At 37.8% G+C, this 232414-nt stretch overlaps 1 protein-coding gene and 1 pseudogene across 2 annotated transcripts; one reads left to right on the forward strand and one right to left on the reverse strand.

The window, feature by feature from the left end:
• Nucleotides 1–81356: 81356 nt before the first annotated feature.
• On the forward strand, nt 81357–225828 carry MEI4 (meiotic double-stranded break formation protein 4; the record flags this gene model as incomplete). Its single annotated transcript, XM_080934304.1, has 4 exons — nt 81357–81588; nt 104911–105449; nt 152888–153019; nt 225559–225828. 4 exons carry the CDS (start codon nt 81357–81359, stop codon nt 225826–225828), a joined length of 1173 nt encoding a protein of 390 aa, XP_080790430.1.
• LOC308434144 (large ribosomal subunit protein eL6-like) lies at nt 215349–216834 on the reverse strand (annotated as a pseudogene). Its single transcript has 2 exons — nt 216059–216834; nt 215349–215447 (listed from the first exon to the last, which is right to left on the reverse strand). The product of its transcript is annotated as a large ribosomal subunit protein eL6-like (transcript).
• Nucleotides 225829–232414: the final 6586 nt, after the last annotated feature.

A 232414-nucleotide genomic window follows, 5' to 3' on the forward strand; every position in this document is an offset into this window, starting at 1 on the left:
TTTTTTGTGTGTGTTAAGAAATTGCTAAAACGCAATCATTTTGAGACTGCTTCAAGCAAGAACAAGAATGCCAGTTCAAGGCCTATAACAGTTGTAGACAGATTGACAGTTATATTAGTCTAGGAGTCTTGAACAGATTGTTTTCTCTTCCAGTTTAAGAATTAAAAGGTTGAGAAGAAAAGTCCTCAAGTACAACAAATAGCAGCAGGGAAGAAAACATCCCAGACACTTCAAACAGATTCAGTTGGTGAAGAAGAGCTATTACTGGGGGAGAAAATACACACAGCTAGTCACACTAAAAGATCTGCTTCAATGCCAAAGTGGGACTCAGGAAGTTGAACACTGGCCTCTTCTTGATGAAAGAAAGTGTAAGGCACCTTGAAGGAGTTTTCATTCCTTAGCTTATTTTTTGTCAATTTAAATTAAAATAAGGATGTTAATTGGCCCACAGCTGTGGGAGTAAAAACATCCAGATCCAACCTTAAAGTTATCTGGCTAATCCATAGGCAGGTTCTCCCATTTATTTTCTTTTAATTGAACAACTTTATTTTAAAAAACAAAAATAAATGTACAAATTTTAAGCATTTTTTGGATAAAAATATACGAATACACTTTTGTCAGTGCTTGGCATTTTTTTTTGAAAGGTTTGATAGTGTGCATTAAGATCTTACTAGTTACAGTGAGCATAAAGTACATGTAAAACAAGATGTAACCTGGAACTAGTCAAAGTTTTCTTGATGTATGAGGAAATGCCTTCCAGGACGTTGTGCCTTTGTCGATGGCCAGAAGCATGAGGAAGAAACCAGAAATTAACCATCTTTATTATCTATTGGTGACTCTCAGTCGGTCTGCCCGTTACAAATCTGTGTTACTCCTAATATAAATGCGGTTCTCAGAAGGGACTATTATGTTCATCAAAGCTTATAATGTATTTTATCAGAATAATTTATTAACAGATGGAAAAGCTAACAACGTGGTACTAAAAATCAGCCTGGTTTAATAAAAAATACTATTTCTTAGTATGTGCACAGTTCTGCAAGTTGTAATTATTAAAACTTGGTGTTTAATAACTTAACCTTATTTAGTTCTTTTACCCCACTCCTAATAACATGGGATAATTAAGAATGGGGATTAGAACAAAAAAATCATTAACTATTAAATCAATTTGTACTTTATTTTTTTGTAAGAACACTGTGACCAGTCTTTTAGAGCACACTGTTCATTCTCTAAAAGATCAAATACTGGTATTTTTTTGTTCCACTTCTTTCTCTTTGCAGATATCCTTCTAATCACAATAGCACTATGCAGTGGTCCTACAATACTTATACAAGCTATTCTCCACTTGAGCCCTGGCTCCATCTCTGTATCTTTAGAAATTGAATGGAACAGTGCAGATAGAAGACCAGCTACTGCAAGACAGTAGAAAACCAAGTAGTTTGTTAAAGGACACTTGCTCAGTAAGATATCAGCTCTCTATAACAACCTCATTTTCACATAGGCCATTATGGAAAAATAATAGTGCCTAGATAAGCCCTGAGGATGCCATAGACACCTTCTGTGGTAACTGATCAGACTCAGATGTTCCCTGGTAGAATTGCCTAGGTCCACATTCTTAAGGAAAATTAATACCTGTTTAAGTGCTGTGGCATGATTTATTTTGCAGTAGTGTGTATTTATTAGTGTGTGTGTGTGTGTGTGTGTGTGTGTGTGTGTGTGTGTTTGTGTGTGCAAGCACACTCGAGTGCACACATAGTCTTAGTTAGATCCTTTAGGGTAAAAGTGGTTATTCCTTTGTTGCTGTTCCTGTGAATACTATCCTGAATTGCCCTCATGTTCCTTTGCCTTATGTAATACACTTGCTCCTCCATCTCCTCTCATGGATCACACTTGAAGATGAAAATTGGGATCTAGAAGGACCAAAAAATTCAGAACATCCTTTCTCAAGATAATAAGCAGGCTGGCAAGGCTGTTGTTTTGGTCTATAAGATAACTGAGTTGTAGAAGCTATTAGCTCTTTTCTGGGGTAATCCTCCATGACAAATTCTAATCCCTTCCTATACTTGCTCTTCCCATCTTCCAGAAAGTATCCCTAGGGTAGATTGCATTACTCAGAAAGACAAAAGGCATGGGTTGTTTTATATATATAAATATAAATATATATAACTTAAGTTCTTAATTATTTTTTAAATTTACATTTCAAATGTTATTCCCTTGCCTAGTTTTTCCTCCATACCCCATATCCCATTCCCCCCTCTCCATGCTTCTATGAGGGTGTTCAACCACCCACACACCCCTTCCCACCTCCCTGCCTTGACATTTCTCTACACTGGGGCACTGAGCCTTGCCAGGAAGGACCAAGGGCTTCTCCTCCTACTGATGCCCAACAAGGCCATCCGCTGCTACATGTACAGTTGGATCCATGGGTCCATCCATGTGTACACTTTGGACAGTGGTTTAGTCCCTGGGAGCTCTGGTTTGTTGATATTGTTCTTCTTATGGGGTTACAAACCCCATCAGCTCCTTCAGTTCTTTCTCTAACTCCACTCCTGGGGACTCCATTCACAATTCAATGGTTGGCTGACAGCATCCGCTACTGTATTTGTCAGGCTCTGGCTGAACCATTCAGGAGACAGCTATATCAGCATGCACTTCTTGGCATCATCAATATTGTCTTGGTTTGGTGGCTGTACATGGACTGGATCCTTAGGTCGGGCAGTCTCTGGATAGTCTTTCCTTCAGTCTCTGCTCCAACCTTTGTTTCTGCATTTCTTCCTGTGAAGATTTCTATTCCCCCTTCTAAGAAGGACTAAAGCATCTGAACTTTGGCCATCTTTCTTATTGAGCTTCATGTGGTCTTTGAATTATATCTTGGGTATTCCAGGCTTTTGGACTAATATCCACTTATCAGTAAGTGCATATCATGTGTGCTCTTTGTGGTTGAGTTACTTCACTCAGATTGATATTTCCTAGTTTCTTCAATTTGCCTAAGAATTTCATGAAGTCATTGTTTTTAATAGCTGAGTAGTACTCCATTGTGTAAATGTACCACATTTTTTGTATCCATTCCTCTCCATTTAGGTTTCAATATAAAGCTTGTCTTACATAGGTCCTACATTGTTGGTCAGGCCAATATAGGCTTCACACCTCAAGCCAGCAGTTCTCTTTAAATGACAAGAGTAGAAGTCCGCAGCAAGTCTTGAGTTGACATCTTTTCAAGAGTATAAGAATTTCACTAATTTGTGTTAGACTGCTTGAGATTTGCATGTGGTGATTTGTTTTGCATTTAAATTTATGTAGAACGTGCATAATAAAATAATGGAACCTAAGGATATATCTCTATGAATTTTTATTATGTATAGATAGGTCCTTATAACTACCATTTAGATTGAGATACATCATGTTTCTGGCCTTTAAAACCCCCTTAATGTCCCTTTCTTTCCAGCATTCCACTGACATGTCTATGTTATTTTGGTTTTAACTATAATAATAGGTTTCTTTGTTTTGACCTCAATGATTTAAGTTCAATTTAATAATAGGGACTATCTGATTATGTAATATTTCTATGAAATCAACTGGCCTGTTGTACTAGAGCCACAAAGTATTCCATGGGGACATGTATCATTTTTAATACTCTGACTGTTGATAGTCATTTTGGTCATTTCAAAATTTGGGCTGCAGACTTCTCATGGTAAAATATCAATAACATAAAATATAGTATTTGGTCCTCCTCTTGCTTTGGTTGTTTGAGACAGAGTTTCACTATGTAACCCAGTCCTGGCTCTGTCTCCTCAGTGCTAAAATTACAGAAGTGTGCCAACATACTCAGCCACGTTGGATGTTTATTGAGTATATATCTCAATAGCAATATTACTGTCACTTTGCAATTGAACCAGCCACTATTCTCTATTTTTTTTTTTATCTTTTCAAACTAAAGCACTATTTAAAAACATTCTCGGTTTGTCTCCTATGCCTTGTGCACCACGATTCATTACTATCTGTATGAATTTGACTACGATGGCACCTTACAGAGGCAGGCTCACCTTCTTTAATATCTTACAACATTCTAAGCCAGCTTAGCATAGTGACTTTAAAGTTAATTCATGTTCTAGCGAGTGTTCAAATTCCCTTAAGAAAACGTAAAAGAACCGTGTTTGTGCACATATAAGAAATAGATATTTTGTTATATCCACATTTGAGAATAATAAATAACACTGATATAAACATAAGCATAGCCACTGAGTCATTGCTCTCATTCTCTCATGTGAATATTCAAGACAAACTACACATTAGTTCTGAATGTACTTTTCCTCCTGAGCCAGTATCATGCTTTACCATGGATAAGCCACTTTCTCACTAATAACACATAAGTGTCCTGATTTCTCAACATCATTTGACAGCATTTATTAATATTTGTTTGGTTGACTAGCTTTTGTTTTGTTTCATTCCATAATAACTATGCTAATGGAATGGAGGGGCATTTCATAATCATTTGATAGAATTTTCCTATTTACTAGCAATGCTGAATAACTTTTCATGTGCTTATTTTCAATTTCTTTGGAGAAATGATTGTTCGGGTCCCTTGCTCATTTCCATTTCATTGTTGGATTTTGTTGTTGATGATATTCTTGGGAATGAGTAAAGACTTCTACTAACCTTCTTAATCTCCATTTATTTTATACTTTTGAGAATAGTCTTCATATGAAAGCAGGTTTATTTTCTCACACGTCATATCTGAAAATTTTTATTTTATGTACAGATATATATTTTAATTGTTTCTATTTAGAACACATGGTAGTAATCTGCTTTTAACAGAGAAAGGACCTTAGATTTTAAATAGGGCTAAAATAGGTTGAGTTATGATTTTTTTTTCCTCTGAACATAGAGCAGATTCTTAAGGAAAGTCACAACAACACAGAGGGTCATATTTTGGGATGTAACTGTGAAATATTTCATAACAATAAAAAGGGTTTTTATTTTTTGATACTGAAGAACAGAAAATTAATTATCTTTTTGAATTCTCAAACAATTATTTACCTCAATCACTTATGACTTTTGCATAACACAAGATTAATAAAACAAATATTTAGACATAAAGTTACTTTTAAGTATGAATCAAGCCATTGTTTGAGAAAGATCAGTATTCAAGGACAGCAGAACTGCACTTCCTCCTTCAAATATTCATACTGTCTTATTTCGGTAATGATAAAATTCTTTAAGGCAGAATTTTTTTAACCTCATCATTATTGATATTTTCAGCTAGATATTTTTAATATATTTGCATTGCAGTTTGTTCAGGAAAATTTTATTCTCTCATGGGTCTTCCACCCACGGATATAAGAAATTTTTTTTTAGGAATTCCTAAGTGAGCCTTAGAGGCAGACATGTTCCCTGGTCAAGAGCTACTGTTTCCAGTCTCTGTAAACCCCTGTATGTGCCACTTACTTGATTCTATGGGCTGTAGTCTTCTGCTGCCTTTGACCCTTTTGACTCTTACCCTCCTACCTCTTCTTCTCACACAGATGTTTTGTAAATGCTTGGTACCACTGTAACTTTGTTCACCATGTTACCCTCCTTTTTAATTTTTTTCTTGAGGATTAGTAATGTTCACACATGCTTAGACTAATGGAAAGACCTAAAAAGAATAAACCACTTGAGTAAATAAAGTATAATTTTGTCATATAGAAGATGCATAAGAAAGAGCCTTGAACACATGGGCACAGAAAATTTTTTTCTGAATAGAACACTAATGGATTATGTTCAAAGATCAACAATAGACAAATGGGACCTCATAAAATTATAAAGCTTCTGTAAGACAAAAGACACTATCAATAGGATAAAATAGTAACAAACTGATTTAAAAATTATCTTTATCAATACTACATCTCATAGAAGCAGAATACACAATCTATACAAAGAACTCAAGAAGTTAGATTTCAGAGAATCAAATAACCCTATTAAAATGAAGTACAGAGCTAAACAAAAAATATCAACTGAGGAATATCAAATGGCTTAAAAGCATCTGAAGGAATGTTCAACATTCTTAGTCATCTGAGAAATGCAAATCAAAACAACCTGAAATTCCACCTCTCACCAGTCAGAATGCCTAAGATCAAAAATTCAGGAAGCAGTAGATGCTGACAAGGATGTGGAGAAAGAGGAGCACTCCTCCATTGTTGGTGGGATTGTAAGCTGTTACAACCACCCTGGAAATCAGTCTGGCAGATCCTCAGAAAATTGGACATAATACTACCTGAAGACCCAGCTATACCAATCACGGGTATATTCCCTAAAGATGCTTCGACATATAACAAGGACACATGCACCACTATGTTCATAGCAGCCTTATTTTGATAGCTAGAAGCTGGAAAGAACCAAGATGTCCTTCAGCAGAGTAATGAGTACAGAAAATGTGGTACATTTATACAATGGAGTACTTACTTACTCAGCTATTAAAAATAATGACTTCATGATATTCTTAGGTAACTTATGGAACTAGAAAAATATCAACCTGAATGAAGTAACCCGATTTCAAGATAAATAAATAAATGAATGAATAAATAAATAAAGAAATAAATAAAGAAATAAAGAAATAAATACAATTCACAGAGCACATGAAGCTTAAGAAGAAAGAAGATCAAAAGATCAAACTGTGGTTTCTTCAGTCCTTATAAGGAGTAATAAAATACTCACAGGAGGAAATACAGAGACAAAGTGTGAAGCAGAGTCTGAAGAAAAGACCATCCAGAGACTGCCCCACCTGGGGATCCATCCCATATATAGTCACAAAACCAAGATAATTTGAGGATGCCAAGATGTGCGTGCTGACAGGAGCCTGAAATAGCTGTCTCCTGAGAGGCTCGGCCAAAGCCTGAAAAATAGAGGCTGATGCTCTCAGCCAACCATTGGGCTGAGAACTGGGTCTCCAATAAACGAGTTTAAAAAAGGACTGAAGGAGCTGAATAGATTTACAACCCCACAGGAAGAACAATGATATCAACCAACCAGACCCTCGAGAACTCCTAGCAACCAAAAAGTACACATGGAAGGACCCATTCATTGCTCCTGTCTTACATGTAGCAGAAGATGGCCCATTGGGCATCTGTGGGAGAGAGGCCCTTTGTCCTGTGAAGGCTTGATGTCCTGGTATACTGGCTCGTTTTGTGTCAACTTGACACAAGCTGATATTATCAGAGAGAAATGAGCCCATTTGAGGAAATGCCTCCATGTAATCCAGCTGTAAGGCATTTTCTCACCTAGTGATCAAGGGGAGTGGACCCAGACCATTGTGAGTGGCACCATCCCTGGTCTAGGTAGACCTGGGTTTTAAGAAAGTAATTGAGCAAGCCAAGGAAAGCAAGCCAGTAAGCATTTTTCTTCCATGTCCTCCTGCATCCTGACCTGCTTGGGTTCCAGTCCTGACTTCCTTTGGTGATGAACAACAATGTAGAAGTGTGAGCTGAATAAACCCTTTCCTCCCCAACTTGCTTCTTGGTCATGATGTTTTGTGCAGGAAGACCCTGACTAAGACAGCTGCTGTAGGGGAATGCCAGGACAGGGAGATGGGTGGGAGGGAGTGTTTGGGGGAACACTCTCATGGAGGCAGGGGGAGGGGGATTAGATAGAGGAATTCCAGAGAGGGAACTTGGAAACAGGATAACATTTGAAGTGTACGTAAAGAAAATATCCAATTAAAAAGAGAAAAAATAAAACAAATTAACACACAAAAAAGAAGATCTATTAGAAAATCAATGTGAGGAAGATGTATCTTTTCTTGCTATTATCAAGTATTCACTCAGATTTCATGGAGAAAACAGATTTATTTAGCTCAGAATATTGTTCGTTCAGTAGCATTTACATTAAAGTAAGCTCACCTCTTCTGATAGTTCCCTGGGTTGTAACATTTCCAGTTTAGTGTATATGTGTGAGAAACAAATGACATCTCTAAAGAGAGAGCTTCAAAGAGGTGGGTCGGGCCAGAACAAACTTCTCAAGAGAACTATTGAGGAGTTCTAGAGGAACAGCCTTACTTATATCTATGACTTAAAGTCTCTCTGCTGCATTTCACCTCCCCAAAGTTTAAATCTTCCCACACCACTACCTTATCTGTAGTATCCACCTTCCACGAATGTGCAAAGATACTCAACCCATATAGCAAATAAGAAAATCCAAGGGGCACAGAATGGCAGTTCACCCCAGGGTAAGAAAGAAGGCAAAATGAAGGTGGTAAACTGAGGAGGTTCATATCTACTACTGATGATCATTCAATGAAGCGGAGAATCAACATCAGAACTGCAAGAAGTTTAACTGTCTCCTTTAAGATAAAATTTCTCATATATATGACCATGGAGTTTTAAAATTAATATCACTTGAAATATTGTAACCATCCTTTCCTAAGCATTTTACATCCATTTTCCTATAATTATTTAATGAATTAAATCTAGATAAGGTTGTGTAGAATGATCAATTCTTATTATTTTCCCCAGGCTAACAAAGTCTTGTTCAAAAAGATTTAAGCATCCCTAGATCTGGAGGCAGAGTTATGGAAATGCACACAGGAGTTTCTAGTTACACTAACAAGCCTTTGACCAGCATGGGGTCTATCTAACAACCATATTTCTGAGAGGCTAAAAGAATTAAATGAAATGGGCAATAAATGTTGGTGATAATTTGGATTGAGAATTGATCTGTGACATAGCTGGAAATGATGTCCTTGTAGAAGATCAGAAATAAGGCTTCTTGGTGACCTTTACATGAATACAGTCAATGAATTATTCCTGCTTAACAGACTTATATTGTGTATCCAGGAGAGAAGTTGTTGATGCATAAGAAGATGTGGATAGATTTAAAGGATCAGAAAAAGATTAAGCCCAACGAGAAACAGAAAAATCCTTCAGATTTTTGTAAAAATAACTTTAAAAATATATGTAGTTTGGTAAAGTCTGTGAGTTAAAGAAAAAAAACAATAAGTTTCTAAGATAATGAATTTTTAAAAAAAATAGAATTCTGATAGTATTTTGGGAGATGTAGTATGAGAAACTGAGAGAAGAGCAATCAATTTTGTTTTACTCAGCATTTAAGTTTTACAATTGGGGAAACTCAAATACTGCAAGGTTGTATAAACAGTTGTGTTTCTTTTCAAGATATTATTACTCCTGGTTAGAAGTAGTGTGTGCTTATTTCTTGCAAAGCAGGGTAATTAGAAGGGCAGGATTTTTACTACAGTTAAAAGTACTGTGTGTTTACTTTATACAAAATGTACTAATTAACAAGCCATTTGCAACCATTGCTATAGAAGTTGCTTATAAATGTTAAGGAAAACAATTGACTTCATTCTCATATGTCTTTAAGTTTAAAAATTAGCCTTACTAGCTTTCTTCTCACTAATTGGTTGCAAACTAAAATTAACAAATTGTTATAAAACCATGGAAAACTGAGAAATTATGACATTTCTAAATTTAATTATGGTAATGAACTATATCCATGATAAACTAATTTTATTACAGCAGAGATAAGACTGCAATAGTTTGGCAATCTATATTCCAAGAACAGAGAGAAGAGGAAAATTAAGATTGCCATATGGGAATTAATTATGAATCTTCTCATAATGGAATAAAGCTGAGATATTCAAAGACATTATGTAACTTGGAGTTACATAATGGATCTCAGGTCAAAATGAGTCTGAAGAAAAAAGAAACATGTCATTCAGAAAGTGAGTGAACAAGCTAGGAAAACTGAACAAAAAATGCAAAATAGAGAAGAAGCTGTAGTGGCTGAACACAGCCACCCTGCTCAAATGGGGAGTGTCTGGCCCTAAATTTAACTGTCACCTCTGTACATGACAAAGGCATACCTCTTGTCAAGGCTATTTGTTGTGGTAAATATTATTTGGGGGCTTCTACCCCACTTTAGATCATATAGTTCTACAAACAAAAGACAAAAAGCTTTATATTTATAAGAAGCCTTAAATCATCAGAGCTGGGCATGTATGTGCTATTTTGTCTACTTCTCTGGCGGAAACAACCCCAAGAGATCACTTTTCACAGTTTGAATGGGCTGCTGCTACTCTACCTGGTCAGTCCTCATACTTGTACACTCGTGATCCACCTACCCCATGGTACCTACTTCTTTCTTCCTCTACTCCTGGTCTGTGCCTCAGATCCCACACTCACAATTGAACCCTTATCTACCTCTCTTTTGCCCAGCTACAAACCATAGGCTTCTTTACTGAAGCAATAATTTTAAATTAAGGAGCAAGGTTTGCCCAACAAAAGCTGGTATATGAAATTTGCTCATCTTGAGGTAACTAGACCTTGAGATGTAGAATTTAGCATAAGGATGCACAGCAACAGACCAAACCTCAACAGCTATTTCATGTTCTTGATCATGCTGTGTTAATCAAGCAATCTCTTTGCATGAACTTCCTGCTCATTAAGCCAGTTTTTATATGATCTAGTATTCTAGGGACTGAGCTAGAAGCATAACTCAATCTCAGCGTGAGTAGTTCTAACAAACAATGAAATATAACAAATGTGGTGCTATCCTCAACCTAGTTCCAGAGCACACATATTTGGTCCTAAGAGTGTGACATTGAGGTACTAATATCTTTGATCTATAATCTCATTTATGATAGTTTCACCAAGATCAAAGTTACTTTGCAATATGCTTTGTAGCTTTTTGGCAGCTTCCATAAGTAGTGATCATACCTCCAAACGTTTTATCACAATATTATTAGTGTTAACTGGAACAAAAGATCAGGCAAACAGAAACACTGATATTATCCTGAACATATAAGCCTCATTATATTTTGGGTATTAAACATCTCTTCAAACCTTATGTTTTAGAGGCTTATTTTCAACTGATGCCACTGTTGCAGGTGGTGAATATTTTAGTATGTAACAGTTGAAAGGAGGTCATTGGGAGCATCCCCTTGTAGAGCACTGCATTAGTTACTTTTCTGGTGCTATGATGGAACATGATGAACAAGACAGCTTGTAGAATAAGCAGGTTATTTAACCAGTGGTTCCAGAAGAAGGGTCAATAATCACAGTGAGTACTGTAGCAGACATCTGAAGCAGAAACCTGATAGACTGTAAATATCAAACAGAGCAAATTGGAAGTGGGGCCTGAAAAACTCTCGGTACTTACCACTCATGACATACTTCCTCCACCCAGGCTGTACCCTCAAAAATAATGACAGGCCCCTCCACACAGCACCCTATTGAGAACCAAATGGGCAAATAGTTGAGTTAGTCTATGGAGGGCAATTTTCATTCAAGCCACCATAAGCTTATTGGATTACAACTTATTTCTCTTTTTTATTCTGTAGGCAGTGTAAGGTGAACAACTTTTCTGTGACAATTATTTATGATGTGATTTTCTGACTTACCACAGGTCTAAAGAAAAAGCACCAAATATCCACAGGCTGCAAACCTCTGAACTCATGAGCTAAAATAAAGCTTTATGCCTTCATCTTTATTTCTTTCAAGCATTTTGTCCAAATTATAGAAAGCTGACTAATACAATTATCAGTAGTAGTCTGGCCATCAAGTCCTCCAAATATTCTTTTGCATCTCTAAACTTAGATCATTCTCTCAGTCCCTGAATAAAGTATTTACAATTCTGTTCTCTCACAAAGTGCAAACATTCAGATCTACTAGTCAGAGATGAGCTGTTCTTTCCTTTATATTCTCTTACAGAAACAGAATTGCATTTTCTGTAATCATTTCCAAATCATTCATATTTACAAGCCATTCAGGAAAAGAAATCTTCTATTTTAATCTCAGGGGTACAATTCTTTCTCTTGAGATCAAATGTATCATGTTATTGGAGTTCATCTCATAATATATTAAGATTCATTTTTGCCACAAAAACTACCATTTAATAGTCTCTTTCTCAATTTAAGTAGAACACAAATGGTAAATGAGCAAATATTCTCTCTGCTCCCATGATCCCTATGGAGTTACTAAGTCTTTATGACCAAGCTTCTTCAAAGAGTTGACATTATGCACCATCCTAACACATATGCTCATCTTACCTTGGTCCTCAACTATTTCTCTCACATCTAACACATTTGTTGAGAATATTGAGGTTCTGAATCCAGATTCCAATTGGAAAGAAATGAATTACCTATATATAGGTATTATTTTAAAATGTAAAAATATTAATTATACAAAGAATAAATGAATAATAAATAGACTATAGGAATTAGGTGGCACAGCATCAGCAACACAGATTCCAAGAGCAGGCAAGAAAAGCCTCAGCAAGATCTCTGAACACTAATAAAAGATCCTTTAATAACTCCGCCCATGCCCTCATTGGTTCCAAGAAAGCATCTCTTCTAAACAGCAGTTCCTGATTGCTGGCATTGTCTGCACCAGCAATCCTTGGGTTCCCAGGCAGTCCTCAGTTAGGTCCTCCTGCAGGACATGCTTTTGCAGTTGTGCAGCCCCTAGTGTTTACATAGAGGCAGTCCTGTTGTTTATGCTATATATCCATTTTTGTTTCTAGATTTTGACAGCCTAGTGAGAGCCAGGGTACCATTGCCATGACACTGTTGACCCTACCTCAGAGGATTCCCATTATACTGAACTGTGCCTGTCTTAGGCTGTCCTGTCTTCCAGGATCTTACCTATCACTAACTACCAGCCCTAATAAAGACTCTGGGGGCATGTCTTGCAAGAGGAAGATGGTGGTTTCATGAATTCCATCCATCCATGTTTTGATCACTTTTTAGGGGGGCTGCAATCAGGATTTTTGAGAGCCATCAGCACCTAAAGGGTGTCCTTATTTATGGAATGCTACTTGGAGATATGCTGTGTGAGACAAACAAAATAATTATTAGAATAACAATTTCTCCCTTCATACCATAAGTGACTATCCATGAGCAGCCAAACAGCATCTTAATATTGTCCCATTAAAGAGACAGTCACCATTTAGGAGAGTAAGGAGACATAAATCAATACTACTAGAGGGGCCACATAAATCCCAATTTCTCATAATGGGGTCATATCAGAATCTAATGGAATCCCCTTTAACATAGGGATTGATACTGGAAGCATCATGTGAGGTAAACCTCCACATACCAAGTGTGAAGTTTGATGACAATATCAGGTTGTCCTTGGAGAACTTTACACCTCTCTACCACACAGCACCATCTGGTTTGGTATGATTAAGGAGGCATACTTGACAAAATGTGGCCACAGCTTTTGCTACATGTGTATCCATCAGACATTGGAGGACAATAATTGATATCCCAAGTGCAATTATGTTGTGAACAATATTGACCACCTCTATCCTAATTTTTTGGTGACTGAGCTTATTTGTAAACAGAAGCAAGCATTTGAGGAAAAGAGGTTCAAAGTGGACTGCTCAGTGAGTAGCACCAATGGGCATAGGTGGCAAAATTGTCAAGATGTGTCGGGAACTGATCAAGATAATCTTAATTTGGCACATGTTAACCCCATGTTGGAATTACTAGTGCAAGCTTGCAGTGCTCCCAAGGGATAGGAAGTCCCACAAATGTGGGAATTTGGGGGAACCTTAGACAGCAGTGCTAGAGGACAGCTTGGAGTTTGATGGCTGGGCTGGAGGGCTAGAGTATAGGTGCCTTCATCCTCATCACCAAAATCAACCTATTTGCTCAGGAAAGTGGAACGGGGTCAGTAATGGAAAGGTGAATATTAGCCTGGTCCTGGCACTGTTTGTTATGGGCAGCCACCACTTCCTCTAGGGGAAAATTCTTAAGACTTTTGATGACTGCAAGGGGACAAAGAACAAGGAAGGGGTAATCCCAGACTGTAACTTGTGCTTATGGGCAAAGAAGAAAACACACATTCAGAGGCTGGGTTCCCAACTGTTCTCCAGGAACATCCAGGGAGCCAATATAGCAGCCCCCCTGCCAAAATTGGTCTTGAGTCTTAACCTTGAGACCACAAATAACCAGAAGGGTTTTCAGAGCCTTAATCTGGGCTTCCTTGTTGGTGGAGGGGAGGGAACCTGTGTCAACAAGCTCAAAGGAAGCAAACAGCAAACAGATATGACAAATATGACAGAAGAGGTGAAGAAAGTCATGGCATATTAAGCAGAGGACTCCTTTAGGTGTAGCTCAAAGGCCACATTACTGGAAAGTGAACCTGGGATGGAAAAGTCCTTTAGGAGCTGATCCCTGATACCACCAGCCAGGAAATTAGCCCCTATGTCAGGTACCAGGATGAATCCCGACCAAAAGTGAAAGGAGCAGACAAAGACAAGAAAGACAGAAAAGATCGCCTCTATACACACACTCACCTAGACAAAGACAAAAAAGAATCAAAAGATGACCACCACATGCTCACCCAGAGACAAAGAACAGCAAAAAGATGGCTGCCACATGCTCACTCTCAAACCGAACCTAAACCAAAAGCGAAATTACTAGGATGGAGAGACAGAAAAGAGGACAGAAATGAGTTCCGCGTGGTCACTTTTGCAGGACCTACAACATAAAACAATTAGGGACCAACTCACTGAAGAAGCAACCCCAGGGGGCAAAACAGCAGCACCGTGAGGAAAAGGATATATCAGGTTGAACCATGAACACAGTCCTTGCAGCAATGGCAAAAAATAAAATAAAACCGAACCCTTAGGAAGGGAGGTTTGCAGGCAGCCACAAAAACTAGGGCAATGAAATAGTCCATTTTCCATGCTGGGCACACATGTTGCCTGTGCCCTGACTACTTGCTGCTGGCCTCTACCTACCCTTGGGTTTGGGAGTGAGGTGGCACAGAATCAACAACACAGAATCCAGGAGCAGGTAAGAAATGCCTCAGCAGCCTCCTCTGAACACTGTTACAAGCTCCTTTAATACTCTCTGCCCACAATCCCATTGGTCCAGAGAAAGCATCTCTTCTAAATAATAGTTGCTAATTGGCTGGCATTGTCTGACCCAGCAAACCCTGGTCCCTCAGGCAGTCCTCAAATAGGTCCTTCTGTAGTAGATGCTTTTGTGGATGATAGGACCCTGTCATTTACATACTGGCAGCCCCGCCTTAATGGCTACAGGAGAACATGGAAGTAGAGCATGGAGCCATGAAGTAAGCCATTCCAAAGCACACGATTTTATATATCGATATAGAGTATGAGGATGAATAAAGTCACCCAAAGTATTTAAATGCAGAGCTTCTAAAGATGAAGAGTCTCAGAATCAAGTCCAGGTTCCATGAAACTTTAAACGTTTAACAGAAATAACAAATAGAGATACAAACACATTAAGGAGATGAAAGTATTATGTCTGATAAGGAGAAAATGTGGGTATTTCAGGGTATGAGTTGTTATTAAAGTAAGAAAAAAAGAGGGAGTTCTGTGGTTTGATTTATGTCTCTAAAATATATATGCTCATGTCGCTGGAAGAATGTACTAAAAATTATATATATATATATATATATATATGGGATACTTGTTAGAAGAAGGAAATTTGACAGATAAATCAGTGGGCTATTATACTATAAACTTTGGATTGATATTATAATTCTAGGATTGTTAGACCTCTCTACAATACAGAATCAGAGGACGGGGTTCTTTCTGGAGTCAAACAGAACACAGCTCTGATACAAATGTGAGTATCCAGTACATGGCAAGAGTAAATAGTTTCTTCTGAGTCATTAGGTGTGATGATTTGTCTGGTCAATATTAGGAGCTGTTACAGGAATGGGGAGGATTTGTTACACAATCAGGAGATTTTTAAGTTGACATTAATAATAGATCTGCATTAATGGATCTGCAAATTTATCTCTAAATCTTTGTATAGAATATGTATTCTTTTATTTCAAAATCTTGATCTTTCACTGCAGACACTGAAATCTCTTATATTTCTTGAATTTAAAGTGAAAACTATCTCATTGTGTCCTCAGGGCAAGATTAATATTTCAAAGTAAACTATGTAAGTAACTTATAGGAATGAAACAATGAATATTCTGAATTTCAATCATGCCATGTTTTATAGGCTTTAAAAAACCTTACATCCTTTTTCAGAATCCATAAAGTTCATAAACTGGAAAGCATGATGTTCCATAATTATCTTTAATAAAAACACCAATAATTATAATTTTCTTTTATAGTGTCTATCAGTTTTCACATTCAGAAGAAAGTAATACTATGTATATTCATAGAGGTTATGTCCCTCAATATAAATAGCAGTAAAAAGATATATTAAGATATAATATATATATTAATATATATATATTAACTGCAATAGCAATTTTCACAATATAGTCTGTTTCTGATTATGAATTAAATGTATAACAAAATATATTTAATTTGTACATCAAACAAGTAAAGAGAAGAAAATCATGATCATTCACAGTGTCTGCCCCTCAAAATCACTAATGGAATGTGGTTCTAGGATATTTTCACACATAAGTTTTTCAATATTTAACTCATATTTTATATTCACTCATCAGCCTTGATGTAATATAAGATTACATTCTTAGAATGTTTGCCACAGAACAAACGTGTTGACATTTGTTTTTTTATTGTTTGAGAATTTCATGTATCAATACAATATATTTTTATTAAAACCCATCTACAAATATGTCCTCTTAATTCCTCTTCATGTCCCCTTACAAGATTTTCTTTTAGAAATTCAAGTACTGACTTCAGGACGCAGAGCAGAGCCTGGCCCAACCACTAGCCGGAAAGGCAGCTCGTACAGGCTGAGCTACTGTGACCTGGAACAGATCTTAGGAACTTCTGTTCCCACCCGGAGAGGACTTCAGGACTCAGAGCAGAGCCTGGCCCAACCACCAGCCGGAAAGGCGGCTCGTACAGGCTGAGCAACTGGTGAGTGGGAGACCTAGGCTGCGGGGGAGCAGAGGGATCTCTGCGGAGTGCACACGGAAAGGGCACCCCCTGCCCTGACCTGCCCTGTCCTCCCCGATCCAGTGACCGGGAACAGATCTTAGGAACTTCTGTTCCCACCCGGAGACGACTTCAGGACACAGAGAAGGGCCTGGCCCAACAACCAGCCGGAAAGGTGGCTCGGAGAGGCTGAGCATCTGTGACCAGGAACAGATCTTAGGAACGTCTGTTCCCACCCGGGGGCAACTTCAGGACGCAGAGCAGAGCCTGTCCCAGCTGCCACCCGGAACCTGGGCTGCTGGGGAGTAGAGAAATCTCTGAGGAGTGCACACGGAAAGTGTACCAGGGACACAGACCAGATACAAGGGAAAGGCAAGAACATATCACTGACAACAAAATGGCAAGAGGAAAGAGAAAGAGTATATCCCAAGGAAACCAAGACAATCTAGCAACACCAGAACCCAGCTCTCCAATAGTAGCAAACATAGGAATTCCAAACACTCCAGAGAAAGAGGACAAAGACCTGAAAACATGCCTCAAGACACTGATAGAGTTACTTAAACAAGAAAGGGAGGAAAAGCAAAAAGATTCAGAAACTTTTAAAGAAGAAACAAGAAAAACACTCAAAGAACTCAAAGAACGAGACGAAAACAGAACCAAAGAAATAAAGGAATGGAAGAGGGAAATTAAAACAGAAATTGACACAATAAAGAAAGCGCTAAAAGAGATAACCCTAGAGTCAGAACACCAAAAAAAGAAATCAGGAGTCACAGAAGCAAGCATTTCCAACAGAATACAAGAGATCAAGGAGAGAATCTCGGGGGCAGAAGACAACATTGCAAACATAGACAAAACAGCCAGAGAAGATGCAAAAAACAAAAAACTCCTAACCCAAAATGTCCAGGAAATACAAGACACAATGAGAAGACCGAACCTAAGGATAATAGGAATAGAAGAGGGAGAAGAGTATCAACTAAGAGGCACAGTAAATATCTTCAACAAAATCATAGAAGAAAACTTCCCTACCCTCAAGAATGAGATGACCACGAGCATAAAAGAAGCCTTCAGAACTCCAAATAGGTTGGACCAGAAAAGAAATACCTCCCGACACATAATAGTCAAAACACCAAGTGCCCAAAGTAAAGAAAGAATACTAAAAGCAGTAAGGGAAAAAGGTCAGGTAACATATAAAGGCAGACCAATCAGACTCACACCTGATTTCTCAACAGAGACTATGAAAGCTAGAAGAGCCTGGACAGACATCATGCACTCCTTAAGAGAGCACAAGTGCCAGCCCAAGCTGCTATATCCAGCAAAACTATCAATCACCATCGATGGAGAGACAAAGATATTTCAAGACAAATCAAAATTCACACAATATCTGACCACAAACCCAGCACTACAACGAATTATAGGTGGAAAACCCAATACAAGGAGGGAAAATACAGCCTAGTAAAAACAAGAAAACTCCTAAACAAGAAAACTAAAGAAAAAACCACAGACACAACTCAACCCAAAAAAGCAAAAATGGCAGGAAACAGAAACAATTATTCCTTGATATCTATTAACATAAATGGTCTCAACTCCCCAATAAAGAGACATAGACTATCAGACTGGATACATAAACAAAATCCAGCCTTTTGCTGCATACAGGAAACTCATCTCAGAGACAGACACTATCTCAGAGTAAAAGAGTGGGAAAAAAACTTCCAAGCAAACAGCTCCAAGAAGCAAGCTGGAGTGGCTATTCTAATATCGAATAAAGTAAATTTCCAACCAAAAGTTATCAAAAAAGATAAAGAAGGACACTTTTTACTCATTACCGGGGAAATCTGTCAGGAGGAACTCTCAATCCTTAACATATATGCTCCAAATAAAAAATCACCCACATTCATAAAAGAAACTCTACTAAAGCTCAAAAAATACATTTCACCCCACACAATAATAGTGGGAGATTTTAACACCCCACTCTCACCAATGAACAGATCAGGGAAACAGAAACTGAACAAGGACACTGCAAAACTAGCAGAGACTTTGAACCAACTAGAATTAATAGATATATACATAACATACTATCCTAAAGTAAAAGAATACACCTTCTTCTCACCACCCCATGGCACCTTCTCGAAAATTGACCACATAATTGGACACAGAACGAGCCTTCATCGATATAAGAAGATTGAAATACTCCCATGCATCCTCTCAGATCACCATGGTCTATGGCTGGTCTTTAACAACAACAAACACAACAAAAGGCCCACATACACATGGAAACTAAACAACACTCTGTTAAAGGATAGCAGGGTCAAAGAAGAAATAAAGAAAGAAATTAAGGATTTTCTAGAATTCAACAAAAACGAAAACACAACATACCCAAACCTATGGGATGCAATTAAAGCAGTATTGAGAGGAAAACTCATTGCCCTAAGTGCTTCCAAGAAGAAACTGGAGAGAGCTCACATCAGCAACCTGACAGCACAGCTAAAAGCACTAGAACAAAAGGAAGCAGATATACCCAAAAAGAGTAGTCGGCAAGAAATAATCAAAATTAGGGCAGAAATAGACCAAATAGAAACAAAAAAAAACCATTGAAAAAATCAACAAAACAAAGAGTTGGTTCTTTGAGAAAATCAACAAGATTGATAAACCCCTAGCCAGACTAACAAAGAGAGAGTATCCAAATTAACAAAATCAGAAAGGAAAGTGGTGACATAACTGAAACTAAGGAAATTCAAGAAATCATCAGATCCTACTACAAAAACATATACTCCACAAAATTGGAAAATCTGGAGGAAATGGAGGAATTCATAGACAGATACAAGGTCCCAAAGTTGAACCAGGACCAAGTAAACCATCTAAATAACCCTATAACACCTAAAGAAATAGAAGAAGTCATCAAAAGCCTCCCAACCAAAAAAAGCCCAGGTACAGACGGGTTCAGTGCAGAATTTTATCAGACATTTATTGGGGATATAACACCAATATTCGCCAAGCTATTCCAAAAGATAGAATCAGATGGAATATTACCCAACTCATTTTTTGAGGCTACAATAACCCTTGTACCTAAGCCACACAAAGACCCTACAAGGAAAGAGAACTTCAGACCAATCTCACTTATGAACATTGATGCAAAAATACTCAACAAAATCCTTGCAAACCGAATCCAAGAACACATCAAAACCATCATTCATCATGACCAAATAGGCTTCATCCCTGGGATGCAGGGATGGTTTAACATAAGGAAATCCATCAATGTAATCCACCATATAAACAAACTTAAAGACCAAAATCACATGGTCATCTCACTAGATGCTGAGAAAGCATTCGACAAAATCCAACACCCCTTCATGTTAAAAGTCCTGGAAAGAACAGGAATCCAAGGCCCATATTTAAACATAATGAAAGCATTATACAGCAAACCAACAGCCAACATCAAACTTAATGGCGAGAAACGTGAAGCAATCCCACTAAAATCAGGGACTCGACAAGGCTGCCCACTCTCTCCCTACCTATTCAACATAGTACTGGAAGTCCTGGCTGGAGCAATTAGACAGCAAAAGGAGATCAAGGGGATACAAATCGGAAAGGAAGAGATAAAAACATCACTCTTTGCCGATGACATGATAGTGTACTTGAGTGACCCCAAAAATTCCACCAGAGAACTCCTACAGCTGATAAACAAGTTCAGCAAAGTGGCCGGATACAAAATTAACTCAAACAAATCAGTAGCCTTCCTATACTCAAAGGACAAACATGTGGAGAAAGAAATTAGGGAAAAGGTACCCTTCACAATAGTTACAAAAACTATGAAATACCTTGGTGTGACTCTAACTAAGGAAGTAAAGGACCTGTATGACAAGAACTTCAAACCTCTAAAGAAAGAAATTGAGGAGGATCTCAGAAAATGGAAAGATCTCCCATGCTCATGGATTGGAAAGATCAACATCTTAAAAATGGCCATCCTACCAAAAGCAATCTAGAGATTCAACATAATCCCCATCAAAATTCCAACCCAGTTCTTCATGGAATTGGAAAGATCAATGTGCAATTTCATATGGAATAACAAAAGACCTAGAATAGCAAAATCCATCCTCAACAACAAAAAAACATCTGCAGGAATCACTATCCCTGACTTCAAGCTATATTACAAGGCAATTGTGCTGAAAACTGCATGGTACTGGTACAGAAATAGGCAAGTGGATCAATGGAATAGAATAGAAGATCCAGAAATGAGCCCTCATGTATATGGTCACCTGATTTTTGACAAAGGAGCAGTAAACATTCAATGGAAAAAGGACAGCTTATTCAACAAATGGTGCTGGTCCAACTGGCACTCAACATGCAAAAGAATGAAAATAGACCCGTTCTTATCTCCTTGTACAAAGCTCAAGTGTAAGTGAATTAAAGATCTCCACATTAAACCAGATACACTGGAACTATTAGATGAGAAAGTAGGGAAAACCTTAGAACACATAGGCACAGGAGAAAATTTCCTGAACAAAACACCAATGGCTCAAGCTCTAAGGTCAAAGATTAACAAATGGGACTTAATGAAATTGCAAAGTTTCTGTAAGGCTAAGGACATCGTCAAGAAAACAAAACGGCAACCAACAGAATGGGAAAAGATCTTTACCAACACCACATCAGATAGAGGCCTAATATCCAAGGTGTACAAGGAACTCAAAAAGCTAGACACCAGAGAATCAAATAACCCTATTAAAAAATGGGGTACAGAGCTAAACAAATCATTTTTAGTTGAGGAACACCGAATGGCCGAGAAACATCTGAGGAAGTGCTCGACATCCTTAGCCATCAGGGAAATGCAAATCAAAACAACCCTAAGATTCCACCTCACACCAGTCAGATTGGCTAAGATCCAAAACTCAGATGACAGCAGATGCTGGCGAGGCTGCGGAGAAATAGGAACACTTCTTCACTGTTGGTGGGGTTGCAAGCTAATACAACCACTCTGGAAATCTGTCTGGCGATACCTCAGAAAATTGGATATAGTACTACCTGAAGACCCAGCTATTCCACTTCTGGGCATATACTTCAGAGACACTTTACTACACAACAAAGATATATGCACCACAATGTTCATAGCGGCTCTATTTATAATAGCCAGAAGCTGGAAGGAACCCAGATGTCCTTCAGAAGACGAATGGATACAAAAATTGTGGTACATATACACAATGGAATACTACTCAGCCACCAGAAACAATGACTTAACCAAATTCTTAAGAAAATGGCTGCATCTAGAGAAGATCATCCTGAGTGAGATAACCCAGTCACAAAAGAACAGACATAATATGCAGTCACTGATAGTGGGATGCTAACCCCATAGGCTTGCACTCCCCCAGAAACAACTCACAGACTGTATGAAGTCCAAGAAATAAAGAAAACAAAAACTATACATATATTCACAAAACAAGAAGACTTTGACTATTTCCATGTTGCGTTTTGTTTTGCATGTACTTTACACTTATTGCAACTAGTACGTTTTCAATGCATACTGTCAAGCCCTTGAAAAAAATCAAGTACTGACTAAAAAACATATTCACATGGTTTTATGTAAAATTTATTTTAATGTCTGAAAAAACAGTACTGACAAAAATGTATAATTTTAAGCAAAAAATGTTTAAAATCTTTTAAAAAAAAAGAAATTCAAGTACTTATTTAATTATTTATTTTTTGAGATCATAGTATAATTATATCAATCCTCATTTCTTTTTTCTCCCTTCAAAATCTCTCATATATTCCTGCTTGCACTGTTTAAAAATCCTAGCCTCCTTTTTCATTGTTTTTTTCTCTCTCTCTCCACTACATTCATAATTGTATTCTGCTCATAATGTTACATGTATGTATGTTTTCATGACTGACCACTGAGGACTGGATAACCAGTTGATGGGCTCTTTTTACTTTTTCTGAGTTCTTTGTGTGGGACTGAGGATTCATGCCTCTCCCCACTCACTTTGGGTTATCTATTGTCCTTGTTCAGCTTCTCTTTAGTCAATGATGTTAAGATTTAAAAAGATAGCTTCTGAAATTACTATATAAACAAACTCCTTGATCTTCTGGCTCTGATAATCTGTCTGCCTCATCTTTATTTTTTCTTTTTCTTTATTTTTCTTACATACAGTACACCTGGACCATCGCCTATCCTTCTTCTCCTCTTCTCGTTCCCCACCTCCATTTCCCGTCTCCCCTTTCAAAATTAACCTGTGCTCCTGGAGATTGATTATAAAAGTTTTCTTTAGGACTGAGCCCCACATATATGCACTTTCCTTAGTTGTAGTTTTGGGTTAAAAAAAAAACCCAGTTTTGCAAAACAAAGCACTCTTAGATCCACTTACATTTCTCAAGATGTTTGTGAACATAGGACCATCTGCTGTTGGAATGGAAGCCTCAGAGGAAGGAAGCTCCTCCCAAAATTGACTATTTCTCACAGGTATTAATTGTCAATAGCTCTTCAGTTAGGGTAGGACATTTTCAGCATAGACTTGTATATTGCCTTTATTACATTGTGATATAGCTCCTAAATTCCTCATTTCTACGGGACTTTTACCATGATGGGCTACTTTGTCAAAGACCTTTAATGTAACTAGTGAAATGATCATGGTCATTCTGCTCTTTAGCCTATGTATGTGTTATATTTATTGACATATATATTGAAGTATTTCTGTATCTCTGGAATGAGATTGATGTGATTATGTTGGATAATTTATTCAAAAGACATTTTAAAATTTTATGTGTATGAATATTTTCTTGTATGTATGTAGTATGTATGTATGTATGTATGTATGTATGTATGTATGTATGTATGTTTACTCATTATGTGTGAAGCTGGTGGTGAATCAGGCCAGAAGATATTAGTTCCTATAGAACTGGAGTTTCAGGTATTTGTATCCCACCATATTATTCCTGGCAATTGAACCTGGATCCTCTCCACAATCAGTTCTCAACCGTGGAGTGATGCTTATCAGGGAGACTGGGCTACAACTTTCATTTTGTTGTTGTGTCTTGTTAGGTACCAAGTTTAATGCTGGCTTCATATAACGAAATTGGAATCATTCTCTCCTCCTCTACTTAGCAAACTATGAGAAGCACTTGTTTTAGCTCTTTCATAGAGCTCTGATACAATTCTTTAGTAAGTCTAAGTGGACCTGGGCCTTTTTTGTTATTGCTAGGGAATTTCTTTATTGCTCTTTCAGATTCATTTTTGTCCTGGATATCTCTCTTTCTTGGTTAAACACTGGTATATGCCGTGTGCATTAAAAATTTCATCTATCACTTTTAGATGTTCCAGTTTCATGGAATAATGGTTTTGGAAGTATGTATTTGATTTTATTGCTGTCCCTTTTAATATTTTTCATCCACCTCTTATTTTATTAATTTTGGTTTCATCTTTTAATTTTTATATGATTTGGATGCAAGTTTACCAAACACCTTAGTCTTTTCAAACAACTGGCTCTTAATTTCATTGTTCTTGTTTTTATTGTTTGTTTTTTATTTTGTTTTTCATTTCTCATTCTATCATGATTATTTCTAGTTTCTATCTTACTTCTCTCCACCTTTTATGACAGAGGCTGGGGCAGCTGAGTTTGGGGCAGTCTTCCCTGTGGAAGCTGATCACAGTCCCCTGGAAGCTGGAAGTCATTTCTATTTGCACAACAGTATTCTATCCCTGCAAGTTTCACTTCACCATTGTGTGCAATAGATTTCTGTTAAAGCATTGTTACATGATTTAAAATGCTATACTGAGCATGCATAGATGTTACTGTACTTGCATTTTAATTACTTAAGTATGGAACTATTGGATAAATAAGAACAGCAATTATGAGCTTAAAATATCTATCTTTACACCAAAATGAGACATAAGACATTCTGAGACACAGTGAATGTATGCATCTTGGTGTTTTACAAATCTACTTTGACCATTAGCTGTTAGGAAAGCTTTCGTGCCCAAAATGTTGTCTAAGACTTTTTTTTTTACACACACCTAGAATGTCATCAAATGTCTATTGACTGTAAATGAGATATTGTAGCCTTCCCTCATAACATTTTAAGAGCTGCTATGACAAAAAGAACCCCTAAGGGGTGTGCTATTAAAGTTACAACTGAAATTATCACTCACTTTTTTTGTTAGCACAGAAAATAATTTCCAGAGAGACGGCCAAATTGTTTGGGCAGGAAGGCATATGGAAATGTATTTGTGTTTATCTCAATCTCACTGAGTAATGCAGTAGGAAACAATAGCAGTTTTTAATTTGAATATTAAAGAATGACCTTGTCAAATAACTTCACAATTTATATTTATAGCAATAATAAAAGGGGAGTAGTTAAAAAAGTGGAAAATCAACTTAATTTAAAGGTTACATTATTTGTATGATAAGAAAATAATAATTATTAATATTTAGGAATGCCACTTCTTACAAATTTATCTAACATAATATATTATAAATTGCTAATAATCTCCCCCAATAAATTTATATGTAAATGTGAAGGAAGTGGCAAAATTTATCAGTTTTACTTTGAAGTTCATAAAATCTTTATGTGAAAAAAAGTCACTAAAGCAGTTCTCTGGAGCTATTACATTCTGAGCTAATATTAATAACTTGTATGAAATGTTGGAATATTTGGCAAATACAGCATATCAAATCTATAATCACTGCCTTGGGGCCTGAGAAAGTGTTTTTCTCCATCAATCTAATTACGTTGTCCAGAAAAAACTAAATTCATAAAATGTCATAGGACCGACTTTGCAGTTCTTGGTAAAAATATTTTTTAAAAAATTAGTAGGTTTTTTTCAATATAACATGATAGAAATATTTATCTGATCTTAGGAAATTTATTTAAAATGAGCAGTTTTAACACAAATTACAACCTATAGGCAAAAAAACTTAAGGTGACAATTTTGTTTAGTTTTTGTTATTGCTTTTTGAAAATTTCTATTGTAGTTCAGTCTAATCTGAAATTTACTATGTAGCACAGGGTGTTCTTGACTTCCTGGTTACCATACGTCTCTGCTTAAGGGAATGATGGTTGAACAGGTATATGTCATCATAACCAGTGCAAAGCCTTTCAGTTTGGGGGATGGGGAGGTATGGATGCTAGAGAAAAGCTTGCAAGATTTGGTTTTCTCCTTCCAACATGAAGGCCCTAGGCATCACACTCAGGTTATCAGCTTAGTGGCAAAATCCTTTATTGTCCAAACCATATCATCAGCCTAAAACATTATTTTAATGGAAATTATTATTATTAAATACCTTACTTAGGTTTGGAGAGATGGTTTGTTTTTCAAGAGCATGTATTGCTCTTATAGAGGACCTGGCTTTTGTTCTCAGTACTTACATGATGGCTTACAGCCATTGGTAGCTCCAATTCCAGAGCATCTGATTTCCGTCTTCTACAGACATGAGGCATGCACGCAGTGTATGAACAGACTTGCAGACAAAGCACTTAAACATTTCAAATAGAGTATTTGTAAAACATATTTTCAAAAAATCTTACTCTAGCTTTACTATAAGGAATTCTTTAAAAATGCAGTTAAATACTTTTCTTTTTAAAAATATGCTGACATAGAAACTAACTTAAAGATCTACCTTGGCATTGTAGTTTCTTAAAGCAGTAGAATTTGGTTTTACACAATGTCCCAGAGCTATCTAGTCTCAGGTTCCCAGAAACCCATGCAAGCTTTGCACCACCATTTCATTAACATATCTTGCAGGTCTGACACCATTGTAGATCAAAGTGTCTGTATCTGAGTGTTGACATTTCTCTTTTTGTAGCATTCAGAATACTTTCCTATAACAAAGATGCTAGCACATAGGGATGAAGGCTCTGTGTAAGTCTCCATGTTTCATGAAATGTTTAGGCATTGTCTTCATCAATAGGGCTTGACCTCAGTTTGTGAAGAGCAACATATATATATATATATATATCTTTGGCAACAGCCTGGTTTATTTGGAGGCCACTATGAAACCTCTTTGGTTAGCAACTCAATTAGATTTAACTCAGTCCCAGTACTGGAAGCTGTATTTGGTGACAAGGGGTCGCTAATTAGGGCTCTGTCTTCCAGATTAAACACACACATATGTGCACTCGCGAACACACACACACACACACACACACACACACACACACACACACACACACTTATTAGTGATATGTATGTTTTTAGGACTGACCATTTGGTAGTAGATAACAAATTGGTTTGCTTTTTACTGGGAACAAGTACTTCTAACACTTTCTGCATCCCATAGTTGCCTGTAGTTGTTTTTGTGGGGTCGAGACATCATAGTCTTTCCCATACCTATCAGACACATCTCTTGTTGTTATCCCTGTTCAGCTCATCTTTATTTAGTCATGCTGATAAATATATTGATTGAGTAAGATACATACATGTCTTAAGGTAGTTTAAATCATATGGTTTCACTGTTGAAGAGGTGACATTAACATTTATAACCACAGAACAAGGGTCACAAACAAAAGCTCTTATGACATACATTAGTAGAAACATTAAGTGTAAGCAAACTACATGAAAATAGGAAACAATTCTTGGCAAGTTTATTAGATGTTACCTTATCAGATTCTGAGTGTTAATGATAATGAATAATAATCGTGGTCCAGTAAGCTTCACAATATATTTGAGAGTTTTCCCTAATGGACATTAGGTAATTAAGTCAGTGTAGAGGTTAATGGCTATTAAAGGACTATATATACCCAATTTTTCACAGTCACCCTTGCCAAGGTCAAACAGTCTCTAAACCTTTTACTAAAGATGTGGCTTTGTAGAGAACTTTACCTGCTCAAGATTTTCCTAACACACTCTCTGTCTCTGACTTATTGGTGGAGCAGAGGAAAAAGGTACCTTCAAGACTGGCTATATTCTCCTTATGGATGAGAAGATTTGGTTACAGTAGCTCTGTATAGACAACAAAGGGAATAAAGACACATAGTAGAAAAGACTATTGAAATGATTATAGCACATGATGCTGTATATTTAAGTTTCTGTTAATAAGTCAGAGAAGAATGGGCAATATGATGGTTTCACTTTTAAAATAATTGAGCAATAATTGTTAGTAAAAGACTGGAAGGCTTGTTATTATCATATGAACATTGAATATTTGAATTCAGTATATAAACTAGACTAAGAGTACAATTACTGTTGATTACTCACTCAATTGTAATAGTTTTCCAGATTCAGTTCAAATTATTTATCTTATAAAATTGTTTAAATTTTGAATTAGTCTATAATTTTTATATGCATATCTATATTTATGAAGATATAAATAAACAAGTGGGGAAAAACCCAAACTTTTGGCCAAGTGGATTTCTCATTTTCAGAATCATGACATCAAGAAATGTGTTTGTGTGAAGTCTTTTAAAAATTTATCAATGGCTTAACGGTGAATGGGAATTGCTAATAATCGCATTAAAGATTCATAAAAGCAGGAAAATAAAAGTGACCATGCTCATATCTTCTTAGCTTCTTATGCTCTGTCTTCAAAAAAAATTAATAAATTAAAATGAGCTTACAGACCTTTTCAAAATTGCCCTCTAATTAGATTTAAAATTACCCAACATAAAAATCATACCCAGTACTAGAAATGTACCAGCAGTCTAGTCCAGTAGCAAACACCAAACACTAATCTGTAGCCCCAGCTTAATCCAGTGAAAACTGCAAGGGTCTACCAAATTGTTACAAATCAGTCCAAATACTATGAGAATTTCTTCCATGAATTTTCATCTACAAAGTAACAACCAGCAAAGCATGGAAGACATAGCAATTCAGGAGTGATTTTTTTTTTTTAGTTACTTGTCATTTATTTTTAATTGAACAACTTTATTTTAAAAAATAGTGATAAATGTACAGATTTTAAAAGCTTTTCTGCATAAAAGTATATGAATACATTTTTGTCAGTACTTGATTTTTTTAAAGGTTTGATAGTATGTATTAAAATCTTACTAGTTACAATGAGCATCAAGTACATGTAAAACAAGATGTAACCTGGAAATAGTCAAAGTTTTCTTGGTATGTAAAGATTATGCATAATGGTTTTTTTTTTTTGGCCTTTGTTTTTCTTGAACTTCATATAGTCTGTGAGTTGTTTCTGGGGTGTTCAGAGCTTTCTGAGGTTAGTATCCAATTATCAGTGACTGCGTATTATGTCTGTTCTTTTGTGATTGGGTTACCTCACTCAGGATGATGCATCCATTTTCTTAAGAATTTAATAAAGTCATTGTTTCTGATAGCTGAGTAGTACTCCATTGTGTAAATATACCACAGTTTTTGTATCCATTCATCTATTGAAGGACATATGGATTCTCTCCAGCTTCTGGCTATTATAAATAGAGGTGCTATGAACATTGTGGTAAATGTGTTTTTGTTGTACGTTGGAGCGTCTCTGGGGTATATGCCCAGAAGTGGTATAACTGCGTCTTCAGTACTATGTCCAATTTTCTGAGGAACCACCAGAATGATTTCCAGAGTGGGTTGTACCAGTTTACAATACAAAAAGATCTTTACCAACCCCACATCTGATAGAGGCCTAATATCGAGGTATACAAAGAACTCAATAAGTTAGACACCAGAGAATCAAACAATCCTATTAAAAAATGGGGTACAGAGCTAAACAAAAAGTTCTCAATTGAGGAATATGGAATGGCTGAGAAGCATCTAAGGAAGTGCTCGACATCCTCAGTCATCATGGAAATGCAAATCAAACAACCCTGAGATTCCACCTCACACCATGAGTGATTTTTTACTGTCTCTGGGATCATCTGATCCTCTTTTCAAATACCACATACCCTCTCAACCATCTGATTCAGCAAAACATCCTTTCAAGTGTCCATTTCAGCAAAACCTTTTCTCCTAAGACATCATCCAGAAAAATACAGCACAAGACAGAACTGAGTTTCCAAGGAATTTAGAAATTTCCAATACACTACTCAGTCCTGGTGAATTTGTGATCTCAGAGGAAAACCTGCAACCACCACTTTATTAAGTCTGCATAACAGCCAACCACATTCTAAATATTTGTATTAAAACAAAGAGATAAGGGGAATTCTCATTCATCAAAGAAATGTCTCTTTGTAGCTGATGAAGGCCACTGTATAAAAGCACAGGAGATCAAAATGCAGAATTGTAGATGCCAGTTGCAAAGGATGTATCTACAACACAACTCTTAACTAAGGCTCAGAAATCATTGCGGAAGAGGAGTCTGTTTTTCTGTTTCTAAATCCATAAAATTAAGGAGGGCAGGTTAGTGTTACAGTATGTTTCTTAATATTAAATGTCAGAAGTCTCACTAACATGACTGCCTAAACATGAACTGAATAAGAACAAGAAATTGTGAGTGTGGCAAAGTAGGAATCCCATGATGCCTGAACACTACATGAAAGAACTACAAGTAATTAAATAATGCTGAGAGCAAGGGAAATAGTCTGTCCTGACAACAATAATACAAGTGACATTATACAGACTGAGTGAGTTCTATTTATGTACTTATGAAAAATAAATGTATGGTGATTAGTGGGTATGGCCCCCATAGATTCATGTTGGGTTGTAGAGAATGACCTGTTAGGAGGTGTGACCTTGTCAGACTAAGTGTGTCACTGCGTAGGTGAGCTTTGTGTAAGCTCAAGCTGCACCCAGTGCAGTAGAGAGCATCCTCCTGGCTGCCTTTGGGTAAAGATGTGGAATTCTAGGCTCTCCAGCACCATGTTTGCCTGCACGCTACCATGCTTCCCACTATGATGATAATGAACTGAACCTCTGAACTAAGCCAACCACAATTAAATATTATCCTATTTAAGATGCCCGTGGTCATATTGTCCTTTCACATCAATAAAATCTTAATTAAGACAGTATGTATTAATATAAGCATATATGTATACAATGAAAAAGGAGATCATTAATTGGAAAGAAAACAAGTTCGGATATGTGAAATGATTTGGAAAAAAGAAAAGGCTAATTTGATATAATTATATTATAATCTTAAAAATGAAAAAAAAATTCTCAAAGCTGATCATTCATCCATATCCTAAGTCATGAAACAAAGTTTATTGTGTTTCTGAACAGGTATGGCATGCTTTCAGAAATCAATATTCAGTATGGGAGTGTTTCAAAGGTTCCATTTAAGAAACACAGACAAATCCTGAGAAACATTCTTCCTCTGCCCAGATAATGATGATTTTTGCATGAAGTGATGAATTGCAATTCCTGGAAATGGTAGGAATATATGGGCACAGTTATGTATGAGACTAGTGAGAGAAAGAAGTGTATACAGTAAAATGATGTATCTTCTAACTTGTACTTGACCAGAACTTTAGATAAAACTAGGACTATAGTGTTTGGTGTACTGAGATTTCGTTTTTTTTTTTTTTTCTTTTTTTTTTTTCTTTTTTTTTTTTTTTTTGCCTCACTTCCTGACATCAGAGCCTAAAACTGCTCTTACTACTGGTTGATAAACTGACGAACGAAGGGGGTTTCAACCGAAGACTCATAAACTGAACAGACTTCTGGGTAAATAGAAATGGTACAAACACTAAACAAAAAGAAACTCAGAAAGGCTTCTCTTTAGACTCTAACTTGTTTTTTGTATCTATTTCAACATCATGAGGAGCTTACACACAAGTGCTTCTTTGGTAAACAGATGCATACACTCATGTCCTAAAAATTAATCATTTCTCTTCTGAAAAACAGGATGTAGTTGCTACTAGAAAAAAAAATCACTTTGCTTAATTCAACACTTTAACCTAAATGTTAAATGTTGTATTTATTTATTTTATACACTTTTTGTTCACATGCATGTACATGTCTCTGTGAAGAGGCAACGAGACCCCCAGAAGCTGCCCAACATGGGTGAAAGAGTGGAAATGAGGTCCTCTGTAAACAGCAAGTACTCCTAACTGCTTACCCATCTCACACAGTCTCGTGATGTGCCATTTATGTTTTGCTCAAAAGTAGTGAGACGCCATAAAAAGCGTGCAGGGGTATTGAGAACTACTCACGGCCTTGGATAGATGGATTCTTACCATATTAGGAGCTGAACCAGTACAATAACATGTTCTAGTCTGCAAAAAAAAAATTGAGATGTATTTGGGAACTTATTATTTATACAATTTACTATTGAACATTCCAGAATGTTAAACTGGCTTGGCATTTTTTAAAAAAAAAAAAGTCTAGGAAGTGTGTTTTGAGATGAACAATTTCTCAATTACTTTTCTCTTATATCCTTGGCTTCTTTTTCTATATAGTAGATAATTTTGTGTGTGTGTGAGCCATCTCAATTTTATTCTAAAAGGCAGAAAATTAGCCAAATAGAATTGATTCAAACAGAGCTTCACTCGTTTGTATATGTTTAAAGGGGATGCTGGGTAAAGAAAGTACATTTTCTGTTCATTCTTTTGATCAGCCAATATGCATGAGAGCTAGGAATAGAAATCATATAATATAAAGAAAGTATCATGTCTGCATAATAATTGGCTTTTTCAAAATATTATAAAATGCCTACAATGTCAGTTACAAACTTTGTGGTTCTTATGGTTTTGAAAAGTATTAATGAAATTCTAGTGATAAAGTATGTATGTTTGGAATTGACCGCCCTGAAGAAATAATCATAGATTTTTATGTCTTTGATATGTCAATCATTTGAGGACACATTATTTCTTACTTGTTCTCACTCAAGGCTCAGAAGGGTAAATAACAATAGACTATACTATATCACATACTATCTATTTTTATTCCATTTAAATAAGGTTTAAGTCATTACTTCAATTTTTCAAAGAAATTTTCAGATCTCTAAATTCTGATCGCAACACATATTGATTGGCTTTATTAATCTTGGCTTATGCCAGCAAGCTGCTCCTATTTTAAATCTGTTAGCTAAAATATTCTTGAATCTGTTGTTTCTTATGGTCCAGTCTCTCTGTGTTCTATTGAATGAGAGATGGGAAGGGGTCTCATTGAGGCTTTGATAGAGTGTTTCTGCCATCAGAGGACATTATTACCACCATCTTTGTACACCGGAGGCATTGTGGGAACTGAGAGGTTAAGCTGTATGACTGAAGGCAGCACCTTTATTTGTTTAAAAGCCAAATCTGGTTTCTTCGAGGCAGCTACATTTATTTAAAAATGAAATTTAAGTAAAATTAATTAAAGTTTTATGAAATCTCTTGGTTGGACAAAGAATGGAATGTGCTTAGTTTTGAAGTCTCCTAAACATGTTCTACTATTTATAACCCTGCATGGAATCTTCTTGCCACGAAGCATTTGTGGACATCAATGATTACCTTTGGAAGTCAGTTCTGTCCTCCTTCTGTAGTCTCTAGTGTAAGGAGCGGCTTGGTTGCCCTGCCAAAATGGCGCGGACATCCGACATCCGGCCTGGTCAGAAATAAACAACCTGACTGCTCATGTACATATCCGATTCTGGCACCAAACATGCCTGCATGGCATTATGCTAATAAGGTGATCCCTGCTCCGCCAATCCCCGGAGGACAAGTCACATAACCTCAGTCTGAGAAGGATAAAAGGAGGGTGCTCTAGGCACTCGGGTTCCCCATGTCAGCATTGAGGTGTTCCTGAATAAAGGCTGTTGAGAAGAATCCGGAGTGTCCTGTCTTCCTTGCAGGTCGAGTTGGCCGCGACACTCTAGGAACTTAATTCAGGCTCTTAGGCTGGAAGCATAGGTTTGCCTGCTGAGCCATCTTGCTAGCCCTAGGCTCTCACCTTTAAATGGACCACTATGACTTTTATCCTTGACTCCTATTTCTACCCATTCTAGTGATAGAGCACTTCATTTTCATCTCATAAAACAATTCAACAAATACTTAATGTCACCAATGAGCTATGTAGAATATTAAGATGTATGCTTATTTTTTATATATATTTTAACAGAAACATTTTCTTTGACTGCATTTTGTCTAAATTTATAGTTCAAAACAAATGAATCGTATCTCATCAAACTTGATATTAAAAATAAATGACTAACCATATTTCATTTTCAATAATTTTATACCTTGGATTTATTTGGTAAATTAATTAGCTGTTTAAGCTATATAAAGCCTTCATGTGTTGAGTTATGAATTTTTAATACAGCAAGTTTTCTTTTCAATTTTAATATGCTTCTGGCAATAATTTTGAAGGTGTAGAGAGCATTTATATCTACTCCCCCTTCCCGTTGTCCTGTTGTAATTTTAGAAATAATACGAGAGATTATAACTTCTAAAGTAAGTTTTCTCATGGGCAAAACAAAGAATTCTACTAGATGCATTTGTCAGGAAAAGTGTAGATAACTAATCACATAGAATGCACAAAAAGAAAGGATTTTAAGCACTTTCTTCTTTTATGCCTGTAAAATCTCCTCAACCTATGCTCACACATGACTGGCAGCTTTGCTGAATAAGGACAACAGTCATCCTGCTGAGACTTCTATGCAAGAAGAGAACAATATGTCTGGCTAATTTTTCAGGCACAATATTTCCCCATGTGCCAGACTCTTTGTTTTGAGCTCCATGGGACAATCCTTATTTAATTTTCATGGCAATCGTATTATATTCTTTATCTTTTATACACGAACCCTAAAACTTGGAGGCACTAATTTATTTTCCGGAACTGACTTGGTCAGGAGTGAGCAAAGCTAGTACTTGAAGAGAATTCGCTGGATTCTAGAATATGCAGTTTTAAACACCTCGCTGAACTGACTGTACAGTATAGGCTGCAGCTTCTTCATAAATCTTAAATAATGCATGTACAGAAATGAATAGTTAATCGGGTAGAAGACATGTATGCCTGAAGCTTAAGGGAGTATTGGATTTCAGAAACATTTGCTCTTCCCATAAAGAACTTGTGTCTCATTACTCATGTTCTAAAGACATCTGGCCAAGAATTAATATAATCAAAACAGGTAAAAAAGTGCCCTTGGCATTGTTAGTATTCTACTAGGTTCTTTAATCTCCAACTCTATTTCTAAAAATGAGTAGCTTTCTCAAGTTTATTTGAAAGATAAATTTGCATAACCTAAGTATTTGAAATAGATATTACATGTTTTAAAAGAAAAAATCTACTTGCAGGAATATATTCAAATATATTTTAAAATTTACAGATAATTAGAATCGTAGTTCCCCAAATATTCTTAGCTATTTTTTGAAAATACCTGCATATATATTACCATCTCACAGTCAAAAACTCTGACCCAGAATTGTCCCTGTCTAAAAGAACTGCAGGGACAAAAATGGAGAAAAGACCCAGGGAAAGGAGGTCCAGTGACTGGCCCAATTTTAGATCCAACTCAAGGGGAGGATCCAGGCCTAACAATATTACTGATGCTGTTACAGCCAGGGGCCTAGTATGGCTGCCCTCTGAGAGGCCCAGCAAGCAGCTGAAAGAGCCAGATTCAGATATTTACACTAAATCAATGGACTTGAAGTTGAATTACCTGATGTTGAATTAGAGAAATGCTGGAAGAAGCTGAGGAAGAGGGTAACTCTATAGGAAGACCAGCAATCTCAACTAAGTTGGACCCCTGAGATCACTCAGACACTGAGCTACCAAGAGGTAGCATCCAAGGCCCCTGACATATATATATATATATATATATATATATAAAAGGAATGGTTGGCCTGGCCTCAGTAAGAGAGGATGCACCTAACCTTGGAGAGACTTGAGGCAGGGGATCCTCTTAGAGATGTGGGAGGTGGAAGAGGATGAGGAACTGGGTGCGGGAGAAGGCCAGGAGTGGGGTAACAACTGGACTATAAAAAAAAATAAATGTAATAAAAAATGTTACAATTCATAGTTCCCTGCTGTTTCTCTCCTTTGCAGAGGTGCTGAAATAGAGCCCCATGGTAAAGAAAACAGTGTGTGCTGTCACCCATGTTGCTCAGAACCAGTAAAGTTCATTGTGGAACTCAGAAGCTTCATTTAGGAGTACACAGAGACACTGCAGTTCCAACATTGGAGGACAGTTTGTAAATGAAGCTTTAGTGCGTCAAATATGTTTTTACATTGTTGATGCATCTGTTCCATTAATATGCCCTATAAAAACCACAAAATGAACAAAAGGAAGGGACTCGGTGGAGGACAGATTTGAAAGCAAAGGAAGAAAAAGACGAAGACAATATGCTTCTGATGAGTTTACCACCAAGGCAAACATTCACCTCCAGCTGTGATTTTAAAACTTGTTCATCTGGAAGAAGCCTCAGTGTAAAAAGCAGTCCTCAAGAGAGTAGCATTTCTAAAAGCTGACCCAATGGGGAAATCATGAAGGACAAATAACTTTAGTTAGCTGGAGGTATAGTACCAGGCATTCCATTTCAACTTTCCAAATGGATTAGCATTCATTAAAAACAAAAAAACAAAAACAAAACTACTGACTTTTAGCCTAAAGGGAATAACTTGAAAGGATAGATTAGAACTGGAATTTAAAAACACCGTATTTTCTATGGGCATATAGGGTCCAAAGATCATTTCAAGGCAAATAATCAGAGATAACAGTTTCAGGTGGTAGATGAACTATATAGGTAAGTAGGTGTGGACTCAGACATGATCATTTAGGTAAGAAGATGAAGATTAAGATGTGGCTGCTCCACAGCATAGCTCAGGCTATTTCATTCAGAGAGAGAGAGAGAGAGAGAGAGAGAGAGAGAGAGAGAGAGAGAGAGAGAGAGAGAGAGAGAGATTTAAAGTTACTACAAATATATTTTAAAATACATTAATGTGCATTAGGTGTCATTAGATTTGGGGTCAGAAGTGGACATTTTCTTTTCCAAATGCTGCTTGTCTTCAGTATTAACACGTAATGTTAACCAAACCTGAAATCTTTTCTCCACAAGTGAATCTGGTGTCTACTTCTGTGTCATCCCCTGGTGTTGACCACTGTTGAAACCCAAGAGACACTGTAATGCTTGCTACATACATACCCTGTGCTTCCCAAGACTCTAAACTCCTCAGTAGTAATTCTTCCCTTTCTTTCTTCACTATCCTGAACTACAGCTCAGATATCCAATCAGCAGTCCTGTATGAGGTCACCACATTAGTTAAGTGTGTGACTGCCTTGACATCATAACCCAACAGAAACAGTGTAAGTTTGAAAAAGTTCATTATGACTCATAGAGCATACAATGCCATGGGAAGAAAGTCATGGAGGCAGAAGCTTAAAGCCACTGGCAATCTGTAACCACAACTAGAAGGCAGAGAGTCAGGAAAGCTAGAGATCACCCCAGTCCATGGAAGACTTTCAGTTAAGATGGCTCTTTCCACCTCAATTACCCTAATGTAGATAATCTCTCCCAATGAGCATGCAAAAGAGGCTTGTATGCTAGATGGCTGATAATCAACAGTAACACATCACAGCCATTAAAAAGGTGGAAAACTTGTATAACCACTCAGGAAATCCATCCGGTGGTTTCTCTGAAAACTGGAAAAAGTACTAACTGAAAACCCGGCTATAATGATCCTGGGCATTATACCACAGAGATGCCCCTCCATGTCACAATGACATGTGCTCCACTATGTTCAAGAAGCTGTATTTGTAATAACCATAAACTAGAATCAACTCAAATGTTCCTTAACTGAACAATAGATGCGGAAAATGTGGCTCATTTACACAACACTATTCTGTTCAGCTATTAAAAACAAGAATGTCATGCATTGTGCAGGTAAATGAATGGAACTAAAAATTATCATCATGAGGGAGGTAAACCAGTTCCAAAAGGACATGTTTGGTAAGTGGACATTAGCCAAATGGTACAGAACACCCCACAGATCCTAAGAAGTTAAAAAGGAAGGAAGACCAAAGTGAGGATGCTTAAATCCCAGTTAGAAGGGGAAGGAAACTAATCACAGGAGGCAGAGAGAAGGGGAGACCTGGGTGGGAGACAGGATGGAAGGGAAAAGGCAGACAGGACCAGGTGTGGGACAAGAAAGGAGAGGAGCATAGGGGAATAGAAGAATATGCTGCTGCCAGGGGTCGGGGATTGGGGTGCTGTGTATGTGGGGGACTTCTATAATGTCCCAGTGACCTGGGATGTGAGAGGCTCACAGGACTCAGTGGTGGTGACCTTAGCCAAAATGCCCAACAATGGGGAGATGGAACCTGAAGAGACCACCTCCAGTGTGAAACAGTGGCTCCCATCTTCAAAATTTGACCAAAAACTTTTCCTGTCTAAAAGAAATTCAAGGACAAAAATGAAACAGAGATGGAAAGAATGGGTGGCCAGCAACCAGCCCAAATTGGGATCTATGCTACGGACAAGCACCAAATTCTGACACTATCACTGATGCTACATGTGTTTGCAGACTGGAGCCTAGCATGGCTGTCCTCTGAGAGGCTTTACCACCAGGTGGCTGAACCTAATATGGATACAGCCAACCACTGGACTCAGGAACCCATTGGAAGAGTTAAGTGAAAGACTGAAGGACCTGAAGGGAACCACAGAGACCGAACAGACAACCAGGAGTCTGCATGGAACTGACCTATGTCCTCTTCATTTCATAAACTAAATTCTTGTTTAGTTCGGGTTTCTTGTGGTAGTCCAACAGTGTCAACTAACCTGACCCCTGGGAACTGCCATTCAACTAAGTCCCCAACCAAAGAGCAAACCCATGCTGATCCGAGGCCCATGGCACATATGTAGCAGAGGACTGCTTGGTTTGGCCTCAATGGGACAGGATGAGCCCAATCCTGTAGACACTTGATGCCTACAGAAAAGATCCTCTGGGAGGGGGCACTAACAGAGGTAAAGTATAGGAGGATAAGGTAAAGGACTCTTGGAATGAGGGACCGGGAGGAGAGCAACGTTTGGAATGTAAATAAATAAAATAATTAAGTACAATACATATTCCACAGTTTTCTCCAATTGCCTATCAATTGGAGGAAGGTCAATTGACATCTGAAGTTTGAACCTTTCCTTACCCAGGCAATGCTAGGAGTCCAGTGCAAGGCTTTCTTGTGTTTCTGTTTAAGCCTTTGTCCAGTGCATTCCTTTGTATATACAGAAAACTATCTGGTGAAGAACATTTTAAAGGTAATAAAGCAACCCTTATAACATAAAAGTTTGGAAGAAGTCAAAAATTAGTGATGTGATTGGCAGTGTGATTAGAATTTTTGAACAGAACGGAATTTGGTAGACATCTTGCCAAATTTTTCTGCTTTACATAGAAGGAACACTTTATAGAGGCACAATGCAATAAAAAAAACACAATCTAGATTAAATCCCAGGTATTCAGAAAACAAATTCATTCTCTTCCACCAGATAGCATTTCGGTGCAAGCAAAAAATGGCACATTTCCAGCTCTCAGCAACATGACCAACAGATGTTTATTGCCTTATGTAATGTAAATGCAAAACAAAATGTCTTTTAACATTTGTGATGCAAATTTCTTCTACCATTATAAGAGAGTACCACTACGATCAAATGAATAACTCTCAATAAAGTGCTTTGGAAGCACACACACAAATGAATATCAGCTAATGAGAATGCATAAGAAAATGCTTTAAGAATGCAGTTAGTTTTCAGAATGCCATGTTATAACATTGACTTTCACTTAGCTCTGAGAGTGACTCACTAGAAAGTAGAGTCTGGAGACATGCTGACCATCTCGGTACTCGGGGAAAGAAAAGAAAGAAGAAAGTGCTAAAATAACTTGCGAAAATGTAAGAATTAAGTGTGCTCAAAATAATATTAGATCTTGTCAGACCGAGGTCGTGTAATAACCATGTGAGCAGGAAGGGCATGGGGGGGGTTTACATTTGGAGAAACCCAACCTGAGCACAGAAAGACATTTCTCAGGGAAAGTGACTTTGAGAAGGATTGAAACGTTCACTTTGCTAATTTAAATTTTCCAGATAACCCTTTGATTTACTAATAGACTCAAAATAAAGTAAGCTTTCTCTTTATTTTCCTTCCGTCCTTCCTTCCTTCCTTCCTTCCTTCCTTCCTTCCTTCCTTCCTTCCTTCCTTCTTTTCCTTCCTTTTTGGAGAGTGTTAGTGACTGAAGTCTAGTCTTCATGCACTATGATAAGAGGAGGCCTGTTTGATTCATAAAGTTTTAATGGTGACCTGAGATGAGGCTAGCAGTATCTTCAGCAAACCATGAGGTGTTTACCATTCAACACTGGCTTGGGTATTTCTCATACTAGTTTACAAATTAGCATATAAGATAATGAAATTTTATATATGCTGTGACAGTTTTTATGTTTCTCTTCTACTTCTCTCTGTTCCTTTACTCCCTCTTATTAATTCTCTCTTCATTCCCACACAAATTTTTCATCAAATAAATTCTATTACTTTTTTTTGCTTCTTACAATTTCTTCTTTCCTGAGACTTACTGCTCTCTTATTGGTTGTCCAATGCAGAGTAGTCAGGCTGGAAACTAAATACATACAGTCACCAAAATCCGAGTCAGCATGTTGGCTTATATATTTGTGCATATATACATGCATATATTATAATATATGCTATATATTATAATGTATATAAAATATATGCATCAATAATAATCAAAGAAAAAGAGCTATCAACTTGAGATTGGGAAGGACAAGAGAAGGTTTGGAGTAAGGGTACTAGGGAGATTCTGGAGGGTGGACAGGAAAGGGGAAATTCTATTTTAATTAAAAGAATAAGTGTTCCTGTCACATGGACCTCTTTCATGTTCATAAGTCACCTGAATATTTATCTCCCTCTTCACACATGAACCAAAAACATCCAACTCCCCACAAACAAAACAATACACAAAATACAAAAAATTTTTTTAAATTGGAGAATTTTAACATCTTGACTGACGTTTATATGTAAAAAATTACGAAAACAAAAAGATAAAAAACAATAACAACAAAATATTTAATAATCATAAGATGCACCAGAGAAAATGTACTAAATTTGTTTTCACATCAAAACTCTGTTATTTTTATTCTCTCTAGCTGATCTTTACATATGTTTGCATCATATTATAAAAATTCACAAAATGTATTTACCACACATACACTTATGCATGTATATTTATATAAATAATATCTTTGATTTACCTAAACTTGTTTGGTTGTTGAATAGTATTAGGTTTTAGATAATTTTGTAACAGCTCTGCAACTGTTGTGTTTTGAAGATACAAAATAATAAGGAATATATTTTGAGTGCTTGTGATTTTTATTTTGTATTCTGTATCCTTATTTATCTATTTAGAAAATTTTTATTTGGAAAAATGATCTCAAAAGTAATGTTTTCCTATGTTATTTTTGAGTTGTAATTCATGACAAAAGGTTGAGAAAGTTTTACTATAAAAATATGTTCTCATGTTACACTATATTCACTTGTAGTCTTGTTACCTACAGTAAGTGAAATGAAATGAATTTTCTAATGGAAAATGGTTGTCAGTGTGCATTTCCTATATAAAAAGAAATATGGACTACAATAATCTATTTATCTTTGTATTTAGAATTGCTTAATACAGTCACTATTCATAGAAGATTAAAAACCTCAAGCAAAATAATTGCTAACATTTATTTAAAATGCTATAACTCATATACTAAGGTACTATATACAAATTGTATAATTTAATAAGAGAGTAATTATCATTATCTCCTTGTCATAGATTAGAAAATTAAAATCATAAAAGATAATCAATTTACCCTGGGTCATTGTCATTTGCTCACAAGAGTCAAAACTGGCTGTCTAAGCCTGTGCTCATAATAATTATTCTGTGTACACATATTCATGTAAAAATGGTAAGATTCATTTCAACTCAGGATAAGATAAAATATGGGGTCTTCCTAAATCCCAGTTGTCTTAATAGCAGCCATGCAATTTGTAAAACATATGGCTTTATTGCAGTTCCCTCTAATAGTGAAACCTCCTAGTTTGAAAGTAACTCCTTAAGCCACAAGAAATTAAGGAAAAAGTGAAACAATAAAATATTTGAAACAGGATGACTTACAGTGTGTGTGTGTGTGTGTGTGTGTGTGTGTGTGTGTGTGTGTGTGTGTGTGTGTGTGTGTGTGAAACAGCAAACTATTCTAGAGTGGGATAACATGTTCCATCTTTCCAAGGAGCACATTCAGCTGTTTTAAATGACTCAAAGCAATTTCAGGAAGTACCTGAATCTGATCAGGTTAACTAGGGTCTTCCTTTCCCATACATTTATATAGTAAGCACTACTCTGGAAGACTTATATATCAAGAAGACTTAGATGACTCTCAGATGATCTAATCAAAAGAAGCTCAGATTAGGCATGCTACCTGGAAGAAAGAGACTTGGTGATCATTTACTAAAAGCAGAAACAGCAAGCAGCTGATCAGCCTAGAACTGTGATTTTTAACCTTCCTAATGCTGCAGCTGAAACCCTTTAACACAGTTTTCTATGCTGAGGTGATACTCAAACATAATATTATTTTGTTGTCTCTTCTGAGATTAAGGATGCGCTAAGGAGAAGTTGATTCACAGACTTGCTTACGGTTACCAAGGCATTAACAGGAGGGAAGTCCTGAGGTGGATACCCTTTTCCATGCAGGAAGTGTGACTTTACTATGTCAGGAGTTGCATTGCTTCTACATTGAATGCTGAGACTTGCAACCAAGTCTGAGACTCCTATTCAAAGTGGGGCGGGGGAGCATTTGGGTTGATAGTCTGTGAAGGAAATCTCAGTAGGACCGTCTTTCTCTAGAATGGCACGCATGCCTGATGAGTGGAGTCCAGTGGTTATAGAGATGCCCTAAAATGTTAAAGGTTCACTTTCATAGTCTGTTAGAATAATATATAAGCCAAGGCATCTGGGACATTTAAGAAGTAAGAAAGGTAGAGAAGTGGGAAGTGAATGAAGTCCTGAGTGAATGTGTATTATTGATATGAGCACAGACATGTCAGGGACCCTAATGCCTCAGACATCTGGGTAAGGGTCTAAAAAATGGCAAAGCCTTCCTCTGCTCCAAGTACAGAAGTTATGAGTGATTGACCTTTAGGTAAAAATCGGTGTATGCAGAGACTATCAACCACATATCTTTCCTCTTAGATGACACCAAGCTGAGGCTGTTGCCCTACAGAATGCCCATTATGGTGATTACCTAACCTATCCCTATATAAAGTATATCTGCCTCCTCACTTAGCAATATATAGTAAGTATGCTGTGTCTCATGGCTGCTGGTATGACTCCATTAGAGTGTACCTCTGACCTGATTCCAGTTTTTCTGATGTGTCTGTCCTTTCTTTATTCATCAACCCAGTTGATCAAGTTTAAAGTTATGTAGGTTACGGAAAGACAGCCCCACTGGGTTCATCTGGAGTGAGAGAAAGGAATATGGCTCTATAAAAGTGCTCTTGGATGAAAATCAAGATAATTAATACCAGTGACTAAAATAATTTCCTGATGTATTAGCTCTAGCTAATACTTTATTTTAATATGTTCTTTGTTGTGAAGCTATGGGACTCCCTGAATCTTGGGACAGGTGACAGATTTTCAGTGTGCTTCACTAAAGTTACTTCCATAATTTCACTATCTATTATGGGATGTTGGTTTCGGACTTTTCATTATTGTTCTGCTCTTTCCCTGGAAACGATTATTGTTTTATATAGCCAATTTATTAGTAACCCATATGTGTTTTGCTGATTTAGAAACCCATTTTAGTACTATGTACATAGACCTAAAGAAGTAAAGCTAATACAAAAAGTAAACAATGACATATTTTAAGAGTAGAAACAGAATTAGCCACACGGTTGTCAAAAATTTCAGTTCCAGGGTGGTTTATCTCTGAAGATCTTGTTAACCAGAAAGCCCTAGAGGACCCTAAAACAATAGTCTATTTCCATTGATTTTGATTTCATTTAAAAGTGGATAGTAAGTATATATTACTGAAAATATCATATGCTTTGATTATAGGGCTTAGAGAAATAAACTGGAACTGTCTCCTTCTTGTGTTCTCGCTGTTACAGTACTAGAAAGTGTTACTAAAGTTGGTGTAGAGAATTAAGGCTTAAGGTCCCACTCAAGTGAGGATTTTATATGTTTCATAATAAAAGTACACCAGACAAGATTATCACCTGTGCAAGAGTGGTCTCAGTGGTTCTACACAGAACCAAGATTTTTATTGGATTTAAGCTCTACTTCACAGAGGAAGAACAAATCTTGTACTTGGAACTTAGACAAAGTAAGTGGGTGAAAAATTATTTGAATATTTTTCTGTGGTTTCTTTTTCTAATCATTTTGCAGTTCTGTTTGTATTGCAAAAGAAATAAGCATCAAGGCTCATTCACACAGGTTCTTGACTTCATTAAAGCCACCATCAAACTTTTATGTCACCTTTTCCAAGACTCATGCACCACTCCAAAGAGGGAATATAAAGAATGTGAGAGCTATGGAAATAAAGTGAGGGCGGGAAAGCAAAATTAGGTGGCTGTAGGAGTTTATAGGTGGTTTTCAGTTCTGCTACATCACTCTGTACCTCTGCTAGTCTGTCAGTACTCTGGTGGGTGGGGAACTCGAGGCCCTAGACCAAGGTGGATACTGCTGACAGATACCAATGCAACAGAACAGCAGTGGACCAATCTGTAAGCCATCAGATGGAAATGTAGCCAAAGGACTCACAAATAGAAATAAGGGTTTGTGAACTTATCTGCCCTCAGTATCATCATTAAGACAATTTCAAGCTAATATATTCCTGAATAGGAAACTTGGAAACTGTATTTAAGGTCATTCCATAGAGAATACTTAGCCATATTTTCAGATGTGTTACAATCCATTCGTTTAGTGCATGGGTTTTGAGGAAAGAGAGTAAGATGGACATTCCTGGCAAGCTCAATGTCCTTAGATGAATACATCTGAATCAGTTTTCTCACTGCAAAATTAAAATTAGAGACAATACTTGTCTTATAAAATTATATGAGATTAACTGCATCAAACAGTCTGTGGTTTCAGGACAAATAGAGTGTGTTTGGTATTTGCTAGCTAAAACTTTTAGTAGCTACTTATTTGTCTACTTGATATAAGCTGGAGTCCCTTGAGAAGAGGGACCCACAGTTGTGAAAACGCCTCTTTGAGATTGATCTGTAGGGGAACAAGTAGACTAAAGCATTTTTATAATTAGTGATTGATGCTGTGGGAAAACCCAGCTCCTTGTAGGTGGGGCCATTCCTGGGCTGGTGATCCTGGGTTCTGTAAAAAAGCAGGTTAGGGAAGTCATAAGGGCAAGTTAGTTAGGGACACCTCTCCATGACCTCTCTATCAACTCCTGCCTCCAGGTTCCTGCCCTGTTTGGATTCCTGTTCTGACTTTCAACTGTGACATAGGTGTATAACAAAACAATCTTCTCACGCTTCAAGTTTCTTTTGGTCACAGTGATTCATCACAGCAATTGAATCCCTAAGATATAATTGGTGGTAAAATTTGACTCTCATTAGGCTGCAAAATCACTGAGAATAATGTTTCTCTTACTTATAATTAGTACTTATATACATGTTTTGGAACTGTTGCATTAACAATAGAGACATTAATATCTTTTGTTAGCCTCTGTTTGTAAAAAAAAAAAAAAAACAACAGATTATTGTTTTTATATTTGTACAGTACCATACTACAAACTGTTTCCTTTCTGTTCTTCCTATGCTGTGGATTAAGGTCCAGATCTGACACATACTAGGAAACTGATCTCTGTTCTATAAAACTTTTACTGAATTTTCGTCCTACGGGTTGGGTTTTTTTTTTTTTTTTTTTTTTTTTTTTTTTTTTTTTTTTTCTGTTTTCCTTTTGTTGCTTTTAAAAAACCATAGTACTTTTCAACAGACTAAAAAATTAACCCACATTTCCTTTGATATTTTATCAGGTGATCTGTTGTTCATGGCTTAAGTAGCCATCTTACAGTCAATTTTGCTTCCTGATCACATATATTTTTTAATTATTTGTGTGTGTGTGTGTGTGTGTGTGTGTGTGTGTGTGTGTGTGTTCACATGGTAGTAAACACTTATGCCATTTCACATGTCTAGGAATCAGTGATATGTTTATTAAAAGATAAAGAGAGTGGGGATATGTTCTATGGAGGTGTGGTGAGGTATGGAGGAAGAGGGATGCCTCTGGTGGACCTGTGCTGAGGCATCCCTTCTCCCTGAGGGACCAGTCACAGGATGGTATTATATAGAACAGAGCTTATTCAGGACATGGGGACAGGAGTTAAGAGGGTAGTAGAGGCAGAGAGAGAGAGAAAGAGAGAGACAGAGACAGAGAAAGACAGAGGCAGAAAGGGGGTGAGGGTGTGAGTGTGGGGGAAAACAGTAAAGAAGTAGAGACCAACCATGAGCACATAAAGAGATGGGGGGGGGAAGCAATAGGAAGAGGAAGGGACTAAGAGGTAAGAAGGGACAAGAGGGTAAGAGATCAAGAAGGCAAGAAAAAAAGAGCAAGAGCAAGAGAATAAGAAGGGAGCAAACAGCCCCTTTTATAGTGTCAGGCATACTTGGCTGTTGCCAGGTAACTGAGGGGTGGAGCTTAGACAGAATTTTAACAGAGTAAAACTTCTACAAGCCAATTTTTTTTTTTCTCTCTTTCCTGTGGCTTCTGAAGATGAGACTTAGGTTGTCAGGCTTAGTGGTAAATGTCTTTACCCGTTGAGCCATCACATCAGTTCATGGATTATATTTTGTACTCAGTTTACTCATACACTGATAGTGGGTTTTAATTAACCAGTGAGGTAGTAGATTCAGCACCTGAGATTATACATTTTGTGAAATCTTTTCCTTTCATTTTATTTGGATATTTCAAATTTTTACAAAGATGCTGAGGGACGAGGAGCTAGAGATCCTTGGTAGGCAAACAGACAAGAAAAGGGACTACTGGTCCATAACAGGATATTAAATTTCCAGCTTCTTCCACATTTGAAAAAGTCTTAACAGTGACACCCTCTCCCTTCTCGATTGACATATCCAGGGTGGTCAGAAATGTCCAAGACTGGCCCTGAACATAATTACCAGAAGTTTTGGGTCAATGACCTGCTCTTTCATTTCTTAAGCGTGAAATGAGAGGGGGCCTGCCTCTGACTACAAAAACCCAGCTCTATAGTTGAACATCAGATTCTGGTACCCAGGTCTTCTTCACAGTTTCTGGAGTGACTTTTCCTGTGCTTTGCTTGCTTGTGTGTATGTCTGTTTCTTCACCTTCCATAAAGTTTGCCACTTCACTTTTAACATATCTGTATCTATACATATGTCTGTAAGCGATCTCTTTATATATTTCTATCTTTATATCTACATGGATATCTATGTCTATAGATATTCATAGAAAATGGGTTAGTCACAGTCCCATTTGAAGACTGTGACATTAAAAATTGTTTCTAAAAATGCCCAGAGTTAAATGTAAACCATAAATGGAGTCCATTACTTTATTAAAAAAGTATGTATTTGATTGATCACTTTGCGTTTCATTAGTCATGTGTGAGTCAAAAACTTATATAATTCTCTGGGATTTTTTTTTCTGCTATGCAGTCTATAACATCTTTAGCCATCTGAAGATGTTCAAAGAAAACTGTTGAGGTTATGGAAATTAGGGGTTCTCTAAATCTAGATAGTAAATAGTTAAAACGGACTCTGAGCTTTCCTAAAGGATTTCAGTGGCTGCACTGTATTTTGGTAATTGGTACCCATTCATTTTCATTATTAGACTGAGAGCCCTGTGTTGTAGAGGGCTATAATCAGGCCTTAACCAGTGTGGCACATAACAGTTCAATTTTCTCAATAACTGCATAAAAGGAGTTTAAATAGAATATCAAATGTTTATTAACACAAGACAACTTTTCTACATCACTCCTACTTGAGTGTTTATTATCTCTGCAATGAATTTTGATGGTTTGATTTTACATTTCTCAAAGAAGAACAGCAAGAACAGTAAAGCATTAATTTAATGTTCATTACCTTGGAGTTCAAGACAATCCAATTTTAGTTTGCATGAAGATCACTCTCGCAATATTAACAAAAATTATATTAAATTACATTATATTCAAAAACTATTGACTTTCTTAAACACATGAATCAAACAATGAAACTTAGTACTTCTAAGACATTTGCAATAACTGACTGGATGCTATCAGATGTCTTAATAAAGCTTCGTATATGTAGGAGAATGATTTGTGAAGACCCCTCCCTCCCAAGTTATAATATTTGATAATTTATACTATACAATTGCTGAAACTTCTACCTATTAGCAACTTAGCACATTGTTAGTAAAGGCTACAGAAGTGCTTTCAGAATGCTTAGAACCTCCTTTGCATTTTAATTTCTGAGGGATTTCAGTATGCGAGGCAAAAATAAATTAAAATCTTACATTAAGATATGACAGCTGGACGAATGAGAAATATTTTTGCAAAAATTAAAAATAATCTTTGGAAACCAGCCAACAAATAAACCCAAGAATCCGTTTTCCTTACTGTTCCCATGTAGAACAGGAGATGGCAAAACAGAATTTTTCCTTAGACTTTTCTTCAAGGCCCAGGTCTTTCGGGTTAGCAAGACCCGTGGGTCTCTCCTTAGAAACCAATCAGGACATCTGCTTCTCCGCAGAGGAGTTGCACACAGTCCTAGACAATTCTGAACCTTGCACAAGAAGCCAAGATGAGGGAAACTCCCACCTCTTCCTGCCAAATGCTCGGAGAACCCCTCACCCAGCACGCCCGAGAACTCCCAAGCCCCTGAGGGGCGAGTGGCGCAGAGGCTTCTGGGGTTTGTGGTCTCCGCGGGTCTCCCTCTTGATTGGCACTAGAAGAAAAACCCGGAGGAGTGGCGCTCCAGCCTCTGGCGCCTACCTGCGGGCTGCGCTTGCATCCCGGAGCAACCGGCGCCCGCGCTTCCCCCGCCGCCTGAGGGCGTCCTTCCTTCTCAGGAGCCCTAGACTGGTGCAGCGTCTGCCAGCTCTGTTCTCTCAGGCCCTTGGTCACCTCAGGCAGCGCGGGTGCTGTGGCTTGGGGTTCCCTGTCGCGCCCTTTGCGGAGGTAGGTCTCCTCACACATGGGGATGGGGTTTTCTTTACCTGATCAAGTAGACTGCATCTGGAGCCCCAGAAACTTGTGCTCTGTGGTGTGTTCTATGCCCTAGAGGTGGTTTCTCGGAGAAGAGGATGTTTTTTGGGGGATCTTCGTCACTTGTTGATTAGATCTTTTATTGAGCAAGTACACACCCAGAGGAACTGCGGAAAGTGTTGAGGGTGTTAAAAGTGGGGCAGCAGGTTTTTCTCTTTGAAGGACCAGACAAGCGTGCGGGATGGTACGTAATGTAGAGATAAGCCTCACCTTTCCGAGAACTAGGCTGTGGTGGGATATGCAAATTATCAGAGGAGCAGGACCAGGAGTGGGGTCTGCATTACAGAGCTAGGGGCTAGTGAGGGTTTGGTGAGTCTGGAATGTCCTAAGTAGCAGAACGTCAACGAAATGGATTGAATTGAATAAAGCCTTGAATAGCTTCATAGTTTGCAATTACATATTTGAAAAAAATTGAGTTCTACCAGGAACCATAGAAAATCAATTAATATGTCGATATTCACAAAATACTCATATTGTAAGAATTTGATAACTTGGACTCTTCATCAGCTGGATGTTTTCCCCACCGTAACTTTTTGGTTTTTGAGACAAGGCTTCACTCTATAGGCCAGCCAGGCCTCCTGCTCTCAAGACTGAGGGAAATATGTGTGCTTCAGACTCCCAAATGCTGGGATTACAATGTGAACCACCATGTCTGAGTATATCAGCCTGTTTCCAATATGCAGAATTTTTATCACATTCACTGCATACATTCTGATCATTTTTGGCTTGTTATAAATATTTTTTCTGTATAGAAATATGAGATTTTCGGTATATCTTGTGACTACTGTAGTGACATTTGTGAATTATCCACGTTTACTTTCCACTGTTGTGGCTTACAGCCTCTGTGAGGGCCTTAGGTCAAACATAATGTATGTGTCAGCAGATCACAAAATTGACACAATTCACTTGTTATATTTGGACATGAACACAAGGAGCACAGATTTGTGAGTATTTTTTTTTTATTCTTTTTTTCCCCATGAATGACAGTGAGAATAGCAATTTTTCAATTCAGATATTTAAAACCAGTATTGTGGATGCCTTGTTCCAACATATAATTTATTTCATGGTTTATATCAAAGGAAATTCGAAGTCTAGTGTATTTGAGCTATCATGGTATATATGAATATCATGTATATGTCAAGTTCTACTGTATGAAAATACTTGAAGCCAAAAGTCACAGTGTCAATTTAATAGGCAGCCATAATTACCCAAACCTTTTGCACCATTCATGAGGGAACCATTCTTTATGGTTGTATTGTGGAGAATGTTTTGGAGGCGTTGAGATTTTGAAAGTTAAAGGGTTGTAGAGACAAATGATATTAATACACTGAATAAAAAGTAATCAGGGTAGCATCATTAAGTGTGTGTTTGTGTGTGTGTGTGTGTGTGTGTGTGTGTGTGTGTTGTCATCTACCACATTTTTTAATTTATTTTGACTAGGCATATGTTGTGATACTGACTTGTTTCATGAATAATAGATCTAGGATATTGTTGTATTGCAGGTTCTTCTGAAATTAAAATCTCACATCCCGGAATGAAGCTCATTTAGACGCAAATGATTTGTTTTTCTCTCTGAGCATAACGGGATTCCCTGCAAGGTGGAAGGTTTTACCTCCTCTCACCACACCTGTCTTACCAGTGAGTGTTTTAAGAACAGGTATTGAGTGTTAGAGAAGGAGCACTGAGGACTTGTCAGTCAGTTATGTCACTCGTAACCATGGCAAGGACACTCAGGTACTGTGGGAGTACTGAAAACTCCCCTTAAGAAAACAATAATTAAAAAAAGAACTGTAAATGTACATTTCATGCTGAGCACATTTCACTTCATACCTCTCTACTTTCTTTTCATATCCCCCCATGCCCAAGTAGTATGATTTGGTCTCCTAGACAGTTTTATTTCTGTTCCATGTCATGTGTATACACATGACTGTGGATCTTTATAAAATCTGGGAACCACCATGGATAGAGAGAATATACACTCATCTTCTTTCAGACGTTGGATAAGTTGCTTCAAAATGATCATCTCCAGTTGCATTAACTTTCCAACAAATACATCACTTTTATTTCTTCTTTATGGTTAAAAACTGTTGCATTCTGCATATGTAACACAATGTTACATTTCCCCTTCTGTGAACACATCGGTCCTATAATTTGGTTAGTGTGAAGAGTGCTTTGATAAACACTGATGTGCGAGCATTTCTGTGATTTGATTTGAGTCAGTCACGTAAATACTCAGGAGTAATACGACTAGGTCACAGAGAAGATCAATGTTTATTTTTTGGAGAAACTTCCACTCTGACCTTCACAGTGGCCTCACTAGTTTACAAGCGACTAATGTTGTATACTGGTCCCCTTTTGTCCTCATCTTCACCATCACTTCTGTTATTGGTTGTTGTAGTGACTCTCATTCTGACTGTGGTTAAATAGGGCCTCACCGTATTTTAAAATATTTTGAAACTTTTTGAGATTTTGATATAATTACATCATTTCCCTGCTTCCTGAAATGTCTTCTCTTCATCACCTGCCATGCACATTTCTCCTTTATAACCAAATTCATGGTCTCTTTTTCTTTGAATTGGTTATATGTGTGTGTGTGTATGTGTATATATACACATATGTGCGTGCACATGTATGTGTATATGTGTGTCTAAATATATAAACACAACCTGCTCAGTCTGTATAATGCTCTGCTTTGCTTTTTTGGAAGCCTAATAGGTTGAACATTTTGTTTGTTAGTTGACTATTTTCATTTCATCTTTTGAGATTTATTTACTTGATTAGTCAGTCCATTTATTGATAATGTTCAATTTCTTGTTTAGTCTTTTTGTGTCTTCTTGTGCATTATAGATATCAATTCTATAATAGCTATCGAGGCTATGTCTGATGCAACAGGGTTGCTTCACTCTATTAACTGTTACCTTGTCTGTGCTGAAACACTCCTTTCATTATGTCCTAATTATCAGATCCTGACCTTATTTCACAAGGTTGGCTTCTGTCAAATTCCTGCCTATGTATATATCTTAAAGTGGATTTCCTACTTTTTCTTCTTTCTTACAATTACAGAATTTCAGGTCTGATGGTGTCTTAGGGCTTTATTGCTTTCAAAAGACACCATGACCATGGCAACTCTTACAAAGGCAAACATTCAATTGGGACAGGCTTATGGTTCAACCATTTAGTCCATTAACATCATGGCAGTGAGCATTACATCATACAGGCAGAAATGATGCCCAGAGAGGCCTACATCTCAACTGGCAGGAAGAGAGAGTGCCGCTGGGCATGGATTGGGCTTTGAATCCCTAAATTCCACCTCCAATAAGGCCACACCTCCCAATAGCACCTCTCCCTATGAGGCTGTGGGGGCATTTCCATTTAAATCATCACGGATGTTTTCCCCTCTTTGTTAATGGTGAGAGCATTAACCTATGAATCATAATATTTCAGAGGAGAAGCCAAAGTGTGTCAGGAAAACCCCATGTGGCATCAAACTGAAACAAAGAACTTAAGACAACTGAGCAAAGGTAGAAAGGGGAAAGGCAATCTTCCCCAGGGTGGAGCACACCAATTGGCTGTCCTGTGCATATAGCCGAGATTGGAAGAAGGAAAGGGGAGGGAGAAATGTATTATAATTTCAAAACTAAAATAGAGTTATTGTAAGAAGATCCATTGGCATTTATCCTTATTTTAGTTTTCTGTGTTAGGGATGGAACTAAATGCCTTGAGCTTATTGGACAAGTGTCCTGTCACTGAGCTACATCCTCAGCTAGAGGATAACTAAAAAGGAAGAGATTGAAAGAATTAATGAGCAGATTGTTAATGGAGATGGTGTAAGGATTCATCTGCAATTGGTGCATATATTTGGAACACTGATTATGGAACATAAAGACAGAAGGATACTGGATGTTATTTTTAAGATGCATATCACAGAATAATCACAGTTTTCTCATGATCTAGCTGAGTAGCTAAGGATATAGTTTGCTATGCCTGTCCATCCCCTTAGTAGATCAATTAGCTAGTACTCTTCAGTACCCATGAGCCTGTGTCAGTAGTCAGGAAGACTGTGTCCAATGGTACTTACCAACTATGGAGGGATAATATATATCAAACAACTAATTAGATAACATGATCCATGTTCTGATAATTGATAGAAAGAATGTAGATTATGGCTACCTACATTAGAATGAAGTGCGTGTCCTGTGGAGATCAAGGGAAGTAATTTCAAGTATGAGATAAACTTAGATCATTGTTAACAGGTCAGACATCTCTCTCCCATGCTGACATTTCTTCACCTACCATCAACTTCTTCCTGGGTCTTTTTGCAACGTTGGGCTCAGTCTCTACTCTTGGGCATGTAGAATATATTTTTCCAGTATGCTGGTGAGGTTGGTTGAGAAGACTTTAAAGAACCAAGACTTTGTAAGGATCTTCTTCAAGCCTAGTATTGCTGCTTCATAGTGACTAAATATGAACTAAGTGGCCATTTAATTTCATTCATGGTACAGTTATTCCCATTAGGGAAAAAGAAAGGTTTGGGGAATGATAAATCGATGATTAGCCACAGCCTCTACAGACTAAAGTCTCTTAACATCCTTTGGAGAAGCCACAACAACACAGTGTCTGTCAGCTCTTATTAGAAATTTTTGGTAACAGCTGATGAAAGCATCTTTTCCTCCTTTCCTGTTTTAAATATTAATGCCTTCTGAGTCAAATGATTTGGGAATAAGCATCCACTCTGCAGGCAAGCAAAGTCACTATTGCTCCTATGATTCGGCATTATAGCACTGAATGTTGGCTAAGTGCTTTTACAATCAATGTTATTGTTCAGTTTAAAAGATAGCCTAAAATCACCTCTGTCCAATTTTGTTTGGTGTGATTCAGAAAAAGGATCTTTCTTAAAAGGGGCTGTCCTTTAATGTGGAAGAAAGTGATTAATAAAAACTAGATAAAACATAATAAAATGTTGACATTACTTGAACTGAAGAAAGCCATTAGAGAACAATATTATCCATGTGACTTTTGGTTACTGTTTTTAGCAATGGAAATAAAAATGAAAGTAAAATACCAACAGCTAAAATATGATGTAAAAATGCCAGCTCTCCTAGTAAAAGGGTTTTCAAGTAGAGCATCCAGATTTGTGTGTGTGTGTGTGTGTGTGTGTGTGTTACAGAATATCAGCATATGTCTTTAATATAAACAAATCTGCCTTAAAACAGTGGATTTTATTTAGACAAAGACTGGCAAACATTTTCTATACTGCCATAAAATTACTATAAGGACAGGCTATTTATATTGCCCCTACTTGACTCTGGGGTTCTAATGCAAAAGCAGCTGTACATAGTCAAATGAATATGGCCACTTTATGTTTTTTGGGTTCATGATTTCTAGAGACAGGATGCCCTCATTTGACATGCGAGCCATATAGTTTGCCAATGTCTGCTTTACTGCACCTCTGAGATTTCCAGGTGAACAGCCAGCACTTCAGATAAGAATGATAACTGAATACTACAGAAGGGCAGGGATGGACTATTTATTGACTACTATATCTTCATTTATAGCATAGTGTCTCATAGGTGACACTTAGCTTAGTGTACTTGTTGAGAAAAGCAATAACTAGCAAGGTTATCTGGTTGAAGATTCACCCAGCAGGCTATGACACTGTACATTTGATTTCCAAGTCATGTGCTAGGACTCTTAAATAATGCCACTTTGGATAGAATAGATATTTCCTTTGAGTACTTAGTTCAAAGAACAAATTTGGGGAAGATGAGCAAAGAAAAAAAAAAAGTCCTAAGTAAAAACTGACAGTAAGAAACATTAGTTTTGTGAATCTCTTCCAGTACAAATGAAACTTGTGTCTTTGGAAGTCTATATTCATGACATGTATTTCAGCCCCTCTGTGTCTTGGGCTTTCTTAGACTGTCCTTCTGTTCTGTGTGGCTTTGTTAGCATCTGTGATGCACGTCTTCCTCTGTCCCTCCAGGAAGATTCTTGGAACTTTCCATCAGGCTGATTCTTGCTTCCTCCTACATGCCTTTAGAAGGCCCAGAGCCCCATCCGTGGTCCTCTTCTTACTCAGCTCTCTCTTGCAGTTCTCCTAACTAATCTCTTCTCTCATGCCTTTAGGCTTCGACAGTGGAGGAAAGCATCTTTTGTATTGCTGTGATTTCTAGATCTTGGGTCACTATGTTGTCTTATTTGCCCCCACATTTAGAAATAATCTCTAACAACTGTACTCACATTACTCACATTAGAGTACCATCAGCTTTTCTAGTGACCTTTGGTTTTCACAAAGGATTAACATTTTAAAGAGATGCATATTCTATGTCAAAGAATAATTGGTTTAACCCAAGTTATTGACTCTGTTATAATTAATTAATCTCTCTCCCTCTCCCTCCCACTTCTACTCCCCTTCCCCCGCTCTCCCTTTTCCCCTCTGCTCCCTTCTCCCTTTTCCCCTATGCTCCCTTTTCCCTCTGTGTGTGTGTGTGTGTGTGTGTGTGTGTGTGTGTGTGTGTTTGTGTGTGAGCAATGGTGCATGTGTGGACTTCACAAGGGGTCAGTTCTCTCCTTCTGCCATGTGGGTTCTAGAGATCAAACTCAGGCCATTAGGTAGCATCTTACCTCTTCTAAGATCTGCTTTTAGGATCTCAGGGTCAAAATGGTTCTGGAAGGTGAGTCATTTAACTTTTGTCATCACAAATTAAGGTTGCCTGCCACAATTCTGTCATACCCTGCCATATGTTAACACCTTCTTCAGTAGGGAACTCACTAGGCTTTACATTTTCACTCGTGTTTATCTACCTGACTGAAGGAATGTGCATAGACACTTTCTATACAACCTCTGCCCTCTCCTTGGATAAAGCCTTGTTAGATGCCATTCTGTCCTTTGGACAGTATTTGTCACCTCTGTCTGAAATGGTGCATAGGCAGAGTCCCTATTCAAACACATTGTCTGATCGTGCTGGGTTGAGCCTTGATTCGCAGGATAAATTTCCCTGGAAGATAAATATGGAAAGGAGCAGCATCTCCTTCTCCCTTCTATCCATAGCTGTGATCGACTATGAACCTGTGCAGCCCACTCCTGAGCTGTCTTTATGCAAACACCACACATGATATGAACACTTGTCTTCAATAACCACTTAAGTTTTCCCTTCTATTGCGGATTTCACTTTAATTAGAGACTTTCAATCAATTGGATAAACTCTCTTAAAAATTGCAGTACCAATTAATGAATTATTTGTTTTTACTCAAAATATCAAAAGTATACTACTTATAATTTTATTATTTTAGGGGACATTATTTCAAATATTTTGTTTACATTTAAGTTTTTTATAGTAAACAACCTGACACATCTGTATGATGTATCTGTTTTGTATATTGCATTTTGTGTCTAGTTATTTTTTGGACTTCACCTTTTACTGAACATTAATTCTCTACCCTATTTACATACAAATGTATCACCTCGTTGTTTGAACATCTAAATGACTTCAAGGAAATGTTTAGAAGTGAATCTTTTTTTTCTGTATATATATATGTGTGTGTGTGTGTGTGTGTGTGTGTGTGTGTATGTGTATATATATATATATATATATATATATATATATATATATATATATATATATATATATTTCCCCTTACAACCTTATTTTTAAAATAGATACATGTAGAGATTTTTAAAAGTACTTGACATAAAACTATATGAATATATTTTTGTCAGTACTTGATTTTTTTTAAAGGTTTGATAGTATGCATTGAAATCTTACTAGTTACAATGAGCATAAAGTACATGTAAAACAAGATGTAACATGGAAATAGTCAAAGTTTTCTTAGTGGGTAAAGATTAAACATAATGATTTTTAACTACCAAGAATTGCCACAAGGCTGTATTCTTAACTCTTGAAGTCTTAATGATTTAAGGGCTCGGTGTACCCCACTCTGAGAGGATACTATACACTTACTGTTTTTTTTTTTTCTAAGAAGGACTGGGGCTTCAACTTTTTGGTCTTTCCATATGGTCTTGGGTATTCAGAACTTTCTGGGGCTACTATTCAGTTGTTTCTTGGGTATTCAGAGCTTTCTGGGGTTAGTATCCAATTATCAGTGACTGCATATTATATCTGTTCTTTTGTGACTGGGTTACCTCACTCAGGGTGATATTCTCTAGATGCATCCATTTTCCTATGAATTTCATGAAGTCATTGTTTCTATTAGCTTGGTAGTACTCCATTGTGTAAATATACCACAATTTCTGTATCCATTCATTTACTGAAGGAAATCTGGGTTCTTTCCAGCTTCTGGCTATTATAAATAAGGCTGCTATGAACATGGTGGAACATGTGTTCTTATTGTATGTTGGAGCATATTAGGTGTATACGCCCAGAAGTGGAATAACTGGGTCTTCAAGTAGTAATATGTCCAATTTTCAAAGGAATTGCCAGACTGATTTCCAGAGTGGTTGTACTAGCTTACAACCCCACCAACAGTGGAGAAGTGTTCCTCTTTCTCCACATCCTCGCCAGCATCTGCTGTCATCTGAGTTTTTTTTTGTTTTGTTTTTTTTTTTGTTTTTTTAAACGACTTTATTTTACAAAACAAAGATAAATGTATAGATTTTAAACATTTTTTGCTTAAAATTATACATTTTTGTCAGTACTGTTTTTTCAGATATTAAAATAATTTTTACATAAAACTATGTGAATATATTTTTTAGTCAGTACTTGATTTTTTCAAGGGCTTGACAGTATGCATTGAAAACCTAATAGTTACCATGAGCGTAAAGTACATGCAAAACAAAACGCAACATGGAAATAGTCAAAGTCTTCTTGTTTTGTAAATATATTTTTTTTTGTTTTCTTTATTTCTTGGACTTCATACAGTCTGTGAGTTGTTTCTGGGGGAGTGCAAGCTTCTGGGGTTAGCATCCCAATATCAGTGACTGCATATTATGTCTGTTCTTTTGTGGCTGGGTTATCTCACTCAGGATGATATTCTCTAGATGCAGCCATTTTCTTAAGAATTTGGTTAACTCATTGTTTCTGGTGGCTGAGTAGTATTCCATTGTGCAAATGTACCACAATTTTTGTATCCATTCATCTACTGAAGGACATCTGGGTTCTTTCCAGCTTCTGGCTATTATAAATAGAGCTGCTATGAACATTGTGGTGCATATATCTTTGTTGTGTATTAAAGTGTCTCTGGGGTATATGCCCAGAAGTGGAATAGCTGGGTCTTCAGGTAGTACTATATCCAATTTTCTGAGGTATCGCCAGACTGATTTCCAGAGTGGTTGTATTAGTTTGCAACCCCACCAACAGTGGAGAAGTGTTCCTCTTTCTCCGCAGCCTCTCCAGCATCTGCTGTCATCTGAGATTTGGATCTTGGCCAATCTGACTGGTGTGAGGTGGAATCTCAGGGTTGTTTTGATTTGCATTTCCCTGATGGCTAAGGATGTCTAGCACTTCCTCAGATGTTTCTCGGCCATTCGGTGTTCCTCAACTGAGAACATTTTGTTTAGCTCTGTACCCCATTTTTTAATAGGGTTATTTGATTCTCTGGTGTCTAGCTTTTTGAGTTTCTTGTATACCTTGGATATGACTAGGGATGTCGTTGAGCATTTCCTTAGATGCTTCTCAGCCATTCGATATTCCTCAGTTGAGAATTCTTAGTTTAGCTCTGTACCCCATTTTTTAATAGGGTTGTTTGATTCTCTGGCGTCTAAATTCTTGAGTTCTTTGTATATATTGAATATTAGACCTCTATTAGATGTGGGATTGGTAATGATTTCTTTTTTCACAATTTGTTGGCTGCCATTTTGTTTTCTTGACAGTGTCTTTAGCCTTTCAGAAACTTTGCAATCTCATGAAGTCCCATTTATCCATTTTTAGAGCACAAGCCATTGGTGTTCTGTTCAGGAAATTTCCCCCTGTGCCTATGTGTTCTAAGGTTTTTCCATCTGTCTCTTCTAATAGTTTCAGTGCACCTTGTTTTATGTGGAGGTCTTTGATCCATAGAAGTGAATCTTTAAGTAAAACGTTAAGTTTAGTTGGTCTTTATAGTGGAAGTCTAATTTATTTTTAATAGGCCTCTCAGCTATTTCTCAGCTTCTCCAAGTCGGCCTTCTTATTTATTCAGTGAATTCATTCCTTATTTCATTTCTGATTAGATTGCTTTCACCATGGCAAAACTCTGGAAAATAAACCCTCTTGTATTTAACACATGCTTTAGTTTAGCTGTAGTGAATAGAATAATAGAGTGCCTATTAGAAACTAATTTTGATGGTTGGTGAGAGAGCTGTAACAGTCTTAATTTTTAGTGTGGTAGAAAATGGATTTAAAAGGCTGCTTCTTCTCCTCTGTCGTCCTTCTGCTTTACAGGAATACATGTCACTGGAAGATGAAACCCCTAATAAAACCTTAGTATCCCAGAACAATGGAAGGATAAACTTACTTTTTCTTCTTCACTGATAGTATACCTGACCAAAGGCTTATCATCAACTTGTTTGCCTGTATTTTGTTTATTTTCTTATTCTTTTAATTTTACTGTCTCCTCTTCAGATTAAAAGCCCAGAAGGAAGGGACTTCTGTGTCTCCCATGTCTGGTACAGTCAGTCATTAATCCTGAATGCTTACTAGCGATATAAGACTATTTAATATTTTGAATTCTATAACAATGCATAGAATATTTAACATAGTTATAAAAAGATTACAGCTTCCCAAAACTGATATATATTCTAAAGAATTTATTATTATGCAAGTTTTATCATGACTTTCATCTATTAATCTGATGATTAATTGTATCTATGCTTTTATATATATATATGATATTTGTATACCAATGGGCCCAATGCAGACAGCACAGGGAACAATTAGTCCTGAGAGTGCATTTCATTAAAGGTCACTGTTTCAAGAAAGGTAAATTCTAGACACAAAGCAGGTTTCCCAGCCTGTCCTGAAAATGATAACTGCTACTTAAGATCAAATAATATGTCTGCCTCCCATTTTACCAGTCATGGATAATAAGCTTAGGTTCAGTAAAGGATTAAGGAAACAACTAACAATTAAAAGCCCAAGTTCTGTGGGTATGTATTTTATTAGCAGTATTCTAGACTCTTTTTACTTTCCGGTCCTTTTAGTTTATGTTTCTGTCACGACCTCATGCTGGAGTCACATCGGAGTCTTCCTTCCCTCCTCCTGTCCATCCTGGTAGCAAGCTTCCAGAGCTTCTGGCCTCCTTTGTGCACACTTGTGCTGCTTGGGCCGGAATCTCCTACATTCTTTTTGTCTTTTTTACTGTCATCATCTCTCCATCTTCTCTTCTCAAATCAAATATACATCTTCAAATAGATTAATCACTCATCTGCTCAGAAGGCCAAGTTGTCTTCCTGCCTAGTGTAGGATGTTCAGATTTTGAAAACTGACCTTCCATTTTTCCCAATCTCAATCTCCTTTACTTCCCAAACTGTTACCCAGAACTAACCTACAGCTTAAGATCCTCTTGGGTGGAATTGAGAAAAAGTTCAGGAGTTTGAACTGATTTTATTCATCACTAAATTGTAGGTTTGGTACTGGATGTCACCAGAGAGGACTTTTCCAAATCAGAGACCCATCAGCGGAGTCAGGCCTGATGAACACATCCTTCTTGCCAGGAGAGATAGGTGTGGAGTCTGCAGAGGGAGCGCTTGATTGCTCCTTTCAACTCCTTGGAGAGTGATTTAGGAAAGTGAACTGTATGCTGTTTTACCATCAAGTGCAGACGTGAGAATAATACTCAGCATACAGAGCATAGGGACTCCCAAGAGTGGATCCTTAGGTAATCAACATTTCAATATTGTCCAAGCCTTTGTAGCTGGGCTGTATTTCTAATTCTGTCATTAGGTGCCAGACTAGATCATGCTGCTGAGGTGAAGCTCTTAGGAAACCATGATATAGAGCATGGTGGTTTTCATTCTTCCTGAACTCTGCTGGAGTGCCACAAATGCTAATTCACGGTGTGCTCTTCGCAGCCAATATAGAAAGATTAAAGATTGTGGATCAAATTGTCATCCTTGTTTTCTACTGTATGATTTGGGGCAGGTTATTTTTGTGCATTTACATCCGGGTTCTTGGGAGAATTAGCTATGTTGATGAGCAGTCATTCATTCAGATGTTTTATATCATAAAACCTGTCATTCACAGTGAACTTTATTTTTCCCCTCTTTTATTTGACATTTTTCTTTTGGTGGTGGTGGAGTTTAACACAGGACTTTACAGATGCTAAGGGGACACTGTACAACTGAGCTATAGATACTCAGCCCCAAGATGATCTTCCTCCTCTTCTTCCTCCTCCTCTTCTTTCTTCTCTTTTTGTAAGTGATGCTCTTCTTTTCCAAAAGTCCCACTGCAGAAGTAACACCAAGAGACATATCAGTGTTTTGTTCTAAGGGCAGATTTTCTCTCATTATTTCAGTGCATTACTACTTTTTTTTCTATGGAGAACATGTCATTTTATTCAGAATGACTAAGGTTGGTAATGGAAAATTAAGTTAGACATATGCCACTCTCTGAGCAGATTGGCTGATTTTCTATATCTCTTTCTCTTTGGTTTTCTGTTGTTAAAAGACATACATAAAATAATTGCCCCTGACTTGTACTTATTAATAATACATTTGAGGATTGGAGAGTTAATTCAGTGTTAAAGACCACATGTATACTCTTTCAAAGGATCTGAGCCTTTTCCCCAACATCCCTAACACATGATGTATGCCTGCCCAGACATACACATGGGTACATGAATAAAAAAATTAAAGAAATTATTTTAAATCTATTTTATTTATATGAGTCCACCATCAACAGACGCACAGAGAGCACTGGATTCTATTCCAAATGGTTGTGAGCCGCCATGTGATTCTTGGGATTTGAACTCAGGAAGAATAGTCAGTGTTCTTAACTACTGAGTCATCTCTCCAGCCCTAAAGAAAATATTTGAAATTGACTTTATTATTTTAGTTATGTATTTTTAAAAGAAGATATTTATTTTCTCATGCTGGTGGTGGCTAACTCTTATGTGTCTGGGTTTGTTTCCTTATGGGAGTTGTGAGTAGAACACATCTCTCTCCTCATTTCTGGTGGTTTTTGGCACTCTTTAGTGTTTCTAGTGAATAGCAGTTTACCCCCTATCTTTAGACTTCATTTTCTCAGATATCCAAACTTCTTTGTGTGTCTGAAGTTTGTCTTTTTTAAAAAAGAGATTTTCATATGTGTATGTGTACATGTGTGTTTGCATGCATGCCCTTGGAGGCAGGAAGGATATTGAATCTCCTGGGGCTGCAGTTGTGGGAGGTTGTGAGCTGCCCAATGTGGGTGTTGAGAACGGTTAATTCTGGGCTCCTGGAACAGAAGAAAGTGCTCTGAACTTCAGAGCCATCACTCCAGAGCTGTTCCCAACCCTCCTCTCTTTTAATTATTTTATTGGTTTTGAGGATTGCATATACACATACAATGTATTTTGATTTAGAATGAGTACTATCTAAAAAGAGGTGAGCAGTGTTTCAATTTCTGAAATTTAGTGTAAAGCAGATATCTTACTAAGTTCTGTGTAACTCACCTTTATCAGGAAAGATACATCCCAGCTATTGGGATCTCCTGTTGACTTCATGAAAGTAACTTAACATTACAGTTAGAAAAGTTGCTCATCAATCAATTAAGCAATTTTAAACAGAAAAGGCTTCACTATATCACCCATTCAGTATAATTATGTGATCAGTTCAAATGTGATGAGCTTGCTGATAAATTTGAAAAGATGTACCTCATCAAAAGAAATTATAGTGCAGTATACCATGGCTGGCTTTAAAATACTGCTTAGTTTTTTATAAGTGAAATGGATAGTATTAAGTACTGTATTTGTGTGTGAATATATATATATATACACACACACACACACATATATATGTATGTATACATATATGTGTGTGTATGTGTATGTACATAGGTACATATGCAGGTAAAGATCAGGATCTTTAGCCACTGTCCAGTTTTTATCTTATTTATTTATTTGTCTATTTATTTAGTAGACAGGATGTCTTAGTGAACCCTAAGCTTGAAAATTTGGCCAGACTAGCTGGCCAGTAGACCCCAGGCATTCTCCTATCTCCATTTCCACAGTGCTGGGAATACAGGCATGTGTCAGGTCCTTAAATTTTAAGCAGTTACTCCAGTGAGAAATTATGGGTCCTGGATAATGGCTCAGCGGGTTATTACCTGACCTTAGTGACTTGAGTTCTATCCCTAGAAACCATATAAAGGTAGAAGAAGCAAATTGACCTCTACACGGGTTCCATGGCATGTGTGTGCCTCCACTGACATGTGTACATCACACACTGACATATAACAGTAAAGTTTCCAAAGGCTTAAAAAGATATACTCTCTCCCATAAGTTTTACATCAGTAACTCACCTTTCAAAGTATGACGTAAAAACATTTATCTCATGTCGAAGAGCATTATATCATGACTACATTTGAAAAAAAAACAATGTTTTTGTTATTCCTACTATATTCAGTATTGTCATGTTATAATCATGCTGTAAACATTCAGCTTTGGGCATTGTACTCTTTATGGTGCTGAGCAAAATACTGGAAGCAGAGAGAAGTGAATTTCTACCCATTTCATATGTATGAGTGAGAGCCCAGTCTTAGATACACAGTCCTGTAGGATGAGTGAACCATTAGCATTCCTCCGATGAGCCACGGGCTATATTAATCTTCCGTATGAAGGATCTCAGTTAATACTCATCATCACAATGTGGCAGCTCAGATCGTTTACCTCACTTTTCAGATAAGCAAGCAGGCTGGCAAACACATATTTGAGTGCTGGGCCTGCACATCAGCCAAAGTTTTGGCCTGCACAGGTGGAACGTTTCCCTGTCATATAGCACTTTTCGGGTGCTTCTGTAATGACAGAGTCAGAATTGGAAAAGTTGGTGGTCAAACTGTACTTTCACATCAGCACTGAAATCTGTCCTCATCTTAGGCTGATGACTGTTCAGCTACTGCCTGAATAACTCCAGTAATTGGAATTTCATAACGTCACAAGACAGCACATTCTATTATTGGATGGCTCTTATCAGTGGATATCTTATTCGTCTGGTTATTGGAAATTTGTCTCCCTGAAATTTCCACCTGTTGGCTCTATTTCTGCGTCTGGAAAAATCCTCAATGGCTGTCTTTCCCCTTTCACCTTGAGGGATTTCTGAGGCTGTGCTCTCGGGTTCCTGGGACCTCCATCTGGGTATAGCATTTGGGGGTGGGGGGTGGAAATAAAGTAATGCATTTACCACTGTATGAAGTTCAGCCACAGCCTTTCAGCTCCTCTCTCAAAGGCCTGCCTTGTCATATTTTTCTATACCAGCTGAGATTCTCTAGGAATCTTTGCTACGAAGTCACCTGCTAATTGAGGTCGTTTCTGGTGACTCTTTGAAGTTAGGACAGTTTTATCTCGCTATTTCTGTTATCCGAGTTGTCCGTAGCTGTTTATCACAATCTGAAATATGTGTACATTCTGCTGACTTTCCTAGGGACTCCTGTTTGAATTAAAACACTAAGGCATCTATCTGTTGACATCACTGCCACAGTCTCTAAGGACTTGAGGCCAACAAATGCTTGTTAAATAAAGCAGTGAATTGCCTTCATACTTACATTCCAGGGTGCTGTGTGCACCAAAGAGCTCACATTGTACGTTTTTAAATTAATAATAACAACAATGTAAATTATTATTATTTATTATTAATTTGTGTGTCTGTGTGTGTAGGTTAGAGGACAATTAGGACAGTTTTGTGTAGTCCTCTCCACTCTCACTTCTGTATTTTCAGGGGCTGAGCTCAGGTTGATAAACTTTGCACGGAAGGTTCCTTTATCCTGCTAAGCCATCTTGCCAACCTTGCTTACTTTCATAGCAGAAAAAAAAGAAAAAGAGATGCAAAATTGGAAAGTCTTAATTTTTCCTTTGGTCTTTCAGTATCATATACTTACTGGTCAGTTAGTTTCCTGGGGACCAAGGGATGTTACCTGGCAAAATAGTTAGCCTGCGCCACATTTTCTGCTGCTCAGAATTATAATACTAAAACTCTATAATACTAGTTATGATAAAAACGAACTTCACTGTTAGTTTTATGTTTTAGTGGGTAAATGTATGCCATCTTGTTTTTCTTTAAGTTGTTTCTTTGTAGTGCTTCATTTTGATTTTTTTTCTTTCTTTTTAATTGGAAATTTTTTTTTACTTACATTTCAAATATTATCTCCTTTCCCAGTTTCCTATCTGAAATCCCCCTATCACTTTCCCTTTCCCTCTGCCTCTGTGAGATTGTTCGCCCACCTACTCACCCATTCCCTGCCATCTCCCTGTCCTGGCACTACTCTGCACTGGGGCATTGAGCTTTCACATGGCCAAGGGCTTCTCCTCTCCTTGATGCTCAATAAGACCATCCTCTGCTGGACCCATGTGTACTTTTAGGTTGGTGGTTTAGTCTCTGGGAGCTCTGAGGGGTCAGGTTGTTTGGTATTGAGGTTCTTCCTATGGGACTGAAAACCCTTCAGCTTCTTCAGTTCTTTCGCCAACTCCTCCATTGTTGACCCTGTTTTCAGTTCCGTAGTTGTTACAGAGGTTTGCATTTTATGAGGTCTCATTTGTTGAATCTTGATCTTAGAGCATATGGCATTGTTTCAGGAAAATTTCCCCTGTTTCTATGTGTTAGAAGGTTTTCCTCACTTTTTCTTGTCGTTCGTTTCAGTGTATCTGGTTTTACATAGAGGTCCTTGATCTGCTTGGACTTAAGCTTTGTACAAGAAGATAAGAATGGATTGGTTTGCATTCTTCTACATACTGACCTCCAGTTGGACCAGCACCATTTGTTGAAAATACTCTTTTTCCACTGAATAGTTTTGCTCCTTTGTCAAAAGTTAAGTGACCATAGGTGTGTGGGTTCATTTCTGGGCCTTCAGTTCTATTCCATTGATCTACCCGCCTGTCTCTGTACCAACACCAGGCAGGTCTCTTACACCAGGCAGGTCTCTTGTTCATTTGTTTGTTTGTTTGATCACAGTTGCCCTGTAATATAGCTTGAGGTCGGGGATTGTGATTACCCCAGAAGTTTTTTTTTTTTTTTTTTTTTTTTTTTTTTAGTATTGAGAATAGTTTTTTGCTGTCCTTGTTTATCATTATTATTATTATTATTATTATTATTATTATTATTCCAAATGCATTTGAAAATTGCTCTTTCCAACTCTATGAAGAATTGAGTTGAAATTTTGTTTTGATTACATTGAATCTGTAGATTGCATTTAGCAAGTTTGCCATAGTACAGAATTCTATCAGACCTTCAAAGAAGACCTAATAACAATACTCCTCAAACTGTTGCAGAAAATAGAAATAGAAGGAACACTACCTAATCCATTCTATGAAGCCACAATTATGCTTATATTAACTACACAAAGAACCAACAAAGAAAGAGAACTTCAGGCCAATTTCCCTTATGTACGTCAATGCAAAAATACTAAGTAAAATTCTCACAAACCAAATCCAAGAACACATCAAAAAGACCATCCATCATGAAAAAGTAGGCTTCATTCCAGGAATGCAGGGATGGTCCATTATATGGAAATCTATCATAATCTACTATGTAAACAAACTCAACAGAAAAAAACCATGTGATCATTCCATCCTCTTGCTGAGAAAGCCTTTGACAAAATTCAACACCCCTTAATTTTAAGTCTTGAAAAGATTAGGAATTCAAGGCCCATACCTAAACTTAGTAAAAGCAATATACATCAACCCAGTAGCTGACATCAAACTAAATGGTGAGAAACTTGAAGCAAGCCCACTAAAATCAGGGACTAGACAAGGCTGCTCACTCTCCCCCTACCTATTCAACATAGTACTGGAAGTCCTCGCTGGAGCAATTAGACAACAAAAAGAAGTCAAAGGGATACAAATTGGAAAGGAAGAAGTCAAAATATCATTATTTGCAGATGATATGATAGTATACATAAGTGACCCAAACAATTTCTCCAAAGAACTCCTGTAGCTGATCAACAACTTAAGCAAAGTGGTTGGATATAAAATTAACTCAAACCAATCAGTAATTTTCCTCTACTGAAAGTATCAACAGGCTGAGAAAGAAATTAGGGAAACGACACCATTCATAATAGTCACAAACAATATAAAATACCTTGGTGTGACTCTAACCAAGCAAGTGAAGGATCTGTATGAAGAGAACTTCAAGTTTCTGGAGAAAGAAATCGAAGAGCTCAAAAGTTGGAAAGATCTCCCATGATCATTTTGATTTTCTGATTGACAGTGGACCTGTCAGGGTTTGGTGTTTCTTGTTGTTGTCTGTTTGTTTTATTTTGTGTGTATTTGTTTGTTTGGTTTTTTTCTTGCCTTGAAAGTGACAACAGCTTTAGATTGTTGGATATTTCTACATTAGTATGTTGTTTTGGTTCTTCGCAGAGAATACCAATGGGGAAGGCTCTAGGGCAGTGGCTCTCAACCTTCTTAATGCAGCAACCCTTCAATACAATTTTTCCTGTTGTGGTGTCCCCCAACCACAAAATTATTTTTATTGCTACTTCATAGCTGTCACTTTGCTAGTGCTATGAACTGTGATGCTAATATGTCTGCTTTTTGATGGTCCTTGGTGACCCCTGTGAAAAGGTTTTTAGAGCCACACAAAGGGGACATGACCCACAGGTTGAGAAAGACTGTACTAGGGCCACTAGATTTTCTGCCAGAGGGCAGATTTTAGAAAACATTCCTTGAGTTGTAGGAAAACCGTTGAAATAAATATTATAAAATCCCCACGGTGGGCTCAGTAGCTGCCACAGTCAGTACTTTATGTTCCCAAATGAAAGACACACACCCAGCCTTTATATTTAATATGCCTTAATCAGCACAATAGCTGGGCCACTGCCTAACCTCCAGGTGGTCAATCTCGAGTTGCTACTTAATAATTATATGTTCTATCTCTGGACACAGAGGGCTGCAGAACTGGGCTGTGCTTTCCCTGTTCCTTCCCATGGTGGCTATGACTCTGTGTCCTACTTTCTTCTCAGGCATGGAGTCTCCAGTCCCAGTCACACTGTGCTGACAGGGCAGATCTCCACTCTCCTTCCACATTTTCTCTAGCCCCAGGAAACCAGAAACCAGCTATGTCTCTTCTCCCCTAACTATTGGCTGCTGGCATCTTTTTTTTTTTTTTTTTTTTTTTACTAATCAGAATCAACGGGGGGGGGGGGGGGGACAGGGTTCCTCAGTGATTCTTGTGCAAACTATTTGGGGGACCCAATTTGTCATTATAATACAATCATCATTAGGGAAAGCCCACTACACAAAACCTTATGTATTTCTCTAAAATTTATGTAGGATGTAGTCACTGTGAGGGAGGAAAGTTTCCCAAGAGATTGCTCTTTTGGCATTAGAGAAATGCATGGCAGATAGCTGGCTGCCTGGCTTTAATGGGACAAACCAACTGAAGTCAGCAGAATGTCTCACTGTAACAGGTAATCTGTCAATTGTCGGAGTGCACAGGGAAGAATTTCATCATAGTCTAAAGGTGTCTCCAGATTCGGGGGGAGTAGAGGAGACTTATACTTTCCATACCCAGAGAGTTGACTCTAGACCTATGAATTATTGACTCGTGCTATAACCGTTGTTCAGTGTTTGCACATCTAGCAGGATCAAATGATGCTTCCGGCCATTAGGTGGTTAATGCTGTGTCAGGGGCTTCTGAATTGAAATCTGCAGACTCGTACCTGGTCAAGGTGCTGGAAAACACTCATGGCTGCTTACTTAAGTTATGTTTAATGTATTTGGAAATGTTTATAACAACGAGGTAGGTTTTAGCACTCTGCTTTGAATCCATCATCACTAAATACAAAAGCTTTGCAAGTGCAACTATTAGGTCAGAAGATAACCAATGGATGTGCTGTATTTTCCTTTCCATTTTATATCTGACGGGGAGGGATATATATTTTAAGATAGTATGTATTTATGATAGATACATAAAAATATCTCGACATTTTTGTGCAGTATGTTAGAATTAAAATGATTTCATCATTAATATAATTTCAATATAAATCTTAATTAGTAACAGTCGTAATTGGAGTTTTTATTTAGCTAACATACTGTTGCTTAGAAGTGAACATTTGGGGATAGATGTGAATAATTGTTCTTCACATTATACAAAGAGCTATAATTTAGATTTGGGCTCACTGATTAGTGTTAAGGGGATAGGAAGGACTGGTCACTGTAATGGCTAATGAAAGGAAAAGAAAGAAAGCAAAAGTGAGGAATTGTGTAGTTAAGAAAGTTCTCAAAGTAGAATCAGAGCTCAGTGTAGCTCTGACAGCAGTAGAAAGAGTTTTACTAGTGCTGTTGCTGCAGATGCTGCTGATGCTCCCAATGCCAGGTGTCCCTGTAACTTAAACATTTTACTGTTCTGTGTATTTCTCTGTATGTTCATACACACAGCACATTGAGGGAGTTCTTTCTCTCCTTCTACCATATGGTCCCCGTGATTTAGCTCACATCCTTCTGCTCGGCAACAAATGCCTTCACCCTCTGAGCCATCTTGATAGCTTCATCATAACTTTTTAATGAAGAATTGTTGCAGATTTAGACACAATTCTATTGTGTGTGTGTGTGTGTGTGTGTGTGTGTGTGTGTGTGTGTGTGTGTGTGTGTGTGTTTTACTATGTAGCTCTGGGTGCCCTTGAATTCACTATGTAGACCAGAGTGTCCTTGAGCTCACAGACATCTGCCATCCTCTGCTTCCCACATACTGGGATTAAAGGCCTGTGCTACTATGGTCATCTAATTCATTAATTGTCTTGAGGCAGGGTCCTTATGAAGTCCTGGCTGTCCTTAAACTCTTACTGTAAAATAGGTTGACTTTGAACTTATGGTAGTTTTTCTCCCTCTGATTTCCAGGTGTTTGGAGTATAGGCATATACTGCAATGTCTAACCTTGATTTAAATTTAGACTTATTAATTTAATTCTACAGTTGACTGGAATTTTTATTAGGATTGTGTTTATAAATTGATTGTAGGGATGGATTTAATATTTCACTGGTATGCTTTATAAGACATAACAAAAGAACATCTCAGTTTATTTGGAGCTTTATCTGTCATATATATTGTTAAATCTATTCCAAGTTATAGGTTTTTAAAATTGAAATTAGCATAGGTAATGGAGTTGATTTTCTTTCTTATTCATGTTCTAGCTTGAATAAATTCTCTCAAATGTTCTGTGGCCTTTATGATTTATTAGTGATTTTTAAAGACAGTCACAACAATATTGATGAGGATAATTTTAAAGATAATTTTATTTCTTTTTAATTTATATGTCTTTATCTCTTTAGATTATGTTATTACCAGCAGAAATAGAGAGAATAGGATACTGACACTACTTTCATTATTGTTCCTGGTTTTTGTGGATGCCTAGTACCATAAAATGTTTGGATTTAATTACTAGCTGCTGTGCTCTTGTTTCTTCTTGTTTTTTTCCCAAAATGTGAAGACGTGTTCTGTACCTTAGACTTCTGAAAACCTTAGAGTTAAAATTTTACGGTTGGTTCTCAACGTTGTGTTAGAATTCCACCGTGGAACCATGAGGACACTTGATCTTTGAGTGTGGCACTGTCGTTTTTAAATAAAAAGCCAATGTCCTTCATAGATGCACTCGAAACCTTTGGTTTATTTTCATCAGTTTTAGTATATTTTTTAGGGCATTTGTTTATTTGATATCAAGTTGTCAATTTCATTAGCACAGATCGTACATAGCTTCATTACTGTCTTTTCTGTGCTCAAAGCCTGTTTTCCTCTTAAAAATCAATCTGTAAATATGAAAAGTAGTAAGTTCATTATGACATCTTCATATATGTACATGTGCATGTGGCACATGTATTAATGTCATTATACCCTTTTCTATTCGCCTGGCTCCTCTGTCCTCCTCCAGACTTACCATCTGCTACTTACTGCATGCTTTTCTACCACTCTCTCCAGCCCATCTTCCTCCTCTTATGTTACACATATTTTCTTACCTCTTTTCTTTAAATCTGTCTCCTTCCCTTTCTCAACATCTCTTCCAACACATACTTTCTTTTATTTTTCTTTCAGGACCTATGCTCTCAGGCACGTATGCCCAGATATACATGTACACATTTATAAATTTGAGTCTAGATTTAAGTATAAGAGAGAAAAAAATATTTTTCAGAGGTAAAGTTGAGTAGGAAGGCAAATGTTTCTGTGGGTTCCTGAGATCATAGAGAAACAAAGTTCAAGTAGGTGTCACATAACAGTGAGGAAACGGGGTTTTTGTTGTTGTTGTTGTTTTGTTTGTAATGCAGCATTTACAGAATAGACATTTGGATATGTTCTTGCAGTATATTCTAGTGTATTTTCTTCAGAGTAGAAGACCCGACTTAGTTGGTCCTTAGAAGGTGGCTGCCTCTCTCCCCCTGTCCTGGGATTGGGGGAAGAGCTCTGCTACTTTTCCTGGCTGTTCTGTCACTCTATGTCCTACATAGGCTCTTCATTTTATGATGCGTAGTTTTTTTCATATCTAGAATACAGGTTTTAAATATCATGAATTTGTAGAATTTATGGGCTTGAGTCATATAGTTCCTCTAATGTTTTGTATGCCTCGCAATTAATATTTTTTATATATTTTCAGGATCATACCTATGCTGTTTTATAAAATAGCTATACCTGAGAGGCACTAACAATTCCTCTAACCTACCTTTTAAGATACACATAACATAAGTAGGAATCCTATGGATCTATGAAGTAGAAGTCGATGGTGACATACAACTCAACATGATTTTTTTGTCCAAGCCCCTTGTAGAATTTATAAAATGTCTGTTTTATAACATTTATAAACATTGTTTCCATGCATGTTTCTGCACACATTCAAAGAAGATAGTCTTCTGACAGAAGGGGAGGGTGAGGACATAAAAACAGATGCAGTAAAATAGTAGCAAGAGGCCTGCAGATTTAGAGTCTATGATCCATGATTAGTTAACTCTTTTTCATTTAAAGAAGAGAGAAAAGACAGTCGGCTTTTTTTGATGGGACTGGAACAGAAATAGAAAGAAAAAAATAAAAAGAAATCTGAAAAGGCAGTGTTGTTTTATCTTTACCAGCCTTCCTCCCATCACCAAGACTCTGCTAGAAATGCTTTTAAAGCTGCCTTAATAATTAAAGTAGACAGAGTTGAAATCTTGAGTAGCTCCTGATTCTTTTATGTAAAACCTCACATGTTGTTAATCCGCTGAGCACTTCGCACGAACTATGTACCGAAACTATAACAATAATTAGGGACTGTGTCAGCTGGGTCTAATCCAAAAATTACATGTTAGATATTGTCCAACCACTAGTGAACTAGTTATATTAAAAGTCTCATAATAACTTACTGCTCTGATATTTCCAGGGCTCTGCTGACCCAATGGTGATATTTGATAAGAACATGGTTTCCTATCAATGTTCATAGGTATCTCTTTTTTTTTTTTAACTTTGTCTGATCACATTCATCCCAGTGACTTAAGAAATGCTTTCCTAGTGTCCTTTGTTTTCTTGCTTTATTGGAGAGTTAAGTCTTTATTTTAGGACTCATAGAATATAACATCCTTCTCCTGTAGAGTTTACATGTAACTATGTGTGCGTAGGTGTTAGCGTGTTATGTGTTGATGGAATGAATGCTGCAGGCTGGAGTTACTGTCATAGCAAGAGAAGAGCGGTATAAAGCTCTAAAACTATGTTCTAAACCCATTTTCTATTTTCCAGTTTTGAAGTTTAATTCTATTTATTTTCCTATACCTCATAATTGCAAATATCTCATATATGCAAATGAAATTGCATTTTTAGTAAACATACATATAGTGTAAATTGGAATATTTTGGCATTGGAATATATTGGGAAAACAGTAAATCAAATTAAATGCTATATTCTCACATAATTGTTCAAATACACCATACATACATTCATACACACACATACATACATTCATACACACACACATACATACATTCATACACACATACATACATTCATATACACACACATGCATACACCTTTTTCTCATTCATTTGGCAGGCAAACACCTGCTGTCTTTCGATATTTGAAATTCTTTTCTTCTCGTTCTCCTTTTTCTTTTTTTTCCTGTGTTTTCCTTTCTTTCCTTACTTTCTCTTCACCCCCCTTTCTCCTCTCTTCTTCTCCTCGCCCCTTATGCAGCACTTGGGATGCAGCTTCGGGTGAAGTGGATTTTACAGTGTGGAGCTGCATGTGCTGTAGACTTGTATTCTTTAAAGAAATCACCCTCCTAGGCAGGACGTGACATCTTGTGTATGTAACCCACATTTCTCTGACAACATATAATGTAGAGCAATTTATCGTATATCTGGAGCTATTTGACAAATTGTCAATATGTAGCTATTTGACAAATTGTCAGCAATGTTTCCCATATTTAGAAAAAAATCAAATCTTCTTCTTAATTCTCTAATATATAATAATTTTTAAAACTAATTTAATTTTATTTACTTTACAACCTAATATTAGCCCTTCTTCACTTCCTAGTATGTTTCTCAGGCAACTCATCCTCCTTAGAAGGGGAAGTCACCTCCCCCCTCCACTTGCCCATCAGATTGCTTCAGAACTATGTACATCCTCTCCTACTGAGGCCAGACAAGGTTGTCTCTTTAGGAGTACAGGGTTCCCAGGCAGGCAGGTTGGCTAGAAGCTCGGGGACAGCCTCTAATTTCAAGAGTGATTGTTAAACTTTGTACCCCCACCAGCAGTGGGGGAGTCCCCTACCTGCTCCACAAACTTGCGTGCACGTGTGTCCTTTTGAGATTTTATTGTTAGCCGTTCTAATGGGTAGAAGGCAGAGTCTCAGAATTACTTTAATTCACATCTCCCTGATGACTAAAGACATTGGACATTTCTTTGCCTTGTTTTATTTTTTGCTATTGCCTGTTCAATCCGGTGACAGTTTTTTTGATAATCAAAATGTCCTATGAATCATTTGTGAGAGTAAGTTTTGCTATTTAGCTGCAAATATTTCTCGAAGGTAAAACCAACTTATATTCCAAGGCCAAGGTCGTTATCCTTTTGTGGCTGCTTTTGGCAAACTAAGAGCTGATTCTTGTAGATAATTATCTGTTTCAAGTTCTCACCAGTATGATAGAAAGGATTGAGTTGTGAGGTTGTTACGATAGGATTTTGATCAATGTTCTTGGAAATTAAGCAACTTCAGAATATTGGATCATAGTCCAAAACAGTTTTGATAGTTCCGAAGTTTTGGGTCATTAATCTCATACTACAATTCGTTATGGAGACGTAAGAGAGAGGGCTGGTAGAATTACAGAAACCATGTTGACAGACCGTCATTCATTGCCAGACAGAGGATTCAAGGGCCATAGGAATCCATTAGATTAGTATTTCACAGCTCAGTGAAGGACTTTTATTGTAAGAGCTTCTCCCAAGTGGAAAGAAACGTCCCATTTAAACTAATGTGTATAAAATATAAATATAGACTTTTATATTTCAAACTACTAAAGAGTCAAAGACACTAAAAACTTACTTGGGGAACATTAAATGTTCATTTTAATTATTTACTATAATTGTTTGTGTATAAATTGAATTTAATAAGGCTTTCAGAGTATTGTTAGGAAACCAAAGTACTTTCCAGTTGCAGCATCAAATTCTCTAATTATCAAATGAGGTATCTAACAGTTCAGTTCATTCCTGACCCTTGGGACCTTGTACAATGTCAGATTGTACAAGAGTGATGGCCCAGTTACAAACACTACCACAAGTTCAGGTGCCTCATGCAGGGTCTTCAGATTACCTGGGCTCTGTCCATGTAAATAAGGCATATTTTATAGTTTACTAATCAGAGAGGAAAAGTGCCTCTTGAGACTGCCACAAAGGATGCATGTCAGGGACATGGAAGAGATACTCATTGAAGAGGTACTAATGGTCTCTGTGTTGTGGTGCACAAAGCTGAGATACTTGTTTTGTATGCAGCATACTCCCATCCTCTTGATGTGTAAGCCTGTCAATCTGTGTTCCCCATTCCTTAAAGTTTATTTATTTATTTATTTTGATTTGCTGCTAGGTGTTCTTACGTAGGCACAATCAATTATCTCTGTCTTCTATCTCTACCTCTTCCCCCGAGGTTGTAGTGGGAGTTGGTAAGAAAAATTCCAACAACCGTCTAGTTTTGGTTTGGTATTTCTGGCACTCAGGATTCATTTGAAAAAATGATAGAAGTTAGCTCAATAGAACAAAAGTATCCAGTGCCACTAGGATTTCTAATCTAAAGGATTCAGGGCCTTGGCATCAAAACTGGGACAAAAGCCAAATCTATATTTTGTATGTCATATAAGCTTGTCCTTCTTCCACGGAACTGTAGGGCAAATAGATTTGTGTAGCTACTCTAATTTTGACAACCTCTCTCACTCTCTTTCCCCCTCCCTCCCTTCCTTCCTTTCTTCCTTCCTTCCTTCCCCTCTCCTTCCCTCCCCTTTCCTCACACAACATCCCAGGGCCCCAGTCTGGTTGGTTGTAGTTTATAGTCTGTATGCTTTCTGCTTGATTTACATCCTAAAATGTTGCAACAGACATTTCTATTAGCAATTGTTCTGCTCATTTGTGATTCAGTTCTAATTCATGAGTTAGTAATGAACCAAAGGACTTAGTTGTTTGTTCTTTTGTTTTTCCCTGATGACCATAACATGGACCAAAGACAAATCTCATGCAAAGACTAAAAATCAGGACATGTAGTCAATCAAGGTACTTACACCAATTAAGTTTTTCTGCAGCATGCTGTGGAGTTGGTTGTCCTTATGAGCCAGGGAACTCTTTACTCTTCTCTTACCAAACTATTTTTCTGTTTATTTTTCTTTCCAGGCTATATTCTCACCATACCCATTTTCATTTGAGGATTTTTTTTTTCTAATTAAAACAAACTCAAATTAGTTCTATGATCTTTTCCCTGGTGTGTGTGTGTGTGTGTGTGTGTGTGTGTATGTGTGTGTGTGTGTGTGTGTGTGTGTGTGTGTGTGTTAAAGGTGTTAACTATATAAGCAGGGTTATTTGTCAGGAAGGATCATCCATGGCTCTGCGATCTGCATGCAGGATGCTTCTCTGATAGGAACAAGTGTCAGAATCCTTAGCCATATCCCTGACGCAACCGATGGAGGGTGAGCCAGCACGTGGAATGGCCGTTGTCAAAATTACACTAAGTTGGGCTTTCTTTTGGCAAATGAACTTTTTGAAAGTTTAATAAAATGTGGTAACATGTCCATTGATAATTAGGAAAACAGACAAATGAAATTATAAAAATCAATCCATCTAAAATTACACAGAAGTATAAATTTTGTGTTTCTATTTTTAGGTAATTGAAGACCTTAGTATATCTTTTAGATTTCCATGTTCTCATTTATTCCAATCAGTATATCATTAATCATTTTACCTCAAAATAAAAGGTCTTTTACAAATACCTAATTTTGATGGCTAAGTAGTTGTTTTATAATCACGACCTTATTAAATTTTTAAATATTCAACTGTTAATTAAAGTTTGCAATATAAAAGGAGTGCGATGAGGATAATACATAGTTTTTTGCATTTATCACAGTTATAGGGAATCATCAAGGGTTGTAGAGATTGTTCAGTTATAAGGCAGGAGATCTCAGCTTCAGATCTCCAAGACACAAGTAGGGAGTACCTGTGATACTGTATCTATCATCCTACTGCTGGGGAGGAAGAGAAAAGAGAAGCCCTGGGCATTCCATCCCCCTTGATTAACTAATGGGTATTGTGGTAAGATTCTGTTTTTTTTTTTATAAATATATTTTTAATTAATAAAAAATTAAAAGAAAAATTTGCTTTGTTTAATTATTTTCTTATAGTAAGCTCTGTAACTTTGATATTTGCCCTGATTCCTTTTTTTTAAAACTTTATTTTAAAAAACAAAGATAAAAGAAAAAAATTTAAACATTTTTGCATAAATGTATACAAATACAATTATGTCAGTGCTTGGCTTATTTTTTTTTTTTTTTTAAGGTTTGATACTCTGCATTAAGGTCTTACTTGTTAGAACAAGCAAAAAGTACACGTAAAAGAGGAAGTAACCCGGAATTAGTCAAGGTTTTCTTGGTGTATAAGGATTGAGCATGACATTTTTTTGTTTGTTTGTTTGTTTTGTTTTGTTTTCTTTTTTTCTTGAACTTCACACAGTCTGTGAGTTGTTTCTGGGGCAGTCCGAGCCTCTGGGGTTAGCATCCCAATATCAGTGACTACATATTATGTCTGTTCTTTTGTGACTGTGTTATCTCACTCAGGATGATATTCTCTAGATGCAACCATTTTCTTAAGAATTTGGTTAACTCATTGTTTCTGATGGTTGAGTAGTACTCCATTGTGTAAATGTGTCACAATTTTTGTATTCATTCATCTACTGAAGGACATCTGGGTTCTTTCCAGCTTCTGGCTATTATAAATAGAGCTGCTATGAACATTGTGGTGCATGAATCTTTGTTGTATATTGGAGTGTCTCTGAGGTATATGCCCAGAAGTGGAATAGCTGGATCTTCAGGTAGTACTATGTCCAATTTTCTGAGGAATCGCCAGATTGATTTCCAGAGTGGTTGTATCAGTTTACAAACCCACCAACAGTGGAGAAATGTTCCTCTTTCTCTGCAACCTTGCCAGCATCTGCTGTCATCTGAGTTTTGGATCTTGGCCAATCTGACTGGTGTGAAGTGGAATCTCAGGGTTGTTTTGATTTGCATTTCCCTGATGGCTAAGGATATAGAGCACTTCCTTAGATGTTTCTCAGCCATTTTATATTCCTCAATTGAGAACGTTTTGCTTAGCTCTGTACCCCATTTTTTAATAGGGTTGTTTGATTCTCTGGTGTCTAGCTTTTTGAATTCTTTGTATACCTTGGATATTAGGCCTCTATCTGATGTGGAGTTGGTAAAGATTTTTTCCCATTCTGTTGGCTGCCGTTTGGTTTTCTTGAGAATGTCTTTAGCCTTACAGAAACTTTGCAATCTCATTAAGTACCATTTGTTAATCTTTGACCTTAGAGCTTGAGCCATTGGTGTTTTGTTCAGAAAATTTTCTCCTGTGCCTATGTGTTCTAAGGTTGTCCCTACTTTCTCATCTAATAGTTTCAGTGTATTTGGTTTAGTGTGGAGATCTTTGATCCACTTACACTTGAGCTTTGTACAAGGAGATAAGAAAGGGTCTATTTTAATTCTTTTGCAAGCTGAGTGCCAGTTGGACCAGCACCATTTGTTGAATAGGCTGTCCTTTTTCCATTGAATGTTTACAGCTCCTTTGTCAAAAATCAGGTGACCATATACATGAGGGCTCATTTCTGGATCTTCCATTTTATTCCATTGATCCACGTGCCTATTTCTGTGCCAGTACCATGCAGTTTTCAGCACAATTGCCTTGTAATATAGCTTGAGGTCAGGGATAGTGATTCCCGCAGATGTTTTCTTGTTGTTGAGGATGGATTTCGCTATTTTAGGTCTTTTGTTATTCCAGATGAAATTGTACATTGATCTTTCCAAGTCAATAAAGAATTGGGATAGAATTTTGATGGGGATTGCATTGAATCTGTAGATTGCTTTTGGTAAGATGGCCATTTTTAAAATGTTGATCCTTCTGATCCATGAGCATGGGAGATCTTTCCATTTTCTTAGATCTTCCTCGATTTCCTTCTTTAGAGGTTTGAAGTTCTCGTCATACAGGTCCTTCACTTGCTTAGTTAGAGTCACACTAAGGTATTTCATAGTTTTTGTGACTATTGTGAAGGGTATCTTTTCCCTAATTTCTTTCTTTACATGTTTGTCCTTTGAATATAGGAAAGCTACTGATTTGTTTGAGTTAATTTCTATCCAGCCACTTTGCTGAACTTGTTTATCAGCTGTAGGAGTTCTCTGGTGGAATTTTTGGGGTCACTTAAGTACACTATCATGTCATCTGCAAGGAGTGATGATTTTACCTCTTACTTTCCGATTTGTATCCCCTTGATCTCCTTTTTCTGTCTAATTTCTCCAGCCAGGACTTCCAGTACTATGTTGAATAGGTAGGGGGAGAGTGGGCAGCCTTGTCGAGTTCCTGATTTTTGTGGGATTGCTTCAAGTTTCCCACCGTTAATTTTGATGTGGTTGTTGGTTTGCTGTATATTGCTATTATTATTTGTTTAGGTATGGACCCTGGATTCCTGTTCTTTCCAGGACTTTTAACATGAGGGGTGTTGAATTTTGTCAACTGCTTTCTCAGCATCCAGTGATATGACCATGTGATTTTGATCTTTGAGTTTGTTTATATGGTGGATTACATTGATGGATTTCCTTATATTAAACCATCCCTGCATCCCAGGGATGAAGCCTACTTGGTCATGGTGAATGATGGTTTTGATGTGTTCTTGGATTCGGTTTGCAAGGACTTTGTTGAGTATTTTTGCATCAATGTTCATAAGTGAGATTGGTCTGAAGTTCTCTTTTCTTGTAGGGTCTTTGTGTGGTTTAGGAACGAGGGTTATTGTGGCCTCAAAAAATGAGTTAGGTAGTATTCCATCTGATTCTGTCTTATGGAATAGTTTGGAGAGTATTGATGTTATGTCCGCAATAAATGTCTGATAAAATTCTGCACTGAACAAGTCTGGACCTGGGCTTTTTTGGTTGGGAGGCTTTTGGTAAGATTCTTAAGTCAGTGAGAGACGCTGTTTCACAAATAAGTGGCGAGTTGATAAAGTACGTTGGAAACGTTGATTTCTGATTTCCACATGTACATGCAGAAATGTTCATTCCCACAAATGGAGACACTCAGGAACACACACACATGCACACACACACACACACACATGCACACATGAGGGGGAATAGACATGCTACAGTGTGACATTTTTCTCAATTGCAGGATATCATAAGTACATTGATCATGGATGGAAGTATATGTCAGTAACTTCATTCATTTTCAAATACTTTTATATGTGCACTGGACTAGTGGCTTAAGAGGTATCCAGGAAGGATACATTGACAGGTCTGAGGCAGCTGAAAGGGAGTCGGGGCATCATAGATGGTGTAAATCCATTAGTATAAATGTAAATGGGAAAGAATTCGGAGATTACATCCCTACAGTAATGGATTAAAGTTAGTAAAATATGAGGTGTAATGTGAAATTTTGGTAGCAGGATTAATGCTATAACCAGACTCCCTGCATGTTTGCATGGGACATCTCTGAGCTTTGGGGGACGGGTTCTACCAGCCTCTCAGATATATAAAGATGTGAAAATACACGTCTTTAATAAAAACGGTTTACTATTCACATATCTATGCCTATCCTCCTGTGAACTTCACATTGGCATTGTGGTGCCTAGAAATGTGAATGCAATGCATAGTTGTTAAAAGATATTAAGAGGTATCAAGAAAAACCAGTCTGTGCGTGTCCAAAAGAGGTACAGGTGTTTTCGCAAATGGCTTTGGTCTGCAGACGGCTGAATGTCGCACGCGGAAGTAGACATTGCAGACAATGACAGCCACTGTATTTTAACCACTCAGTGCACATTTTTGCTGTATTTTTTATCTTTAGAGCCTCTGTGTTAGCACATGACAACATGGTGGAAGCCATGGCGCTTACCCTTCAGTAGACAGGATGAGAAGAAACCAAGTCAATTTTGCATCCCGTTCTCCCTTTAATATATTTATATTTCAAGGCTGAAATGTTAATGCTTTGGAAAGTTATCCACATGGCAGCAGTTGGAGTAGTTGGAAGCACTACTCCAATAACACAAATATTTGAAGGATTTTTATGATATTAATTTGGGATTGTAAATGAATTACATTATTTCCACTTCTCCCTTTTTTTTCCTTTAAATCTTTCTATATAGCTCTCCTTTCTCACGTTTACATTTGCGGGCTCCCTATTCATTAATGGTTGCTACATATATATGTGTATACATACAAGTATTGCTAAGTACATCCTCTGCCCAGTCTGCTAATGTTACTCTATGTTTGTTTTCATGGCTCACCATATGGCCATGGATAACCAGTTTGTGTGTTTTTCCCTGGGGAAGACTGTTTTTTCCCATTCTCAGTATTCCTTACTTCCCTAGTTCTTTGTGCCTCATTGAGGCCTCTGTGATTGTGTTTCCTAGTAACGTCAGATGCTGCACCCATGAAGTCTCACTAACATGACTGCTTAAACAAGGACATCAGTAGACATTCTAACCTGGACTGGAAAAGCCCATACGGACGCATAATGTTTTGTACGTCCTGAGAATTTTGTTTCTGTTACTTGACATGATTTATAATCATGAACTTTTAAATTAGTTCTACCCTGAAAGATCAGTTTTGTTCAAATAAAACACAGTGCTCAAGTTGAAAGGAACTTTTCATAATTTTTTTTCATTATATAATAGGGACCAACACCAAGATGGATATTCAGACATGGTATTTGAAAACTTCAAAGCTGGCGCTGGCTTTGGCCATTATCCACTCAAAACCGGCTGACAGAAGCAGCCGAGAGCACACGGAGCACCTGGCCCGCTTGGTGAGCCAGCGGGAGTCCAAAGAGAAGTCAAAAGTTGAAGCCTTAGAAGCAGAAGTCCTACAGTTACGTCAACAACTTTTCCTGAGTAGGATTTCCTCGGGATTGTATAAGAATGGTATGTGAGTCACTTTTCAGTAATCTGTCAACCTGTTGAATCATAATTAGCTAGAAATTTGTTACAGACTTGAGCATTCGTTTTGAAAATATAGACCTAATCTTTTTGCTCCAACAGACTTTTTTTTTTACCTTTAGTTAATCATTTTAAGTTTCTGCCTAATGAAGAAACCACATTAGACTAGGAGATTAAGTTAACAGAAGTGAGTTACTCCAGAGTGAAAATGGTTCTGTATTAATCATCATTGTGACTGTGGTAATAAAGATTGAACCCAGGGCAGTGAGTATTGTCACTCAGCGACAGTAATGTTTATGGCCAACGACGAGTTTATTTTAAAATCTCATTCTTTAATTCTACCATTTTTATTTTTCTCTTACATGATAACTGTAAATTACAAAGTACCAGCTCTGGGGAGGAATTAAGGCCCAAAAACATGCAAGACGGGGCATTATTTTCTCTACTGGTCACCCACTATTCTAGTAGAAGAAACAGACCGAAAATTCACCCAGTTGTGATGTGTTCCAATAGAGGACAATAAAGGCTTTGGCAAATCCTGCCTAATTCTGTGGAAGGTTTAGAGGTCTGCTCCTCAAGTGTGTATACCAGTGAATGGAATTGTTTCAGAGTTCTAGCAAAAGACAGAGGTATGAGCTAAGAGAGAGGAGAGGAGTAACCAGAGCTCCAGTAAGCAAGTTGGCAATACAAAGAAGACAGGAGGAGAGTTGACTCCAGGAAGCTCAGAAATATCTACTGTGGAAAACTGTCACTTCTATTAAATTCACCATATAAATGTCCCCAGGAAGACCCATATGAAAGTCACAGGGGATTTCATCAGAGATTATACTAGGACACTACAGGCAAAACAGGCTTCCCTAGCGCAGACTGGAACACACCTCACATGATTCATTTCATCCAGGAAGCTCTTTTGAAGCAGAAGAATGATTTGGAAACAGTTCTGGTAACTGGATAAAGACATGTAAATCAGATCATGTTTTAAATTAGTTCATGTTACTTCCTTGTTTAAAACTTTTTTCTGGCTTTGTTTCACTCTAGATGAAAAGTTTCTACAGTGTCCCAGAGGTGCAGCCGGTTCTAATCTCTTCTCCTACAGTCTCCCTTCATGAGTTAGTTATGCCCTGGAGGGCTCCTGTTGGGAATGTGTCTCTGTTGTCTTTTCTCAGTCGGTTTTTATTCTAACTGTCCTCTCCTTTGTGAGATTTTATCCTGACCTTTCTGCTTATATTTCCTCTTCTGTGAGCCATTCTGTGGAAGATTTGCTTAGGTGCTGCCTTACCTCCTGATCCAGAGTCTGAATTTATTGAGGAGGGGAACAGGGAGATGATATGATGATGAGGAGGCGAGGAGAAAAGGAGAAGGGGAGGACAAGGAGGAGGAGAGGAGGAGAAGGAGGAGGAGGGGAGGAAAGGGAGAAGGAGGAGGAGGAGGAGGGGAGGAGGAGGGGGGGGGATGGGAGGAGAAGGAGGGGAGGAGGAGAGAGAGGGGGAGGGGAGGAGGAGCATGAGGAGGAGGAGGAGGCATCTTTGTTTGTTCCAGTCTAAATCCTAATACATTTCACGGTGCTAAGTACATTTCACGGAGACTGGGTGTGGAAAGTAGCAGTCACTGGAGACAGGAATACAGTTAGTGTTCTGTAAGCTTTCACCAAAGCCCATGATTTGAACTCATGTTAAAATGTAATCCATGGTGAAGCAATTGAAATATATGGCCAGTTGGGTCCCCCAGAAAGTGACTTGACTAGTATATTAATGACTAGTATATTGATTATTGTTAGAGTAGGTCTGTTATTAAGGTCCAGTTGGACTCTGTGTTCTGAAGTCTTCCCCTGTGATTCTTGACTCTACCAGAGTTCTGTGGACTATGCAGAGAGTCCCTAGTATCAAGAAAGTTGTTACCAGATGCAGCCACTTAGCTGTGATCTTTTAATGTATCCACTGGATAAACGTGTATTCTTTACCTAATAGAAGTCTGTGGTTTTAGGTGTAATAACGGAAAACAGACTAAGACAATTTGTGCGAAGAATAATTAATTGAGCTAGGTTCATAAGAATCGGAACTTAAAAGGCAGAGGTTTTTGGATGTTTTCCAAAAGAGACACTTCTGGTGTATGTTGGGAATGAGTTCAGAGACTGGCTAGAGGTGGATTTGAGAATTCTGAGGCTCCTGCCCTCCCTCATTAAATGGATTGTAATAGTTTCTATGTGAACACAGAAACTTATAAGAAAACACGTTGAATAGAGAGTAGGCTTGTCTGATAGAGGCAAAGCCCAGCATATGCAGGTAAAAATAGAAAGGGAAGGTAAGATATATGATCAGAAAACTCAGAGCAGATGAGGAGGCAGCAGCTGAAAACATATTTGGGATTTTTCTTAGCATTTACATAGTAGTTGGAGTTGGAACTGTGTACAACTTACAGGGAGACTGGAAGTGTGAAGGCAGGAGAGGATGTTTGTGCCTACCATTGCAACGGTGAGCAGAGGCAAGGGGAAGTTCTTACATCTGTGTGTGCTAATGTATTCAGTACATGTGTGCAGTGAGTAGTAAAGAGACAGTAGTTGGGAGGGAGTATGTGTATGACTTATAGATTTAATTTGTGGAGAACATGATGACTACCTATCTACATGTTACTAAATCTCATTGTGTAAACCAAAAATTACAATTTTAATTATAAAAATTATAACTATAGTTATAATTAAAACAGACTCATATCTCAGTTATATTTTCAATTTATGATTCTTAATATAATTTTAATACTTTCATACTATATAAATTTATTTAATTATATTTAATAATTATATAACTTAATTATGCTTAATAATTATATTATTTAATTCAATAATTTAAGCCATTTTAATTTACTTTTTGGTTATGATTATATGTTACATTATAGTTGTATATAATTTAATTATAAAAATTATAACATTACAATACTGCAGAATTTATACCATATTCTCTCTCCATAGACTTCTTTTTTGACAATCAGTTGCTTGGATATACACAGTGAATAAATAGTAAATGTGATCAATCACCCTTTTTCTCCTGTGATGTTCCAGAATTGTTATAATGGCGAAAATGTAAAAGAATTACAGCAATCTTGAGCTGTGCCTATCATACAATTCCATGATGTCAACAATACTGCTTGTCATTCAAGTTCTATTTGCAGTACCAAAATATTGCCCATGATGTTTGTGACTATTTACAGACATTAAGGAGCTGTGTGATGGTTCCTTTTATATCATGCTCTTACAGTCCCTTTGAGAGGAATTTTCAAGAACTATATAGTGAAGGCTTGTTTTCCCAGTGTAGGGAAATACCAAGGTGCTGAGGTGGGAGTGGGGAGAGGGAGCACCCTCATGGAAGGGAGGGGGATGGGGAAATGACACTGGGGGGAGGATAACATTTAAAATGTAAATACAGAGAATATACAAAAAATTAAAGCAAGAAATTAAGACATTATATAATGACACTAAGTGTTCCTCACACTGGAGTTTCAGGTTCACTATTCCAGTGTGGGTGTTTGGAAGTATTCTGTCTCTCTACTTGTCATCTTAAACTTAAAAATAGGAACATCTCGTTTGCATAGAAATTGAGTAACTGTTAAAGGGTAGGTGATAAATGAAGTAAAGGGGGAGTTAAAAATGAAAAATAACATAAGAATTTAGTGGTTGTTTAAAATAGGTAATTTGAAAGGATGTAATAACTTGTTCCGCAAAGCTATTCCAAATAATCAGAACTAGACCCTCCCCCAATGCTCCCAGGAACTAAACCAACAACCAGAGTACACAGGGCGTAACCATGGCTCCTGCTGAATCTGTAGCAGAGGATGGCCTTATCTGGCCTCACTGGGAAGGGAACCCCTCAGTCCTGCAGAGGCTTGACCCAAGATAGGGGAACACTAGAGCACTGAGGAAGGAGTAGATGAGCAGGTGGGGGAGCACTCTCATAGAGGCAGGGATCATGGGGGAAGGGAAGGGTGACTGGTGGAGGGGAACTGGGAAGGGAGAAAACATTTGAAATGGAAATAAATAAAATAACCAATAAAATTGATATATTTATATTACTAAGTATTTCTTTCTGGAGTTTTCAATGTTATACCATCTTTATAATTATTTATTAAGTGTTCAGAGACTCCCAATAGATGCTGAATTCCATACAACTGATAAAATTGAGACTGGAAAACATAATTTACATCACCTGTCTACTGAAGAAATGGAACAATCTAGAATTAAATGAAGCAGAGCTGAAATGGTTTATACAGCATCTTAGGATCCCAGATATTATGAATATTGATGCAAAAATCCTCAATAAAATTCTCACAAACCAAATCCAGAAACACACCAAACAATCATCCATCATGATCAAGTAGGCTTTATCCCAGGGATTCAGGAATGATTCAATATTCGGAAATCCATCAACATAATCCACTATATAAGCAAACTCAAAAGGAAAAAAAAACACATGATCATCTCATTAGATGCTGAGAAAGCATTTGGCAGAATTCAACACCTCTTTATGTTAAAAGTCTTGGAAAGATCAGGAATTTAAGGCCCATACCTAAACATAGTAAAAGCAATATACTGCAAACCAATAGCCAACATCAAACTAAATGGAGAGAAACTTGAAGCAATCCCACTAAAATCAGGGACTAGACAAGGCTGCCCACTCTCCCCCTACCTATTCAACATAGTACTGAAAATCCTGGCCGGAGCAATTAGACAGCAAAAGGAAGCCGATGGGGATAAAATTGGAAAGGAAGAAATCAAAATATCAATCACTATTTGCGGATGATTTTCAGTACTTACTTAATGAGGAGTATATTCTTTAGGAAACTGCGCTATAGAAGGGCTAAGTAGAATCTGGTTCTGGAACTATACCATGTGTTTATTTTACTGAAATGTTCAGTAGTAGTAACTGACTTGAGGAAAGAAAGAAAGGAGACAGCAAGAGAGGGGAGGAGATGAATCGAGAGAATCCTGAACTGCATACAGCATCTGTCTCAAGCCTTTTCAGAGATCTGTGCCAGGCACAATTCTTATTCAGGAGACAACCTCTTCCTTTGTAAATTTCTTCATTTGATTTAGAAAATGTGTTGATATCCAGTGTGTTGATCCTTAAAAAGCTTAGGGTGGTTTTGAGAGGTCTGACCAAGTTTTACGGGGTCCAGTTTTGGCTGATGAGAGGAGGAAAGCAATTGAGAGCATCTAACTAATTGGACAGAGAGATAGGTGGCCGTGAAAATAGGGATCAGAAAATCATTTCCTCAAACTCTTGTTTCTTGGATGCATTCTGCTGAGCCAAGAGATTATTTGGAACCATGGTAGTCATTAAGTAGTGTGCTAACGATGGAAAAGTATGAGGGTGGCTTGATCCCGTATCCTGGTGACATTGCTTTGGTAGATGGAGTAGATCCTGTTAATGACCTTTGGTAAGGTAGAGAGAATGGTTAAGAAAGCTAACAGGTCTTTTATTCTTCATTTCTGAGGGGTGGTTCGAGTTCATGGATGAGCAGAATTAATAATAAGCAAGGTGTCTCTTACCCCAAGAATCTACCCCATTGTGTGGGGAGGAAGATAATGCTCTTTTATTGGAAGAGCATCGATGAAGATGGCCTTGTGATGTTTGCCAGCACTTAATCTAGGGCTGAATAAGTGGAAAAGAATTCTAAAGAAATATTGGGAACTGGTTAGTGGCTATTGGAGTGTCAAAGAAGATGGGATGCCAGTGACAATTCTCTTATAGCTAAAAAATGAAATAAAACAAACATCAAGGGGCTTTATTGAACCTTATGAAGATTAGTATTTTAGTGACAGTTGGGGAGGGGTATTATGACCAGGTATTTGTACCTTCACAGTTGATGGATAAAGCCTGGAGTATATGCTGTTCAGGATACACATTTAATGCTTTCATACATGAAGGCCTACAGGATGAGCAAACAATTGGCTAACGCAAGACAAAAGGCAAAGGAAACCTAATTAACATGTTGATTTACATATCTATTTAGTAAAATTTCATTGAGCACAGGGGTGCAAGTGATGTTCAACATGCAAGGTGGCATACTTGTCTGTGGTTGGGTTTTGTTTCTGTTTTTGCTTTGTTGATGTTTGTTTGTTTGTTTGTTTGTTTGTTTTTGCCTCTGTGTCCAGGATTGACTTGTCAACCATCTGGCTGACATTTTTTAAAAATTTGTCTCCCCGGCCTCCTTTACTGATCTTTGTCCTGAGGATTAAATCCTAAGAGCCTCACGGCTTCCCAGTTGCTGCTGTTCATCCTGTGCAATGTGGGTTCAGCACAGTGGTTTTAGTGGCGCTGATGCCAGGAGGCCACAGAGCAGGAGCTGCAGGTCATCCCAGTCTGTGGGCAGTGCCAGAGCCGCGGCAGAGCTTGCTTTAGTGGCATCCTCCCACTTGTAGCTCACTCACTCACTCAGATGGCCTTAGCCAGCTCTGTGTTCTCATCCTGCGCCAGACCGTATAAAGAGCACTGTCTCACAGATACAACTGTGAACTAGTTTATAGATGCTGGAAGAACATGAAAAATGAAAACATAAGCATTACTTCTCTGTTATGTAGCACCCACTATTCAAATTATCAAATATGATAATTAAAATATCCCTAAAATTTTGGTTAATTTGAAGCAGTCAGATAGTATACGTGCATTAAAACTATGCACTCAATAGATATTTTTTAAAGTCTTTGTAATAATTGAATTTGAATGATTGAAAGTGGAAATTTACAATTATAGACTTGAAATGCTTCACACATTATACCAAATTGAATTAATCAGATCATTAGAAATCCTTGAATATAAACAATGAAAATTAAAGTTAAATTGAATAGACTATCAAACAGTCTTAGCAGTGATCAGTCCAAAATTAAGAAATATAGGTGCCTTAATTATCCTAACGCATCCTGATGAAATCTAGATTCTTTAATGATCATATCAGGACTTTTCTCTGTAGTAATGATGACCCAAAAGAAACACAGAAGGGCCATAGACATGCAGATGCCGGGAACAGGTCAGGCCTTTAGAGCCTGAGCTCATCCATGAAGATATATTTCAGACAGAAGCCATCCTGTATCTCATCTTCCGGGTGCAGGGCTCTGAATCTGATTGCTTCCTTAATCATCCTCTTCACAGAAGCCGGCTTCTAGGACATTTCATTAGGTGCTCAGATAACCTCTTGGGTTAGGTGGACTCTGATTTTTATGTATTGCTAGATACTCTTTCCATATCTGGCCATTTCTAACGGAGATAGTGTTACTTAATTATCCAAATTCCACTGTATAACTTTGTCTTGCTTAATTGGTCCTATTTATAGCGCCTTGATTTTCACAGCATTTACTCTTCCTACTCTAGTTTTTATGCAATCTCAAGTTTTCTAATTGCCTTGGGAAGAAGTCTAAAGTCCTTAAGCTGGACTGCAGCCTCGTCAGTGGTTGGGTTTACTTGTTCTCTATCCCAGCCTCATCATGTCGGCTTGGTTCCCTGACTTTCTGTACTATGGGTGGGGATTTCCTTCACTGTGTTACTGTCTTTTCTGAGCTTTGCTCCAAACTTCTACATGCACTCTTTATTTCTGGTGGCATATTCTCCATCCCCTTTTTGTCTGCCTGAATACTGCTCAGTTTTTCTGATAGTTCTAATAGTCTACTTCTGACTATGTCTCTAGACTGAATTATGTTTTCGTGTTATGGGTCTCAGAGTCTGCATTTTCCCATCAAATGTAAGGTAAATGATACGAGTGTAAACTGTCTGCTCCGTGGTACCTGAATCATGCTTTCAGGAATTATATTGATAATCATCATCAGATAAACTGATGCCTAGCACAGGACATGTCATATCAAGGGTGACTGGTGACTATTTGTTGGATAGATACATGTAGATATGTTAAGATTTATGAAAATTATATTGTATAATATTTTTATTATTGTATGTCATTGTATGTTTCTGGGGATTTTTCTAGCCCTTGCAGCAGTCAATGTAGGGCAGGAAAGCAAATCAAGCATCTTCCTGAGGATCCTGTGAGGTGGGATTGATCTCTGGGTCCTACCTCTCTGCAGCTTAATCTGAGAAGAATAAATGGACAGTGGCAACAGCAGCTTTCCTTCTTTGAAACAGAAGCTAAACTCATTATTTGACAATATTACTCATCATTATTGTTACTATTACTAATTTGGTTCTAGGAATTAACTCATGTATGTTAAGTAGACGCATTATTTTTTAGCTACATCTCTAAACCTACAGCCAATGGCAGTGTTCTTATACTTACAGTTATGGTTACCTTTGGGTAGGTTGTATAAGTGATTTTAAATATCCCACTGTTAATATGTTCTTGAAATTAAGGTTCTATTAGAAATTAAAAAGTGTAGTGATTCTTAATTTAATTTGGATCCTAGATTCTGAGATTTATATTAAAAAATGGATATTCGGTGGAATTCATGGAAACATCTTTGGAAAAATGTACAGTATAGGGTCATTCTCCTTATCAAAGCAAAAATAAAATTCAATAACCAAGCCAAATGGGGTAGGCCTATGAGTGCATTTCTGACTGTCTTCAGGCAGTGTGGGTGCTCCTGGCATGACCCGTAAAGGCCAAGACTTCTTAATATAATGAGCTTGGCTAAAAAGAACAGGGAGGAAAAAAATCAGTTGGGAAAAGTGTGGAGGTGACAAACAGTGACACCATTCTGGCACTTCAGGTGTAAGGCAGTAGAAGACAGAAATGAAAGGAAAGAGAATCCTGGGTAGCTTTCTACCTGGATTCAGAATGTAAATAAGAAGCAGGAGCGGGTGACCTGAGCTGAGGAAGGGCCCATGCCTCTCAGAGGCCCCCATGGATGCCCTAGAGGAAGGGCCCGCCTCTCAGAGGTCCCCATGGATGCCCTGGAGGAAGGGCCCGCCTCTCAGAGGTCCCCATGGATGCCCTGGAGGAATGGCCCGCCTCTCAGAGGTCCCCGTGGATGCCCTGGCTGGGTGTTACCCTTTATGGTTAACATTCCTTTTCTGTCCTCCAGGTCCTCCTTTACACTTCTGCCTTTTGGTTCCAGTGTTTAATTTTTTTCAACTGCGTGAAATTTATATTTTTGTATGCATTACTATGCTATTTTTTGGATGTCCTCCATAACTGTTTCATCCATAACTATTTCTTTGTTTCCTCTTTGTTAAATAAGGAACCCAGAGTAAGGAATTATCTACAATTAAATACACAATACCAAATGCTGTGGGCTCCTCTGAAATGCTCAACAATCTTAAAAAACAAAACAAAACAAAAACAACAACACCCCATCAAGGTATTTCTTTAAATCAGCACCCATTGGAAACTCGTTGGAAAAGTTAAATTCTCAGATCCTACCTGAAAACTGAACAGACACTCCAGAGACCCAGCATCTGTAACTTGACACTGGCTTTTAGGTGGTCATCATGAATACTGAAGTTTCAATGCTACTGGTCTAAGAAAATAAAATGGAAATATATGTTCATGAGGCATAATAGAAAAATTACCAAAAATGAACCAATAGAAACCTCACTAATGGCCTTGTAAAATCCACGTTTTCGATAAATGAGGAGGGAAACAAGCCTTGAATCATGCTGTAATGCTAACTGAAAAGATTGAGCCCACAAGTCCAGATGTCAGCATCCATGTAGAGTCAGACTCAAGCAGCAGAGCTAAGAGGAAGACCCACCCCTGAGGTCTACTAAGGCACACTATCATTTTTGGCTTACCGTGTACAGTTGCCGAAGGCAGCCTTTCTTTTCCCCTCAAGAGAGTGTCTTTTTATATCAACTTTAAGTAACTAAAAAGAACATTTTGTAGTGAAAGAGCAATGAGGAAGAATGTCTGTATATTGCCCACTGCAAATCTATATGAACTCTAAATTGGATGGAGCTATAATAATCATTTTAACAGTATACAAGTTAATTGAGATAAACATAAAAACATAGCTAAGGATGGCTGTCAACAAATTCTAAGAAATAACACAAGACCATTTACCATGTAAATAAAGGTACACATCGCAAATGTAAAAACTACTGAATGTGTATTTCCATGATATTCCAGGCCATCTAGAAACCTAAAGTAGTCGATCCTACAATAAAATATTTTGGGTGAATTTTTAAGACCATCCTATGCAATAGCATGTTTCAATGGAAGTGGCTCACGGTCAGCAGAGAATGCTGCGGAGGGACACCTTAGGGTGTCAGTGTGTCCTGAAGGTGGTGTGAACAGACCCATGTTTCATATCGTCAGCTGTTTCATGGAAAGGACATTTAGTTGTTCTCCAGCTCCAATTTTTCTCAGAGACAAAATGAATACTGCTTATATGTCTGTAATACATTCAGAGTATTTCTGTCATGGTTTGTGCTTTAACATACACAGGCAAAGATGATTTGGTGAAGTCCAAGTTCTATACTTTCCAAGTTATGTTGCTAAAGAAATACCTCTTTTTTTTTTTTAAGTTAAATTTATATGAACAATGAAGTTGATTTTGTGCTTTACTGTGATTTCAGAGTCAGTGAAATCTTAAATATAAGTTTACTCTCAGAAGATATTTCAGGATCTAGTTAAAATATGATATCCAACCAAACTAATAAATATCAAAAAATAAGGAGCTTTTCATGAGACTTGGTGAATTGTTCAATATAAATTAAATTGTAATAAAGCTTTTATTTTATGTTAGCAGATGAACTTTGGTGAAAGGTGACTGATGAAAATTTAATACATCTGCTCCTTCTACATATCTTATAATATTTAAGGTTTTTAAATTTGTAATTAACGCTGAGTATACAGACTTTAGGCATTTTGCTTCTGCCCATTGTTATTTTAATAACAAACGCCCTAGAATTTAGTATAATTTCCCATTTCTTTCCATAAAGTGGTATTTTTAACAGAATGCCCCCATTCCTTGACCTACTTCACACAAATTAGATTGCAGTTTGCATATTTGAATATACAATTTTGTTAATAATTTACTGTGCTTTCAGCAGCTCTGTGGCTGTTGCTATCTGTGTATTGTACGGATTGTTTAACCTCATCTCATTAGTTCTTAATCAGTGAACAGTGACACAGCGACACATCCTATCACGTCTGCAATTTGTGCGCAGTTGTCAGTCCATGATGGTGGTCATCTTTGTGTACTGTGTGGATCTTTGAAGGAACTGGAGAGGCAGATGCAAGCCGGAGCCAGAGAGGTGCATTGCAGTAAATATTATTCGGGTGTTTCTACCCCACATTAAATCATTTAGTTCCCAAATAAAAGACAAAAAAAAAAAAAAAAAAAAAAAAAAAAAAAAAAAAAAAAAAAAAAAAAAAAACCCTCTACCCTCTATATAATGGACCTTAAGCACCAGATCTGGGCAGATATCAGTTCTTTATGGTATTTTGTCTCCTTTCACTAACCCCAGTATATCACTTGCCCTGTTCTGCCTGGGCTACTCCTACTCCAGTTAGCTAGCCCTATCCACCTACCCCATGGCATCTTGTTTCTTTCTCTTCTCCCTCTCTAGTGTCTCTGAGTCCACAACCCAAAGCCGTGCCTACCTCCTACCTTACTTCTGCCCCTCTACAGGCTGTAGGCATTTTTAGTTACCAATAGTTTTAAATTAAGGAGCAAGCTTTGCACAACAAACCAAGCTGGCACATGGGAGAATTCACTTGTCTTGAGGCAATTAGGCCTTGGAATATAGAATTTAGTATATCTCCCTCTCCTTCCCTCCCTCCCTCCCTCCCTTCCTCCCCCCTTTCTCTCTCTCTCTCTCTCTCTCTCTCTCTCTCTCTCTCTCTCTCTCTCTCTCTGTATCTTTTATTTAATCTTTTTTTTTGCACTCCAGATTTTATCCCGCTCCCAGCCCACCCTCTTGACAGTTTCATGCCCCATACCTCTTCCCCCATCCCCAGTCTCCATGAGGCTGTTCTCACCCCACCAACCCCACATCCTGCATACCACTACTCCCTGGGGCCTCCAGTCTCTTGAGGGTTAGGTGCATCATCTATGACTAAACCCAGACATGGCAGACCCTCTGTACCTGCCAGTCTGTGTTGGTAATCAGAAGCTCTTCAAAGTTTATCTCCCGACACTCCAAAAATAAATTACCACAGAGAGTCATGTGTAACTAACTATTGGAATCATTGACTTTGCTTTTGCTTTGATATGTAACTGTACTTTATTGTCCTTCCCTCTTACTATAAGAAAGTTTGTGACTTGTTTTGGAATTTACAGGAGCCCACAGTTTTAAGGTTTTTAAGGAAACCTTGTATTATTAATATGTTGAACGTTTTAAAGATTTGGGCATTTGTACTGTTTTACTCTGTCTTACACTGTGATATAGCATGTGATCTTGGAAAGAAAGAAAGAAAATATTATAATTCCAGGTGTTGTTTATGTGTCAAATTTGACATAGAGTGGATTGTAGAAGTTAGTTTTTTTTTTTTTAACTCGATAAAATTCTAGGTATACCTAAGAAGAATGAAAGTTAATCAAGGAACTGCCTCCATCAAATTAACTTGTGGCCTGATTTGTGTTATATTGACATGATTGAAAATTTATGTAGGTGTCTTAGGTAGGGTTTTACTGCTATGAACAGACACCATGGCCAAAGCAACTCTTTTTTTTCCTTTTTATTGGATATTTTATTTATTTACATTTAAATGTTATCCCTTTTCCTAGTTTCCCCTCCAGAAACCCCCTATACCATCTCTCCTCCCTATGCCTCTTTAAGGGTGCCCCCTCTACCAACTCCCTCCTGCCTCCCCACCCTGACATTCCCCTACACTAGAGCATCAAGCCTTCTCAGGACCAAGGACCTCTCCTAACCTTGATGCCCAATAAGACCATCCTCTGCTACATATGTGGCCGGAGCCATAGGTTGCTCTATGTGTACTCTTTTGTTGGTGGTTTAGTCCCTGGGAGCTCTGGTTGGTTGATATTGTTGTTCTTTCTATGGGATTACAAACCCCTTCAGATCCTTCAGTCCTTTCTCTAATTACTCCATTGGGTTCTTAGTTAAATGGTTGGCTGAGAGCATAAGCCTCTGAATTGTCAGGCTCTGGCAGAGCCTTACAGAAAACAACCATATCAGGCTTCTGTCAGCACACACTTCTTACTCTTATAAGGACAACATTTATTTGGGGCTGGCTTACAGGTTCAGCAGTTCATCCCATTATCATTACCATCTAGGCTGGAGCGTAGAACCTTTCCAGTAGGCATGGTGCAGGAGGAGCCGGGAGTTTTACATCTTCCTCTGAAGGCTGCTTGCAAAAGACTGATTTCTAAGCAGCTAGGTTGAGGGTCGTAAGCCTATGCCCACAGTGACACACCTACTCCAGCAAGGCCATATCTCCTAACAATAGCAATCTCTGTGCCAAGCATATAAAAGCCATAGCAGTAGAAGAACCAAGGCTGCTTGGGGTGGGAACATGCCTAGACAAGGTGACTTGAGCTGCACAAGGAAAGGGAGCTAAGAATGGCAACATGACTCCTCTTCTTCAGTTGTTCCTGCCTAGAGTTCCCTCAGCAAGGGACAGCCTGCAACCTGTAAGCCAAACAAATCCTTTTCTCCTATAAGTTACTTTTGTTCTTAGTGTTTAATGCAGCCACACAAAACAAACTAAAATAGGCGTTGAGGCCAGTAACATGAACATATTCCATATGTTCTACTTTAAAACAAAGCTAATATAATTTGTTGGATAACTTACTGGTCCTATGAAGAGAAGGACAAGTCTGCTTAAGGGGGTTTTAGAACAGAAATACTTTATTTTGTTGCAACATGGAGATTCTCTGTGTAACCCAAACTGGCCTAGAACATGCTGTGTAAAAGAGGTCACTCTTGAACTCAAAATCATCCTGGCTCAGCTTATTCATTACTGGGCTTACAAGTATATAATGCTCAACTTGAAAGAGAGTTATTTTTCACTCAGCGGTGATGGTTGTATATGATTTAACTATTGTTACTGAAATTATTTCCCACTTTAAAAGAAATAGGGGAAGCCATTTAATGAGCCATTTTTCTTTCATTTCTTTTTGGTATTACATAAAAGAGAGAATGCTACTAGGTGTGTATGGCAATCCCAAACCTCTCAGAATATAGTGAGGGTTCAAGGCAGATTCCTCTCACCTGGGTTAAGAGAATTAATGGGACTCATAGTACTTTGGACTTTGGAAGTGACTTAGATAAATACACCTAGATTCTGAAAGACACTTATAGGTCTATATTACGGATTTTATCATGATTGTCAAAACGTGGAGGAAACACAATCAGTTGTGATGATTACACCACAAAAGTGAAGATTTAAGAGTATTTTATCATTATTTTTTAGTTCTTGGGACTACCAGACTATTTCATTGGAGATGTTAAGTGTTTGTAAGATGTATGCTTAGCAGTTACCTGGAAGTAGTCTGATTTGTCATTAGCTTTGAATAGGAGCTAGTAGGTTCTTCTTTAAAATGGGCATAGGAAAGTCTAATTGCCCACTATAACCTTATTAATGGAAGTGATGCCAGAATGCAGTGTTAGCCAAGAGTGCCTGAATTTTGTGGGGTTTCTCCTTTCTTTAGAAAACTACCTTAGTACTTGTTCTAGAAAAGGTATATTTTTCTAATGTCGTACACTGAATTTTTTAATGGTATTTCTAACAAGACCTACATTTCATGGCCCACTTTCCATATATATAAAATATTAAAAAAATCATGAAACTAGACCAACTTCCAGAGCCCCTATATATGCATAATAGGTGCTAAAAAAGGCTCTAGTAAGAATGGGTTTATATCCATGCAGGCAGCTCAGACTTGGTTATTTTCTGATTAGGAGTCTCATCTGTTTCATCTACTCAAGTACACACCAATTAAATGTGTGTGGCAGGTAGACAGCAATAAGAATCTACAGAGTCAAAGCTTACAGCTGTGGATCAACCTTCCATGTTGTCTTTCTCTGATATGAATATGATCTAAAGAGTGAAAGGTAAAGGAGTAAGGGTTTGAATTAACACTGCAAATGCCTTGTGTGATTTTAATTATGATAGTAAGTTGACAATTTATTCTCGGTGTTTATGGATTGAAAGTTTATGGAAAAACTCAACGTTATAATATTCTCAGTAGAGTTGAATTCAGAAATTAATGCTGAAAATATACTGAAATAGAGAAAATAAGCAACAGATACTTGAATATGTCATGTTCTTTCAATATGGTGCCTGATTTTGTAGATGAGAAAAGGAGAAAAAAATGTTTACTCAGTTGCCTATGTCTGGTTAGAGAGGCAAGGTATCTTGAAATGGTTACTTTGATTGATCAGTTCATTTCTCATTCAGTATCTGACTTGTTTCTGTAGCTCCTGTAGTGACAATACGGGAATAATAGAATTTCTATTCACATTACAGATAATAACTCATTGAAACAATAAGCAAGAGAAGTGAGAGTCTGTTTAAAAGATGTAGAAAACGACAAAGCAGGCTGTGGTGGTGAATTTCCTAGAATGGAAAAGAACAGGAAAGTTAGACTGGACGGGCAGTGAGCCAGTGTATAGAAGGAGGTTGCTGAGCCAACTCCTTAAAGAGCAGTGCACCCAGGGACCTTGAAACAGGAATGCTGAGCAAATAGACTCAGGTCAGGCTGAATGTGGGACAGTAAGAGAAAGGCTATCTGGGGTTATGTTAAAAGGCAGGGAAGAGGCAGATGGACAACATATGTGAGTAAAATTTTTGTGACAATGGGGAGATGCTTTGGTTAAATTCACTAGGAGTTTTAAACTTCCGTGTGATTCTGTGTGCATTGAATTGTTGGTGGGGGAGGCATCTGCTAGGCCGGAAGTAGTGTGTGACATCACCAAGTAAGTAATAATCGCTTAGGCTAAGGTGGTATGGACAATTAGAATAGTAAAGTTTCTTCCTGGGTAATCCATGGAGAGAGAGCTGCTGTTGAGCTTAGAAATATTCAACAACATGATAAATACAATGAGAGAAAGAGAGAAGGCTTTCTCTGAGTTGTGAAGTTGTTCATTGGAATGGTATAGAAAGGGCCAGATCACTGCTCTCTCAAAGATAGCAGAATAAATATAAATTAATATACAGCAATGATTCTCCCACTAGACTCATCTGAGAGCTTTAAAACAATTGACTTTGCGTCCTGTGCTTAGAGAGTCTAGTTTGTTTGGCACAGAATATGAGCTGAGAATACATGGTTCTAAATGAATTAAAATACCTCTCATGTGCTGGTAAGAATGAACATTAGAGAAGTAAGATGTTTCACAATAAATTCTTGTATCAAACAGGCTGAGAGTTTAGTAAGGAACAGGTAAACACTCTAAAGAAATGAATTTTGGAGCAGAGAACAGCAGTGCATTTTGAGACATATATTTCCTTTAATTTTGTGTCTGAGGAGTAAAAAAAAAAGTATATATGATATAAATAAGAGAAACTTTTGAAAGGTTTAGTTAAGATAGAACTTGAATATCTTTCACATGGAATCACTGAGTATCTGTCCAATGTTGCTCAATTGACATATACTCCTCATGATGTAAGTTAATGAAGCATTGCAATGGCTGAAAAATTCACTCTGCTAGCTTTTTTTCTTTGAAGTAGTTAATTCTAAACAGGTCCCTGTAATGAAGTATTTTAAGCAGGAAAGAATAATGTAAAGGTAATTATAAGAATCTGCTGGCAAACAGTTTAAGTTGACTTTGGCCAGTAGAGTAGAAAGGGTGCTGTAAAAAATATAATAAAAAACTAGGGTGTGTCCCTTTAAGAAAAGTCACCATACCAGGTCAAAATATGCTTTTTCAGTTAGTAGGAAAGAGCCTTGGGAGGGTTTTCTAGAATGAAAGCAGAAGATTAACATAAAATTTATTTGACATATAGTGTACATGTTACAAGCAGTATGTATCCTTTTAAATGTTTTCCTTTACATTATCTGGGTGACAGTTTATTGAGACAATTTATTCAACTGGAGAGGAGGCTGAAACTTCCCTTTGTATCTCTGCTCTTTATAAATAATCACATGAACATGGAAATAAAAGAGGGGAGAGTGTATAAAGGGCTTCGTTCCTTTAATATAACTTAGCTCCTACTCAGAATTACACACTCAGAGATATAGCAGTAGGCCAGGATGGTTAGATCTGTCATAGAACATGTATTCTTAATGGTGAAGACAAAAAAAAAAAAAAAAATACCAGTGGGAAACATTTATGAAATGATAATGTCAGGCTAGGGAACCGAAATGGGAAGATGGGAAAAAGATTGATCCGGAAGCTCCCTTAGCTTGGAGAGTTATAGAAGAAGTTCTGAAGAGAGGCCCTCTGAAGAGATTTTTGAATGGCAGGAAAATGGTGGAGGGAAAATTGTGACTGAGGCTTTAAAGCAAGTCACATAGAATACCTAATGCCAGGGAGATTCGAAAATCGTAGACTGAACAGAATTAGGATGGTAGCTGGATTAGCATGTGTCACTCTCTGACTTTCCAACTAGATTCTCAAGATGCACACATTCCGGATGGCATGGGTTTCCGGATATTGAAGTTAAAGGTAAGGGAAATGCTGGTTTCTTTGGGGCTTCAGAATTTTCAGGTGCAGAGATCAAGTCTTGAGATAACAGCCAGAATGTGATTTAGATTAAAAAAAAGTTACCCTCAGTTCATGTGTTTAAAGTCCTGAAACTTAGATGATGATGCAGCTGTTGAGAGGCTGAAGATCCTTTAATGGCCCTGCCCCGAGGTTGCAAGTGAGTCGCTTCAGGGCCAGTTTGAAGGTTTATACTCCTGGCTTTTGTCTCCTTAGATCTGAGGATTTTATGTTCTTCCTACCTAGGACAAGCTGGTTTGTCCACAGTTTTTTTCTGGTCTCTGAAGGGTTTAAGGCATCTCAGAGTGAGCCAAAGCAACTACTTACCTAGTTATTTCCTATTAATGTGTTGACTTATAAAGTCTGATTATTTATTAATTTCCATATGAATATTTTCACACTCTGGGTTGGCAGCATGCTGGGTAGTTGTGAATTTTTTTTTCACTATATGTCTTTGATTACTTTTTTGCAGTAATTCCTTCATTTTATACAATCATAAACCTAAATATCATAAGTTCAAACCAGAAATAGTTATATTTTAGTCAAACATTTGATAAAATGCTAATGATTATTTTGTGAGAAATAATGCGTTATATATAGTGCTACCAGAATTTAAAAACTGACAACAGCCAGCAAAGAAGACCAGTGAGTTGGGAACAGTTTTGATTAGATATATAGATTTGAGAGTCTGTTGCTAAAATAATCCATTGAGATTATGTGGTGGAGATATTAAAGAGGGTAGAATGAGGTGGAAAAGCCACAGGTACAACAGGTGTGTCACTGAAGAAAGTTTTTGTTGGGGACCTGGAAGATGTCTTAGAAAAGAGACAATAAGGAAATCCCAGAGCATGAACACTTGAGATCATAAGAAATTGTGGCGTTACATTGTCTAGGATAAAGTTGGCTCACAGATACACATGATGTTTTGCTTACATTCAGAAGAGACACTTCAGTCAAGAGAAATCATTCCACTTGGTATTATTTCTGGGCATATGATATTTCTTTCTTTCTTGTATATTCAGAGTTTCCATTGTGATGTATGTTGCTATACCTGGGTAAGAAACCTTTCCTTTATCAGCGTATCTCACATATGCTTTATCATATGCTAAAATATACTTCTGTTAGGAGACCCCAGACTGTTGATTATTCTATACCAAGAACTTAGCCATGAGATCATATAAATACAAATAACATTGACTGTGAAGGTTATATCTATATATATATATATATATAGATATATATATATATATATGTGTGTGTGTGTGTGTGTGTGTGTGTGCGTGTATGTATAAATATATGTGTATATGCAAATATATTTATAATTTTTATTTACATATAACAATATATACTATTGTGGTATATATTATATATCAATTACACATGTAAATAGATTGTATATAAATAAATAATTTCAATATATTAGATATAAATAAATACAAATTTATATACATATAAATATATTTTAAAAGAGGACATAAAACTGAGAAGGAGGAATCATGGCAAGGTTAAAGGGAGGAAGGGGAAATGTATGTAATTCACTTATAAATACTAAATGTTGTTAAAATTTTTCAATTTGACCACCAGGTGGCATAAACATTACTTTTACATTAGTCAGTGTATGAGCATATGCTGGATAATGATGATTAATGCTTGGAAGTAATAATTGGAAGTTCAAACTATACATGCTTATACTCAGTATATTTGAATGGATGCTACTTGATTCAGTCATAATATTCATATGTGTGTGTGTGTGATTCTTTAGACAAGTATTCAAATTACCCACACATAGGAGGCAGGCATCAAGCAGCAGAAATACCCACATAGATAAACTCTTCCATCGGAATCTGCTTTCAATATGAGTCACTAATATATTTAGACCAGGTAAAAGTGGGGAGTAATGACGTGTATATAAAGCTTTCCTCAGTCTGGAGAGAAATTGGAAACTTTCACCAAATATATGAAGTTGAAAAATCATTATGTATCTGGGGAGGTGTATATGAAAATTCATAGTTCTGTAGAATAATGTTTCCCTTTCTGTGAACTATATGGCTTATGGCTACAAGTACAGAATGGTGGTGTAGGCGGCAGAAAGTAAATGTAGAGGTTGGGCTGTGCTAACGATGGTAGCGTTTGTGTTCTGAGGACCCAGAGTTGTCTTTTCTGTAGCAGAGAACAGAGAAAAAGGAAGCATCTGGAGCATTTCTTCAAAACAGATGGCTTCAAAAGTGGTGCTTTAGTGAAAGTAGCCAGAGGTGGGCAGAACCGGAGGCTGACTGATCATGCAGGGGAAGATGTTGCATTAAATTGGTCAGAAGATGACAGTGGTGTGAACATGAGGAATGGTTGGAGGAGGACCTAGGTGCAGATGCCTCGATTATTAATTTTTAGTTTCAGTTCAGAGATCTAAGCACTCCACACTTTATGGTGAGGTTGTTTATGTCAGGTGACTGAGGGTAGCAGATTGGATTAGCCCAACAGGTAAAATGAAGGCGTGACCAGAAGGGATGGTGATTCTCTTCTAGTAGGAGTGTTCCCTCCATTCCTTCTAACATGGGGGAATGTGGGTCCTTTATTTCCTATAGACTCAATCTGAGCTGCTGGTTCTCTAGTCTACAGCCCACTGTGTATGGACTAGAACTTACATCTTGGGCTTTTCTTGGTCTTCATCTTGCCTAGTAAATATCTTGGGATGTCTTGCTTCCTTAATCGTTTCTGCTTTGCTCTTCACACACACACACACACACACACACACACACACACACACACACACACACACACAAGCACACACACACCAAATTGTGTGTGTGTGTTTCTTTGGATGAACATGATTGTTACATGTTTAGAATGTACAATCAGTGCGATAGGGCATTTCCCTTTTTGTGTAGGGCAGAGGGAAGAAATGAGAGTGGGTTTAATTACAATCTCATATGTACTGACCGAAGGATTAGTGAAATCAACTGCTACAAACATAGATTATGTCTGTGTCTGTGTATTGACACTTCATCAGTTTGATAATCATAAACTTTATGGGGTTTACAGAAAATATCGAATATGTGCCCTTGAGGTAGTTGGATCGGGATGTGACTTTAGGGGTGCTGGAAGGGGTATAGGAATGAGTGAGGTAACACATCAGAAATTGATTTGAATATGGCTGTTGGAAATAAGATGTACACATCTCTCAAACCAGCAGTGGACGTTTCTAGGGTAGGATAGGTTACGGGGAGGTACCTCTGTATTGTTGAATACACTTGAGATCTATTTTAAAATGGGAAATCGTTTGAAGTTAGAATTTAAAAACAGGAAATGTGAAGTCTGTGGTTCAGCAAAGTATCTATAGGATGCACTGTGTAGGAGACACACAGAATTTGTAAGAGACTATGTAGATAGTATTTGTTACAGCTTTTACTTAATAGCTCATTCTCTGTACTTGTGGATAAGATATATGTTTTACTGTAGGTTTCATAGATGTGCGACTATTTTATAGCAATGGTTTATCTTTATTGAGTGTATAATGTTCATCCAGGTACAATATCAATTTATTTATGTGTACTTTATCTCCCTAAAATCTATGGATAATTGTGTTTGGAAGATCATTTATATCACATTGGAAAATGGTTAACTTCATTACTTCAATTCAACAGTAAATTAAGAAATGTTCCTCCCATTTGCAAAGATTACTATTTATTCAGTCATTTTTTTTGTTATAGTGTTGTTGAGAAGCCTTTTAATTTTATACAACCTCATGCTCATTTTTGTTGTAATTTTCTGACCTATTAGAACCATTGATTATGGCTATATCTTGAAGGGTTTCCTTAAGATTTCCTCTAATAGATTCAAGGTTTCGAGTCTTTTTTTTTTTTTTTTATATTAAGTGATTTATTGTCTGAGTTCACGTGTAGTATATTGAATGAAAGATATGGACCTCATTTTATTTTTTTCATGTAAATACTCTGCTTTCAGCATCTTTGTTTGAAAGGCTACCTTTTTGTCAGTTTATATTTTGGCACCGTATCTAAAGTCCTCTGGCTATCACTGTGCAGGTCTCTGTTTAGCACCTCTGTTCTTTTTACACATGTGGTTGTGAATCACTACCATGCAGTGTTGTGAGTTCAGCTCTGCTGGACAGCTTGCAATAGGGTTTAGATGTCTGTAACATTCCTATTTCTGCATGGGTAGATGATTGTGTTTAGTGGTTTTCAAGCTTTCTATTGCTGTGACCCTTTATTTTACTTTCTCACCTTGCTGTGACCCCCAACCATAGTTATTTCATTGTTACTTCATAATTATAATTTTGCTATTATACTGAATGTAAACATTCATTCAACCCCCCAAAGGCTTTCTGACACACCAGTTGAGAAGCACTTGTGAAGCCCTTTGAGCTTCCCTGCTTTTATCTCATTCTGAGAAGAAAATGACTGGTCCGACCTCTTAATATAGATCTTCATGTTCTGGTAATCCGCAACCACGAAGTCATTTCTATTGCTACTTTATAAATGTAATTTTCCTACTGTTATGGGTCATACTGAAATAATTTGATATGCAGGTTGTGTTAGGCCACCCCTGTGAAAGAGTCTTTCCAGTTAAGTACCCCAGCTCTATAGCCTCTTATTTCTTACTTATGTATTTTCATAGGTCTTCACCACCTGGTGAAGCTTATTCTATACTTTACAATATCACAGCATTGAGGTAATGGTTAATGGCAGGAAGGACAGAGTTCCCTGGGAGAATGAGAGAGAATGAGGACAACAGGTAAAGTGCGAGAACTTCATTCTTTCATGGCCTTGGGAGTGGGCTGTCCAAAATAAAATGTATGCAGCAGATTTAGAGTGGGTCCTACGACCTCTGTGGATCCAGAATTAGGGTGACTTTCCAAGCTAAATAATTCAACCTTGAAACATTCCCCACAAGTGTGCCCAGCCTCTTGGGTTTTCATTAATTCCAGGTGCAGTGACAGCCATGAGAAGCCCTACCTCTTACTATGTAGCTTTTGGCAGTTTTCTCAATCAATTTGAGTTTACATTTCCTTTAGCAAACTGGGGAGGGAGGAATCATAGCGATATATCTCTTAGTTTGGCTTTGAAAGTACTGCAAAGATGACGAATCTCATTATCTCTTCATTCGGTTAGATAATATGACTTTGATAGTGTAATATGCCCCCATGTAAAGCTTCACCATGGTCCTCAAGCATCGCAAGGCAAGTCTTCTCTAATTGTTCATATTGTCATTTCCAACATGTGAGCCCTTGACACTTGGCTAAGGGTATTAAAGTGAAGCAGCTGGCATAATTGATGGTCAGTTTGAGTTCTGCTCTCTTCTAGCACACAGAAGGATAGAGATTACTAATGGCTGGTCAGGAATGAAGAGCTGCTCAGTGGTTAGGAGAGCTTGCTGCTCTTGCACAGTGTCTGGAATCCACACTATGTGGCCCGCAACCACCTGTCACTTCAGCCAGAGGGATCTCTTGTCCATTTGTGGCCTCTGCACAATGCAGTGAATTCCAAAGACACATCCACATACAGATAATTAAATATAAAACAAGTCTTAAGACAGGTTTCTGCGTGGAGGAGAAAAGCCTGGAGTGACTGTGACTTCCTAGGAGTGTGCTTGCAGATGAAGGAGAGCTACCATTCTGAAAACAGTTTGCTAAGTTTTTACACACACTCGCGTGTTATATGAAGTGTTTTCATTTAGAACACAATCACTGTCTAGTTCCCAAGGCCTTTAGCTGCAGAAAGATAACACTTCTATTGCTTTCTGGTTTCAGGACATGATGTGCTCCCCACGTTGTCAGATCAGGAACCCACAAGTTCTGAAAATACGTTGACTTTGATGGATGACTCTGGGTGTGTTTTATCTAACGAGCAAAGGAGCGAACCTGCGGAATTACCCCAGCACTTTGTGGACAGCAGCGATCCCCTACCCTTTCTCCCGCTGCCTCTAGAGAGAAGGCCATGCACGAGCCTGGAAAATCCTCTGTCTTCTCACATGCAGTTCTTCCAACATCTGCTGGGACTGAAGAAATGGACAGAATCAAGCAGTCTGAAAGTATACTTAACCCACTTTGAAAGAGACTCTTCCATGGTTTCTGAGTCAGTTTCACAGTTGCTAGATGGTCTGATCACTTTTTACCGGAACCCCAAACTCCCCTTCTCAAGCTTTTGGACAGAGGCTGTTGGTACATTAGCCAGACTGGCGAGTGATTTTAATTTATCAAGTCATATTTTTAAAAGATGTTCTAAGAAGTTGAGAGAATTTGAAAAAACTCTACTCCAGGCTATTTTAGGGAACAACAGTATAAACCGGGTAAGTAATATATCCTACATACTTATGACCTAACGTTGAAGTCATTTCTGTGAACGTTCCTATTGGCGGAGGTATTAGTGGTTCACTCTCATGTGTGGCTGAGTCTGTAACTGGGCCTGATGCACTTTTGTGTAATTTTCTTCCTCGGTGCATGTTTCTGGCTTTCGATTGCTACAGTGTTGTTTGATCTTGGAATGCCTCTGCCTCGAGCTTTTGCTGCTTCCAGTTTGAATTCTTTAACTTGAAATTTTTCAAAAAGAAAAATTTATTCTTCAATGGTTTACCTTTTCAGTTTTCTCTTGCCTTTGTTTATTTGGTGTTGGTCAAAAAGTTTCAATCCTTTCCAGATAACCCCTAATGCCCAAGGTCCACAAATTGTTACTTCTGTGATAAAGGTTTTCATGCCTTGTTCTAGAAAGGGATGTGAGGGAAACGTTGGTAACATTATAAATCCTAGGCAGGGAACCAGAAGCTGGAACTTTAGATATTCAAAGTCCACTAGAATACATTGATAGGCTCCAGTATCTTTGGCACTGTCTTACTGTTTGTGGCCTTATGGCTGGTGTCTAAACTGAAAAAACCAGGATTTCAGGCCTTTAAGAGTTGTTGGAATGCCTAGAATAAACAAGACGTCCTCATATGACTTCTAGATATTTGATCATCATTCACGTTTTAGCTTAAAACACTAATTGACCAATCTCTGCTGGCTATACATGGAGACCTGTTGTCTTATATCTGTGCATCCTTTTTCTTATCAAGAAGAATTAGTAGTAAGGAATAGTTGTCTAAGGAACATCTTATGTAGATTAGAGCCCTTGCAATCATTGGGAGTAGGATCCCTTCAACTATTGAATGTACCCATCATTTTAAGTTTTGTTTGTACTTTCTTGCTGGTTAAAGACATTGCAGATCACCAAAATTTATCATCTCTTCCTCCTCATATTTTGTACCTCATAATTTGATAAATTTCTCTTCAGGCGTCTCTTGGAGTTGAGGAAGATCTGCGTGCATCCCCATATTTAGTGAGCATCTCAAAATGGCAGGCACTGTTCTTCAACCTTTCAGAGATATTATCAGTAAAGTCTCGAGGAAGGATTTAGAAATTTCATATTGATTAGAACACATGAATGAGGTTCAAAGTTTTCACTGTCTATCACGTCTAAGGACTAGCCCCTTACGGAGTTCAATCCTTGGTGTCAAACAAAGAAATAGTAATTGTATATCACTAGATGCTTTCTGCTTAAATTCAGAAAACGATACATTGGAAAATGTAATTGCAGTATGCTAATGAGTTACTGTCTTTGTGATTTGTTTATCTGTTTGTGGTTTGTCTGTTTCTTTGACTGTCTGAGGATGTCATTCCAATTCTTCCTGGTGTTTCAAAATGGGGCTGGGATGTTTATTTATTTATTTTTTATTAGAAACAGTTTGTTCTATCTTCAGTGAGATAGATAAAGAAAAAGAGATGTCTTGGGTCAGGCTTGTTTCCCCCCACCTTCATTCCTTAGTTCATCTGGATGGGTCTGTCCGGTGTGTCAGTAGAATGTATTCTAGACTGTCCCATAGGGAATTCAAGCTAAGCATGGGATTTCCACACTTTCCCCACAGCTTTTTCCATCTCCCATGTCCTCCTTTCTCGAATCACACAAGCTGTGAGGGAAACCAGAAGCCCCATTTACCTATGTGACAGACCCTGTTCAGCACCACCCTCACCTGATCTAATGATTAGTCACAGTGCTAAAGACAGCCAGATGCAGAAAGGAGGCAGATAGGCAGAGGCTCATTAGCCCAGTGGTCTACTGGTGGAGCCCAAAAGTTAAGACTGAATTTCCTCATTCTGAGGCCCATCCCTTGAGAAATTTTAGTCATTTGCAAAAGTCTTCCGATGATTAATTCCAGTGCCGAGAGTGAAGAACCAGGGCAGAGTTATAGCCACAACCCAGCATGTAAAAATGAAAGTCCACAATTGTAAACAGCTCAGTATCTAATGTCCAGGTTTCACTCATGACCTTGACTCTACAGACTTGGGCAGCTGTCTTTCCCACTCTACCCTTCACAGCACACACAGCACATCTGCCATCACACAATTCTGGCATTCCCTTTGGCTTTTATGTCATCAAAATCAATACCATGTGGGAGACTCTTACACATTACTATGTTTGATTTTCAGAATGAGATGCACCATTGGTCCCTCTGGACCATGGTCTGTGTGCTGAACCCTAAATACTTTCCCAAAAGATTCATCTCAACAGTAATGGCCTCTTATTAGCCATAGCCGATTATTTAGTCCCAGCTGAGCAGACCCACACACGGATCATATGAAAGACCCTGAGATAATCTTTAAGGGACAACAACTTATATCTGAAGCTTCATAAAACCATGTCTCCTAGCACATTAATGGCCTTCTCTCCAAGGCTTGCCCCTGGTGCCCATCCAATTCCCTTCTGGTCTCCAGATTAACAAGCTGGAGGCCTTTCAGGAGTTAATTGTGATTTGGACAAGAGTCTATTACCACCAAACTAAAACAGGTTACGTGAAGGTTATGGATACTTTTAGATTTGATCAACACAGTTTCAAACATGTTCTGGGCCTGCATTCAGGCCAGTGATAGTTGCCAACTAGCCTGCCAATTGTTCAACAGACACTGGCTATTCATTTCACCTTCCCTATTAGATCTCACAATACAACCATCATGACAAGGGTTCAGTGTTGCAGCAAGTAGCACCTGTAATATAAAGCAGTCACAGAGAATGTAGATCTTCAAGAGGAGGGAAGTAAACCTGTCCTTGGTAGAGCAGGAGCATCTAATTGGGAGGGAAAGTAGACAATTGGCAAGGCACTCTTGGTTACCAACAGTATCATCTGCTCTTTTGGAGGTTGCCTGGCCACAGGGACTAGGTCTGTGGCAGACTAAGGGCATGGTGTCCGGGGTGCAAAAGCAGGATAGGGGACAGTAAAATTAGATGCTACATACTCCTATTCAAAGATAGGAAACCAGTACCAAGGCTAATTCTCCCAGGTACTGAGAGCATAGCAGTCTGACTGCAGGGTCTCTGTATTTAATGCTTTCTTTTTCTCTAGGCCCTAACAATGAGTGGTTTGTCTTTGCCTGGTGGGCCTCTCTGTTGTCATTGGGGGATTTCCTGTATATGCTTCCTTTATTGGAAATACTTGGAAGGGATTGCGAAGTACTTAGGAAACACAGAATTTATAACAGCAAGAACTAACTCTCAATCCATGCCAGGATCAACTTTGGCTGTGGAAATTTTTTTCCCCTGTTGGTTACTAGGTATTTCCCAATAGAGGCCACTCAGGCCAGGCTCTTGTGTAGAAAAAAAAAAAGTTGTTCCTTTCTTAAGGTTCATGGGCCAAAGATATCCCAATGACCAAGGACATATGATAGGGGAGACTTTGTACACAACTACCCGTCTGTAGAAAAAAAAAAAAAGAGGGTATATTGGAACATCTCCAAATCTTTGTCTTTCTGAGAGCTTCCTAGGGAGATGTTACAGACATTAACATGGACACCTACATCTACTCATTCCTTAGTAGCAGCAGTAAAAGGAAACGGAGCATGTTCAGAGTATTTGATCCATATGGCCCTTTAATACACTGGACCTACAGAATTTTTATTTACATAAGCTCTAAGATTTAGAAAGAAAAAGAGACTGGACATTGTCGAATTTGGCTCCCATTCCATTAAAGACTTTGTTAACTAACTTCAGAAAAATTATCTTAGTATCTTTTTTCCCCTAAAGTATCTCTCATGTTTCTGGTGACCAAAGATGATAGATATATTTTGAAATTGTTTCTATATTTAGAAAGGACTCAAGAAAAGTTAGTTTTGAGTCTTTGTTTTTTTAATAAAATTCATTTTTATATTCAACTTGATAAAAGTAGGAAGGGCTTTTTGGCAAAATTTTTCATCAATATTACTGCTTATCTTGTTTTGTATTAGTCTGTCTATACTTTGTTTTTTCTTCATTCAGAATTGTTTAAGTTTTGCTTTTCTAAGAGTCCCTTCATTTATTCTGTTGCTCAGTTGGTTAAGTTTTCATATATTATTTTAAAATTCATTTTATACAGAGACATCCAGTTTGTCTTCTGTGTCCTTAATTTTACTTAATTTTTCTTTGTGTATTTGTTTTGAGATTTGATCATGTTTTGATTATATACAATTTATGTTAGTTTTACATTTAAAGTGGTTCTGTTGAATTTTTTTTTTTTTTTATTTTCTGTTCTAATATTTACTGTTGCGTTCCCTCTGCTCATCTGGGGCTTTGTTCTCTCTTCTTAGTAGAGTTTCACACTTCATTTACAGTAAGGGACCGCACCTCTGAAGAGAAGGTCAATAAGGGAACTGTCTATTTGAGCAACAGTGTAGGCCAAATGGTTGTAGCTGGCGTTGACAGAGCTTTGCCCTCAGCAGAAGAAGAATGCTCTCTTCCTTTTCAGACACACTTACAGTCTCCTCCAGAATAAATCATAAATGACTCATAGAACAATCCTTGGGGATTGTGAAGGCTTAAAATCATGCAATATATCTTTTCTGACTGCATATTAAAACTAGAATTGAATAATTTTTTATCAGTTATTTTATTTATTTACATTTCAAATGTTATCCCTCTTCCCAGTTTCCCCTCCTCCTTCTCCCAGACTCTCTGACAGTGTTCTCCTACCTGCCCACCCACTTCTGCCTCAGCAGCCTAGCATTCCCCTATCCTGTGTCATTAACCCCCCACATGACCAAGGGGCTCCACTCCCAGAGATGCTAGAAAAGAGAATCCTCTGCTACATATGCAGCTAGAGCCACTGGTACCCCCAGTGTACTGTTTGGTTGGTTTAGTCCCTGGGAGCTCTGGGCAGGGGTAGGGGTCTGGTTGGTTAATACTGTTGTTCTTTCTATGAGGTTGCAAACCCCTTCAGCTCCTTCAGTCCTTTCCCTAACTCCACCATTGGGGTTCCTATGCTCAGTCTAATGGTTGTCTGTGTACATCTGCATCTGTATTGCTCCAGCTTTGGCAGAGCTTCTCAGGGGGCAGCTATACCGGGATCCTGTCAGTAAGCACTTCTTAGCATCAGCAGTAGTGCCTGGGTTTGGTGTCAGCAGATGGGATAGATCCATAGGCAGGGCAGTCTCTGGATGGCCTTTCCTTCAGCTTCTGCTCCACTCTTTGTCCCTGAAGTTTCTGTTGACAGGAGGAATTCTGGATTGATATTTTTTAGGTGGGTCTGTGGCCCCATCCCTCAACTGGGGACTGTGTCTAACCACTGGATATGGTCTCTACAGGTTATATCTCCCCTTTGTTGGGTATTTTGGCTAAAATCCTCCCTGTTTGGTCCTGGATACCTCTTGGGTCCCTGGCATCTGGGACTTTCTAGTGGCTATCTCTAGTTCCCCTTGCCCACTGCTACTTTCAAATACCTGACCCTCTGTACTTCTATCCCTTCTCCTCCCATATCTGAACTGCCCCCTTCCCCCTTCCTTCTTCTTTCTCCCTCCCAGATCTCTCTCTCCATCTACTTCCCAGAGATTATTCTCTTTTCCCCACTGAGTAGTATTTTAGCATCCACACTTTAATGTGATGTTTCTTCTTGAGTTTCATGTGGTATGTGAATCATAGGCATACCCAGTTTTTTTTGGCTAATATTCACTTGTTGCTGAGTTTAAATATCTTGTGTATTATTTTGTGACTGGGTGTAGTGGCTATTCCTGGTTGTCAACATGACTCTATCTGGAATGAACCACAACCCGGAATTGGAAGGCTCAACTGTGATCCTCGACTTGAGGCAGGGAGATATAAGTTTCTGACCTGGATCTTGTCATGGAGGTTGTGGCACAATGGCTGTGAATCCCCGGAGACCAAGGCAAACAGATCTCTGAGTTCAAGCAAATCTGGGACTAAGCAAGTTCTAGATCCAGGCATGGTGGTACACACCTTTAAACTGGGCCACACCTTCAGAACACATATTCAGGGACATTGGAAGAGGGAAGACTCTCTTCACCTGCTTGTCTTGTGGGACTGAGAAACCACTAGATCCTTGGACTTTCATTCACAGCAGCTGCTGACCATTCTTGGAGAGTTGGACTACAGACTGTAAGTCACCAACAAATTCCCTTATTACATAGAGTCTACCCGTAAGTTCTGTGACTCTAGAGAACCCTGACTAATACACTGAGTTACCACAGTCAAAGAGTATTTTCAAGTTCCATCCATTTGCTTGCAAGTTTCATAAAATCGTTGTTTTTAATAGCTGAGTAGTACTCCATTGTGTATCCATTCCTCTGTTGAAGGACATCTGGGTTCTTTCCAGCTTCTGGCTATTATAAATAGGGCTGCTATGAACGTAGTGGAGCATGTGTCCTTGTTATATGTTCGAACATCTTTAGGGAATATGCCCAGGAGTGGTCCTCAGGTAAAACTATTTCCAACTTTCTGAGAAACTGCCACACTCATTTTCAGAGTGCTTGTACGAACTTGCAATCCCACCATCAATGGAGGAGTGTCCCTCTTTTTTTCCACATTCTTACCAACTTGTGCTGTCATGTGAGGTTGTGATCTTAGCCATGAATGTAGAAACTAAACAACCATTTAGCAGTTACAAGGAACAAATAAAAAAAAAGCAAAAGAAATTAAAAAGTATCTCATAGTAGATGAAAATTTTCCAATATGCATGGCTTTCACGAAAAAGTTGTTATAAAAAGAACAGGTAAGGACCAATACCTACATTAGATGAGTTTGAAATCTCAGAACACAGCAATAACAGCAAAACCCCCAAACAATGTATCATACACAGATCTAAAGTTTAAATTAGTAAAATTAAGGTCTTAATTAGTTGTGATCTTGAATAAGTTACCTAACTTGCATGTCTATAAAATAGAACTAAGAAATGTGGCTGCATCATAGGACTGTTGGCCATTTTTATAAGAAATTAGCATGCTATTTGACATCCTATAAAGACTCAATATACATTTCATGTCTTTCTTCTTCTTCTCGAATAGTAAGCTCATCCTGTTTTCTGCCTGAGCTCACACTGGCATTCCAACGAGGACTGTCCCCTTAAAAAAGAAGAGAAAAAAAATTATTCATTTTCATATTCTGTGTAGTGCTGTTTTTGCCTGTGTGTGTAGGTGTGTACCGTGTGGACGCTGTGACTGAAGAGGAAAGAATGCGCTGATCCTTCTGGAGGGGAAATTACACAGTGTTAGCCTCCATGTGAACTGACTGTGTCCCCTGCAAAGAAGCACGTTCTCTTCACTGCTGGAAGGAGTCCCCAGACTCCCGACGAGGACTCCTTTTAACTTAAAGTGGGATAAAAATACAAGGCCACTCACGTCTCCTGTACTCCGTACATCTGAGGAACATGAGTTCCTCCCCTAGCAGCGTGTCTTCTGACATGGTGCATACATTCCCGGCATGCTTGCGTTTGTCAGATAATTGCTGGTTGTGCACTAAAACACTAAAACTAATCTCCCACAGCTGCAGTTCGAAGTGACTAAATAGGGTTTCATCAAATTCCTTCCCTTCTATTTTAGTTATGGAATTTTACTATGAATTAACTATTTGAGTGTCCGTTTTCACTGACATTCCACTGGTCACCTCCCGGAAATGTCACTCATGCCCTGGATCTGATCTAAAATTTTATAGTTTTTGATTTTCTCAGAGAGGGCTGTTTTTGTTGTTTGTTTGGTGTGTGTGTGTGTGTGTGTGTGTGTGTGTGTGTGTGTGTGTATGTGTGTGTGTGTGTGCATGTGTGCACACATTCTTTTTTTTTTTTTGTTTCTTTGCCAGAATCAACGTGATATTTGATATTTGGTCAGATTTATTTCAAGCAATTGGTTGATAAATCTGAAATATTGTTCATGAAATCAGATCTTCTTTTTCCTGTCAGTGTGTGTGTCTAAGTTATATCTTTCAATTAATTTCTCTCATAATCATGTTGACTGGTGAGGAAGTAACCTTTGAGTTTGACTGTAGGGCCATGGCATTGTTAAACACTTTTTACTGTCAGGGAAGGAAGGCATCACTGCAGCAATGTTTTCTTCTTATGCCTTTGCTCCTTTTCAAAGCTATTGCTATCCTTTATCATTTATCCTTTATGCCATAGGCATTTATCACGGTGTTTAGAGTGTACCAGAAGGAAAACTAAAACTAGACTGAGTTGGCTTTGTTTTACATTATTCCTCAGGAAAAAATAAGTGGAATTTAAGATGAAGATTTTGTCTTAGTCACTGTTCTGTAATTCTGAAGAGACACAGTGACCAGCGCAACTCTTATAAAAGAAAATATTGAGTTAAGGGCTGGCTTACATTTTCAGAGGGTCAGTCCACTGTCATCATGACAGGCAGATATTGTTCTGAAATAGTATCTGAGAGCTACATCCTGATCCACTTGCAACAGAGAGAAAGACACACACATACACACACACACACACACATACACACACACACACACACACACACACACACACACAGAGAGAGAGAGAGAGAGAGAGAGAGAGAGAGGCAGAGACAGAGAAAGACAGAGAAAGTCATACAGAGAGAGACACACAGAGAGAGAGATTGATTGGGCCTAGTGTGAGCATTTAAACCCCTCCTAGGAGGTGATAATCTTCAACAAGGTCATACCTACTCCTAACAAGGTCATACCTAATGTTTCCAAACATATTACCAATAATGACTAAGCTTTCCAAATATTGGCCTGTGTAGATCATTTTAATTCGAAGAAACACAGTTTTCCATGACCTATTTCTACCTCTGCATAGAGCCAGTTGTTAAATGCAGGATTATTTTTTGCAGTTTTCATTTAATATAATTATTTATTAAAACATTTGTGTCATAAGGTACAATCTATGTGCTCATTCTGTAAACTGCATCAGTTTATGAATCCTAGTTTTAGATTTCTTTCACAGTACTTTTTTTCCCTGTTCAGGTTGTTGAAGAAGAAACATACAGAGCAGCATTTTGTCCAATTTAATTTCAGAGCATCCTGTACACCTCAGAATCTCTAAGATAATTAATAGCCGTCTGAATTATTAATCTATCTTGCAGCTTCGAAAGCACTCACACTGAGAGCCTATTATCTGTTCTGACCACAGCCCAGAACCATGTAATAGCTATTAGTGGTATCTTTGGTTTATAGAGGTACAAACAGAGAGGTCAGGCAAGTTAAAAGTCTCATTCAAAGTACCCAATTAACTTGTAATGAGAAGCCTGGGTCTCAGGTCTAAGCATATGATGACAAATTCTTCTGCTGGCTGTATCAAGTTTCCATTTTAGTTTTAAAAATTAGTTGTGCATTTTTCCTAAATTCAGATGAAACAAAATGACTCATTTATGGCCTAAAACATGTTCCCTGGGAAACAAACACCTTAGTAATATTTCTCCCAATTCATAGTGAGAATATTTGCAATTTGCTTTGGTAAGTGTTGCAGATATTCATGTTTGTAGATAGCTGAAAAGAAAATGCCCTGCTCTGCTGTCTAATGTAGAATTACTTGGCTTTCTTTCTTGGCACTAAGTAACCGGAGCTTGGAAACTTTATAATTGTATGCCCAGGCTCACGGTGTGCTTTCAAACTGAACATAAGTTGTACGGTAATCATTTTATCTAATTAAAAAAATCTTCCTTCCGTCTTAACACTTTTTGTGGAATGTATTTTGAATTCTCTTGAAGCTTTATAGATGAAAATAAATGAAAACCTGTCTCTGCATAGCTCCTAGTTCTTCATGTCGAGGTCGCTAAGTTAGTCACTGCTGTAAAGAGATATTTTTCCTCATAAGGTGGTATTGATCACAAGTTCCTGGAAGACATTTTATTTTTGTCTACTCCACCTACTTAGCATTTATTTTCCACCACAGTTCTTTAGATTTATTAAAATGTGTACACATGTCTACACATAGGCATGCATCTTTTTTATAGTTCTTTGATCTAGTGAGTCCTAACATTATCCCCGCTGTCTAGAGTAGAAATATAGTGCATCCTTGGCTGAAGCCCAAGGGGGCGTCCTCTAGCTCTCTGGCGCTTGCATCGCATTCTTTGGTAATACTGAGAAGTAGGTTCTGCCTTCTTCATGTTGCCCTCTCCTGTGGCGATGCAAAGCTGGGATCTTACAGTCATCTTCCTATCTTTCATGTATTAAACAGCCATGTGAAGGAGAGCAGCCAAGGGAGTAAAATAAATTCTATCAAAACCTAGGTCAAGTCAACCCTGAGGGCTACCAAATTTATACATTTTCCCTCCTAGGTTTCAGTGCATTTTGTTAACATTTAAGGAGATTTGAGCTGCTTTTTCCTTGAAAATTCAAGTATAAAACATAGTTTTAACTGGATGATTTTTGAAAATTATTTTGAAGTTTAAGTGATAAGTGATGGGGGTCAGTAGCTGTTTTGGGTTTCTAAAGCCTTACTTTGAGCAACATGAATATTGTTAGTTGGAAGTCAGTAAGTGGTATAGTATATATAGTATATATGCTATATATAGTATATAGAATATATAGAGTATAAATAGTATACAGAGTATATATAGTATATGGAGTATATAGTGTATAGAGAATATATAGTATATAGAGTATATATAGTTTATAGAGTATATAGAGTATATGTAGTGTATAGAGTATATAGAGTGTAGAGTATATATAGTTTATAGAGTATATAGAGTATATAGAGTATAGAGTATATAGAGTATATATAGTATATAGAGTATATATAGTATATAGAGTATATATAGAAGTATATATAGTATATAGAGTATATAGAATAGAGAGTATATGTAGTGTATAGAGTATATAGAGGATAGAGTATATATAGTGTATAGAGTATATAGAGGATAGAGTATACATAGTGTATAGAGTATATAGAGTATAGAGTATATAGAGTATAGAGTATATAGAGTATAGAGTATATAGTATATATAGTATATAGAGTATATATAGTATATAGAGTATATATAGTATATAGAGTATATATAGAAGTATATATAGTATATAGAGTATATAGAATAGAGAGTATATGTAGTGTATAGAGTATATAGAGGATAGAGTATATATAGTGTATAGAGTATATAGAGGATAGAGTATACATAGTGTATAGAGTATATAGAGTATAGAGTATATAGAGTATAGAGTATATAGAGTATAGAGTATATAGTATATATAGTATATAGAGTATATATAGTATATAGAGTATATATAGTATATAGAGTATATATAGTATATAGAGTATATAGAGTATATAGAATAGAGAGTATATGTAGTGTATAGAGTATATAGAGTATAGAGTATATAGAGTATATAGAGTATACAGAGTATAGAGTATATATAGTATATAGAGTATATAGAGTAAAGAGTATATCTAGTATATAGAGTACATAGAGTATATAGAGTATAGAGTAAATAGAGTATATAGAGTGTATAGAGTATAGAGTATATAGAGTATATAGAGTATAGCGTATATATAGTATATAGAGTATATAGAGTATGTATAGTAAGTATATAGAGTATATTGAATATACTCTATATACTCTGTATACTCACACAACATGCAGGTACATTTTTCTGGGGAAAAAATGACTGTCCCAGGAGGAAAACCATCTGTGTGATTTGATCTACAAGTGATTTGGAAAAGGAGAGAGCTTGTGTCACATCAGCCCTTATTAAAACAAAACAAGACTAAACCCCTAGACTTTCTAATCGACCTTTGATCTTAAATGTTAGCATATAATTTAGTCTTCACTTTCAGATTTCTGAAGCATGATTTTAATGGAAAAAACTGATCTTGAAAACTGCTTGAGGGAACCAGAGAGAAAGCAGGCAAATTCTGGAAATTAAAATGTACAAATATGTATGCAATTTAGTATTTTCAGAAAGACTAAAAAACATGCTTTGCAATCACAAAAAAAGAAAGAAAAAAAAGAATAAGGTTCTTCATGTTTTTCCAGGAAATTAAAAAGACCTTTTAAAAGGTAAGAACATAGTGATAAAATATAGCAATTCAAAAGTTAGAAGGTCAGATAGGAAATACTCCCAGGAAACACAAGGAAAGGAAAGACAAATAGAAACATAAGAATCGGAGTCTGCGTGTAGAGCAGTGTGGATATAGAATATTCAGAGAGAGGGAGGTGAGAAAAATAGGAAAAGGGGGGAATGATGGTAGAAAGTATTTCAAGATCTTCCCAAAAATGACACTGTGCAATTCAAAACAGAAAACCTACTAAGCACGTTCAGGAAAATAGATTTTATATTAAGGCCATCATTGTCAAACTTCAAAACACTAAGACAAAGAAAAATCAAATTCTCGAATCCTCCCAGATAGAGGAAGAAAAAACCTAAAACAAAATCCCACCAGAGTTCTCAACAGAATGCCAGGAATGTAAATAAATCAGAATTTTCAGCCTCTACTTTGGAAGAATTATAACCATGGAAGCGTTCACAATTCTGATTTTCACTGCTTGTTCTCAGTCTCACTTTGCTTCTGTCTTGTGAGTATTAATTTAAATAGATTTTCAGACATACTGTTTCTCATTGTCTTAACAGATACCTCCTAGTCCACTAACAGTGAAATGGGGGTGTTCCTTACCCTTTTATCTGCTCTTAGACCCCTTTTTACCTGCTGAACTGCCTCAACCAGCCTACTCTGATTGAGCTGGTTATGTAGTGTTTGGTAGATGTTCCTCAGAGACTTGTTCATTTTTGAAAGTCAACAGAGGAGAAATGGAAGTGGGAGAGAGAGGAGGTAGGGTCAGGGTGGCGATGGGAAGGATGGAGGGAAACAAATTGTGTTCACATGTATGGCTCATGGACTGAGTTTAGTGATTTTGCTATGACCTTTTGTATACATTTTGTATACATTTTGTTTTGCTTTTTTTTGTTTGTTTGTCTTGTTTTGTCTTGTTTTGCATTATGGTTCTGGGAATAAATCTAAGGATTTCTGAGGCAAGCACTTCTGCCAAGTTATATCCCAGCCTTTGAAACACCAACCAATGAGCACACATGGAGAGACCCATGGCTCCAGGTACATATGTAGCAGAGGATGGCACTGTCTGGCATCAATCGGAGGAGAGGCCTTTGGTCCAGTGAAAGCTCATTTTCCCAGTGTAGGGGAACAGGAGGAACACCAAGGCACTGAGGTGGGAGAGGGTGTTTGGAAGATGAAGTACCTTCATGGAAGCAAGGAAAAGAGGGGGAGGGGGAAAGGGGATATCATTTGAAATGTAAATACAGAAAATACCCAATAAAAGGGGAGGGTGAAGAAGTCTTCACCTTAAGGGGAAAGTTAGCAATAAAAGGGGGGGGTGTGAAGAAGTCTGCACCTTAGGGGGAAAGTTAGCAATAAAAAGGGGGGGGGGTGAAGAAGTCTGCACCTTAGGGGGGAAGTTAGAAAAGTACTGGTATAGAAACCAACACAGGAAGGTTTTTCTAAAACACAGGAACATTCAAACCTGCTGCATGTTACTCAGGCTTCATAAGGACAGAACTTAATGTTCTAGGTTACAGTTCTTCCTTCCTTCCTTCTTCCTTCCTTCCTTCCTTTCAAAAGCATTCATTTATGTATATGAATACACTATAGCTGTTTTCAGACACACCAGAAGCACGCATCAGATCTTATTACAGATGGTTGTGAGCCACCATGTGGTTGCTGGGATTTGAACTTAGGACCTCTGGAAGAGCAGTCAATGCTTTTAACCACTGAGCCATCTCTCCTGCCCTGTTACAGCCGTTTCTTATGGATGGATGACCAGATAATTTGGTGCTACTGCCGTAAATTTGCTTTACCTGTTTCAAATAATATGTTGCTGATCATTATTGTACTCATTCCTAAGCAAGTTAAAGGCTGGCTGGGTGGCTCAGTGGGTTTCTCACTGTAGGTTCTGTTTTCTTGTTTTGTTTTTAAAATGTACAAAGACCAAGTGAATAGATGTTTAATGGATGAAAATGCTCTTGGGCAGAGTGATTTTAAAACAAAACAAGACAGAACAAAGAAGTGAGTTCAACACTGAGTCACTGCATGAAAGGAGAGAATTGACTTCTAGAAGTTATCCTCTGATTCCATATTTGAGCCATGACACAGGCATTCTTGCACTCACATTTTACCCATGCATACACACATGCAGACAGACACACAGACTTATATACATATACACACATATATCAAACATACAACCTCATATCACACACAAATTTAAAAATTAGTATGTTCATCTTCGAATTAATGCTGGGACCTGTATAGTTAATTAAATTGTAGCACAGTACATTTTTGAATATTTCATTATCTAATTTGGTTATGTTTTGGGTGGGCTTAAGGTAAAAAGAAAAAGAAAAGAAGAGAGAGGAGAGGAAGAAAGAAAATGAGGTTCCGAAGGCTGAGATATAACCAGCGGGACTGCTTGCCTCAGAAGTCCTTAGATTCATTCCCAGAACCATAACGAAAAACAAGGCAAACACACAAACAAAAATTAAGAAACAAAAGAACACAAAAGCACACAAAAGTGGATGACAAGATCATGGCAAAGCTACCAAACTCACTACATGAACCATGAGTGTGAACACAAACAGCTCTCGAATTGTTTTTTTAAATACTAAGTAACTTAGGAAGGTAAAGCGTTGTTTACAACACTAATGCCCATCTTCTAGTAATGTATGTATGATGGTATCGATGACAATGACAGCTCTGAGCATAGGGACACTGCTTCTCTTTCACTGTTTTCATTACAAAATCCCACATCGCTGCCAATAGAGTTTTTTCAAAGGCCTGCTATGCTTTCCCACAGCGTGTATGGATGCTGGCTCCTGCTTTAACGTGCATTAAACCTTGTGGTACTTAGAATATGGTTAAGGGATCTACCATGTGAGCATCACCCGGAACCTTGTTAAAATACATGCTCTGGAGCCCCTATCTCAGAACAATAGAATTTCAATCTGTATTTTAATAAGGTCCCCAGGTATTTCAAACAGACATTAAACTTTAGAAACACCTCATTAACAGGATTTGAGTCTAACTTCCATTTTGTTAGACCTACATTTACTGAGCTCTTGCTAACTACTTTGAAATAATCAGTGGGTGTAACTTTAGCAACAGTCTGGGAAGATGTTTTTTCATGCATTACAGATATGGAAACCTAGATGGAAAGAGGTGACACCATAGTCCCACGAGAGCAGGCAAGAAAACCCCGGATCTACCTTTAATTATTTGTGTTATAAGTACGTTTCCTTGAAATGAGACAGTTGGCATCTTCCCGAACCTTTACTTCTAGCTGCATCCCTTAGGACTTCTGAAAAATACCTTGACCTTGATTTCTTTAATTGTGAGTTTTACTCTTGAATTCTAAAAGGGAGTTACCATGAAATGGAAGGTCTTTTTTTTTTTTTTTTTGTTTTTTAATTCAAAAGGAGAGATTTTTTTTTTTTTTAAATTAGCCTTTTAGGTGTAGTCTAAGGTTTTTGTTTTGTTTGGTTTGGTTTTTATTTTGTTTTTTTTTTATGAAAAGAAACATCAAGTTGAACAAAATACCAGATATTAGATGCTTCCAGTATGAACTTGTCATGATTTTTTAGGATAATTAAATTGTAGCATTTAATCACTAATACACATCAACTAATATTTGAATATAATTATGCACAAACGCATGGGTTTTGGTGCTTAGTACTGAGCTTATATGAAGAGATGTTAAGAGCCAGAGGACCAGGGCATCGGCTATAAAAAAAATGTCCTCTATAAGTGGTAGGGAAGCCTCACTCATGAAATCTCGAAAATATGATTGCCTAACCAATATGTCAGTACACCACCATTAGATGGCATGCAGTGTGGATAAGGGAATTTACTATGGCCCAACACCTAGATGAAGAGCTACAGGTAATAAATGGCTGTTGAGAGATGGGGAACAAGTCTTCTCCAAGCCTGAGTCTCCTGATAGATTATCTACTCCCAACTGGTCAGCCCTATGTGAATACACCTATGAGCAACACTAAGATACAGTAGGCTATTTGCAACACACACACCCACACACAAACATGCATGCACACAGACACACAAGTATAATTAAAGAAAATGACATCAGAATTCGAGACGGCTTTGGGGGACACTGGGAAAGGGGAAAAGAAGGGGTGAACAAAAAGTAACACAGTATACATATGGAATTCTCGATTTTTAGGTAAAAGATGTTATCTGCTGAAAATATATCTGGGTAGCCTTCGCTGGTCTCAGCTCAGAACACGGGAGTCCCTGCCCTCCAAGTCCCTGACCCCTCACCACCTTCCCATGTCCCCAATTCCTGGTTCAGAAATGCTGGGCCAGGAGCACCACCAGTGAATGTCCCAGCCTTCTCAGCACTGCCACAGGGGACTGCCTGGGTGGGGAAGCTGTGGACCAAGAGAGGCAGCAGGAAAGCCTGGAGGAAAAGCTGAAGGACCACGTGGGCCGCCTGGCTGAAAAGCATGCTAAGAGCCGGCAGGCCACACTGCCGGCTCCACTGTGCTTCTGCCCTTGGCTTGGGCTGCTATGTGGCTGCCACCGATGTTCAGGACCTGGTCTCTTGCTTGGCCCGCTTGGAAGGTGTTTTCAGATGGTCCTGTGGCAGGAGCGGCTCTGCAGCATCCCTGGTCCCTGCCAGCCTACACAGGCTGCTCTGTGCTGCCCTGCAGGCCTGGGCATTGCTGCTCACATCCACCATATTCTTGACAGGCAGCTGCCCTCCTCCCCCAGCCTCAATTCTTGGCCAGTGGGTGGGAACCTGCGGATGGCCTCAGGTGAAGCCGTCACCCTGCTCCTTGAGCTTGCCCGGGACCTTGAGGACTTCGTCTACTCAGGATATGGAGGCTCTCTGTGGGTCTCTACGTACTCTGGCCACTGACTGCAGTAAGTACCGTGCCAAGATCGACCGTTGACTCCAGGGCTCCATATTCCGAGCTGTGCTGCACTTTGCTGAGGGCGGTAAATGTGAGAAGGAAACGATCTGATTTCCCTGGAAGTGCTCTACATAGACATCTGCATCTACTCAGCCTTCAAAGACGTGTTGGGCTCCAGCATGCTCTATCACCCCCAGAACAATGACCTCTTTGGCCTGGGCCCTGTACTGGCCTAGATGCTGCTGCCCTGAAGGTCTGCAAGATTTCACACTTTGAAAAGAACTGTACAATGCTGAGGCCCAAGGCCCGGAGTCCTGCAGGGGACAAGCGGGCAGATATCTTGTGAATCAGACTGGCCAACTACAAGGCTACTCATACCCAAGCCATAATTTTAATAGAAGACAGTGCAAGACCTGGTCCCTGCCAGTGATTGTCACTTTAGTTTTTGAATGATGAAACCAAAAATAGACAAATGTGGGAGGGTCAAGGGATCAGGACACTTACGACTCAAGTCCTTTGTATGTGCACTGAGCCCTGTGGCTGTGGTCTCTTCCTGTCTTGTCTCAGATGACGGGCAGTAAGAAAGGACTGTCCCTTTAGTTTTTTTAGACCTTGCCCACTGGGGTCGCTTCCTTTGGGGGTCTGGCACCTGGCCACTGTGGCATAGGGAAGGCAAAGCTGCCTAGAATGGTTGTGTGAGCGGCTTTATTAAAGATAAGAAAAAAATTAAACAACAACAACAAAAAAAGAAAATATATCTGACAGGCCTAAACTTATCTAACAAAGCTAATGAAAGAAAAACCAGCTTAGAAAACTTCAGTGTAGATTGCTTTATGGTGTATAAACTAGTCAACTCGGAATCAACGCTGCTCCTCACTTGATCAATGGTACACCGCACCGGAGCCACTGGATCTCAAGTCATAGGATGATTCTAGTGCCACCGGTGGTTTCCAAGATGAGGGGGTCATCTGAGCTGTCTTCACTATGCTAAGAGGGGGTGTGTTTAAACATCGGTACACGAATGTGTACCCCACACATGTCCTGCCTCGAAACTGGCACCTTTAAACATCGGTACACGAATCTGTGTGCAACACATGTCCTGCCTCAAAACTGGAAGAAGAAGCTGTCATTTCCTTTGGCATTGGGTGTGTGAACTATTTACCATCTCTACTGCAGTGTACACTGCTGATTTGCTTACCTTCTGTGTGAAACTGTTCAAGAGACACTTATCAACTGCTGACTATTCTTTTTAAACAAAGATTACAGTCACAGCCTGACTCAGCAACTGGGGCACACTTTTTAGAAGGGTTGTATACCTATACCGATTCGATGTAAAAATAGATTAACATGTTTTCTAGATGCATATCTACGCTAGGAACCTGAGGCATCATTTCCCATAAATTAATTGAATGCCAAGGGAATTAAGGCTGAGAAAATACTGTACATTCCTAGGTGCAAGTGTCAATTAAAGCTTGCAAAATTGCAGCTCAGTCACAGAGGTTATTACAAAGCATTTTAAAACAATCTGCAATCTCCTAAGTATCAGCAAGTAACCTGGTGCTGAGCACTGTGAAATGTAAATGCCAAACTTAATTAACTTGCTGTATATTGCCTTCTCAGAATGCCTTATTGGCTGGCAAATTTTCTGTATTTCCACCCCAAGGTAAATGGAAAAGACAATATAGTTGCCCACAGGAATACTGTTCAGTCGCTTTCCTAGGCACCTCCATTTTTTTCTCTTTTTCCAGTGAGTGATGCTGAAGTCATTTATAAAGCATAAAAGCATTTTTTAAGGCTTGAGGCTCAGGAGAATCTATGGATAGTGCTTCTGCCACCCTGTTTGTCTCTGTGACATCCGACACTCAACAATTGCTCCATCAGCAAATAGTTGGAGTAAAAGGAGTGTAGAATTCAGGAAATCTGAAGGAATTCATATTAGGAAATGAGAAACCTTTCACTCACTAGAAAGTTACATAGGCTTCCTTGGTCTGTATTTTATCAATGAAAATGGATTAGAAGAGAATAAAATGTCATGAAGTATTTTGTAAATTTGTAAACCTTTATGTAAGTACTATTATTTTATTATTAAAGGCAGCTGTCTTTATGGAGTGAGAGATGATATGTCAATGTCAAATTAATCATTAAAACTATTGTAAAGATGCGTTCAAAAGAAATCCCCAACTATACATGCCTGCTTAGGACAAATACTTTAGTAATCAGAGGTATAAATATGTTCCATACTTTATGATAAATTTTTAGAAATGAAGACTAGAACCGAAGGTGAGGACAAAACTAGACATTCACTTTTCCTTCTCTTCATTCTGTTTTGAATATGTAGTTATATAAAATGAACCAGTGTAAAGTATGTGGAATATTGCATACATGTGTGCCACCGTTTTGCTAATGTGTGTGTTTGTGTGTGTGTGTTTGTGTGTGTGTGTGTGTGTGTGTGTGTGTGTGTGTGTGTGTAACAGAGAGAAATTGTTAGTGTTGACTTTAGAGCCAACAAAGTATCCATTTCAGTTTACTCTTCCTCCTAAGAGAACCTTGGATCTCGGGTCTCAGATAAGCATCATCTAACAAACACAGCTTAGACAAATAGAGTTAGGAAAATGTGGGAAGAATGAAATTGATAGGAGGGTGAACCAAGTTGAGCCTTCACTCAGAGCAGAAACTTGGTGGTTACTTCCGCAGGCTCTGTGCCACCACTGTACCAACATAGCTTACAGGAAGCTCACCATTGCGCACTGAAGTGTCCGTAGCAAGCTTGTTGTTTGCCTAAGTCCTTTGGTGGAATACAGAGTAGCCACCAGTCCTTGAACTTTATTCCATAGATATGAAGGACCTAAGAAGACTCAACTCGTTGTGTTTGACAAAAATTAATGACTAATACCTCATGGGATCTTTTTTCTTGAAATCTCCACTAAAGAGAGAGTATCAGATTCTTTAAAATGGAAAGATTTAGCTGTGTGGCAGATTTCCCAAACAGAACCTTGTAATTCAGGGATATTCAGGATGCAAAAAAGAAATAAAAACCAAGTACATAAGCAAAGTAAACAGTCAGTTATATTTTATCCCCTAAAACTTGTTCTACAGAAATAAAAAAAGACATTTTTTATTCAGAATGAAGTCAGGAAAATTTATCATTTAAACTCTGTCTTCTAGAAATATCAAACTTGAAATTTTTACATAAATAGGACATTCCTAAAGGCCTCTTTATACCTTAAATTTATGTTAAACTCTTAAATCTATGAATCTATGTCTGACTTAAATGTGTGTTAAATTCCTTTCTTGATAATGTATAACTTCATCTAATATACAAAATTGTATGTATTTATACTTATATGGTACATGCATATCTGACAATATATATCACATATGTCATCCATATTATATTATATCACACACACACACACACACACACACACACACACACACACACACACACACACACACACACACACGCCCTAAAAAAGATAGGTCAGTGATTAAAGCACTTGTCGATGCTCTTGCAGATGACTGAATTTTGTTCTTAGCACCCACTGGAAACCACTTCTTCATAGATCTAGCACCCTCTTCTGGCCGCTTTGGGTACACTCACATACAAAAATCTCATACACAAATACATAGATACATAACATTTTTAAAAGAGCAAATTGTTTTATATTTTTTAATCTCTAGAAATTTTCTAATTCATCTACTTGCTATAAACTGCTTTTTAAAATTTGATTTTACCTGGGTATAAAAATTAATAATGTCAATTTGCATTTAAATGTTAATTAAACTTTTAAATAAAAAGACACCATAAAGATACAAATTGAGACTATACGAGCAAACTGAGAATAGTCTATCACCATGATTGTGATTTACGAACTATATATAATAGTAGTGCAAAGGTTTGAAGACAAATCATATTTTAAATCAAATCATACTGCCTCAAAACTTAATAAATCAAAGGAGAGCTTAGTAAGAGGAAAACATGTAGAAAGAAATCGCAATGTCTAAAATAATTGACAAAATATCAGTAGTGAATTCTTGTCTGTCAATAATTATTTAAAATTTAAATAGTGTCTTTATGATTTTATTTTCTCATACTCAGTGAATATGTTTAAAATTAGAAATGAGGCACCAGCAGCGTCGTGGGGCTGTGGCGGCAGGCCAAGCCTCCTCCTTCAAGGTGGTGCTGCTCAGAGAAGGCTGTGTGGGGAAACATCAAGGGTGCTGCCCTACTGTGAGAACAAGTTCAAGGACAAGCGCATCACTACCCTGCAGGCAGCTTTCTTAACAAACAGGTTAACTATTGGTGGGAAAAGAGCCAGCCTTGCCGTACGGGATTCAGCAGGGAAAGAGATTCCATGCGTTGATTGGGTCTAATTTACTTCCGAGATTCGAACGGAGCTATTTTACCTTATGATTGCAACAGATGAAGATTCTTTTCAGAAGGTGAAATACTGGGTCAGAGAACTATGGGAACTGTTGGGAAAGGAAATCTGTCTGTGTGTAGTTGGTAATTAAATAGACTTGGAAAAGGAGAGAGACATCTCCATCCAAGAAACAGAATTGTATGCAGAGTCTGAGGGAGCAAAGCATTATCAGGCTTCAGGCAAACAAAACAAAGGCACTGAGAAGCTCTTTCCTGACCTTTGTTAAAAAATGATAGAAACAGCCCTGGTGGATGAGAGGGCCAAAGGCGATGGGCGGGGCTGTGAGGCGAGGTGTGCATGTCAGGGACGATGAACCCCAAACTCAGAGGAGCAGCAGAGGGTGGAGGGTGCTGTTCTTCCAGATAACTGCTCACACCTGTGAAACTCAAGACAAAACAGGCCCTACCTGTCTACGGCTTCGATATAGTCTATAAACATCCTGTACGTTAAGCTGGAAAATATATTATAAATTACATATTAAATATCTGCCTTTTCTAAGCAGAAGGTGCAAAAAATACATACAGTTGTCTTATGGATGACTGTAAGGTGCATTTACTGTTGGTGACAGCACCAAAGCTTCTTGTCTCTGTTTTAACACTCCTCACCCCCTTCACTTGTCTTACCATGAAAGTGGCCTGTTGAAGTGTTCACACACTTTACCTGACTTACAGCTGTTGTTACTCTCTCTCTCTGCCCCCCTCCTCTCTCTCTCTCTCCCCCCTCCTCTCTCTCTCTCTCTCTCTCTCTCTCTCTATCTCTCTCTCTCTCTCTCTTACTTCTTTTCCAAAAGAGTGATCCAAAAACCGCATTTGCCTGTTTCCCATTTTCAGCCAAGATTCCTTCTGCCAATGTTGTCTTACAACGGTTACCTTAGAAGAATTTGAGTGGCGTTAGCCAAGCTTCACTTGCAACAACTCAGGGTTTCTGTAGTTCTTGCTGGGAGATGGCTTCTCAGGCCCGAGGAGACCACGGCTTATCAGTGAAGAACATGAGTGGTAATTCATGCTCCTGTGGCAGCATTCCTGGGTGTCCTGTGTGGAGACATGTTATAAGTTATTGCTTGTCAGAAATGAACATAGAAAGTTGTATTTTATAAGATTTTTCCCGAGTTTTATGGGAAGAAGGATTTTGTAATGCAGTTAGAGCAAACACTGGAAAGATTTTATTATAAAATCGTAATCTTGTTTGTTTTGTAATTAGTCCCACATTAGATTCTTTTTCCTTAAGCATTGGACCAAAATTTGTTCATTTAGAACAGAATGAGACGTTGCTGCAAGAATGAACAGATTGTGGAGGTTAACATAGATTGTTCTTGTTCTAATACATATATATTTTTCTCTCATTTCTGTCATGCTTGGCAAACTAGTAAATGTTGTGTGTAAGATGAGATGGAATGGTCCTTGGATTTCCTTCTTCTGGGAAGTAGAATAAGCAACGCAGTCTGTAAGCACTTCTGAACATGCGAGGAGGTGACGGTCACCGAGCAATGCTACCAGAGTCTTAGGAGCAGCTTAAACTTTCCCCAATAGGCTGAAATGGGAACGGTTTCCGGTTACTCTCTAAATAACAGGAACTGCACTTAGCTTTGGGTTCTCTGGGCGCTCCCTTTAGATTTACTTTTATACTCACTGGTTGACCTTGCCAAATCCAAAATGCTGATCTCTTTGCTGTGTGCCTAGCGACGGTCAGAGTGGAAAGTCAGGAGATTGAGCTGCACTTGTGTTCCGTTATGAGCTGGTTGCGCTGTGCCACCCGGGGTTCTTTGTGAAGTTAGTGTCCATTCATGGGCTTAATGGGCCTCAGAGAGCAGGAGTCGCTGGAAAATTTGTCCCTACCCTCTGGTCTTGTCAGGAAAATCCTTGCTGCAAATCCTACTGCTCTAGATACGAAGTATACCCTCTTCCCTGGAATAGAACACCTCTCCCCCCCCCCACCTTTATGGTCCACACTAATTCAGTAACAAAGATTGATACTGTGGCATACCTGTTGCATTATGAAACATGGATGATTTTAAGTCAAATGGCGTGAAAGGAAACTGGCCAATGGCAGGCTTGTGTAAGGGAGCCATTGCATACTGAGTGACAGGCTTTTTCTGGTACTGTCTTCCTTCTGGTACATCGCTCAGTTCCTATCGTGCTCCTAGGACACTTGTGGAGGAACTCTCACGAGTACACGCCTGTCCCACAGCTTAACCCTGGCTTCAGACAGTTGTCACTATCACTGTTATGTTACTGTGTGCAGTCCCTGTCTGTAATGAGTGTCCTGCTGCTCCATTTGCTCTGTGATTATGGAAGAAAAATGCTTTTAAAAATGGATTCTGCGACAGCTCAGCAGTAAACTGATCTGAAACTTTAATTTTCCTTTATGGTGTTAGAGAACAATAGTGTTTCTTCTCTCCCTCCCCTTCCTCTCTGTGCTCTCTCCTCTCCCTTCCATTATCACTATCCCCCTCCCTCCTTCTCTCTCTCTCTCTCTCTCTCTCTCTCTCTCTCTCTCTCTTTCTCTCTCTCTCTTTCTCTCTCTCTCTTTTTCTCTCTCTTTCTCTCTCTCTCTCTCTCTCTCTCTCTCTCTCTCTCTCTCTCTCTCTCTCTCTCTTTCTCTCTTACATATGGAACAAATTACTTTAGCAATATATAACTAAATTCTTTTTCCTTCCAGTTTTCTTTTCTTTTTGGTGTCTTAAGTGTATTGTTTACATTCTGTTTCTTTTCCCAACATTTGAAACATTTCTAGAGAACTATAGATTTTGTTTACTAGCTTTTAATTTGAATGCACATATGCATTTGAGACTTAGAACATCAAAGTGATGGAATTATCCTGCAATTGTATGAGTACTGGTACATACGTGTACTGTAACAAACAAAGAGGTAAAGATGTTGATGTCAAATTTATAAAGAATTATGGCAATGTATTCATCTAAAATAAACTAGAAAGTTGGACATTCATCTAGTTGTTTTATGCTATTCCCTTGAAAATTACAAAACCACAAAGATCTCCAAAGTATGTGCCTGAGAGCACCTTACCACATATATGAAGCTAACTTTACAGTCATGCATTCATCTCTTATATGCTATTCATTTGAAACCCGTAGAAAACAGTCTTTAATAGGTACTTGAGAAATCAAGTTCTCCATTGTGTCTAAATTTAACGTGGTGTTTTTGGAAAGACTACAATGAAAAATGAAAGATCTATATGTCAAATGTGTATTTGCTGCTGTTACATGTTTCCATACAACTGTCTTTGTTTTAGGAAGCCCATGCTTTTAGTAACATATTGAAGCCAAAATTTCAAATGCTTGAAGTTCTCACACATTCCTTCAGAAATGGTGCTGGGAAACTGTGTGTTCTTTGAGCATCACTCTCATGGACATAGTCCTCAAGACAGTTTCATAGGTAAGATGTGTGAGCAGAGGAGTTGGAGGCAGGTCAGCCATAATAGGCACCACTCCCTGAACTTGAAATACCCCTAAACTAGTAACAAAAGGATCCATCTTATAAATTGGGAACTCATCATATTTAGAGCATACATTTGATGTAGATTGCGTCTCTTTGTAGGGTACATGTACATTGTTTAAGAATGAGGTATATGCACGTATATGCATATGAAGGGTGGAATATGCGTGTATTGTGGAAATATGGCTTATGTTTATAGGTGTGCTTGTGTAAGCAGATGTGTTTTCTACCTTCTTACTCTTCACTTTAGTTCATTGAGATAGGGTCTGTCACAGACATTGAGGATAGCCTTGTAGTCAACAAGCTCAGTGACCATACTGTCTCCTCCCTCATATGGCTAAGGTTATTTATGTCCAAGGGCACAACTGCCTATTAGGTTGTGCCAGGATCTGAACTCATGTACAGCAAACTATCTGATCTTATATGTTCTTTACATACTTTGTATTAAGTTCTGATATGCTGATATGAACTTTTAAAAATGAAGAGAATAAATATACAGATAGTTATTTTACTGATATCTTTCAGAAAGCCTTCAGTACAGTAGACTGTCACCAGGAACATAGAAAGTTCCCAGGTTGGTTCAGGAGATAAAAACTTGTGCTGTATCTGAAATGTTTGTAAACCTATCATGCATTAGTGCAGCTCAGGAGCCAGCATTCACCCCAGACACATTTCGGGGCTGATATTTATGTAATTATTGCAAGTGAGACAATTTACAACCTGAGTAGGAAAAACATGAAAGAGCTAAAGAACTCAAGTGATGGCGAGAGATTATGGGCAATGCAGAGCTGAAGTGGTCTAATAAGCTTGCAAAAATTGAGTGGTTATGAATAACAGTGGGAGTATGTGGCCTTATCCGAGATAGCAGAACAATAAAAAATTATATAATGATATATATATATATATATATATATATATATATATATATATATATGACTATACATAGGATAATTGGTTTATTTCACATAGAACAAAGTATCAGAAAACCTCACAAGGAAGGCCAGAAAGTGGATGCCTCAGTCCTTTTTAGAAGGGAAAACAAAACGCTCATGGGAGGAAATAATGGGGCAAATAGAGGAGCAGGGATTGGAGAAAAGACCATCCAAAGACTGCCTCACCTGGGGATGCAGCCACTAAACCCACACACTATTGTTGATGCTAAATAGCAGGAATCTGATATGAATGCCTTCTCAGGCTCTGCTAGAGCCATACTGATACCAAAGAAGATGCTTGCAGCTAACCATCAAGACTCAACACAGGGACCCCATTGAAGGACCTAGAGAAAGAACTGAAGAAGCTAAAAGGGTCTGCAGCCCCGTGGGAAGAACAACATTATTAACTAACCAAACTCACCATAGCTCCTAGGAACTAAAACATCAACCAACGAGTTTGCATGGAGAGACCCATGGCTCCAGGTGCATATGCAGCAGAGGATGGCATTGTCTGACATCAGTGGGAGGAGAGGCCTTTGGTCCAATGAAGGCTCATTTTTCCAGTGTAGGGGAAAGCCAAGGCTATGAGGGGGGAGAGGTTGGTTGGGAGCGGGAGCACCTTCATGGAGGCAGTGGGAGGCAGTATAGGGAGGAGATTGGAGGGAAAGGGGATAACTTCTGAAATGTAAATACAGAAACTATCTAAGAAAAGAAAAAGGAAAGAAACCTCTCCTAGAACAAATACAGGTATTATGTGGGGTGCATTTATGAAGGTTCTAGAAGCCTGTATATCTTAATGGACCAAGCAGAAACAGGAAAATTTCTGGGAAAGACACCATCTCATTTTCTAAGAGCCTAGAAAGAGTAAATAATATTTATCCAGGCCTGATAGGTCAGAACATAGATCTTCGTGTTCACTGGCCTCTGGTTTGTAAAATGTGTGCCTGTGCCTACAACTGAGAGATACACAACCTGTTTCTAGAGGTCTCAGATATTTAAACATGGATTGAAGCATTCCACCTGCATCTCAGGTCATCTGGCTTGCAGATGGCAGAGTAGGGAGCTGGGATCTAAAGGAGCTTCTGACTAATTTACCTCAGATAACTACAGCTACAGTGCTGGCTGCAAAGCATTGCCCAGCATGGTGACGTGCTTAGTCATATTGATAATTTACCTATTCATTACCTTTAGGCCTGTGTGATTATATATACATATATATATATACATATATATATGTATATATATATATATATATGTATATGTATATGTATATATATATATGTATATGTATATATATATATATGAATGTATTAGGTTTGCAAACATTTTATATTATTAATTATTGTATTAAGTAACCTATAGACTATCCTGTCATGTGGTATATGTTAGTTAATCTTAAGAAAAACAGTAGCCAAAATTCATTAGAATGGAGTTTATCTAGGATGATCAGAAAAAAAATGATTTCAGAAAAGTTATCATATGATCAAGGGTCCAATAGAACTCAAACTAGTATTTAAAGGCAAAATGACTAATTAGGAAGGGGATTACATTAGGGTTTTCTCAATAATTAATCTCTGTGCAGACAAACACTGTTCATAACAGGGTTCTCATAAAAGTGACGTGGAGTGTGCAGGAATATGGGATCCTTGGAACAGAATGGGAGTTGGACAATGTGGTGGTTCTTTCATATCCAGGCTATGTCAGAGTGCTGCAAACTAAGACGTAACAGGTTTCACAGCGTCATACATTTATATAAAATTAGGCATAGCTGAAGCCAACATGGAATCTTGTATCCTTTCACTGTGGTGTTTAAGGAAATGTCAGTCGACCTTTGAGGTTTAGCTTTAATTTTTCTTTATTTCTAAAATAAAACCTGTCTTAGAGAGACAAATGATTATCTGTTAAAGACCCCCCCTCCCCCCCAGAATTAGTGTTTGGGAATTTTGACATTACAGAATTTTAGCGTCAAGGGATCCGAACCATTTCAGATTTTATTTTTGTTTTCTTTATTCTTCAATCGTACAGACCATCTGGACTGCAGCCTCCCCTCCCTTCTCTCCTCCCAGCCCAGCCCCACCCCCTCCCCCCAGAGCCACTGCTTCTTCATTTCCCTTCAGAAACGAGCTGGCCTCCAAGTACTGTCTGAGTTTATGCCTATTCTTATGGAATCTTGATAAAGCATTTCTGATTTCAACATTTGCAGTTACAGTGTTCCGGATTGTGATGTATGTGCTAAACCTTTTATGAGGTATTGTTTTGCTCAGACAGTTTTACATGTATTTAATTGTGATTATTTAGCATGTGAAATTTGACTATAAATTCATAATTCAGATCCTGGCGATTAATAGCTTGTTTATAAATTTTATTATTTATATTAAAAATTGCAATAAAATTGCAGCCGGCATTTTTACTATGAATGAAGATAATAACATTATGTTATTCAAAAGGTAAATCTTTCTGTTGGAAAAGTAAAGAGTGAGACTTGATACATTTGAGAAACACAACAGAACTCTGTCGTTCGACCCTTTAAATTTCTGGGGAAATTGTGCTTTGAATATGGATGAAATAGTAGTCTTTGGCTCTTTGAGTGATTACCATTCTTTACCATATGTTTCTTATTCAAGGTGACTCATTAAAGTTTCATGAACTTTCCAGTCTCCCAATTTAGATAATGCTCTGTTCATTTATTTTCAGTTATATGTTTGATATAAAACTATGTTTGAAGAATCTTCTCTGTGATATACATTCAAACATAATTTATTCAGGGGCCTTATTTTTGGCAGGCTATGAAAAGACATGAGTTGATTTTGAAATTATATTTTATTCCACTTGAATATTAATTCGAACTTCACATTTTTATGAAAAGTAAGGAAATATGACCAGTAAGACAGTTATTACTTATGAATAGTTGTTTATACTAGAAACACTAGCTACTTCGATTATGGCTTCTTATAACATAGAGTTTAAGAACCAGGATCACTCACGTGAGAAGTAGATTTCTGGAAAGATCAGGCCAGGTATCTTAGGGATCAGTTTCCAGCAATCCCCAGTATAAGCAAATTATAACCTAGTAAGTAAGTCTTCTTTTCCATTTATGCTAAGTACAGGATAAGAAAAATGTGTCTTTGATTCTATAGATTTAAACAAAGACTTCCTTTGACAGAACAAGTTGTTAGAGCATCAGTAAAGATTACCAGAGCAGGTAATTAAACAGTTTCCTAAGGCCCTGAAACAGAATCAGTTTTCCAGCTTTTCAGAGGGTCAGCTTTCTCCAATGAGGTCGCAGTGTCTCACCCTCATTGCTCTTCCATCCAGCCTGCCCCCAGGTTGCTATATGGGAGGAGATAGTAAATAAAGGACAAAATCAATAGCCCACAACCAAGCATGCACACAAAATGCACATGGGACATGCTGTGGTATTGTCTGATAGCTTCGTACTTGTTGCTCTGCATTTATTTTTGAAAAGGAAATGTGGTTCCCTTTCACTTGTGCCATACAGCTGTCTTCAGAGGATAGTGTCACTCTACAATGCTGAACTGTTGTTTTCTATATTATATCTGCTGCTCTACAAAACCAAGACATGGCCAAGGTAGATCATTCTACTGTGGGATCACAGAAGCAGTGCTTGTGGATGTATACAATATGTAAGCAGGTGTGATGAGAAGTACTTAAGTGTGTAGATATGTATTTACATGTGCAGTAGATGTGTTTTATTGTCGCTCTGTGACATAAGATAAAAAGGGTTTTGTAGACTCATATTTAGACATTCTCGTTCATCACTGTTCAACTGTGTTGATTGGACTTTCAGCATGTCTGTCCTGCAACCTTTGACAGAGGCAGGAGATCTACCTCATGAAAAGAAAATAGGTAAGAAAGTACAAATAGTACTGTAATTATTTCCAAGGTCATACCCCAATGACCTCAAGCCTCCTAGTAAACGATTCCTCCTAAAAGGCTCTACTGATTCCCAAGAGCATCATGGAGTGCAAAAGATCTTAACACATGTTCCTTTAAGGAACATTTAACATCAACTAGCATTCTACCCTTTGATCCAGGTGGGTCATTTTTATCTAGTAGTGCAGAATCTATTGAATTTATATTCCCAAAGTCCCAAGTCTTAACCTCTAAGAGTGTTCATAAGTTCAACTCAAGGATCACCTGTCAGTTTCAAGATGGAATCTTAAACCATGAGCTCCTGTACAAAAATCAGCAGTTACCTACTTATATGACACGGAGTCAGCATTTCTATTTCAAATGTGGGAATAAGAAAAGTACCAAGGATAACCAAACTAAAGTAAGCCCAGGGTCTAAGAGGACAAACACGAAATTTAGTAGCTACAGTTTTAGTATCTGGGGTAATTATAATAGGATAGAAACCCTCAGGAGCTTTGGCAGCTGTGGACCATTGGCCTTGCTGGATGTAACACACAAATCCATTGTCTCAGCTTGCTTGTTCTAGGGCATTATGCTGATGTGTGAGTTATGGATGGATGCTGGGTCATCTTATGACGGTAGAACGTTAGACAAGCTATATCAAGCAGCTGTGCAGCTAGCTGAAGGATCTGGCAACTGCATCTTCCCAATAGCAGTCCAGGAGCTGGGCTGACAGTGATTCAGCACGTGGATATCTGGGCGGTACATCAATGTCTTCCAGAGAAGACAAATTGCATCATCTTTGTTTATCTTCTTACTCAAGAGATTTATAGAATGCTGGAGTTGTGCCTGGCAGTAAACAAGACTCGGTGGATAAGTGAGTACAGCTGCTATCACCTATTGTAAAGGCAGAGAATGGATACACAGACTTATGTCACAGTGAGCATGTTGGGATTTACCCAGCTTATGCAAGGGTATCATCGGGGTCTTGACAGTTCTAGTGAGTAGAGTGTTATGTGCGAAGGCACACAAATAGCAGTGAATGAGTTAGTTTCAAACATCCAGAGCTTATGATTTTGTTCTCTGTGGAGAGTGGATAGTTAAGTCCGCATATTAAAGAAAAAAAAAAAAAAAAAAAAAAAAAAAACACCTTCAATAGCTCATACATAGACACATCTCCATTTCACATTTTAGCATTACGCTTTCTACACAGATAGTAGATTCTTGAGCCAGTGCATTGAGAGAGAACACTTACTGTGTTCTTGTAATAAATTGGGATGTTAGGACTTTACAGGCTGAACTTGAACATATCATTCACAGTTTTTCCGTAAAGTTAAAACCAACCTTCTAAGAGATTGACATCGGAGGCTTTTATCAGTTGTAAAATTACAATAGAACACGTGGATTATCGGATCAGGTAATAAAACATCCTTATACAAATTACTTGGGTTTCCTGCATTTTTAATTCCCCATATCTGGCAGCTTTGTTTGTACAATCTAATAATAATTTTCAAGGTATCGTCTCAGACTATGCTAAACAAATTAAAAAAAAAAAAAAAGAATTGGCGAGTCGCATGTGAAATGACAACAGCGGAAATGTAAGTTCTGCCAAATATATAACTTATGTCATGCAACTGAGTGTGAGTTAAAGTGAGCTAAGTCATTGCATGCTGAGCCAGTCTGGCTGGGAGATGTTGCCCAGTCTCAGATGTGGAATCTCATTACTGTCCAGTGTGTCTTCCCAGGTGAGAAGAGACATGAAAAGATAGTTTTAATGAGTATAGAGGTGTACTTGGCAGATGGTTCAGCATTTTTTTTGGTGCCAAACTGCAAAAATTTGCAGTTAACACTTGACTAAATCTCCAAATCTCCCTGCAGGCCACCTGCTAGTGACTGTGAAACACAGGCTCCGGTGTCAGGATGGCAAATGCTGTGGAACAAAGAGCTAGGGCTGCTTTGCCTACGTTGCCTATGAGTAGCCCAATCTCTAGGCTGGCTGTGATCCAGGGAAGACATGGGCAACGTTTGATCATGCAAGTAAAAATGACTATTAACCGTGCAGAAGATGACCAATGCATCTGTCGGCTACTGGACAAGGAGAGGAGTGAGCAGTCCAGCCCATAAAATCCACAGTTATTTCTTTAGTTATCAGAGTGAAAACTTCCAACTAAGCTATTCCTTCCCGACAGGAGGAATTGGTAGAACTCAGAAAGCGGGAGCCTTTTTTGCTATTTTTCCTTAGTTCTTTCCGTCAACGGGAAAAGGCATGTCCTGGATACCTTAATTTCTTGATAATCAAATATAAATATATAGAGAGTACAACATAAAGGAGGAGATACCCACAAATAAGTTGATTGTTTTTTACAAGTTTCTAGCAGGGATCTCTATCATTGATCAGGTCCTACTGGATGCATTCTTATTTTCTTTAATAAGTACCTATATGCTCTTTGTCCAAATTAATGGATTGGAATACATTTTCTTGATCTGTTTTGGTAAGAAGCGAGAGGAAAGCACTTGAAATCAGAACTGCTTGCATTGAAATTCATTGCATTATTGAGTTTTCAGCAGTATTTCATTAAGGCTTAGTTATACTGTAATTTCCTTTTAAAATTGATGAAGGCTGTGTAAATACACATCACACACATCATCCCATTGTTTACCGACGCATCTGCATTATTGGAAAACACATTTACTTAAGAGAACACATGCACTTCATAGTTTTAAATTTACTTAACATCCTAGTGTCAGGTTGTTGGATAGTTTGAATTTGAATTGCACATGTGCCATTTATTTGCAGTGAGATTTTTGAGAAGTGCTAGCTTATTGTCATGATCTACCAGCTCATTGTTTTTAATTTGTTTGACGATTAGAATGGTGAGTGTTGGTGGTGCTGGGCTTTTTTCCTGTCTTTTATAATTGGATGCCTTTGTTTATTCAGTTTTGTCCCTATCTTAACAGTTACTTCTTTTATCTGTACACTTGACAAAAATCGTATCAGTAAAGTACATTATGACCTTTCCAGAGTAGGACTCGTTCTCAGGAGCATTTGGCTAACCCAAACAGACTTCAGGGTGGTGTGTGAGTGTGTGTGTGTGTGTGTGTGTGTGTGTGTGTGTGTGTGTGTGTGTGTGTGTGTGGTGTGATCACCAGTTCTTCCCTTCTTCTATGGAGTTCCATGACCTTTGTGTAATGTTCAGCTATGGGTCTTATATGTGCTCCCAACAGCTGCTAGAGAAAGCCTCTCTCATGTCAAATAAGTGGGCACCAATTGATGAGTATAGCAGGATATCATTAAGAATCTTTTCATTGACTTTGTGTGTGTGTGTGTGAGTGTGTCATGTTTGATTCTAGTCTAGGTCTCTGAGCTACCCAGCTTCTGGATCCTGGCTGTCCAGGTAGTAGCACACTTAGGCCTTAAGTTAGACAGGTCATTATCTGGCCAGTACCACAGGCTCTGGGCCACCATTGCCCCAGTGCATCTTGCAGGCCTGGCAGGTTGTGGATCTTATGTTTTGTGACTGGATGGGTGTCCCAGTCCCACCACTGGGCCTAGTCTGGTAACAAAAGATTCAGTTCAGCCTCCATATCTTCCAGGAACGTTTGCAGTGCATTACACAGTGACAGGCTTGGCTTTGGAATGCATGCCACTGTCTGAATAGGTACATGCTCATTCCTAATGTTGACAGTCTCACAAACAGACTCCTCGTATTCTGGAGATTTTACTGCTGGCATCTGTGTGCAGCAGAGGACTAACTAATACAGGTGAATCAGAGCCTATATTGTAGGGCCATCTCTTAGGAAAATTCTACAGTCGTGGCTTATCAAAACTGGTTTTGGTCTTTATCTGTCCCACTGTTTCCTGGACAGACAGTGACACACTATTGAATCATAGTTGGACAGATGGCCTTTGAAAAAATATTGGCTAACATAGGTCACATACACTGCTTAGAAGTTACCTAAGGTGACATTTAGCTCAACACTGAGAGGTCAGACTAATACTGGCTTATTGCTTCTTTTAAGTTAGATATTACTTATCTTGCCTTGTGATGAACTTAGTTCTTTTGTTTCTGTACCATATTTCGTGTATTTTGACCTGGCTAAGAGGGAGAACACTGGTACCAAGGCCCAACAATCATGGTGACAGTCAAGGCCGACAAAGTACCATAGAGTCTGGGAGCGCTGTACTGTTGTCATGTGGCATGTGTGAAGCTGCCATAGGGAGTGACAGCTTTAGGCAACCCTGACATCTCTGGTTACTACCGTGGTCATCTATTTTATAGTGTTAGCTGAAGTTCATATGCTCTGACCATCTGGAGACTAAGCAGGAAAACTGGCTCTTGTGAGATGGATGATGTGATTTTTAGCTTTCATGTATTCTACCTCCAAAAATGATCTTATCTTGGCAGTCAAGATGAAAGTTAAACAGTTTCTTATGAAATGGAAATAATTGTATACCTAAAAGTTGAAATTTTTCAAAACAGGTACCCGGGCAGCCATAAAAATATCATTATGTATTTTATCGCAGAACGTTTAATTTTGAGAAAGTATCTGTCTGTACAAATCATTCAGTAGGAGCACACTGTGAAAGCTATCTCTGCCTTACCAAATAAGATGTGTTTCATTATAGAATTCAGGATGGGCTATTTTTATGCTAAATAATATCTACTCAGCTCAGCCTTTGAACTTTCATCTGTCCTCATTCTTCTCTTTATACATACAAGAGGTGCGGAGCTGCGATGTGCTGGCTGACTCAGGCCTCTCATCCCAGCAGTGTGCAGGCAGATGCAGGTGTATCTCTCAGTTCCAGGCTGGCCTGGTCTAGAAGGAGTTCCAGGACCGCCAGGCCTACACAGAAAAACTCTGTCTCTAAAATCCTAAATATATACATACATATTTGTAAATTATATTCAAATATAGATATATACACATAGTGTTTCATATTGTATAATTATGTATGTTATATATATATACATATGTATTTGACTTAATATATTAATATGTGTGTATATATACATATATATAACTAAACAATGACGTTATTGTTTGTAAAAACTGCATTTTTATCAAAATAAACATCTTGTAAGAAGGAGGACCTGATTTAATTTCAGATGGATGACAGCCCATTCTTTTAAATGTTAATTAAGCAAGTCAATATAAATTAGAAAGAATAGTAGAATTCAGTTTTATTTTGAATCACTTGAAATTTTAACTTAATTTTAAATAATTAAAATGTTTATCTAATAGTCCTTGGCTGCTTTAGAACAGAATGCCATTGTCTTGGCCCTTATATAATATCTGCATGTAAAATCATGGAAGGTAATTTTACCACTTGCCGTTAGGGAGATGATTTGTTTTTTGTTTTCTTAATGAGATAAAAATCCTGCCTTATTTTTTTTATCAATTGAGCATGTATATTTAAGTCATGCTGGATCTTCTTGAGTGTTATTAAAATCAGATTCTGAAACTCTGTATCAAACAGAAAGAATCAAACTTAGACCCAGCTGGCTGATATCTGACTCTGAGTAGAGTTCTCATTCTTCCTAATGCTGTAGGATGGTTCTTACTCCTTTCCCTGATGCTGAGTAATGAATCTCTTGAAGTTTGTCCCTTGAAGCAACAGTCTCAACCTGGTCTAACTGCTTATCATCAGGAGAACAAAAACATATGCAGAAGAAGAAGCAAAAGGAGCCCCTATACACAATCTGTAGAATGCAAATTAGGCTAGACTCTATGAAAGTCTATATTTGATGTTCTTTAAATTGCTAATGTTACAACTATCCCATAATTCACTTCTATAACCCTGAAGCATATGTCCAAAGAAATGAAAGTCAGCATAAAATAGAGAAATCTGCATGTTCACGTTTATCACAGCAGTACTGAAAACACCACCTTGCCGAATCAGTGAACATGTGCATACATATTTTAGATAGTCCTCAAAGAGAATGAAATCATCCTATTTTCAGAAAGGAAATGGAGATCAACATGTTAGGCAACATAAATAAACCTCAGGAAGAGAAATAACAAGTTTGCTCTTCTATGCAGAAGGCTAGACTTTCCAAATCGATGAAATGAAAAGCCAACTGTGGCTTTAGAGTGTCCCAATACCTGGAGCTCTCTGCTGGATTCTCTATATTACACTGAATCTATGGATTTCTCTGTCACACTCATTCTACCTACCTGTTCTTACTTCAGGCCAGATCACAAGGTATCCTCAGATTGGCTGCCTATGGCCATGGTTGGCTGACCACAGGTTTCTGTATCCTGATTCTCATTTCTGCGAAACATCAACTTAGGCCCACCCTCCTTCATTACTAAGTTGACTTGTGTCACTGAGTCAATTTAGCCTGAGCTTAGTCTCCTTGCAAACAAGTTTAAGTTCTAATGGGGTCAAATGTAATTACTATAATCTTTGAATTAAAATTATAACAAGAACTAGAGTAGTGCCTTGGGATTTATATTGAATAGTAGTTGCTCATCTGAAGTGGAGTACCTGAGGTCTGTTAAACAGAGAGCCTGAATGTGTGAACAGTTATGGTGCTGAAGACAAAGCTCATGCAAAGAAGGGCAAGATAAGATTAGTGAGGACAAGTTGGAATTGACCAACTCATGACTCAGGAGTTTTCACAGCTGCCGTGTCACTTATGAAGTGTTATTAAGGGATTCCTTGGAAACGGATTACAGAATTTATGTTGGCAATATATCTCTATCCTTATTTATTTCAAATATTTGGCTCCGTGTGCATATCAAAGTCACAGGAACTAGATTGGACTGAGTATGCACTGAGCCGTACTGAAATGGAAACAGTTAAACTTCTACTGGCAAATCACAATTTACCTATCTACCAATCATTATCATTTGAAAACATCTACTTAAAGAGAAAAATTAAAAGCAAAGGCTGGGTTGACTATGTGTTAGAACATCTAGGAAAGATAGTGTTTAGATTAGTTTAGATAGTTCTATTATTGAGAGACTGTCTTGATAATTATATATCCGTGGTATAGGGAAAATCAAGATTCATTTATTTGTAGGCATGAGGAAGTAAAAAGTAGTGGGAGCTACAAAGAAAAGGACAGGATTGCTGGCAGACATGTTCAGAACAAGAAGTGATGGATGAAGTCTTACTCTAGAACACAAACATCAAAGGCAAAACAAAGCAGCCTTCTTCAAGTACAGGAAAGAAAGGTCTGCCTGCTCCATAAAGTCACAAAGAAGAGAAGGAGTAACCTGTTTGTGTTAATAAAAATGCCTTGGTCATAAAATATTATCCCCATACTTCAAGTACTCAATGGAAGTGACATGAATGGTATTAGAGAGATGCCCTGAAGGGCTTTCTGCCTACGGTGCGTACAGTGAGGGCACATTCAGAAATTGCTTTTAGCCGCTGGTGGACAATAAATCTGCCTCAGCTCAATAGAAATCAACTCACACAGACACACACACAGACACACACACACACACACACACACACACACAATGTGAAGACCCAGATGATGTGAAACAAAACCAAGTAAATCCCTGGGAATAAGAGGAAGTCAGCACTGAGCATTCCTGTGCTGCTGTGCTGAGAATAATAGTAAAAAGCAACTCAACCAGTTCTTCCATCTGGTACCTTTACATATTCTCTGAAGTCTGACTTTGCTGCATCCTTAATGCTAAAAGCAGCCACTGACAACCAAACATCACTGCCTTTCCTGTTATCATTGTCATTTAATAAATGTTTATTCTCACACTTGTATAAGGACAAGAACTTGATACAGCTAGTGCTGTATGAGGATGAGGAATACATGAAAACTTCAAGACCTTGAGCGAATAGAACAATACATATTACTCAGCTACATTTTTCTCTATAATGCAGGGAAAGCACAGTAGAGAATGTAAATTAAATAGCATGATTCCCATAAAACATTTCTATCAAAGTAAGCATTAAAAGGTGTTATCTCCATAGAGAATTTGTTCTCTCAACGGTCTGAGACATGCTCCCATACATGTCATTTCCGTATGTTCTTATCTTATGAGATCCCTAGATAGGAATCATTTTAATCTTTATTTTTTTCTGCATGTATATCTTTGCCCTCATGTTTGCCACTGCTCTGTATGCATGCAGCACCTTAAGAGGACAGAAGAGGGTGATGGATCTCCTAAGATCAGAGTTACAGGTAGCTGTGAGCTCCCATGTTGCTGGACATGGAATCCAGATCCTGTGGAAGAGCCACCAGTGCTCTTAACCACAGAGCTATCTCTCCACCTCCCCCATCATTACACTGCTGAATAAATTAGTGTCTCTGTGAAAAAGAATCTTTTTTAAAGTATATATATATAATCTCCCCTTGTTTCCATGAAGGTGCTCCCTCTCCCAACCATCCTCTCCCACCTCAGTTCCTTGGCATTCCCCTGCACTGGGTAAATGCACCGTCACTGGACCAAAGGCCTCTTCTCCCATTGATGCCAGACAATGCCATCCTCTGCTACATATGCAACTGGAGCCATGGGCCTCTCCATGTGTGCTCAGTGGTTGGTGTTTTAGTCCCTGGGAGCTCTTAAAGGTTTGGTTGGTTGATGATGTTCTTCCCACGGGGTTGCAAACCCTTTCAGCTCCTTCAGTTCTTTCTCTAGCTCCTCCATTTGGGTCCCTGTGCTCAGTCCACTGGTTAGCTGCAAGCATCCTCATATGTATCAGTAAGAGTCTGGCAGAGCCTCTGAGAAGACATCCATCTCAGGCTATGTCAGTAAGCACTTCTTGGCATCAGCAATATTGCTTTGCTGCATTTGAGGCGTATTTCCAGGTGAGGCAATCATTGAATGATCTTTTCTTCAATCACTGCTCCTCCATTTGATTTTTTATTTCCTCCCGTGAGTATTTTGTTCTCCTTTGTAAGAAGGACTGAGCCATCCACATTCTGATCTTCCTTGTTTTTGAGCTTCATAAGGTCTGTGAATTGTTTCTTGGGAAATCACAGCTTTTGGTGAATCAGTGACTGCGTACCATGTGTGTTCTTTTGTGACTGGGTTGCCTCACTCAGGATGATAACTTCTAGTTCCATTCATTTTCCTAGGAATTTCATGAAGTCATTGTTTCTAATAGCTGAGTTGTTCAACATGCCAAAACTTTCATTTCAGTCTTGTGCCAAATTTTTAGCACTGCTGGGGGTGCTAAACCTCACATTTCTAGGTTTGATTCTGTAATGTAGTGTAATCAGTAATTATATACATCACAGCTAGTATTTTTTACAATAACCTGTTGATTCAGAGAAATCTCAGGTAACCTTAAATGTTAGAATTTGTACTTCTTGACAGTGTCTTGAATCCTTTTGATGTATGTAGTCCTCTCTTAGGACAGGGACAGAACAATTCCCTGAATGACAAAGCATCCTTAGCTCATACATATAAGAAAATGACAATCTGGCTGGTCTCTTCCTTTGTCAGACATGCCCAAAAGCCTTGCGATGTTCCCTTATTAGGAGTCCTTCACTGATAACTGACTCATATTTCATATATTGTTATGTCAGAATTAACCTGACTACCTCATGTCATATCTGGATTGCATTGCATTTCTCCTTTTTGAAGACTAGTGCTACTGGATATAAATTTTATAGGTTAATAAATACTTTGTTTCAGCATCACGGTGGTGGTAGACCATCTATGTTTTCCTTGCTCTGGTGAATAACTATGTTGTTGGGCTTATTAACATTTCTTTTAACACACATTACAGTTTTTATGCCTGTGAGCTTTATTGTTCAATAAATTGTCCTCAAAGCCTTTCATGCTTTTTTCCTCCCTACCATCGCCTACCATAAGCAGAGATCAAAGCTTGAGACTTTACCTTCTAGGCCAGGCTGCAATGGACTCTCCCGGCTTCACATGCCGCTCTCCTTCCTGACATCAGTCTCTTCTTTCCTTCTTCTTTTTCAAACCCTGAATAAAGTGCACCTTCTGACTCTGCTCAGACCCATAAGGTCTCTGCCTTCTTCACACATAGTTTCCCATATATACCTGATTTCCTTTTTTTCATGTTTTTAGTTCACTACATTTCCCTTTAATCTGATATTCATCTCATTGGCTTAGTTCAAAAATTTAATTGTTCGTTTCTCATTGACAATTATTTTTGTTGTTCTAGTACTCTGAGTGATTTTATTCATATTTTTTTTTGTCTTGTACTTGATGTCTCCCTAATGCCCATGTTTTCGGGAATCATATTTGTCATTTTTATTATTGTTTTTTAGTTGATAGCTTATTTTCAAGTTTATTTCTCTAGCTTGTATTTTAAGCCCATGTTCATCTAAATTTTAATCTGTAGGAATTCTGAAAATCGAAATTGATCTTGCTTTTTCCCCAAAAGTTGTTTTGCATTTTCATGTCCCAAATGCCAGAAGTAATTAGTTTACCTTCTAAATTTGTGGTTTTCTGGAATACTTAGTACTATAAATCTGAACCACAGACCAAACATAGACAGGAATGCTTGGCAGACTCTTGGAAGCAACTATTGCTACATTGTTAACAGTATTGGTAATATCATTTCCGAGTGTTCCCTTACAGGATTGTTCAAACTTTTGAGTTTGGGGCATAAATTGGATGTTTATTTAATGCCCATAAACCACACAGTCAAGTTACAAAGAGAAAAAGAAAAGAGGAAAGAATGAAGGAAAGGGAACAAGGAAGAAAAAGAGGGATGAAGGAAGAGAGGGGGGAGGAAGGGAGGGAGGGAGGGACAGAGAGAGTAAAGCCTAAAATAATCTGGATCCTAAAATAATCACATTGGCACTGGAGAGTGTTACATGGTTAAGAGCACTGGCTGTTCTTCTAACGGACCTTGGTTTGGTTACCAGCACCCACAGAGCAGCCAATAACCATGAGTCACTCCAGTTCCAGGGAACCTGATGCTATTTTTGTATCTCTGCGGTACAGAGACATACTTATAGTAATCATACACATACATAAAACTAAAATTAATCCCACAATGTATTACAGGAACCTTGTGATGGGTTGCATTTGTGCCTGTCTTGAAGCATGGGCCACAGGCTGCTTGTGAGCATGCTGGCATCACTAGTCCATATTTCAGCAGTAGTATGTCCAAGGGTGGATCTAAGAACTCTCTCTGTTAAGATACATCACAAAAGGGGCTGGGAAGATGGCTCATTAGGTAGAAGTCCACACTGCCCTTCCCTGCACCCATGGACTCACAGCAGGCCCGTCACAAAACCCTGTAACTCTAGAGTCAGTGAGTGTGACATTCCTTTCTACACACACACACACACACACACACACACACACACACACACACACAGAGAGAGAGAGAGAGAGAGAGAGAGAGAGAGAGAGAGAGAGAGAGAGATGGGGGTAGGAAGGCAGACAGAGGCAGAGAGAGTCTCTCACATACACAGAGATTTTCAAATAAAAGCTTCAAGGACAATATACATTACAGAAAGTTAAAGTTGCAATAATGGAGAAGTTATCCTCTTAGCTGGCATCCAAGTGCATCTTCAGACTGGGCAATTCAAGGCCTAAGCATTTGGAACATGTGCTTTGGGAGATCCTACATCTCTTAGTTTATGTAATACTCTGTGGATTCTATCCTGATGTAGATGTACTGTTCAGTAGAAAAGGGAAGTCTAAAAGTTAATGTGTTTACCTTGCATGATGTTAACCAGTTTAACGTCTAAACTACTAACTTAAAACCAGAAAGATGGTTCAGTGATAAGGAAAAGAACTCTTAATGCTCTTTGCTTACTGAAAATGACTGGTGTTGACTTCCCAAAGCCTATGTGTAAGCCATGTGGCTCACAGCTTTTCTGAAACTCTAGCTTCAGGAGATCTGACACTGTCTTCTGGCCTCTGCAGGCACCTAAACAAGTATTGCAAACAGACATGTACATATTCACATGAACAAATTGGATAAAAATAAATATTTAAAATATTTATAATTGATCTGATTACAGTAGTGTTAATTTAAATCCAATACTCAGTTATCAAATGCTCCTTACTCTTATTAATTAGGCATACATATCATTCATAAGTCTTCTAAATTTGTACAATATAACTATTATTAACATCCAGAGCTCTATCTTTTAATATTAAAATGAAAGTGAACTGCATTCTGATAGTTCTTGATAGCATCACGCCTTCCATATGTAGTGAGAGGAACTTCTGACCCACAGACTATGTTCTTTCAATATTAACCATAAATCAACTTTGAATCACTATATGCCTATTTAACATTTGTTATGAATCATTAATTTTCTTTTCCTTATTCTTTAGAAACATGAGGTTTTAATGAGTAGCCTCCACTTATAGAAATGTTAATGTACATAATTATTCCACATTGCTTTGTATAATTAATTCTGGCAGGAACTTTTACTCAGAAAATATGAAATTGAATTTTAGCTAACCAAAGTTAATATTTTACAATATATGCCATTTCATAATTTTATAATTAATATGCCAGATATAAAAGTAACTTTTATTCACCAGATATAATTGTCATCTCAGAGGCTTCCTGCTGAATAAGTTCACTCTATCTACTTCTTTCAGAACTTGGACTGGCTGGTTCAACTCAGTTGTTCTGGAGCAAACTCCAGGAGGACTGACTCAATCTGTCTTCTGACTAAGTTGCCCTGCTTAGCCTCAAACTAATTCTGGCAATCAGTTCTAATCTTCATTCTCTGGCTCATTCTGTCTCTACATGCATCCTGTCTCTGTCAAACTGTCCAGGTGAAACTCCTCCTTTCTCTCTTTCTGTCTCTGTCTCTCTTTCTCTGTCTCTGTCTTTCTGTTGTTGTCTGTCTCTCTGTCTCTCTCTGTCTCTGTCTCTCTTTCTCTGTCTCTGTCTTTCTGTTTCTTTCTGTCTGTCTCTCTTTCTGTCTCTCTGTCTCTCTGTGTGTGTCTCTCTCTGTCTCTGTCTTTCTGTCTCTGTCTCACTCTCTGTCTCTCTGTCTCTCTCTGTGTGTGTGGCTTTTGCTGTCTCCCTTCCTCTCTGTCTCTCTCTCTGTGTCTCTGTCTCTGTCTCTCTCTCTCTCTCTGTCTCTCTCTCTCTCTCTCTCTCTCTCTCTCTCTCTCTCTGTTGCTCCCTTAAGTTGTGTCTCTTTCCTGTCTTGTTCTCTTGAGAATGGAGATGATTCTGTCAAATCTTTTCCTAATTCATCATTTTCTCCCCCAATGTGTTATCACTTTCATACATGGAAACTTTGTTCTGCAAATTATCTTTCCTTCATTGTTTGGGATTAAAGGTGTGTGTTAAGGGTATGTTTTCATTCCAGATGGATTAAAAGTGGGTTCATTTCAGACAGATCACAAAGACCTAGAAGGTCTTTGGATGTGATTCCCTGCTGGAGCAGCCATCTTACTGGATCAAATTTTCTCTACAGGATAGCTCACAGATCCAAGTATGAGACATATTGTATATTTTTTCTGACTTTTTATGTGTTTCTCAACCTCTAAAGCCTTGTGTTTTGCTCAGTATATGTGTTTTAAGTTGCAAGCAGATATATTTTTTCCTTGGGTACTCAGGAAGACCTCTCAAAAGTTGCATTTCTAATAATAGGAATGCTTACCGAAACAAACTTGTTTTACACCAAGGAGGGAGTATTACAATATGAATCAAACCCAGGAACTTCCAGGGTGTTCTCATGCACCCAAATTCTGAGACTTGTCATTCACTTTCTGCAACACTATATTTTTATAGAGCCTTCAAAATACCTGCTTTTTGCTATCATGATAATATCAATATAGTACAGCATCGTGTTTTCCTGTGGAATAATTTGGAGACTGTAGTTCTTTTAAAATAGTGACCAGGGGACACCAGAGTGACATAGATCAAGACAGTATAACCAAGCTAATGCGAAGGGCTTTTTTTGACCTGCATAGTAGGATCTCCATGCACCTAGCAGCTGTAGGCTACTGTTGCTCTTCCAGGAAATGCTACCTCTGCATGGTAACACAATGGCACCCTAGATGCTTAGATTAGGTTGACCAGACTCTGATGCTCTGAGGTCACACTATCTTATATGTAGCTCATATTGAAAATTAACTGGGCCTGTGGTAGGAATGTTCACCCTGCATATTCCAAGATTGTAATGCAACAACGTATTCAGTAGATCCTCCAGATGCAGAACAAAATATTACAAAACAAAGCAGAACAAAACACAGGGGAACTGTGTTTTAAGGAAGAACTTTTGAATCCATAAGAGAGCAAAAGAAACTGCTGCTTATGTTATGATCAGATGATTAAGAACCTGGATAGTTAGGTAGATCCAGAATGACTGCTGAGTCAAATTCTTGCCAACAAAATGTATGCTCAGAACCTACATCTAGTGTGTCCTTCTGTAATGCACCTTTAACTCAGAGACTAGACAAGCACATCTTACCACTACAGCTCAGCTCAGCCTCCCTACACAGGCATTTGAAAAAAGGCTACTTCTAGTTCTTTACGGTTCAGAAATAAAGGAAGATTTGATAGAAAAAATGTTGATTTGGTGTTTCATAGTTAGGTAAGATATATTGTTGATAATACCAGCCTTTATGTCACTCTCTCCAGAAAGTTCCATTTTTCATCAAAAGAGAAGAAGCTTTGATCATAACTTCAGATAGAGGTCATTTAAAAGTAGCATTTACATCACTGTAAACAGCACTAACAGTTATCTAGCTTTTTGTCTTTATGAAATTTAGTTAGACTAGTAGCTCTTTGCTGAGCTATAGATGCAGTCTTTATTTCAAAATTGTTTTCTTGGTATCATTCTCTAGCAGAATTACATCGTTCCATAAAAGTTTATTCATATCACTTAACTTTTCAGTGGCTATATAATTTATATCATATTACCAGCAACACTTTTATATTACTGTTATGAGTTGTGTTACTTCTGGAGAACTTTATCAGGTATCTGGAAGTAGACTAAGCATTTTTTGTGTCTTAACTTAATGCACCTAAAATCCCGACCACGTAGTTAACATCATAGTTGTCATCTTGCATGTGTAACAGCTGTGACACAAAACTTAATTACAAAAGACATAGACCTTAAAGTGTTGAAGAAAGTACTCAGTGTGCACACATCAGTTGAAATGAAATTATCAGCTGCAATGTCTTCGAGTTCAGGTAAGTACATATTTTTCCTTTTCTACAAAAATGAAAATGCTACAGAAATATTAAGCTTTAAAGTAGCAATATATTTTTATGAGCAATCTAAATCTTAACCCATTATGTTGTTAATAAACAATTATAAGGAATTATGTAAGTGCCCCAATGATTGTTTCCTTCCAGAATTAAGTTAACTTAGGCTACTCTAAAGTATAAGGTATAACTCCAGAATTGTGTGCAGAGTTTCATTAGCTCTATAACCTGATCATTTTTATAGTCATTGTGAACATCCTAAAAAGTATGTACTAATAAAGTCAGCCTGAGATATATGTGAAGATACATGATCAGCCTAAAAGACACAGCACAGCTTTTCACCTTGAATAAATAGCACTGAAATTGACATCTCCTTGTGTTATTTATGGACAGCAGGGAGTATATCTGGTCATTTCTGTTTTAAGGCCTTTCTCTCAGCAAGTTTAAAGGTCATAGCTTATGAAATCCTGCTCAGGAGTTTGACATATCATAGTTTTAGTTTCACTGTGTGACTTTATTCCTAATAACAGAGATGTGATGTGTTGTTTCCTATCAGCATTTAAAGTTTTCCTAATGGTGGTGGCTTGGCCAGATGGGTGAAAGGATCTGAGCTTACCAGTGAGACAGATGTCATGAGTTTGATCCCTGGGATCCACATGTGCAAAGAGAGAAGCTACTCTTTCAAGTCTTCCACGAAGCTGAGCTTGTATATTCCGGCACCTTTACACTGACTTGCACATAGGCACATGAGCGTGTACACAGATAATAAATAAGTAGATGATGGGTAGATAGGTTCATTGATAGATATATAGATATATAACAGAAAGATAGATAGACAGACAGATAATTGGAATAATTTTTAAAAGTATCAAAGAGGACTTTGATAATTCAGACTGTAATTGAAATAATTTTAAAAAGTAGCAAAGAGGACTTTGATAATTCATATTTTCCCCATAACTATAAAGCCTGACTCTTGGCAAATAGGGAAGTGTTCCACCCTGTCTTCTCCACTGTGGAAATGAGACACAGAAGACTCCTAGTTCCATGGCCTTCAAAAACCACTTACAACCTTTTAAGTCTTATATACTTCTGACTTTTTAAAATTTTTATTGAATATTTACGTATTTGTATTTACATTTCAAATAATGTTATACCCTTCCCCTTCACTCCCCTCCTTTCTCTCCCTCAACTTGTTTCCATGAAGGTGCTCCCTCTCCCAATTACCCTCTCCACCTCAGTGCCTTGACTGATGATGATGATGTTCTTCCAATGAGGTTGCAAACCTTTCAGCTCTTTCAGTCCTTTCTCTAGCACTTTTGCTGGGGTCCCCTTGTTCAGTCTAATGTTTACCTACATACATCCTCATCTATATCTGTATGACACTGAGAGAGCCTCTAAGGAGACATCCATGTCTGGTTCCTGCCAGTAAACACATTTTGGCATCAGCAACAGTGCTTAGGCTTGGTGGCTGTATATAAGGTGGTTCTCCGGGTGAGGCAGTTTCTGTAGATCTTTTCTTCAATCCCTGCTCCTCTATTTGGCCTTGTATTTCCTACCCTTTGTATTTTGTTCTCCCTTCTAAGAAGGACTGAGGCATACACATTCTGGTCTTTCTTCTTTCTGAACTTTTTAAGTTCTTTAGATGGTTTCTTGGGTATTTTGAGCTCTTTTTTTTTGGGGGGGGGTAATATCTGCTTATCAGTGAGTACATACCATGAGTTTTCTTTTGTGACTGGGTTACCTCACTCAGGATGATAGCTTCAAGTTCCACCCATTTGCCTAGGAATTTCATGAACTCGTTTTTAATAGCTGAGTAGTACTCCATTGTGTATATGTACCACGATTTCTGAATCGATTCCTCTTTTGAGGGACATCTGGGTTCTTTCCAGCTTCTGGCTATTATAAATAAGGCTGCTATGAACATGGTGGAGCATGTGTCCTTGTTAGATATTGTAATTACTTTTGGGTATATGCCCAAGACTGGTATAGCTATGTCCAATTTTCTGAGGAATTGCCAGATTGGTTTCCAGAGTGGTTGCACCAGTTGACAATCCTACCAATAGTGGAGGGGTGTTCCTCTTTCTCCACATCCTCACCAGCATCTGCTGTCATCTGCGCTTTTGATCTTAGCCATTCTGACTGGTGTGAGGTGGAATCTTAGGGTTGTTTTGATTTGCATTTTTCTGATGACTAAGGGTGTTGAGCATTTCTTTAGGTGCTTCTCAGCCATTCAATATTTCTCCATTGAGAAGTCTCTGTGTAGCTCTGTACCCCATTTTAATAGCATTCTTTGATTCTCTAAGGTATAGCTTCTTGAGTTCTTGTATATATTGGATACTAGCCCTCTATCAGATATAGGATTGGTAAAGATGCTTTCCCAATTTGTTGGTTGCTGTTTTGTACTTTTGACAGTTTCCTTGGCCTTACAGAAGCTTTACAATTTCCTGAGGTTCCATTTGTTGATTTGTCTTAGAGCATAAGCAATTGGCGTGCTGTCTGTCTGCTATCAAGTGAAGACTTAAAAGCTGTTTTATTATTTTTTTCTTATTCATGTTGCATGTAGTCTCTATTCTGTTCTAACCTCATACTCTATGCCAGCCTAACTTCCATTCGCATTCTCTGCCATACATTTAAAACTTTTGACAGCTACAGAAAACCCAGCACCTATTGTAAAGTAATTTTTTCACAGTTTCTTTCTCACTGTTAGTCCCAAAACATGCTGATGTCTTGTACTTCCCTTGGCACTAAAAGTCTGAGATGCTGTGCACTAAATATACAGAAGTCATGGAAGTAGATTCTCACTCTGTTTCCTTTTGTAGTTCCAGGTGCAGCGTTATGTCTCTCAGAACCTAGTAACCCTTGGACGTTGCAGCTCGTTAAGGGAGTCTATCATATTGCTGCTACTCTCAGAGGTGAACAGCTTTGTGGATGACCTGGGAGCCATTGATCAGGTATCTGTAACTGGAAACTGTAACTCACAAAATGGTGCTTAATACAGTCCTAAGCTGCTGGCTTTGTCCTTTACTGTGGTACTTCCCTTATTGAGTTGGTACTGTTTGACTAGTTCACCTACGTTGCATTATCTCTAATAGATGTGAATATTCCAGCTACTGAAATTACAGAAAAAGTGTATCAGCCAGGAAAGGCTTTGAATGTTTGTTTGTTTCGTCTTTCTTTTTTTACAAAGTAAATCTACCTTGTCCTGACCGTCATACCTGTTCTAGATTTTCTGTTGTTTTTAGCAAAGGGATGTTTAGATGGATCCCCAGTAATGATATAAAAGTCAAATATTTGGGTCTGGTGGGGAGATGGATACAAGGGGATCTTAAGTAGAGAATGCCTCTTCAGCACATTTGCCTAAGAGAATTTTTCCAGTTGAATTTTAAAATTTAAATATCCAGTTACCAACTCATACCGATTTCATTGAAACAGAGGTTTCTGAGGTGAGTTTGTGGACATGAGTGTGTAGGAGTGTTCCTGGTCATCCCACTGTGAGCTCAGACTTCACCCTACCGCTCCCTGCCTGTTCATCTGTACAGAGGTGTCCGTGCCATCTCGGACAGCATCCCTAGATTCTTGATGTTGGTAACTGATTGTTACATGTGCATGCCTTATAATTCCTTTCTTATTCTTACCCTCTCTATTGTGGAATTAAAAAGACCTAAGAGATATGTTGACATATTTAGGTACAAGTAATATAAATTTAATAATTCAAACAGATCGTAAAGTTTTAAAGTGTTTTTTTAGTACTTACCTCTACCTTCCCTACATTTAATAGAATGATCTTCAAACTTCTAGTCTTGTTCTGTAGATAACATGGTATATCACTCAAATATACTCGTCTAAAAATTCTAGTCTTGTTCTGTTGACAACATGCTCTGTCACCCAGTTAGAAACTGTTTAAGTCATTCTGAAACACACAGCTTAATATTCTGAAAGATAAGTTTATAAAGTCACTGTCACAGATCTAAAGGAGGAATTAGTCAAGCTGAGTCCTGTAAAAAGAATGCAAGGTTGAAAGAAATACATGGGATATGTGTAAGAGTTCCAAGGTCAGCAAACTGTCCATAATTGTTTACAAGCCCAAAGTACTTCTTCTCAAAGGAACAAGTGATGTAGAATCCGCAGAGCCTAGCAGAATGTGAAGTAGCTGAGCTTTTGTACACTCTGTCAATGAGAGCTTCTGGGAGTCTGGGGAAACAATATGGGTTTGGCACTTAACACAAAACAATGTAGGAAGTGAGCTTAATTGCTAATTGAACTGAATTATTTGTTCAGAGCATAAGTACAACTTGAGAGGTCAGAATTTTGTCCACATGTGTAGTTTAATTTATTTGTGACACAGCGTCATGAAATTTGTATCCTTCTTTTCCAGTTCATAGATACAGAAACAGCCTCAAATGTCAAATAGACACTTGGCCATGGCTGTAGGATGACATCTGCAGACGTCATCATTTAAACTCAGGTGTTCAGTCCTGCTGCTTTAAAATAATAAGGGGTTTAGAGAGATGAGGTAGCTGTTAAGAGCACTTACAGTTCTTGCAGTGGATCTAGGTTCAAGCACTTATCACAGCTGCCTGTAATTCCATTTGCATTTCTAGAGGATTCCATGGGCTCTGCTGTCTTACTGAGGTACAAGCTTGCACTTGGCACACATGAACTCGGGCTGTTTAAAACACATGAGGTGGGAGTAAAGAAGGGTGGAAGGGAAAAAGAGTGAATTTGAATAATAGGAAAAGAAAAATAACACTAAGACAGCAAACAATTAATTATTTGCAGGCATCTGTATCAAAGGCTTCACTTCAGCTCTCCTCATCACTCCGTTTTCACAACTCTTCCACACATTAGTGTTGATCCAAGACAGAGAAGCCATAAGTCAGCATTTTCTAGCAGCAAATGGTAGAACACGGTACAGCCAATGTAAACAAATGGCTTAATGAGTAGCTCTGGAGTTTGGGAGCAGGCTGAAGAATGAGACTCTGGGGTGTGTATTCATGAACTAAGCCTTTATCATACAACGGAATTGGGTAGTCAATGGTATGTACTATTTTTACCATTGTGCCCATGAAGCTGTGTGCTGAACTGATTGGTGTTTGTTCTTCTTTGGGTTCTGAGTGTTCAGTCTCGGCACAGTGTGAGCATTCCACGTGAGCAAGGGGGTAAGATCTAACTCCCTGTATCACTTACTTTCAACTAAACAGTTTTTTTTTAATACAACCAACAACTCATTCAGGACCTTTAAGTAAGAAAAAAATAAAAGAATTATATGGATTCTTAACTTATTTTCAACTGTGAAAATAGGAGAAAACAAAGGGGGATAAAGTTAGCTCATGGCAGCCATCATATCTGGGGCCAGAGTCGGTGTCATCGTCTTAGATGGTGAGCTGTAATAGTACACAGTTGAAGAGCTTACATGTGTGAAGCCAGAGGAAGGCAAAGGCACACAGTTAAAGACTGAGTTTCAAAGCTGCTTACTCCCATTTCTCAATACATTATGTATACCAGCAGACTCCAAAGAAACACTAATGTGAATGGGGTTTAATTTAACCAGTTAACAGATATGAAAATATAAAAAAAAAATGCTTGTGTGTGAAATGAAGTTGAGTGTGTTTAATGAGAGTGAGTGTGCTTTTAAAGTACCATAAATGTTGGCAGATGGGAACATGCAACAATCTCAAGGCCTTACTTAGCTGATTTATAATTGGATATCTGTCTGGAGAACAACACTGAAAAACAAAGTCCTTAACACATCATTAAAGTTTTTTCCTCTGGATATGTTAAACAATCAAACACGGGTGTATAACCTATAACCTGTAGGAGAAAAGGTAATAGAAACAAACAAACAAGTAAACAAACTGGGGCTGCAAAGCTGGCTAGGTGGCTAAAAGCATCATACGTTCTCCTAGGGGACCCTGGTTCCGTTCATAGTACCCACAAGGCAGCTGACATCAGGCAGCAAATTCCATCTGATTCAACATCCTGTCTGGCCTCTGAGATACAAAGACAACCATACAGACTGCCCATGCCCATAAGATGGAAACAATGGCGGAAGACAAGAACAGTTAGCTATTCTAAATGTGCTTATAGTTTAAAGGGCATGTGTGAAGAATCTGCTAAATTTCATAAAGCAAATGAGAAGAGTAATAAGATGATGAATTTCACAAATACATTGAGAACTGTATAATTTAATTATGAAGCTGTGGAAACATAAGTAAATATAAAGATTAAAGAAGTCTCCACCGGTAAGCTCAGAAACACATGCATTTCTTAGTTTCAGTTTCCGAAGCAAAATGAAGGCGACATTACCTTCTGTTGACTAGATCAGTTGCATGTACATTTAGAATCAATTTCCCAAGTAAAAGGTCAGCATCAAATGATAATACTCTAAGAAAAACTCTAGAAGAGCAGTTCTCAGACTGGGAATTGTGACCAGTTGAGAACTTGGAGGTTGCATATTAGATATCTTCATTAGGATGCATAGCAGTAGCAAAATTACAGTTATGCAGTGACAGCAAAGTTGGAGGTTACCTACAATATGAGGGACTGTATTAAAGGGTCACAGCATAAGGAAGATTGAGAACCACTGATCTAGATGATAAGAAACTTTTCTGAATTAAATTTAGAAGGCTACTGTTATCTACCGAAGCCATAAGAGAAACACTAGCTACAAATACCAGAGCTTCATATTGATACCTCCCATGAACACAGGAAGGGAAGCTGTACTAAATATTAGAAAACGGAATCAAGCCATGTATGGCACAATACCAAATAATTAAGTAGGATTTGACCAATGAATAAAGCATTGTTTTCACATATAAAAACAACACTATCACCATATTTTAAAGGTATAGCACGTGTAATATTTTAGAATATGTAGAAAAGGCAGCTGATAAAATTTATCCTCATCTTGGATTAAAAAAAAAAAGTACTAAAGTGGAAAACAGCTTTTGTGTATAATTCATCTGTGAAAAGTTCAACATTAAAAACTGAGAGAGTAGATGCTTACTTCCTGGTGCTTGGTAAATGGAATATTCTTTGTTAATTTTTGTTATATAATATTATAATCCCTCATCTCTCCACACCTTCCTATATTATATACCCCTACCTTCCTTCCCCCTTTTATTACTATTTTTTATTTCATTCATTTGTATATATATATATATATATATCTATCTATCTATATATATATATATATATATATATATATATGAATTAAGTTTCTTAGGAAGTTAAGCATTCTCTTAAACCACCAATTGGCCTCACAATTAAATATCTATATTTACATTAAAAATTATTTGTGGATGTTAATTTTATCTCTGTGTTACTTTGGATGATAAATGTCTCTATAAGCTGAAGTATTTGAGCAATTTTAGTGCCCAGTTGGTGGTGTTGTTTGGGGAGGTCTAGGCTGTGTTTCTCCTTGCTGGAGAAAGCATGTCACTGGGGGTGGAACTGAGAATTTAAAACCTCCACCACTTGCACTTTGAGCTCTGCTTTTTGCTTCTCTTTGATTGGGAGTTCTCAGCTACACAATCTTGCCTGTTGCTTGTTATCTTGCCTTCCTTCCATGATGGGCTCTTATACCTTTGTGTACAGATTTTGAAGGAATTATATTGAGTTAAAATGGAAATTGAAATATCCAAGAAGGAGAAGTACTCAGCTGCAATATTATATGAACAAAATCATAAACACTCTTCCAAGACACACATACTTTAAAATGATCTTTACTAAATATAGAATCTGAAGTAATACATGAGAAAAATTATAGTGTTTAAATTTGCTTATTTTATGAGTGAACACGTATAACTTTTGCATTATAAATATTTTATGTTGAAGAGAAAAATCTTGCATATCAGGTGTATATTGACTGAAGTTGAAACGCCAAGTTTAACTGCATTTTTACACCAATATTTTTTCCTTAGATGCAATTCCTACTGCTGTATACTCAACATGTTTGTGGAAACAGTAGCCAGACTATTAAAATGAAAAGTACATTTTGAACATTGATCAGGATGGGTGAGATCTGAATTCAGAGTAGCATATTCATATTCAAATAGTTCAGAAACCCAGTGTTTCTGGAGTAGATGAAATTTCTACACAATGACAGCTTTAAAATTTAAGAATAAAAGCATAGCACGAAAGAAACCCAAAATCCATGTTGTTTATACCTTTTAGATATCTGTTTTTTTGCTAATTAAAAAGAACTAAACAATCAATTAATAAAAGTAGACATGCAATATTTTGTTTTTTTTTCAAATGACTTTATTTTACAAAACAATAATAAATGTGCAGATTTTAAAGATTTTTTGCTTAAAATTATACATTTTGTCAGTACTGTTTTTTGAGATATTAAAATAATTTTTACATACAACTCTGTGAATATATTTTTTAGTCAGTACTTGATTTTTTCAAGGGCTTGACAGTATGCATTGAAAACCTAATAGTTACAATGAGCATAAAGTACATGAAAAACAAAACGCTACATGGAAATAGTCAAAGTCTTCTTGTTTTGTAAATATATTTTTTTTGTTTTCTTTATTTCTTGGACTTCATACAGTCTGTGAGTTGTTTCTGGGGGAGTACAAGCCTCTGGGGTTAGCATCCCAATATCAGTGACTGCATATTATGTCTGTTCTTTTGTGACTGGGTTATCTCACTCAGGATGATATTCTCTAGATGCAGCCATTTTCTTAAGAATTTGGTTAAGTCATTGTTTTTGGTGGCTGAGTAGTATTCCATTGTGTGAATGTACCACAATTTTTGTATCCATTCATCTTCTGAAGGATATCTGGGGTCTTTCCAGCTTCTGGCTATTATAAATAGAGCCACTATGAACATTGTGGTGCATATATCTTTGTTGTGTATTAAAGTGTCTCTGGGGTATATGCACAGAAGTGAAATAGCTGGTTCTTCAGGTAGTACTATATCCAATTTTCTGAGGTATCGCCAGACTGATTTCCAGAGTGGTTGTATGAGTTTACAACCCCACCAACAGTGGAGAAGTGTTCCTCTTTCTCCGCAGCCTCGCCAGCATCTGCTGTCATCTGATTTTTGGATCATGGCCAATCTGACTGGTGTGAGGTGGAATCTCAGGGTTGTTTTGATTTGCATTTCCCTGATGGCTAAGGATGTCGAACACTTCCTCAGATGTTTCTCGGCCATTCAGTGTTCCTCAACTGAGAACGTTTTGTTTAGCTCTGTAACCCATTTTTAATAGGGTTATTTGATTCTCTAGTGTCTAGCTTTTTGAGTTCCTTGTATACCTTGGATATTAGGCCTCTATCTGATGTGGTGTTGGTAAAGATTTTTTCCCATTCTGTTGGTTGCCGTTTTGTTTTCTTGACAGTGTCCTTAGCCTTACAGAAACTTTGCAATCTCATTAAGTCCCATTTGTTAATCTTTGACCTTAGAGCTTGAGCCATTGGTGTTTTGTTCAGGAAATTTTCTCCTGTGCCTATGTGTTCTAAGGTTTTCCCTACTTTCTCATCTAATAGTTTCAGTGTATCTGGTTTAGTGTGGAGATCTTTGATCCACTTACTATTGAGCTTTCTACAAGGAGATAAGAAAGGGTCTAACTTTCATTCTTTTGCATGCTGAGTGCCAGTTGGACCAGCACCGTTTGTTGAATAGGCTGTCCTTTTTCCATTGAATGTTTACTGCTCCTTTGTCAAAAATCAGGTGACCATATACATGAGGGCTCATTTCTGGATCTTCTATTCTATTCCATTGATCCACTTGCCTATTTCTGTACCAGTACCATGCAGTTTTCAGCACAATTGCATTGTAATATAGCTTGAGGTCAGGAATAGTGATTCCCGCTGATGTTTTTTTGTTGTTGAGGACAGATTTAGCTATTCTAGGTCTTTTGTTATTCCATATGAAATTGCACATTGATCTTTCCAATTCCATGAAGAACTGGGTGTAATTTTGATGGGGATTGCATTAAATCTGTAGATTGCTTTTGGTAGGATGGCCATTTTTATGATGTTGAACTTTCCAATCCATGAGCATGGGAGATCTTTCCATTTTCTGAGATCTTCCTGAATTTCTTTCTTTAGAGGTTTGAAGTTCTTGTCATACAGGTCCTTCACTTGCTTAGTTAGAGTCACACCAATGTATTTTATAGTTTTTGTGACGATTGTGAAGGGTACCTTTTTCCTAATTTCTTTCTCCACATGTTTGTCCTTTGAGTATAGGAAGGCTACTGATTTGTTCGAGTTAATTTTGTATCCAGCCACTTTGATGAACTTGTTTATCAGCTGTAGGAGTTCTCTGGTGGAATTTTAGGGGTCACTCAAGTACACTAACATGTCATCGGCAAAGAGTGATGTTTTTATCTCTTCCTTTCTGATTTGTATCCCCTTGATCTCCTTTTGCTGTCTAATTGCTCCAGCCAGGACTTCCAGTACTATGTTGAATAGGTAGGGGGAGAGTGGGCAATCTTGTCGAGTCCCTGTTTATAGTGGGATTGCTTCAAGTTTCTCACCATTAAGTTTGATGTTGGCTGTTGCTTTGCTGCATATTGCTTTTATTATGTATAGGTACGGACCTTGGATTCCTGTTCTTTCCAGGACTTTTAACATGAAGGGGCGTAGGATTTTGTCAAATGCTTTCTCAGCATCTAGTGAGATGACCATGTGATTTTGATCTTTGAGTTTGTTTATATGGTGGATTACATTGATGGATTTCCTTATATTAAACCATCCCTGCATCCCAGGGATGAAGCCTACTTGGTCATAATGAATGATCATTTTAATGTGTTCTTGGATTCGTTTTGCAAGGATTTTGTTGAGTATTTTTGCATCAATGTTCATAAGTGAGATTGGTCTGAAGTTTTCTTTCCTTGTAGGGTCTTTGTGTGGTTTAGGTACGAGGGTTATTGTAGACTCAAAAAATGAGTTAGGTAGTATTCCATCTGATTCTATCTTTTGGAATAGTTTGTTGAGTATTGGTGTTATATCCCAAATAAATGTCTGATAGAATTCTGCACTGAACCCATCTAGACCTGGGCTTTTTTTGGTTGGGAGATTTTGATGACTTCTTCTATTTCTTTAGGTATTATAGGGTTATTTAGATGGTTTACTTGGTCCTGGTTTAACTTTGGGATTATGTATCTGTCTAGGAATTCATCCATTTCCTCCAGATTTTCCAATTTTGTAGGTATAAGTTTTTGTAGTAGGATCTGATGATTTCTTGAATTTCCTCAGTTTCAGTTGTTATGTCCCCACTTTCCTTTCTGATTTTGTTAATTTGTATACTCTCTCTTTGCCCTCTAGTTAGTCTGTCTAGGGGTTTATCAATCTTGTTGATTTTCTCAAAGAACCAACTCTTGGTTTTGTTGATTTTTTTCAATGGTTCTTTTTGATTTTATTTGGTCTATTTCTGCCCTAACTTTGATAATTTTTTGCCGTCTACTCTTTTTGGGTATATCTGCTTCCTTCTGTTCTAGGGCTTTTAGGTGTGCTGTCAGGTTGCTGATGTAAGCTCTCTCCAGTTTCTTTTTGGAAGCACTTAGGGTTATGAGTTTTCCTCTCAGTACTGCTTTCATTGCATCTCATAGGTTTGGGTATGTTGTGTTTTCGAATTCGTTGAATTCTAGAAAATCCTTAATTCCTTTTTTTATTTCTTCTTTGACCCTGCTATTGTTTAACAGAGTGTTGTTTAGTTTCCATGTGTATGTGGGCTTTTTTTTTTTTTTGTTGTTGTTAAAGACCAGCCGTAGACCATGGTGATCTGAGAGGATGCATGGGAGTATTTCAATCTTCTTATATTGATTGAGGCTTGCTCTGTGTCCAATTATGTGGTCAGTTTTCAAGAAGGGGCCATGGGGTGGTGAGAAGAAGGTGTATTCTTTTACTTTAAGCTAATATGTTCTGAATATATCTATTAATTCTAGTTGGTTCAAAGTCTCTGCTAGTTTTGCAGTGTCCTTGTTCAGTTTCTGTTTCCATGATCTGTCCATTGGTGAGAGTGGGGTATTAAAGTCTCCCACTATTATTGTGTGGGGTGAAATGTATTTTTTGAGCTTTAGTAGGATTTTTTTTATGAATGTGGGTGCTTTTTTATTTGGAGCATATATGTTAAGGATTGAGAGTTTCTCCTGACAGATTTCCCCGGTAATGAGTAAAAAGTGTCCTTCCTCATCTTCTTTGATAACTTTTGGTTGGAAATTTACTTTATTCGATATTAGAATAGCCACTCCAGCTTGTTTCTTGGGGCTGTTTGCTTGGAAGTTTTTTTTTCCACCCTTTTGCTCTGAGATAGTGTCTGTCTTTGTCTCTGAGATGAGTTTCCTGTATGCAGCAAAAGGCTGGATTTTGTTTATGTATCCAGTCTGAAAGTCTATGTCTCTTTATTGGGGAGTTGAGTCCATTTATGTTAATAGATATCAAGGAATAGTTGTTTCTGTTTCCTGCCATTATTGCTTTTGTGGGTTGAATTGTGTCTGTGTCTTTTTCTTCTTTTAGTTTTTTTGTTTAGGAGTTTTCTTGTTTTTACTAGGCTGTATTTTCCCTCATTGTATTGGGTTTTCCACCTATAATTCGTTGTAGTGTTGGGTTTGTGGTCAGATATTGTGTAAATTTTGATTTGTCTTGAAATATCTTCATCTCTCCATGTATGGTGATTGATAGTTTTGCTGGGTATAGCAGGTTGGGCTGGCACTTGTGTTCTCTTAGGGTGTGCATGATGTCTGTCCAGGCTCTTCTAGCTTTCATAGTCTCTGTTGAGAAATCGGGTGTGAGTCTGATTGGTCTGCCTTTATATGTTACCTGACCTTTTCCCCTTACTGCTTTTAGTATTCTTTCTTTGCTTTGGGCACTTTATGTTTTTACTATTATGTGTCAGGAGGTATTTCTTTTCTGGTCCAACCTATTTGGAGTTCTGAAGGCTTCTTTTATGCTCGTGGTCATCTCATTCTTGAGGGTAGGGAAGTTTTCTTCTACGATTTTGTTGAAGATATTTACTGTGCCTCTTAGTTGATACTCTTCTCCCTCTGCGTCCTGAAGTCGCCTCCGTGTGGGAACAGAAGTTCCTAAGATCTGTCACCGGTCACAGTTGCTCAGCCTCTACAAGCCGCTGTTCCGGGTGGCAGGTGGGCCAGGCTCCGCTCCGACATGCAATATTTTGAATGCAGCATGTTTATACATACATATACCTGGTTTAAAACCAGATAAATTTCTACATCAGGTTATGTTACTCTGAAAAAATAAGTAATTTTAATATGAGACACTGAAAAAAATAATCATAACCATAAATGTTAGAAACAGCTGGTCTATTTCATATGAGAGACAAGCTACTATACTTTTCCAAAAATATTTGTCTTTTAATGATATTGCAGATCTAAGACCCTGGGCTCAAGCAGCAGTCTGTCAGTGCCTCACTTAGAATAGAGCTTTTATAAAGCTCACAGATGTTAATGTTCTCAACTGTGATAGTACTGAGAAGTTGAGCCTTGGAAAGTGATTGGCTCTTTAGGGCTCTATCCTGATAAACATGTTAATCTGGTTATGGCTTTATACTTTTGCTGGGGGTCTTTTATTATTGTGACACCAGCTAGAGGCTTAAAGAAAGAGGGAATTTCAATTTGCTAGTTCATAGGGGCATTTTCTCATTGATGTGGAAGGATCCAGCCCAATATCAACTCTGCTACAATGAGCCACAAAGCAGAAGAGCAAACTCACTCCCCCTTGGTATCTAAAGTTCCAGGAGTCTTTGTAAGCTAAATAAACCATTTCTTCCCCAAGCTGCTTTTGGTTGATTTTTCACAGTTATAGAAAGCATGATAAGACAAGTTCAGTGGGCTTGGGGCAGGAACTGTGTTAAAAAAAAATCACTTTACTTTTTGTTTTCCTAAACCATGAGATTAGCAAGCTCACTCCACCTAGTATTTCCTTCCATGACTTTCCTCCTCGCCCCAGAAGTCATTAACAGAATAGTCTGAAGTCATGTAGTAAAATAACTCTAACTCCTTCTCGTTGATTTTCTCAAATCTTTCCCACAGTGATAGAAATCTAATCAAACTGCTTTTCTTAATGTTTTGTAAAATCTAGAATACAAAATTATTAGGTCTATGTGGATATAATGTGAACATCAACTAAAATGTAAACAGTTTGGGTTATCTGGGAGCTATGGTGGTAAGGTGCCTAACTGCCAAGAACATATTAAAAACTACAACTGCTGCAAACACTACAATAATAAGTATAAAACTTACTCAGAAGCTAAACAGTAGACCTTCCATAAGAGCCAGACATGCCCTCTCCTGGCCATATATCCAAATAACTTTTTATGATACACCAGAAATACATATTCAGGTTTGTTGCTGCACTTTTCACATTGACAAAAAATTTTAAAAAAAGAACCAGCCAAGATGACCAATGACAGATGCATAGGTTATGGAAATGTGTCATAGGGGTAGAAATGGTGTCTGGCTGGTTAATGAATTTTCTGATGGTCTTTTGGTTCCCAGCATTCACATTACAAGTGATTGTGGGTTCAGTGACAAAGAACCTGTCACTCTCTTCTGACCTATACCACCAGGCAAATACCTGCTGCATATACACAATACCAATCAAAAACTTGTTATACTCATAAAATTAAATGTCTGTGTGCTGTAAATATAAAATTCGCTACAAAAATATGATCAAATTTTATTTAGCAATAAAAATTGGAATTTACAATAAAAGTGGCAGGAAATTGCAGTTACGTTCAGTGACGTAATATAGAAGATCAGACACTATATGTTACTTCTTATAGATTGTTACTTATTTACATGTATGTTAATAAGTGTGTGAGTGTAGATTAAGTTCATGAAGTTAGAAAGGGGATCACAAGAGGACCTAAAAGGTTTTAAAAGTTAGTGGTATAACAATAGAGCAGTTGTGATATGAAAGTGTTAGAGAAAGAGGACATACTGAGCTTAGAAAGGGACAGGGTTATGGGAGACTGGGAAATCGAGTGGGAGTGTTCAGGAAAGGTACACCACATCAGAAGGTAGCATCAGGAAACAGATGGCTTGCATGCTAATTGAAAATGGCACATGTAAATAAAAAACAGCACTGTGTTCTATATCTTTAGTAGTCTCTAGTTAGTTGTAGTGGTACACACATGCATGCATACATACATACATGCATGCACACACACATGAAATATATGAATATATTCTGTACATATAATATTTCTAATCTTCCCCAGCACCATTTATTGGGCCATTTTTCTGGTACATGTTTTGGTACCGTTGTCAACAGTTGGAACACCGTAGCTATATGAGCTCACACTTTAGTCCTTTGGTGTGTTTCATTCTTCTGGTGTCTGTGGCCTTTGTCGCTCTTTCTCTGTGGAAAATGTGAAGGGCTGACATTACCATGCTTGGAGGTTTTTAAACATATGTGGTATTATGTGCTTAGGATGTTTTTCTATTTTCATTAAGAATGCTGTTGAGTTTTGGTTAAGACAACATTGACTCTGTAGCTATTTTTAGTAACACTATTATCACGATATTAGTTCTGCCAATCCAGCCACACAGGTTCTCTTTTTATTTTCTGGTACCTTGTTTATTTCTTTGCTTCTTCTTCGTAGAGATTTTATTATGAAGACCCTTTACTGCCTTACTTAGGTTTATTCCTGAGTTGCTTAACTGTTATTGAAACTGGCAGAAAATGGAATGATTTTTTTCAATTCCTATGTCATGTGTTGTATTGCTGTTATATATAAACCAACTTATGTCTGTATGTAGTTTCCTGAAAATATTTATCAGTATTAAAAGTCTCTGGTAGTCTGTATAGTCCTGTAAAACTACAATAGATTCAGCTGCAAATGGGAATTATATAGCCCCTTGGCTTTTCCTATCATATCTCTTTATATCTTTCCTTTGTCTAACAGCTTTCATTAATTTAAGCAATATATTGAATGGTAGTCAAAAGAGTGGAATACTTGTTTTATTATAGATTATAGAATAAATACTTCACTTTCATTCATTTAAATTAATATTAGCTATAGACTTGTTACATAGTCTTTGCTATTTTGAAATATCTCATAACTTTTTAAATCACTCCCAGACTTCATCATGAGAGTATGTTGACCTTGGCAAATGTCTTTTTCTGCATCTATCAAGATGAGCATGTAATCTCAATTTTTATCATTAGACTGTATTAAAATTATTGATTTGTTTATGTTTAAACAACTATGTATTCCACATGAGGAAGCTATATTGATCTTGGTGTCTTATTGTCTTATTTAAATTTTAATTCACTTTACTTCAGTTAAAATAATTACATAATTTCCCTTATCCCTATCTACCTTATAAGCCATCTCATGTCTTAAGTCCTCTCAAATTCATGGACTGTTTTTATTATATTATTAATGCATTTGTGTATTTGTTTTGCAAGTATTTTGCTTAAAGTTTTACATCTATTTTTATTTATTTGTAAATTGCACTGTAGTTTTTTTCTAGTTTTACATTTCTTAAAACTATAGTCTCTATCTTTGTCTCTTGTCTCTTTTTGTCTCTGTCTGTCTCTGTCTCTCTCTCCCTCTAACAACCCCCTTCATGTGTGTATGTGCGTGTGTGTGTGTGTGTATACCTAATTGATAGCCACTTTTTTCTTGATTATTATGGTTACTAATATATACATATATATTATAAATATATGCTTCTGAGTCTGACTTTGTTGTGTATGTATACACGACTTCAGTGTTTACAACCTTGTTCTAAGAATTTTGTTGGCTCTAGTGAGTTATTAATTTTGCATTTTAGAACTTTTTCCATTTGAAAATATATATTTTAAAACTTCATCTTTAGAATTAAAAGCCCTTCATGAATTTAAATGAATTCAACTATTGTTTTTTTCAAGTTCTGTAAAGAATGGTCTTGAAATTTCAATGGGAATTCAATTTATATTCCCTTGATCTCCTTTTGTTGGCTAATTGCTCTAGCTAGAACATCAAGTCCTATATTGAATATATGTGGGGAGATTGGTCAGCCTTGTCTTGTCTTGATTTTAGTGGAATTACATTAAATATCTCTCAGTTTAGTTTGATGTTGGCTATTGGCTTACGTTACATTGCTTTAATTATGCTTAGGTATGCACCATGTAATTCCAACTTCTCTAAGACTCATGACAGAGTGTTAGGTTTTGTCAAAGGTCTTTTCAGCATCTCATGAGATGGTCATGTGAATTTGTTTGTTTGCTTGGTTTATTCAGTTTCTATGGTGGATTACGTTGATGGATTTATTGTGTTGAACCATTCCTGAATCTCTGGCATGAAGTCTTATGGCTTATAGCAATCATGTTTTAAATGTGTGTTATTCCCTCGTGACTTTGATTTGTCCCTTTTCAAGTTATCTCTTCCTTATTTACTCCATTTCTTTACTACTTCTCCTTAAGGGTTTTTTTTTTTTTATCATTTTATACAGTTCAATTTTTCATTTTATGAACTATTTCCTTACTTCACTACATGCTAATTTTCCTTAAATAAGCACACGACTTTTGCAATTCAATTCAGGCTCTCCTTCTCTTTTTACATTTTAATCAATTTTTTTCTGCAGGGTATGCGTTCTTTTATATCGCCCATCAAGAATACTGGACTCTCTTCTGTGTTTGTCCTTATAGCTTACCTCTAATAAGTCATTTTCTGCCTTGTATTTCCACTTAATACTTAAGATACTATGCCTTCGCTTGGCTACATTTTGTTTCTCAAAAGGTCTGTTTATATTTGGTTATTCATTTATGTTTATATAATTTGGTTTTCTTTGGTTATACTCTAATAAGTCATTATCATTGCCGCTGACTATGGTTTCTCGGTGGATGGCCATGTAGGTTGTTCCTATCCTTAATGGCTGTGCACCTAGGCATCAGTTACGTCCCTTTCCTATTATGTTCAGTCCTTTTTTACTTACAGGCACGTGGAATAATGTGCCATAGACTATATAGTGCTCGGATGGAATCTTGAGACACTCAAACTAATATTTTGAGGTTGGCAGTTTCCTGAGTTTTGCTACATCTGTGATATATACTATATCCATGAGCCCATATATCCACCCTAACTGTTTGTAGAATTCAGGAGAATTGTAATTTTTAAACCATGGATTCTGTTTCTCCATCAAGTTTAACCAGCCCCTGGCTTGTAGCTTCTTTTTCTTCATGCTTCTGCAGTGAGAAATTGGAGGACTGACTGTTGCAGTAACCATTTAAAAAAAAAAAAATCCTTATCATTCATGAGGATGTGCTACCTTTGTTAGGAACTGAAAGGCGCAAGGGAACATAGGTTTATTATTTATTTTGGTGAGTTAATGAAAAATGGAAATGTACTTAAATAAAATAATGAGGAACGCTTGCTTTGAGCATTTTGAAGTGGAGCATGAATCATTATGTATAGGACGCTTGGTGGAGGAAGCAGGTGCACAGTCAGTGTCTGAATAAGCCTATGCTTTAGATGATAACTAATTCAAGAGATGCTTTGGGGAACTACAGAAAATAATGCTAATTATTTTCTCTGTATTTGGCAACCCTGGCAATAAAATGCAAATTGAATATGATTAATTCTTCCTTCTTCCATAAGTATGAGGATGTGTTGCTACAGATTTAATGGTTCTTGTGCTGAGGTTTATCAGTAACTAAAAAGAAATCACCCGAGTCATTCCAGTGTAATGAAAAAATGTTAATGGATCTCAAACTACCTTTTTTCTGTTTTTGTGTTTGGTTATGGGTAGTGAACAGTGTTTGTTCTGAATAATTCTCTGATGAGATTAAAGCACAGTCCTTTCTGTGGAGCTTTCTCTAACTGCTACAAGCAGGAGCAACTGTCTCTCTATCATTCCCACCTTACAGAACACACATTAACACATTTTTATTGGACACAAGTACAGTTATACCTCAGTATTGCTTACATTTGCTTTTTAGACTGTACTGTGATTAACAACAGTTCCATTCATTGTTTCTTACTGCACATATCAAACAATAATGAGCTTACGAAGAAGGATTTTTCACCTTATCCAGAAAGTAGCGGTTTATATGAGGAATCTCCACTTAGAAATTTCCACCACTCGTTTTCTAAGCCGTGATTCATAATTAAAAACAAAGAGGGAAAGGAATGGTGGCGTTGCAATCTCCTCTGCACTTCTTGCAGGGAGCCTTTGATGTCTGAAAAGACTGATTCCGGTACAAGATGAATCTGAGGGTCTTTTCTTTCTATGGGACATAAGATAGATCTATGGCATGTATTGGATCCTTTAAAATGTCTTTACTGAAGGAAGTTGAAAACAACCAAAATAGAAGCTATCAGATGTGATGGAGGATTGGTCCTGGGATATGGTATGCCAAGTCAACGAATGAAAGATAGAAAGAGGAAAAGGGAAAGTGGCACTGAGTGTGAAGATCACATCTTCAGAATAAGTTTAGAACACTTCCAGTTGTCAGCACACCGTAGAGGTGATGTTTGTTGAGAAGTACTCACAAACATACCAATAAGACTTTTCTCTGGGCCCGGTTGGCTAAAATGAACTTGACACCTGCTAACAGCTTGGTGGTTGTACCAGAGCACACCCAGATCTTCCGCTAAGCTTCCCTGCTCCCTCTCAACTTGACCTCCATAGAAACACTTATCTTGAGGAAACTTGAGTTGCCAGAGTAAGTGAAGAGGTTGGTTTCAGGAAGCCTGAGAGATAAGAAATCATTTCTCTAATCATCATAGACCTGTAGCTAACTAGAATGTGACTTCTCTCAATTTAACCACATTACCCTAAATATGAACTGTAACTTCACTTAAAACTGTACTATTCACCTTATTAATCTCAGGATCCTTGTTGAGCTACTGTGACGTGAAAATGTATGGAGGTGGTCTGAGATAGTTCCTGTGGTGTAATACTCAGCAATTAAATTCTAAAGAGGAAAAAAAAAACACAGCATCCAGTCTAAAGTATGTCATTAACAATTACTTTTGTCCTTCCTCCTCAAGAAGCGATACTGTTGATCCCAGAAGCAATAGGTCATCAAACAACAATTTCAATACTAAGTGTTGGACATATCCCTTCAGGCTCATGGTTGTTCTGAGAGACCACCAAAATAATGCAGGTTAAAGCCATTGCTCTTGATTATTCATCAGAACTTCCTGGTAAAAACACATCCCTGAAGGTACTGCGCACTTGGCTCTCACAAGGGACCCTGCATGGCACCTTTGGATAATATGAAGGCTTCCCAGAAGGGAGGACACATAGTCATCAGTATCAACATGACTTCTCTATGTCCTCTGGCTGTAGTGTGTGGCATCCTCAACTCTATAGTCTTACCACCAATTCCTGATGAGCAGCCAAAGGCAGTAGCAATTGCTCAGATAGTTTTGGGGCTCTCTGTCCAACAGCTCTAGCTTTTTAGTTAGAAATCTATGATTTCTGGAAAGAGCATTGTCTTTTTGTTCAACCCCTCCACTTACCTTCCCGTTCCTCTTGGCATTTACATTTCCCTCCCACTTATTTATCTCCACTCCCACACGGGATGGTGTTCACTATCTTCCCACCATTAAGATCTTTGTTTCCCACTCTTCACACTAGAAAGGGCCACAGGTGGGAAGGGAGAAAAACAACTTTTCTGGTGGACGGTATTCTCTAGATGCATTAAGCCTCCGAGTGAAGGTGGTCCACACACAAAGCACTCCGGGTTAGCTAAGTGAATGAAGAGCAGCTAGTCCTGTGCGAGCAGGCCTCATGTTTGCATCCCTTCACTCTGGGAGGATGAAACTCCGTATTTCACTAATCTCTGTGGAGATTCCAGTTTTACATTACAGCCTGAGCCTTCTGGTTTTCTGTAGAGACGTTAGTTTCTCCTTGGTATATTTTCTTCAAAGAGCATTTATGGACAAAGGATGAGAGAAAAATGAGCACTTCAAAGAGATGTAGGAAAAACGCCTGCTTCTGTGCACAGGCGTGGTGATTACAGAATCTGCTGTGCACACACGGCAGGTAGAGGAGATATTCGGCGCTTGGAATGCGGAGGAGAGCATTGCAGGCTGTTCTCTGTAGTACTACAGGAAAGCTCCGTCTCAGTCCTCAAATGTTGATCCTGGAGTATGACATGTTTGGGGGGACGGGTCTCTTATACGACATGATGTTAACATTTGAGGTTCGTGTTTTCATGAACACTCGCGGCCTGTGGCACATTAATCCTGACATTGGTTCTGAACACAGTGAAGGGTGAAGTGCAAAATCAACGGAAGAGTGTGGGAAAAGTAATAACAGTTTCGCTCCCACGTTCACCGTGACATGCAGATGTGTCTGCACACAGTCTGTTTCCCGTAGTAAGTGCAGGAATTAGTTTGTTTAAAAGCATGCAGCAAAAGCTGATGGCAGACATTTGAGAGGTTAAAACATGAACGTCTCTGCATATGGGAACTACATCCAAACCACAGATTGTTCAGTCAGTCCTACGGTGGCCCACACACTCCAAATCAGATTTAAGGGCTCTAAGAGATCATTTTTAAGGGATCTGTGCATGAACCTTCTATTCATTAAGTGCCGGGTTAGCAATTCATACATGGAATAAAGTTTTGTTTGGATTTTGGTCAGATTATTTGCTGTAACTTGAAACTTATAGGTTTGGTTTCTGTAGAAATATGGTATTCTTTTGGAGAATCACAACTTTACAAACTTAATGTTTCTGTGTTCAGTAAGAAGGTTCGCAACCTTTTCAGAAACACTGTTAGAATCACGAAGCATTGCATATGAGACTCTTTCTCAAAAAAAAAAAAAAAACATCATCAGAAACAAGCAGGAAAAGAAAAGTTTTAACACTCTAAGGGCAACTTGGCTGGAAGTATTTATGCTGAAAATGAAACATTTAAGATACAGCTGTACTTTGGAAAAGCTAGCAAAGTGATTTTGCTCTTTCACAATAAGCTAACATGATTGTTTTAGCTTAAAGTCAAAACAAAACGTGTTAATTGGTGTTTACCTCTGAAGCAACATGTGTGTTTTAATTGCCCTCCTCATACAATGTTTTACATTAGATATTTAAATTTCTCAAGTAGGAATATGTTCCATTTCCTGTGGTCAGAGTATCCAAAGTTTAGTGGTGTTTAGATTTATAATAAGTATCACCTAAGTATGTTTTGAAGATATTTATAAATTATTCCCTTTTAAATATACATATAGAAGAAAAAAATCATATAGTGAATTATCTTACTCATAAGAGGTGTCATGTATTATATGCATGCATATTTCCTTCCATTACTTTTCAATTAAGATGGAATATAAATAAATGCAAAGGGTTTTACAAATAGGTGACAGACAACTAGCTAACTTTAGAATAACTATGTTCGAACTAGAGATAACAAGAGGGGTGACTTTTCAATGTTACACAACCCTATTGCTATAAGTGTATGTGTGTGTACCAAACACCCCTTCAGAAACCTGATCCCCCACTACTTACAATACCAATAAGCAGCAGGGGCTTTGACGGGTGACTCAATCATGTATGTGAATCCCTGATATTAAGGTTAATTTCCTTATAAAGAAATCCCAACTAAATAATTTGTTCCTTCTGCCATGGGAAGACACCGTACAACACACCCTCAAAAGAGAATGGGCCTTTATAGCAAAGACTCTCATGGTGGTTTGACAGTGGACTATCTACCCACTGGAACTGTAAGAGATAATGACTGCTGTCTATCTGCTCAGTTTGTGATTTTATCTTACAAAGCCTGAACAAAAATTGTGAAAAGCAGCAGTTGTTGTCCTTGGGAATTAAGTCACAATCAGTCTTTATATCTAAGTAGCCACATTCTGGTACTTTATATCACATTGGCTCTATTCAAATTTCTATCTTTAATAAATATTTTATTGGATATTTTCTTTACTTACGTTTCAAATGTTATCCCCTTTACCAATTTTCCCTTCAGAATCCCCCTATCCCTATACCCTCTCCTCTATGAGAGTGCTCCCTCACCCACCTACCCACCTACTCCCTCCTACCTCCCCATCCTGGCATTCTCCTACACTGGGGCACTGAGCATTCACAGAACCAAGGGCCTCTCCTCCCACTGATGCCCTAGAAGGCCATCTTTTGCTGCATATGCAGCTAGAGCCATGGGTCCATCCATGTGTACTCTTTGGATCATGGTTTAGTCCCTGGGAGCTCTGGTTGGTTGATATTGTTGTTTGTATGGGGTTGCAAATCCCTTCAAGTCTTTTAATCCTTTCTCTAACTCCTCCACTGGGGACCCTGTTCTCAGTTCAATGTTGGCTGTGAGCATCTGCCTCTGTATTTGTCAGGCTCTGGCAGAGCCTCTCAGGAGACAGCTGTACCAAGTTCCTGTCAGCATGCATTTCCTTTTACATTCCTAATGGGTCTTTCACCTGCTCATTTAGAAAATATTGGGCCACTGGCATATAGACTTCTAGCAGTCAGTTCATTCTGTTACATAATATTTAAAATTTTACATTTGTCAGTATTCCTATTGATCTCACCAGAAAAGCCTCTATCTATCAGGAAACTATCAAATGCTCTGTAATGCACACAAGAGTTTCTAACTTCTAAATTTGTCTGAAATAATGAATTTATCATCAATCACAAATACATTTTTTCCTTCTAAAGGACATTCTGATTTCTGTGATGGCTGTCTGTTTTTCTGTTGAAAAGGATAACCTTTCAGTGAGTATCACAAGTGTTTATGTGGTGTTTTTGTCTAGTTGCAAAGAATGTGCAAAACTTATATACACAAGGAATGATTTTTAACCATACTGCTATTTTTAATGGTCTATCAAGAACATTTTTGAGCCAACATTTCTGTATTCTCTTATTTATTTTAGAATATTTTATAAATTTTTTGAGTATTTTCTATATGCATTTTATATATTGGATCATATTCTCACTTAATTATCCACATAGTTTTTCATCTCTCACCTCTTCTCAACTTATTGCTTCCTTTTTATTTTTCATAATTACCATGACTTTTTTTATTTTTCACAATTACCATAATTGTAATGAAAAATCATGATTTTTCATAATACGTATGTGCATGTGTAGGGCTACCCACCAGCATGTAAGCCACTTACTAGGGACCCTAACCTTAAGAATACACAAATATTCAAAAATGGCAATTGTATACAATAAAATAAATAAACAGTAAGTCCAATCACAGAGGTAAATGTTAGCAAAACACCAATTTTTGAACCTGAAGCAAGTTATTGCACTTTATTCTTTAGAGTATCATTAAGACTCTCCACAGAAATGACCCTTCACAGGACCAAGAGCTTCTTCTCCTATTGATGCCAGACAATGCCATCCTCTGCTACATATGTTGATGTTCCATAACCGAGGATAAAAAGGCCAAGGATTCAAAGTAAAGTAACGGCCGTTGTGTTTCTATAGCTTAATCACGGCTCCATGGTATTAGGGAAACAAGAAAACATTTAACATTTCTAACTTCTAGTTCCTCTGTAATAAGTCAAAGATGACGAATATCTAGTTTCTGTAACCTAAAGTACTATGGAAACTCCTGTGTGAAAATAAGCAATGGGGTACTTTGGGGCTGTGATAGATGAAGGTCTTGAGATCTCTCATTCTCTGTGAAAATGTCTCTCTCGGAGGAGTTAAAGCTAAATCATGCTCTGAAGCCTCACAAGTCTGCCTTATACTTCTGTACCGAGTCACAACTTAAGTTCCACTGGAACAGAAAGTAGGGTAGTAAGAAACATAAAAAGGACACTCTGATAGAGTACTGACTTGGACACAGGTTGCTGGTGTCTCCTTGAGATATTCTTCTGGCAAGGCTGAGTGTCCTAGTTTGCTTCTCTGTTGTGATAAACCACAGATCAAAACCAACATAAGGAGAAAGGGGTCTATTTAGCTTACAGTTGATGTTCTATCACCAAGGATTCAAAGTAATCAAGCAGAGACCATGAGTTATAATCACATTAAGAAGAGAATACAGTTGTGTTTGTTTACTGAGCTCACTTGAATAAAATGGTAAATTAATTGCCGTTTTTCCCCCTACAGAAGAAGTAACTTTTGTTTATTTTGATTCTTGGTTAGGATGCAGTCCCTCATGGTTGGAAAGGTGTGCTCACAGGAGCCTAGGGAAGCTAATCACACCACATCCACAATCAGGAAACAGAGAGAGATGAATATGGTGATCAGCTCACTTTCTCGTTTATATTCAGTCCGGGATCATCACTCCTCAATTAAAACCCAATTACATGATTCCACTGACATGCCTAGAGCTTTCCCTCCTAAGTAATTTTAAAGTCTATCAACTTGACAATCACGATGAACCACCACAGATTGTGATTTAGATAGCTTAATTAGAACTTCAGTCAAGGTAACAATAATAAGTTTCCACACAAAATTTGCAGTGGGCTTTTATGAAACCTTTCACTATCTTCTTTTATCCTCATGTGTTTTTCTGGTAATATCTTTGACTAGAACTGAAACTATGGACTGCTCATCCACTTCTGGGCCATAATCATGCCCTGTCCTCAAGGCTCACGGATATGGGGGGAAGGGGAATTTTAGAAGCCAGGTGTGGTAGATAACATCAAGAAAGCAATGTTTTATGAACACAGGATATTTATCCATAAAACTTAACAGTAATGTGACAGCATTCACAAGATTCATACCACGTAACCTCAGTCCACACAAGAGGCAAGAGATGGTCACAAAAACACGTCACTAGCTGAGAATCTATTGGCATTAGATAGCAGCTGGGGTAAGAATCAGTCAGTTTCTTGATTTGTTTTTGCTGTTATTTTTAACAGTGTAACTCCTGGTAGATTAACCAAATGTCAACTTGAATAGAAAACTAAAACATCATACAACAGAGTTAATCAGACCCAAAGTGTATACCTTTCAGAGACTTTCTCTACAGTTAGAACAGCCATTTGAAATAGAAATTGTGGAGCTTCCAATTGAATATTATACTTTTAAGTATCAAATATATTTATAGTTTTATCTACTACCCCAAAACAAAATCCCACAACAGAATTATATCTAATAAAACACTTAAATTTTTTATTTGAAAAGGATTTTTGGCTTTTGTTTGTTTGTTTGTTTTTATAAATAAAGTTTGTTTTTTTAAAAAAGGATAAAATCGGACTGGAGAGATAGCTCAACAGTTAAGAGCATTGACTGCTCTTACAGAGGTCCTGAGTTCAATCCCCAGCAACCACATGGTGGCTCACAACCATCTGTAATGGGATCTGATGCCCTCTTCTGGTGTGTCTGAAGACAGCTACAATATACTCATATACATAAAAATAAATGTTTTGAAAAGGGATAAATTCCAAGAGTAGAAATCTAAATAGCTTTCTCTCATAATTTGAGCCCTCCCTGCACCTCGGTGTTACAGGGTACAACCTAAGTTTCCCAGCTTACAGCAGATCATGCTCATATTGGCCACCCCAGCCTCATTGTCCACAGTACACCCTTACGTATATGTCTTTATTTTCTCTCTGTGGTTGTGACTGATCTTCCCAATGTGCTGCCTTGCCTCCCAACCAGCCTTCTCTTTCCCACTCAAGCTCTTTCAGATTTAGGCCTAAACCCTAAACCCCATTGGCTATTTCTGCACTGTTTTCAGGAAGCCCTGTCTGTATATGTCATCATGCTCAGGGGAAGCTGCCTGAATCCATCAGGAACTAAATGCTTCATGAAATTATCACCAACAATGATTAATGTCTTCATCATTAATGAAGATGGACTATAATATAGTCTGGATTGAGGAATGCCCTTTAATCTTCAAGTATAAATCAATGGTCCAATATGTTGACTGCCTCAGGACTACAAAGTGTAGAATGCTAGAGTTTGACTAAGAGCTACTACGTAGCCCTAGCCCAGCCATTCATAACTACATAAAATTTGGAAAACTAGGTTTTGGAGCTATTTCTTCATGGAGTAGGTATGTTGGCTTGTTTAATGTCTACTTGGGACAAGTTAGAATCATCTGAGAAAGTGAAGCCACAATTGTTTAAATGCTTCTGTAAGGTGGCCCGTAAGCAAAACTCTAGGGCATTTTCTTTTTTTTTTTTTTATTTTTTTGTTTAAATATGATCATTTTTATATTTTAAGATTCAAAGTTTATAGTCACTTTTAATGTACTTTGATGTACTTTACCAAAAATTGAAGTTCTTCTGCAGGAATTACACCTGGCTTGACTGTCTCTCAGGCAGTGATCTCCTTGGGTAGGACAGAGTTTTAGTTAGGATTTTCATTGCTGTGAAGAGACACTGTGACCAAGGCAATTCTTTTAAAGGATGGCATTTAATTGGGGCTGGATCACAGACTCAGAAGTTCAGTCTATTATCATAAAGGTGGGAAACATGGAAGCATCCAGGCAGACATGGGGCTGGAGGAGCTGAGAGTCCCAAATCTTTGGAAGGCAGCCAGGAGAAAAGACTGGCTTCAAGGCAGCTAGAAGAAGGATCTCAAAGTCCACCTCCACAGTGACACACTTCTTTCAACAAGGCCACACCCCCTAATAGTGCCAGTCTCTGAGTTAAACATATTCAAACCTCTGCAGGCAGCTACTGAAACACTTGCCCTCTGTGCCTGGACCCATTAAATTCAATAGGATAAACTCTTGACTTGCTTTTCAGAAATCTTGACCAGCTGCAGTTGACAAATAGACTTGTCATTTGAGTCTGATATTAGACAGCTGTTATACACAAATGTCAGTGAATGTTTCATAGGCTAGTGTGTGTGTGTGTGTGTGTGTGCATATTTATATAATACAATTTTTTTCATACAATATATTTTGATCACAATTTCATTTTCTCTGATTTTCCTCAAATTCTCACTTCCAACCCACCCCCTTTTTCTTTCTATGTAGAAAACAAAGAGAAAGCACACATGCACACTCAAATAAACCACCCATAAAACACATAATTGGAAACCATAATATACAAGCAAAAGACCAAATTACAACAGTGAGACAAAAACCACTTAAAACAAAGCCAGATGAGACAAAACATCTACAAAAATACCCCTGAGTTTCTTTCATGTTGACCATCTCTTTATATATTCATGACTGTGTTGACCATCTACTGCTGGGAACAAGGTCTACCCTTAAGTGTAGCCTATGTACCCAGTGGACTGCATTGGAGAAAACTCTTTTTTCCTCTGTAAGTGAATGTTAATTGGAGGGTGACAGCTTCTTGGTTAGGAGTGAGAGTTCTGCTCACTTCCCCTCCTCAGAACTTAGACCCTATACTAGCTCTGCGCCTGCTGTCACTGTCTGTGCTTCTATTTGCATCAGTCTTGTTGTGTCTGGGAGACATTGCTTCCTTGGTATGTCATCCCTATCCTCTTGTTCTTATCACCTTTGATTTTCCACATAGTTTCTTGAGACATGAGGGGAAAGAGTTCTTTTTTTTTCCCCCTTCAGACATCTCGTTAAGGATTGAGTTCCAAGGTCTTTCCCTCTCTACACATTGTTCGATTGTGGGTTTCTGCATTAGTTCTTATCTACTGCAAGAGGAAGCTTTTTTGGTGATGGCTGAGTGAAGCATTGATTTATGGGTATCATGGAATGTAGGGGTGGTGCTGATGCTAAGGTGCTGTTCTCCCATTGGTTCTTTTTTTTTTTTAATGACTTTATTTTACAAAACAAAGATAAATGTACAGATTTTAAACATTTTTTGCTTAAAATTATCCTTTTTTGTCAGTACTGTTTTTTAAGACATTAAAATAATTTTTACATAAAAACATGTGAATATATTTTTTAGTCAGTACTTGATTTTATTCAAGGGCTTGACAGTATGCATTGAAAACCTAATAGTTACCATAAGCGTAAAGTACATGCAAAAAAAAACGCAACATGGAAATACTCAAAGTCTTCTTGTTTTGTAAATATATATATATATATATATATATATATATATATATATATATATATATATATATATATATATATATTGTTTTCTTTATTTCTTGGACTTCATACAGTCTGTGAGTTGTTTCTGGAGGAGTGCAAGCCTCTGGGGTTAGCATCCCACTATCAGTGACTGCATATTATGTCTGTTCTTTTGTGACTGGGATATCTCACTCAGGATGATATTCTCTAGATGCAGCCATTTTCTTAAGAATTTGGTTAAGTCATTGTTTCTGGTGGCTGAGTAGTATTCCATTGTGTATATGTACCACAATTTTTGTATCCATTCATTTTCTGAAGGACATCTGGGTTCATTCCAGTTTCTGGCTATTATAAATAGAGCCGCTATGAACATTGTGGTGCATACATCTTTGTTGTGTATTAAAGTGTCTCTGGGGTATATGCCCAGAAGTGGAATAGCTGGGTCTTCAGGTAGTACTATATCCAATTTTCTGAGGTATCGCCAGACAGATTTCCAGAGTGGTTGTATTAGCTTGCAACCCCACCAACAGTGGAGAAGTGTTCCTCTTTCTCCTCAGCCTCTCCAGCATCTGCTGTCATCTGAGATTTGGATCTTGGCCAATCTGACTGGTGTGAGGTGGAATCTCAGGGTTGTTTTGATTTACATTTCCCTGATGGCTAAGGATGTAGAGCACTTCCTCAAATGTTTCTCGGCAATTCGGTGTTCCTTAACTGAAAATGTTTTGTTTAGCTCTGCACACCATTTTTTAATAGGGTTTTTTGATTCTCTGGTGTCTAGCTTTTTGAGTTCCTTGTACACCGTGGATATTAGGCCTCTATCTGATGTGGTGTTGGTAAAGATCTTTTTCCATTCTGTTGGTTGCCGTTTTGTTTTCTTGCCGATGGCCTTAGCCTTACAGAAACTTTACAATCTCATTAAGTCCCATTTGTTAATCTTTGACGTTAGAGATTGAGCCATTGGTGTTTTGTTCAGGAAATTTTCTCCTGTGCTTTTGTGTTCTAAGGTTTTCCCTACTTTCCCATCTAATAGTTTCAGTGTATCTGGTTTAATGTGGAGATCTTTGACCCACTTACACTTGAGCTTTGTACAAGGAGATAAGAACGGGTCTATTTTCATTCTTTTGCATGCTGAGTGCCAGTTGGACCAGCACCATTTGTTGAATAGGCTGTCCTTTTTCCATTGAATGTTTACTGCTCCTTTGTCAAAAATCAGGTGACCATATACATGAGGGCTCATTTCTGGATCTTCTATTCTATTCCATTGATCCACATGCCTATTTCTGTACCAGTACCATGCAGTTTTCAGCACAATTGCCTTGTAATATAGCTTGAGGTCAGGGATAGTGATTCCCACAGATGTTTTCTTGTTGTTGAGGATGGATTTTGCTATTTTAAGTCTTTTGTTATTCTATATGAAATTGCACATTGATCTTTCCAATTCCATGAAGTACTGGGTTGGAATTTTGATGGGGATTGCATTGAATCTGTAGATTGCTTTTGGTAGGATGGCCATTTTTAAGATGTTGATTTTTCCAATCCATGAGCATGGAAGATTTTTCCATTTTCTGAGATCCTCCTCTATTTCTTTCTTTAAAGGTTTGAAGTTCTTGTCATACAGGTCCTTCACTTGCTTAGTTAGAGTCACACCAAGGTATTTCATAGTTTTTGTAACGATTGTGAAGGGTACCTTTTCCCTAATTTCTTTCTCCACATGTTTGTCCTTTGAGTATAGGAAGGCTACTGATTTGTTTGAGTTAATTTTGTATCCAGCCACTTTGCTGAACTTGTTCATCAGCTGTAGGAGTTCTCTGGTGGAATTTTTGGGGTCACTCAAGTACACTATCATGTCATTGGCAAAGAGTGATGTTTTTATCTCTTTCTTTCCGATTTGTATCCCCTTGATCTCCTTTTGCTGTCTAATTGCTCCAGCCAGGACTTCCAGTACTATGTTGAATAGGTAGGGGGAGAGTGGGCAGCCTTGTCGAGTCCCTGATTTGAGTGGGATTGCTTCAAGTTTCTCGCCATTAAGTTTGATTTTGGCTGTTGGTTTGCTGTATATTGCTTTTATTATGTTTAAGTATGGGCCTTGGATTCCTGTTCTTTCCAGGACTTTTAACATGAAGGGGTGTTGGATTTTGTCGAATGCTTTCTCAGAGTCTAGTGAGATGACCATGTGATTTTGGTCTTTGAGTTTGTTTATATGGTGGATTACATTGATGGATTTCCTTATGTTAAGCCATCCCTGCATCCCAGGGATGAAGCCTACTTGGTCATGATGAATGATCGTTTTGATGTGTTCTTGGATTCGGTTTGCAAGGATTTTGTTGAGTATTTTTGCATCAATGTTCATAAGTGATATTGGTCTGAAGTTCTCTTTCCTTGTAGGGTCTTTGTGTGGTTTAGGTATGAGAGTTATTGTAGCCTCAAAAAAAGAGTTGGGTAATATTCTATCTGATTCTATCTTTTGGAATACTTTGGCGAGTATTGGTGTTATATCTTCAGTAAATGTCTGATAAAATTCTGCACTGAACCCGTCTGGACCTGGGCTTTTTTTGGTTGGGAGGCTTTTGATGACTTCTTCTATTTCTTTAGGTGTTATAGGGTTATTTAGATGGTTTACTTGGTCCTGGTTTAACTTTGGGACCTTGTTTCTGTCTAGGAATTCATCAATTTCCTCCAGATTTTCCAATTTTGTGGAGTATAAGTTTTTGTAGTAGGATCTGATGATTTCTTGAATTTCCTCAGTTTCCATTGTTATGTTGCCACTTTCCTTTCTGATTTTGTTAATTTGGATACTCTCTCTTTGCCCTCTAGTTAGTCTGGCTAGGGGTTTATCAATCTTGTTGATTTTCTCAAAGAACCAACTCTTGGTTTTGTTGATTTTTTCAATGGTTCTTTTTGTTTCTATTTGGTCTATTTCTTCCCTAATTTTGATTATTTCTTGCCGTCTACTCTTTTTGGGTATATCTGCTTCCTTTTGTTCTAGGGCTTTTAGCTGTGCTATCAGGTTGCTGATGTGAGCTCTCTCCAGTTTCTTTTTGGAAGCACTTAGGGCTATGAATTTTCCTCTCAATACTGCTTTCATTGCATCCCATAGGTTTGGGTATGTTGTGTTTTCGTTTTCATTGAATTCTAGAAAATTCTTAATTTCTTTCTTTATTTCTTCTTTGACCCTGCTATTTTTAACAGAGCGTTGTTTAGTTTCCATGTGTATGTGGGCTTTTTGTTGTCTTTGTTGTTGTTAAAGACCAGCCATAGACCATGGTGATCTGAGAGGATGCATGGGAGTATTTCAATCTTCTTATATCGAAGGAGGCTCGTTCTGTGTCCAATTATGTGGTCAATTTTCGAGAAGGTGCCATGGGATGGTGAGAAGAAGGTGTATTCTTTTACTTTGGGATAGTATGTTCTGTATATATCTATTAATTCTAGTTGGTTCAAAGTCTCTGCTAGTTTTGCAGTGTTGTTGTTCAGTTTCTGTTTCCCTGATCTGTCCATTGGTGAGAGTGGGGTATTAAAGTCTCCCACTATTATTGTGTGGGGTGAAATGTATTTTTTGAGCTTTAGTAGGGTTTCTTTTATGAATGTGGGTGCTTTTTTATTTGGAGCATATATGTTAAGGATTGAGAGGTCCCCCTGACAGATTTCCCTGGTAATGAGTAAAAAGTGTTCTTCTTTATCTTTTTTGATTACTATTGGTTGGAAACTTACTTTATTCGATATTAGCATAGCCAAGCCAGCTTGCTTCTTGGGGCTGTTTCCTTGGAAGTTTTTTTTTTCCACCCTTTTACTCTGAGATAGTGTCTGTCTTTGTCTCTGAGATGAGTTTCCTGTATGCAGCAAAAGGCTGGATTTTGTTTATGTATCCAGTCTGATACTCTATGTCTCTTTATTGGGGAGTTGAGACCAATTATGTTAATAGATATCAAGGAATAGTTGTTTCTGTTTCCAGCCATTATTGCTTTTTTGGGTTGAGTTGTGTCTGTGTTTTTTTCTTCTTTTAGTTTTCTTGTTTAGGAGTTTTCTTGTTTTTACTAGGCTGTATTTTCCCTCATTGTATTGGGTTTTCCACCTATAATTCATTGTAGTGTTGGGTTTGTGGTCAGATATTGTGTAAATTTTGATTTGTCTTGAAATATCTTCGTCTCTCCATCAATGGTGATTGATAGTTTTGCTGGGTATAGCAGCTTGGGCTGGCACTTGTGCTCTCTTAAGGAGTGCATGATGTCTGTCCAGGCTCTTCTAGCTTTCATAGTCTCTGTTGAGAAATCGGGTGTGAGTCTGATTGGTCTGCCTTTATATGTTACCTGACCTTTTTCCCTTACTGATTTTAGTATTCTTTCTTTACTTTGGGCACTTGATGTTTTTACTATTATGTGTCGGGAGGTATTTCTTTTCTGGTCCAACCTATTTGGAGTTCTGAAGGCTTCTTTTATGCTCGTGGTCATCTCATTCTTGTGGGTAGAGAAGTTTTCTTCTATGATTTTGTTGAAGATATTTACTGTGCCTCTTAGTTGATAATCTTCTCCCTCTTCTATTCCTATTATCCTTAGGTTCAGTCTTCTCATTGTGTCTTAGATTTCCTGAAAATTTTGGGTTAGGAGCTTTTTGTTTTTTGCATCTTCTCTGGTTGTTTTGTGTATGTTTGCAATGTTTTCTTCTGCCCCCGAGATTCTCTCTTCGATCTCTTGTAATCTATTGGAAATGCTTGCTTCTGTGACTCCTGATTTCTTTTTTTTTGTGTGTGTTCTGACTCTAGGGTTATCTTTTTTAGTGTTTTCTTTATTGTGTCAATCTCTGTTTTAATTTCCCTCTTCCATTCCTTTATTTCTTTGGTTCTGTTTTCCTCTAGTTTTTTGAGTTCTTTGAGTGTTTTTATTGTTTCTTCTTTAAAAGCTTTTGAATCTTTTTGCTTTTCTTCCCTTTCTTGTTTAAGTATCTCTATCAGCACCTTGAGGTATGATTTCAGGTCTGTATCTTCTTTTTCTGGAGTGTTTGAAATTCCGATGTTTGCTGTTATGGGAGAGCTGGGCTCTGGTGTTGCTAGATTGTCTTGGTTCCCTTGGGATATACTCTTTCTCTTTCCTCTTGCCATTTTGTTGTCAGTGATATGTTCTTATCTTTTCCTTGTATCTGGTCTGTGTCCCTGGTTCTCCACTGGTTGAGGTGTCAGATGGGTCGAGCCCTGTTTTATGCCTCAGAGTTGTCGGGTGTGAGCACAAGTTCCAGCGTTCTGTTTCTGTTTGCTGGATCAGGCACAGCAGGGCAGGGCAAGGTAGGGGGTGCACTTTCCATGTGTACTCCACAGAGATCTCTCTGCTCCCCTGCAGACCAGGTCTCCCACCCACCAGTTGCTCAGCCTCTACGAGCCTTCGTTCCGAGTGGCAGATGGGCCAGGCTCTGCTCTGTTTTCTGAAGTGGCCTCCGGGCGGAAACAGAAGTTCTAATTTTCTGTTCCCAATTGCAGTTTCTCAGCCTCTATGATCCGCGGATCCGGGTGGCAGGTAGGCCAGGCTCCGCTCTGCGTCCGGAAGTCGCCTCTGGGTGGAAACAGAAGTTCTAATTTTTGTTCCCAATCGCAGTTGCTCAGCCTCTATGAGCCGCCGATCCGGGTGGCAGGTAGGCCAGGCTCCGCTCTGCGTCCGGAAGGCGCCTCCGGGTGGAAACAGAAATTCTAATTTTCTGTTCCCAATCGCAGTTGCTTAGCCTCTATTAGGGCATTTTCTTAATTCATGATTGATTGCGAAGGGACCAGCCTGTGGTGGGTGGAGTCATCCTTGGGCTGGTCATTCTAGGTTCTATTAAAAACCAGGCTAACCAAACAGTAGGAGCAAGCCAGTAAATAGCACTCTTGTATTCCTCCTCACCACCTTCTGCCTCCAGATTTCTTTAAGCCGATTAAAGTAAGAGTTTAAGCCAAATAAACCCTTTCCTCTCCAATTTGCTTTTGGTCAGATTGTTTATCACAACAATAGAAACTAACTAGTACAGGAGGATGCAACTGATTGACCTACATTTTGTGAGTGCTAAAATGAAGCATGTGAAATAAATGTCCTTAGCATGAAGGAGAAAATATGATGAGTCAGTGTGTGAATATATTCATTACTTTAATTATCAGCATATTGGAAATATCCAATTTTAAGGTTTTGGCTGTAACATCCAGTTGGTGGATCTCTATGGCTGTTATTTCAAGTGATGACAGATACTCAGTGCCTCATAAGAAGTGATGAGGGCATCTTCGAACACAGCTTATTTGCAATATATCTGATGGTCAATAGGAGCCGTTATAATCTGTGGTTATATGAAGATTCCATATTTTAAATACTTTACTTGTTTATATTGATGATGAATTTTCTCTTCCCAGTCAACTTTTATAGCCAACTTGGGATCAATTAAATTTTTCAATAAGAATTTTCAGCGGATGACTGTAATTCTTTAGTCTGCCATAAGGAAAATTTGCGTTTGTGCAGTTGCAAGTCTTTTCTTCAAATGTATCTCCAAGTGCCTCGACTTTACTGTGAGCATGGCTGCTATGTTTTTCCTTTTAAATCCAATTTCATTATGGCATGCTTATATGTGACCTTTATGATTTATACTTTCTGGTATGGTTTGAATTTTTTTTTGTGATCTAACATATGGCTACTAATTTTTTGTTTATTTTTTAATATGAGAGGGCTTTTTAAAGGAATATATTCTGATAATAATTCCTGTGTGCACTAGCTGTTTCCTTACTATATGTGCTCATAAAATTCTGGCTTAGAAACATGAAGTAAAGCATGATTATGGATAGATAGATAATACCTATCGCTTTTCTGGCATAGTCTCTCTTCTTTGTTTCCTTGTTGTTTGTGGCTATGTTGTTGGTATACTTATTATTTTCTGGAGTTTTATAAGTTTTCTCAATATAAAATAACTTTTCTACCTGATTCAACCATTCTCATCTTGAAGGGTATTCTTATAAGTTTCAATGCTTACATTACCAGGTGACAACTCTGGGGTCCGGCCATATGACATGCACTTTATTATTCTATATTTGTCCGATGTAAGAATCATGTAGCCCAATAGAAATCCACTAAACATCCTTGAGAACAATAATAATCCTTCATGATGGTTTCATTCTTTGGTGCCGACCTGAGTTACAACCTTATCTGAGAACAGTAAAGTAATTTCAGATAATTATAATACACACAAAGAAGGCAATTGAGACCTGCGTTGAACTCAGGTTTAATAAAGTCAATAATGTGTTTCATTCCATTTTTCTTATTTTATTATTATTATTATACTTGACAATTGTTTTGCTTTCCCTTCTTTATCACTTTTATTGAGGCAGTTTACCTTATTTTAGAACAGTTCACTCTATTTAAACTCATATTGAAATATGTAATTTAGTCAATATCTAGAGCTAATTTGTGTTTACCCCAAACAAAAGCAGGACTAAGACATTGACATCTGAGCCACAGGTATTCTCTCATCTGATTCCATTGTCATCTGTGCTCTCATGGAGTTTTACTTCAATATTTTAGTGCTTTTGTTGGAAGCCTAGCTGATCCAAGGCTTTTCCCAAGAGCCTACTGGATGGAGAAGAAATGTAGTTCTCGTCTAAGACAAGGAGCATACATAAGCCAGTAACAGACCAGGGCCTGGGCCTTGGGCCAGCTGTGACTTCTCACCCTGAGAACTCCTTCTTTCCCTAAAGGACTGTGGTTAACAGTCCATGACTATTATGTGCTCAGTCTAAGATACACTATCCAGTGTTCTTTTAGGGCAACACTGCTTTATTAATTACCTACTGACTTTGCCCCATGTATGTATGCTAGGTTTCTGTTAGCTTTCTTACATTTTGCACTGCAAACTGTATGTTAGATGCTACATTTCTTAATATTCGCTAGGCTAAGATATGACTTATGCAAAACCTCCTGACCCCATTGTCTTTACTTTTATTTTTTCATCCACTGGTCTTCTCTCTGAGGGACCTATCACTGAAGAACAGCCTGCCAGTCCGTGTCCCTTTATGTATGTACTAAACTATGTGATTCTGAATGTCTTATTCACCATGACATTGGCTTCACTGTATGTAGATGAGCATATCCCTAAGTTTGTTGGATAAATTCTCTTTTCATATTTACACATTTTCTCCTAGAATTCATTTTGTATTTGCTCAAGTATATATTCCCCAAACAGAGTTAGCATAAAGATTAAAATTTCAGATTAAGTTTCCATAGATTCGAATAATTCTACTTTTTACCTAACCTAGAATGTTGTACGTCATCGAATCACGTAATTCTCTATAATTAATACTATTCATAATCATTTGTTTTGTAAAACATAATTCAACTTAATGCTATTAATTAATAATGCTATTATTATAAGAATTAAAGTTTACTCTTAAACCATTTGGAGATTGAGCATCATTAAAGATCTGTAGAGTGCTTTTACCACACTGAATATTTGCTATTGCTTTAATCATATTTTCTAACCACAGAACTCATAATTTGGAGATTTCCCTGGTTATTTCATAGAAATGACCATTTTAGTATCTCAGGTGATACATTTTTACTTGTTCTTTTTTCTTAAACCATCAATATGAGTTGTGATGAAAAACTCCCACCATGAATTACATGAAGTTTTTGGTCATTAGGGCAATGTTAGTCACATACATGTCTGTTGCAAAGTTTTTCTCTCTTTTTTTTCAATGTTATTGGATATTCTCTGTATTTACATTTCAAATGTTATACGCCCCCTACTTCTCTCCCTTCTCCCACTCAACTAGTTTCCATGAAGGTGCTCCCTCTCCCAATCACCCTCTCCACCCCAGTGCCTTGGCTGGTTGATGATGTTGTTCTTCCTGTGGGGTTGCAAACCTTTCAGCCCCTTCAGTCCTTTCTCTGTCTCTAGGAATGAATACATAAATTGTGGTGCATATACACAATGGAGTACTACTCAGCTACTGAAAAGTTTAATCGTCTGAGGTACATATAGATTCTTTTTAACAGCAAGGACATTCAGTCTTGATAAATAAAAGTATGATGCTAAATGCAGTTGTTTTCCCAAATAATTCTAGAGTATAAAGTTGTTGGATATATTTGTTTATTCTTGAAATTCATAATTCCTCATGAGAAGCCATGTTTTCAACCTTATGTAAAATATTTTTTGTACATAGTGACAATCAAAATATAGCTACTGAGATGCAATCTGCTTCAGAGGTACTACTGAGTAGATTATATAAGAAACACAAGCCCTTTACTGATTTGTTAGAGACACACATGCCACATTTTCATGTCAAGAAACAAATAATGTCCAAAGGTATCAAAGGATTGTGTCATTCAAATATATTTAAATTCTATTATCTAAAATTATAAAGTTACTCCACTTACTGAATAGAAACCAGTTCATTTAAAACTGGCAACAGACTGCTTTGGATAAAGAAACATTATACCATTTAGCTTTCACTGCTGTACTGTATTAGTCTGTTTCTTGTTTGCTTGCCTGCTTTGTTTTCTTGGCTTTGCTTTCTTCAAACAAGGTCTCATTTATTTCATGTTGTCCTTGACTTTGCTATGTGGTAGAGTGCCAGGGGCCAGCCCCGGTGTGGGGTTTCTTCTTTCTTGTGTGTTCTTGAGGCAGCACAGGGGGAAGAGCATCAGTGGAAGGTAAAACTTGTCTTATGGGATTCAGGCGTAAGACTTGGTCTTATGGGATTCAGGGGTAAGACTTGGTCTCATGAGATTCAGGGGTAAGACTTGGTCTTATGAGATTCAGGGGGTAAGAATTGGTCTTACAAGATATTTAGGGCAGCTGTATAAGAAAAGTTTACTATCAAAGATACTATGCTGCTGTAGCTGACCTTCCTTCTGTGATCATCTGAGGAAGAAACTGCAGTCTCTGGCCCTTAGCACCTCTTCCTAAAACAGCAAAGGATTAAGTAAATAGCCTTTGTACTATCTCAGCAGGAACTGCTGGGCTCTGACTTTCAGCCTGCTAGTCAGAAGTGGCAGGGAGAAAAGGGGACACTTAGAAAAAGTGATTATAATGTTTATTACTAAGTAGTAAAAAGTGTCCTATGCAAGCTATCTAAAAGTAAAGCAGAAAAAACGTAACTGGAGAAAGGGGGAAAAAAGGTTCTTAAGGGAAAAAGCTCTTCTAAGGGAAACAGAGACAGACTAGTGGGAATGGAAATGGAAGGGGATAAGAAGAGAATAGGATAATGCCTCTCTCTTTGTCCTCTGTAATTATCCATCTTTCAGAACACATGATCACATGTTACAAAGTTCATCACAAGTTCACACAAAAAATCAAATCATAATTGAAATAGAAGTTTCCAACAGAGAGTGTTTATGTGCATTTCCATTAGGAGTGATTATCTGGCAAAACATTCATCCCCTGTCTCAGCTCCACAGGTTCACTGAACGTTTAAAACCATAACTAAGTTATTAGTGAAGTTTTGTATAGATAAGCCCAGTCAATATTTTATTCTAGAACCTATAATATATGTCCTAGAATCTATAATAAATCATTAGTTCCTCTTTTATGATCTTTGGTTAATTGTTTTACAGCCTTTTTGAATGTGATCTGAGTAGGAGAACGTCTGGTTATTACCTAAGAGCAATTAACTGGTGACACTTGGGAGACTGACAGGGTTCTCATTGCAGTTTTGACTATCAGAAATGACCTAATGGCAGTCTCACTATAAAACGCTTAATAATCAGTTAAAATTTTAGGAACTCTTATAGCATCATCATTAACACTTAAGAAGCCACATATCTGTCTATATAACATCACTACAGGATAGTACGTCTTCATAGATGTGCAGAGACTTGCTCCAAAGGGGTGTTCTATTACTTAATGATTGTTATATGTGTTTAATAATACCACAAAAAACATATTAATAGCAGGGATCTTTCCTAAAATGAATTCCTTACAGCCTTGCTGAAAAAGGGTGAACCAGTCGCAGATTATGTAACAATCCGAGGCTGGCCATCTCAGGATGATAACCTGCTAGTTATTAGCTTGTTCATTATGGCTCCTGACTGTAGAGGATGATGTGGGGTTTCTGATCTTTCTTCTTTACCTCCCGAGTGCTGGAATTACAGCATGTACCACCATGCCTCGTCTATGCAGTCCTGAGAATGAAGGCTTAGTGGTACTGTATGGAATGCACCACATCCATCTGTGAGCCAAATACATTAAAAAAAATAAGTTTTAAACATTCTGTTAACCTCTGATGCAAATTGAGAGCAAACAGGTAATCTATGAGATGTACCCAATTTCCATGTATCCATTAACTGTCAGTTATATAAAAGCAAGGAGAATCTTTTAGAAACATTGAATTTTAGTAAAATGTTTAAAAACAAATTGTGCCCCAAATGATGATACATTGACTTATTATTTGTCAAATAGTATTTAACTCCTTTTATATTGTGTAACCATTTCAAGATTTTTAAGTTAATGAATTATATACATATTAACTAGAATTCAGGTATTTCTTGATCATATGATGAATATTTATTTACTGACATGTTTCATGTTCAAAATAACTTAAGCATATGTAGGCTTCCTTATGTAAGGTGAGGCTTCAGTTTGGGTCTCAGAAAAAAAATAACATTCTTGAAAGTAGTAACAGTCATAAGATGACTATTTTCTAACCCTTCTAGATTTTCATACCTTTTCTACCCTTCTTTATATTTTCTTGCAGGGGTTTTTGTTTTCTTTTGGATTTATGTTTTGTGTGTTTCATGTTGTTATATTGGTTTCTTTGTTTGTTTGTTTTAATGTTAAACAGAATATCACCTTGTAGTCCAGCTGGCCTAGAATTCACTATGTAGTCCAGGCTGGTCTGGAAATTTATTATGAATATTATGTAAGTTAAGTAAGGAAACTGCTGTCTTTGGATTTTTTTTTCTTTTAAGCTATAGATCTTTTGTTTACAAAGTGATGTGAAGAGCAGACTGAGAAATCCCCCCATCCACATCCACAGGGGATGAAGGCTGTGCACTATGTCTGGGTGCTGGGAACCATATGCTTCTGATCCATGCCAATTGAATTATGTTAAATGCCTCCCATTGATCAAAAGCCAGATGAAAATCTTGCAGAAAGTCCTCGCTGATTTTATTGATTTTTCTCCCATTTGATTTCAATGACTTATTAAACTCATTTACTTTCAAGAATTATAAATCACATGGTAACCAAATCTTATAATTTCCAGGATTTTGTTCACGTAAGTTAATTTGGGTTTCTCAGTATTGCTGTGACAAGTGGAACAGGCATTGAGGATTCACGCTGTGCAGTTGAGATTAAGTGGGAGTCAGCCTGCCTGATTAATTTTTAGAAGAATTTGAGTCTGCCTTGTCTAACTCAGTCTTACTCCTTCTTTTCTGCTTTACTGCATGCCTTCCTAAGAAGCCATTCTGCAAGAACCATGGAATGAAATTTGAAAGAAGTCAGAGGAGAGACCTGATAACGGTTGCCCTGTATAGCTAATTTTATTAGTTAGCTAGCTTATGACTCCACAGAAAATGGAGCCATAATCTTGTTTAGAAAGATTCAGCAAGTATTCTAGTCAGTGTGCTTTATTAGAAAACCTGTTGTTCACACTATGATGAACATTAGCAGAGGTAATAGAAGAGGATGAAATTATCTTTAAACGCATCATCTTACTCAACAGCAGCATTTCCGGTAGCACTCTCAGCCTTCAGACCGCCCCTAGAATCTTGAGCATGCGTTCCCATTCCATACTCAATTTTCTCAAATTTGTTGTCTTTGAATTCTGTTTACTCAAGTGTCATTATGTCTTAGCTGCTTTTAGTCTCTCATATCTTTATGCAGATTACAATATCACAGGTTTCTTCTTATTCAGAATTCTGTAACCTCATTACTCAAATAGGACTTCTCTGGAATCGTATTTCTTGTTCATTACTGGTCATTTCCTACCTTTTCCTCTCTGATGGTCTCCATTAGTGGTTCTTCTTTCATGTTACCCTTTTGATTGATTGCAAAGGCTTATGTGAATTATTTACCTCTTAAACTTTTGAATGGTTTACCTTTACAACTGTGAAGGTCTAGACTTTTCATTCAATAGTTGCTATTGTCCTTTTCAAAATGGGAGATTGGACCTAAACTGTAGGGCCTACAATAAGGGACTAGAAAAGTGTTCATTAATCTTCATTCGTTGTTTTTCTTCAGAAAATGAAACAAGAATAACAAAAGTATCATTAATATTTTCAGAGATGGGTGCTTGCCCATGGGATGGGTCTCAAGTTGGACCAGTTATAGGTTGGTTGGCCATTCTTTCAGTCTCTAATCCATTCCCTGTGCCTGTATTTTTCTGTTAACAGGAACAATTTTGTGGGTTGAAAGTTTTGTGGGTTTAAAGCTTTGTGGGTGTGTTGGTGTTCCTATTGCACCACTGGGGTTCCTGCCTGACTACAGGGGGTGTCCTCTTCAGTTTCCATATCCCTGATGATACTGTGAGTCACAGCTAAGGTCCCACTCACTGATTCTTGGGCACCTCCATTATCCTAGGTCTCTTAGCACCACTTTCATTGTGTCCCATAAATTTGGGTTTGTCTTGCCTTCATTTTCATTGAATTCTAGAAAGTCTTTTTTTTTTTTTCTTTATTTCTTCCCGACACAGAGATCATTGAGTACAGCTATTCAATTTATACGAGTTTGTAGGCTTTTCAAAGTTTCAGTTGTTGAAGTCCGGCATTAATCCATGCTGGTCTGATAAGACAGAAGGCACTATTTCAATTGTCTTGTATCTGTTGAGGCTTCCTGTGATTGATTATATGGTCAGTTCTGGAGAAGGATTCATGAGGAACTGAGAAGAAGGTATATTCTTTTCTGTCCTGGTGAAATAATCTAGAGATGTCCATTAGATCCATATAGTTCATAATGTCTGCTAATTTCATTATTTCTGTTTGGTTTTTGTCTGGTTGACCTGTCATTAGTGAGCATGGGGTTTTGAAGTCTCCAATTGTTAATGTATGGAGTTCCATGTGTGATTTAAGCTTTAGCAATGTTTCTTTTACAAATGCAAGTGACCTTATATTTGGGGCTTAGATGTTCAGAATTGGGATACCATCTTGGTAGATTTTTTTCTCTGATGAATATGATGTGTCCTTCCCTGTCTCTTTTGATTATTTTTACTTAAAGTTCTATTTTATTACATTAGAATAGCCGCATCAGCTTGTTCCTTGGGTATATTTGCTTGGAAAACACTTTTCTTGCCCTTTACTCTCTTTATTTCTGGAAGATGGTTGGGGGAAGGGAAGCTTCCCTGTGTGGCTCAGGCTATGCAGGTCTAATGGAGGTGGGTGACGAGGTGGCAGGAGAATCGAGGTGACCCTGTGATAAACTGTTTCCACGGTGCATCTCTAAGCACAGAGAGGAGGGAAGAGACAAAAAGAAGACAGATGAGCTTTTCTGCTCCAAACAAATGTTTTAGTGATGTTAACACGTAAAATTCTGAGGAGGATGAACCCAATTGCTCTCCATTCAGTTTGCTCAATAAGATAATACTGACAATGAGTGTCACTTGTTAATGAAGCCGGATATCCAAACTGTAAAGGGAAAGAGTGTGTCTTTCACTTCGCGTTTCATTTCTCTGGTTCTGGAGTGACTTCTTTTTAAGGCATTTGAACAGAGCAGTTGAGGGACAGTGTTAGAAGGGAACAGATAATTACATGCCATTCAAACTGTTGACAAACATGAATGTAAGTAATGCCTGCATGAAGCTGCAGTATGCCGGATGGGAGGAGAAAGTCACATTATTAGTTCTATAGAGCCCACAAATGCAGTTTCCAAAGGAGCTTTGGTTTTGAATTTCTTATGACTATACCACACTGAACTGCTTTCTGGAAATAGATGATTAAAACTACTTCCTGTTAAAGTGACTGCTGCCACAGAGTTATTACAGACTAAATACCAATGTAGGTTTGAGTTGGAGGAGAAGTGGGAAGATGGTGCGTTTCTGGGAAATGCTCATGAGATGTCCTTTCGAGGAGCTTCCTAAAGTGACAGCGATTCACCTCCTAATCTTCATGCTTGTGGGTTTAGAAGTGGGGTCACAAAGAGGATCCAAATACCCCACAGCTGATTCTTCATAAAGGTGAGGGAGTTGGAGCATTCTGGGTCAGCAAAGGTGGTAGGAAAGCTCGGGGTAGGGTAGATGACTGCACTGCTCAATGCCCTGTTGCAGTTTCGATACTCAGTGGAAGATTCCTGAGAACATATGACCGTGATAGAATAGAAACTCATCTTAAATTGAGTTTTATTTTGTAGGATAAATAAATACATGTGAGCATACCATAAAAAAATTCTAACATGGAAAAATGCACATGGAGGAAGTCACTGAAGCACAACCTTCAAAAAGAAATGTTCATATGGAGTCACTTCTGTCTTCAGTCTCATTGCTGTGAGGATAAACACACCAGGAACCTCATCATGAGTGGATCTCCATTTTTCCCCCCCCACCTCATGCGCTCTCTCTCTCTCTCTCTCTCTCTCTCTCTCTCTCTCTCTCTCTCTCTCTCTGTGTGTGTGTGTGTGTGTGTGTGTGTGTATCACTTTCTCACTCATTTAAGGGCACTACCATGACATCCCATGGGAAAAAGCTATATGAATATATCACTGTGAGAATAAATGATTTTTGATATGTGTGAAGGGAGTTGTGATCAAAGTGAGATTAAATAATAGCTTGATTTTTCTGCGTTTGACATGAGTAAAATGCATATGATCCTTGGAGGCTCGTTCCAAGTCTGGAGAATTAGAACATCATCATTAAAGAACATGTATAGCAGAGACATTAGAGATTAGTGGGCTGTCAGATACTTAGAAACCAGGAAAAGAACTTTTTAAAATTAATAATTCCATTTGTTTACATCTCAAATGATATCCCCCTTCCAGGTTACCCCTTCACAGACCACCATCCCATATGTGCCCCTCGTGTTAGCCTTTATAAGACTGCTTATCCCCCAACCACCCACCATCTCTCTCCTGCCCTTCTACTCCAGTCTACCTCTATGCTGGGGAATCAGACAATCGCAGGACTAAGGACCTCACCTCCCATTGATGTTAGACAAAGTCATCTTCTGCTACATATGTATCCGGAGCCATATGCACTCTTTGGTTGGTGGTCTAGTCCCTGGGGGCACTTGGTGGTCTGAGCAGACAACATTGTTCTTCCAATGGGGTTACAATCCCATCTGTTCCTCCAGTCCTTCTTCCAGCTTCCCCACTGGGAACCCTACACTAGTAGCTTAACAGCACATCTGAAAGCTCTGGAACAAAAAGAAACAAGTAGACACTGAAATCAACCAAGTAGAAACAAAGAAAACTATACAAGGAATCAACAAAACTGGGATCTGGTTCTTTGAAAAAAAAATCAACAAGACAGATAAACCCTTAGCCAGACTAATCAGAGGACACAGACAATCTAATTAACAAAATCAGGAATGAAAAGGGAGCCATAATAACAGAAACTGAGTAAATTCAAAAATCATCAGATCCTACTACAAAGGGCTATATTCAACAAAACTGGAATATCTGGTTGAAATGGATAATTTCTGGACAAAAACCAGGTACCAGTGTTAAATTAGGATTAGATAAACCATGTAAACAGTCCCATAACCCCCAAGGAAATAAAAGTCATTAGAAGTTTCCCAACCAATCCCCCACCAGGAACAGCAGAAATCCAGGGACACGGGCCTGGTGAGAAGGCATTCCAAGTAGCCAGGGTGCAGAGAGATCTCGGCCGAATGCGCGGAAAGTGTGCCCCCCACCCCTGCTTGGTTCAGGAATGAGTAACACAGTAAACCGGCATTGGGCTGTGCCCAGCCAGAAACCTTCAGGTGTAGAACAGGCACTCAGACCACCAGCCACCAGGAACAACAGGGATCCTGGAACACAGGCCTGGTGAGAAGGCTTTCCAAGTAGCCGGGGAGCAGGAGATCCAGGGACACAGGCCAGGTACAAGGGAGAGGCGAGAACCAATCACTGACAACAAGAGCACGTATAAACACAGACAACAAGATGGCAAGAGGAAAGCTAAAGAACGTACCCCAGGGAAACCAAGACAACCTGACAACACCAGAACCCAGCTCTCCCATCACAGCAAACAGTGGAATGCCAAAGACTCCAGAAAAAGGAGACTCAGACCCGAAATCATACCTTAAAATGATGATAGAGATACTTAAACAAGAACAGGAGGAAAAGCATAAGAAATTGGAAGCTTTTAAAGAGGAAACAAGAAAAACACTCAAAGAACTCAAAGAACTAGAGGAAAACAGAACCAAAGAGATGAAGCAATGGAAGAAGGAATTTAAAACAGAAATGGACACAATAAAGAAAACACTAAAGGAGACAACCCTGGAGGTAGAAAACCTACAACAGAAATCAGGAGTCACAGATGAAAGCATTTCTAACAGAGAACAAGAGATGGAAGAGAGAATCTCGGGGAACCGAAGAAAACATTGAAAACATAGACAAAAGAGTTAGAGATGATGCAAAAACCAAAAAAGCTCCTAACCCAAAATGTCCAGAAGATCCAGGACACAATGAGAAGACCAAACCTGAGGATAATAGGAATAGAAGAGGGCAAAGAATATCAACTAAGATGCACAGTAAATATCTTCAACAAAATTGTAGAAGAAAACTTCCCTACCCTTAAGAATGAGATGACCATGAGCATAAAACAAGCCAACAGAACTCCAAATAGGATGGACCAGAAAAGAAATTCCTCCCCAACACATAATAGTCAAAACGCCAAGTGCCCAAAGAAAAGATAGAATACTAAAAGCAGTAAAGGAAAAAGGTCATGTAACATATAAAGGCAGACCAATCAGAATCATAACCGATTTCTCAACAGAGACTGAAAGCTAGAAGAGCCTGGACAGACATCATGGAGACTCTAAGAGAGCACAAGTGTAAGCCCAAGCTGCCATACCCAGCAAAACTCTCAATCGCCATAGATATTCCAAAACAAAACTAAATTTACACAATATCTGACCACAAACCCACCACTACAACGATTATAGGTGGAAAACCCAATACAAGAGGGGAAGTACATTCTAGTAAAAAAAAAAGAAAAAAAAAAAGCAAACTCCTAAGCAAAAAAACCAAGAGAAGAAAGACACACAGGCACAATTCTACCTCCAAAAGCAAAAAATGGCAGCAGGAAACAACAACCACTATTCCTTAATATCTGTTAACATAAATGGACTCAATTCCACAATAAAAAGATGTAGGCTATCAGTCTGGATACATAAACAAAACCCAGCATTTTGCTGCATACAGGAAACTCATCTCAGAGACAAAGACAGATACGATCTGAGTAAAAGGTTGAGAAAAAAAAACTTCCAAGCAAATGGCCCGAAGAAGCAAGCTGGAGTGGCTATTCTAATATCGAATAAATTAGATTTTCAACCAAAAGTTATCAAAAAAGATAAGGAAGGAGAGTTTTTACTCATTACAGGGGAAATTTGTCAGAAGGAACTCTCAATCTTTAACATATATGCTCCAAATACAAAAGTACCCATATTCCTAAAAGAAAACCTTCTAAAGCTCAAATATACATTGTGCCCCACACAATAACAGTGGGAGATCACAATACCCCACTCTTACCAATGGACAGATCATGGAAACAGAAACTGAACAAGGACACTGTAAAACTAGCAGAGGTTATGAACCAACTGGAATTAATAGATATCTACAGAACATATCATCCTAAACAAAAGAATACAGCTTCTTCTCAGCACCTCACGGCACCTTCTCAAAAATTGACCACATAATTGGTCACAAAACTAGCCCCAATAGACATAATAAAATTGAAATACTCCCAAGCAACCGTTCAGATCACCATGGTTTAAGGCTGGTCATTAATAACAACAAAGATAACAAAAAGCCCACATATACCTGGAAACTAAACAACGCTCTGTTAAATGCTGGCAAAGTCAAAGAAGAAATAAAAATAGAAATTAAGTATTTTTTAGATTTCAATGAAAATGAAAACACAACATACCCAAACCTAAGAAATGCACTGAAAGCAGTTCTGAGAGGAAAACTCAGAACTCTGAGGGCTTCCAAAAAGCAACTGGAGAGAGCATACACCAGCAACTTCACATCACAGCTGAAAACTCTAGAACAAAATGAAGCAGTTACACCCAAGTAGATTAGATTGCAAGAAATAATCAAACTTAGGGCAGAAATAGACCAAATAGAAACAAAATGAACCATTCAAAGAATCAAGAAAACTGAGAGCTTGTTTTTGAGAAAATTAACAAGATTGATAAACCCTTAGCCAGACTAACTAAAGGACAAAAAGTGAGTATCCAAATTAGCAAAATCAGAAAGGAAAGTGGAGACATAACAACTGAAACTGAGGAAATTCAAGAAATCATCAGCTCCTACTACAAAAGCCAATACTCAACAAAGCTGGAAAATCTGGAAGAAGTGGATGAATTCCTAGACAGATACCAGATACTAAAGTTAAACCAGGACCAGGTAAACCATCTAATCAATCCTATAACACATAAAGGAAAAGAAGCAGTCATCAAAAGTCTCCCAACCAAAAAAACCCCAGGTTCAGATGGGTTTAGTGCAGAATTTTATCATGTATTGACGACCTAATACCAATACTCTCCAAACTATTCCACAAAATAGAATCAGATGGAACACTACCTAACTCATTTCTTTGAGGCTACAATAACTCTCGTTCCTAAACCACACAAAGACCCTACCACGAAAGAGAACTTCAGACCAATCTCACTTATGAATACTGATGCAAAAGTACTCAACAAAATCCTTGCAAACCGAATCCAAGAACACATCAAAATGATCATTCACCATGATCAAGTAGGCTTCATCTCTGGGAAGCAGAGATGGTTTAATATATGGAAATCCATCAATGTAATCCACCATATAAAAAAACTCAAAGAAAGAAAACCACATGGTTATCTCACTAGATGCTGAGAAATCATTAGACAAAATTCAACACCACTTCATGTTAAAAGTCTTGGAAAGAACAGGAATCCAAGGCCCATACCTAAACATAATAAAAGCAATATACTACAAACCAAAAGGCAACATCAAAGTTAATGGTGGGAAACTTGAAGCAATCCCACTAAAATCAGTGACTCGACAAGGCTGCCCACTCTCCCCCTACCTATTCAACATAGTACTGGAAGTCCTGGCTGGAGCAATTAGACAGGAAAAGGAAATCAAAGGGATACAAATTGGAAAGGAAGAAGTAAAAATGTCACTATTTGCAGATGACATGGTAGTGTACTTAAGCGACCCGACAAATTCCACCAGAAAATTACCGCTGATAAACAACTTCAGCAAAGTGGCTGAATATAAAATTAACTCAAACAAATCAGTAGCCTCCCTCTACTCAAAAGACAAACATGTGGAGTAAGAAATAAGGGAAAGCATATCCTTCACAGTAGTCACAAAAACTATGAAAGACCTTGCTGTGACTCTAACTAAGCAAGTGAAGGACCTGTGTGAAAAGAACTCCAAAACTCTAAAAAAGGAAATCGAGTAAGATCTCAGAAAATGGCAAGATCTCCTATGCTCATGGATTGGAAGGATAAACATCGTAAAAATGGCCATCTTACCAAGAGCAATCTACAGATTCAATGCAATCCACATCAAAATTCCAACCCAATTCTTCATTGAATTGGAAAGAGCAATGTGTAATTTCATCTGTAATAACGAAAGACCTAGAATATTCGCTATTCTAGGTCTTTTGTTATTACATCCTTAACATTAATCCATCCTCAACAACAAGAAAACAACTGGGGGAATCACTATCCCTGACCTCAAGCTATATTACAAGACAATTGTGCTAAAAACTGCATGGTACTGGTACAGAAAAAGGTGTGTGGATCAAAGGAATAGAATAGAAGATCCAGAAATGAGCCCTCATATATATGGTCACCTTATTTTTGAAAAAGGATCTCTAAACATTCAATGGAAAAAGGACAGCCTATTCAACAAATGGTGTTGGTCCAACTGGCACTCAGCATGTAGAAGAATGAAAATAGACCCTTTTTTATCTCCTTGTACAAAGCTCAAGTGCAAGTGGATCAAAGATCTCCACATTAAACCAGGTACACTGAAACTATTAGATGAGAAATTAGGGAAAACCTTAGAACACATAGGCACACAAATAAATTTTCTGAACAGAACACCAATGGCTTGTGCTCTAAGATCAAAGATTGACAAATTTGACTTAATGAGATTGCAAAGTTTCTGTAAGGCTAAGGACACTGTCAAGAAAACAAAATGGCAGCCAACACAGTGGGAGAAGATCTTTACCAACCCCACATCTGATAGAGGCATAATATCCAAGGTATACAAAGAAGTGAAGAAGCTAGATAACAGATAATCAAACAACCGTATTAAAAAATGGGGTACAGAGCTAAACAAAAAGTTCTCAATCAAGGAATATGGAATGGCTGAGAAGCATCTAAGGAAGTGCATGACATCTTTAGCCATCAGGGAAATGCAAATCAAAACAACCCTGAGATTCCACCTCACACCAGTCTGATTTGCCAAGATCAAAAATTCAGATGACAGCAGGTGCTGGCAAGGATGTGGAGAAAGAGGAACACTTCTCCACTGTCGGTGGGGTTGTAAACCGGTACAACCACTCTGGAATTCAGTAGCGATTCCTCAGAAAATTGGACGCAGTACTACCTGAAGACCCAGTTATTGCACTTCTGTGCATTTACCCCAGAGAAGCTCCAAAATACAACAAAGATATATGCACCACTATGTTCATAGCAGCTCTATTTATAATAGCCAGAAGCTGGAAAGAACCCAGATGTCCTTCAGTAGATGAATGGATACAAAAATTGTGGTACATTTGCACAATGGAGTACTACTCAGGTATCAGAAACAATGACTTTATGAAATTCTTAAGAAAATGGATGCATCTATAGAATATAATCCTGAGTGAGATAACCCAATCACAAAAGAACAGACATAATATGCAGTCACTGATAATTATATACTAACCCCAGAAAGCCCTGAACACCTCAGAAACAACTCACAGACTATGTGAAGTTCAAGAAAAGACAAAAAAGAAAAAAGAAAAGAAAAAAAAAAACATCACGTTTACTCCTTACACAGCAAGAAAACTTTGACTAATTCCAGGTTACATCCTGTTTTACATGTACTTTATGCTCATTGTAACTAGTAAGGTCTTAATGCACACTATCAAACCTTAAAAAAAAAAGCCAAGCAATAACAAAAATGTATTCATATACTTTTATGCAAAAATGCTTAAAATTTGTACATTTATCTTTGATTTTTAAAATAAAGTTCTTTAATAAATAAAAGAGAAGTTTCCCAGCCCCCAAAAGGTTGGGGGGCTTTAGTGAAGAATTCTATCAAACCTTCAAAAAAATTTTTTATTGTAACAATAAACACTGAAATTTCACATCACTGATTTGTATTAAAATGAATTTATTAATAGTATAGTTCTTTAACAACAGAGTTTGACATGTTTTGAATGTCAAAAGCATCAAGAGTTTTAGTAGTGATATAACAGTTAATAGTAAAAGCATCTTATACCACGTAAGTGATGAATGTGGCACTTTCTATGAGCATCTGAGGTTCTTCAGACAGTATGGAATTTACCTAACCAGTGTTCAAGAATGGGCTAGTTGATGTCTTCAAAGAACCTAAGCCAGAAAGAGTCCACAATTCACCACAACTCCTCTAGATCTTTCTGTGGAATGACACAAATCAATATTTAACTGACCTCAGGATCACCCAAACTTCGGGATTTAGGACACAAAAATGTATAGACTTCAGAGCTGAAGTGGCCTAAAAACCAGTCCTGTTATTACCCAAGTTTTAGTCCCTGGTTCTTTAACTTTAACAAAGAGATAATTTTATTACTTAGTCATTTGATACTTAAAGAAGAATTAAAATATTTATCTAAAAGCCTATATTTTTTGATAAATAATTTTCCCTGAATTTCTTTAAATGTCTAGTACAGAAGCCCACTATAGTGTTGCCAAATATGTCTATATTTTATTTCAATTTTATTGTTTATTTTATTTATTTTCATGCCAACAATTGCCCTCCTCATAGTCCCCCCATTGTACAGTTTTTTCATCCAATTCGTGTCCCCTTTGCCTCTGAGATGGTGCACAAAAGGGGAATCCCCTCCTCCCTGGGCATTAAGGTTCTACAGGATTAGGCACATCCTCTCCCACTGAGGCCAGACATGTCCATCTTCTGCTACACATGTGCCTGTGGCCTTAGACCAGCTCCTGTATGCTCTTTGGTTGATGATAGCTTAGTCTCTGGGAGTTCCTGGGGGTTTAGTTGACACTGTTGGTTTTCCTATGGGGTTGCTACCTCCTGTTCCTTCGATCCTTCCCCTAACTTTTACATAGTGGTCCTTAACCTCAGTCCATTGCTTGGATGTGAGTATCTACATCTGTCTCAGTCAGCTGCTGATAGAGTCTCTCAGAGGACAGCCATGCTGGACACCTGTCTGCAGGAACAACATGGCATTAGTAATAATGTCCGGGTTTGGTGCATGCTCATGAAATAGATCCCAAGTTGGGTCTGTCACTGCTTGGCTATTTGATCAGTCCCTGCTCCATTTATATCCTTGAATTTATTTATTTGTTCCATTTTTCAAGGACTGTATTGATTTACATAGAAGTAAACATTTAAATTTATAAAGCAGAAAGACTTAAAATAAGACATTACTAATGTAATAGCTCAGGAATGGCAGTAGGGAAATGCTACAAGTATTCATTCTTTCATTAATTCATCCATTTTCCTTTTGTAAAAGCAGAAAACTTTGTCAGTTAAAACAGTTGATGACAGAGTAGTCTCAAATCTGTTCCATGATGCTTCAGGTAGTGCTCGCTGGCATTGGGTCACAGTGTGTCAGCATCCTCCAGTATAGAGCACATCTTGTGTGCTCAGAGCCAAAGCTACAATGAAGTTATGTAATGTATCAGAGGCTAGTGATTAAGAACTACCTTGAATTTATTTTAGACAAGAACAATTTTGGGTTGAAATTTTTGAAGGTGGATTGGTACTCCTCATCACTGGGAGCTCTATCTGACTACTGGAGGTGGTCTTGTCAGATTCCATATCCCCACTGTGAACAGGGGACACTCCTCCATAGCCAGTGGGATTGCAAACTGGTACAACCACTCTGGAAATAGATCTGGCAGTTCCTCAGAAAATCAGAAATAGTTCTACCTGAAGACCCACTTATACTGCCCCTGGGCATATACTCAAAAGATGCTCTAACATCTAACATAGACACATGCTCTATTATGTTCAAAGCAGCCTTATTCATAATAGCCAGAAACTGGAAGCAACCCAGATGTCTCTCAATCAAAAACTAGACAAAAATATGGTTAATTTATGATGTAGAATAGTAAGCTATTAAAAACACGGACATCATGCATTTTTCAGGCAAATGGATGGAGCTAGAAATACCATTCTGAGTGAGGTAATCCAGACCCAAAAGGGCATGCACAGGATGAGCTCACTGATAAGTGGATATTAGCCAAAAATACAGAATATCCATGATACCCCCCACAGACCCTAAGAACTTAAACAAGAAGGAAGACCCAAGTGAGGATGTTTCAGTCCCACTGTGGGACACCAAATCATTCTTTTTTCTTCTCCATTGGGATAGTTACAATTGACACCATCATGACTTATTAGTTAGGCGAAACACCTTAATAACTTAAGTTGCAAAGGATTCCAGTGATTCTTAAATTAGGAAGAGAAATAGAAACCATGTCGAAGAGGAGGGAAAAGAAGTAAAGAAAAGAGAGGGAGGAAGAGAAACATAGACTGTAAAATAGAAATAGCAAGGTGATAGCCTTCAATACAAAAGCTCAATTAATCTCATCCCAATTATTGAGGAAAAGCAAATAATTTAAGTCTAAAAATAGAATATTAATCATTTAAGAAAAATCATGCTTTAAAATTCAATGCTGGTGGAATTATATAAATGATCATTCTTAATTAAACTATATATTTCATGTATAATCTTTGTTGTAAAAATGAGTATAATTGATTTATGAGAGAGAACCAAGAAGGCTGTGCACAGACCTTCTCCTATTTGTTCCAGCAGTCTCCTCCCCAGTGCTGTAACAGAACATTAGCAGGAGCCATCTCTTCTCCCCCTGTCTGCAATATCTGCTAAGCCAAGAGCTGTAATTCCCACTCCCATGGCAACAAGGAGGCTGAAAGCAGATCCAAAACTTTCCTGAGATCCAAATCCCTAATCTTAACACCAGCTTTGCAGCCAGAAACCTGCTGTGGTCTCCCCTTCCTTTGAGACCACACCCCAACAAATCACAAAGACCAAAGGCCATCTCAAACCTTCCAATTACTCACTGTAATTCCCCTGCCTTCAACACCAGCAGGCAATTCCTGTGAACACCTCTGCTGAGCAGGCCAAAAAAACAGGCAACTTAGCCATCATAAATTGAAAATTCAGAGAAGAAACATAAATCAAGAAACAAAACACCCGCTCAACAAAGGCTAATCAAGAAATCAGTGCATAGACCATTTAATCATCCCAAATCCAGGTACCAATTAACAATAGCAAGGGCAGTGTTTCCAATAGAGCCCAGATCTACCACAGCAGACCCTGAATATTCCAGTATAGCTGAAACAACACAAAAAGACCTTAGGACAACCTTTATGACTGTGATTGGAGGCTGTAAACAGAAATTACTGATTCCATTGAAGAAATCCAAGAAAACAATAACAAACAGTATATAGAAATAAATAAAACTGTTCATGACCTAAAGCTGGAAATCGAGCCAATAAGCAAAACACAAACTGGGGGAAGGGCAGTTCTGGAAATTATAACTTTAGGGATTTGTACAGGAACTACAGAGGGAAGTATAACCAACAGAATATTTAAAAAAAAGGAAGATTCTCAAGTATTGAAGATACTAATGAGAAAATGAATACAGCAGTCAAAGAAAATGTTAAATCTAAAAATCTCCTTTCATAAATATCCCCAAGAAATAAAGGCACCCAAATTTATATAAAGACAAGTCTACAGCTTAAATCACATATTAACTGTAATGTGCTGATAGTGTGAGACTTCAATACCCCACTCTCAACAATAGGAAAGTTACCCAGACCAAAAGCATACAGAAAAATACTGATGTTAATAAACATTACAAACCAAACAGACCTAATAGATATTTATCCAAACACTTTCTACTCTTCACGTCATAGAAATTTCTCCAAAATTGATCACATACTTGGACACAAAGCAACATATATAATAAAATTTAAAATGACAACTTATATCGTATTAGGCCACCATATATTAAAGCTAATTATCATTAACAACAGAAACCTTACAAAACCATGGTAACTGAACATTTCTCTACACAATGAAAATGGATCAAGACAGGAATAAAGAAATTAGAAAGTTAACACAATTGCCTTGTAGTATACCTTGATGTCAGGGATGGTGATTCCCGCAGATGTTTTCTTCCTGTTGAGGATGGGTTTTGATATTCTCGGCTTTATCTTATTCCAGATGAATCTGCACATTGCTCTTTCCAACTCTATGAAGAATTGGGTTGGAATTTTGATGGGGATTGCATTGAGTCTGTAGATTGCTTTCGGTAAGATGGCCATTTTTACAATGTTGATCCTTCCAGTCCATGAGCATGGGAGATCTTCCCATCTTCTGAGATCTTCCTCAATTTTCTTCTTCAGAGATTTTAAGTTCTTGTCATACAGGTCCTTCACTTGCTTAGTTAGAGTCACACCAATGTATTTCACATTGTTTGTGACTATTGTGAAGGGTATCTTTTCCCTAATTTCTTTCTCTGCATGTTTGTCCTTTGAGTAGAGGAAGGCAACTGATTTGTTTGAGTTAATTTTATATCCAGCCACTTTGCTGAACTTGTTAATCAGCTGTAAAAGTTCTCTGGTGGAATTTTTGCTGGAAAGATCCCAGATGTCTTTCAGTAGATGAATGGATAAAAAAATGATGGTATATTTACACAATGGAGTACTACTCAGCTATCATAAACAATGACTTTATGAAATTCTTAGGAAAATGGATGCATCTAGAGAATATCATCCTGAGTGAGGTAACCCAGTCACAAAAGAACAGACATAATATGCAGTCACTGATAATTGGATACTAGCACCAGAAAGCTCTGAACACCCCAGAAATAATTCACAGGCTATATGAAACTCAAAAAAAAAACTAAGGCCAAAATATGATAGCCTCAGTCCTTCTTAGAAAAAAAAAATAAATGTATAGCACCCTCTCAGAGTGTGGTACACCTGGACCTTAAATTATTAATATTCCAAGAGCTAAGAATATAACCTTTTGGCAATTTTTGGTATTCAAAGATCACTATGTATAATCTATACTCACCAAGAAAATTGTTTCCATGTTACACTCTGTCCTACATGTACTTTACACTTTTGGTAACTAGTAGATTTCAATGCATGTAATCAAACCTCTAAAAGAATTAAGCACTGACAAAAAGTATTCATATAGTGTTATGCCAAAATGTCTTTAAAAATCTGTATATGTACCCCTCTTTTTCTTAAACAAAGTTGTAAAAAAGAGAGAAAAAAAGTAAGAAATTAGAAAGTTTCTAAAACTCAGAGACAGTGAATACAAAACATACCCAAACATGAGATTCAGTATAAGTGGCACTCAGAGAAAAAGTCATAGCACTAAGTGCCTGTATTTCCAAAACAAAACAACAAAGGAGCCATCTCATACTAGCAACTTAATAGCAAACCTGAAAGTGCTTGAAAGAATAGCTTAGTCAGGCCTAAGAGGAGTATATAGCAAGAAATAAACTGGGGAAATCAATAGAGGAACACAATAGAAAGAATTATTGTAACAACACTTTGACTGTTTGAGAAAATCAACAAAACAGACAAACCCTTATCCAAATTACCTAAAAGTCAAGGGTAGAGTATCCAAATTAACAAAATCAGGAAAGAAAGAGATAGATCACAGTAACAGAAACCAAGGAAATTCAGAGCATCATGTGGACATACTTTAAAACCCTATACTCCACAAAACTGAAAAATCTAAAATAAATCATAATTTTCAATAGTTACCACTTGCACAAGTTTAATGAAGATCAGATTAAACAATTTAAACAAACCTATAATGCCTAATGATATAGAAACTGTCTTACAACAACAACAACACCAAAAAGGCCAGGCCAGATGGTTTTTATGCAGAATTCTGAGATTTTCTAAGAAGAGTTAATGCCGATACTCCCCAAATAATAACACAAAATAAAAACAGAGGGAACATTGCCCAATTCATTTTAGAAAGCCACAGTTACGCCAACACTCAAACTCTGTAGGCAAAATGAAAAGAAATTTCTCAACAATTATTTTACAAAATATAAATACAAAAATATGCAGTAAAATGCTTGCAAACTGAATCGCAGAAGACATCAAAGATCTTCCACCAAGATCAAGTAGGCTTCATCTTAGAGATGCAGGGGTAGTTTAATATAAAAAAAATTCTGGAAATTAAATCCACCTTATGAACAAATGGAAAAACAAGCCTCATGATCATAGCATTAGATACAGAAAAAGCCCCTGACAAAAATCCATGACCCCTTTTTGATAATAGTCCTGGAGAAATTAAGAAAACAGGACATACCTAAACATAATAAAGGCAATTTACAGTAAGCCCATAGGCAGCATCAAACTAAATAGAGAGAAACTCAAAACAATTTCACTAAAATCAGGAACAAGATATAGGTGTCTACTTTCTCCATACCTATTCAATATAGTACTTAAATTTTTAGTTAAAACAGCAAAACATCTGCATGAGATCAAGGGAATCCAAATTGGAAAGGAAGAAGTCAAAGTATCATTAGTTGCAAATAATATAACAGCATATTGTAAAAGCTCTACCAGGGAACTCCTCAACTGATAAACACTTCTAGTGAAGAGTCAGGATAGCGTTTAACTAAAATATCAGTAGCTCTCCTGTATACAAAAGACAAACTGACAAAGAAATCAGAGAAACAACACCTTTCACAATTGCATCAAATTATATAAAATATGTTGGTAGAATGCTAACCAAGCAAGTGAAAGACTTGTATGATAAAAACTTCAAATCTTTGCAGAATGAAATTGAAGAAGATATCAGAAGATGGAAAAAGATCTTCAATGTTCCTTGATCAGTAGGATTAACATAATAAATATGGATATCTTACCAAAAGCAAGCTACAGATTCAATGCAAGCGCCATCCAAAATACAGCATAATTCTTCACAGAGCTTTAAAGGGCAGTTTTCAACTTTATACAGAAAATACCCAAAACAAAACCCAAGCCCAGGATATCTAAGAATACCAAACAATAAATGAACTGCAGGAGGTATCGCCTTCCCTGATTCCGAGTGTGTCCTCATGCCCTACTTTGATGTGATAGCTTCTCAGTTATATATTGTCATGTTTAGCTTTCTTCTGTTAGAATCCTATTCTTTTCTACTGAGAGACAAAAAGGGAGTGAAAGCACGGGGAGGGGAGTCGGGAGAAATCTGGGAGAGAAGGAGAGGAAAATATTATCAGGACATGCTATATGAGAAAAAAAACATTTTCAATAATAAAGAAGAAATGTAATCACATAACTGCTATAATTACTTATTGCAAATGTGTGCATTAAAAAAAATAGTTTGTGTATTCCTTCCAAATTATACAGATTTGAGCCCACTAAAAGGTAGAATTGTCAGATTTTTATGGACAGATACATGAGAAGAAAATATTCCAATTTTCAGAAGACAGGACGGTGTGCTTCAGTCACTGATTACTGGCGGTGGAACCTTCTCTTCAAGCTGTTGGACAGTTTCTGGGAGCTCATCTGCAATAGTTTAGTGCTTCAGTCTCAAGTGACCATGATCAATATTGAACCTCAAAGAAGTTGACTCTGGAATTTTCAAAATGAATACCTTAACATCATTAGTGTCTATGGCAGGTAGAAGCCTTTGTCCTGCAGGGCTGGGTTTTACAGAGGGTAGGCACACTGCTATAGAATAAAACCATATTTCTGTAAAGATTTGTGAATGATTGCCTCCCTCCTTCCCTCCCTCCCCCTCCCTCCCTCGCCCCCCACACACACAAACACACACACACACACACACACACACACACACAGACACACACACACTACATTTATTTCTGTGAGGGCTTTCTATAAGACCCTTGGGTTGGGGGAACAAGAAAGCTGCTTGGGGGAGATCATGTCTCCTATGACCATTCTGAAAACACACTTCACACCAGATCTGGGTAATGCAGCTGCAACAGAAGAATGGCGATAGAAGTAAAAGGCGAGGAGCTAACAATGTCCAGCCTTTAGTATTTAAAACACAGCACAGCAGATTAATAATGAAATGCATCTAGCAATGAATTCACAGTTACTGCGGCGTTTCAAAGATTTTAATTTTTTTTTTTTGATCCAGACACTTATTATCTGTAAAGGTGTTGTGTTGTGTCTCTTGGTATAATGTGTCCCTCTTGGGTTTCTGTATATGTATTTCACTGTTTGAGTAAAATATATAATATTAATATGAACAAATAAATAACCTTTTGATCTGAAGATGTGACAGCATTTAGCTGGTAAATAAAGAATATATATTACATATTATTGTTAGTGTTCAATGTGTAAAGAATTGCTCTGGCAAAGGCTCATTTTTTCAGGGTAGGAGAATACCAAGGTGCTGAGGTGGGTGGGAGAGGGAGCACCTTCATGGAGGCGATGGGAGGGAGGATGGAATGGGGGGTAAGAGGATAACATCTGAAATGTAAATACAGAGAATACCCAGTAAAAAAATTTAAAGAGACTTTGGCTGATAAACACTAAAATAATTTTAAATTGTTTTATATAGTTTCATAATTTTTAATATAATATCATTTTCTTCTTTCCCTTTTCTCCCTCAACCTGTCCTTATCATTCAAAATTATCACCTCTTTAATTAATTGTGGTTACCATAGCTCTCTCTCTGTCTCTCTCTCTCTTTCTCCTCTCTCTCTCTGTCTCTCTCTCTCTCTCTCTCTCTCTCTCTCTCTCTCTCTCTCTCTCTCTGTGTGTGTGTGTGTGTGTGTGTGTGTATGCGTGTGCACACATGTGTTTGTGCATGTGTCCGTGTCTTTGTTCATAAGTATAAAAACACCACCTTCTCTGTCTGTACACTGCTGTTTGTATGTGTAGTTTTCAGGGCTGTCCGTTTGGTACTGGATAACTATTGTCATGCCTTTTCTAGGAAAAACTATTTCTCTGACTCTCAGTATTTCTCAGTTACTTGCAGTTTTTTGTCTAGGGCTGAAGTCTAACCAGCATGGTGCCTAAATATGTTTTAACTGAAATGGTTCATAGTTAAAGGGCAGTCTTATAAGTCTTAATTTCAGAATATACAGAAATCTTGGAGACATTTCAAATGTAAATAATAAGGGTTTTAAAAGTCAGTTTCATAAAATTAAGAGCTGTCATTATCAATCTGGGTTCAAAATGGTTTTTAAAATACAAATTATAAAAAATAGCTGTATGTTATACTAGATTTTTTTTAGTATAGAGTTTATTCAGGAGATGGGCAGGAGAGTTAAACGGGTAGTAGAGTCAGAGAGAGACAGAGAGAGACAGAGACAGAGACAGAGACAGAGACAGAGGAGTAGAGAAATAGAGGTCAGGCAAGAGCATGTGGAGAGAGAGGGGGAAGGGAACGAGAAGAGGAGGGGCCAGGTCAGGGGGAGCACAACGTGGAGAGACCAAGAGAGCAAGAGAGCAAGAGCATGCTATATATTTTAATATTAAGTGCTTTACAAGTAATTTTCCAAGACCTTATCTTTGCTGTTTCATTTGGTTTTAGTCTGATGAGCCAGTTAAGAAACTGAGTCTTACACACACATGCACATGCACACTCACATACATACACACACACACACATACACACACACACACACACACACACACACACACACACACACACACACGACACTCCTGCCACATATAGCTTTGAACAACATGAAAGCACTGTTTTCCTGAGTGAAATCTGATGTGCGCTAATGTGATCTATCAGTGGTCTGAGTCTGGGGACATTTTGTTTTGTTTTGTTCTGTTTGCAGTGCTTGAATTTGAATGAGGATCTGCACATTTAAGGGCAAACAGTACTAACCTGCACCCTGGTGAGAGGCATATTATATGATATGAGCACATATTATTCATTCACTGACAGTGGAAAGCACTTGAAACCTTGTGAGAATTGCATGTCATTAAGATGCCAATTGCTCTCAAACTGTACCTGTTAGGTGTCAGGTGAGGGGCTCCACTTTCCATCCTCAGAATTTATATTTGTTTCCACGAGTACCTGGAGCCTGGTCAGAATAAAGACTGTTCAGTGTACCTAAGGGTCCATCCCACATAAGCTGTTCAGGTTATGAAGCTAGACTTCAGAATGGGACAGACATCACTATTGACTGAAACAAGGAAAGCCACTGAAGCAAAGGAAGAACTGGAGTCCGCCATTGTCCCACTTAACTCAACTGGAGGGACATGTCATTTCCATAGCTGCTCACTCGCTGTTTAATGCTACTTGGGAGTAAGCCCTGGGATGGAAAACAAAGTGTGAAAACTGGCTGTCGGTTTTATTGCTTATGAAATTGTGCACATGTTATATTTTATAATGTGTCAGACAATGAAGGAGGATGGGCTATTTTTCCACTGACTTGTGCTGAGTATGTCGGTCATTTTCTTACTTACCTGCAAGGTTCTGCAAAGGGCTGAGCAGCACATTCTTTGACCTCTTGGCTAACATTAGTTATGCACAGAGACACCACGCATCCTCCACACAGCACTCCAGAAACAGACAGCCTATGGAGGGATGGGAACGTCTCCTTGCCACACTGGGAAATGTGGCAGACCTCCTCATAGTAGTTTTGAACAAAACAATGTCAGAAAACTGGGCAAGAGTTTTGATTTAGAATGTACTCATTTTATTAGTGGTTCGTCAGTTCTGAAGCAAAAAAAAAAATCTATTAGGTTTTATATGCACAGATTTGGACAGATTGTGTATAGGTTTTAATTCAGATTAAAACTGCAGTTACCATAATGGTGTATTTCTTTAGATCCTGTTTAGTGATATCAAATAAAAAAAATTTTTAAAATAAATGCTGTGATGTAAAGGTTTTTTTTTTTTCCTAACAGTGACAATTGAAGTGTCTTTTGAATCTAATGTTAGCCTTCCTTGTCATTTACTAATCTTAGTAGTATGTTTTGCAGGATAGCAATAACCCATAAGTAAACACAAAATCATTCTATGTTCAAATTGTCTCAAACTGATTTGCTGAAAGCAGGTCAAGGTTTCCGTTTGAACCGTGTGTCTTCAAGGGAAGACTTTCATTTTGTACTGTTTTCTGATTTACCCCAACAGCTCTTTTTCTGAGAGAACCTCCCAGGCCGGCTGCTTATTGAAACATACTCAGGGTAAAGTGCACTTTCAAAAATTACATAAAATTGTTGTAAAAGAAAGTAGAACTTTTCTTTTAGATGACTTCTAAAGTCAGACTCAGTAGCTTGAAGAACTGCCTGGATCAGAAGTGTAAAAGCTATGAATTCAGTCCTGTTTTCTCAGAGGACAACCTTGTCTCTGCAGAAGTTTGAATGTGCACAGCACGTTTGACTGCGCCTGACCAAGAGTGCCTGCCTCTCCCTGACTCCCCCTGTCCCTCCCTTCCCCTCCCTCCATCTGCACCTCTCCCAGTCTCCCCTGCTCCACCCTGCCTCTCCCTACTCTTGTTACTTGAACTTGTCTGCCTCGCATGTCTGCCTTTTGCAATGACTGTTCCAACTGCTTTACGTGGAAGATTTTGAGCTAAAAGAAATGAGAAGTCTTCAAATAGAAAGAGGTCACCTAATTAAATCGCACACGTGAGGCCATTAAAGTCAGAAATGTGAGCAGAAAAGTTTGTGAAATTTTATAGCTTGGAACTTCATTAGGTTATTTGCATACCTTGAAATTTCCAACCCAACTTCAAGTCACATGGGTGTGATAAAACTCAGTTCAATTCAGTTTAGTGCTGTTGTCAACCACCTGGAACCAACACCCTTGCCAGAGGTCAAGCCTAGTAAGACTATTTGCATTCCAGAAGCCACTTTAGGAGTTTCAAGGGGCACTTCATTTCTGACCAAATAGATGGAAATGTGAAAGAGTTCCCACAGTTTTCATTCAGCTCAGCCAATTGCAGCAGGGGCTAGAACTAAGTAAAGTATGGGGTGTTTGCTGTGAGTGTGTGTGTGTATCTATGTGTGTGTGTGTGTGTGTGTGTGTGTGTGTGTTGCCTGTTTGCCTCATTTTTATTACAAGGAATTTACATCAGGGCCAGCCACCTTAAGAGATGTATAAGGCAACTTCTGGGAGGGATCAGCTCAGTGTTTATTTAGCTTCTCCTTGTAGCTACAGCCTCTTAGTGTATTGTTTTCCTCATCAGCCAGGAAGTTCGGACATGCTCAGTTGTCCAGAGTTCTAATGGTTCTTTTATTGGGTAATGATCGATTGACTCATCAGCTACATGATGGAACTCTACCATCTCCACATTTCCTAGACGCTAGCTGTTTTGTCAACTGTGCACTGTTAGAGTTATGTCTGTGGAAGAACATCCAACTCTGCAAACATCGGCTCTCATTCTAAAACAGCCGGAAGTGTCCATGTCTGTTTTACAATCTTTCCTGCTTTCTTCTCTGCTGACACTTCTCCCTTCTGTTAGTTTCTCGGGGCAGCATTTCCTTCTCCACCTTCTTATCCTCAACATGAATTTTTTATATGGTTGAGAGTAGGTTGGAAACACAGAGACCACCCATGCGGGGAGCCATAGGACAGAGGAGTCAAGGGTGGTGTCCTCGGGTCTCTGCACTGTCTGTACCTGCAGATCCTAGATGATTAACACTTGGAAGGTAGATATGGAGAAGAGAGAGGAGAAGCACTCTGTTCTCAGTAAGTGCTTCATTAGCACACGGTTGCAGTCTGCACATAAGAAATGTAATGTGTGAGATTCGAAAAAATAAAAGCTTGGGGATGAAGCTAAGTACTAAAGGAGCATTTGTGAAGTATCAGAAGGTTTGTTGTTGTATAATTTATTTAGTATCACTGTTCTATTAAATTCAAGCCATGTGTCTGAGCCTGGATTTGAATCAAAAATATGTCACTTTGTCACATTAGCAGAACGTTTAGAGTCTAACAAAGGTGAGGAATTTCAGACTAAAAAGAAGGAAGCGATTAGGTTCCAAATGTGATTACTAAATGATATATCTTTAATAAAACCTTGTAATAAAAGATAGCAAAGCACTTTAAGTCCTTTTAAGTTATATTGCCTGGTTAAGTATGTTAGAGAAAATCTCTGCCCTTTCCTTTATTGATTTATTTTTACAGGATCTTGTTAATTGAAATAGAATTAAAACATTTTACTCTACCATTCCTCATTTCATTTCCTCCTATGTTCCTCTTTTTCTTTAGTTATTTTTGTTACATACATAAATATGTATGTAAGGGTTTGCATGGATCTATAAACACAACCATCCAAGCCCAGTTTTCTTGTTTGCAAGTATATAATTCCAAGGGTGATAATTTCACAATGGACAGTATGTAAGGGGCTCATCTTTGGGAGAGGTCCTGGATGTCAACAGTTGCCTTGTTTGGAAATGGAACCCCAGGAATTTTTCCCCATCCACATTAATCTGTCCACTGACCTTGTGATTGTTCTAGCCTAGTTTTTCCAGCCATTCTTGGAGAAGCTGTCTCAGCACAAACTTCCCCATACCCTTGACACCGATCTTCTTCCCTTTCCCGCTTCCGTGATGTTGCCTGAGCCACACAGGCGCATCCATCAAGCCATGCTGCCCATGATTTGTTGATTTCTGAGTTATGTCCGGTTGTGGTTTTCTGTGATAGTCTCCATTTGCTGTAAGGAAATGTGGAGGGTACAGATATATGTGGTTATAATATATGTAGAATGTAGTCCAGAATCACACTGGGATGGTGGAGTTTCAAAGGTAGATTGCTCTCTACTGTCCCTGGCTTTAGTGGACCTGGGAAGCTGCTAGAATTTCCAAGAAAGTTCTCAAAAACATTCTCTCTGAAAGGTTCTTCTTTAGGTCAGTTTTCTCTCTTTGCCCTTAGTACTTACACATCTTTCAGAATGCATGATTACATGGTAAAAAGTTCACCATAGTTTACACATAAATTTAAATCATAGATTGAATAAGAATTTTACAACAGAGAATGTTTACATGTGTATCTATTAAGAGGAATTATCTGTCACAAGATCAACAGGTTCATTGGAAGTTGTAAACCCTAATTTTTCTGATTAAATTATAAATGAAGTTTCTTTCTTTCTTTTTTTTATAACCATGAAGCTGTTTAATTAAGTCATTAGCAATTTAGAACACCAGTTTGTGAGGATATATCCTGTTTGTCATAGAGAACTGAGATCACAGGTAGCACTGGTGCTGAGGAATGGCTTTAATCTTTGGCAAAATCTGCATGTCCAAGTTTTTTTTTTTTTTTTTTTTTTTTTTTTTGAGCTATCTTTTTGGCCCATCCATCTAATTTCTGGGTGAGTGTCTTACTGAACCTGAAGCTTACCACTTTGATTAGACTGGTTTGTCAGTGAAACTCAAATCTGCCTGTCTGTACCCTTGGCAAGACCTAGAGTTTTGGAGGCATAGACTGCTTCCAAAACCAGCATTTTTAGGTATTCCTGCTTGTACAATGTGTATTTTACCCACTAAATCCTATTCATAGCCCTTATTTTGTTTTGTTGATATAAGATCTGTCATGGCTGGTCATAAATGTACTATGTATTTCATATTTTATATTTTGGGAACTCCTAATACTTCTGCTTCCAACTCTCAAGTACAATGGCTAAAGGCATGTGCCATTATTTCTCACTGAGGATGGCAATTTTTAGAATAATTAAGCTAAATGGTGAATTCTAGAACATCTTGGAATATAGAGTTTTTCTTACAGAAATACTTTATGATAGTAGTAACACATTGGGAGGAACTGTATACTTGCCTTCCAAGAGAATACTCAATCCTATGTTTCTTTTCTTCCTTTCTTTCTTTTTTTTTTTTTTTTTTTTTTTTTTTTTTTTCTGATCAGCCTTTTGCTGTTCTGTAATCTCGTATTTCTCCTTCTCTGCCTCAAAGATCTTGCACTGCTAAAGCCTGGTTTCGGCAGCTGCTTCTTCTTGAAGTAAGCTTCTGTCAGGTGTTTGGAGATTTTAACCTCGCTGATATCCACTTTTTAGAGGTGGCGATGACAAACTTCTGGTGTGTTCTGCGCAGAGGAACTCGGTTGAAGGCAAGAGGTCCAGTCACAAGTATCAAGCCACTACCCAACTGCTTCAGGAAAACCACTCTCTTGCCCCTGTGGCACCCGGTGAGGATGATCAGGACAAACCCAGAGTGATGCTGGAGTGTAGCCTTCTTAGTGCTGAATGAAGGGCTTCTTGCCGTGGCTCAGTAGCTACCGAGGCACATCTTCAGTAGAATAATACCTAGGAATTTTCAAAGCTTCACCACCCAGGTGCCACCGTTCTTGTCCCCACCAACTGGTTTTGTGACAGTAGCAAGGACCTTCTCCTTTTTCTTCTTATTCTTTTTTTTACAACCTTGGTCTTGGCAGCTGAGTATTTCCTTTTGTACAAGGTCTTTCTGTTATACATAGCAGATTGGGAATACCTGCCAATTCCTTTTATCAGGACAGGGTTTCGGCTGTAATGGGGCTTTGCCGCCTTCTTGGGTTACCCTTCTTGGCTGCAACAGCAGGCCGGGTCTTGGAGGCAGGAGCATCCTCCCTAGCCTTCCTGGCCCCAGGTATCATCTCCTTTGTATCAGGCTTCTCTGCCTTTTCGCCCGTCATCTTGTAAGATGGGAAAGCAAGTGAAGTTTTGTATTGTCTTCTGTCCTTGCACATAGAGTAAACTGTTTATTACCTTTTTGTTGTGAATTTAGTCTAAGGCTACTAATGTTAATTTGGGCCATCAAATTACATGGGGATCAGCACATCTGCATATAATACTTCCTACTGTTTGTTTTGATTGGTTAAAACAGTGCTGGCAGGGCTTTTAGGATTTCTGGGCAAGGGACCCAGAGAGAGAAAGGAGATACAGGCCATGCTGACAAAGGGCAGTGTTAGGCATGTGGAGGTTTCAGAATGGCCCAGTCATTGAGCTGTTTACGTCATATTAAAATATAAGTGTGTGTTTGTGTACATGTGCGAGTGTGCGTGTGTGTGTGTGTGTGTGTGTGTGTGTGTGTGTGTGTGTGTCTTTCATTCGAGAACTCAGAACATTAGAGTGGGTGGTGAGGAATGTTTCTGCTGCCCAGTTGATTAGAGGAGAGATTAATTGGCAACTATAACACCTTTTTTAACCTTTGGTTAATTGTTTTACAACCTCTTGGAATATGCTCTAAGTTGTAGATGTCACTTGCTATCTCAGAAGCAATTAACTAGCAACACTTGAAGATTGCAGAGTTCTCTTTGCAGTTTTGATTATCAGAGAGGACTTAATAGCAGTCCTATTATAAAAGAGCTAAATAATTGCTGATATAATTACAGGAATTTTATAGGATCATCATTAAAGATTAAAAAAATATTTATTTGTTTATATAGTATCACTGAAAGACAGTCCATCTTTGTTGTTCTGCAAAGACCGCCTCCGAAGGATAAATAAGATTTGTTTCCCACTTGTTTTTTCTTCACTTGATTGATTTTTTTCCTTAGGTTTTCAGGAGACTTTTAGTTTTGTGAGGTTCCACTTACTAGTTTTTAGCTTTAATCCCTAGGCAAGAGAAGTCCTGTTCAAAAAGTTCTTTTCTACACCAGTATTTTAGGTAGGGCTCTGCATATGTTTCATTCTAGCTACCTTATCGTTTCTGGTTTCAAACTGAGGTCTTTGATCCACTTGGATATAATGTTTGTATTAGATGATAGATATGGGTCAAATTTCATTCTTCTGCATGCATACAGTCAGTTTTCCCTGCATCATTTATTTAAGATACTGTCATTCATTCCTCCTTTAGAGTTCTTATATAACTCCTGGGGCGTTTGCTCTGCTCTTTGCCTGCTTCACTGCTTTCCTATGTATTTATATGAGGAACATCTGCAAACCCAAATTCCAACGTCCTCCCTAATCTGAAACCTTCTGAGTCACAGCATGAGGCTATAGTTCCAAATTTCATACCTGCCTTCACAGGTTGCAGCAAAAAAAATGAAGGCATACTGTGCAGAATTAATTCCAGACATTACCTCAAGACAGAACATGTAGATTTCACTTCATGTTCAGAGTTGGGTCTTATCTCCAAGAAATCATGTTTTATATATTGCAAACATTGTATAGTCTGGAAGAAATAAAAAGCTTAGATCTTAAGTACACCTTGCCCCAAACCTGCTGCTTTTGGAATATTTAACCCATCCTGGAAATACTTTTGGGAAGAATTAAATACTCTTAGGCTAAAATTCAGTTCTATTTATTATTATGATGTTAGCATCTTGGGATAAGCTTGCTAGGGTACCAAGTAGGTAACACATTAGGATAAATGGGTATAAAAGCAAGGTTCACAATGCATAAACTTTAAAATCCCAAGCATCACCACTCAAATTATAGACTGGCTAGATGTGTTCCTGTTCTCAGTTCTGTTCTTGTTCTGTGGCCTTGTTATTGGTAATGTACTCACCTGGCTTCTATTGTTTTGTCAAGATTTGTGATACAAGGCAAAATGATTAAACAACATGTATTTAGAAATTATGACCAGCCTTAGGCTGCTGACAGTAAGATAAAGAAAGCTGTATGATTAGAGGCAATAGCTCGAAAGTAAGATTTCAGATCCTAACAAGCAGTGGGGATGCAGGTTTAACTCACATAAAGTTGATTCAGAACACAGAAATGCAATTGACATCCATATAGGAACTTTCCATTTTTTAGTGTGGAATCTGAGAATTAATGTTGATATCATCTATCCATCATATTTGCCAACCTACTTGATATTACTAACCAACAAAGTTATAAGTGGAAATCAAGCCACAAGATATTTCTCCAAGGGGAAAGGAAAACATAAAATCTTTAAAGAACTTTGGATGGATCCATGATGTTATTGGTTTACATAGAAAAATCCAATTTTTACTGACAAAGGTGTAGAATATATTTGGGTTGTCCACATTCCATCTTAAAAGACTACAGAATAATTTTTTAAATTAAAACAGCACCTAGTTTTTCAAGCATAATATCTTGTTAGGGGATTGAAGGTAGAGAAGATGAAGGAACCCTTGACATTTATTGGTATTGCATTAGGCCATGTTGATACTGAAATTACATTTTCCTTGGTCCTTCTAGTATCTACCCACATTCTTAGTGCTATACATTTCTGCAGTAAAAAGGGGGAAAGAATCATTATCGCCCTGCTGTGTGAGAAAGACTTTGTTAAAAGGAGAAAATAGGTGACAAGGCATTCATGTGGCTCTGCGTTTCTCCAGGTATACAATTGATAGAAGCCTGAAAATCATCTAGTAGTGAACATGATTCTCATTCTTCAATAATCACAGCTTCCCTCTATGTGAAAAGTGAACCCTGTTTTTTTTTTACATTTTATAGAATAATAGTTACGATAATAACATAATAGATTATGATAAATCTATTGTATATCATCATTGCTATTTAAATATTTAAAGTATTTTGATCATTTTGACAACTAACTTATTTTGTAGTAAATTTAATATGGGATATGTGTTAATTGACAATTTCCCTTCACATACATCTTGCTTTGCAACATCCTGTTATCTCAGAAGAAAGAACCTTCACCTTATGTGTTCCCATCTCAAGCCTTAGTCCATAGTTTTCAGATTAATATCATTCTCTCCCTTAGAACACATTTGTACAAACTGCCTTCTTGAATAATGGCTGCCCATTTTGTTTAAGAGTTGATACAATTGGTTAATGCAAATATTATTTTAAAGTATATCTCACAACGAAAAACAGATTTTTAATATTTTCTATTGTGTATTTTCCTGTGAAGAATCCTTCCATGTGAATACAACTTTGAATTCTTGTCGAACTCTTTCCCATAGAAAAGATAAAATATTAAAATATCACATACCAATTTTGATAATACATAAATTTTCACCTAAGGTAGTTAAAGGATGAAACAAGATTCTCTAGAAGGAATCTGCAGGAGTCCACGTTTTAGACAAGAAAACATACTGCTATAAATAAGAAGTGCAATGAATTTGTCCCCACTGTGTCTGTCCTTTGTAGTCTCCTCCACCAGGGCCTTTGATTAAAGAATAATTCCAGAGTATGTACCAGCATTGTGCCATAGCTCCTACCTCAGTAAAAAATCTTATACAGTTATCTACTCTCTGTTCTGACCAGAGATTTGTGTGCCCTCAACATAGGCCCCTACAATCTGGGATGTGGGGAGAGGGACAGCCAGTTGGGTGACCTCTGGAAGAGGCACAGTTTTTGTTGCACTATAACACAACCCATTGGTTATATGGATGGATAGAGCTGCTCTGAGCTTTTGCATGGATGAGAGGGTGATCATGTGCTGTCTTTGCCAAGCCTTAGTTCTGCCTAGGACTGTGCCAGCCTTCACTGCTTCTTGGTGCCTCAGAAGCTGCCAGCCCCTGAGAAAATGGCTCACTGTTAACTTCTTCCCCAGAAATCTTTGTCTGAAATCTACTCTGCTGTCTTTGCTGTCTACAAAATAAAATGGATAACTCACTAAAGGTCAGGGGCAACTTTCCCACTTAATTATCAGGGTGACAACTGACCTTTATCTTAAAATGTTGTGTTGAGTTCCTTCTCTTAGGAGAAGACTAATTTTAGTTGTATCTTACTTTTTCTTCTGTCCAACAAAACCTGGCACAAAGAATGCCAAGCTAATGATATATTATATTCAGTGAACATTTAATTTAACATTTTGATTATGTGGCCATAGTCTTTGACTTAATTTTTCTCTCTGTACCATCCTAATCCTCCCCTCTCCACATCTGCTTTTGTAGCAGTAAGGAAATGTGGTCTTAATACGTTCTTTCGCAGGCTGCTTGTTTCACAGCAGGCCCGGCTGCACCACTGTGTGCCCAGGGTGCCAAACTTTAATTGTCAATAATGAGCTATTGTGTTTTCATGTTTTGCAGTTAAACACAAACATCCAAGCTATATACTAAACCTCTATATTATCTTTTCTTTCCTGTTTGTTATATATTTTTACATTTTTAATTGAGTAAAAGAAAAATTGAAGCTATCTTTTTAACCTTCATACTAAATACTTAATTCATGTATATGCAATGTTTATGCAATATAAGTATGTGGAATTTAATTCTGTATTCTTTACCAGTGTTCTTTATTCCTTCATCTGTTTTCATGTTGGTGAACCACTGAGGAACATGTTTCTCTTTAAGCTTGGAGATTTCCCTTCATCATGTATTTAACTTTTAAAGAGAGTTGTGAAGATGAGTAACTCTCAGAGTTGCTTGTCCATGAGAGTCTTTATCAGTTTCTTACTTCTAGACTGCCATGCCATATGAAGTGTGTTTGCTTGGGATGTGTGTGTACATACTCTCATGCTGTCTCAGTAAATCACCATCTGTCTCCTGGATTGAAAACGTTCTTCCAAGAGGCCTACAGTTGGGCTGAGTGGCAGTACCTTTCTTGTGATGTGCTTTCCTTGATGCTTTCTTAAGCTCCCTTTATCCTTCATTTTTGACCATTTCATTACAATATATGGTGGTGCAGTTTTGCTTGGACTTGTCCCTTCCATAGATAGACATGTAAATCCATCTGTAGATTTGAAAAATGTTCATCTATTATCAATGTAAACGACCATATTATTCATCGTTGGTATCTTCTTCCTTTCCTACCTCTAAAATGAAAGCATCTGTTCTTCCTTCTTTTCTATAAATCATCTGTGCTTTCTCAACCATTTACATTATTCTCCACATCCCCCTTTATTTGTGGATAACACATATTTTTCTTAGTAAAATAAATGTCAGCACTGACTTATTATTTTATTAATTTCATTGGCAAATAAAATATCTTTCTGCATTTATTTTAATAATTTCAGCTTGTCAATTTTGATTTTATTAAATTATATATTTTTTTAAACATCTTTAAGTTTCCATAAATAATAATTTGAAATTGTTTGTCAACCACATAACAGTTTTTTTGGGCAGATGCTGAAGGATTTTTATGTCTGTGGTAATGTGCCTGTTGTTTTTTTTTTTTTGTTACAGTTCTTGCTATAACACACTGATGTCTGTGTGTTCCACAGAGCAGTTGTTTCTGGTACCTTTTACAAACTAATCTTGAAGTAGTTATACTTCCTTATCTTCCTCCCAGTGAAGCAGGCAGGTGCTGGAGAGATGGCAGCTATGTAGTCCCTGTGTGCCACATGAGAGGTCAGTGAGTGAGAAGAAGACAGGAAAACTCCAGAGATGCTTAGCCACCGTGGCTCTGGATGTCCACTGTGGCTGGGAATGGTGTTCAGTGTGGCAGTCAGAGGAAAAGAAGCAATCAGTTTTTTTCCTCTCACCGGGTAGAGAAACTATGGTTGAGACTGTCCCTTTGGGCACTGGATTTGTCTTCCAGGCCACTTCTCATGCTTGCAACGTCAGATGGAGAATCAGCTACAGAACTGATGCCTGCATGCAAAGACTCATGGGTGGGCTGTGCCTTTGGTGTCAGGTCAGTGATTGACCATTTATTGGTAGTAGGATGCAGTCACTTTGGTAGCAGTATACATATAGCAGTGCTGTGATGGGGAACCCAAGTATGTTAGCTAGAACTCAGATCATAGCTATGCTGAAATGTGGAGGCTCTGAGTTCTGAGAAAACCAAAAGCAAACTGTTGCACTATGGCAGTGGCCTACTGTGACATATAGGAATATATACTGCAGCCATAGGACCCAGGTCAGAATGCAGCAGGCCTGTATTGAGTAAAGGCAGTTTCTATAGTGATTGTATTCTTGAAGCCTCTGAAGTCCCTGAGTATGAATGCCTACAAGTCTACATCTGTACAGTCCCTGAGTATGTATGTCTACAAGTCTACATCTGTACTGTCCCTGAGTATGTATGCCTACAATTCTACATCTATACTGTCCCTGAGTATGTATGCCTACAAGTCTACATCTGTACTGTCCCTGAGTATGTATGCCTACAATTCTACATCTGTACTGTCCCTGAGTATGTATGCCTACAAGTCTACATCGGTACTGTCCCTGAGTATGTATGTCTACAAGTCTACATCTGTACTGTCCCTGAGTATGTATTTCTACAAGGTTACATCTGTACTGTTCCTGAGTATGTATGCCTACAAGTCTACATCTGTACTGTCCCTGAGTATGTATGTCTACAAGTCTACATCTGTACTGTCCCTGAGTATGTAAGTCTACAAGTCTACATCTGTACTGTCCCTGAGTATGTATGTCTACAAGTCTACATCGGTACTGTCCCTGAGTATGTATGTCTGCAAGGTTACATCTGTACTGTCCCTGAGTATGTATGCCTACAAGTCTACATCTGTACAGTCCCTGAGTATGTATGTCTACAAGTCTACATCTGTACTGTCCCTGAGTATGTATGCCTACAATTCTACATCTGTACTGTCCCTGAGTATGTATGCCTACAAGTCTACATCTGTACTGTCCCTGAGTATGTATGCCTACAATTCTACATCTGTACTGTCCCTGAGTATGTATGCCTACAAGTCTACATCGGTACTGTCCCTGAGTTTGTATGTCTACAAGTCTACATCTGTACTGTCCCTGAGTATGTATGCCTAGAAGTCTACATCTGTACAGTCCCTGAGATTGTATGTCTACCAGTCTACATCTGTACTGTCCCTGTGTATGTATGTCTATAAGTCTACATCTGTACTGTCCCTGAGTATTTATGTCTACAAGTCTACATCTGTACTGTCCCTGAGTATGTATGTCTACAAGGTTACTTCTGTACTGTCCCTGAGTACCTATGTCTACAAGGTTACATTTGTACTGTCCCTGAGTATGTATGTCTACAAGGTTATATCTGTACTGTCCCTGAGTATGTATGCCTACAAGTCTACATCTGTACTGTCCCTAACTATGTATGCCTACATGTCTATATCTGTACTGTCCCCGAGTATCTATGTCTACAAGTCTACATCTGTACTGTCCTTGAGTATGTATGTCTACAAGTCTACTTTTATACTGTCCCTGAGTATGTATGCCTACCAGGTTATATCTGTACTGTCCCTGTGTATGTATGTCTACAAGTCTACATCTGTACTGTCCCTGAGTAGCTATGTCTACAAGGTTACATCTGTACTGTCCCTGAGTATGTATGTCTACAAGTCTACATCTGTACTGTCCTTGTGTATGAGTGCCTACAAGGTTACATCTGTACTGTCCCTTAGTATGTATGTCTACAAGGTTATATCTGTACTGTCCCTGAGTATGTATATCTACCAGTCTACATCTGTACTGTCCCTGCGTATGTATGTCTACAAGTCTACATCTGTACTGTCCCTAAGTATGTATATCTACATGTCTACATCTGTACTGTCCCTGAGTATGTATGCCTACAAGGTTATATCTGTACTGTCCCTGAGTATGTATGCCTACAAGTCTACATCTGTGCTGTCCCTGAGTATGTATGTCTACATGTGTACATCTGTACTGTCCCTGAGTATGTATGTCTACAAGGTTATATCTGTACTGTCCCTGAGTATGTATGTCTACAAGTCTACATCTGTGCTGTCCCTGAGTATGTATGTCTACAAGCCTATGTAGCACTCTCCAACTTGTGTAGATTCAGAATTAAAAGATATCCTGATACCTAATATCTTCAGTGTACCTTTTTTACCTCCATGCATGTCCATAAACTTCCAACCAGAAAAAATTTCTTTTTTGATTCTTGGCAGGAATTTTATGCATGGAAAGTCATAGGCACAGTATTTAATTTGACTTTGTTAGGTGTTAAATTGTTACTGAGCACTTGAGGTGTCTGTTAGGAATCAATTACATGCAACTAGGTAATAACAGGTAGTATTCCTTATTCAAATGCTTCAGGCCAGAAGTATTTTGTAATTTAGATTTAACTATTTAGACAGTTAAATGAACTTAATAAGACAATTTCGAAATGGAATACAGTTCCTACCATGGAATTGCTTTGTGTTCTAAATACTTTATGTAAACAGTCTGTAAATCATTCCACAAAGCACATCCATCTACCCCTACTATAACTACAGTCTATCATATGAGGTCACTGATGGAAATTTCTATTTGCACCATAATGTTCTGATCCAAAGCGCACTTGAATATTAGACATTTGGAACAGAGTGTGAGAAGTAATAAAGTATAGAACAATGGTAGAAAATGATTTGAAGCTATATAAGCCATCAAGAAAAAGTATTATCATACTTTTAAAATCTTAAATATTTGTTCCTTTTTTCTCCCATGCCACCAATCTTGTTCCACTAATCAAAGGGACAGGGAGGAAGATGCATTAACAAATCAGGAACTGTTCTTTTGTCTGACAGTGTAAACACATGTATGCCTTTTCTGATCTGAACCACGCAGTGTTCTAAAAGTGTCATTGCTTCTTCTCAGGATCAAGGCAATTATAATGTGACACGCTATGAAAATATTTTCTCTGTGTTTTGGATTCTGGAACAACTGCTTGAAGACGAATCCCAGGGAGATCCCGCTCCACATATCAATCCCAGCAGCCCGGAAATTCAGAAATTTCTTCAGAAGCATGATGAATCCATCTTCCGGCTTTCAGATGCGTTTCCTTTGTTTACATTTTACTTATGGAGACTGGGCGTTCTGTTGAACTCAGCACAGATGGACACTGTTAAGCATGAATCTCTGCCTTAGCAGCTTACCATGTGTAAAAAATATGGTGTGCTTCAGTATTTTCCAAACCCTGTTTTTAAATGAGTATTTTAAATTGGTTGACTAACCTAATCATTAATTCAATTTAGTGATAAGTCTTCGGTGTAAGAGATGATGAGTCACTGTTCCATGTTACAGTCAGGCAGTTTCGGGTGACCCCTCGTGTTTGTGTATTAAATCCTATTTCCCTCAGTAGTTTAGCTCTAGTCGCTAACGTGGCTCATCTCAGAAAGTACAATAAATTGTCAATGGTTTCCATCTGATACAAATTTCACTACAAATTGTAATGAGATGAAGCTTAGACTTCTGTCATTTCCCGCACTTAAATACAAGGTTTGAGTAAATGGTAAAAGTAGAATTTATTATGTGGCTGTAGTCAAGTCGTTTTCTCTTGAAGGACAGTACTGTAGAGAAAGAAGAGGATTTGGAAACCAGTGGCTTTGAATTTTACTTAATCAACATGTTTGTAAAGTATGTTTGAAGTGTTAATTAGTTCTCTAAAATGTCCCTTTTAAAACATTTTTCTGTTGAATAAAAACACTATTGTCCCTGTGCTTGTTAAAATGTAATAAAGTTATGTATTATCAAGTCATCGAGGATGTTTTTATAAATTTTAATATCATACAATAAATACGTGTTATACTTGTTAAAAGTACTGGGTTGAACTTTTTCATTACACAATTAGCTTTACTTCATTTAGTTATTAAAACTGCAACAGACAAGCCTAATGAGTGCACATTTTGCACGTTCCTATTGTGCAATTTAAAGGAAACTTAAAATATACTGTAATTCTCTTCCCTTTGTTAATCATTTTGGATTCTGTTTTATAAGGTAATTATCATTTTCAGATGCCATTAGTACTAGAAAAAACATCCTTGATAATTCTTTCTAAAATGTATATAAAATTATACCATCTTTGTGGATTATTTTTGGAGTTTTTTTTTAATCAGAAAATCTGTTATGAAAAATATCTCTTCTCTCCTAGAAATGGCTGCATAAACAAGACCTGAAAATGACAAAATCACTGGAAATAGTAACATGGAAGACAGAAAATTTCATGGAGTCACACTCCTAGATAAAGAACTTAAGGCAGCTAATGTCTGTTGGGAGAGGGAGAATTAGCCCCAGGCTCAGTCTCTTTATTTGGTTCCCAGTACAGAGCAGTCGACCCTAAAACCTTTCAAACAAATAACCCAGACTCAGCCAGTTATCATTATATATTCGTGAAGACATAGAAATGCATCCATATATGTATGTAACCATAACAAAGAAAAAGAGCCTATCAACCTGAGGACAGAAACATGGTGGGGCTGGTATGAAAGTTACTGAGAGAGACTCCTGGGAGCAAAATGAGCTGATTTGGTTATATTCAAAAGATGTATAACTACATTATACACAACTCAGCATGATTTGTTTGTCTGTCTGTTTGTTTTTATAAGGCATGGGGCCATACTTGCGTTCTGAATACCCATAGTCAGTTGCTGGCTAATAAACTTTTTATTGGAAAAGATAAAAACTCTCCATCTTTTGTATTTTATGTGGCTGACGATGCTATCTTTTGCTCCACCATTCAGGGAGTACCTTGGACTTTGGACAGCCCTGGGATGATTGGGAGGACTAAACACTGTGACCCCTCCTACCATGGTCCATGACCAAGAAGGATTGGCCACAGCTGACTGGGTATTTTATCTTGCCACTTGATAAGCTGTAAGCAGCCCACAAAAGACTGGGCTGGAATCCTTGTACTCTTCTAAGTACAAGTGTGTGACTTAAATATTCTTTCTCTCTTTTGAAGAATAAAGGAAGTCTAGTGGAGATTTCCAATGGATGGGATTTATTTAATTGGCACAGATAAAAATAGACAATATGATTAACATTTCCTGAGGATAAAGCATGCTAAGTCTTTAAGCATGCAAGGATCAAGATCAGACATCCATACATGGATTAGAGTTCATTCCCAAATCTTAGACAAGGAAATAAATAAAACATTTGATCATAGCTTACACTGGCTCCAAAATCAAACTATTTTCTTTTTAGTCAGAAGAAAAATATCTTTATTTCATGACTGGAATTTATAGTATAATTCTGCTTTCCAAGTATGATGTGTGGATATATGTGTATATGGATGTGTGTATAAATATACACACATGTGCATTTGTATGCCAAAGGTCAGTGAGTATCATTCCTCAGGGTCCTCCTTGGTTGTTTCCTGTCTTGTTTTCTTTCTTTGGTTTGAGAAAAGCTCTCTTACTGGCACCTAGAGCTTTCAGATAATGTGTGTGGCACTGGTTAGCATGCTCAGGGGAGCTTCTCCCTGAGCCTTTCCAGTGTTTGGATTATATCATGTCTTTTTACATGGGGTTGAACTCAGGTTGTCATGCTTGCGAATTAAGCACTTCACCAACTGAGCTGTTTCCTCTGGTCCCATCTTTGATCTTCCCAAGTCATTTTATGAAGGAAGAAAATGTCTTCGTAGGTGTGTCACAAAGAAAAAAGTGGGCAGAATAAATTTAAAATGCAGTAAGGATATTAGGGATATGTTCCCCAAAGTAGCTTTATTTAGGAAACTCTTGTTCACTTCTTTTCCCAACATCTGGAAAAGGCACGTAAAAATTTTCTGTGCCTCTGATGTTCAAAGGGCACTATGCATATTTTCTGTTTCGCCATATTGAAACAGCAGTGGTGTTGAGATGGGAGTACATTGCAGAAGGTAGATGACTAAGGAAGTTGAGAGAAGACAGGGCCATCATCAGTAAGTCACCTTACAACACAGAATGAGCGATTCATGGTTTTCTTATAATGGCTTGTCCACAGTCACAGAGCGGGGGACTTTTATGTTTTATTCAGATATTACTATTCTACCCCATATCGTCTACCAGCAGTTAAAATGGACTCAAAGATAAACAATACTGAAATGCAGTTCATACTTGAATTAAATTCTATATAATGGTGACTATGAGGAATATAATAACTAGTAAATTAACATTTAATGAGCAACATTTCTGCAGATTTCATAATTGGCAGTGTATTTGATTTCTGTTCATCTTGCTGCCACGGGTTATCCATCCTTTATAATTCTAGAGGAAATAAACTCTGGAGACAGAGATGAAGCTCTCAAACTGCCTTTCTACCTGTTAGTGCTGGAGAGTAGATTCCAGGTATCCTCACACCAGAATGCTGACTTCTATGCACTAGTCCTGTGGTAGACGTCCTGCCTTAGTTTATGATTACCATTATGGATCCCTGTTGGATGTGAATTCTAACCTTAGCTTTGGCTGAAAATACAGCACACAACTGTTAGGTTTTTTTGTTGTTGTTGTTGTTGTTTTGTTTTTGCAGAAAACATTCTAATTTCTGTGAGTTTCTCTTCTCTTTGGGTCATCTTTCAGATTAACAAATGGAGATACAGCTTTTTCCCAGTTGCAGTGTGATCACATGATATGACCTAAGAATTGGTAAAAGGCTCTCTGGAATTCGAGTCCTGTAGCAGGGTAGCAGATAGTTGTAGCTCATGGAAAATGGGGTACTAGGTTCACAAGGTTGTTGAACACATCGTTACAGCAAAGTGGGTGTTTTGCCCATTTGTTACCCTACTCCTCTAATTTTTCAATTGGAAATATGAACTATTATATTTTTTACTGATAATATCTATTTTTAGCCCCACTAGTGAGAGACATTATGACCACTGGTACCCATACAATATGCCTACTAAACAGTTTGTTCTCATTTCCCCCCATATAAGAAACTAGAGCAAACAACTATTTTTTTCCCTCTAGTTCTTCCAGACTTTCCATGACATGACAGCCACAAAGTGACAACTCCATCAACTGAGCATCCCCTTTGAACCATAACATTGTGAGTCACCTTGAATAAACACTGTGGCTTGTTAAGGTACAAATTACCAGACGCTAACCATCTCTGAGACTGGTCTGTTTGTCCTTGAATTACATACTCCCTTAGACCTATTAATTTCAATGTCATCACAAATCTGGCCTTCTGTCAGCAGACATCAGATGAACCCCTACTTACCCATGGAGTTAGGCAGAAATGAACAGCTGGCTCCACTCATCAACCAGTGAGACACTCCTGTTAGAATCTTTGAACATTCAAAAATATTTGCGTATTAGGTTCAAGCATGTAAGAAATATTAAAGAATGATATCCAATAACATGTTATGTGATAAACTGTCCCCAAACTACTTTTAAAATGATGTAAGTGGGCACTTAATTGGCTCTTAAATTATTAACTCTCAAGAGGAGTCCACGGAAGCTTATAACCCAGTATTTCTGGTACATAGTAAGTGACAAATAATTGCAGACGTTATTACTGTGTTGATTTGCGTGTGTCCTGTTGATTTCCCGATCTCATGTGGAAACAGAAACACTGCGATTGATGCTGAAGTGGTAATACACCCCATCAGTCAAGGGGTGGAATGGAGAGTGAGCTTTTCATAGGGAGGTAGGTAAATACACACCTGAAGAAACCACTGTCATTCTGATCTAGGGAACTCTTATTCTTAACCTCATGCACACGTGACTGAAGCATGGAGGGGGGCAGGGACTGTGTTCCCTTTGGTACCTGTCTTCCTTCTAGGTCCTGGTTCCTTGGTAGACTAAGCTGAAAATTGAAAAGTGGTTTTATTAAGAAAAACATTAAAACTGTGGAAAACTTAAAAATAAAATACCAGTAAAATGGACATCAGATTTCATATGGATTAAGCTGAGTTTTTGTTCACACGAAAAACATTTTCATACATGAAGTGCTTTTATAAACTAAAACGTTCTTATTTCTAGTTACCCTGTTTACAAATGAATCATTTTGTCTCAACAGACTGTTGATGGAACCTTCAAATCTTTTCCATCTTCACTTGCTCTATTTTTAATAAAGTCACAGGAGAGCAGCTCTGCACCAAGAATCACGTCAAGATCAGCGACAGGAGTGTCCTATTTATTTCCTTTTATTCAGTGTCTGAAGGAAATGATGTTTTGTGAACTCGGGACCTAGATTCTGTCATTATTCAGACAATGAAATCAATAGAAACAGGATCTCAGTGCTCCATGTAGGTGGTTTTCATTCACCACTGAGCAATCACAGTTTCCTTCCCTACATCTTTTCCTGTAAGACACATTTGATTGTAAAAGAAAGCACCAGGTATCCAATATACCACAATGCTGATTCAGAACCACACTGACTGCTGTGTTATGCTAAAAAGCTGAAGCTACAGAAGACTTCACCTCTATTTACTGCCAACTCAAAAAAATGAAGAAATTAGTTCCTAAACAGGAAGATGGTCACCTTATAAAGTTAAGGATAGTGGAATAAAAGACACACTCTAATTTGCTTCACTTTCAATACTTTCTCTTTGCAGAGACTTCTTCAAACGTTGCCTCAATTGAGAGAGAGATAAACTCCCTTCTGCTCAGGAGTAATTCTTCTGCTAATACAGAAGGTAGTTCATTGCAAAGAATTAGATGTGATTCTACCTTGGCTACATTTTTATCTTCAAATTGGGGCAAAGGAACCATCGCTGTAAATGTGATCAATTATGGCAGAATGATGCCAGAATGTATTAATAGTCTGAAAGATGCTCTTCCAGCCTTGATGCTACTCAGACGGAATATGGAAAATCCATTAAAATGTCAAAAAGCATATATCTATATTGTTGAGGCAATATTTACAAACAGAGCATACTGCTGAATAGGCAGTCACACAAGAATGTGGCTTGATCCCTCCTGCAAGAAGATACAATGTAATTTGACTTTCAAGTTTGGAAACAAAATTATTGGTATCTTAGCAACTGTGCAAATTATCAGGCCAGGAGAGGGAATGGACAAGCAAAGAGGACATTGTGATACATAGAATACAGCATAATCCAGAAAGATAAATGCTGCTAAGAAAAAGTGTAAGGATGTTATGAGTATGCAAAATTTTTGAATCTTGTCCTTTATAGCAGAGTAAACTTTTAAAGATATTTCCAGGTAAATGTGACTTTGATCCATCTCCTTGGAGTACCACATACCTGACAAACATTGAGTTATAACTATGTCAGGATGACATTTGTTTTACAATTAAAATTATTTACTTCCCAGGTAGTCCAAGAAATGGAAGATATCATGACAAAATGATCTTGAAGCATGACCATTTCTAAGTAAGCTGTCTGCATTCATTATTTATCACTGGGCATTTTCAAGACAAATTTAGATCATGCTGAGATTCCACTGGAGTGGAAAACATCTTTCTATCTGTTTTCTTTCCTTACTTCAGTATAGTTCTAACATCTGACAACCACAGCATGGAAAAGACTCAAAGCAAAACAAAAGTATCCCATAATACCCTCATTGCTTTTCTATGTAAATGTCCAAGGGAATCCCTCTCTATATATGTGGAAGTCAATGATTATTAATCTGAAATTGAACACACCGTGTAATATTAAAAAAATCAATGTTATCTAATAGTTAAAAGAGGAATGTCATTGTCTCCCTCTTCAAAATCCAGAGTTATGTTGACTTTGAGCTGGGAAAAAAAAGGAAGAGGAATACATTAGCAAAGATTAAAGAGGTGAGTAGAT

The sequence above is a fragment of the Micromys minutus genome, assembly GCF_963924665.1.
Source record: "Micromys minutus genome assembly, chromosome: 21".
In the NCBI taxonomy this organism is placed as follows: Eukaryota; Metazoa; Chordata; class Mammalia; order Rodentia; family Muridae; genus Micromys; species Micromys minutus.